At 40.2% G+C, this 288,358-nt stretch overlaps 1 long non-coding RNA gene across 1 annotated transcript; it reads right to left on the bottom strand.

Annotated features, from left to right (window-relative positions):
- Nucleotides 1–91,012: 91,012 nt before the first annotated feature.
- On the bottom strand, nt 91,013–267,588 carry LOC130679927 (uncharacterized). The gene is made up of 3 exons (XR_008992922.1): nt 267,426–267,588; nt 159,359–159,445; nt 91,013–91,251 (listed from the first exon to the last, which is right to left on the bottom strand). It is a non-coding gene; the product is annotated as an uncharacterized LOC130679927 (long non-coding RNA).
- Between the last annotated feature and the right edge of the window lie 20,770 nt (nt 267,589–288,358).

Below are 288,358 nucleotides of genomic sequence, written 5' to 3'. Positions count from 1 at the left end.
TATTCTGACAACGTCAAGGTTACCAAATGCAAAAGATGTCTTTTATTTATTTCACAGTCAATATACTAAGAACATAGCATGGAAATTTCAATGGTACAGATCTGCATGTGCTTAGAAGCAGCATTAAAAAAAGCAATAGGACTTCTTAAGGCACTTTTTAAAAACAGTCTTATTCAGTTAATAGCCTTGTTTTTACTATCATAGCAGGCAGAAATGCACAGTTAAAACTGATTTTAAAAAGGTAAACAAAGTATATTATTATTAATGTGTTTGAAAAGCTAACCCATGGGTGAGCATTAAGTGGCTGGTATAGAAAGGGAAACATTTGAAGTTATTAAAGGCAAAGTCTTGATGTCAAGAGAAAGAAGCACTAGCTTAAAAAATAGTTAAAGCTACTACTTTTAAATGGTGTGAATTTTGAAGTCATCCAGAGAGATTTAGAAGAAACCAAAATGTTCAAAGTGCTGACAGCTGAAGGAGAAGGAATAATTGGTGAGATCTAAGCAGTGAATCAGGAAGTTCTGAGGAGCACAGCTTTGAGAGGGCAGTACCCTGAACTGAAGTTCTTGTTTTGTGTAAGTTATTTGCTCATAATCTCACACACACACACACACACACACACACACACACACACACACACTCCCCTTAAATCCGAACAGCAACGTTGCAGTGGTGAACAAACAGGCAGCCTGTTCTAGATTCTGATAATATGTCAGAACAGCAGACATCAGTCCTGACTCTACCCTCTACTATGTGTGTGATGCCTTAGGTGGGGGGTACAGGCTGAATTGTAGCCTAAATGCAACTGTATTTGGAGACAGATTTTTAAAGAGGTGAGAAAATTGAAACAATGTCCTTAGGGTGGACCCTAATCCAGTCTGACTGGTGTCCCTATAAGAAGAGGAAATTTGGACACACAGACACCAGCAATGCAAGCACACCAAGGTGAGTCCCTGTAAGTAAGGCAGCTACAAGCTAAGAAGAAAGGCCTCAGGAGACACCAACTCTGCGAACACTTTGAACTTGATCTTCTGGCCCCCAGCACCGTGAGAAAATACATTCCTGTGGTCTAAGCCACCGAGTTCATATTTTGTTATGGGAGCCGAGCTGACTAATACAGCCAGTAACATGTATTATATATGTACGCTCCGTGCGGGCAGGCATTTTCCTCCCTCTAGTCAGCAGTATATTCTTGGCACCCTGAATAGTCCCTGGGCTCTCTCTAAGCCTTTACTGAATAGGTGAATAAATAAGTGAATGACCCCAAGCTTCTAGAGCCTCCTTTTCCCTGTCAGTGAAGAGAACACCACCATAATCCTTCCACACAGGGTCCTGGCATAGGTATGTGTCTCCTTTTTCCACAAAGGACCACACTAAAAGTATTCATCATCATCCCCGTCACAGCAGAATATGACTCAAGATTATTCCAAATCTCAGTCTCATTTTAAAATGAATAGGAGACAACTGTTTGTCTCAGAAGGGTGGTGGAAAAAGTGAACTAACAGTTATTATGTGGGAAGAATGTAAGACTTGTTAGATGACAGATACTTTGGAATCATTTATTATGACTGTGTGTATTCCGGGGCTGAAAAGACACACGAATTTAGGATGTATAGTTGTCACCACACATGCAATTAGCATCTGAACACAGTTATGGAACACAGGCACCTGGAAATCTCCATAAGATAGGGATCATTTTCACAAATATTGCACTACTTATTGTACATGTATTTTTGTATAACTCTTGTAATATTGCAAAATGGCCCCCTGTTTAAAGATAATTCTACTCAGCAATGGTAAGGGGAAAGAAGTACCAAATTTGCAAGCTAGGCTTTTTTTCCTGCATTCAAAATATGACCATAAGAAATTGGTGGCCATTTAATTTCTTCAAAATCATGTTCTTGGATATACAGCTCATAATTTTAAAGCAATTCATCCATGTTCAATTCTTGAATTGCTAGCACCCAATTTCTTGCATTCTGTCATATTTTTGCCACTTAAAATTATCAAGGTTAATTTGATTTTAAGAAAGTGAGATTTGGAGACAGACGTTTTGGGTTTCATTTCCCTCCCTACCACTCTTGATGTCTAGTGACAGGCAATTGCTTTCACCCCCCTGAGTGTCAGTTTCCTTATCTGTTAACATCAAGGTAATGATGTCAACCACACGTACTTGCAAACATAGATTCTATAGTTAGCGTATCAGGAAGTAAACTCTGACTCTCTTCTCACTGGCTGAACACTTCTGAGCCTGAGGTCCCCATCTGACAGCTTGTCTTGCAGACGGCATGATTTGGTGCTGCACGAGGACACCCAGCTGAAGAGTCAGGGGAGAGCTGAATGCTCCATTTGTTTAGCCTTGTGAGCTGGCTCCATGCTCCTTCTGCCCACAGGAAGGACTGTGCTTCTTTATCCACCTAGATGCCATCTTCTCCCCAAACCAGGTTGCTACCATTAGGAGACATTATTTCCAAATCATGTGTGTTATGTAGTCTCTGTAGCCATGCAGCTGTTTTATTCTATATCTAACCTACTTGGAGAAATAGAGAAATATATATATACACATGTATATGCCTGCCAATTCAGGTGTGCCCATGTTAACTGTCAGCTATGATACTAAATCCCTCTTGACCAATCCCTGCCTTTCCATATCCACCAATCCCTTCCTTCCTTCTTACTGCCAGCACCCATAGTAGTCTGGATTCTCATCATTTTTTTGTCATAGTTGCTTCTGAAGCCTCCCAATAGGTCTCCTGCCTCCATTGTAGTCTGAATTCACTCTAATTCATTGTGCAAGTGTAAAGGTTGGTGTGTCATGCCTTCTGGGAGTCCTACCATGGCTTCACCCAGACCTGAGCGTGGCTTATGAGGTCCTTTATCATCCCTGCCTGCCCAGCACCGCCAGCCTGAGCCCTCTGTTCTGCACCAAGTGGACCCACCACCAGCCTCTGTGCCCATGAACCAGTGAGCATCTGAAATGGCTGTCCACCTGTTTCTTTTGTTGCCTGGCCTCAAGAGTCCATCTTCCATTTCCAGATGCTCATCCTAAGCCAGCCCCTTGCCCATTCTTATTGCAAAGTAATTTGCCCAGAGCACCCAGCTAATTAGTGGTGAAGTCCAGGTTTGAACCTCAAGCTACCAGGCTCCAGTTTCACCACTCCTTCTGTGATGCTGCTCTGCTTTCTCTTACACACCAAGCTTAGTTTGGATCAGTTTAACAGTGCACCTGATTTTTATCCATTATGCAGAGCTGAGGCTGTATTGAGCCCAACCAACTTTCTCTCAACCTGTTTTTTTAACCTCTAACAGCTAAACTGTCACACCATACTAGAAGTATTGATTTTTCTTATTTGTCTCTTCCACCGGGCTGCTCGAAGACTAAGCAGGGATTGCTACATTCCTAGGTGTCCCAGGTCCTGCCACACAAAAGACAAAACAAAAGACAGTGAGGGTGAAAGGGAGGGGAGGTGCATTACAGTGAGGGCCAAAGAGGCAAGGGATGAACAGTATGTTGTTAGCTGTGAAGGGCTAAGCGATCACTGTGTTCTCCTGACTTGCCCTTACTCTCACACCCTCAGCATCACCTCCCTTTCCCCTAGTGTTACGATACAGGAGAGAGGAGATTTTGGAAGTCAGTGAAGAGGGGGAGTATTGCAAATTTCCATAGATTACATAATAGTTACGGATTATAGCTTAGATATTTTTGCATCTCCACAAGCACCTAATATGAAATAAGAGTTCCAAAAATATTGACAATTGTTTCAAAACTTCATAAAGTTGTACAGGACTTATACCAGAATTCTAATTCTAATATTGTGTTATTTTATACAACTCCTAAAATAAAGATGCAGAATCAAGGACCAACTAAAATTAAACAAAAAAAACAGTGTTGCTTTTGGTGATTTTGTAGCCTAGAGGGTGTGTGTGTGTGTGTGTGTGTGTGTGTGTGTGTGTGTGTGTGTAAACATGATTGCTTTTTAAGGAAAGATTTGGGAAGATCAAGACTTTATGGCAAATGTGTAACCCCAAAATCTTTTACCTCTAAGAGAAAAAAATCAAGAGAACCTTGGGTACCCTTTGTATGACATTAAACATTTTAGAAGATCTGGGAAGAACTCTAAAGCAATCAGGCAGCCAAATCTTACAGGTTAGGTGGACAAAAGCATGACCTATGTTACTAGCTTTAGGTAAGGGAGGTTTGGGGTCTTGAGATGTGTATGGAGCCTGAGCAGCGGGCCCAAGTGAGAGAGGCGAAGCACAGTGCCGAGGAACCCACATGCCAAGGCCTCATGAGGCAGCACGTAGAGGACACCTTGAAAGGCTGTGCCACTCAGGTGGCGTCTCCTCTGCTGGGAGTCCCCAGCAGTCCCTGCCAGCCTCCAGCGGGAAGGAAGCCCTGGCTTCTACAGGATGAAGGACGCTCAGATTTCAGATGTTGTGGCCTTTCTGTGGCTAAGAGAGCGCACTTAAAAGGTGTTGAGTCAGGACACCCTGGGAGGCCTGCCCAGGGAGGGGAATCCCTTGAGAGAGGCAGCACAGGGAAGCCTATGCTGCTTGAAAGGCCCTGGGAGTGTAGGACCCTCTTCAAGATACCGATTTCATGTCCTTCAGGTACAAACCCACTGGTGAGATCGCTGGAACACATGGCAGACCCTCCACACTGTTTTCCATAGTGGCTGCACCAGTTTACATTCCCCCCAGCCGTGTGCCACAACTCCCTTTTCCCCACATCCTCACCAACACTTGTCATCCCTTAGCCCCTTGATGATAGTCATTCCAACAGGGACACGGTGACACCTCACAGTGGCTTTCCTCTGCATGTCCCTGGTGATCAGTGAGATCGAGCATCTTCTCATGTATCTGTTGGCCATTTGCTTATCTTCTTTAGAGAAATGTCTCTTCAGTTCATTGTCCCATTTTTAAATTGGGTTATTTGGCTTTTGCTGAGTTCCCTTATGTATTCTGGATTTTAACACTGTATTAGATCAGTGGCTTGCAAACACTGTCTCTATTTTGTAGGTTGCCTTTTCATTTTATTGATTGTTTGTTGCACAGAACTTTTTGGTTTGATGTCGTCCCCCTTGTTTGTTTTTGCTTTAGTCACCTGTGCTTTTGGTAGCATATCCAAAAAAATCATTGTCAAGATCAGTTTCAAGAAGCTTTTCCCGTATCTTTTCTTCTAGGAGTTGTATGGTTTCAGGTCTTATATTTAAGGTTTTAATCCATTTTGAGTTGATTGTTGTACTTGGTATAAGATAAAGGTCTAATTTCATTGTTTTACCTGTGGCTATCCAGCTTTCCTAACACTATTTATTAAAAACACTTTTCCCTATTGTGTTCACAACAGCCAACATATGGAAACAACATCTATCCATCAGTAGATGAATGGATAAAGAAAATGTGGAATATATATATTATTCAGTCATAAAGAGGAAGGAAATCCTGCCATTTGCAACAACATGGATAAACCTGGAAGACATTCTGCTAAGTGAAATAAGCAATCACAGAAAGACAAATACTGTGTGACCTCACTTATAATTGGAGTCTGAAAAAGTTGAGCTCATAGAAACAGGTTATTTCTAGTGGCGAGGAGTGGGGGTTTGGGGAGATGCTGGTCAAAGGGTGCACACTTCCAATTATGAGTCAGCCATGGGGATCCAATGTGCAGCATGGTAACTATAGTTAATAATAGTGTATTGGTATACTTGACATTTGCTGAGAGGGATCTTGAGTGTTCTCACCACATACTCCCTCCAAAATTGGTAACAGCTTTCCCTAATGAATGTGTTAATTTACTTGCTTGTGGTAATCATTTCACAAAATATACACATAGCAAGTTATCACGTTGTACACCTTAAGTACATGTAACTTTTATTTGTCAATTGTACCTCAATCAAGCTGGAGAAAAAGAAAAGGTAATGGGAACCCTAAGCCAGAAGAGAGATCAGAAGTTTAGGGCCACAGCATACAACAAGGTAGACTGTACCGTGCTGATACCTGAAGATACCATTCGCATTAATTGTGCCCTCTGAGTTGTGCAGTGCACAGTTTGCATAACTGTACATGATGTCCCTGAATCATATTTTCCTGGAAGAACTGGCCAAGTTGAGAAGGCAGGGCATCAAAGCTGCTGTGTTGTGCTAGAGTGGCACTTCCCTCCCCAGTCTAGTCCTTATGAGTAGATTCCAGGAAAATTAGGTCCTTCAGGGTGAGGCTTTTCTAGAAACTACTGAAACTGAATAACATTCTCAGGCTGAATTCTTCAGAAATGAACTAAGCCTCTTCTACTGATAGGAAGCTTTCTATCAGGAGCCTGACTTAATCTGGGATATGATGGGGGGGCACCGAGAGCAGCCAACAGGATTTAGTGGGAATGACAGTGTTGAAACCAAGAAAATTTTGAAATGTCTCCCTGATATTACAGGGAGAAGGCAGAGGAGGAAGAGAACTTGGCAACTATTATAAAATGTTCCCTCTCTATAGTCCTACATAGGAGAGCTTTTCATTACCATTACACGAAGAAAGAATTTAATAGTCTCAGAGAGACTGCATAATTTGCCCAAAGTCACAAAGCTAAAAAAATGGGAAGTCCAGATTTAAACATCAAGCTACCTGAGTCCATTTTCACTTTTATTTCCTGTTCTCTTCAAATCAGATTCTGATCAGTGTAACAGTTCTTCTGGCTTCTAGTCATTAATGAGGGCGGAAGTTAAACTGGGCCCAGAGTCTACCTCCCGCTGGTCATAGTTACATACCATCTGTTGGTCGTAACAGTCAGTATGTAGAGAGAAATACATGCACTGTCCACCATTCCTGACCCTCTGTTGGCAAATCTTTCATTTGGTTTTAACCAAAGCTGCCTTTGGAGATTCTCGTCAAGTCTTTTAAATGTACCCATTTCATCTTCTGACCTCAGAAACATTCAAAGAAAGCTCTTGAGTTGGAATGTTAGCAAGTTTGATTGCTTTTCTTCTCCTTCCAGGTCACAGTTAACTATCACAACATAATAATGACAGCATTTTCTAACATGAATCCTTTATACTTTTAAGTATTCATATCATTCTAACTTAAGTGGCTGGGGAAAACTAAAGAGTTGCCATGGATTAAATAAAATACAGTGCAGAAAAAAATAGCAGAAGAAACCATCTTAACTTAACATACAAAGAGCTATATTTCAGCTCTACCCAATTAGCAGTATTCAATATTATTAAAATCTGTTGACAAAAAAGCAACAGATGCTCCATTTTCCTTGATGTTAATTAATGAAGTTTTTACCTCTAAAAAATTTGGAGAAACCGGATCTCTTATAATCAAATAGCTTTCGCCTACACAAAATCTACGTCTGGAAAAACATGTAAGTATGTCAATATTCAAAAAAGGATAATTATCCTTTGAGTTCTCTAGATCTTCTTTTCTCTTTCCTTGGTGTTCCAACTCCAAATATTCATCAATTTCCATTGGGATAAATAGTGATAGTAATTGCATGGTGGAAATTATTAGATATCTCTGGCTGAATCTTTTATGGTGGGGATGGCTCATTGACAATGCTATAAAATTAGAAGATTGTTATAATTCTAACAAGGAACTCCATTAATTTTTAACCTGTAGAGAATCATTTCTGTTAATGTTGATTTTCTAACTTTATTGGAGATAATTTCAAACATACACAAAAGTAGAATAGTACGGTGAACACGTAATTACCCATTACCTGGCCTCAGTGATTACAAACTCCTGGACATTTAAAAATGGCACCAATTTCTTAACTGTAGAAATTTCTATGATTATCTCATAATTTGGGTGTGTTGTTTATTTGCTTCAAATCCAGAGACACCTAAGGCTTATGTTTTGCATTTAGTTGTAATAAGCCACACTAAAAGCTCCCAGTTTTACAATCATGAACATTTATTTCCTGCTGAGGTTCCTTGACAGCTGAACTGGGCTTGGCCAGACTCAGCTCCATGTGTCTCCTCCTCCTGGAGTCCTGGCTGCAGGAGGAGCTGCTGTCTGGGCACACTGTTCTCAGGGTGGCCAAGGAGAGAGAGCAGACCATGCAAATACATTGAAGGCTTCTGCATGGACTCGATGGATGTCACTTTCACTCACATTTCAATGACCAGAGCAAGTCCCTGATGAAGCCCTAATTATGGGGAGCCCAAACCAATGCCAATTGGCTTTTTTTGTTTTGCTGAGAGTAGGGGAAAGGAGGTTTCTACCAGGAATGTTTCCGTGGCCTCTTGAAGGTCATATGTATGACCTAGCAAATGGAGACATCACAGAACAAAGGGTGAAAGCATCCTAATTCATTCACATTGATAGTGGTTCATCTCCAACAGCCCCTCACACCCATCATTTCAAAACTGAAGTATCAAAACTGGGATTCTTAAGTGTCTGGAACTTTCCAGTCCCAAGTACATGACAGAGAAGAGCCTCAGCCACAAGCTGTCCCGGCACAAGGTCAGTGTCTGGCCTCCTTCCCTTGAGTCTTTGTTTTTGGAGCTCCATAGGATGTTAGTAAATGCTGTGGAAATAAAAAGTGGCTTCCATGGAAAAATACTGGACTAAACCAAGTTAACAGTTTTCTCGGTCACAGGTCTTCTCAGAAACATGCACAGACACTATGCACATTAAGTCTCAAAGATGGGTATAAGCAATAAGCAGCATGGATCGATTATAATTAATCAAGAATCCAGCTTTCAGAGCTTCTTGAGGAAGTCATGTTCTGAGGAAAGACTTTGGGAAATGCTAGCTTATCTTAACAATGTATTTATTTTTCCAGCATGTGAGGATTTCTGAAGTTCCTCCAACTTGAACTTTCTCGACTGTGCTGTTCATCCCACCACCAACCTGGCTGCATCATCTGGCTGCTTTGCAAAGAATCCTGATGCCTGAGTCCTGCACAGATTGAAGTCTGATTTAGTTGGCAGGTATGGGCTCCAAGACATAGGTATTGTTTAAAAGCTGCTTCAAGATGTTTGAATTAAGCCTGTTCCTGGGAGCCTTGACCAGAAGAAAATGTCCATTTTTTTGTTCATTTGCTACAAACTACTGATACAACCAGGGAATTGTTTATTTTACCCTCTCTGGCATTCCCATGTCCACACGTCAGAAGACCACTTTTATGGTCTTTCAGTCATCACTTAAACCCAACCACCTTAAGCCATCTCAAGGCCTATAACATCGCCTCTTCTGAAACTGGCTCATCATTACAATTAAAGAAGGACAATTTTTTAAAATAATGCATATTCCTGGGCCTCAACTCCAAACATCCTGATACAATGATAATAGGATTCCAGAAAATCTGCATTTTCCAGAGTTCTTCAGGTGATTCTCATGATCAACCAGCTTTGGGGACCGCTGGCCTTCTCAACCTGATTCCATCCCCCCTCCTCCCTGAGATTCTAAGAAGGCAAAATAACTCTGATCCAGTCACGTTCCCACATGGGACCATTACAGTTTGAAACCTACAGATTCCATTTGCATAAATATGACATTTAAAAAATTCTAAGTAGTATTCTCTTCCTGAACAATATCTTGTCCATCATAAGCATTTGTGACTGGTGCTTCATGACAACCCCATAAAGTTAAAAGCCTGATATTTTAGCAAATTTAAAGGAAAAAAACAATGGCAAAAAAAAAAAAGCTGTAATTTTTATTATATTTTTCTTGCTACTAATTATATGAATGTTAACCTAGTCCAGAAGACAGTTGACTCGGAACTAACTTATTTGGGGAATTTGTAGTTCCCACCCATCAGTAACAGACTCCACACCAACAATTTCAGTAGCACAAATAAGAGTTAACCAACTGATATAAACCAAGGTCATAAGAGCATTTGAGTCATATTGGGAGAAAAGGTCAGGAAGAGTTTTCCCAAGCAACTGATGTTTGAGATTAATTTTTAGCATATGCAGAAATTGGCTGGATAAGATGGAAAGGATTGGCATTATGAACCTCCCATGTGCAAAGGTTTAGAGGCAAGAAAGATAATGGCACATTTAAGGAACTCATAGGCATAAGCATTCTATGCCTTTTCATCCAAAAAAAGGAATAAAAATGCTATCTTCTTGACTGGGGCATTGTGAAGATGAACTTCTGTGTTTAACACATGGTATTTAAAACAATGCCTGTCACACACGAGTGCTCCATTAATATTAGCTAGTGTTCCCTTTTCTTTGATATAGATATTTGTCTATATGATATCAAAATGAGTGAGGAATACAGCTATGCAATCCAAACATCATTTCTAAGGAAGTCTCCATCCAATCAAACACTTCAGAGGATGATGTTATTAAAATCAAAAACAACCTATGTGGCATGGAACACTAAATAGCAGGGGCAGGAAGATGGGATCTGTACAGTTTTTAAAATCGGAGCTTTTCTTTGGCATGTTTGTGTGAGAGTTCAGATACGATTTCTGGCACAAAAACAGCATCGATGTGCCTCTGATCTCTGCTGCCTAAAGAATGAGAGTTAGTGTTCCCGTGTGCAGCCAGGTCTTTTCCTTCCCAGTTCTGGAGGGGAAGCAGGGGAAGAGGCCAGGGTTATTTGTGCATAGGCAGCAATTATACTCTGAAACCCAGAGCCTGACAGTTACTGCTCCTGGGCAATCGACACTGCTTCCTGCCACTGGCTGCTTAATGCTGCAGAGGTGATGGGACCTGACGGGAGCGAGCGAACAGGTGTAATTATGACTGACACAATGGCGGCCTGTGCAGACATGTAACCACGGAACAAAACCCTGCAGTTAGCTAACAAGAGGCCGGTGGAAGGTTTTTTCACTGGCCCTCTGTCTCCTGTCTGACACTTCTGAAACTGGAGGGAGGTAGGGAGGGGCGGCATTGTAAGCCTGGGTATTCAGCGGTATAATAGGCCAGCTGAGCTGAAAGGAGAATCCTTAACATTTGTTCCTTTAGCTGTGATTCTATCAGCCCCCTGTTTTCATGTTGACTGTCCACAAGTGCTCTTTGCTGGCAATTTTCCCTTTTGAAAATGTGTCCTGTGGATGCTTCCTTTGATAGAGCAGTTTCTCACACCCAGCACTGCGAGCAGCGCTCACACTGTTCGTGGTTTCCTCGATAGTGCCATTCATTATATAACAGAGGGGTTTATGAGGTAGACCACCTTTTCCCCCCTCTGTCTCGCAGGTTCCATGGATATACTTTGTCCCTTTCTGAAGATAAGAAAGAAAAATACTGGGGCATGTTCTCCCATTGGCATTTCTGTTGATTCCTGTAAAGTTAGTGGACATAACCTGGAGGTATATTGACACCCAAGGCAGAGAAAAAAAGTAACAAATTCTGTAATATCCAGTGAGTGCATTGGAAGATTACATTACCAGACTCCTTCCGCATACCAGTTTCCTTCACAGATTTCTTGGTCATCCCTTCCCCTGTGATACATCATCACTTGCTGGTCCTAAAGTTGACTGAATCTCTGGTTATACTCCAGGGTCCTGCAGCACATCCATCTGCTGGTTGCTGAAGATGATTTTTGTTCTTCTTTAAAGAACCACATTTAGGCCCATCTACATGACCGCATGACATCACACAGATGTCTGAAGGAAGAATGACTATATCTTTGGGTGTAGACAATAATTTATTAACCCCTTTACCTCCTTATTGCCTTACACCACAAATAAGCCATTAACAATCTTCCTAAAATAATTAGCATGCTTTTTTTGGCTCAATGACTGCAGAAGTTAAAATATAACTTGCTTTTTTCCCAATTCAATTGGTAACTTTCTGGCCTGTGAGCATATAACAACACACTTAAAAAAGAGAGACATGTTGACAGTGCTCAGTGGGACAGTGGTGGTAAAGAAGGTCACGTTAACCCATGAGGATTGACAAGGAGCCATCCACACCCAACTTCAACTTCTTGTCTTGAACTGTAAGTGCCAAAAATGTTTGATTTCTGAAAAACATCTCTTCAATTATTTTTTTCTTTAGGGTCCCCAGGGATAGCATTTCTCTGAGTCTCCTCCTACCTTGCTAGCCTGAACTTCTAGAGCGATTCTCCCCCTTTCTACCCACTAAGGCCCAGTTTTCCCTCAACTTTGTCTCTACTTCTTTGCTTTAGTCTCCCAAAGTCTATTCATTATCAACCTTCCATCACCTGGATGAGGATAACTCCCAAATGTGCGACCTACACCTGACATACAGGTTGTCTCTAATTGGATATGTTCCATTTATGTCAGATAAACATGACTCAAAAAAGTTATTCTCCATCTTCCTGTTATCACTCGTCACTGAAATTACTTCTGTCTATGGGTATCCCTATGTTCCTACATTCTTTCAAGTGGACAACCATCATCTTTGTCTTTGATTCTGTTATTTGATTCTTCTTTTCTTACCCATACTGCAACACAGATTTGTAGTTTGAAGGAAACTTAGGAATTGAGAATAATCTTTCTGTAACTGAGAAAATGGCAACTCAAACAAAGCAAATTGTCAAAGAAGACCCCAACCTTCAAAGACCTGGTGACATTTATCCTTCTAGAAAACAGACGTGGGCCAGGAGCTGTCCCCGGTGCTGTGAATACAAATAGGAACCTGAATCCCTGACCTTCTAGTGCCACGGGCCTAGTCAGGAGATAAGTCATAATCAGATAACTAAGAACAATTCTTATAAGTGTGTGGTGTAGGCAGGAGCTTATTATGGGGGCTCTGTGCAAAGACATCTGATGGTGGACGAAGTCAAGGGAAAGGCCAAGAGAGGCAGGAATTCTCTGGTCTCACTCCTCTGACCTCTCTCTCCCACTTCTAGACAAATCTTCCTAATACAATACAATTAGTGTGACAGCTCTAAAATTCCTTACGGACAGTTGACTCAGGTAAAGCCAGCGGATCTATAAAATTAACCATGCCTTTACTTTTATTATATCTTTATCTTGGAATGACTTGAAATTGTATTTTATATAACCATTTGATTGTAGCTCTACTCTGTATGATGCTAACAGAAACCAACTTTGCATTTTCTATTACATGCCTTTCAAATAACTTCACTGGGCTTACTCTTTCCTGACCCTGAATGAAATGGCTGTCCCTCCTTGGGGTCAAATTGTGCCTTGAAGTGGGCTTCCTTGAAAAACATCTTTAAGATAATCTGGGTTGGCTCAATCTGTTGGAGACTTGCCCAGAGACAGGCCACCTTGCCCGACCCTGGGGTGCATGCCTCTCCCTAGGATCCCAGGTGTCTCTTCCTGCGCCAGATCCAGCCAGTGTGCACCTTTGCAGAACATCTGGGTTTTGCAACCTCTCCTGAAGCTCTCCCTCCCTTAGCTGGCTTTGCTGAGGGAGACCCACCCTCATCCCTGTGGGGGCTGTGGAGGATACTATAGCACACTGACCGCTGTCCCTCAGCCACCCTCCCACCACACCTCGTTGTAAAGACTGGCAGTGAAGCACTGAGGCTGACAACACTGGCCTCATGACCTCCTCACACACATCAGGTGGTCTTGCACACACTTTTAGAGCAGGGGATACTGGATGGCATGTCATCCTCAGCTTTTGAGGACTCAGCTGAGTAAATGAGAGAGACTTCAGTATGGCTCACTTGCAGCACCCTATTCTGTAGGGAGCGAATCTAGTCTGGCCAGGAGGGACCTCAGGGACTTTCAGAGCACACTGTTTTCCCCTGTCATTTGGGATGCCCTGGAGTGGGACTCAGTCAGGTGGTGTGCAGATAAAGGGCCCTCCTCCCACCACTACCACCGAGCAGCCCTGGACACATGGCTCAAATGCAGTTTTGTAACTCACCTGATGAGAATATTTATAATGCCCTTTTCTTACCAAGACCAAAATATGGGGAGCAAATTATTTTTTTCTAATTCTATGAGTTTGCCTAATTCAACAAGACCTAACTATAGAACCTTATTTCCTACTTGTCCATGTTCTGGAGTCCTCTTTTTTTTTGGTTAACTTGAATCTAGTATAAAGTGGCCAAACATCCATACAAGTGTCTTTCAAAATTCCTACATGCCTGCTACATCCTTAGATTCATAATAAAGATCGTTGGCTAAAAAGTTTATAAAGGATGGATAAAATGCCTGTATTGAACTAGTAGTCAACAAATTTCAGGAATTTGTGGCATGGATTTAAATGGGATTTAATGGATATTTTTAGATGAAGACATTCAAAAATAGATGTTCTCAAGGACATATTTCAGGGCTAAGGTTCTCAGCAGTGGGATTACAAGGTCATACTCATAACCTATACAGCAAGAATGACACATAATTGGTTTAATTTGGTAGATCTACTTACACTATTAATGTTGAAGGAGAAATTGAGGACAATTGAGATTAATGAGAGACCAAAATTCCTATTTTGTTTTGTTCAATGATTTGGAAGTACATGAAAAGTGGGTCAGGATAAACACCCTAAGTAAAACATTGGAATGTAATTATAATTCTTAGCTTCAAATAGATGTAACTTAGACTAAAACTAGTGAGAAGAGAGTAAGTTGAAATAAATAATAAGGTCTTAAGTCACTTCTGTTGTGAGATTCAAATCACACGTAAAACATACTAAAATCCATACCATAGAAAGATCTTTAGACAAATGTTTTAATTCAGGAGATCTCCTAATAAATCTATGTGAGAATATGAAAAACAGCCCTCTGCCCCTGCGCCTAATCACCAGAGTTTCACTGGGATGCCTGCACTGCCTCCCTTACCAGGCTTTAGGAACCCACTGGCACCCCACACTGTCCATTACCCTGTGTTCCCACAAACAAAGTAGCTTGCAAGTTCTAAGAAAACGAACTTCAAAGGACATAAGTCAGGGCAAAAACGTTTCTCAAACACCAAATGGGCATCTCTTTCAATTCAGAAAATCAAAAATATATGATGACCCAGAGGAAGTTCCCATTCAAACGGAAAAGAGGAAACAGTAGGCCTATTTTAATCATCTTGTTTTGCCCACCCCTTCCCCACCAACCATTTGGAAAATTATCTAAATCTTCTATGGGAGGAAGCCGCTGAATATATTTTCTTATTACTAGTGATATTTGGTTTGAGTTTTCTTTAAAGATGAGGAAATTGTGTTCCATTAAACAAGGAGATATGGGAGAGTGTGCCCAAGTTCTAGCTTAAGGGGCATTTTCATTAGAGCTACATAAGGAGTCAGGCAAGGTAACAGCAAGGAAAGAGGGAGTCTTGGGACTGGTCACTTCACCTACAACTTAGTATCTGCTCTTGATTCAGTACAACTGTGGTTGGCCAACCCACCTCATCTTTCTCCATTTCAACTACACCTTCTGCAAAATAGCAGTAAAATCCACTCTCGGAATTATAAGGGGTTAAATAAAGTAATCTTTCTGAAAGTGTCTGCCTAACAGTACTAGAATATTTTAAATTACTTAAGTGGCTCATATTATGTATCTATTAGACAGCACTGTTCTAGATCAATTGATCATATAGTGGGCTCTCTAGACCAAATTATCAATACAACCTGGTGACTTATTAGAAATGCAAATTCTCAGGTGCCACCACAGACCTGATGTATATGAGACTCTGGTGGGAACCAGCCATCTGCTTTGCTAAGCCCTCCAGGTGATTCTGATATGTGTAAAATCTAAGATACAGTGCCCTATATGATGGTCAAATTACATGCTCCTTTCAACTGAGGCTCCTTGTTTTTCTTCCAAGTGGTTTACAGTTTGTTTAGGAACAAGATGCCAAGTGGCTTTCTTCAGAGATGCTCTGTGTGACATTAAAGACAAGAGTTCATTAAACCTAAGAGCAGCATCTTTTTTTCTGGATACAGGGAAAATTCTTATCTAACTAAAAAATAAGAGAGGTACAATTGTATCTTAAATAAAATATTAGACTCCTGACATTACTGAATCTCTTCATATTTTTATATTACCTCCCTAAAATTTGCTGAGGCTCTGTTAAATATCAGGACTTTAATATAGAAGACCACTTAAAATACATACTGTGAAATTTGTATGCACCAGATATAATCACAAAAAGACGTGGATTATTTCCATTCTGAAGATGATGCCACCAATCTCTGACATATTTACTTGCTCCTTGATCTGTATATTTATGCTTGTAAACTCTCTGGTTTCTCCAGAGCATGTTAAATCTCATCTGTCAGCCCCTTGGTCAACTTTCCTTCAAAAAGGAAAAGGAAAATGACTGAAGGTCAAACAGCCTCCTCACCATGAGCAGTTTAACCTAATTTGTCTGAAAGGAGATTTGAATTCTCAAAAATAAGCATAAATTGGAAGCTAGCAAATTAAACATTGACATTCAGTAAAAGCTAAGAGCTTTGTCCTTCTACACCATAAGAACAGGTGTTAAGAGCATCTCTGGAAGTTCTCAGGGGTCACAGGTACCATCGTGCAGTAAGTACCAGGCCGAGCCCGCCGTGGGGCAAGGCCCCTGTCCCTTGGGCTCTCCGGTAGGGATGGAAGCAGTTTAACTACTGATGGAGGTGGAGAACATGATAGACTTACTATGAAATTTCCCACATGGAGAGAAACAAAAGATAAAACTCATTAATCCATAATTTTGTCTAGATCACATTGCCTGGAATGGTTCACCATGCAAATTAATAATCTGAGAACAATAAATATGTATTTTTGGTTCTATGTCATAAGCAAGACATAAAAGTTGCAGAAACAGACCTAATGAGAAACTAAAAACAATGGCAATGGAAAGAAGTCCGAGGTCCAATCCCCACTATCAAAATCTATGGGAGTTGTGATTTCAAAAAGACAGCAGGTCATGAAAACCCCATGAAAGAAATAGATCTCATCAGAGTGAGATGAAAATGAGACTATCACCTATGCCGTGTATGAAACACCATTAACATTACTTTAGTTCTTTTAAAGATTCTTGGAGAATATTATCTAAGAAGTACAGAGTAAGAGTTAGAAATCAGGCTTTGGAATTGGCCTGCCCTGGGTGTGAGGGGTATTAGATCCAGTTCTGACTCTTAAACTTTATAGGACCTGTAAGAAGTTAACTTCTCTAATGGCTTCCCTTCTTATAAAAAGGTCTCACTGCCATGCATCTCAAGAAACTGTTGATAGGAATAGAAGAGGTAATGTATTTTCAATGTTTAATCTAGCCAGCAAATAGGAAGCACTCGATATGTAAATAAATGGTAGCTATTACTTTAATAAGTACTGCCTTCATCAATAACAATCCCTATGGTCATTTCCAAAATGCACAGGTTTACACATTTCAAAGAGGGAATCAACATTTTTAAATGTCTACTGCAAGCAAGACACTCTGTTAATGTTATTTCACCTTTAGAGTGTACCTGAGGGTAGGTATTCCTCTCTGCCTTTTACTGGTGGGAAAAGATGGCTCAAGGATACTAAATAACTTACCCAAAATCACACAGGAGAAAAAAGGAAACCAGAATTTAAATTCAAATCTAGTTGGCACTAAACTCTAATCTTTCTCTTGTGCCATGCAGTCTACTCACAATTCTTATCATTGAGAAAAAAATCATACTATAGCTTTCTGCAGGGAGAGGATTTTTTTTTAATTTTATAGACAGAAAGTTAAATTTTTACCCAGAATGAATACAAATGCATTACATTCAGGAACTAGTAAAGTTTTTTTCAATTTTTATTTGAGTACTCTGGGTCTTAAGGCCCTTAACCTCTGGGCTAATATTGGATTCCATTCAATGGCAACAGGAAAACTGGTTCTCAAGAGATCTGATATACCAGAACAGATGCCCACTTGCATATATGTTTAATTTTAACAAATAGTTTTCATAACTATAGAATTTTCTATATTTATTAAAAAAAAATCTGGCACATGTGAAAATATCAAATTGTGCTATTCCACCTCCATATGTGCCAGTTATCTATAAATATAGAAATGCAATAATTATCGCTAAAACTGTTACTTGTTAAATTTTTGAAAACAGATAAATTATGAATATGAATTCAAAAAATAGTTTAAGGAGTTAAGAGATGGATAAGGATCTCGAATTCCTGACTCTGAATCAGATAGAACCCCAAAAGCCACCTAGTCCAATACCAGAGGTGTCTGAATTTACTCTATCAAGTGGTTCTTTCAAGCCTCTGCTTAAATACATCCAGTGACAGCAAGCTCACTACCTGTGAAGGCTCTCATTTGCCATTGAATTGCCTTATTTATTGAAAATTCCTTCCTTATGGTTATGCAAAGTCTATTAATACTAATGCTACCATGAATGAAGCCACCACTATGTCAGACATCCTATTAGCAGCATTAAATTCACTACCTCACAGAATCATTAACATGACCTTATGAAATACTCATATGTTCACATGGGACACTTTAATCAATGCACCAAACACAACATAGCTAATAAGTGGCCCTGTCTGCCTGGCTCCAAGGCCTATGCTTTTTCTACTACACAGCAGGCCCCAGGCCCCAGGTGGTGTTGGTACCAGATTGGTACTCACGAGGGTAGCACAGGGCAAGTTCAACCTGTTTTCACAGGAAGCCTCCTCAAATAAATGATTAACATCAATCATGTCTCCATATAAATATCCCCTTCTCCAGCTTAAATAGCCCTGATCCTTCATTTTCTGCATGTAATACAATTTTGCAGTTTCTTCACCTTTCCAGGAACTGGAAAGGAACTTTTCAGGAACTTTCCAGGAACTGGAAAGGCCTTCACCCTAGATACTCCAGTCCCATCAAGGCAAACTTATAGCTTTTTTTTGACAGCCCCATATTATAATGAACCCTTATCAACTTTATAATCAACAAAACTTGCAAGCCTTTCTTGTTTTAAACCATCCATGGAACACATCCCCTCACTGTAGAAAAACTGGCTGACCATGTGATTCACATGGCAAGTGAGTGCTTTTGACACACACCCTCCTTGGCCGTAGCATGTGGCCTGGAGTAGTACTTGACACAGGCCAATTACCATCCTTTCAAGTAATTTTTTTTTAACTGAGGCAAGAGAATTATTCCATTTCTTTTGGCTAAACAAGAAACACGTGAGTCTGAGATTTTTCAAGGCTAGGGTTCCTCCCCTGTAAAGAAAACTTAAAAATACATGAGGAGAATAAGAATCGAGACAAATTGAGGAGTCCAAGCAGCTCTCATGTTCTAAGGCCCTATGGTTTGCTTACAAGAGCCAAAAACCTCTCTCTTCTTTGTCCGTGAAATTTGTTTCTGTCATTTGCAACCCCAGGAGTGCTGACTAATTCACTGCCACCTTATCTCTGCTTGAACAGTCAGTTGACCTTGTAGATGTAAGTACTGGCACTAGCATCTATTTAATATTCTTAGACTCAGGCCATGTTTCCAGCTTATAAAAATATTTTTGAATCCTAACTTTGTCATCTTTTCCAGCTTCATGTCATCTATGAATCTGAGCATTTAGCTAGCAGACCCCTCATCCAAGTAATTAACAAAAACTGTAGAGCAGGGCAAAGCTGCAGGACAGGCGTGCTGTCAGCAAGAAGACTCATCTGTCAGTATTGAATTAGTCTATTAGTCAGTGATATTCCCATGGCTTAGCTGTTCAGTCAGTCAAGCACTGAGTTCAAGTAGATGTGTCTACTGTCAGTCTGCAGAGTGCAAGCTCCCAGCCCCCACACCTTCTTTCTCTGATGCAGCATGCCCCTCCCTAAAGTACATTCCACAGTCGTAGAGCATAAGGATACAAATGGCAATGTAATTAACAAAACACAAGCATTAGGTTGAACAGAAAGAGAGAAGGGAAGTTCAAGTCTTAGAGAGATCTAGTTCTCATTTTGCACATGAAGAATCTGAGGTCAAGAGACCTGGCTATTGTCATTCAGTTTGCCAAGTGTGTAAACTTTTTTTAAAAATAATGAATGTGAAGAATTATACTGCTCTTCAGTATCTACTGAAATAATCATATGGTTCTCCTTATTCACCTATGTCCTTTTTCAATAAAAGGAAACGATTCCTCTTGAATAATGCTAGAACCAGGCCAACTTAGATGAGAGACCACCTGGGGTGGTGGGCAGGAGCCAGATGGAGGATGGTAAGAGGAGGAGGAATAACCAAAATAAACTTTAGAACATTTCAAATGTGCTTGGTGCCAGCTTTCTCTGGGCTCTGCCCCTGTGTAAAGCAACGTGGTGAAAAAGGAAGATTGTGGTACCAACAAGTGTGGGTACCAGTCACTCCACTTTCCCCATCTGAGTATTGGTGTAGTGATACCCACTTCACGGGGCTGGTGTGACACTGAAATGGCTTCAGCGCATAAAGAATCTTGCCCAGTTCTGACACATAATAATTTCTCAATACATTTTAGTTCCCTTCCCTCCCTTTATTTCTTCTCCTGACAATATGTAAAAAGATATAAAAATATTCACATTGACTTTGGAGAAGCTGGAATAATAAAATTAAACTTTATGAATGGGAAACAAAATATCGTACATACAAAATATGGAATATTATTCAACTGGAAATCCTGACACAGGCTACAACATGGATGGAACTCGAGAACATTATGCTAAGTGAAATAAGCCAATCATAAAAAGACAATACTGCATGATTCATGATTCCACTTACAGAAAGAACCTAGAGTAGTCATATTCATACAGAAAGAAAGTAGAAGGCTGGCTGCCAAGTCTCGGAGAAGGGATGGACAGGATAGAGCTGTTTAATGGACAGGAAGCTTCAGTTTGTGAAGATGAAAAGGCTCTGGAGATGGATGGAGGTGTTGGCCGCACCACGGTGTGAATGTAACAATACCACCGAAAGGTACTTAACACTTAAAAATGGTTATAATGATAAATTCTATATTATGTTTGTTTTGCCACAATAAAAAAGTTACCACTTGAAAAAAATTAAAGCATGTGATGTTTTTTGATTGTTGTCAATTCTGAATGAAACATGTAACCTGAGGATTTTCAAGTCTACAAAATCCCCCAGAAAGCCCAAGATCGGTTTCATGAAGGTCTTGCAGTAAGTACAGTCTCTTGGCTGGACCAGAGTAGAGCATAAGAGCAGAGGCAGGGCCCACTTTGAAGAGGGGTTGAGTTCACCCAGGTCCAAGAGCCTGCAGTTGGCAGCAGCCCACAGAGCCCCTGCTGTTCCCACCCAACAGTGCTGATCCTTGCAGCTCTTGAAGCTTCCATTTACTTCTCCCACCTCAGCGCTGATCCTGAGGCTGAGAGATAGCAGAAACACCAAGTTTGATCTTTCATATTTTTCTCATTCAACTCACCCTAGTTTCAACTGTGCAATAATATTTCCATCATCATAATAAAAATGTATATCATCTAATATCTTAGTATTAAGAGAAACTCTTACTAATAAAACCCTCATCATTGTGGCTCACTGTAATCTCTACCTCAACTCGTAGCACTTACAGTTTGCACTATTCAATCGGCATTTGTCCCTGGGGCTTTGTGACATCTTTTTTGTTGTCCTGTATTGTCATCTATCACTGAGTCAGATTCAGTAAATTCTCCAACAAAATTTGACATCATCTTTGCCCTGGGGTTGATAGCCCATCCCTTGGGTATGGAATAAAAACTTTTCTGTTACTGTTCAGCATATTTTCTCTGGTTTTGCTATCTTTGTGATCTAAATTACCACTTAATATATGAGAACTCCAGCCTCTCTCTCCAGACTGCTGCCAGAATTATCTACTTTAAATGCAAATACGTTCATGCCACTTCTATGTTTAAAATCACCCCACTCATCTATTTACTTAGTACATATTTTTCTGAATAATGACTACATGGAACATAGCCAGGTCCAGAGCTGGTTGTTGAGGACTCATAGATGAGAAGACCTATTCTCATCCTCAAGAGCCCACAGTCTAGTGCAAACATTGGCATGACACCAACGACAGAATAATGTGGATGTCAGTAGACATGAGTACAAGGCCCTCCGAGACATACAGGAACATGGGGTGGAGGGTGGAGGGATGATCTCACAGAAAATGCACCTTCCCTCTAGACAACAACCGATATGGAAATCTCTTCCTCGCGCTTAGCTCTCTTTTCTTACTTTGGACTTGAGCACTGGAAGGTCGGATTAGGTACAGCCCTCAGTGTCAACAAGAGGGAATCCTGGAGAGAGAGCATTTTTGAGGCAACCAGGAGTCTGGGAGAAGACATGTGCAGTTCATACTTTCCAAAAGTCTCTTTGAATATATACAGAATTACAATATCCACAAGGAAAAGCCAAAAAACCCAAGTTTTCAAAGTGAACAGAACACTTGAACAGACACTTTATAAATGAGCTCTCCAAACGGCCATTAAACACAAGAAATGGTGCTCAATTCAAGATGGCACACTCATCAGGAAAATGCAAATTAAAACCACAATGAGATAACAGTACATACCCACCAAGATGACTAAAATTTTTAAAAACTGAAAATACCAACTACTGGTAAAAATGTAGAACATCTGGATCTCTCCTTTACTGCTGGTAGAAATACAAATTATTACAACCCCCTTGGAAAACTTTTTGGCAGTGTACAAGACTGATATAAGAATGTCCATAGAAGGTTTTTTCTCATAAGAACCAAGAACTGGAAACAGTTCAAATGCTCATCAACAGTAGAATGAGTAAATATACTTTGGTATATTCATACGATGGAAGAGAACATAGCAGGAAAAAGAACAAACTTATTCTACAAAGAGCAACATAATGTTGAGCAAAAAAAAAGCAAAATATGAAAGAATTCAAAAACGGCCAAAACTAATCTATGGGGATAAAAGTTAAAATAATGGTAAGCTTTAGGAGCTATTGATTGAAGGAAGGCAGGATTGAGCCTTCTGGAATGTTGGCAGAATTCTGTAACTTGATTTGAATATGGGAAGGGTGTCATTGACATAAATACTTATTATTTGTGTACTATATTGTACATATACTATACAGCAATAGGATTAATTGTTTAAATGATGATGACTACTTTTGAGCCCTAGGCATTTAAGTTGTTCCTGCCTTCCACCTGTCAGAGACTGCATCTACATTTGGATGGAAGAGTTGCTTACAATAGATTGGAAGAGTTTTTGCTAAATAACCAAAGCTAAGAATCCAAATTGTTTTCTATACATGTATTAAAGCCCATAAGCCACTCTAAGGGGTGGTAGAGCTTCGGTGATCATCTCTCCTTGCATATAGGGAGAAGCCATAAGCTGTTAAGAGATATCATCAATGGACAACTTTTTCCCTGATGTGAGCACAGCTATAGGAAGGAGAACTGCGATCAGGAGACTCTCTTCCCAGTACACTGGAAGGACACTCTGTTCTGCACCATGTTCAGTTCCTTTAGATATTTAAAGCACCGGGCATTAGGTCTGGGGACAAGGCCCAAATTTTCTCTTATAAAGGAATTCTGCAGCCAAATTTAGTTGGACAGAAGTTTGTGACAGGAATTCTAGCTCTCTGACCAGCAGGGGTTGAAGGGTCTCCATCTTCTTAATTGAATGAGAAAATATCTGTAAACTGAAATGCTGCAGCGGTGTCCCCAAGAATAATTCCTCAGATAAAAGCAGTCATTATTGATTGGGTGTGTCAATTCCAGTGCCTTGCAAAGCAGATACAATCGAACAACAAGAGCTGAGGACAGACGCTTTGGCAACATTACTGCCTCATAGGATTTGGTCATCTGCGACTGAGTCAGTGCAAGATAGAAGCATCGAGTTCAAAAGATCTGAGAGCGTCCAGACTGAAACACCACTGAAGGATTAATACGTGTCCTGTTAACAAAGGTCTTCCAGTTGCAAGTAGAGCCACGTCTCCCTCCTGCACACACTCTGACCTTCTCCTCCCCACCTCTCTGATTGGCCCCTACAGAGCATGAGGGTCCCCTAAGTCAGACAGTTGATATCCATAGATCTTAAAACACCTTCATATTGGGATCCAGATAAATATTAAAGGCAAAGGAATTACGTTACCAATCACTTTATATATTATTCTTGCGTGAATCGCTCTCCTGTTGAGAAAGGAAGGTCTCCACTTTCTTAGAATGACTCCAACATCCATCTTCGCCCATAAATGAACCTCCCATTTATGGATACTGGCTTCCAATACAAACCTTGAGAACCTAATGTGAATTTGACCCATGTATATTGTTATGGTTAGTAGATATGATGCATCACAAGACCAAAAGGAAGGGGAATTTTTATATTTTTTCTATCACTTTAAATGTAATTCCTACAAAATGAAATAGAACATTGCTCCCAAGGTAAACAATGAATCCTCTATCCCCTGATGTTTCCTTGGTTTTCTATGCCCCACAGCAAGATTGGATCAGAAATCTTGGGTAGTTTTGCTGATTCTAAGAAAAATAGTGCAATAAGGTTTGTTTGTCTTTGTGTACCCAAATGCCTTCATTTCTTCTAATTTCTTTTTAATTGTTCCAAGTTTCCCTCTGTTTTTAGGTATCATTCTACTCCCATAAGAACCCGTGAAGTGTTTCAAGTACCTCCAACTAACCATTGCTCTGCTTTTATTATAAATAGGTAATAGCTTAAGATGTGCCCTCCATGATGGGGTTATTTTGTATGTTGAAAGAGACTGGGGGAACCCCCATGGGTTTTACCACCAAACACTTTTCTATCACTCTACTCTCTGGGTTTCATGAGATGCTTTCAAGACAACAGCTGCGCATATGATGAGATCAGCGGGACCACCTGCTGACAGAGTCCCTCTCTGCCTCCCAAAATCTTGGGTGAAGGTGGAATTATCAGCCTCTGCCGGAAAGGATAATGAACCCAGACTGAAATAACTTGAATAATACAGGTTGTACCAAGAGAAGAGCAGAGCCAAGCCTTGACACACAACAGGGCTTATCAGCAATACATCCATAGCAAAATTCCCGAGCTAGAATCTCCAGGATGAGCTTATCTCTTTGCAGGGAAGGAACAAGAATAGATGAGGACTCACAGAGGTAATAACAAAGCATCTACCGATTCTGTACCTTCCTGGATGTGAGGCCGTTCAAGTCCTGGTCCTATTGCAAAGTGGACCAACACGTCTCTACACAAGTGTCTGGATTCACTGTTTTTGTATTCTGTTTTCTGTAACTGGTGGAGGTTCTGAAGAGAAGTCAGGATGGGAATCACCAGTTTCCATCCCTCTGATTTTGAACTCTCCAGGGAAAAGGGAACAATGCAGATGTGACCAGCCTGGAAACTTTCTCTTCTGACCTGCCTGAAACTCTTCTCTGCTTCAGCAAGGCTGTCGCACGCCAAGAAGCAGGCTAGATCCTGGAGATAATGATTTCAGTTTTTGACAGCTTGAATTTGAAACATCGGCAGGCAACTGTTAATATTAGAGAGGAATTCGGGCATGAGGTAGGATGAGAGAGAGGACTGTAAAGTCATCCATGGGCAAAACATGGTTGAAAACATGGGAATAAATAAAACTGCCCAGAGAGAGCAGGTAGAAAGAAGAAAGAAACAGGGTGAAGGTGGTTACTAAAGGGAGAGCCAACATTTAAGTAGAGGATAAAAGGAAAGGATCCAATAACAATAAAATGAATAAATAACAAAGAAGTAGGAGGAAAATCCAGAGAAAAGAGTTTCAGGGAAGAAAAACAAATACTGATGTCAGCCTACAGAGAGACCAGGTGAAAGGACGAAGAAAGCAGGTCATTTGACTGACAGTTAGGAACTGATCATTGTGGACCTTTCCCAGAGCAATTTTTATGGAAAGGGGTGGTGTAGGGGTGGGGCTGCAACAGAATCTAATGTGTTGATGGGTCAAGTGTAGGTCAAGAAAGAGAGGTGTTTGTTTTAAAGGGAGTTTGAAAAGGATAATAGTTGAGGGAGACACAGAAGTTTTTGTAGATGTTTTTCTCCTAAAATAAAGGATATTTAAGGGGGTGGGGCGGAAGATGGTGGCGTGAGTAGAGCAGCGGAAATCTCCTCCCAAAACAGCATATATCTATGAAAATATAACAAAGACAACCCTTCCTAGAATAAAGACCAGAGGACACAGGACAATATCCAGACCACATCCACACCTGAGAGAACCCAGCGCCTCGCGAAGGGGGTAAGATACAAGCCCCGGCCCCGCGGGAGCCGAGCGCCCCTCCCCCCAGCTCCCGGCGGGAGAAGAGCAGGCAGAGCGGGAGGGAGACGGAGCCCAGGGCTGCCGAACACCCAGCCCCAGCCATCCGGGCCAGAGTGCAGGGCCCTCGATACTGGGAAAACAGGGCAGCAACAACAGTGAGCAGGCACTGGAGGCTGGGCGACAGAGGACATAAGAAAAGCGCGCGACCATTTTTTTTTTTTTTGCTTTTTTGCTGCTTTGTTTTGGCGAGCGCTTTTTGGAAGTCTTAAAGGGACAGGGACCCCAATATTAGGGAAACAGGGCAGAAAGACCGGTGAGCAGAGGCCTGAGGCTGGCACCGGAGAATAAAGAAAAACGAACGACCACCTTTTTTTTTTTTTAATTAAAAATTTTTTTTTTTTTAATTAAAAAAATTTTTTTTCTTGTTTTTTTTTGTGGTCGTTGTTTTGTTTTGGCGGGTGCTTTTTGGAAGTCTTAAAGGGGCAGGGCGGGTCACTTAATCCAGAGGTAGGGAATCCGGGATCTCTGGGCACCCTAACCCCTGGGCTGCAGGGAGCAGGGAGGCCCCTTACGGAGATAAATAGCCTCCCAGCCGCTCCTGCTCCAACGCGACTCCACCATTTTGGAGTAGCTGCCCGAGCCAGGCCACGCCCACAGCAACAGCGGAGATTAACTCCATAGCAGCCGGGCAGGAAGCAGAAACCCTGTCTGCGCGCAGCTGCGCAGCACAAGCCACTAGAGGCCGCTGTTCTCCCAGGAGAGGAGGGCCACAAACCAACAAGAAAGGAAGTCCTTCCAGCCGTCACTCGTCCCAGTTCTGCAGACTATTCCTATCACCATGAAAAGGCAAAGCTACAGGCAGACAAAGATCACAGAGACAACACCAGAGAAGGAGACAGACCTAACCAGTCTTCCTGACAAAGAATTCAAAATAAGAATCATAAACATGCTGACAGAGATGCAGAGAAATACGCAAGAAAAATGGGATGAAGTCCGGAAAGAGATCACAGATGCCAGAAAGGAGATCGCAGAAATGAAACAAACTCTGGAAGGGTTTATAAGCAGAATGGATAGAATGCAAGAGGCCATTGATGGAATTGAAATCAGAGAACAGGAACGCATAGAAGCTGACATAGAGAGAGACAAAAGGATCTCCAGGAATGAAACAATATTAAGAGAACTGTGTGACCAATCCAAAAGGAACAATATCCGTATTATAGGGGTCCCAGAAGAAGAAGAGAGAGGAAAAGAGATGGAAAGAATCTTAGAAGAAATAATTGCTGAAAACTTCCCCACACTGGGGGAGGAAGTAATCAAACAGACCACGGAAATACACAGAACCCCCAACAGAAAGGATCCAAGAAGGGCAACACCAAGACACATAATAATTAAAATGGCAAAGATCAAGGACAAGGAAAGAGTGTTAAAGGCAGCTAGAGAGAAAAAGGTCACCTATAAAGGGAAACCCATCAGGCTAACGTCAGATTTCTCAACAGAAACCCTACAGGCCAGAAGAGAATGGCATGATATATTTAATACAATGAAACAGAAGGGCCTTGAACCAAGGATACTGTATCCAGCACGACTATCATTCAAATATGACGGTGGGATTAAACAATTCCCAGACAAACAAAAGCTGAGGGAATTTGCTTTCCACAAACCACCTCTACAGAACATCTTACAGGGACTGCTCTAGATGGGAGCACTCCTAGAAAGAGCACAGCACAAAACACCCAACATATGAAGAATCGAGGAGGAGGAACAAGAAGGGAGAGAAGAAAAGAATCTCCAGACAGTGTATATAACAGCTCAATAAGCGAGCTAAGTTAGGCAGTAAGATACTAAAGAGGCTAACCTTGAACCTTTGGTAACCACGAATTTAAAGCCTGCAATGGCAATAAGTACATATCTTTCAATAGTCACCCTAAATGTTAATGGGTTGAATGCACCAATCAAAAGACACAGAGTAACAGAATGGATAAAAAAGCAAGACCCATCTATATGCTGCTTACAAGAAACTCACCTCAAACCCAAAGACATGTACAGACTAAAAGTCAAGGGATGGAAAAACATATTTCAAGCAAACAACAGTGAGAAGAAAGCAGGGGTTGCAGTACTAATATCAGACAAAATAGACTTCAAAACAAAGAAAGTAACAAGAGATAAAGAAGGACACTACATAATGATAAAGGGCTCAGTCAAACAAGAGGATATAACCATTCTAAATATATATGCACCCAACACAGGAGCACCAGCATATGTGAAACAAATACTAACAGAACTAAAGGGGGATATAGACTGCAATGCATTCATTCTAGGAGACTTCAACACACCACTCACCCCAAAGGATAGATCCACTGGGCAGAAAATAAGTAAGGACACGGAAGCACTGAACAACACAGTAGAGCAGATGGACCTAATAGACATCTATAGAACTCTACATCCAAAAGCAGCGGGATATACATTCTTCTCAAGTGCACATGGAACATTCTCCAGAATAGACCACATACTAGGCCACAAAAAGAGCCTCAGAAAATTCCAAAAGATTGAAATCCTACCAACCAACTTTTCAGACGACAAAGGCATAAAACTAGAAATAAACTGTACAAAGAAAGCAAAGAGGCTCACGAACACATGGAGGCTTAACAACACGCTCCTAAATAATCAATGGATCAATGACCAAATCAAAATGGAGATCCAGCAATATATGGAAACAAATGACAACAACAACACTAAGCCCCAACTTCTGTGGGACACAGCAAAAGCAGTCTTAAGAGGAAAGTATATAGCAATCCAAGCATATTTAAAAAAGGAAGAGCAATCCCAAATGAATGGTCTAATGTCACAATTATCGAAATTGGAAAAAGAAGAACAGATGAGGCCTAAGGTCAGCAGAAGGAGGGACATAATAAAGATCAGAGAAGAAATAAATAAAATTGAGAAGAATAAAACAATAGCAAAAATCAATGAAACCAAGAGCTGGTTCTTCGAGAAAATAAACAAAATAGATAAGCCTCTAGCCAGACTTATTAAGAAGAAAAGAGAGTCAACACAAATCAACAGTATCAGAAACGAGAAAGGAAAAATCACGACGGACCCCACGGAAATGCAAAGAATTATTGGAGACTACTATGAAAACCTATATGCTAACAAGCTGGGAAACCTAGGAGAAATGGACAACTTCCTAGAAAAATATAACCTTCCAAGATTGACCCAGGAAGAAACAGAAAATCTAAACAGACCAATTACCAGCAACGAAATTGAAGAGGTAATCAAAAAACTACCAAAGAACAAAACCCCCGGGCCAGATGGATTTACCTCGGAATTTTATCAGACATACAGGGAAGACATAATACCCATTCTCCTTAAAGTTTTCCAAAAAATAGAGGAGGAGGGGATACTCCCAAACTCATTCTATGAAGCTAACATCACCCTAATACCAAAACCAGGCAAAGACCCCACCAAAAAAGAAAACTACAGACCAATATCCCTGATGAACGTAGATGCAAAAATACTCAACAAAATATTAGCAAACCGAATTCAAAAATACATCAAAAGGATCATACACCATGACCAAGTGGGATTCATTCCAGGGATGCAAGGATGGTACAACATTCGAAAGTCCATCAACATCATCCACCACATCAACAAAAAGAAAGACAAAAACCACATGATCATCTCCATAGATGCTGAAAAAGCATTTGACAAAGTTCAACATCCATTCATGTTAAAAACTCTCAGCAAAATGGGAATAGAGGGCAAGTACCTCAACATAATAAAGGCCATCTATGATAAACCCACAGCCAACATTATATTGAACAGCGAGAAGCTGAAAGCATTTCCTCTGAGATCGGGAACTAGACAGGGATGCCCACTGTCTCCACTGTTATTTAACATAGTACTGGAGGTCCTAGCCACGGCAATCAGACAAAATAAAGAAATACAAGGAATCCAGATTGGTAAAGAAGAAGTTAAACTGTCACTATTTGCAGATGACATGATACTGTACATAAAAAACCCTAAAGACTCCACCCCAAAACTACTAGAACTGATATCGGAATACAGCAAAGTTGCAGGATACAAAATCAACACACAGAAATCTGTGGCTTTCCTATATACTAACAATGAACCAACAGAGAGAGAAATCAGGAAAACAACTCCATTCACAATTGCATCAAAAAAAATAAAATACCTAGGAATAAACCTAACCAAAGAAGTGAAAGACTTATACTCTGAAAACTACAAGTCACTCTTAAGAGAAATTAAAGGGGACACTAACAGATGGAAACTCATCCCATGCTCGTGGCTAGGAAGAATTAATATCGTTAAAATGGCCATCCTGCCCAAAGCAATATACAGATTTGATGCAATCCCTATGAGACTACCAGCAACATTCTTCAATGAACTGCAACAAATAATTCAGAAATTCATATGGAAACACCAAAGACCCCGAATAGCCAAAGCAATCCTGAGAAAGACGAATAAAGTAGGGGGGATCTCACTCCCCAACTTCAAGCTCTACTATAAAGCCATAGTAATCAAGACAATTTGGTACTGGCACAAGAGCAGAGCCACAGACCAATGGAACAGACTAGAGAATCCAGACATTAACCCAGACATATATGGTCAATTAATATTTGATAAAGGAGCCATGGACATACAATGGCGAAATGACAGTCTCTTCAACAGGTGGTGCTGGCAAAACTGGACAGCTACATGTAGGAGAATGAAACTGGACCATTGTCTAACCCCATATACAAAAGTAAACTCAAAATGGATCAAAGACCTGAATGTAAGCCATGAAACCATTAAACTCTTGGAAGAAAACATAGGCGAAAACCTCTTAGACATAAACATGAGTGACCTCTTCTTGAACATATCTCCCCGGGCAAGGAAAACAACAGCAAAAATGAGTAAGTGGGACTATATTAAGCTGAAAAGCTTCTGTAGAGCAAAAGACACCATCAATAGAACAAGAAGGATCCCTACAGTATGGGAGAATATATTTGAAAATGACACATCCGATAAAGGCTTGACGTCCAGAATATATAAGGAACTCTCACGCCTCAACAAACAAAAAACAAATAACCCAATTAAAAAATGGGCAGAGGAACTGAACAGACAGTTCTCCAAAAAAGAAATACAGATGGCCAACAGACACATGAAAAGATGCTCCACATCGCTAATTATCAGAGAAATGCAAATTAAAACTACAATGAGGTATCACCTCACACCAGTAAGGATGGCTGCCATCCAAAAGACAAACAACAACAAATGTTGGCGAGGCTGTGGAGAAAGGGGAACCCTCCTACACTGCTGGTGGGAATGTAAGTTAGTTCAACCATTGTGGAAAGCAGTATGGAGGTACATCAAAATGCTCAAAACAGACTTACCATTTGACCCAGGAATTGCACTCCTAGGAATTTACCCTAAGAATGCAGCAATCAAGTTTGAGAAAGACAGATGCACCCCTATGTTTATTGCAGCACTATTTACAATAGCCAAGAATTGGAAGCAACCTAAATGTCCATCGATAGATGAATGTATAAAGAAGATGTGGTACATATACACAATGGAATACTACTCAGCTATAAGAAAAGGGCAAATCCAATCATTTGCAGCAACATGGATGGAGCTGGAGGGTATTATGCTCAGTGAAACAAGCCAAGCGGAGAAAGAGAAATACCAAATGATTTCACTTATCTGTGGAATATAAGAACAAAGGAAAAACTGAAGGAACAAAACAGCAGCAGAATCACAGAACTCAAGAATGGACTAACAGGTACCAAAGGGAAAGGGACTGGGGAGGATGGGTGGGTAGGGAGGGATAAGGGGGGGAGAAGTAGGGGGGTATTAAGATTAACATGCATGGGGGGGTAGGAGAAAAGGGAGGGCTGTACAACACAGAGAAGGCAAGTAGTGATTCTACAACATTTTGCTATGCTGATGGACAGTGACTGTAAAGGGGTTTATAGGGGAGACCTGGTATAGGGGAGAGCCTAGTAAACATAATATTCGTCATGTAAGTGTAGATTAGTGATAGCAAAAAAAAAAGGGCAGTTCCTGTGTGGTAACCTCCAACGAGTTCTACACAAGGGTATAAAGGGCATATAAAAGTGTAGGCAAAGGGTCTGTTTGTGTTTATACAGAGGATCAAAGCCTAATTGGGCTACCCCGAAAATGAACTAAGATACGATATGAAAAAGAACTTCCAACATCTGCACCCTCTGGAAGACTCATGCCAGAAGATGATCATCAAAAAACCCCAACAAAGATCCACGCACTGCTACAGCTGTAGATGCACTCATCCCACCAGTTCCTGGACCTGCCATGGGAATGAGGAAGGAGATATCTAAGCTGGCCTGTGCATACAGTAAAACAACAAAATTGGACTGGATCTATACTGTTGGAACTCAACCAAGAATTTGGAGAAGTGCAAATTGTAGCGCTCCAAAGTCTTACAACTACAAACTATTTATTGTTAAAAGAACATATGGCATGTGAACAGTCCCCAGGAATGGGTTGTTTTAATTTGTCTGATTTCTCTCAGACTGTTCAAGTTCATTTGGACAATATCCACCATATCATAGATAAGTTTTCACAAATGCCTAAGGTGCCTAACTGGTTTTCTTGGTTTCACTGCAGATGGCTGGTAATTACAGATATGCTTTGGTTATGTAACTATACTCCTATTATGTTAATGTGTGTGTGCAATTTAAGTAGTAGCTTAAAACCTATACATGCTGAAGTTACTCTACAAGAAGATATATCAAAGAAATAATCAATCTTCCCATGTTTTCTTCCGCCTGCTACTTCTATAGCTTTTCTTCTTCCTTCCTAATTACAACCCTTAAATAGAATTCGTGCCTCATATCAAATTTACTAAGTATCATAATTCTTCCAAGTGGTAAAGATACCTCAAGACAAATGCTGGGCATGGAAGCTACAGGGCATAAATATGCAAAGAAGTAAAAAGCTAACTTTTTCAAACAATAAGGCTTCTCTCTCACTTACCAACTTTACATTTCCCTGTATGGCCCCGGAAGATGACTGGTTAGCCAGAGACGGGTAAGATTCCTCAAGGGAGGAACAACCTAAGACAGGCACAGTCGCAGGGGGGCCATCAGGTGAGAAATTGGGGATCAACAGAGGTGAGGCTTAGAACCTCACCCCCCCATTCTGAGAGAAATCTTCTGCATACGTGGATGTTTTATTGCCCTGGTCTAGCTTGGATTAACACATAGTCTACAGGCACACACCTGATCATCTACATGTGCTCTCTTACAACACTAAACTATGTTTTCTACCTTTATCTTGTATCTACCTACCACTTCAGCATTTTATTAAAAATAATAATAATAAAGAGAGAAATGTGGTATCCACATATAAATCAAGTATAAAAACCAAATGAGTATTCATATTTGAACTGACTGTTTATAGTTCATAATGCATGAGCAAAACCGAAAGTTTCTGTAATGACTGCCCTTGTACTGTTCACTATGTAACTTATTCATTATGTAAGAATTTGTTCTACATGTAAAAACTTGTTTGTTATGCCTCAGAAGATTGGAGACTGACAAAAATTAGGCTTGGGGTGGAATAATGATTGTGCATTGAGCATTGACTCCCCTATACAGAATCTTATTGTCGTTAACAACCATTTGATCAATAAATATGAGAGATGCCCTCACAAAAAAAAAAAAAAAAGGACAGACTTCCAATGGTAAAATAAATTAGTAACCGGGATGTAAGGTATAGCATAAGGAATATAGTCAAGATATTGTAACAGCCTGGTAGGGTGATAGCTGGAACCTAGAATTATGTATATAAATGTTCTACCACTGTGTTGTACTCTTGAAACTCATGTAATGTAATACTGTGTGTCAACTACCCTTCAATAAAAAATAATTATTAAAAAAATAATAATAATAAAATAAAGGATATTTAAGTATGTTTGTAGCCAGAAGGGGAAGATGCCAGTGCAGAGAAAGAATTGAAGATTTAAGAAAAAGAAGGAATAATTGATGCTAGCAGAGACTTGGGGGAAACCAATGGAGATAGGATCAAAAGTCCACAAGTGCTGGCATTAGCCTTAAAAGAAAAATAGTAAAGCTAAGAAAGGAAAAAGAAAAAAAAAAAACCAACCTGGCAAATGAGAGGGCAAGAGGTAGACAGAATGCATTCCCAGTGGTTTCAGGGTAGCACGGAAGGAAAGCCAAAAGAAAGGATGCTGACAGGCTCCATGGCTCAGACCTTTCCTGTGCTCCCAGTTGGATCAAGTGGGGTGGGAGGGAGCAATAGGAGGGGAAGCACACAGAGGAGTCCATGACCAGAAAGCAAAATTTCTGAGATTACAGGGGTAGAAGTTCCACAGTTTTCCAGATGTAGTCCTGGCAAACAACAGAACGTGCACAAACCCTACGGGAAATCCAGCGCCAGGATGGACAAGGAGGGAGGAAAATCAAATGCTTTGAATCAAGATTTAAAAATAAGTAGGAAATTCACTGGACATTAATATACTGATAAACACACCACACGGCCCAGTTCTGTTTCTCTGAGGAAGGATCAGCGCCAGTGCTAACTCAGTGAGCGGTCCACAGCTGGGCTTGGGGGACTGACTGCAGTAACCCCCGAATACAGATCAGATCCTACGTAAAGTCACTACACACCACTCATGCTGATTTGTTGTTTGGTGACTATAATTAGAGTTTTCCCATTTCTGAGTGTGTATTTGAAGCACTAAGTGCATTTTCCATCCTTTCCTCTTTATTTTTACCTTATTTTAATATGTTTTTTCTCATTTGACAGTGTTTTTAATATAACTTCTCATTTGTCATTTCTCTACAAAACCACAAACTTTAGATGGGTTGCTGAGAATTAATAGGCTTGGGAGAAAAGAGAAGAGGGACGGAAGACATAAAAATTCAGCTCATTTCTGTTTTCTCATTCTTGTTCCATCTCAACCCCTGATAACATCCCCCGGCGATTTCTTCCAACCTGCTGGGGGATGAAGAAAGTGGCCCGCAATGGTTTTACATGAAAATATTTTGCTCAATCATCTTTCCTTGCTATCTTTGTCTTCTACATTTGAATTCACCTGCCATTTATTGAAGATGGTATCATTTCCATGAACTCCCTTCAGGGAAATGGGATGGAATATAAAACTTTGGGATGACTACCTGGAGCTTCCAAATGAATAATCCCCACATCACCCCAAAAACGATTTGGGGTACCTCAGGCTCAAGTACCTGAGACCAGATAAAGAGCTCTCTTTTCCTTTCTACAGGCCAACAGGACTGCAGCTGAATCATTTACCTCACCCTCAATGTGTCACCAATACAGGGAGTCACCCCCGAAAGACCAGCTTTGACGGGGCAACACAGGCCTTCCAGCCCTGCTGCCCCTCAGGCAAGAGCTGACATCACATATCCCGGACTTCCACAATTTCTTCTGTGGGTTTGTCAATCTAGCGCCTTATGACAACTAAATTTACCGGAAAAATTTTCAAAATGATTTCAGAAGCAGCCAGCTTCTGAAATTTTCTAAATGTACTTTTTCAGCTCTCTGTTTCCCTTAAGCCATATGACATCATTTGCCTCTCAGTCCCTGAGTGCCAAAAAAATCTGCTTCCATATCTTTGAAATTTGCCAAACTCTAGTAACCTCAGATCTCACTTTGGTTTTTTTCCCCCACCAACCGAAAAGGCAAATATGACTTCCAACATTTCTCACAGTAAGAATATCCATGACAAAAAAAAATAATAACAGCACACAAGCCCATTAAATCTTTACCGTACTTTTCCCTGGTTGGGCTAGTCAGCTGTTCTAATTTTATTCAGAACCTTCATTTCAATAGTTTCTCAGCTGCTGATTCAGGACACACCTAAAACTCCTGGAGCTCTGGACTTGACATGGAACCAAGAGACTGATTTTTCAAATGCAATACTTTGCTTTAGGATGTATTCATTAGTTAGAACATTTTCCCACTGAACTGGAAGTTTCAGAGGTTCTTGTTATATATTTACTGAAGCTTTTTAGTTGACTTAAAAGAGGAAAAAGAAAAGAAAAGGCTTCATTCTGCTTCCCTTTCTAATTACAGTCCCATTTCCTTAGCAAGTCCTTGAAAAAAAGAATTCCCCAAGTCTCTAATCATCTCTCTAGTCATAATCTCCATAATTGTGTCCCTTCCAGATTCCTTCCTGGCACAGCCCAGAGAATGATTTGCTCCATGTGGTTAAAAACCTTTTATTCTATGCCGGTTAGAACTTGCTTTCATGGCTTGCCTTCTTGGGCCTTAATGCTACATTGGAAGTGATTGATCACTCCAGGCTTCTTTTCTATTCCCAGTGAGTGATTGGAGTCCTTACTCCATTATCTCATTGTAGGGGCAGACTACGCTCTGTCTCACAGGATTATAACGCTGGGGTCCCACCAGGTTACCACCAGCTCTCCATTTTCTTTTACCCTTTACTTGATCAGTTCAGTATAAAAGCAATATGAAGGGACTTACAAAAATGTCTGAACACCATGTCAAATAAAAAATTGGAGTTCATGGATCTTAATACATTCTTAGTGATTCTTTACCTTGGACAACTGTTCCCCCACCCCCACCCCGATCCCCGGGACATCTGGCAACATCTGGAAACGTTTTTGGTTGTTATAACTGGGGTGAGAGGGGGGCTGCTACTGGCATCTAGTGGGCAGAGACCAAGGAAAGTGGCTCAACATCCTGAAATGTACAAACAGCCTTCAACAACAAAGGATTATCTGTTTCCAAATGTCAGTAGTGAGGAGGTTGAGATATCCTGCTTTGGATGGACCATCACCCACTGCTATTTAGATAGCTCTGTATCCTGGCCCCTAAAAGGCTGTCTGACAGATAGTAACTGTTTGTTCATGAGTCTATTTAATTTTTAAAAATATCTCTCATAGGTATTCTAATGATGTTATTTTTAATGGTACAACATTTTTACTTACAGTATAACTAAAATTCTTTTTGCTGCAGGTCAGACCCTTTGTTCCTTCTCTGTCCTCACTGAAGGAAGCAAACAGCTGCACACACTCTTTTGTGTGATGCATCATCAATCCTGATGCCCATCGTTTAAACCCTGGGATCTGGAGGCCGACCATGGGATGGGGGTGCATACATTCTTGGGGATTCTTAGCTTTTGGGGGGAAAGCTGACAATCAGACCCTCTTACATGAAGGCCCTCATAAAAGAGGAGGAAATTCTCTCCCAGTGCTGAGAAGGATCTCAGGGGAGGTGAGGAGCCGTCTCAAGGTATGAAAAAGTCAAGGGGCAGTATTGTGGGCACTGGCTTAGGAGGACAGTTCAGAGGGTATCCCTCCAATACCCTTCCCAACTGGACCCTGGGATCTAAGATCCTGAAAGAGGGGGTTGTCACTGAGATCAGGAGTTCAGAGACTCAAGTGACACGATGGCTGCAGCCACAAACAGAATTGCTGAAGGGGAGGGGGGAATGGGGGGGGGGAGGGGGAACGGGGGCTGCAGGGGAGAGGCAGAGGCAAAGTCAGAGGCAGAGGTGAAGTGGGAACTGAGGTCCACCTCTGGGATGGGGCAGCCCACAAATAAGTGCACAGGGTCCAGCAGGGGCGCGACGGTGTGACCTCTTCCCTGGTATCATCAGGTGGCTCTGCAGCCATGCTGGACTCTTACACAGCCTTCTAAAATTGTAGCGCCCAGCTGAGCCCTAGGAGCGCTCTGAACCAGGCTGGGCCCCCATGCATGCACACACACACACGTATGTATACATATCTGTGTAAGTTACGGTCTCTGCACCAAGCACCTCTCCAGACCTGCCGTGAGATCATTAGTTCGTGTGGGTTCCATGCCTGTTCCTATACACTGATCACTCCCGGAAGAAGTCCTGGTGGATAATGAGCACTAACACTGAACTGCTTAGTGTACTTCTCATTACTCCCATCACAGCAATTCATCTGGAGTGAATTTATGCTCCGACTATTGATTTATGGATCTTTCTTTGCATTCGAGTTCCTCATGTGCTAGGAATTTTGAGTGAGAAGTTGCCTGTTACTATTCTATCTATCTACCCACCTATCATCTCTCTCCATCTCTCTCTCTCCCTTTCTCTTTTTGTTTAATCTTTCCTCCTCCCTTCCTTCCCTTGTCTTAATTCCCTCCATCCTGATGGGACGTTTTGTGGTCACTTCTTCCTGCCTCCCTCCCACCCCACCTGCCACCACCCAGCTAGCTCTTATAATACCATTTCTGGGCTCGAATCCACAGCGCTTTGGGTCCCAGATCCAACCTCCAGTCCAGCTGGCCACCCCCCTCATGCCTTGAATATATGGTAGTATTTTTGTATGGCTGCATCCCTGCTTCTTAGCACTGTAGGTCCAGGCAGTAGGTCCTGGCTGGTCAGGCACCACCCCGTCCAGCCCTCGGTCTTGGGCATGGGCATGGGGGCAAGTGGTGCCCTGGATGTTAACTGATGACTTTGGTTTATGCGGCCTGTCTCATAAGGGGCACATTTAGATGTTATTTCCCACAGAAGTTGCCTCGGCCACCAGACCCCTCTTCTTGACCTGTATTCCAGCTCCACTCGGCACTTTAACTTGCTATCATTTTCTATTCCCAACTATTTATTTTCTATTCTCACATATATATGTATTCAAATATATATGTTTTCATTGCTTGCATTCCTTGTATTGCTATGCATCTGGAAAGAGGGGATGCTCTGAAGCCTGACTCCTAATACCATCTGAGAGGGAGACTTCCGATGAGAGCTTCATTCTTTTAAATATTTTATTAATATAACAATTTAATTGATATAATATTTTTATTAATGTTTTTCTAATTATAGAGATGATAGATAATCATTACGGAAAATGCTGAAACTTCTAAATCCCATAACACATTTTGTAAACCTTTGTCTCCATAAATTCATACACACAAACACACACACACACACACACACACACACACACACACACACCTTACGAAATTCATATTGTAAATTCAGTTGGTTTTCTGCTTTCATCATCAATTATTATGTTTCACAAATTCTAAATATAATACCTACCCACTGGTAGATCATTCATAAACCAAGGAAGTATAAAATTATATCTCCTCTAATTTCACCAAAGGTGGAAATTGAAATATTTCATTCTGCACATTTAAAAATTTTGGATAATAAAGTACACAGTTTTGAATGGTACTTTTTTCACATTATTGTATTTTGATAACATCATCGGTATTTTCCCAGGTTATCAAAAGATGGCTTGCAGTGCCACACAGCTCTAGATTTTGGGGGATCTTTTTGAGGGTGAAGGGATTTCCCTTGAATAAAAGAGTATATCACCTGTAAATTCTACAATATTTTGTCATTTTTAGTTTTGAAAATGTACTCAACCCTCAAAAAGAACATGTATGGTCAGCTTAATGTATAATCATTATTTCAATCTATAGTTACAGCACTTAAATTTTCTGCACCATTTTTTATTTTCTATCTCCATGATCTCTGAAGACTAATTTAAAGAGTGTGCTGAAACATTTCACAACAGCCTTTCAACCAACTCAGTTTTCCTTCTAAGAAATTTAGATTGGTATATTTAGTTAAGATGGCTCTTAAAAGAACATTGTCATAATTAATTGTATCTTTTAGCAAAATAAAAGAACTTCTTTGGTTCAATGTTTTTGCCTATTTCTCTTTTGTCTGATGTTAATTCTGTCACCACATATGGCTTTCTTTTGTTGTTTCCCTGATAAATATTTGACCAACATTTAATATTAACTTTTCTGTTGGTTCTTTATTAAGAAGTGAGTCTTGTAAGCAGGTCCCAGTGAGATTTTCTCTTACTTTCATCTTTTTTTTCTGTTTGTTATCATAGATGATATATGTGGACTTATTTGTATCATTTTATCACTTTTGTTTTTATGTGCTTTGGGTATTATTCTGGTTTTTTGCTGCCTTTATCTTCTTTAGTAGCTTGGTAAGTATCTATTTTATTTATGATTCTATTAGTGGTTAGATTTATGCTTTCAAAAACATTGTTAGTTAGGGACTGGGTTCAGCTGCCTGAAATAGAAAAATCATCCAGATCGGAACTCCCTGTTCTCAGAGAAAGGAAATCAGAACATAAGAGCACGAAGTTATGCAGCCGCTCCCTGTGGTCATCCATGCTCCGGACTACCCCTCTCTCTGTTCTGCATCCTGAGCATCCGGCTTTCATCCCATGGGGCCTCAGTATCCCAGAGGAGGGCTGTGTTCTTTGCCTCTCATCCACAGTCTGAACAGGACCCAACAGGAAGGAAGGGAGAGGGGGAAGGTGGAGGACGGAGGCGAAGAGGCCAAGAGAGGGGAGGAGGAGAGAGGGAGACTAACAGGGAGGAAGAGGGAGTTGCCTCTGAGTGGTGACACTTACCTAGACCTCCTGTCAGCTTCTGTTTCATCACCTAGAACTGTGTCACATGACTACCTCTAAGTATAAGAGGCTGGAGAAGAGAGGGATTTTATCTCGAGTCATTTGCCGCTCTGGACAAAAAACTGGGTTTTTCTGAGGAAGACGGGAGAATATATTTCAGGCAAACCATTAGAAATTGCTTACCTATTATTTCTAAGACTGAAACAACGTGTCTTGTCTGCCTGCTGCTGTCCCCACAGCCCTACCCGCAAACACACACCTGCCACACAACTGCATTTTAACTCTCGGTATTCAGGAATTTAAACTGTAAATTTTAAACCCAATTTTTCAATAAATTATAAGTTTACATTATATAACTTCTCTCAAAGTTTTTAAAATCACACTAAGATTTTAAAACCCTTTCTAACATTATAAATCCATGACTTCATAATTACTGAGATTCACTCTTTATTTCATATTCTTTTGAACGATGAAATTGTCTGTCTTACATTTTGGATTTTGGTTCTTTTCTCAGTTGTCTGAAGTATGTGTTTAAGTGATTTTTGAGAATATGTGCATGCAGGGTGGTGTATACTCTGCATTCTCACATGTGGGAAATTGTCTTCCCCACTTAACACTCCAGTGTTGTCCATCACATCTGAAAACTGTCACATTTGGAAATAGTTGTCATTAAAAAATGACCACAACTCATTCAGGCCCTTAATTCCTTTAAAACTAAAAAGAAATGTATTGTTCTTTTAAGGCCAGGCTCAATAGCTTTTCAATTCCAAAAAACAAAACAAAACAAAACATAAATATCATTCTATAGATGCATTGACCAACAGCACAGATCTTAACTGAAATTTTCTTGTAACAAGGAGGCAGGAACCACATGGCATACCATTAATGAGACTTCTAAAGACACATTTCTCCCTTGATGAAATGCAAATTTCACCCTTTATGGCAGCCCCATCTCGCTGCTTCTGTGATCCTCCTCGAACATCTGGCTGTCTACACCCTCCAATCTATGTTCATATACTTTTTATTTGTAACTTATATTTTACTTTGCTCTTCTCGATGTGCAGTTTATGGATTTTAACAATGCATAGAGCTGTGCAACCTTCACCCCAGAAGGATGTAAGAAACAGGAGACAGTTCCCTCCTGCTGCCCTTTTGCAATCAAACCCTCCCTCTTCTCCTAACCTACTGCAACCACTGATACCTCCTCTGGGCCTATCATTTTCCTTTTTACAGAATGTCATATAAATGTTATAATAAAAATATATAAAAGTTAATATATGTTGTTTTAAGTCCCCCAATTTGTGGTATTTTGTTATGGTAGCCCTCAGAAACCAAGAAAACCAGCTGAAGGATATTTAGGCTGCTTACAGTTTGGGAAATAAATATGTAACTATTTGAATCTGACTTTTTTCACTTGCATAATGCATTTCAGACACATTCACATTATTGTATGTATCAGCAGTTTCTTCCTGTTTATTTCTGAGCAAGATTTTGTAGGGTGGATGTACCACAGTGTGTTTATCCAATCACTGGTGTAGTGGGTTAAATTATGTCTCCAGAAAGGAGGTGTTCCCATCCTAATTCCATTACCTGTGAATGTGACCTTATTTGGAAATAGGGTCTTGGCAGATACAATCAAGTTAAAATGAGGCCATACTGGATTAGAAAGGACCCAAAATTCAATGACATATCTTTGTAAGAAAAGGGAGAGAGTGATTTGCATACAAAGACACAGAAGAGACACGGGAAAAAATCATGTGAAGTTGGGGGCAGAGATGGGAGTGATACATCTACAAGCCAAGAACACCAACGATTGCTGGGAGCCAGCAGACGCTAGGTAGACGCAACAAAAGATTTTTCCCCAGAGCTATCAAAAGGAACACGGCCTTGCCAACAACTGGACTTTGGATTTCTAGCTTCCAGAATTATGAGAAAGTTGACTTCTGTTGTTTTAAGCCTCCCAATTTGTAGTATTTTGTTATGGCAGCCCTAAGAAACTAATAAAGCTAGTTTGGGAAATAATTATGAATACAGCTTGATATAAATTGGTTTATAGTTTTCGGTGTGAACATAGGTTTTTGTTTCACTTGTGTAAATCAGGAGTAGGGTTGCTGGGCCATATGTTAAGTGTAGGTTTAAGTTTATTATAAAACAGCCATAATGTTCACCAAAGCAATTCTACCACTTTGCACTCCTACTAGCAATGTATGAGAATCCCGCTGTTTTTCATCCTCACAACCGCTTGGTTTTCTTGAGTTGTATTTTTCTTGTTGGTTTTTTTAAAATGCTAGCCATTCCAATTGTTGCATGGTAATATCTCACTGCAGTTTAATTTGAACTACCTTAATGACTAATGATGTTGAACATGTTTTCAGGTCCCTAAGTGTCATTCACATATCTTCTTGGGTTAAATGTCTTTGTGTATATATATATATACATATATATATGTGTGCGTATATATATATACGTATATATATATACACATATATATATGTGTGTGTGTATATATATATATATACATATATATATATACACACCACACACTGCTGAAATTTTTATTGATATTGTATCAATCTACAAATCAAATTGGAGGGAATCTCAACAATATCAAATCTTCCAATTGATGAATGCAATATATCTCTCCATTTATTCAGGTCCTTTTTGATCACTTTCATCAGTGTTTCATAGTTCTTTGCATAGAGATTCTGCAATATTGTGTTAGATTAATACCTAACAATTTCCCCTATTCAGTGTCACCATATAGAAATACCATTGATTTTTGCACTTGCATTTGGCACACTTTCTAAAATAATTCATTAGTCCTAGGAGCTTTTTGTAGATTCTCTGAGGTTTTCCATTAAGATAATCATGTTGTCTACAAATAAAGATGGCTTTATTTCTTTCCTTATCAATATATATGCCTTTTATTTCCTTTTCTTGTCTTATTGTGCTATCTAGGACTTCCAATAGAATGTTAAATAGAATTGGTGATAGCAAAAATCTCTGTATTTTTTACCTTGTGCACAAAGCAAAATCTAAAGCATTCAGTCTTTCAAAAACAAGTACGGTATTGGCTATAGGTTTGTATAGTTGCACTTAACCAGGTTAAAAAGTTAAAATGCTCCCCTCTATTCCTAGTTTGCTGAAAGGTCTTGTCATAAATGGGTGTTGACTTTTGTCAAATACTTTTGTTTCTGTATCTCTTCAGATGACCATGAAAATTTTCTTTTTTAATCCATTAATATAGTGAATTACATTGATTGATTTTATGTTAAGCCTGCCTCAAACTCCAGGGATAAACCCCATTCATTTGTGCAACATCTTTTCTCATATATTATAAGATGCAATTTGCCTATATTTTATTGAAGGCTTTTGCATCTTTATTCACAAGGGATATTGTACTGGAGTTTTCTTTACTTGAAAGTATTGTCTGGTTTTGCCGTTAATGTAATATTAGCCTCATGAATAAATTGGGAATTGTTCCCTCGTTTTCTTTTCCAAGGAAGATTTTGCATAGAATTTGTATTATTTCTTCCTTAAATGTTTCTAGAATTCACTAACAAAACCAATTGGAACTAGAAAATTAATTCTTAGAAGGTTTTTAAATAGAAATTCAATTTCTATAGTATATATGATAATATGAAGGCTACCAATTTCTTTCAGGGTGAGTTTTAGTAATTTGTATCTTTCAAATAATTTTTCCATTTTATCTAAGTTTTTGAATATATGAACATAGTCCATAATATCAATAGAGTCTGTACTACTAACTTATTTTTAATTCCTCTCTCTTATACCTCTGATTTTGATCATTTGTATCTTCTTTTTCCCTTGGTCAGTCTGGCTAGAGACTTATCAATTTTTTTTTCAAGGTTTCTTTCAGGTTCTCCATTATGTTTTCAATTACTTTTAATTTTATTATTTCCTTTATTATGCTTAATTTTGATTTGATTTACTCTTATTTTCCTAACTTCTAAAAGTAGAAGCTTGGATTATTTATTTCACATCTTTCTTCTCTAATGTAAGCATTTAAGGATATGAATTTTCTTCTAAGCACCACTTTAGCTGCATCCCACAAGTTTTGATAGTTGTATTTTTACTTTCATTTGGTCCAGCATACTTCCTAAATTTCCTTAAGATTCTCTCTTTGACCTATGGGTTATTGACAAGTGTACTGTATGATTTTCATAACTATTTGAGAATAAGGCAAATATTTCTCTCCTATTTATATCTATTTTAATTGTATTATAATCAGAGAACACACTTCATATGATCTCAGTTATTTTACATATTTTAGGTGGGTTTTATTGCCCAGAACATGGTCTAATTTGATGAATGCTTCAGGTGTACTTGAAAAAAGTATGTATTATATGATTGTTGGGTGGAGTGTTTTATGAATATGTATTTGTTCAAGTTGATAACAGTGTTTTTCAGCTTTTTGTATGCTTGCTGATTTTATATCTACTTGTTTTGCCAATTACTAAAAGATGAATATTAAAGTCTTTAACTATAATTATGGATTTGTTTACTGCTCTTTTCAGCTCCATCACTTTTTGCTTTGTGTATATTAAACTCTGTTATAAGGTGTATGTATGCATATTTAGATGTATGCTTTTTGATGAATTGACCTTTTATTATTATATAATACTTCTCTTTATTCTTGGTAACTTTTTTTCCACTTGATCCCTGTTTAATCTGATGCTAATATAGCACCTCCATCTTTCTTTTGATTAGTCTTTGCATGGCATGTAATTTTCCATCTTTTTAATTTTTTATCTACCTACAAAATTATATTTACTGTGGATTTGTTATAGATACAGTATTTTGAGTCTTAAATTTTTCTTCAATTAACAACCCCTGTTTTTGATTTGGTTTCTTTAAACAACTCACATTTACTGAAATTATTGTTATGTTTGAATTTAAATCTATGTTTTATTAATTGTTTTTCTCTAGTGCCCCTTGAGTTTGTTGTTTGGTTCACGTATTTCCTGTTTTCTTTTGGATTCACTATTTTTAAATATTTCCTTTTAATTTAACTGTTGGATGTGGGGGCTATACATTTTTTTCTGTTTCTTTAATTGTTGGTCTTTCACAGTTCACTTAGAGTTAATATTTTATTGCTTACAGCCATGTAGGTATCTTTGACCTCCTCCTTTTATGTAGTCCTTGTTATATGTATTCTTTCTACTGACATTTAAAATCACTTCATGAATATTGTAGGTTTTGCTCTCAACATTCATACATTATTTTAAACTCAAAATGATAATAACAGTCTATTATATTTACTCAGATATTTAACAATTCTGTTGCTCTCTTCTTTTATTCCTGATGTTCTAATTTTCCTTGTGATGTTATTTCTTTTTACCCTTAAGGGATTCCTTCAGCTGCTGAGAGTATCATCATTATTTCACCTTTATTTTTCTCCTAAATATAAAATTCTGCTTAAAAGTTCTTTTTGTTTCCACTTTAAAGAGGGTGTTCCACTGTCTTCTGGCCTCCATGGTTTCTGAAAAGAAATCTGCAATAAGTAATCTCTTATATGTAATATATCTTTTTTTCTGGCTACTTCTGAGATCATTTCATTATCTTTGTTATTCAACAGTTCATTATGATACATCTGGGACTGTGTTTCATGGGCTTTATCTTGGTTTGTGTGTATTAAACTACTTTAATCATTAAGTCATATCTTTCACCAAATTGGAAGTTTCTAATCATTACTTTTTCAAATATCTTGTTGTGTACTTTTACTGTACTCTTTTTCCTGCCCTTTGATGACATAAATGTTAAGGTTTTGCTATTGTCCTAGGTAGCCCTAAGTCTCTCTTCAGCTTTTTTCAATTTTGTTTCTCTTTGTTCTTCAAACTGGCTAATTTCCATTTATTGTCATGTAGTTTAATACACACAAACCAAGACAAGTCTACAACACACAGTCCCAGATGTATCATAATGAACTGTTGAATAACAGAGATAGTGAAATCCTCTTGAAGGTAGCCAGGAAAAAGACACACTACATATAGGAGACTATTGTTTATTGCAGATTTCTTGTCAGAAACCATGGAGGCCAGAAAACACTGGGTGTTGATTGGTGTGTTTCAGAAGTCAGTCAATTCAATTAAGTTCAGACTACAAGCTCTTTCTCATCCTCTGCGGGTGATAGTTTCAATGACAATTTAGTTTGCAAAGCTTTTGCTATGCTTCTGGGGCTCAGGTGTGATTCTACGACTCATGTTGGTTCATGCCCCATAATTAGAGAAGTCTTCTTTAGCTATATTCTCCCAAATATTCCCCAATTCTCTGACTCCCAAAGGCCTCTTTTACAGTGCCTGTAGCCAGAAAGATGCTCTTTCTCTATGGATTTTAAGCTTTATAGTGTTGCACTGTTCTGTGGGGTGGGGTTCACGCATGGGATGAAAAATAGAAAGAGAGCACAAATAAAGGATCCCCACCCACACCCTCTCCAGGCTACTGGGGAACCTTTTTCCCAGTTCCTCTGACCATGGAGAGGGAGTATCTGTTGGTGTTTAAACACTCCACCACAACTACCACATCTGAGTAGTGCAGCTCCATGACGGGGTTTGACTCAGGCTCGGCCAGGAAAGGAAGGGGAAAAATAACAAACAACAGGGATCTCACACCACATTTTACTGCTCTCCGAGGCCTCCTTTATTGGTCTTCTGATCAGAAAGATGTTTTGTGTTTGGTGGTGGTGGTGCGGTGTGGGGGTGTCACTCCCCACGCCTGTTGCGTTTCCACTTTTCAGACTGTTGGTCTCCCATGAATCCAAGCTCAGACACGAAGGAGGCAGAAACACAGCGAACTTACCAGCACTGGCTGTTCTTCCAGTTCTGACTTCCCTCCTCGGCTTGACGGCTGTTGTTTACTTTTCTGAGTCTTTAAGTAGTTGCCTTCTGTCTTCTGTCCAGAGGTTGGCGTTTCAACCAGTAGGATAGATAAGAAGTAGCTTACTCCATCTCGGTCATTCCCAGAAGTCTGTGGTGTGGTTATTATGTAGAACAATTTGCCTCTTGGTTTCTCCCATTTTTATTTTTTATTCATCATCTAAACAACATTTTTTCTTTCTGTCACACTGTTTATTATATTAAAGTTAAAAATAAAGTAACATCTCTTCAAGAATTATACCTATCTGCCCACCGTGGGCTTTTGATTTTCCAGTTTGTTAAAGCATATGTCGTATTAAAATCTTTGTAAAGTTAAATTAATGCAATCTTTAGGGTATGTGTCCATCATTAAACTTCCTGGGAAAGGAGGTTAAATAGTTTGACAAAAAAGAACATTGAAACTACAGAATTTTAAATCATCTATCTGCTCTTAAGTTAGACTTGTTTTATACAGCTACAGGATCAGGAGCCTGTAACAACATACCTCTTCCTCTCCCACAAGAGTGTGATTAGAAAGGCACCATATGGTAGCAGTCTGTGTTTTATATATAAATGGGACAGGGGAAGGAGGAGGAGTGACAGAGAAGGGGATGAAGGTAGTTTGGATTGCTAACCAAGTATGGTAAGAAAAATCAAGATGAATTCCATTTCTGTAATAGAACACCTACTATACAAGAAGAGTATGTGCTGCATGCTGGAGTGGATTTTTAAAATGCATAAGACAAGTTTCCCTACTTCCTAGGAGTTTGGTAAGAGAGAAAACTTGTACACCATTGTTTTAAAATAAGTCGAAGTGCGATAATGTCAAGAGTGATCAATACCACAATGGGTATTCTGAAATGGAAGGGAGAATGGGATAATCAGCACAGACTTCATGAACGAGATGGAATCCTTAAAGGAGAAATAGCATTGGGGATTAAAAGGATTGGGGAAAATGTAGAAACTAAGTAGAGTGAGAGTATCAGAAGAATCTAAATCATAGGAAATGTCACACACTTCAGTTGTTTGCTGAGCGGTAGGAGATAAAACTGAAAAAGGAGACTGGCACCAGACCATCAAGGATATTAAAAGTCAAAGCAAAATGTAAGAGCTTCATTAATGTAAGAGTTAATGAAAAGCCATAACTGAAGGTTACTGAGAAGGAAGAGCAGCATCATGAGAGCTCTGATTTTAGAAGATGCATCCATAGTGTGTGAACTATAGCGATGCTAGAGGAGGGAAGGACGTGGAGGACAGAAAACCAGCTCCATTACTACAATGATCTGGACAAGGGCTACCGAGTGTGTAAGAAAGGTAATGAAGAGGGGAATGGAATGCAAAGCAGGTAAGTTAAATGTACAATCACTGATGGTCCTGAGTGCCTTGGGAACACAGAGGAGTGGTGGGCTTGGGAGAAAAGGGGGCAAGTTCAGGGGGATATTTTGGGTTTCGGTTGCTTATGAGACAACTTGCTAAAGATGGTCTTCAGGCAGGTAGGAAAAAAGAGCTCAAAAGCACAGGGGAAGGGACAACTCTAGAAATGGGGAAGCAAATGGTGAGATCGTAAGTGCAGATGGAATCATCAGGAGGGTGAGAAAAACAAGACAAAACCATAGGAGAGAGCCAGCTTTTAGGGCAGGATGTAAAGAGGAGAGAGAAGCTTGGGGAAAGAGGAAGAGCCCAGAGGAGTGACAGTAGAGCAGAGAGGAAGGACTCAGAGGGAGCACTGTGGGCGGGGGTGAGTGCTGAGACAGCCTGCAATTAGGAGACCAGTGAACCTCACGGGAGCAGTTTCAACAGAGCAGTGAAGGCAGAAGCCAAGATGCAGGGCTAAGAAGTGAGGGGCAGTGACAGGGAGGGAGGGTGGGGAGGTTGCAGGGGTGGGGGCAGCAGATGCATCTCCCTCAAAGAAGTCTAGCAGTGAGGACCCGAGAGGAATCTGACTTCTAAAGGGTAAACCAAATCAGGAAGACAACTGGGTACCAACAATTTGAGGGAAGAATTGCTCAGTGATGTCAGATGTACTTGATAACTAAGAAAAAAAAAAATGATGTGGAAAACAGGAAATGATGGAGGCAGGCAAAAGAAGGTCTTCCTTGTACAAAGTGACATGGATTTTGTTTTCTTCAAAAATCTTTCTCAGCTTATTTTGGAAAGGTTTGCTCCCCTACCCCATCTTTACTGGATTTATGATACCACAGAAGGCCAGGAAATGATGTCAAGTTCCACAGATAAAGACTACAAGGAAAGAACATGCTCTTTCCAAGCAGCTGCAGGGAGGAAGGGAGGGCAAAGCAATGAAGCAATGATCTGGAAGCTTTGACAACAAGCAAATAACTTTGACCCAACAATCAAACCTGAAGCCAAACATTGCTGCAGCAGCTTCTCTGCTTGGGAATTTCCAGGGGAAACCTAACCGCCTCTCATGGGCTCCACCCGCTTCACTCCCCGTCTCTTCCTGACCGGCCTCTCCTCCTTGCCCTTCTCCTTTCCACCACCACCTGCTTGCAGAAAGGAATGTGGCAGAAAGAGCACAAGCTTGACAAAAAGCTAAGAAATAGGCAACTCTTCCTGCCTCAGCCATTAATGGGGAGCATGGACATCAGGGACCCCCCTTTGGGGAGGCAGAATGTCCCCTTATGTCACTTGTTGCTCTAAGACTTTGTGAGAAAGTTAAAGGAAGGCCAGAAGGTCTGCACTGGATTGTGTCTCGGACCCTCCCAGCCGTCCCTTTGGGGTGGCTTGCCCAGGAGCTTTAGGGACATGCTCCAGTGCACCATGGTAAACTGCCCCCGAAGTTACTTAACACCTATTTGTAAAAACTGCGGTGAAATGGGATGGGAGTAAATGGCGTTGTCGGCCTCACCCTGGCTACTCTCGCCCTGTTCGCAGAAGCTTTCTCAAGAACGCAGTGGGGTGTGCATGCAGATCCAGTCCCTGCAGGGCTGACAACACGCTCCTTCAGGAGGGAATTTTCAATCTAGGAATGCTTAAGACGTGAGTTCGTGTGGGAAACAGAGAAGCACCTTCCTCTCTCTCTCTCCCTCCCTCTTTCCCGTCCTCTTTTCTGTCCTCCCCTCCTGCAGGGACATCTAGGTGGTGACATTTCAGGTGGAATGCCTTTGCCCCGGCTTTGTCCTTAGCTCTGCAGGGACGCAGGGAGCTGGACGAAGAGGAAGATGGACAGGAGCGGTGTGGATGAGAACACATGCTGGTGGCTCATGATCAGCTCTTTCTAACCTTAAAACAAAATGAGCCATTCGGGTCACTAGACTAGACAAATGGGGGAGGGTTTGGAGACAGGAATTGGATTGGAGACTTAAATTCTTTGACCATAGCTTCCATCTCTTTCCTTGTATAAACACCTCTCAGCAGCCTGAGAGAGGGGCCAGCAGCTGACAGGTGCCCACACAGCCAGGAACAAAGTCCTTATCTACTGCCTCACCGGACCCCTCCAAGGCACTCCTGGGAACAGCAGGAAGGAGGTCAGGACCATAAAGGAAACACGGTAAGTGAGCCACGTGCCAGGTCTCACAGTCAAGAAAAGAGCAGGTGCTGAATAATGAATGACGGAACCCACAGGCTCCATTGTCAGTAAGGTAGCAGAAATGTGTTCTCCCGATGAGGATCGTGGGAGGCTCACGCCAGGGAGGCCACGCTGCTGCTGTGTGCAGGCTCACGTGGCTGAGCCGGGAGCAGAGGCCCAGCCCTGCTGTCCTGGGTGCGCCGCAGCCACCGCAGAGGCCCCGCTTGCCTGCAGTTGCACTCAGACAAGCCTAAAGGAAGTAAATAATCTGTTATTAAACATCCCTATGCTAATAGCATGGCTCCATATTTATCCAGCTCTCTGCCACGAGCCCAAACCTTTATCCAGGAGACCAGAACTGTTGATCTTAACACCTTCGAACAGATGGAAACTGCACAAGTGGGAGAAACAGAAATAGAAAAGCAAACTATACCTCTTCTGCACTCACTGTGGCCCAGAAAGGACATATTGTGCAAAGGGGAACTGTCAGGAGAAAAATCGCAATTTCTTCAGAAGTCAATGTACCTTTAATTTCAAAAGTACAACTGAGCACCGTTTTCTAGACAGATGATTCCCCGCTTCATATCTCTTGCTGCTCTTTGGGTAGCTTCTGTTATTTCTCTTCCATCTGTTATTTTCATTTATTTCAGCTTTTCCAAATTGGAGGAACTTATTTTGGGAACGATGTATTCCAGAGATGTTACCCCATTTAAAAAGAACAATTTTTTTTTTCCAACTCGGAAGACTATTTTCTGGGTCCAGGAATCAAGTATTTTTCTTGGTTCAGAAATTAGCAGTCTTGTCTTCAGAAGCATGCTGCCTGAGCCTCCTCCTGAGCGCCAGGAAGAGGGGGGTGTCTGGCAGTCTTCATGCTGCCCCAGGTATGGGTCTCACTTCAGACCTTCCTCCCCAGAGCACATCAGGTCCCCTTGAGGAAGGGCCTCCATCAGGCCCAACATGCCCTCCTGTGTTTTGGCAGCAGGGGGAGGGAAACAGAAATAAGTGTGTATCTGTGCTATGACTGAGGAGTCACTTTCTCAGAAAGACAGGGAAGAGAGAAGAGCAAAAGCCTGCACCTGCCAGGAGCCTGCTGTGCAGAGGCAGAAAGGGACGTGAGAGTGAAGGCGGGCAGGGAATTCAGAGGTTCCCTGAGTCCCCAACACAGCCCAAGAAGAAGGAACAAGGTATCAAGAGGACCCAGTTTCCTTCCCATAGGTGACATTTTCACTTTGAGGCTTCTCCTAGGTGTTAAAAAGTTAAATACATGAAATTTAACAGGTGACATCTCTCCTAAGTGACGTTCCTGTGCCTCATCTCCCTTCCAACCTCTCCTCACTTGGGACTCTGACCATGCGGGATCACTAGTGATTCCCTGTGTGCCATGGGCTCGCCTGTGAACATGCTTTTGTATGTACGCAGTCCGCCCACATGCCATTTGCTCTGTTCTGGGCCTGGTGAACTCCTGCTCCTGTCCTCCAAGCCAGCTGAAATGTCGTCCCCTCTGGGAATTTTTCTGAGCCTCCCAAACCACAGCTGTCATGTGTTCCCCCAGCTGTGTTCCATGCACTCAGCTCACATCTCGCTTACAATAGTTTATCTTAATAGTTTTTCCCATTGGACTGTGTCAAACTCAGGTGTGCCACCAATATTTGTGGGTGGGATGAATGGAGATAGATGTTGATGGGTGAATGTGCGCTGTCACATGGGACGACACAGTCTGGAATCAAAGAGGACCCCAGCATGTCGACTTCATCACCTTCTTCACAGTGTGTTAATCCAGTGAAACACAGATTTTACCATTAAATGTCTCTGTGGTTCTCAGTGCACAGAGACATAGTGAAAAACTATGAGATTCAGACACAAGGGACAATGGCTCTAATATTGTTTCTGCCATTAACCAGTTGAGTGATGTCCTAAAATCCACTCACTCTAGCTGTCCAAGTCACTAATTTCCTTCACCTTTTCTCACCTATTTTGAGGTTTAAAAAAATGAACTAATAGATGTGAAGGTGTCTAATGGCTACCCAGGAAAATGATACTCTGATTGAGTTGCCTTTCCTCCTCTTCTCATTCTACCAATCTTTGCCTATAAATATGACCACAATAAAACAATAATCATAGAAGTAATAATAATAAAAATTAAAATATTTTATTCTAGCTCAAGAGCTCCTGCTGTTGTTTTTTACTTGTACGTGTGAGTATAAAAGAATTCCGTAATAAGTTCTTCAGGAAAGGACATGTTAATTAGCATATGAAATAAAAGCCTATCACACTAAGGTGGGCTTTTAAAAGAACACTTGAACTTCAGGTTTGAGAAGAGCTGGAAATCTACTGGCCCAACCTTCTACTTTAGGATGAGGAAATGCAGGCTGGAAGAGATCGTGTAGCCTACGTGAATTAGAGATGAGGCTGGGATTCGAACCTGTTACCCATTTGCCACACAGAGCTTGGTGACCCAGAGTGGGACAGGGAGATGCCCAGGAGGAAGGACATCGGTAGTACTCCCCAAACTGGAGGGGCTGGGGGCCTGCTGGCCCAGGCTGCGGCCGGCAGGATGAGAGAGGAACCCCTGCTCTTTTTCTCCGCCCTCCTCATGCTGACGCAGCCACACTGACCCCGTCACTGGGTCCTGCCCACTCCAGGCACACTGGGTCTCGGGAGCCATGCTCTGGCCTTCTGTGGGCCAAGAACACCCTGCCTCCACCCGCCATATCCGTATGACCGGCTCTCTCACCTCCTTCAGGTCTGTGCCTCCTTCTCATTGAATATATCCTTTACCCTTTTTAAACTGCAGCCCCTTCTCCTAGCCCTTTCCCCTTTTCAGCTTTTTTTTTTTTTCCATGGCATGCTGTCTTTGTTTATTGTTTGTCTCTCTTCCCTCACATGAGGACAAGGATATTCATCTATTTTGCTTACAGCCACATCTCCAGTTTGTGGAACAACGCCCGGCACTGGCTCAAAAATATTTGTTGAGTGAATGAATATATGAGAAGGACTAACAGCAGAAATCATCCCTGAGAGATGGGGAGAGGCATCATTCCTTCTCAGTGTCCTCTCTTTGTAGGTAAGAACCTTGTCACTAAACCCCTGCAGGTTTCTCCTGTTCACTGTAGGCTCTTCAACTAAAACTGAGAGTTGCTTTACTATGTGCAGCTCAGAGAACCCATCATTGGAAAACTGACACACCATTTACTGTTACCTGCCAGGAAAGTGACTTCCAGGTGACTGGGGTTAATTAAAACAGCTGAACCAGGGTTAGAATGCTTTAAATTTTCCTGGATATCATATCCCTCCTTGATGATGTAGATGGGGTTCCTGGATCTTGAAGGCCTTAGTTCTTGCTAAGGGCAGAGAGATTAGTTTGAAGTTGAACTTAAAGGTAATTATTATATTTTAATTCATCCCTGATATCAACTCATTCACTGGCCACTAATAGATGGCATGCCTGTCTACACCCAGAGGGGCAGCCTCTGGGACATCATGACAGGAGTGAGGAACTTGAACTTGCCAAGCCAAGGGTCATTACCGGGAGCTGCAGCCACAGGCTACTGACCAGAAATAGTGAGTAGGGACAGCATAATTTAGAGTCTGGAGTTTTAGATGGAGCAGGTCTCAGCGGAGGCATGGCATGGGGCCTGTGGGCAGTGAGCCATCAGGAAAGGAGAGCCATGCAGGAGCTGGAGCAGCTGCCCAGGTACATGACGGGACCTAGAGCCCAGTGACTTGCTACAAAGCACCTCTTAAGCAGGCCCTCCATGAACTTTCTTGAGCCAAAGACAGAGTTTAAAAGGGAACTAAAGTCCAGATAAAAGGGATGTGTCCAAAACATCCACCCTAAGGCTCAGCCATCTTATACCCTTCAAGAAGAGAAGAAGGATTCTATGACTACTTCCCTAATTTAGAGTACAACTTAATGTGCCCAATTCATCCTCACTGTCTAGGCTTCATCCTGTGCAGTAAGCCTTTTGGGAAGCATTCAGCCTTCTTTAGGTCACTGGAGCAACTCCGCAGATGAATGCTTCCTAAGTCTCCTTGTCCTGAAATCCCGCCTGCTTCCCAGCATTCCAAACTCCCAAGTAAAGTATTGGAAAATGCCTTTGCTACCAAGAAAAGATGCAATAACCTATTTCCTTTGCTTTGACCCACAAGAGACAAAAAGTGATTAAATTAATCTGTTTTACTTCCAATGCTCTGATCCTGTAATGTTTATCCACACTTAGTAGAACATAACGCTGGAGGCTATTTTTCCAAAAGTAGTGAAGGATTCACCCTCCACCATGTACTTTTCAATTTACTTTACTTTCAGCAGCAGTCCTTTTATTCAAACAGAACTGTACATGATAGTCAGATACACAGAGCAGAGAACTTGACCTGCTATGAGTAAAGCAGGTAGTGGCATTAAGAACCATCTCACACTCCTTGGCAACTCATGAGATACGCTGGTGGAATCCTAGGGCATCTAAGAGCATCCTTTGGAAACCTCGGCACAAAGGCATGTATACTCATTTGTCTGACCACAGCACAAATAAACCAAAGCATGCACAAGAGATGAATAAGCTTTGGGTCAGGTCCCAAGAAAGAAACTTAATTATGCACAGATTGTATGACTCTCCTGAGAGCCACATGCTAACCATCCAAGCCCTTAATCAAAAAAACCTGCAAAAAGAGAATATGCATTAATAATAAACTAACACTGAATGATAAGTCTGGCCTCTTCAAGAAAGTAAATATTTTGCTAATAATATCAACAGCAATAAAACCCACTAATAAGAATGGCCAACTGCCAATGCTGGTATATCCTGACTCAGAGCTATTAGGAGTCCACTGTGCCAGGCTCTGCCAACCTCGAACTTTCAAAAAAATTCTGAAGGGATCCCCACAGGCCAGTGTGGATGCATTGTTCTAACAAACTCTTGCTCTATGGGAAATCAGAGTTAGGCACAGATAAAAGTTCTGATTTGCCCAGACATTAGAAGAATCCAGCCAGAAATGAATGAGCAAAAGAAACTTCTATTTGTTTTGGGATGGTCTTTCATCTCCTCCTTAGCAAATATTGTCTCCCTGACTGCTCCAAGCTGTAGAAAGCTTCATTTCCTTAGGTGAGTAAGAAAATTTGAGTTAAAGAAAACTACGTGTTCAATATAACATTAGAATGAAAGAATGGTTTCCCCCATTACGATGAGCCAATTTTTTATGAACTTAAAAAAAATCGTCATTCCAAAGATAAATGAAGAAAATAAAGAGAACCCACCCCAAGCCCAAACACTACTCTGTTCTGGATTCCACTGCAGTGTTTTCATATTTCCATGAATAAAATCTAATCAGCTGCACAAGGCATAATGAAATGCATTGCTATGTGGCTTTCTTTGAACACAAATTGAGATATAAATAGGCTATGTCAGCCCAGAAAGGAATTAAAAATCCCACCAAATCTAGGATTTTTATTCTCCTTTGTGTCTGAACTATTTAGGGTTAGGTTTGGTTGTATGTGTCAGAAAGCAAATAAATAATAGTGATTTTAGAAGGATAGAAAGTTGTTTGTTCCCTCCTGCCAGTGAAGCCCAGAGGTAAGTCATGCAGGGCCAGCTGGGCAGCCATGGTCCTTCCAGTCCATGTTCCTCACACCTCATCCTCAGGCTCCAAATGTCAGACAGCATCCATCTTCCAGGCAGCAAAGCAGAGACAGAGATGAAGCCGCTGAGGGCAAAGGTCTGTGCCAGCTGTCTGTTAAGAATGTTTTCCTGTGCCCTGAATGGTACTTTTGCTTTATGCCATTGGCCACATCCCTGTTTTGCAATTTTAAAATATCACAATTGGTGATTTATAAGGGGGTGCCACCTTACCCTACTGGAAATGTTACACAGATTATAACATCAGAACAATTCTGAACTCTGAAACACATCTGACACTAAAGGTATCAGAAAAGGGATTATGGAGCAATACTAACAAATGGCCATTTAAAAGTCTAGTGATGAATACAGATGACATCATTACCAATACTATTTATTATGTTCCTATTCTAAATCTTTCCGCCCCACCTTGAAAGGATGCATGGTGGTACTCTAGGTGAAATCTCTAGCTTCTGTTCAGACCAGCATTTCTCAAACCTTGTGTCACATCAGGGATGAGTCACTGTCATAACTGGGGGTCACTGTGATCAGCTATGGGGTGTGCCACCAGTAACATGAGTATGAACCCCACAACAGGTTTTGGAAATTTGATGACTGAAAACATATCTTCTTAAAAGGATATTGGTATATGGAAGCAAAATAACCCCGTGTTCCTGTGGGAATATTTTAGAGATTCCCTCCCATCATGTCACAACAAAGTAAACATCCTCTCCTAAAATAGGGAGTTGACATGTCAGTAATGAGCTAAATTTTAATAATGCCAAAAAAAGGCATCACAATGCCCATGGTTTCTACTTACAAATAAAGTATCTTATTTTATGGGGATTTCAGGGGAGTTCATTGAAGCAGGCCTCATGAGGTAGCCATTTCCAGCATCCAGTTTTCAAGACTTCTGTTTCCTACTTTGTAATATGGTTCTTAGGTTCTCTCCAAGCTTACGTGCAAGTATGCCAGCAGCAGGGCTCAGCCTGGGAATTCAGCTAAAGGTTGTAGAATATAATGGAGTATGGCCAGCATCAAGAAAAACAGAGCAGGGCTGGGTGTTCAACAGCAGGCCAAGCTGATCAGTCAATAGGGAGGTTTTGAGGACACTCAGGCCTTCTTCAGAGGGTCCCAGAAACACTGGGAAAGCACCTACTGAGTGTTAGTCATTGCCCAGGTGATGGAAGGAAATACAAGTGCGTTCGGGTGCACCCCAGAGATGGGGTGCACGCCTTGGCTGATTTTGGTAAACCAGTTGCTGGGTGGCCCCTCCTGAGTCTCACAGGAGTTGACTTGCAGCCTACTCAGTGAAAAGAACCAGGTGTCCGGTTCTCTGCCGGCCCCATGGATGAGGACGCACCCTGAGAAGAAAACAACATCGTCCCCAGTTCTCCACAGAGCACAGGGACCCCTTGGCAGGTGCAGCTGTGAATGAAGCAAACGTGGGTGGGAGGGCCCTGACGATTCAGAGCCCTGGATGCAGCATGTGAACACGGCGCTGCCTCGCGAGGCCCCTGGCAGGAAGACACGTCGGGGTGACACCCTCACACAGGAGGCGCATCAAGAAAAGACTTGGTCAGGAAGGCGGCGGTCCTCCATCAGTCAGCAAAATGCACATCAAGCTGTTTGCATGGCCTCCTCTGAGCCCAGGGAGGCCCAGAGAATGTTAAGGACATCACACATGAAACTGGGTCTGCCGTGCAGAGAACGCACAGGCTAGGAGTGGAGAAAACATGCGAATGATTATAGAACACCATGAAGGGCTGATTGAGGTAAATATGCAATGAGGACAGACAGGAAGGGGCAATGGACGACAACACTGAAAGTACAGGTAAGTGAAAGACAAAGAGAAGGTGTCCCTGACGGGGGCGGGGGTTGGGGTTGGCACGGAGGTCTGACAGCCCAGAAGCCGCTGAAAACGCCCCCCTGTGGCGAGGACCTGGCATGGTCATGGTGGGGAGGATCACTGAGTGGTTGTCACCGGAAAGTAACCACGATTACCCCTGCAATTTAGAAAGACAATTCCTGTAACAGTGTCGCAGAAACACTGGCGGTTCTAGGGAGGAGATGGACCAGAAAGCTGTTTCAAGACACTGTCAAGAGGAAGGCCTGAAGTAAGGAATCTGTCCTTGTGGAAACATAAAATAGAGACCATTTCTTTGATTGTATCCACCTCCACACCTCGTTTTCACCCCATTCCTGGTCACCCTAAAAACATTTACTTTCCTGAATTTAAAAGAAATTATGTGAACAATTTGTCCTAACAATCTATCATTTCCATAAAGGTTTAGAGTCAGATGGAGGGTGGGGGGCTTACTACTAAACCCAGAGTACAGATCTTACAGATTAAGTTTTCTGTTGAAAGACCATTTAAAGAAACTGAAATTCATGGTGAGGAAGAACGTTTTGCTTAACAGTTTTAAGTTTCCTATGGGCCTTCCTGAGTCATCAACTGACTCATTCCACCTGCTCAATTTTATTATTAATTCAAAAAAAAAAAAAACGATAACAATGGAGTCAAAATTATGCTACCTGTTTTGATTTCTTTCCTCCCATCGCATAATTCTCTCGTTTTGCCCACATTTTGGCAGTTACTCTCACTATCCATGCAACAAAGGGAAACATTCTCTTAAAAATGTTTCCAGCCCCCTCACATTCACATGAAATTGTTTCAATTCTAACTTTGTTTCAGTTCTTACATAAGATCCATTGCTGTCTAATATTAGATCTTTGGATTAGATGTGACTTACTTCTAAGGCATGGTGGGAGTTTGAGCTCTTTGCTAAAGCCAAAAAAAGCATTCTGTAACATTAAATAATCAACTCCAATCTAATTATTTCTTAGACATTGTTAATTTTTTAATTTAAGATTTGGTCACTTTGAAAAGAAATATGTTTGTTGTAATTATTCATATGAGCATGAGTGGGTGTCTATGTACATGTTACAAATTTAGAGATAAGATAATCTGATTAATATTCAACGTGGAGTAAAAACCAAACCAAGAAGCCCCGCCTTAGCCTCACCTACCCTTCAGGTATGAACTCTGGGATCTACTCAGGCATCTAAAAACAATCACAAAGTTGTGGAGACATTCCACCTAAGTGAATGTTTTCTCTTAGCGTTTGAAATTTGGGTGAAAGCTGCCTCAGCCCTGAACATTGACTCCTACAATCAGAATGAAAAATGTGAAGCACTCTTGTCACTAACTTTGTAGAGTCCATATCAAACTGTCATGGTGAAAATGGTCTGAAAGATTATACATGGGTTTGAAGTTAACCTTGAAGTGAGATCATTGCTTTTTGAAAGTGGATCTGATTTTTTGTCACATGTTTTAAGAGATGAAGAACAAGGATGCAGAGGGCTGCTAAGAAGTAGTGAGCAGGCTCTTCTTTCCTTCGTATGTTGAGTTCTTTGCAGCTGGCACTCTTCACACACGATGATTTCCTGCCAACGACCAGGCTCGCAATTTGCACGTGAGCCTCTAGGCCTCCTGTCTGGACCAAACATCCTTGCCCCATGAGATTACACAATGGCAGTTAAGCCAAATATAACAAACCTTCTACATCCGTGCATTTCTCTTACACAAAGTTCTATCTGCACCGATTTACTTCAACATGGCTATGCCACGTTTTCAACATTTCTGCTCCAATTGAAAAATATTGCATTCCAGCTTTCTGTTGTGGAGCGGCTGAAGCAGGAGTGACAGTCAACAAAGAGAATCTTTGCTAGAAAATCTTGGGAAAGATAAGTAAAGATGAGGAAAAGTAAACTCATGCTTAGAACTACATGCTACTGTTAGCTATGAGAAAGAGAGACTTGAGATGAGTTGAGGAGAAGAAAAACTTTTTTCAAGCTCAACACTTTAGTTACCCTATATCTCTGGACAATCTTAGAGATTGGGAGGACCAGGGGGGCAGGACTGGGAAAACACCGCAAGGATGTCAGACAGGTATCAAGTCTTTTGTAACGCTATTGACTTTTTTGGTAGAGAAAACAAACAGCTTTGTGTACATATCTTTGCCAAAAAAAAATAAAGCCAAAGTTATAATGACCTCCTTGAAATATCCTAGAAAGTGTCTAGCAGACAGAGGTGATAAAAAGGAAACATACCTTTGAATTGGTATTTTTGGCATTTTACATATGAGGAAATAGTTTTGCAAAGGTTCAGACACAGAGCCATCCATCTGCTGTGAGTGTAAAAAGACACTTAGGTTGTCTTTCTTGAGCATGCTGTCTTTATGCAAGTAGAAATGGCAAGGTTACCAGGATTTTCACCAATATGCCGTGGACCATGGTTCTTCTAATCCTGTTTCAGGGCCTAACTTTCTCATCCTGCAACTTTTCATCCCAGAGAGAACCTCAGATCCCTAACCCAGGTTTGGGGAAGGACCACATCTCACTCAACGTTTACCCAAAAATAACTCTATTCTATATACCAAAAATATGTCTATTAAATATAAATAACTGTATTAATAGGTAGTTACTATTATCTTCATCTTCATCCTCAAGAGAATCTCTTTTAAAGCAAAAAGAGCAATAGTTATTATTTTCAATATCCAGACAAAGCAACAGAAACTTCAAGGGACTGGTGATTGCTCGTGATTATACAATTTACAGAGAATGGACTAGTGCCCAGACCTTGATTCTCTGTTTCCTTGTTTGTTTCAAAATCCCAGGTTTCTCCCTGATATGACCAAAGGATGCTTTAGAGTGTGATTTCTAGAAATACAAACCTGTGGGAAAGTCAGGTGCCTCCCTAATGAATATCTATATGTGCTTAATTTCTGCTGAATATAACTTGGCTTATGGTTTTCTTTTTCTTTTTGTGTTTTTCCTCCTGCATCTATAATTGATGTCTTTGAACTTTAAGAAAGATGCTCCAGAGGGAACTATGACAAGCTTAAGGATATCAGGAAACTTTGTACAAAAATCCCTTCGGCGTCTCTTCCAGCCTGGAGCGTCTCTTCTAACGGGGCAATCTTTTATTGCCTATTAGGTAGAAAGACAAATGAATACATTTAGTTTTAATAGCATTCCTTTTTAACTAGAATGCCTCTGCCATTTCTCTTTTCCCCTTTGTTTTCCCATCAGTATAAAACATTCGTCCATTTATTCAGAAATGTATGTTGGTGCATTTTATTTGCGAGGCACTAGGAGACAGCTGACAGGGAAGGAAGCCAGATGCACCTAAGCCAAGACATAGCTTCTTCGTCAGGGGGCTATGTCTTTGTGAGTCCAGCCTGTCTGGTTTGAGTCCTACTTGATGCAGTAATTAGGACGAAGCCCCTGATAATCCTTCTGGGGAAGGCTGTGACTGAAAATGTAGGGGCTATCTGACAAAGGCACAATGTTTATTGTGGGACCATTAGTGAGCAACTTATTATTCTAGACACAGATATGGAGGTAAAACAAAAATCTAGAGTTTAAACCAGGTAAGGCATGAAGAAGAAATATCAGGTAAGTGAGAGAACAGAATCCAAGAACCAGTCCATCCAAGCCGGGGATCTTGGTGACCACCAGAGTCCAAGAGGGCAGGAGCAGCCCAAGTGTAAGCAGGCAGATATCAGGATCACATACTCTGGAAAATTCCCCAACTCCCTGGGGCCGACCACAATCAGTGTGGACCCTGAACGTCAGCGGCTACGATGCTCCGGGTTCCACAGGCTGCTAGGCCTGTCTTGTGCAGTGGATACACGAAGGGAAATCCTTCTTGCCTGCAGGCGAGCCATGTGGGGATAATAGTGTTGACTCAGAAGCCTTCTCAGCTAATGTAGGAACTCTTTGTAATAAAGAGAATTTAAGGAATGGAACGATTGATGTTCCAGTCGATAAACCAAGGTTATTCTTTCTCAAGAGTAGAATACCTTTCCTGCCTATTCTCTAATCACTGACCCCATGTCAGCCCAGACAGGGGACACAGCCTCTTTCCTTGACTCCCCTAAGACTTAGAGAGATGGAAGGGAATTCAAGAGAAACACCACGAAGTAACAACCTAAAATTAAATGTTAGGCATTCCTTGTCTTTTTTAATTCTTCTGGTCACTGCCATTAATAGAAATGTCTCCCTGGCAGCTGTCTCCTCAGACTTCCAGGTGGCCCCTCACATTCTCACTTTCCCCTCCCCATCCCCCTTTAGGTTTCACCCCTGCACACAGTCACCTCCATTTCTAGTCTAATGACTTGTACTCTCAGGTTCAGTTTCTTTCCACTCCAGTCTCTTGAGCATTCACGTCTTGCACCAGAAGTTCAGCCAACATATTTTGTTTAAACAAAAGGATATGAGATCTAAGAATAAGTTTTGCTACTCCTTTTTGGGCTAAAGCAGTTGAAGTTGGTTTTAATAGCATTCTTGTCTGTTTCCTATTATAAACGTTTGCCTACCCATCCACTTCAGAATTGCAGAATATACATAGAAAGCAAGAGAGATAGGATGAAAATTAAACATATATATATGTAATTAATTCATAAAGCAGAAAACTTTGTTCTTCTGGTGTGTTTCTGGGCTCAGAAGAGGACCAGAATCAAGACTTACTAAATCCAGAATTCAAAGGATAGAGATTGAAGTCACTGTCCTATTTGCTTGGGGCCAGAACTCCTAAATCTAAGGCAATACCCAATCTCTGGATGAAGGCCGAGAAGGAGGCTGTTCTTAAATAAATGTAAGATTGAGTACCCAGACTGACTCTGAGTTTGGGGGTCAACTCCATGCTTGCTGTAAAATAGGAGAATTGTGAAAACATAATTAATTAATTTGAAATAAAATATAATGGTATTGGCTAAATAAAATCCCCCTTTGTCAGCCAGCCCTCAGCAGAACATACTTGGATTCAATTATAATAAATAACTGATGTAAAGTAAATGTGAGACAAAAAAACACATATCAGTGAGGATATATATTCCTTGAAATATGTCTCCTTTAATCACACATAGAATCTTAAATTACACATTTCAGAAATTTGATATAAAGGTAAATTCCTAATCAATGTTCGTTGCTATACATTTTTAAGTCATAATGAAATTTAATAAACTTGCAAATTTAGCAGCAGTCATTTTAGAAAAATGAGTGATAAGCTGGTAATTTTATTTACTAAAGCTAATTTAGGCAGATACTTATGAATCCATTAAGTGGTGAATCATCTTCCATTCAACAAGTTTATAGGAGTATTTAGGACATGTGTTTACCATGGTAAATTAGGAGAAAAACACCACAAAGCATAGTAGACATTTAAGTAATGTTATTTAATTAAAATAAGTTACATATGCTGGGTCTTTTCCCTCACAAACTTGAAATTATGTTAATAAAACAAGCATATGTATTTTTTAAAATCTAGCTACTTTAGTTATGAAATTTAAAAATGTGGGCATTATGAACAAAAATTAAATTATTGCAGCCATATCAACACAGGAAACTTTAAATATTGGGTTACGCAACTAATTCGATCTGACTTCCTTCTCACATGTTTTTAACAACTGTGAAAGAAAGATAAGCTGTTTTTTCAGTTCCTGGATGATTTTAATGTTTAGAAGAAGTGCATCTGAGAAGTGTTCAACCATGATAATAATGAAGTTAAAATTAAAATAACCAAAGACCATTTAAAACCAAGTTTTAAATGACAAGTTTGACAAGAACAACATTACAAATGCCTGATGGCAATCTGTATCAGACTATAGGCCATCAGGGTATCCCAAAATATGGTATTCTTGTAGAAAGCCCTCTTACAAAAACATCCAAAGCAAGAAAAAGGATAAATGCACAAATATGCATTGCAAGCAGAAGCAAAAGAAAAATGTAGAAATAACCTAAGTGCCAAACATGAGAATGGTTAAATTATGCATCTCCTGTGTGCTGATATATTATCAGGTAGGTTAGGTAATAAGCCAGGTTTTTATAATGATATGGAGGAATCCTTGTTGTACAATGATAACTGGAAATGTCAACTACATAATCGTTTCCATACTCCCTTTATAACTACTATGGACAAGTAATGGAAAAGCAGGTTAGAAGAGAAAATGACAGGGGTTCACTCTAAAGTCCATCATGAGCACTGCTCTACCCCAGTCCCAGGCGCCTCATATGTGGTATTTATCTGCTTGTTATTATGGGAGAAATATCTGCCAGTAGAGTAGATGCTCTTTGAAGGAAGAACTGAAAGAATTATGCACGTATGTTAAAGGAAAAAGAAAGAGATTGCACAGGGAAAGCATTTTCCCTGATTCATTCTCAAAATTAGAACATAGGGGACAATCTAGGCTATGCAGAATGTTTATTGTTACAAGTTGAACTGTGTCCCCAAAAAGGATGGGTTCCAGTCCTAATCCCTAGGACCTACGAAGGTGGCAGTTTAGAAATAGAGTCTTTGCAGAAGTCATCGTTAAAATGAGATCATACTTACAGAGGAATATAAGAGGAAGCAGTACCCCTCTAAGAAGAGGAAATGGTGGACACCACACACACACACACACAGAGGGAGATCACCATGTGACAATGGAAACACATTTGAGGGACACATCTACATGCCAAGAAATACTAAGGATTGCTGCCAAGCACCAGAAGTAAGCAGGAGGCAAGCATGGATCCTTCTCCACAGTCTCCACAGAGAACAAGGCCCTGCCGGCCCCTTGACTTCGGGGTTCAAGCCTCGGGAACGTGATAGAATAAATTTCTGGTGTTGTGAGTCACCCAACTTGCGGTACTTTATTACAGCAGCCCTAGGAAACTTATGCATACCTAAGGTAATTAACATCCAAGCATAATCTATTCTACAACATCACTTCCTGATTATTAACACTTCTGAGGCAAGATGTTCAAATAGTGTTCTTTACATATTATAAGAACAGTCCTTGCAAAACTCTAAAAGTTAAGGGGCAAGAGTTCAAGTCAGCTGGGAACACACGGTTAGCATGGCAAACCTTCAAGAGTTTGGCTGGGGAGTGAGAAGACCTGGCTCCCAATAAGGGCTCCATCAACCCCAGCAGCTGACCGTCAGTGCACTCCTCTCTCTCTGTCCCTGCCTCTTGCCTTGTAAACTGGTGATAAAAATGGCCTCATTGGGCTATTGTGAGAACTACATTCGCTAATAAATGTGAAGCAATTAGAACAGTAGCTCGCCCGTTATAAGCATTCAATAAATGTTAGCTATAATTATCATGTCTGACTAAACATTTTGGTTCCATTCCCATTTTAGAATTACAAAAACTTCACAGGCATATTTTTAGAAGGCATATATCAATTTGTGGTTACTTATATATCATTATATCAACCCCTCTCCCTTCCTAGTTCCCAGTCATTCCTACCCTATTTGACTTTTGTAACCTCAGGATCCCGGTTCTGGAGACCACCAAAATGGCAACGAGCAGGAAAAGGACGAAAGGGAATAAAAGGACAAGATTGCTGGTGTGATTCCTCCAGGACTGAAATTCTGTGAGGCAGCAGCACAAAGGATAAAAAGGGACCAGGAGTTTGGACTTGGCAGTGTGACAAGCCAGGCGCTTAGACAAGCGGCCTCCTCCGTTGTCAATATAGGACATGGGATAGTGGTCTTAGTTCTTCTCCTGCTGATGCACAATAGAGCGAGAATTATTCAGGCGTCTGTGTTACCCAGGGTCCACACCCTGTCCTCACTGCCGAGCTCTCCCTGTGACAGAGCCTGCAAGCAGCCTCTGCGTGGCTCTGTGCTGCATCGTTCCAGTGGAGGGGGCAGCTATTCTCAGGATAATTTAAACAAACAGGTCGCAGATTGGCCCAGTCCAACCCTCAGTTGCCCGGCCACTTCCAGCATCTGCTAACGGTTATCACTCTCCTATTCGTCACAGCTTCCCAGATATCGTCAGTATTTATTGTCACCATAACATCTTTGCCCACCTCTCTGGTAGTTCTGCAGCACCTCCCAAGGCCACCTTCTTTCATCACACCTAATAAGACAATGGGAAGCTGGGCCTCCAGCTAATAAAAGGCTGGAGGTGAACATCTCCCCCAGTGGGGAGTAGTGCTATTCAGTGTCAGAGATTTTGAAAGAATAGTTCATATTTCTGAAGGGCCAAAACCAACGTTTACTCCCGTTGAGAACCTAATTAGCTAGTTAAATGTCCCTGATTAATGTCTTAGCTTTCTTTTACAAATTAATAGAATAAGATTGGCCTGATAACTGGTATACTGTGTAATTTTTTTTTTAAAGACTCCAAATGGGATTTAGTCCCATGAACCAGTCAAGACTCATAGGCACCCAAGGAATAAACACAGGAGGGAAGCAAGCTTGACAGATACCTGGACTGACAACAGAACCAAGAAAAGGGTCTTTGTAGAGAAAAGGGGGAAATGGCAATTCATATTGTGAGGGGTGTTGGTGCTGATACATTGCTGGCACCTGAAAAAAATAGCTTTTATGGGATGTCAGCTTAAGGAGAAGAAAAGAAAGGAAACAGGCAAAAAATCAGCAGAATGAATACAAGGGAAAAGATCAATAACTCCCTCTGATGTTTTTTTGGCAAATTGGCCGAGAAAGGACTGAAGTCTTCACCGGCTGACAATTCTGGCATCTTTCCCAAACAGAAATGTTGCAGCCAGAAAATGCACTTAGTGAATTTAGTGAGACAATTAGTTTGGGAATATGTATTAAAAGAGCGCACAGACCAACAAATTGACTGTCATCAAGGCGCCTGAGTCTGCCCCAACACTGTGCATCGGTAACTGGTTTATGTCACCTGGGCCAGGCCTCCCGGTTGGTGAGGGCGCAGGGATCCTAATGTCCAGGCTGTGTGCTCAGCATCCAAATGGAGACTGTAACTGAGTAATTAATCACCCATATCCAGACACTTCGGGAATGAGAGGATGTGTGACTAATGATCACACCGGGCCAGAGGTACAAATCTGGACTGTCCTCACCAAAGCAGGGTGTGCTGCCAGCCTAACAGGGACACTCACCTCTCCCAGAAATCCACCGACTTGTCATGATAGGCAAGGATTCTTGATCCAGATAGTTGCTTTTATAACAGGAGCCTTTACTCATAAGCAGTCATAGGTAAAAGGGGGAGATGACTTGAGTGAGTTTGTCACTCCTGCTGGAAAAATTACCTCAAATCACTTGCCAATCTGGCATAGGAACAACAGCACTATCCCTGCATGGTTTTTATACTTTTCCTTTCACTCAATCAAGGAGATTTTTCAACCCCGAGTTTTCATGATACATTAAATAGGAACAGGTGGGCATCATCGTTATTAATTGAAATGTAAACATAATTGAACAAAAACAACACAGTGGTGTTTATTTCCAAGAAGCTGTGACATACAATAATTTGGAAAGAAGGGAGAGAACCAAGAATAGTCTCAAAGTTCTAGTTTGCTTCCAAATGCAGGAATTCAGCCAGGTGTAGCATGCCATTTTCATTAGTTCAATTTCTATCATTTTTAGTTTTGTAAAACGACTTTTTTATTACCGTGGAAATGTCAGTTTTCCTTGCTCTCATTTCCATCTCTTTTTCTCCCATCCCACATCACCCAGCTAGTGCAATTCTGCATTGTAAAAAAGATGCACATTTATTTTGATTAAGTCTTGAATCAAGCCATGAAAATAAACAATAGAGCTGGGGAGACACTGGTGGAATTTCGCTCACAGTCTGGAATATGAAATAGTCTTGTAGCAGCCTGGCCTTCAGACCAAAACTTTCCATTCACCCTGAGGACTGTCCCAGGGGCTAAGAGTTCTAGAAGATTGTGATGTGGCTGCCATAGAATTATAGTGTATCACATGAAGTACAGCTGGAGTAACATGTATATGTTTTACTTTCAAAGCACTATCTTTACCTTTACAAGAATTTTGCAAGGGGTCATACAGAAAGTGCATTTATGACCATTTAGCACATTAGGAAACTGAGGCAAAGGGAGAGAGCTGAGTGCCCAGAGCCACACTGTTGGTCAGAGACAAACCTGGGACACTGATGCCTCTGACTTCAGTACTGACCCAGTTTCTCTAGAAACTCCTAACTCAATTCTACCACCATCTTAGAATGTTAAGGTCTCTCACCTTATAATTCACACCCATCCAGTTTCTAAAGGAATCTACTTGTGATGTTTGAATCTGCTTTGGACAAATCACATAATTGTGTTTGTATGAATTCTTGGGCTGGTCATCAACCCAAAACATGGAACCCATATTTAGAACTTAAAACTACTGTATGGACGTTACTGAATTCTAAACCTTAATTTCCAAGAAAAATTATTTCCATAATCACATGACCTCAACCACACTTAGAGAAAAATGATGTGGGCACAAATGCATGCATGATTCAGGTATTCATTTTATGAAAACGTTAAGCCAGTCCAAATGTCTGCTTCCACATTTCCCACATCACCAGTATAGTAACAGCACCAGAAAAATTGGTATAAGTTATTAGAATAATGATAGATACTTGCAAAAACACTTGCTAAAGAGATTGTGATCATATAGTGAATTGTCCAAATCAGCAAACAGAACACTGGGACAAGAGGAATAAGCCAAATCACAAGCATAGACTGGGGATGCCCAGACTGGGATGTTATCATTCTAGCTGAAGTCCAAAGGAATTCTGAGGACAGACTTGTAAAGATCATGTTGACAGAGCACAGATTTTAATAGGAGATCTCTGAATGTTCTTTTCTACATACTCATACATTAATCCCTCTTGGTGATTGAGAGTTCAGGGTAAAAGAAGGTAAAAGAATGAAAATAATTCACCCACCCCCTTACTCCTCACTTCTCTATGGTAACCTGAAGCTCATATAATATTGTATATCAACTATATTTCATTTAAATAAATAAGTAAATCAAAATAAAAACATATTTTTAGAAGGAATGAAAATGATATTTTCCCCATTTTTGCTCATTAAAAAAAATAGTCAGATTGAGAGAAAAAAGAAAAAAGAAAATGTCTTTCCTTTGGGCTAAAAGCCAAGGACATCCTCAAAGGACATATTGTTCAGTGATGAAAAATTGGAGGAACTACTCTAGAAATGTGACCAAACCCCCATGCAGCACATGATATGATGGGTGGAAAGTTTCTAGCACAAGAGGCCTACTGAATTTTTGGGGGTGGGCTCTGAGGCGAGGCCCTTTTTCTAAAGGCTATTGTTTTTTCCATGTTTGCGTGTGGGCTGTTTGCACTTTGAAGTTACAGCCAGCAATGGAGAGAAAAACTTGCCCTGGTGTTTTTGGTTTGACTGAAAGCTGTGATTTAGTGAACTCTCACCCTGTACGTGGACCTCAAGCTGATGCTGCAGGTTCAGTAGAGCCTGTAATAACCACCTGCATGCATCTCTGAAATGCACACAGTCTAGGGATCTTGTGAAGCAACTCACGAAGCCACCATTCTGTATAGCTATGCAATTCATGAATGCAGCCAGAAGGAATATTCTGTTGTCATTTGTCTGAAGAGGTCAAAAACATCCAGTACGCTGCCTATTAAAACAGAAAAGTGCCATCAGGTCCTTCATTTCACTCTGATTCCTGGAACTGTCTCCATGGTCCTGCAGGGACATTCTCATTAGAACTTGTTGCTTCCACATTCAATGTTATTAGTGGCAAACCATTAGGCTAACAGTTATGCCCTGTTCTTTTGTTCCAGAGGGAAACATCTGTTCCTTTGTCAGGGAGCACATGCCAAAAACTGCAGTTATAAGCAGAGGGCCCTTGGATCAATAGTCCATGCATCATGCAGCCTGGTGCATAACCTTGAAAACTTCCTGCACTCCTGTCCCTGCAGCCCCTGGATGCCAGAAAACAACTAGCTCATCTCAAAGTGATCCCCACCTATCGGCCACCAGGCATCCATGCTCAGGAGGGAAGAAAACAAGAGGCAGGTGTGGGCATGGTACAGAGAGTGAGGGTTAATTACTGATGGAGCTGCCCTAAAACACATTTATATACTCCCTCAACAAGAGTGTCTAAGCCACTGCATGGGACTGAATCCTCTGAGCATGTGTTTGCAGTATCCCAGAATGCTGTGTCATACATGCAGCTCACAGCTAAGGGAAGAGAGGAGCTTGAGACAAGAACACACTGGGAGGAGCACAGAAACTGGCAGAAGGAACCACCTAGGAGTCCTTGAGTTCCAACTTCCCAGTTCTCTCAAGGTACAGTGATTGTATTTCATTCTTGGCTTTCAAAGGCCCACAGACAGGCTTAGGAGCCTTGCTGCCTGGCTCTGAATTCAGGTTCCACCCATTCTAGCTCTCTAACCCTCTCTAAAAAGAGGTTAACAAGGATTAACCTTGTTTTTTAACCCTATCATAAACAATATTATGCCAATAGAGTTGATAATTTAAATGAAATGATTTTCTTAAAAAATACTATGTAAGAAAATTGACCATAAACAAAATATAAAATTTAAGGATCCCTTTACCTATTTAAGAAATTGAAATCACAATCAAAACTTTTTCACAAAGAGAAGTTCAAGCCCAGCTGGTTTTGATGCTAAGCTCTATGAAACATATAAGAAATGAATAATACGAATCTTTAAACAAAAACACTTCCAGAAAGTAGAAGAGGAACAAACATTTCCTAACTCTTTTTACGAGTTCAGCATTACTCTGATACCAAACCCAATAGAGACATTCCACGAAATGTGAACTATAGATAAAAATCCCTTAGGAACACACATGCAAAAATCATCAACAAGATATTAGCAAATAGAATCCAATAACATGTAAAAAGAATATTACACCATGACCAGGAATGCAAGGTTGGCCCAACATTTGAGAATGAATGAATATAATTTACCACATTAACAGAATAAAGAAAAACCACTTGAGTATTTCAATAAATGTGGAAGTTGCTTTTGAGAAAATTTAATAGCCATTCATAATAAAATTCTTGGCAAGGTAAAAATAGAAAAAAGCTTAGAACTGCATTTGCAGAAGACACAATTGTCTACATAGAAAATCCTAAAGAAATCTGCAAAAACTGGACCTCAGGCTCTGCCTGTACCATACACAAAAAACTATTCGAATTGTATTAAAGAACTCAACATAAAACTAAAATTATAAAACTTCCAGAAAAATATAAGAGAAAAATCTTGGGACAAAGATTTCTTAGGAAATAAAAAATAGTAACTACCAAAGGAAAAATCAAGAAATTAGACCTCATCAAAATTAAAACTTCTACTTTTCAAAAGATACTATTAAGAGATTAGTGACAATATTAGGAAGTAATCCACAGACTAGAAGAATGTTTAGATGGGTGGATGGATGGATGGATGATACATAAAGGATGTTCTTTTATGAAGGCGTATCTTTGCATCTCCCCTAATTCTTGACCCTCATGTTTATGTTATAGGGAAAAGATATAGATAAACCAATAAACTGAGCACTAACTAGGCATCAGGTCCAATCAGAGAAATAGGAATAACAGGTCAAAAGTCATGCCCTCCAGGGGCAGAAAATACAGTATTAAAAAATAGAAAGGCATTCTCTGTTAGGCAAAAGCATGGTGTTTCAGCATACCATATGGCACAACCAGACTATAATCAGCTTTGTTAAAATTCTGTTTGGTGTTTACCTGATTTGGCTCACCCTTAGTAACAGAATCTAGATGTTATACATTTCAGTAATTGCCAGGGTTCTTGCAGTCAGGCATTTAAGATTTCTACTATATATTTTGAGTGCCTAGCATTGATCTGCTCCTTTGAAAAATATTAGCTCTTTTAATACAATGACCCTAGAAAGTAGGTGTGATCTCAGATACAACAGCATCAACATCATCTAAGAACTAGTTAAAAACACAAATTCTCAGGACCCATCCCAGATGGACAGAATCAGAAACTCACAGGTGGGTCCCAGCACTCAGGTTTATCAAGGGCTATTTGGGTGATCTGGATAAGATTAAAATTTGAGAAATAGTCATCCAAAGTATTGCTTTCTTGCTTAAGGGCTATGGTTGCTCTTAGCACCTATCATCTGTTTTATCAAATTTCAGTCTTTAGGCACTGAGCCTTTAACCTTCCATTTGCAGTGAAGCCTCTCTTTTTTAAAATTCTGCCAAAGCTGGTTCTGGCTGGTGATGCTGCAGCTGGTAAAGCTGGGCTCTCTGTGGCTATATTGATGTTCTCTTTGGCAGTTGCATTTCTATTGGCATATCAGATTTCCTTCCTTCCTTCCTTCCTTCTTCCTTCCTTCCTTCCTTCCTTCTTCCTTCCTTCCTCCCTCCCTCCCTCCCTCCCTCCCTCCCTCCCTCCCTCCCTCCCTCCCTCCCTCCCTCCTTCCTTCCTTCCTTCCTTCCTTCCTTCCTTCCTTCCTTCCTTCCTTCCTTCCTTCCTTCCTTCCTTCCTTCCTTCCTTCCTTCCTTCCTTCCTTCCTTCCTTCCTTCCTTCCTTCCTTCCTTTTTCTTTCTTTCTTTTTCTTTTTTTTTACTATGGCCATTTGAAAGTACCTCTGGCAGGAAAATATTCCACCTGTTTAGAGGAACAGCTGAAAATAAGTTCATCATTGTACAGAAGAATGCCATATTACTTTCCATTTAACCTCCTTAAACATCTTTCTGGTAAAAATACCTCAAGTTGTCCAGTCACCTGGGACCACAATAGTTCTTCAGAAGAGGGAAGTTCCTCAGAAGAGGCTAGGGTTGGTAAGACAGAAGGAGGAGCACAACGCAATCAATGAATGCACGGTTTTCTTTCTAATAATAAAATATTTTGGTTCTCCCCCTTCTGAGCATTAAGTGGGAAATGATCCATGTGTTGGAATAGAAACAAGAGTTCTGCATCAATAAAACAAGAACACACATCGCTGCCACCCACATGATCCTTGGCAATAGTTGGTGGCTGCAGGATTCATAGGAAGCACAAAAATGAAGAGGGGGTCCACGAGCACCAGCACAGAGACTGAAGGGCTCATTATAAATAGCTGTTTTTAATTGAGAAATGAGTAGCTTTGAGAAGAAAATTATCAAGTTGTGGAAATGAATTAAGAGAGGGAAAGAAATGAATTATAAATGAGTTAAAGTTACTCTCTCCAGGAGATAGAAGGATATTAGATATCTTCCAGAACAACGTCCTGATCCTAGAGGAAATTGGTCCTTCTGGCTTTAACCAAGTGCTTTTCAAACCAATATCAGCTGCTCACTAGCAGTGTAGCTGGGGACTTAGACCCTGGTCTCTTGGCTTCACTGTGTTTTAGGTGGTTAAAATCCTCTTTTTCTATACAGTGTCAAATGATTGAACTCCAGGCAAAGGGAGATCGTTACTGACTAAAGGTTCTGAGGACCATTCAATTAGAAAAGCAAGGTTTGATTTAGGCTCTAAATGGGAAAGACACCAGAGCTGGTTTCAGAACCTGGTATCACAGGAGGCGCCAGAAAGTGCAGAGTCTGAAAACGGTATTTGCAGCACAGGGAAACTAGGCCTGTTGGGCTCTCTCCTGCAAAGGAATAGGCCACATTGTCACTTGGTGATGTCTCCGTGCACACACATTCTACTTCCTGATCAGCTGGACACCAGGGCATAAGTCACAGACACAACTCCACACTTCCACTGCTGAGTCATGCCCACCCCTGAGTGAAAACAGGGCCTTAACAGTGTCTACTAAGAGAGTTTTTAAAAGCAAGCAGGCAAGAAAGAGCCGTGTCATTGTGATGCTAATAGGGATGCTGCAGCTAGGAGTTGTTTCATATAGTTCTTTAAAAATTTATAAATAGGGTTTCTGCCCCTATTTGCATTCTAAAAAGATGATTTTTTTAACATTACCTGATATTGCTCCCCCAACTCAAAAATAAAACAAAATGAAAAGAACAGTTAACATTCAAAATGTTTAAATTATGCATAAATAAAGGGAAATCAGAATAAAAAGCAATACCTCTTTGTCTCAGCCTGCCCTTAAATGTTCCTGTGAAAATCCATCTCATTATGTTCCCAGGTCCTAATTTAAAGAATAGCAGACGCTGTAGGAGTCCAGTGACTGTTAATGCTGCCATTGTTAACATCATGAATGGTGTGGACCTTTCACCTACCCAGGCACCACATTTTGGAACAAAGGAAAAGAACAAGGTGGTGCTGCTATTATCCAAATTGGCCTCTGGCATCCACTCTGGTAGTGACTGAGGCCCGCTGCTCGTTCTCAGGTATCCATGGGGAATATACATGTGCGATGACCCTCACTGGCCACTGGGTGTGACCACGCTCTACACAAAAAGCAGCGGAGACGCTGTCAGGGGCTTTTCCCTGGCAGAGTTCAGACACGCACACACTGTCTGCACGCACGCCGCCAAGACCTCAGCCTCCGAAGGAAAAGCTAGAAAGTCAGTTCATGCTTATTTTTTACTTCCAAATAGTCACGTCAGGTCCTCTTGATTAATTTTCCTTTTACTCCAAAGGAAGTATAACCCATTTGTCTATCAGGTCTCGATTAAAGAATTAGAAGCCCACAAGTTCTGTATTCCCAATAACACAAATCAAAAGACATTACCCTCTACATGACTTGTTAGAAACTAAAAGGAAAAAACGGGAAGGGGAGAATGAGTGAGTCCTCAGAAATCCACACTGGCTGGATCCAACCACCCCTACAGCAAAAGCTGTCCATCCAAAAATCACATGCATCGGCTCCTACAGCTAATGGTGAACCTGGCTGCATTGCAGACACATCTCTTCCCAGGTTTCCTTTCAATGGCAGAGCAAAAATCCTTGTTATAATGAGTCAAACCCACAGCCACTGCAGTTTTAAAGAAAACTGATTCAGCTGTGATAAGGACTTGGGTCCAAGCGACATGTACGATAGCTGTGCTCACTGGCATCTCATGATACTATTGGCACATGAGGCTTTTTTCATTCCTTTTCAAACACAGAACACTCTTGAAATGGTGGAGCAAGAGGAGTAGGAATAAAACCCAGTATGGCAAAAGAAACATAAACCACTCACATGGTTTTTAACTCAACTTTTAACTACATTTAACGTCCATCCCCAGTCTCCAAAGAGATACACACACACACACACGTTGGAGCCTATTTTCTTTTCTTTAACACTGACCTATACTTTAAATTGTGTCATTCTCTTTAAGCTAACACAAAGGGGTATTCATTTGATTTATACCATTTTATCCCAAAGGTTCATGATGCTTCACGAGGCTATATTAAAGGGTAGAAACAGCCACATTATGTTTCCACATAGAAGCAGGGTCCAATGTTGCTCTTAAAAACACAGTTTATTTTTCTAACATCTTATTTCAAAGGAATCCTTAATGTGTGTGTGCAGTGCTCAGAAAATATTTGTTGATTGCTAACGCTGTGTCTGAAAATCAGTTGGAAGATGTTTTTCCAAGCCTGCCAATTTACAGAGATCAGTTCAGTGCCTGGCGTTCCTCCATGTTCCTTAGCTGAGGATATTTTTCTTTAAAGAAACGTTTTTGTGGAAAGTCTAAAAACTGAACAAGAAACCACAGACACAGAGCTCAGAATGGAAATCTTCAATGGGTTCTGGAGCCATTGTACTTTTACACCAAACATGACAACTGGCATTTTGTTTTTAAATAAAGGAGTGCATCCTGTATAATTTCTTAGTGCCAAAGAAGAAACTTGAGCACAACTGACAAAAACAGAATACATCTCATGGCCCTTAAGATTTTCATCAGTGTCATTCCTTACCTTAGTTTTTTTCCAGGAAAAAAAAACATGAAGTCTTGCTTGTGGCCAACAGTGTATTTTAACATCCCGGGATTGCAAAAGCAGCAACTATTTTTTCTCAGGAAGGAAATTTTAAGTGTATTTGTCTTTTTTGGGATGAAGCTCAGAGACCAGATTCACCTTCTGCCATTTTCTGGGACTACTCTGCACTCAAGTCCATTCAAACAGCAATGAGCTGGTGAGTAACAGGGCAGTAGCTTTAAAGTTATTTTCTGTGTTAAATTACAAAGGGGGGATTATGAGTGCCAAAGATAAAAATCGACTCAGAGACTACTGGTTGTTAATTTTTATCAATTAATAATCAATGGCAATCATTACAATTAATATTCTGGATTTAGGAGGGTCTCTCATCAATGGGTTCGAATTTAAATAAAAGGAAGACTAAATTCTCCACCAGGAGAACAGACTCTTCTTTATCTGATCTCTGCTTGCTTTTCCAGCCTCAGCTTCTTGAAGCCCATGCCAACGTTCTTTGGACCTACCCACTGTCAAGCATCCTGATCTTTCGCCCTCAGAGGTTCCCTTCACTTGAAGAGCTTCACGCCAGGTCTCACCTGGGCTGCCCAACTTACAAAGTCTTCCTCACCTCTTGGCGTCTTACATGAAGCTTCCGAAGGCTCTTTCCTGAGTGAGCTCATGGGGTTGGATGTATATATATATATATATATATGTATATATTCCTCCTATACAGCATTCAACCCGTGGTTTACATAGTGATCATGTAAGTGTTCACACGTCTCCCACATCAGACTGGGAGCTAAGCATATTTCCATTGTGTATGCCCCCACAGAGCCCTGAACAGTGGCTAGTACTTGGTAGGAGTTCAACGAACATTGAATAAAGAAGGCATGGCCAGAGTGAATGAGTAAATGAATTAATAAATGGGTGGCGAAATAAAATCCAGACTTGGGTAAGGCACTCCAACAGACCAGAGGCTCAACTGCCAACTGGAGAAAATACAGGCGGAGACACAATGCCACCTCCTGCCTAGCGGAAGCATTCCCTTGCACATCTCAGCGAGGAAGCAGATTCTAATGGGCGTGCACAGGGCCATCCTCTTATATAGGACCTGCCACCCCGCCAGAAATGAGCTTCTCTGGACTAACACATTTCCAGTTCAGACCATGAATTTTGGGATGGCCCCTGAACAGTAATACAAGTATACCTGATTTAGTTTAACAATTTCCAAACTCTTGCTTTCCTATAATTTGGCTTGAACACTTCACCCTGATCTCTTTCCCTGTTTCTTTTTTCTATGACTTTTCACTTTAAAGCATTCTTTATAGATTCTCAGCCTGAAGCTCCCCCATGGGGCTTCATAGTCAAAGTACAGAGATTCCCCCTTTTTTTTATAAGCTAAGTTGTGAATCCTCTTTAGTCTAAAATTTTAAAAAATTACCTGATTGAAATTTCCATCACTTCAAATTTAGGAAGATCGACTCTTCCTTGGCCAGTCCTATCACACGAATGAACGTAATCTGATCACTGCCTCTGTCACCATGGTGATGACCACGGGGCCTGCTGGCATCTCTGAGTGGAACCAGATCGATACTGTCGGCTCTGGATGCTTCTGCAAACCCGTTCCCTGTGTTAAAGGCCTCCTAGACATGGCTGTTGAGATAACCTAGCAGAATTTCAAAATGGGATTCTCCCACAAACCGAAAGCACCTTCCCCTGACCAGTTCCCCTACCTTTTAGTTTTATTCACACATCACCTTCTCCAGTGATGCAGGACGGACGCTTCTGTTTTCCTTTACTTTCATTCTCCACGAAAATCAGACTTGTCCTCAGGTCCTGACGACCATGCTCTCAGTCCCCCGAACCCCATTCAGAAACACGGCCCACACCAAGAGCAGGCTTTCTCGTCCCCTCTGAACTTTATGCAACACCACAAGACGTCCACACGTGTCGTCAAGCCGGTTTCCCACCCTAAGACTGCAGGCTATTTAAGTAATTCTTAATTCGATTAATTCCTTCAGCCTTTAACACAGTCCTAGGAATTATGTAGTTTTTAAGTCTGGGCTAATATTAGATAAATATTAAATTACAACCTTTTCACATCACAATTTCTAGCTTCATGCTAAACAGAACTTTGCTTGGACTATTGCATCCTCTTGTTAACTCTCTCCCTGCCTCAGAACCTGTGATTTTATCTAATCCATTACGCACTACATTAGTTTTCCTGTTATTTACCTGAAAACTCTGAATGGTTCCTCCTTGCCTAATGAAGTAAGAAAATCTCCTTTGCCTAGCATTTGGGTCTCTCAAATTTTAGACCCGACCTGTCCTTTCCATCTTTATAGGCCCCTGCTCTCCTAAGTTTCCCATCCTTTCTTGAACATAACTCCACCATTCTCAAAATACTCTTTTCCTGTCTTCTCCTGTCCCCCTTGTCCCCAGCAAAGTTTCCCCATCTGTTTTCAACGCTGTGGCCAGTGTAAGAGCAGAGTGGACCCTCTGGGCACAGCTCACTTCACTGTAGGTCTGTGTGAGGCCCATCTTTTGTTTATATTTATTTCCTATTTTTTTTCTTTATCCCTCACCCTCCGTTCTCTTTCATTTCCAATCATGCAGTACTTATCCTTCTAATCTACATATTATGGAGGCATTTCAGTATATACACATCTTTTAAAACATGGGATATTGTTTTCTGTGGATTTTAAACTTACAAAGTGGTATTAGCATTTTTTCTGACCCACCTCACCACTCCTTTTGAGTGTCACTCCTTGTAAATCTAGTCCATTAATAGTCTCTGCTGCATTTTTTTTACTTTTACTCACCCCCGCCCCCTTATGTGAGGCCCTAAGTTGTCTCTAGCTGCTTGCCAGTCAAAACAGTGCTATTGTGAGTATCCACATACCAGCTTAATTCTACCATACATGTCAAGTTCAAACTTAAATATCACCTCCACTAGTAAACTGCCATCAGATATATATTCTTCCATGAATCTTTCATTCATTCATTTCTTCATTCAATCAATATTTATTGATCCCCATTATATTAAAATCCCTGTTGTAGATGCTGGGGATCCAGCAGCAGGCAAAACATATAAAGCCCTGGTGGAGCTATATGCAGTCAGGACAAACAGACAGTAACCAAATAGGTAGGTAAAAGGCATAGAATGCCACATAATAATATGGGCTAAGGAGGAAAATAAAACAGAAAAACAAGATAGGGAAGTCCAGTATGAGAGAGGACGATAACCTGAGGGAAGAATATTTTAGGTATCAAAAACAGCAAGTTCAAAGGCCCTGAGGCAGGGGCACCTAAGGCACAAAAATTTGTCTGTAGACAACAAGGAGGCCATTAAACTCTGGCTGGAGTTGAGTGAATGAGAGGAAAGAGTCGGAGATGAGATCAGAGAAGTACTGGGGAGCCAGACAGAGTACCAAAGGACCCACCTTCTATTTATCTCAGCTTCCATCACAGGACTTATCCCTTTAAGCCACTGGATTATCATTTTATGGATTTTTTGGAATGAGACAGAAAGGTCCAAATTGGTGCATATTTTCCAGAAGACACATTGAGAAGAAGTGAAGGGGACATAAGGATGTGTATGGTACTATATGCTAGTATTGGGTGTTGTGAAAAGATTATGAGAGACTTACTCTAATACAGACAACTGTAAGAGTGATAAATACAAGAAAAAATAGGAATGCAGTTTTGTGTTTTGTAAAAGCTTGGGTAGAAACACAAATACAAGAACAAAATCCATTAAAGGTAGTTTTCCTGCTTATTAAAATTTAATGTCTATTGGACTCAAACTGTGTCATGGCAGGTACAGTCTCTGGCTGACCATACAAGATTGAAAGTCTGCCATGTTAGAATTAAATCTTGGTGCAAGTGAAAGAAAATCAAATTAATAATGCATTAAACATACCTGGTTATATTTTCTCATGTAGACAGCACAGAATCAGATAATCCAAAACTTATGAGGCCACCTCACAGTCAAGGAAACCAGGTTTCTTCTATGTTATTGCTCCTCAGCCAGGGCTGTTTACTCATGATTTAAAATCGCTGCTTGAGCTCCAGTTATTGCACCCACATTTCAATCAGTAGAAGGAAGGGAACAGAATAAGGGCACACATCCTCCTTTTAGGACAATTCCCCAAAGCTGCACACTGACACTTCTTAAGTTATCTTCTTGACCACATATGACTCCAAAACCACAGCTTTCAAAGATCAAGAAATACAGTCTTTATTCCAAATGGCCATCTGTTCAACTAAAAAAAGGCAAGGATTCCATGACCATGGGAATAACAGAGAAAAGATACTGAAAGACAACAGTAGTCAGCCATCCAACAATTTCTGCCCCCACTTGGATCCAGATAAGATTCTAAGTGGCCTAAAAAAGATGCGTAAATTATAGCAAAAGAGCATGTTTTAAAATAAGTGAGAATGGAGAAAGCCAGCCAAGGGTAGGGATATTAAAGTAACCCAGAAATGAGGTTAATACAAAAATGTCCATGACAGAGAGCCAGGTACTTGCTACAGGAAATTCATGAACTTGATTCTCACCTTTCTAACAGCCAGCTTAACTAGGGAAGTCTGATCTGTTACACAATTCAGTTTCCACAGGACAAAAACAGGCTAATTGTTCAGGAAAAGCACATCTAACCAGGCAGGAGAGGAATTTCCTCAGGGGAACTAATTTCTCTATTAATTTTTGCTTGGGAGGAAACATTTTTTAAAAGAAGAGAAATTAATAAAGAGAAGATGAGGTTCACAGTGGAAGGCCTGGTAAGAGAAGACAGCAAATGGATTAAAATACCCTTGGTTTCAGGGATATAAGTGGAAGGAGATAGAATTTAAACAAAAATCCACTGTGAGTAAAAGGCAATGGTTTAGAACTAGGCACAGTGGGCTGGGCTTATCAATTTTGTCAAATTACCCACATAAAGATAGTGCTGTTTTGCCCTCTACTATTGATGTCTTAGGTTACTCAGCATTCCCACATAAAATGTCAGAGCAGATGAATATTTAATAAGGTCAGAGCCACCCATGGGCATAGTCTTACTTTCCTACCACAATGCTGTCTGCAGGTGACAGGAAAGGTTAGAGGGGTTCCATTTACCACCAGAGGCCCATGAGCAGTGCTTCTGGGCCATCATTTCAACATCTTTAGCCTAGAGAAAAGGACACAGGACAGGCTGATTCAGCAAACACCATGAGGTGCAGAGGGGTCCTAGGATACACCCAGGACATGAGTCCAGTTCCTCAGGTTGGGCCACTGCAGGTAAAAAGCCAGCCTTCTTATTCACAAAGTTGCTTTGAGAATGAATTATGAAAACAACAAATGTTCGATTTATTGTCACAAAATAACAGGGACTAATTGCCATCATAGACTTACTCCCACCCTTTTAAAGCAAATGCCTCAGGATAAGACTAAATTGGGACATTTCACTCTGTTGTTTCCTTTGCTGTGCAGAGTCTTCTTAGTTTGATGTAGGCCCAGTTCTTTATTTTGTTTTAATTGTCTGTGTTTTTGGTGTCATATCCCTGAAATCTTGTAAAGGTCCAATTTCATTCTTTTGGTGAAGATAGTCTCTTTCCCATTTGATAAAGAGACTGTCCTATCCTCATTGTTCACTCTGAGCACCCTTGCTGAAGATCAGTTGACCAAATATGTGTAGATTTGTTTCTGGACTGTCTATTCTGTGCCATTGGTCTGTATGGCAGGTTTATGTCAATGCCATACTGTTTTGAATTTTGTAGCTTGTAATATATCTTGCAGTCAAGACATTGATGCCTCTAGCTTTGTTCTTCTTTCTTAAGATTATTGAGCTTTTGTATTTTTTTAATGGTGTCATGTGAATTGTAGAACTGTTTTTCCATTTCAGTTCTTATTCAGTTTTCATGATTCATTCTCAAAGTAACTTTGTGAACAAGAAGGCTGGGCTTTTTACCTGCAATGGCCCAACCTGAGGAGCTGGACACTGACAATATTGTCTTCTAATCCATGAACATAGGATGTCTTTCCATAAAAGGCAACTTGTGGAATGGGAGAAAATATTTCCAAATCATATATCTAATAAGGGGTTAATCTCAAAACTATAGAAAGAATTCCTATAACTCAATAGCAACAAAATTAATAAGCTCACTTTTAAATGGGCTAAGGATTTGAACAGACAGCATCACAAAGACGACGTACAAATGACCAACATATCCATGAAAAATGCTCAACATCACTAATCATCCAGAAAATGCAAATCAAAACCATGAGATGTCACCTGATACCTATTAGACAAGTATCAAAAAAAAAATACAACTAGTGCTGGCAAGGATGTGGAAAATCTGAAACCCTCATACAATTGGTGGGAATATAAAATGGTGCAACCACTATGGAAAACAGTACGGAAATGCCTCAGAAAATTAAAAATAGAACTGCCGTATGATCCAGCAATCCCACATCTGGGTACTTACCCCAAAAAATTGAAAACAGGATCTTAAAGAGATATTAGTACTTCCATGTTTATTGCAGCATTATTCACAAAAACTAAGATGTGCCAACCACTTAAATGTCTCTCAACGGATGAAATGAAAAAGGAAATATGGCATATATATTCACAATGGAATATTATTCAACCTTACAAAAGTAGGAAATTCTATAAGATGTAACAATATGGAAGAACCTGGAAGGCATATTCTTAGTGAAATCAGTCAGTCAGAAACAGACAAGTACTGAGTGATTCCATTTAGCTGAAGTATCTAAAATAGTCAAAGTCATAGAACCAAAGAGTTAAATGGTGGTTGCCAGGGCCTATGGGGATAGGAAAATGAGGTGTTACTGATAATGGGCATAAAGTTTCAGTTAAACCAGATGAATATGCTCTAGAGGTCTGCTGTACAACAGTGTACCCATAATCAACAATACTATATTGTATAGAATTTGTTAAGAATTATATCTCATGTTAAGTATTCTCACCACAATACATTTTTTTAAAAGCAAAATGAAAAAAAAAAAAAGACCAATTGGGATAAGAGCAGGGAGCTTTATCAGGTGTGTGGGTTAATCCAGATTTGTCCAGAAGCCTCAAACGTCCACTTTAGTCATCTGCATAAAAATACACCTACCCACAGTGGACCCTTTGGTTGCTTCAGCTCTTGAGAGGAAGGGGCTGTTTACTCAGTATGTGCTCTTGCTTGGTCTCACCTTCTCCATATGATGCGTCCAGGTTAACTGCTAATGGAAGCTGGTCAACCCACCCATATTGAAGAAAATTCCAGTGGGTCAAATTATGCTGCAAACTACATCAGGCTGTATATTGTGTTTGTTTCTTTACCACTGTATTCCCCGCACATCACATATGTAGGTGATCAGTGAGTATTTGATGAGTGAATAGATACAGTAGAGAATTCTGGGAATTCAGATTATATTCCACTGACTACATATGTAATGGCATGTGATAAACAAATAAACAATACATATTTCTATTGACTGGATTATCTTCCCAAATTCATATGTTGAGAAGCCCTAATCTCTAATGTGACAGTATTTGGTATTTGGAGATGGGTCTTTGGGAGATATTTAGGTTGTGATGACAGAGCCCTTGTGATGGAATCATTGCCCTTATAAGAAGAGACAGGAGATATCTCTCTCTATCTTTCTATCTATCTACCTATCTATCTCATCCCCATCATGTGAGGACATAGAAAAAGACAGCCATCTGCAAGCCAGGAAGAGAGCTCTTTTCAGAAACTGAATTGGCCAGCACCTTAATCTTGGACTTCTCAACCCCTGAACTATGAAAAATAAATATCTGTTCTTAAAGTCACTCCATCTATGGTATTTTGTTTTAGCAGCCAGAGCTGAGTAAAATATACATTAAAATTTTGATAAATAGAAAAACAGTAACAGAAAGGCAGTTTTCACCAAAATAGTCCAAAAGTATTGCAAAAAACAACTTTGAATTTAACCCTAAGTCAATATATTAAATGAGTACATGGCAACAAATGAAAAAAAAATTACTAAATTATACAAAAGTACTGTTTGTTATTGTAGAACTTTCTTTTTTACATTTGTTTGCATGACTATTATAAAGTGGAAAGACCAGTAAATTATGTTGTTTTTCACACCAATAAGAATTATGCCCTACATTCATTCATTCATTCATACATTCACTTTTTTTAATAAACCTTTTTATGCCAGATAAGAGCTCAAGCATATGCTAGGTGATTAATGAGAAAATTAAGTATATGTCTGCCCTCAGAGACTTTATAATATCATGAAGAAAACAGACACCTGCATAGGTAATGATAATACAGCGGGTTGAATACAACAATACAGGCAAAAAAAAGTTTCCAAGAGTAGCACATAGACATAGTACCTGGTCTACAATCAAAAAAAGCAGAAAAAGTATTTCTCTAGGAAGATGAATCTTAGCTCAAACTTGAAATTCACATAAAGCTAAACTGAGAGAAGTTGGAAAAAGGATGACCCAGCTAGAGGAATAGTAAGTGCAGAAACCTGGAGACAAACACATATGCACTCTTCAGGAAACTAAAAGAAATTTTGTACTGCTGAACAGTGGAATATTACATGGAGGGAAACATACACTGTGGCAAAGATCTGGCTGTGCACACAAAGGATGGCATGTGTACCACCTCTCCTCATGCCCAGGTCCAGGGCAGGCATGGCTAGTTGATGTCAGCACCTCCATGCAGTCCCAGAATCCCCAGCAGGGTGCGCTAGGCAGTCAATACCAATCTGTCAGAACGCAAACTGAAATCTACTTGCTTTGTTTGCTGTAAATGTTGGAAAGTCTTCAAGTTTATACAGGGGAAGAACAGTAGCCAGATTTGTGATTTAAAAGATCTCTGTGGTAAACCTATAGATGGTGGATTTGGGAGGGAGTCAAAACAAAAGTGAAAGTATATTGATGTATCTTACATAAGAATTACTTACAGGACATAAATTATTTTCATAGTCTGTGTTCAAAAAGGAATTTAAAAGCAAGTGATATGGAGCCCATGGAAAGGGACAGAGCTGGCACTGTGACCTTATAATTAACATAAATTTCAAAGAGAACAAATTTTAGAATTTTCCCTCAGAACTTTCCACATCTCAGCTATGCTAACATCTGCTCCTGAAGGATGAAGTTGCTAGAGCTTAATTAGAAAAAAATATTGTCTCACAATAAATGTTGCCACCTTCCTAAGGAGGAAAGGATGTTATCTTTTTACTACCAGAGACTAGAGATCTAGAAACTTCAATAAGAAAAACTCAACAAGAAGGGAATGATAATTTAGTTTGGTCTACACCGCTGTTACAGCCGGAGCAGTCAGTGACTTTCAAAATATCCTCAACTGGGCTTGTTGAATTAAGAGATTGAACCTTTTCTTTTTCACTTTTTTTTTCACATCCCAGCAGAACTGCCACTTGTCAGTCGATTTGTTTTTAATTCCCAGGTCTCCTTGGCTTGTTTGTAGCTACTATTTTTTTTTTTCTTTTTAAGTGTGTGAGGATGGTTGGAGTTTTGATAATCCATGTTTCCCCGATGGCTCCAGGGATGCAGGGAAGCAAACAGAGCTAAATTGAGAGGGGCTATATCAGCAGGAAAAAACATAAGATAGGAAGGCCTACTCCCATTACACCAGTGAGGTTTTCCCAGGAATGCTGGGGAGGTGACAAATCAAGCAGAGGGAATCAGATACTTGACACCAGGCATTTAGCAAGAGGAGACAGGAAGAGGAGATGTCTGAGTCGGCTTTATATACAGGTCGCCTGCAGGCTGAGGCACCCCAGCCTCCTACGCAGCATTTCTGTGGCACCTTTCACTGATAAGTCTAGACCTGAGGACAAAGACACCAGTCTGAAGAGGGCAAGGGGGTGCAGCGAAGGGGAGGCCGAGCAGAGGCAGCGAGGGGGGGAAATGCCTTAGGTGAAACCATGGAGAACAGAGTTGTGTTGTTCAGTTGCAGGGTGGGGGTGTTTATTTAAAAGCAGAAGAGGAGGTTGGGAGGCTGGGAGCTCTGCCCCCTGCCAGGACTGTCTACCACCTTGCGACTAAGTGCATTTCTGTTACCACTCTTTTCTATTTGTGTGGTTTGTTTGGGGGAGGTGTTTCAAGGGAGACTGGGAGACGCTAGTAAGAAGGTTCAATTCACTGGTTCAGGCTTTGTTCTAGAAAGGACTGAAGAAGAATTTTAGTAAGGCAAGCTGGGCCCCCTAAATTTATCAAAACTTACAGTCATTTTACCTAAAGAACACAAGCCCTTTGACTGATATTAGTCTGCGCGCTCTCTCTCTCTCTCAAGCATCAGCAGGTCTATTCCAGAGACCTGCAGAAGTGAAGAATGAAGGCATGAGATGAAATGTGAATTATGCCTTGGGTCTGCAGAGGTCCCCTCCATTTCCACACAGCCAGCCGCTCTCCGAGTCAGTCACCAAACAGGCAGTATACAGAGTGAAGTGTAAACAAGTGCTAACTTTTCCAACGGAGCCTGCCTCTGTCTGCTTGGGGTAGGCATGCTGGAGTTCCTTTTCCATCTCAAATCTCTCTCAACATCATCCCCCTGCACCCCACCTGCCCCCAAATGCCCTGCGAAGCTCCTCTGGTCTCCCGGTAGTGGGAGGCTGAGCATCGATTCATACTGTTCCGATAGGCCAGAGCCCAGATTCTCACCAATAAGAATCACCTCTGCGAACAAAACCTTGATTCAGTCTTTTATGTTCACAAAATGACTATCTCCTATTGCAGTCTTACTAAATACTCTTCCCAGAAGGAGACAGAGAAAGAAACATCTATCCTGCCATAGAAATCATGCAATATTGCTATCTCTCTAAGTTCCTGCACCCAGGGGCATTAGTAGTAAGGCAGGTGCCAATTATTTACTTATTTATTTTCGGGGTCCTTGACAGTTTCTATTTGGACAAGACCTCTTTAAAGACGTGCCAGCTCAGCTGCTAAAAATTTGCTCCGGATTGAAACTTGGCACTTAGAGTTGCAGCACCCACAGCAGCCTTTCTTTTTTTTTTAATACTAAATTTGGATTAAATCTGTTAAGACTCTTCTCAAAATTGTGCGTAAAAATAAAATTCAGGAACTTCATGAGTTCCTTGATATTTTGTGTTCCTACTGTGTGAGGAAAGCAGATTCTAATTCCTAAGAAAAGACAGACTACCAGTCTGTTTGCAATTTCTTCCTCAAGCAGGTGCCTATGTCTGTGTGAATTTATCTAAACATAGAGCATAGCCATTCCTGTATTGCAAGAGCATGTCCTTTAAGCCATTTCAAGTACAGAAATGTGAAGCGAACTCCAGGCCCCGGTCTCTCAAGCCCTTCTGGAGTCTGACGGGGGCTGAGAAGGAAGCAGGACAAGCAGCAAGCGACACGAGGCCACCACCTCCCTCTCTCTGACGTGAGACAGCCAGGCAGGCGGGCGTGATGGGGACCTGCTGCCCCCACCAGGAGCCGAGGCCACGCTCGGCAGCAGGCCCAGCTCGGAGCGGCACCTGTTGACAGACGCTGCGCCACCTGTCAAGAGAGCAGTTTCCTTCTTTCATCTCCTTTGTCTCTCCTGCGACCACCCGCCAAAGAGTTCATGACGGCTGTGACATCACTCAACCTCCCAACGAGTTCTACTTTATTTCTCAGCTGAGTGACTTACAAAAATATTTATCTGCCTGCGCTTTGTTAGCATTCTTTATTATTTTTTACTATGTTAAAATGGTCCCCAAATGAAAACGTTGAACCGTGTGTTGAGAGAAAAGTCTCATGCCAACCCCTGTCCCCACTCCTCCTGTACTGTCACTGTCACCCTAACAAGAAACCGTTTGTATTGGTTTCTCACTGGTCCCTCCAAGGTTTTTTATGCAAAAACTAGTATGTGCTTTCACCTCCTCCTCTTTCCTGTTGTGCTGTGCTGAACTTTCCCTTTTTCGGTTACAGTATGGGTCCGTGCTGGTGCAGAGAGATCTTCCTCATTCACTGTTTACGCCTCCCAATGTCACACTGTGTGGATGCAGTCAACCGCGGACACTGTTCGCTGCACTTGCGCTGTTCCCAGCCTCTCCTTATTACACATATAGCAGCAACAAAGAACACATTCTGTGTTCTGTACTCTAAGTCATAAATGTATGCATGTATCTTTATTAATTACTTCTTTTTACTTTTCTCCAACTTTTTGAGCTATATATTTAATTTATTTTCATTATTTCACCTTCACGGATCTGAGTATTTCATGTCTTCGCTTTTTCTCTTGGCAATGACTTAGTTACATTTCATAATTCTGATGTATGTTTTTCATAACTATAAAATTCTGCATTTGGGGTTGACATCCTCTCTTTGACCCAAGAATTGGTTAACAGGTTTCTTTTTTCTTTCCAACTGAAAGGGCCTTTTTCCGTATTGAATTATGGGTTCATTTCATTGTCAAATAATTTCACTGTGCTATTTCTACTTTATTAGAATTTATTGGGATTTTTTTTTTTTCTTCATAGTGTAATTTATAAGTCTTCAACTTCGGGGAAAGGATCAAGGAGTACTTTAAAAGCAGGAAACGGTTTGTGCATTTGAAATATGTGCAGAAGAGCTAACTTACTGTGTTGTTTAGGTCTTCTTTATCATTGCCTTTTTTTTTTGGACTATTTGATATATCTTGTACTGAAAGAAGTGAGTCACAGTCTCTGGCTATTAGTGAACTGCTTTTGTCTGTTTTGTGGTTTCTGCTTCATGAAAGTTCCCACTATCATTTGCTGCATAAATATTCCTAATTATTGCATCTTGTGTGAATTAAAACCTTGAGCATTATGAACTTTCATTTCTGTCATTATTAATGTTCTTTGGCCTGAATTCTATCTTTTTTGATACTAAGATTGTAATATTTATTTCTATTTCTGTCTGTATTTTCCTGCATAACTTTATCCATTGTTTTAACTTTTCTTAATTGCTTTTAGTTGTCTCTCTAATATACAGCATAGGGTTGTGTGTGCTTTATAATCCAGTGTGAATTTTTAAAAATAGGTGAGTTAAGTTGATTTTTATTTTATTCATGTAACAGATATGTATGTTTTCTAGTCTTTAATACCAATTCATATTGTGTTTATATATATACATATATGAATATATAATTTTCACAATGTGGTCTATTTACTCTTTTTTGTTTTTCATTGTTATTTACAAAGTTAATTTGTTTTGCTCTTGGAATTACTCTTGCACTAACTTTTATAATTTCCTCTTTGCTTTAGACATTACATATTAATTTCCTATTTTAAGCAACAATTACTTTGTAGGTTCTTCCTCTTCCTTTACCACCTAATTTTAAGCAATACAATTACCACCTTTTTCATTTGCCTTCATACTGTTAAATAAGCTAAAACTTTTACCACCTGACTTGTTGGCTTTAAAGAATGATTTTTAATGCCCAGCTATTACCAATGAGGCAAGCAATGATCTTAGTGTTTTCCACTTTCGCTTCCCATTCTCTCATTTTTGTTGCTGTATTATTTCTACATTTTCACACCATATAAAATGTACATGTTCTTTTGTTAAAATTATCTATAACTTTCCTTTAGTATGCATTCCAAAGTAAAATATATTTAATATTCACCACAAATATTTTCCTAAAATCTTTTCCTAAACTCTTCCCAAACCCATCTCTATTGGCCAAAGCTCATTTTCTGGTAGATTTTCCAGCACGGTATGTTCAAAAGTGTTTCTTGGTAGTCTTCTAACTGCAGAGCAAGTGGTATGGATATAAAATGCTTGGCTCATGCTCTCTCCCCTTGGAAATCTTGTAGGTTGCTCCATGGCTGCTGCTGAAAACTCTGATGTCAACTGATTTTCTCTCCCTCAAAAGTACTTTTGCTGGATGTCATAAAGATACTTTCTCTAATCCTTAAAATCAAACATTGTAATAGGTTATGAGTCAGTGTAGACAGATGGGGTCAATTTTTACTTTTAGTATACATATTTATATATTTTTATTTCAAGAAAAACATAATGAATTATAGTCTCAATATCTGTTCTGTTGTAGTGTGTTTATTTTCTTCCTTGGAATTCCAATTATAGAAATGTTAGGTTTCCTTTGCCTCTCCTCTAGATCATTTCCTCCACACCCATTTTTTAAATTTAGTTTTATTTTTTTTCATCTTCCCTCAGTTCTAATCTTTATGTTCCTAATCACCCTTCAAACCATGACTATTTTATTTTGTTCTGCATAATTTAGTCTTCATTTCTGAAATGGTCTCATTCTTCTTTTGTGTGTGTGTGTAGTGGGGGGACATATATGAATGTGGCATTTTTTAAAAATGTTGAAACTTAGATCCTAAAGTATGGAAGGCCTATATAGATTAGTGTGAATAAAAACTTAGGGCTCACCAACCCTTTCTGCACCAAGCTAAGCATTTAGCCTGAGGAATGTAAATGGTGTTGTGGCGACTGTTCTGAAAATCCTGTCTATTTCACAGGTGACCCACACAGGAAACTTAATGAAATACCATAGACTATCATAGTCATTTAGCCAAAACAGTCACTGAAGCAGAGAATCAGTTTTAAAATTATATGTTAAAATTATAATATGTGAATATACATATATACATATGCACACTTGAAATATTTTAACAAAAACATTTACTCACCAATCTTTTGATTGGCCAATAGTCAATTCTTGCTTTCTGAATGGGTGACCAGTGATTAGAGCTTCACACTGTTTTGTTTTTGCATTGTTCACACTCATAATGGAATGTCTCTGATTTCTAATTTCAGTTTCTTTAAAGTTGACAGAGAATGAAAGGACACTTGATGGAAAATAGGAAGGGGGATTGGTCTCTGGTAATTGTCCTAATTATTTGACAGTCCTCTCTTCCATACCTAAAACAACAGCAAAGTTTTAATACTTTATCAAATCCTTATTGAATATTTAACTTTGCTTTCATAGGCAAAGTGACACTTTTCACAGTTATATTTATTATAACAAATACTATTTAGTTCAGACATTTTATTTTAATAACATCCAACTAGTATAAGCCCAACTAACAGATCTGGTGGGAGCAAATGTGAGTGTGTATACTAAAACCCAGCCTATGTGGGCAAGGGGTATCATCAGTATGTTCTACAAAAATTAAGACCATGGGTTAATTTGGTCAGTCAACTCTGTGCACGTTAAGAATTAAGAATCTTGCTACTGCTTTGCAATCTATGTAGCTCTTTCCAGGGCATCCAAGGGTTTCCAGAGCTCTTCACTTGTATAGATGTGGAATGAGCCATTCCCTGTAAAGAAAGCAGAAGTACATCTCTATTCTACTTGACTGCTAGGAAATACAGATTCAAGGTTCTACTATTGTATGCTCCGTGCTACAAAATTTGGTGCTCCATCCTCAGTCCTCTGTTCCTTGCTGAATACTGAGTCTTTTCTCTGTCCAATCGGTTTTTGTGACCACACCGTTTCCTTTTGCTCCAGCAGTTTCATTGTCTTTTTAAGAGACTTTGCTGGGTTCAGGAGGCTCTAAGATATGCTGTGGCAATTTTATTCCTTTGCTTTATTTCTCAGCATCAAGACTTCATTCAAAATGCTTTCATTGCTAATTTATTTTGTTTCTAATGGAGTAGCTAATTTGCTTTCATGAGTTTCCTTCCCAAGTACATTGGTTTTCATTAAGAATCACAGATTGTCATGGAGTTCTGGCCTTTGAAGGGATAAGGAAATGCTATTGACTGAATGTTTGTGGTCCCCCCAAATTAACTGTTGAAGCTCTAACCCCCAATGTGATGGGGGGTGTCCTTTGGGAGGTAGTAGTGTAGATGAAGTCAGGAGGGTAGGGCCCTCATGATGTGATAGTGTCCTTATAAGAAAAGGAAGAAACCAGAGCTCTCTTTCTGCTCTATGAGAAAACAGCAAGTAGGCAGTCTTCCTCAAACTAGGAAGAGGGCTCTCACCAGAACCCTAACCTTTTAGCACCTTGACCTCAGACTTCAAGCCTCCAGAACTGTGAGAAATAAATTTCTGTTGCTTATGCCACACAGGCTATGGTATTTTGTTAAAACAGCCCAACCAACTAAGAAAATAGTCGAACAATTTGAAAGTGATACAAGTTAGCATTGAAATAGTGTCCCTTGGCAGTCATGGGAAGAAATAAGAGGATGGCAAGGCCAGAAGGGGCTGACTCGAACCACAGCTGTGCAGGTGGACAGTGGTACCTTCAGCCCTGGGGGAGTTTCTGTAAGGAGGACACATCACTGAGTTATGAGGGAGCATAAATAGAGGTAAGTCAGTGAACTCTTTTCCTTTTGAGAACCAAAGGAACTAAGAGCTTTGATTCGCAAAACATGATGTGACACCCCCCACACACACTTCCCAAGTACCTCCAGTCCCTTGGTCCTCTCTTGGTTTTATACTCCTGCTTTTTTTCTCACTTGCCTTTATATTTCCATTACTCCTTTTGGAGGTTTGCACCTCGAGGCTTACAAACTGCATCTTGCACTCCCTTAGCAAAAAGGTGTTACAAAATAGTATATAAGAAACACAGGAAAGCCTTAGAAAGAAGACGTGTTTTGATATTAGATGAGGTAAATGGTAAAATAATTACTTATAAAGAGGCACATTGATTCAGATTTGAATGAAAGATCTCAGTAGGAAAAGCAAGTTAAAATCTATACATATCATGGTCACATTTTTTTGTAAATGTAAAATGTATAAGAATATATATTTATGTGTAGGAATATATATATTGTGTTTCAGTGAATGTTAAGAAAAAAAAAACCTCGAAGAATATATACCAAAATGCTAATATTCATCTCCAACTGTTGCAATTAAAAAGGCGTCTTTTCTTCTTTACATTTTCTGTACTAAGTTTCTAAACTAAGAATGAATTGTCTTTTATTAGAAAGCAAAACTATTTACACTTTTTGAAGAAAAAGGAACTCAAATGAGTATATGTTATAAGTATATCAAAAAACATTGCAAACCACTATAGAATGTAATGTCAAACAGACCTCTCTTGTACCCACTCCAGGGAAATTTACTCCCTGAAATATCAAAATACATATTAATCTCCTTGCTGTGATCTTGAGGATATTCAAGTTAGACTTCAGTGTGTACATGTCCACAGATCTGTATAATGGGGAGATATGAAAGTATTAAGGGAAATCAGAATTAAAGTTCACAGAACATGAAGAACCATATTTGAAAGTCAGAACCAAAAAAAAAAAAAATTTGATGACATTCATCAAGTCCAATGACCAATGAGATAAAGCACAGTATTTCTTAATTCTACCCATGTGTTAATCAACTAGAGTGTAACAGGGCACAGCCTCCAGCAAATGCTATTCAAACACAAAAACACTTCTTTGTCAGCACACTGCCAAGTTCAAAGAGTAGGGAATTATTAATACAGGGATAATTTGAGGGTTTTATATTGATTCATAAAAATTATTTAACAGAAGTGGGCCTAAAGCAAAGTTTGGAAAACAAGAATTTCAAGGGCCTGTGAAAGTATAAATTGAAGTTAAACTGAGATTACCAAGAAGACCCAGACTGGACCCCCTTGCCGAGTTGAGGATGCAGAGTTTCAAGATAGTCCGTGCTGTGGGGGATATCAGGTAAGAGAGGAAGGTATGACACGGATGATTTGTATTTATTTCCAAAGTATAACATCAAAAAAAAGAATACCAAATCCTCCAAGTTAAAAGAGATCTTTCTCATTGATTTGGGAGGGATGGAAAAAGTGTTGCAGAAGAGAATAGAAAAAGAGAGGAGCAATCTAGGTCTGATTTATAGATCATAGAGCCAATTAGAAAGCAGATCATTGATTTCCAGGAGTTTTCTTTCCCTGTGATCTCCCTTCAAAAAAGGGGGAGGGTGAAAGTCACCTGTTTGAAATGACAACAATGAACAAAATCACAATCAAGTGGCCATTAATTCACAAAACAAGTATTCATGGAGGCACTGCCATGCACCCAGCAGTGTAATAGGATCCAGGACCTGGTTTTGCCTTTAAGAAATTTACTGTAAGTTCAGGAAGAAGGGAATTAAAGACAGCATTTCTATAAACATCACTTTTCTATTTTTTTCAGTTTTATTGAGATGTAATGGACATACATCACTGGAAAGTTTAAATCATATAGCGTAATGACTTGACTTACACATATTGCAAAGTGATTACCACAATAAGTTTAGTTAATGTCCATCACCTCATATAGTTACAAAAAAAAGAAAAGAAACGTTCTTTGCATTGTGATAAGAACTTGTGGGATCTACTCTCTTAGCAACATTCAGATCCATCATACAGCAGTGTGATAATATAGTTCTTGTGCTGTATGTATATTACATCCCCAGGACTTATTTGTCTTATAACTAGAAGTTTGTATCTTTTGACCTCTTTCAAAATTCATCCACTAATAAAACATTACTATAATGTGCTAGGTTCTGTGCCTAGGAATACAAAGATAAGTAATAAAACCTGATTTCTGCCCTCCAGGATATAATAACCAAGCACAGATTCAGATATATGAGCACACAAACAAAACATACACCTCTAGATTTCATAATCTAGACATTGTAGACTCAACCAATATGAAATAGTGGATAATATGATTCAAAGTTAATTTTTTTTAAAGTGAACTCAAAAGAAAGGGAATTCTCTGGATGCTAACAAACTATAGAACTTGTAGTTTTTTCAAATATAAACAGAATATCTATGATAATTAACCACATATTTGCCTTAAAATCCATGCCAAGGGAATTAATGGGATTTTGTTATTTTGTTTTGGTTTTTCTTTGGTATTTCAATGAATAAATTCTGAACTCTAAAATCTGCAGAGGGTTAGAAATGGGTTCTTATATACAGGTAGTTTATATTTATCTGAGCTCTTTTTTCATCCCTATTTTTATTTAAATGTAAACAGCTTTGTTTTTCTACTAAAAAATAGTATATATTCACATTTCAAATTCAGAACATAGAGAAAAGTGCAAAGGGGGAAAAAAAAGAAGGCTTTTTAAATTCCAGCACTTAGGAATAATTATCATTAACATTTTTATATAGAAATTTCCAGGTTTTTCCCTTTGTATTCACTCACTAAAACACAATATGAACACATACATGTATTTATACATTTCTTATATTACAAAAAATTAAGTCTCATGTAAACCACTGCCTATGAAAACTAGAACTCAAACACCATGAATTTAGAATTGTTGAATTACTGCTAAATTATTCAGAAATTTCTGGAAAAGCATAATGTAGAGTTTATAGAATATCTAAAACAGAACAAAAATAGCAAACTATCAAAACCTATGGGATGCAGCTAAAGCTGTACATGAAGAGAAATAAAAATCTTATATATTAATAAAGAAAGTACTATAAAAGTACAAAGAGCTAAGCACTCTAATTAAGACTTTAGAAAACTAACCACTGAGTCAACCCAAAAGAAATCTGAAAGGAGGAAATAAATTAATAACAATGAAGTCAAAACAAATAATTTACCTGTAGAATCAGGAAAAAGAAAATTTATTTGAAAATTTTGTTAAAAAGTTTACAAACCATTGGTAAGACTGATCAAGTAGAAAAAATGGATGTCACAAATAAACACTATTGAAATAAAAAGAAATAATATCATATTGAGAAGCAATTTTAAACTTAAAGGTTTGCCAAACATTTCAGAAAAATACATGCCCTCTGCAATGAAAACTTTCTGGAGAAGAGAAAGATCAAGCACTTTAACTCATTTCATATAGAATAAAATAATTTTGATTAAAAAAAAACAGATGAAGATAGCGAAAGAAGGGAGTATTATAGGCCAATATTTTCCATGAACAGAAAGGCAAAAATATAAACTAAAATCACCTCACACACATTAGCATGGTTACTCTTAAAAAGAAAAAACAGAAAATAACAAGTATTGATGAGAATGTGTAGAAACAGGAACCCCTGTGCCCTGATGATGAAGATGTAAAATGATGCCATCACTATCAAAGACAGTATGGCTATGATCCAGTAATTCCACTTTTGGACATATACCTATGTGAATAAAAAGAGTGTCTCAAAGAGATATTTGTACACTCATGTTCATAGCAGCATTATTCACAATAGCCAATATAAGTCTTCACTGACTGATGAATGACCAAATGAATGTAATAGTCACCTTAGAAAGGGAGGAAATTCCAACACATGCTATAACATAGATGATGTTTAAGGACATTATGTGAAGTGAAACAAGCCAGTCAAAAAAAAGACAAATACTGTATGATTCCATTTATATAAGGGATACAGAGCAGTCACATTCATAAAGACAGAAAGCTGAAGGGTGGTTGCCAGGGGTTGGGGGATAGGGGAATGGGGAAACTGTTGCTGAATGAGTACAGTTTCAGTTTTACAGGATGAAAGACTTCTGGAGGTTGGTTGCACAACAATGTACCTAACACTACTGAACTGTGCATCTAAAAATGGTTCAGATGGAAAATTTTACATTATGTTTATTTTGTCACAATTTTTCAAAAATAGGAAACAAAATTCAGGCAGTGATAACAGAGAGAAAACTGCATATTCAAAAATTAACAGCAACAGAAATGATAAATAACTGGCTAAATATCAAGGACTATTTTTCTCCCCTTACATTCTTCTAATCTTTGTTGAAAAGCAAAAATTATTAACACTGTCTGATGAAGTTGTCAGTACATGTAGATTTAATACATGTGATTAACTAACATAAAGGTCAGTGGGGGAGGGTAAAGGGGCTTACATAGTTCCAAGGATTCTACATTGCATATGAAGTGGTAAAATATTTTCCTCATAAGAAATATGAGAAAAACCTTAAAATAATCTGCAATTATAAAAATTAGACTTGAACAAATAGAAAAGTTAGCTTTTATAATATCTAGAACAAATATTTTAAAAGTACAAATGAGATTAAAGCCTAAAATCTGATAAATTAATATGGGATACTATAATAATTCAAAAATCCAAAAGAAGGCAAGAAAAAGAAGATGAACAATAAATTCTGATCATTAATAGCAATAATTTTATTAAATTTAAATCACAAATGGTCTTAGCATATCAAATGGAAAACAAAAATTGGCAGATTCAATTTTTAAAAGACCCAACTATATGCTGTCTATTAGAGACACATTTTAAGTATAAAGACATAGATGTGTTAAAAAATTTTAATGGAAAAAGTTAACCATGCAAACAGAAATCAAACAAAAGCTGAGTGGTTATATTAATGAATATTACCAGGGATAGAGATACATTAAATAATGATAACAGTTACTTTAACAAGAGCACACAACAAACCTAAATGGGTATTCATCTAACAAGGATCAAAACACATGAAGAAAAATCTGACAGAAATTAAAGAGGAAATAGAAAAATTCACAATTATTATTGGAGACTTAAACACTCAAAGGAGTGATTATTCATAGAACAAGTATAGAGAAAATGAGTAAAGATATAGCAGACATGCACAAAATCATCAACCAACTTGGCCTAATTGACATTTACAGGCACCCATCCTGCAATAGTGGAATACACATTCTTTCTGAGTGAGCATGGGACATTCACTAAGATGGATAACATTCTGAGTTATTAAAAAATTAACAAATTTAAAAGAATAGAAATTACATAAAATGTGTTCATTGGCAATAACTGAACTAAACTGGGAACCGATAATACAAATACAACCAGAAAAATCCCCAAATATTTGGAAATTAAGTAGCACACCTCTAAATAATTCTTTGAGTCAAAGTAGAGGTTACAAGAGAAATTAGAAAATGTTTTGAGCTGAATGAAAATGAAAATATCAAATATCAAAACATGGAATGCAGATAAAGCAGTGTTTAAATAGATAATTACAGCATTGAATATTTATATTAGAAAAAAAGATCTTAACTCAATGATTAAACTTCCACGTTAAGAAACTCTTACACAGTTTTATAGCAAATTAAACCCTAAAGTAAGCAGAATGAAGAAAATAATAGATGATCAGAGTAGAAATCAATGAATATGAATCAGAAAAAGCAATAAAGAACATCAATAGAACTAAAAGCTGGTGATAACACATATCCATTTCTATTTCTGGCTATAATGGACTGGCTCATACCACACTAACCATCCCACAAAATGAATGAGCAAAATACAAACAAAAAATTTTTGAAATATTTAAGTATCCAGAGAACTACCAAATTACCCAGAACTTGAGGTGTCAAGATGCTGGAGAAAAAGGAATTCTATTGATGTCATCCTCATATTCTCTGCCCTTTCCCTTAACGCATGTAATAATTTGAATGTGGTGCAGGGCCCATAGACTGAGAAATACATCAGAAAGCTGTGGCTGAAAGGCAGAGAAGCTGAACAATTTGTCATTGCTTTTTGGGTTTTTTTTGCTATATGGTGATAAAAAATTAGGCTTAAAGGCTCCCCAAAGAGGTAGAGCCCTAGTAGGCATTACAGGCTTATAACTGGGATCCTACCAGGCTACACTACAGAACAAGAGAAAACTAAAATAAAGAAGGCCTTACAAAAACTGGATCCTATCCTGAAAGCAGCTCAACTTGTGGTTGGATGAATGTAACCTGCTCTTACTCTAACCGCCTGACAATCTCAAAATAATTTTTTTGTGGAGAGAGGTCATCAGCCAGAATCTCCGCAATTTTCAGATACAATATCCAGCATTCAATTAAAAGTTACCCTGCATAAAAGGAGACAAGACTAAGAGAATTCAGGCATAAGGACATTTTTCTTTTTGTTATTGATTTTTAGATTAATTTCATTCTGATTAGAGACCAAATGCTTTAATCCTTTAGAGCATTCTGTCACTTGCTTTACAGTCTATATATGGTCAGTTTTGGTAAATGTTCCATGTGTATCCAAAAAGAGTTTGTATTTTGATCACTAGATGTAAGGTGGTCTCCTGGATGGGATTCTGGGACAAATAAAGAACATCAGATAAAAATTAAGGAAATCTGAATAAAGTATGCACTTTAGTAAATAATAACTTATCAATATTGGCTCATTAATTGTATAAATAGACCATAGTATTGTAATATGCTAATAGAGAGAAATTTGGGCATGGAGCATATGAGAATTCTCTGTATTATCTTAACAATTTTTCTTTACAGTTTTAGTAAATCTAAAACTTTTCTAAAAAATAAAGTTTACTCAAAAATACAATACCAAAGATAATCACTTAAAAATAGAATACCTAGATAATAAATCTAACAAAATCTGTACAGGATCTGTACAGAAATTTACAAAGTGTTGATGAAATAAATCAAAGAAGATCTAAATAAATGAAGAGATCTACATACCATTTTCATGGATTGTATTGGAAGGCTCAACATAATAAAGATGTCAATTTGTCTCAAACTGATATACAGGTTACAATAATTACTATTAAATTCCCAAAGTTTTTATAAATATAGAAAAGACTATTCTAAAATTTATATGAAAAAACAAAAGGACTTATGATAGCTAAAAGCTTTGAAAAAGAAAAATTAGTTTAGAAGAGCTCCTTTACCAATTTCAAGATTCATGATATACAAATAATAATTGAGATTATGTTAAATTGGCTGAGGAATAAACATACAGATTAGTAGAACAGAATAGAAATCTTAGAAATAGACCCACACAAGCACAGCCAACTAATTTTTGGCAAAGATTTAAGAGCAATTGAATGGATGAAAGATAATCGTTTCAGCAAGTAGTTCTGGAGCAATTGGATATCCTTAAGCAACTGGCAAACTTCAAACTAAGTCTCACATCTTATATAAAAATTAACTGAAAACTGACTATAAGTTTAAATGTAAAACTATAAAACTTTCAGAAGAAAACATAAGATAAAGTATTTAGGACCTAGGGCTTGTTTAAGAGTTCTTAGATATGACAAGTACATGATCCATTAAAGAAATAATAATAATAAATTGGAGTTTATGAAAATTCAAAACTCTGAGAAAGACCCCTTTAAAGAAAATGAAAAGACAAGCTACAAACTGAAAGAATGACTATGTTTGCAAACCATATATGAGAAAAAAGATTCATATCTATAACATAAAAACTCTTAAGACTCGATAGCAAAACAATCCAATTAGAGAAGAAAGTCACATGAACTGACATTTCACCGAAGAGGATAAACAAATGATGAATAAGCATAAGAAAAGATGTTCAGCATCACCAGGCATCAAGAAAATGCAGATCAGGACTGTGACGAGCTATTGTACACCTGTTAGAATAACTAAAGTAAAACAGTGACACCACCAAATGCTGGTGAGGATGCAGAGAAACTGGATCTTTCACACATTGATGGCACAAATACAAATGGTGCAGCTACTCTGAAAAATAGTTTGACAATTTGTTTAAAAAGTGAAATGTGTTTATGATACAACTCAGCAAACATTCTTAAATATTTGTGCCAGAGAAATGAAAATCTAAATATTCACACAACAGCCTGTATATGGATGTTCAACTGATCCATATCTGGGGGAATCAGCTAGCTTCCCTAGATGATATACCATTACTATGATGGTAACTACTCTGAACTCCAAATATACGTTCTAATTTAACTTGACAATGCCTGGCACAGATGAAACTTTTCCATTCTACAAGGTTGGTCATCACAGACAGGATTTGCATAGGTTAGAATAGAAGATTCAGTTAATGAGAATTACAAGAAGAACTTGGCTCTAACATGAGTGATGCTTGCAAATTTTTTTCTAAAAAAGAAAAGGAGAATAAGACAAAAATAATTTTTGGAAAGACAAAGTGGCAGCTCTTCACAGAGACTAACATTCCAAATAGATTGGCATAATGTCTTCCAATGGCTGCTACCAGTAGTACTGTTTAGCCTGAACTTTTGAAGTTTTGTAAGAGCATAATACCATCTGAGTAGTTCTCTTTTTTCTCATTGAAATGGTCAGAATTATAATAGTGTGACAGGGAACAGAAGATTTACCGAGGCTGCAGAATATGTCATTTATTCCATGTTCAAAGGCAATAGAGGAAAGGAAGCCAAGAAGATATCTTTGTTCTTTTGGGAGAATTCTATTGTTCATCACGTTATAATTATGAAATTTGAACTTAAAGGAAGAAAGGGAAGCTCAATCAGCAGTACAAAGTGTATCTTCTCTGGAAATAGTTCTTAATGATTTAAATGGCAGGCTTATGTACCCTGGATTGACCCAATAGTTAAAGCAATATTCTTTAATACTCAAAACAGTCTTCAAAGCTGCATTTCTTGATTCATTTGTGCTCCAGACAAATTACAAGGCTGTATGGCAGAGAGAGAAAACACTGCTAATCTTTCATGACTGTTAGGTGGTTTTACTGAAATGTAACTGTGAAAACAAATTTCCCAGTTACAGGAAAAAAAATAAAGCATGCCATTTCCTCAATTTAAAAGGAAATTCATCTATTCCTTAATCACAAAGAAGTAAAATCTCTCCAAATTGAACAAAAGGAAATGTAGGGAATTTCCACAAAAGAGAATTTTAAAAGAAAATGAAAAAGAACTTCAATACTTTCATTCCTTAGAGGTCCACAAGGGAGTTAATAGAATCTCTGGCCACAGTAATCCAGAATTAATGTCTTACATTTGGAAAATCAACATGTTTGGGAATCTAAAAAGAGGAAAGCTACATGAAATGAAATCATCTTGGGTCATTATGTATCTACAATATTCACCCCACTTAGGCACACTCAGACATATGTTAAAGACATAACTGTCTCTACTTCCATTTGAGAATTTTTTTCAATAAATGAGATGTCAACCACAAATGCAGTTGACAATGTGAAATTACAAAAAAAGCTGTCAAAAGGCCTGTGTGGGAAGACACATTCACCATAAGAACAAGTGCTAGGAATCTGAGAAGCTTTTTAAATGGATTCAGAGACCTTTGAAAAAAAAAAGGTCTCCTCTTCCAGTAATTGAATTTGACACCAATGTTCTTTGGATGCTAGGGCTGTACAGGATATTTTCCCATCCACATCTAGGCTAAATTGGAGATGGTGACCCCTGATAGACTAGAGCAATCCAGGAAGTAATAGAAACCTCACTTCATAGAAACTGGTGACAGGTTGGGATTAAATGCTGGGCTGACCAGGATCAGTCAAATTCCTTTTCAGTGAGCCTATAAGCTTCCAAAGGAATGGAGATTTTTTAAAACATTCTATAAATGCTTCTTTTTTACAACTTGCACAAACTCAATTGAAAATTATAATCTAAGGTCACCTCAGATTTAGGACACAGGCAAGCCTAAACCCAAATGAGAAATCCTAGCTTCCTAAATTCAATACCATTTACAGAATTCAGTAACTGGATTAGAAGGACTGGAGCACGTAGATAGAGATTTATGTATAAGGATGTTCCTTGCACTGTTGTTTAAAATAAAGTATTCAATAATGAAGAGCTGGTTAAACTAATGTACATCGTAAATGGAAGTTTATACAGTCATTGAAAAAAATCTTTAAATTTAAATGTCTCAAACTATATTATTGTGAAATCAAGATAAGAAATTATGCATATAACAGATATACATATATGTATCTACATATGCATAGAATTAAAAAATAAAAAATTATTGAGTGATCATCACTAGGTAATAATAAGATTACAAATTGGTCTTGTTTTCTTCCATTCTATTGCTAATTACACATTTAAAGTGATAATGATGATGTACTACATAACTAGACAATTGAAAAACAGTAGCTAAGAGAGTGAAAATATGATTGTAGTCACCCAAACCACTAAAATTTTGTTATATTTACTTGCTTATTAATTTTTAACTCATTTGTTGAACAAAGATTTATTTAAACACTGTGTTAGGACTTCTAAGAAAGAAGGCCTACGGAATACACATGTGCATAACTCCCTTCCCAGAGACCTAACCAACAAACTGTAAAGAATATATGTAAATTATAACTAAATTTACCTATTAAAAGAGTAGATGGAATTTTTCCCCTAGTTATTTTTTTAAGAGTAATTGGTTAAATAACTTTTGATTCATTCATATCATGTTTATCCCTTTAAGATGGATAAAAATATGCATTTTTATAAAACAATGACTTGCAAACTATGCATAACTGAGATTATATGCTTGAGAAGGAGAAAGAGACTATATGGGCATGGAAAAAATGTGAAAGAATTGGCATGCACAAAACGTCAGCCTTAATTAGTCATTTTATTGTCAACAGTTTCAGAAACTGACAAACAGGCAGTACAGGATCTGATGCTTAGGAGAAAGGAAACATGAGATGAGTCTAACAGTTGCTCCACAACTGCCCTGATTTTCTGTCTGATAGTATTTTCTGCCACAGATCAGGAAGGTGGAGCCCAGCAGAGCACCAGTCTTGCTGAGTTGAGAATGCAACTATTGGAGTCCCAGGTTGCAGAAGCAGGGGGATTTTCAGAGCAGGGTACATCAGAAAGCAGAGCTGTATGGGTTGGGGGTGCAGGAATCTCATGAGGACCCACTATAGTGTTAAGATTAAGATTGGATTTATTGTGCAATAGGATGAAATTCTGCAATGCCCAGCAAAGAGGACCTGCTATAGGGATGGGAGCTAACCAATGATTCTGGAGGCTGGGCATTGCTAGGAGGCCCTGGAGTTCTACCTCAGTTAGAATCAAGAAACAACACTGAGAATGGTGGACATTCATTGACAATAACCACATGCTACAGTAAGAGGCATACTTTAGAATCTGGCACCAAACTGAAATAAACCAATCTTCATAAAGAATAAAAACAATCCTAACAGAATCAAAATAATTTAGCAGGATATAATATCTGCCATAAAAAAATGTGAACACCTTTTATAGCAAAATAATACAACCCATACTCGTTCAGCATATACTCCAAAGTCAATAGAAATAGAAAAGAAACAGGAAAATGTGGCCCATAGGCAAGAGAAAAAGTAGTTAATAGCAACAGGTCCCCAAATGCCACAGATGTTAGAAACAGCAGATAAAACTATAAAGCAGCTTTTAAAATATCTTCAAGGTCTTAAAGGAAAATATGGTCATAATGAATAAAAGGAAGGAGAAATCTAGCACAGAAGTACTATATAAAAAGAATCAAAGGGAAATTTAGTAAGTGAAATGTAAGCATATAAAAAAAAATTTCACTAGATGGGAGTCCTAGCAAGTTTGAGAACAGCAGAGGAAAGACTCTATGCACTGGAAAGCAGGTCAATAAAATTTATCCAATGTTAAAGACAAAGAGGAAAAGGATCAAATGAACATGAACAGAACATCAGTATCCTGTAAGATAGTAATAAGAGAGATAACGGAACAACAAAAGTTTAAAGAAATAATAGGACAGAATTTCTTATATTAAGTGGAAAATATCAGCGTCTATTTCAAAGAAGCCCCAAAATGTAAATAGGAAAATACAAAGAGAAGTGCACCTGGGCACTTCATAATCAAACTCCTGAAAATGAGATTAAAGAGAAAACACTAAAAATAGCCAGAGAATAACCACATTCTATATACAAGGGAACAATAGTATAAAGAATGGCTGATGTCTCTGCAGAAAAAGTAGAATCCATAAGAAATGGAATGACTTCTTTAAAGGGCTAAAGGACAAACAAATCTCATCCAAGAATTTGATAACCAGAGAACATATCCTCCAAAGATAAAGATAAAAGACATTGTCAGATAATAAAAACTAAGAAAATTTGTCACCACCAAATCTTTACTAGGACAACTCAAAGAAGTTCTTCAGGCCAAAGGAAAAATGTTACCAAATGGAAATTCAAATATACAAAAGGAATGAATAACACTGTAAATGGCAAATGTGGAAGTATATATAAAGGCATTTAATTTTCCTTTAGTCTCTTTAAAATCATATAACTCTTTAAAGCTAAAATTACCATACTAAGGGTTTAAAATATATAAAGGCAATATATATGACAATAAGAACACAAAGTCTGAAGTATAAATAGAACTACACTTCAGGAAAAGATAAAATGTTTACTGTAAAAAGTGAAAAACTGTGGATACATATTGCAATTCCTAGAACCACTGAAAAACAGAAACATACCTAAAACTCCAATACAGGAATAAAAATGGAATAATATCATGCAAGAAGGATAAATGAAACAAAAATTTGACAGGATGAAAGGGAAAACTACAAATAGTAGACAAATCTAATGATGTCAATAATCATTTTACATGTTAATGGACCAAACACTTCAAGTAAAAGGAAAAGATTGTTGGACTGGATTTTTGTTGAATAAATGCTATTCCTAACTATGTGCTGTTTATAAGATAAGCTCTCTTAATGAAACAAGACAGACATACAGGCTGAAAATTTTTTAATGGAAAAGGATATATCAACCGAAGAGTAAGTATAAGAAAGCTGGAATTAGTGTATTAATATTAGATACAATGGACATCAAGATTAGGAAAACTTTCAAGAGATTTCTTAAAAAGATGTTTCTTAATAATACAAGAATCAATTATAAACAATAACAATCATACATGTGAATGGGTCTAATAGAGTTTCAAGATACATTTTTTAAAAACTTGAAAGAATTAAAGGGAAAATAGATAAATACACAATTGATAGTTGGAATCTTTTAACACCATTTTTCTCAGTAAATGATAAAACACATAGGAAAAACTCAGTAAAGGTGTACCTCTAAATATACTATAAACCACCTTGACCTAATTAATATGGATTGTAAAAGTATATTCAACAATTGCAAAATACACATTCTTTTCAGTGCACAGAGAATGTACATCTGGGTATGTTTTGATACATTTCAAAGACTGAAACATCACAGAATGTTCTCTGAATAAAATGGAATTGAATTTTAGAAATAAATGATAAGATAAATAATACACTTCAGAATAATCCATGAGTTAAAACAATTCTGAAAAATTAGAAAATATTTTAAATGAAATATGATGACAATTCAACATGCCAATATTTGTGGCATATGACTAGTTTTTAGAGAGAAATTTAAAGGTTTATATTTAAAAAGATATGAAAAACACTCTCTGATAAGAAGTTTGAAGAAAAATTAAACCCAAAGTAGTTAGAAGAAATGTAATAATAATAATTAGAGTGCAAGTCAATGAAATACAAGACAATAGCAGCAGAATTTAACAAATCCAGAAATTGGTTCTTTGAAATAATTAAGATTGATAAATCCCTAGCAAGACTGATCAAGAAAAATAAGTGCAGAAATCATAAAATAGAAAGCAGACCATAAAGACCATTAAGTCAGAAACTGGTTCTTTGAAAAGATTAATAAGATGGATTTTCCTAGCAAGACTGACAAAGGTAAAAAAGAAAACACAAATTATTAAAACTAGGAATGGAAAGGAGGATATCTCTCCATATCTTTCTTACAGGCATTGAAAAGCTCCTAAGGGAATTTTGTGAGCAACTTGATGTTAATAAATTTGACAATGTTGATTAAGTAAACAAATTCCTTAGCAAGAGAACATATGTGAATTAAAACAAGATTAACTAGAAAAATCTAAGTGCACTCTACCTAAGAATTGCAATTTTTATCAAAATCTTCCACAATCTGTCCACAAAGTAAACTCCAGGTCCAACGGTTTTCACTGGCGAATTCAAATATTAAGAAAGAAGTAATACCAATTCCTTCATAAAGTCTTTAAGAAGATAAAGGAAGGAACCCTCCCTTCTCATCTCATTTCATGAGGAGTAGTAGAAAGGAACTTGCTTAACCTGAAAAGGGGAATTTTCAAAAAAACTTGCAGCTAACATCATATTTAATAATGAAAGACTGAAAACTTTCTTCCTGATATAAGGCCAAAGACAAGAATTGTGCTCTCACCAATTCTGTCCCACAATGTACTGAAAGTCCTGAAAGACATAAAAAGATTTGACAGGAAGAAGTAGAACTGAGTCTATCTGCAGATGGCTTGATTGTTTATGAGGCCATAAACCTGACACAAAAGCCTCACGATGAAATTACAAAATTAGAGAGATTACAAGATAAAATACCATGAGTCCAGTTTTTCTCGTGTACATAGACACAATATCCTCGTGAAAATATTAACAGGTTGAATCCAACAACACAGAATAATGATAATACACCACAACCAAGTGTGATTTATCTCAGCAATACAAGGTCATTTTAGCATTTGAAATTCAATCCATATAATTCATGATATTAATAGACTAAATAGACTTCATCTAAATAGATGAAGAAAAAGTATAATAAAATTCCACACCTATTTATCACAAATACTCTTAGCCAACTAGAAGGGAATTCATCAATGTGAAAGGGGGCATTTAAAAAAAAACTTGCAGCTAACATCATAATCAAGAGTGAAAGACTGAAAAGGTTCTTCCTGATACAAGGAAAAAGGCAAGAATGTCTGCTCTCACCAACTCTGTACAACAGTGCACTGAAGGCCTTAACCAGTGCTAAAAGACAATAAAAAGATTTGAAAGAAATAAGTAAAATTATCTATTTGCAGGTGACTTGTCTTTATTTTTTTTTAATTCTAAGAAATCTAAAAAGCGAGGAGGAGCCAACATGGCGGCGTGAGTAGGACCGTGGGAATCTCCTCCCAAAAAAATATATACTTTTGAAAATACAACAAATACAACTAGTCCTAAAAGAGAGACCAGAAGATGCAGGACAGTGGCCAGACTGCAGCTACACCAGCGAGAACCCAGCGACTGGTGAAAGGGGTAAGATACAAGCCCCGGCCCAGCGGGACCCGAGCGCCCCTCCCCCAGCTCCCGGCGGGAGAAGAATAGGCAGAGCGGGAGGGAGACGGAGCCCAGGACTGCCGAACACCCAGACCCAGCCATCCGGGCCAGAGCACAGACACAGTGCATGCGTGGGGGGCCCTGGATACTGGGGAAACAGGGCAGCAAGACCTCTGAGCAGGTGCCAAAGCTGATGCCCCTGTGACAAAGAAAAGCGGGGGCTTTTTGAAAGTCTTAAAGGGACAGGGACTTAACAGCTAGACGGAAACAACACAGGTCATAGTCCAGCAGCTGGAAATTACAGGGAAAACCGGGCCCACTAACCCCCTGGGCAACAGCTCTGAGACCCCTCACGGAGGTAAACAGCCAAACAGCCCCCAGTCCATTACCCCTCCGGGCGCTGCGAAAGCAGAGAAGCAGCCTGAGACAAACCCCGCCCACAGAAAGGGAAATTCCTCCATTCCGGCCAGGCAAGACACAAAGACCCACTCTACACGCAATTACCCAACACAAGCCACTAGGGGTCGCAGTTGCCCCAGTAAAGAAAGGCCAGTAGCAAGTGAAAAGTTTGGCCCTCCAAGCTGACAGTCAATAGCACCTGTCAACATGAAAAGGCAAAAAAATATGATCCAGACAAGACTAACCCAGACAGCTTCGGCATCTGCTACATCTTCCCCTGAGAAGGAATCTGGGGAGATAGATTTAGCCAGTCTTCCTGAAAAAGAATTCAAAACAAAAGTCATAACCATGCTGATGGACTTGCAGAGAAATATGCAAGAACTAAGGAAGGAGAATACAGAAATAAAACAAGCTCTGGAAGGACTTCAAAACAGAATGGACGAGATGCAAGAGACCATTACTGGACTAGAAAACGGAGAACAGGAACGCAGAGAAGCTGATGCAGAGAGAGATAAAAGGATCTCCAGGAATGAAAGAATTTTAAGAGAGCTGAGTGACCAATCAAAAAGGAATAATATACACATTATAGGAATTCCAGAAGGAGAAGAGACAGAAAAAGGGATAGAAAGTGTCTTTGAAGAAATAATTGCCGAAAACTTCCCCAAACTAGGGGAAGAAATGGCCTCTCAGACCACAGAGGAACACAGAACTCCCATGACAAGGGATCCAAGGAGGGCAACACCAAGACACATAATAATTAAAATGGCAAAGATCAAAGACAAGGACAAAGTATTAAAGGCAGCCAGAGAGAAAAAAAAGGTCACCTACAAAGGAAAACCCATCAGGCTATCATCAGACTTCTCAACAGAAACCTTACAGGCCAGAAGAGAATGGCATGATAAACTTAATGCAATGAAACAGAAGGGCCTCGAACCAAGACTACTGTATCCAGCACGAATATCATTTAAATATGAAGGAGGGATTAAACAATTCCCAGACAAGCAAAAGCTGAGGGAATTTGCCTCCCACAAACCACCTCTACAGGGCATCCTACAGGTACTGCTCTAGATGGGAGCACTCCTAAAAAGAGCACACAACAAAACACCCAACATATGAAGAAGGGAGGAGGAGGTATAAGAAGGGAGAGAAATAAAGAATCATCAGACTGCGTTTATAATAGCTCAACAAGCAAGTTAAGTTAGAGAGTAAGATAGTAAAGAAGCTAACCCTGAACCTTGGGTAACCACAAACTTAAAGCCTGCAATGGCAATAAATTCATACCTTTCAATAATCACCCTAAATGTAAATGGACTGAATGCACCAATCAAAAAACACAGAGTAATAGAATGGATAAAAAAGCAAGATCCATCCATATGCTGCTTACAAGAGACTCACCTCAAACCCAAAGACATGCACAGACTTAAAGTCAAGGGATGGAAAAAGATATTTCATGCAAACAACAGAGAGAAGAAAGCAGGTGTTGCAGTTCTGGTATCAGACAAAACAGACTTCAAAATAAAGAAAGTAACAAAAGACAAAGAAGGACATTACATAATGATAAAGGGCTCAGTCCATCAAGAGGATATAACCATTCTAAATATATATGCACCCAATACAGGAGCACCAACATACCTGAAACAAATATTAACACAACTAAAGGAGGAAATAGAATACAATGCATTCATTCTAGGAGACTTCAACACACCACTCACTCCAAAGGACAGATCCACCAGACAGAAAATAAGTAAGGACACAGAGGCACTGAACAACACACAAGAACAGATGGACCTAATAAACATCTACAGAACTCTACATCCAAAAGCAACAGGATACACATTCTTCTCAAGTGCACATGGAACATTCTCCAGAATAGTCCACATACTAGGCCACAAAAAGAGCCTCAGTAAATTCCAAAAGATTGAAATCCTACCAACCAACTTTTCAGACCACAAAGGCATTAACCTAGAAATAAACTGTACAAAGAAAACAAAAAGGCTCAAAAACACATGGAGGCTAAACAACACGCTCCTACATAATCAGTGGATCAATGACCAAATCAAAATGGAGATCCACCAATATATGGAAACAAATGACAACAACAACACTAAGCCCCAACTTCTGTGGGACACAGCAAAAGCAGTCTTAAGAGGAAAGTATATAGCAATCCAAGCATATTTAAAAAAGGAAGAACAAGCCCAAATGAATGGTCTAATGTCACAATTATTGAAATTGGAAAAAGAAGAACAAATGAGGCCTAAGGTCAGCAGAAGAGGGACATAATAAAGATCAGAGAAGAAATAAATAAAATTGAGAAGAATAACACAATAGCAAAAGTCAATGAAACCAAGAGCTGGTTCTTCGAGAAAATAAACAAAATAGATAAGCCTCTAGCCAGACTTATTAAGAAGAAAAGAGAGTCAACACAAATCAACAGTATCAGAAATGAGAAAGGAAAAATCATGATGGACCCCACAGAAATACAAAGAATTATTAGAGAATACCATGAAAACCTATATGCTACCAACCTGGGAAACCTAGGAGAAATGGACAACTTCCTAGAAAAATACAACCTTCCAAGACTGACCCAAAAAGAAACAGAAAATCTAAACAGACCAATTACCAGCAACGAAATTGAAGTGGTAATCAAAAAACTACCAAAGAACAAAACCCCCGGGCCAGATGGATTTACCTCGGAATTTAATCAGACATACAGGGAAGACATAATACCCATTCTCCTTAAAGATTTCCAAAAAATAGAAGAGGAGGGGACACTCCCAAACTCATTCTATGAAGCTAACATCACCCTAATACCAAAACCAGGCAAAGACACCATCAAAAAAGAAAACTACAGACCAATATCCCTGATGAACGTAGATGCAAAAATACTCAACAAAATTTTAGCAAACCGAATTCAAAAATACATCAAAACGATCGTACACCATGACCAAGTGGGTTTCATCCCAGGGATGCAAGGATGGCACAACATTCTAAAGTCCATCAACATCATCCACCACATCAACAAAAAGAAAGACAAAAACCACATGATCATCTCCATAGATGCTGAAAAAGCATTTGACAAAGTTCAACATCCATTCATGATAAAAACTCTCAGCAAAATGGGAATAGAGGGCAAGTACCTCAACATAATAAAGGCCATATATGATAAACCCACAGCCAACATTATATTGAACAGCGAGAAGCTGAAAGCTTTTCCTCTGAGATCGGGAACTAGACAGGGATGCCCACTCTCCCCACTGTTATTTAACATAGTACTGGAGGTCCTGGCCACGGCAATCAGACAAAACAAAAAAAAATACAAGGAATCCAGATTGGTAAAGAAGAAGTTAAACTGTCACTATTTGCAGATGACATGATACTGTACATAAAAAAACCCAAAGACTCCACCCCAAAACTACTAGAACTGATATCGGAATACAGCAAAGTTGCAGGATACAAAATCAACACACAGAAATCTGTGGCTTTCCTATACACTAACAATGAACAACAGAAAGAGAAATCAGGAAAACAACTCCATTCACAATTGCATCAAAAAAAATAAAATACCTAGGAATAAACCTAACCAAAGAAGTGAAAGACTTATACTCTGAAAACTACAAGTCACTCTTAAGAGAAATTAAAGGGGACACTAACAGATGGAAATGCATCCCATGCTCGTGGCTAGGAAGAATTAATATCGTCAAAATGGCCATCCTGCCCAAAGCAATATACAGATTTGATGCAATCGCTATGAAACTAGCAGCAACATTCTTCAATGAACTGGAACAAATAATTCAAAAATTCATATTGAACCACCAAAGACCCCAAATAGCCAAAGCAATCCTGAGAAAGAAGAATAAAGTAGGGGGGAACTCACTCCCCAACTTCAAGCTCTATTATAAAGCCATAGTAATCAAGACAATTTGGTACTGGCACAAGAACAGAGCCACAGACCAATGGAACAGACTAGACAATCCAGACATTAACCCAGACATATATGGTCAATTAATATTTGATAAAGGAGCCATGGACATACAATGGCGAAATGACAGTCTCTTCAACAGATGGTGCTGGCAAAACTGGACAGCTACATGTAGGAGAATGAAACTGGACCATTGTCTAACCCCATATACAAAAGTAAACTCAAAATGGATCAAAGACCTGAATGTAAGTCACGAAACCATTAAACTCTTGGAAGAAAACATAGGCACAAACCTCTTAGACATAAACATGAGTGACCTCTTCTTGAACATATCTCCCCAGGCAAGGAAAACAACAGCAAAAATGAACAAGTGGGACTATATTAAGCTGAAAAGCTTCTGTACAGCAAAAGACACCATCAATAGAACAAAAAGGAACCCTACAGTATGGGAGAATATATTTGAAAATGACACATCCGATAAAGGCTTGACATCCAGAATATATAAAGAGCTCACACGCCTCAACAAACAAAAAACAAATAACCCAATTAAAAAATGGGCAGAGGAACTGAACAGACGGTTCTCCAAAAAAGAAATACAGATGGCCAACAGACACATGAAAAGATGCTCCACATCGCTAATTATCAGAGAAATGCAAATTAAAACTACAATGAGGTATCACCTCACACCAGTAAGGATGGCTGCCATCCAAAAGACAAACAACAACAAATGTTGGCGAGGCTGTGGAGAAAGGGGAACCCTCCTACACTGCTGGTGGGAATGTAAATTAGTTCAACCATTCTGGAAAGCAGTATGGAGGTACATCAAAACGCTCAAAACAGACATACCATTTGACCCAGGAATTGCACGCCTAGGAATTTACCCTATGAATGCAGCAATCAAGTATGAGAAAGACCAATGCACCCCTGTTTATCGCAGCACTATTTACAATAGCCAAGAATTGGAAGCAACCTAAATGTCCATCGATAGATGAATGGATAAAGAAGATGTGGTACATATACACAATGGAATACTACTCAGCCATAAGAAAAGGGCAAATCCTACCATTTGCAGCAACATGGATGGAGCTGGAGAGTATTATGCTCAGTGAAACAAGCCAAGCAGAGAAAGAGAAATACCAAATGATTTCACTCATCTGTGGAGTATAAGAACAAAGGAAAAACTGAAGGAACAAAACAGCAGCAGAATCACAGAACTCAAGAATGTACTAACAGGTACCAAAGGGAAAGGGACTGGGGAGGATGGGTGGGTAGGGAGGGATAAGGGGGGGTGAAAAAGGGGGTAATAAGATTAGCATGCATGGGGGGGTGGGAGAAAGGGGAGGGCTGTACAACACAGAGAAGGCAAGTAGTGATTCTACAACATTTTGCTACGCTGATGGACAGTGACTGTAAAGGGGTATATAGGGGGGACCTGGTATAGGGGAGAGCCTAGTATACAAAGTATTCGTCATGTAAGTGTAGATTAATGATAAAAAAAAAAAGCAGTTCCTGTTTGGTGACCTCCAATGAGTTCTACACAATGATATAAAGGGCATATAAAAGTGTAGGCAAAGGGTCTGTTTGTGTTTATACAGAGGATCAAAGCCTAATTTGGCTACCCCAAAAATGAACTAAGATACGATATGAAAAAGAACTTCCAACATCAGCACTCTCGGGAAGACTCATGCCAAAAGATGATCAGCAAAAAAAAAACCAATAAAGATCCACGCACTGCTACAGGTGTAGATGCACTCATCCCACCAATTCCTGGACTTGACATGGGAATGAAGGAGGAGATATCTTAGCTGACCTGTGCATACAGTAAAACAACAAATTTGACTGGATCTATACTGTTGGAACTCAACCAAGAATTAGGAGAAGTGCAAATTGTAGCACTCCAAAATCTTACAACCACAGACTATTTACTGTTAAAAGAACATACGGGATGTGAACATTCCCCAGGAATGGGTTGTTTTAATTTGTCTGATTTCTCTCAGACTGTTCAAGTTCAGTTGGACAATATCCACCATATCATAGATAAGTTTTCACAAATGCCTAAGGTGCCTAACTGGTTTTCTTGGTTTCACTGGAGATGGCTGGTAATTACAGGTATGCTTTGGTTACATAACTGTACTCCTATTATGTTAATGTGTGTGCACAATTTAATTAGTAGTTTAAAACCTATACATGCTGAAGTTACTCTACAAGAAGATATGTCAAAGAAATAATCAATCTTCTCAGGTTTTCTTCCACCTGCTACTTCTATAGCTTTTCTTCTTCCTACCTAATTACAGCCCTTAAATAGAATTCGTGCCACATATCGAATTTACCGAGTATCCTAATTCTTCCAAGTGGTAAAGACACCTCAAGACAAATGCTGGGCATAGAAGCCACAGGGCATAAATATGCAAAGAAGTAAAAAGCTAACCTTTTCAAACAATAAGGCTTCTCTCTCACTTACCAACTTAACATTTCCCTGTATGGCCCCGGAAGATGACTGGTTAGCCAGAGACGGGTAAGATTCCTCAAGGGAGGAACAACCTAAGACAGGCACAGTCGCAGGGGGGCCATCAGGTGAGAAATTGGGGATCAACAGAGGTGAGGCTTAGAACCTCCCCCCTCCTGTTCTGAGAGAAATCTTCTGCATACGTGGATGTTTTATTGCCCGTGTCTAGCTTGGATTAACACATAGTCTACAGGCACACACCTGATCATCTACATTTGTTCTCTTACAACAATAACCTATGTTTTCTACCTTTATCTTGTATCTACCTACCACTTCAGCATTTTATTAAAAATAATAGTAATAAAGAGAGAAATGTGGTATCCACATATAAATCAAGTATAAAAATCAAATGAATATGCATGTTTGAACTGACTGTTTATAGTTCATAATGCATGAGCAAAACCGAAAGCTTCTGTGATGACTGCCCTTGTACTGTTCACCATGTAACTTATTCACTATGTAAGAATTTGTTCTCCATGTAGGAACTTGTTCGTTATGCCTCAGAAGATTGGAGACTGATGAAAATTAGGCTTGGGGTGGATTAATGATTGTGCATTGAGCATTGACCCCCCTATACAGAATTTTATTGTTGTTAACAACCATTTGATCAATAAATATGAGAGATGCCCTCACAAAAAAAACAAAAAAAAAAACAAAAAAAACAAAACAAACAATAAACAACAAAAAAAACAAAATATATATATATATACATATATATATATATATATACACAGACTTCCAATTCTAAAATAAATAAGTAACCGGGATGTAATGAATATAGTCAAGATATTGTAACAGCTTGGTATGGTGATAGCTGGTACCTAGAATTATCATGTATATAAATGCTGAATCACTGTGTTGTACACCTGAAACTAATGTAATACTGTGTGTCAACTACCCTTCAATAAAAAATAATTATCCAGAAAGAAAAAAAAGAAAAAGAAATCTAAAAAGCAAATACTAGAACCAACAGTGAATTTACCAAGTTAAATAGTATAAAATAACCAATTATCTTTCTATATAGTAGCAACATTAGTTGGTCAGCCAAGTTTTAGAAACAAGTTCATTTGCAATAGTATTAATACTACTGGAGCTAATAAGTGATTGTAGTGATATCTTAGGCTACAGAGTCAATATACCAAAATCAACTGTACTTCTATATACTAGTAATGAACATTTGAAAAAAGTATTTCAACTATTTAACATATAACCCCAAACATAAAATACTTAGATATAAATTTAATAAAAGATTGTAAGATAATCTCCACTAAAAACTACAAACATTACTCAGAAAATTAAAGAGTTAAATAAATGGGCAGATACACTATGTTCATAAACTGGGTGTCTTAATATGTTTAAGATGTCAGTCCTCCCCAAATGTATTGACAGATTCATCACCACACCCATCACAATGCTGGCAGTCTCTTTTTAAAAATTTATGTGGACATTAAAAGAACCTAGAATAACCAAAACATTCTTTAAAAAGAAAAACAAATTGGAGGACTTACAACACCGGACACTAAAACATTTGTTAATTAAAACTATATGGTATTGCTGGAAATAGATCAAATAGATCAAACAGTATACAGAATCTGGAATAAGACCCCCACTTACACAGTCATCATCTTTTGACAAAGGCACCTAAGCAATTCAATGGGAAAAAGACAGTCATTTGAACAAGTGGTGTGGCAAAACCTACACATCCATAGGGGGGAAAATGTAAACTTTGCTCCGTATTTTATACAAAACACCAAAGATTTCCCAAGATCTACCACAGACCTAAAGTTTCTAGAAAAATAAAAACAGGAAAATGTCTCCACGACCTAAAAGCAAAGACTGCTTAGACAGGACACTAAAAGCAATGACCATGGAAGGAAAACATTAATGAACTGGACTTCATCCAAGTAAACATTTTTGTGCATCAAAATACATTGTTAAGAAAGTAAATAGGCAAGTGTGAGCAAACATATTTATAAATTAGCTACCTGACAAAAGTCTTGTATACTGAAATGATAATCATTCAATAAAAAGATTAACAACTCAATTAAAACTGAGCAAAAATGTTAGATGTATTAAAAAGGGCTTGACATCATTAGTTATTAGAAAAATGCAAACTGAAACCACTACATGATGATGAGATTAGCTAATAAGAGTGTCAATCCTAAATATTAGTGAGGAGGTACAACTGGAAGCTCATGCACTGTTGGTGTGAGTACACAATAATAAGACCCTTCATTAGATCAGTTGGCATTTCTTAATCACTGTAAATAGGATTTTTTTTTAATGAAAAACTGGGAAATGGATGATGAAATATGATAGATAATGGGTTAATACACAAAGACTTTCTACAAGTCAGTAAACAAAATAAACATTCCAATAAGAAAACAAACAGGCAATTCTCAGAGTAAGAAACTCAAACAGAATTTAAAAATTTTTTTGTAATATAGGGAAAGGTGTCCCCATGCAAAAGAGCAAAAAGTGAAAATCAAAACAAGGAGATACACAGGGTGCATCAAAAATATGACTGCTAAAAATTAGAAATGTATTGAAACGTTTTCTAAGTAATGTTCAGTGGGGGAATGTGAAAAAACACCAGGCATAGTGGGATCCGACATTTTAGAAATTTATTTATTATAAAAAGTATCATATCATTATTATTTATATAATAATTACATCATTATATGAATAATATATCAAATCATTTAAATGATTATTAACTATGTGTTTATGCTATATAATAAATGATATATTATAATGATATAATTAAATGATATAGTTAAAATAAAATGCTATGATATAAATATTTATTACCACTACTTTTAGAATATAATTAGGTATCTATTTCTCAAAGAAAATCAACAAAATGTTAAAATGGTTACTTTCAGGCACTGGTGTCAATATATGTAAGTTAGGGGATATTTTCATTTTCTAATTTTATGCTTTGTATTTTGAAAATATGAGGGACATACCTAGTGCAACAGGAGTCAAAGTAATAAAAAGACAGAACAATAATAATTATTCCAAAATTGTCCAGGAAATGAAAACCCACGGGTGAAGACCCATTAGGTGTGCCTCTCTGGGATGCAGGAAGTCCACACTGATTTCCGGGGAGACACTTTCTCTGGACAGAGGTGATGAGGAATGAGGCTTGAATCATGAAGAAATTAGAAAAGAATTCAGATGGGAGCAAGTGATGGAGGCAATTAAAGACCACATTTCCACTGGAATCCAGGGAGAAGATTCCAGAGTACTTGCACTGTCATTCCTTAACTGGCCCTCCTTCTCACCTGGGTAGGTAAGCAGGGTGGACAGGATGAATTACATTGCACAGTCCGGGGCTTAACCATCCAGATCTTACCACCTTATTGTTTGGAGTTTGGCCAGTCTGTCTGGTTTGGCTCTCAGGAGTTTTAAGCTTATATATATATATATTTTTTTTTTAAAGAACAGAGTAAATTTTGCTCAATTACAATGTGTTCATCATTGAAAAGGAGGAAAAAAACACAAAGTAGAAAATAAATCATTTATTATCATTGCCTTTAAAGACAACCACTGATAAAATGGAGGATGCTAGGGCCAAAGTGTATGAATGTGACACAAGTTTCTTAATAGTTTCCCAAAGGAAATATGCTAACACATATTCCAATCAACAATTTATGTGCATTGAATAGAACCAATTTAAAAGTGGTATCCTTCCCTCAATACTGAACGAGCAAAGTCCCAGCACCATCCTGTGTAACAACACACAGTTCCTGTCTTATGCTGAGTTCATGCTCCCTGTTCTTGCTGAGACTCAGGGTATTCTTGCCATACCCACACATCCACCAAGCCGTTAGCTGCTCCCCCGTTCCAGAACACTACCCATGGCCTCTCTGCCTGTCACTGTTGCCACCTAGTAATTTCTCGCTCATAAAGCTATGGCTTACCTGAATCTATGTCACTCCAAGTATGGATACAGGCTTGACACTTAATTCCCTAAGGCACAGCTATCATGAATATAGCATACACTAACTGTACTAGAAGACAGAGGTTAGTAAAAGGAGAATAGAGTATAAGAGAACAAAATTTTTAACTAATTCTTTAAATTTTTGTGCTCTTATCTTACTCCATTCAAGCTGTTGTAACAAAAATACCATAAACCAAGTGGCAGCTTATAAGCAACAGAAATTTATTTCTCACAGTTCTGGAGGCTGGGCAGCCCAAGGTCAACATGCCAGCTTTCAGTCTAGACCCAAAGCTCCTTGTTGTCTCAGCCAAAGGAAAATGTGATTAGCAAAATCTTTACAGAAATCCAATTTTCCTCCAAATAAGACTAGCTCTCTATCACTTGCATATAACTTAATGAAGTTATATGTCACTTGTTCTATATCACTTTCATATAATTTAATATAACTTAGTAAAGCATCTTCATTCAGATGTTTGTGCTCTTCCCTAGAACTCTGGGTAACTTTGTGTACCGGTCTCCACATCCCTAAGTGACCTCTTCCATTTACGAAGACAAATGGACAGCTGGACGGGGACGAATTCCAGCTGCCACTCCGGAATGCAGGGACTTCTGAAGCCTCACCCGAGAGCAATTTTTTTACAATGCAACAATTTTAAGATACAGATTTTACCCCAGCTACACACACCAACAAAACATCCCTCCCAGTCATGCTGTAGGGCTCATTTTCCTGCATGACAAGATGGAAGTAGGAGCTCATTTTTGTGTGAATTCACACTTTTTGGATGGCGTTCGGTTATTTATTCAGGATTCAGACTGCTCACCCAGCTCCTGAGTCTTCATTGCCCTTTCATGTACCCACACGTCCTGGACCCACACTCTGTGTGGGGTCTCCGCTTCCTGCTACGACAACAGACCAGCAGAACATAAACCCACAAGGCAAGAACTGCCAGGTAAAGGGACAGATTGTACAAGGACTAGCATATGTCCCTGCCTGGGTCTCCATAGGTATCACTACAGAAGTCACTTAAATTCTATAAGGAGGCTCCACTCTTCTGCAGGATTCAGGGCCACCTTGGGTCACACAGGCCGTGCACTGGGCTTGTGTCAAAGTTCATCTAGGCTCTTTCTGCTTTTCTTGAAACCAAGCCCTCTGACTTCTAAAATTCTAGAAACTATGACTCTGAAAATGTTGCTTTCATCCATTCATAAATCACAGTATTTATTGGCACAAAATATGTGCCAGGAACTCCTCGAAGCAGTAGGTCCTCAGCAGCAAACCAGACCAACACTGCCCTTAACTTCTAGTAGTGAGCACAGACTTGGGACAGATCATTTTGAAAGAGTTAGCAAAAGGTGCCACGAGCACCACACAGCAATTCCTGCTTTGTTGGCCCACCTAGCACCTCATTAGCTCACTTTCTCTGGAGCCCTAACACTACCTTGCTTCCCGACCTCAAGGCTCTGTCCCCATGCCCACACTTCTCCCACCAGCCCCCAACCTGAGTGAACCTCTGTCTACTGGCAGGTGCCGTAAGGTAACCAACCACCAGAGCATTCTCCTACTCAGACCCATCCTGAAGCTTGGGTCTCTGATCTGATTCTCACCTCCAGTCACCTCCTTCCACCTGAACCTGTCCAGTCCTCAGTGAGTAACCAGCCCGAATTTGGAGACAAGAAGAGACTAGGCACAAGGTGTCCAGGCATGACCTTAACAGCGGCTAAAAGATGTGTAGAAAGAAATCTCCCTATGGGGAGTTGTCCCCTAATATTCAGCTTTCTAAAGACTGATTACTTGTGCTATTTTTCTTATCTACACAATTATATTTGTTATTAGACTCATCTACATGAGTAAATAGGCATATAACTTGGGAAGAAAGTCAGTCAGACTTTAATTAAACTTGTTTTTCCATCCTGAGCTATCTAGCAGAAAACTGACTGTTGCATATGTATGCATTTGCGTCAGCTGCTGGAGTCAGATGTTTTGGAATGAAGTTCTTTGGTAGAAAACAAAGCATAAGATACCTGCATAACTCATATTACCAACTCGTAATTAATGGACCAACTTTATGGATAGTGTACACTTGAGTTGGGGAAGGGAAATATTTCTGATCTTATGTTTTTAACACAGGCAAAAAAAGTCTACACCATGAATCAGAAAGAAAAAGATATACACCAGCCTCCAAAATGTAGAAAAATTATTCACTGATTTTTAAAATTTTGATCCCTCTGTTTGTACAATAGAGGAAAAATTGATTTGTGGCTGCCAGAGCAAATTAAAATCAGAAATATCTTTGTTGGAGCAATGAAGCATTGCAATATAAAATGGAACAGCGGGCACAGACCTAGTCGCAAGTATTTATTTGCTAGATCTGCTGATTTTATCCCTTTCTATACAAAAGCAGCAGCAAAAAATCTAATCAACATGCAGTAAGTCATTGGAAGAACATCACTGGAATTTTATCTGCTCAAGCCTTTGGGAATATGTCTTTTCCCTGACATTATCAGTGTAGAGTAAAATACAGTTTCTTACTCTAAGGGAATGCATTGATCAAAGCCTCACAAAAGAGGCATGTGTCGTCCTCTATGAGAGAATTTCACTCTTCTCCATTCTGATATTGTTAGCTACTCTGTCATCAACACGTTGCTTCTGCTTTCTTCTCGTGCTTGCCTGAAGACTCTTTTAAGCCACAGGCCAGAAATTTGGTCTGCAACAAGGAAGAAGAGCTTCAGAGACTCATGCACAGGACTCTGCCAGGTATTTGTAACAATTGATATTTCAAGGAATAGACTCAGAAGTGTACCTCTCTTAGAAAATTGTCAGAGGAACTCCAGATTTCCAGGATGCTTTTGATTTCAGTACCAGATAATTTCATGAAAGCCAGCTGATGACTCCAGATCCAGTGGAACAAGAACAAACTAAGAATGACTGAATGAGCTCAACAGGAACATCGAATTGTGATTCTTTATTCTGGGATAATGTTAATAGAGTTTCTAATGTTCTATTTTCTGATGGCTACATGAGAAAGCTTTTTTCTTTATTCTTGATCTATATCTTTTCTTTCTAATTGTGGTAAAATATGTACAACACAAAATAGCCATTTCAATTATTTTTAAGTGTATAATTCAGTGGCATTAATTACATTCACAATGTTGGGCAAACCGCATCATATCTATTTCCAAAAGTATTTCATTACCTCAGACAGAAACTCTGTGCCCATTAAGTAATAACCCTCCATTCCCCCCTGCTTTGCTTTCGGCCCCTGGTAACCTCTAACTTATTTTCTGTCTCTATGAATTTGTCTATTCTGTGTATTTCATATAAGTGGACTCATACATTATTTGGTTTTTTAATGTCAGACTTATTTCACTTAGTATAATGTTTTCAAGATTCATCCATGTTGTATCATATATCAAAACTTCACTTTTTATAGCTGAATAATATTTCATTATATATGAATACATATATATATAAACAATTTGTTTATCTATTCATCTGTTGATAGACATTCAGATTGTTTTACCTTTCACCAATTATGAATAATAATGCAATGACTATTTGCACAGAAGTATCTGTATGAGTCCCTGTTTTTAATTCTCTGGGTTATATACTTAGGAGAGGAATTATAGGTCACCTTCATCTATGTCTAATCTTGATTTAATAACTATATGTTTGCATTTTGTTCCCTCTAACACCTTAAAATTCAGACACAAATACTTTTACTGCCTTTCTTTACTTTTAATGACAATATAGTTATTTGCATTTGTTTGATAAAACTAATCAGAATGCAATTGGACAAATAGAATGTTTAATAAAGGCTATACCTATAGTGTCATATTGCAGAATAAATCTCATTTAATCAGACATGAAAAACCTACCATTAAGGATCAAGGGTTACACTTCATGGGTAGAGTCAATGCCTACAAGTTCTCCTAGGAAACTGCTCTCCTGTCCATTTTATTTTATTGGGTCCCAGACTTACAGATAGTAAGAGAGGTCAGCTCCTGGCAGGCCAGGAACCTTAGGAGACTAGGGGACATCTCAATCAGAGGAATTCACACAAATATGTAGGTACTACAAGCAAAAGCTGATGAGATGAATTTCTTGGGGTTGGCTTTTTAGCCTCAAAATAGAATAAATACAAGCAATGATTTAGTTAACCTCTGGAGAATAGAAATTATAAAAAAGAAATTATAGAAAAATCTGATTCTACATTTCTTATAAAATCTTCTACAAAGTTTTTTTCTGGTTTTAATAGTTGCTTAGCACCATCTGACTCTAGATTTGCTGGCATACTACAATGGACATGTGTTAACACTGGATACTGCACCAATGAGGGCAGGCTGAAACACAGTGAGGCCACACTTTTTTTAGATGAGAATATTCCCTGGAGATTATTTATAAAAACAACACGCAAAAATCAAAAACTGGGAAATAGATGAAAAGAAGCTCATGTTCTTTAAAAGTCATACCTAAAGCATTATCTAACAGGACTGGCCATGGATTATCTGATTCTTCAGATGTATGTACTTTAATCATTTGCTATTAATCAGGATATTTTACAAATCTATATGGAGAGGTTTCAGTCTGTACACAAATAATAATTATTAAATGATTTTTATCCTATGACAATGTAAATGAATTTTTACCTGTGGATAAACAAATGGTTTCTGTCTAGTAGAGAAGATATCACCTCAAAGGTGGTTGTTGTATAATTAATAGTTGTGGCATTTGCCAGTCTTGTGCATTAACCACTTCTATATAATGTGGTGTTCTTTCTTTCAGGGACTATAAATCCTTCTACCTCTTCTATGTTTTTTACAGCCAGATTACCATCCTCTTGGTTTTTTCATTCATAAGTTAAATAAATCTTTCACATGTGCTCACTTAAAAAAGAAATAGCTATAAATGAATGGCAAGTTAGACTAGCTGCAGACTTTCATGAAAAACAAAGCCCAGATAACATCTTTAAAGAACTCAAAGAAAATAACCATCAACTTAGAAATTAAACTTGGTTTATATATCATTCCTGACTGAGGTAAAATAAACACAATCTCAGATACCCAAAGATAAAGAGAGTGAACCAATTCTTTAAATGCACTCTTAAAAAAAGTATTTCAATGAGAAGAAAAGTAACCTAAGTAGGATAGGATGAGGTTCTTCTTTAAAAAGAAATAGTGTGACTAAAGTTGCAGACAGCAATAACATGAAATGGGAAATTAAAGGAGAGGATAATGTAGGTGAAAACTGTTTCTTTCTTGGGAAAGTGAAAAAATAATAAATAAGTTTAAATTTGTCCACAAAAGTTAGTTACCTATATATTTTTACATTTTTGAGGTCACTAAAAATATCAGAGCTATAATTTATAAATTCCAAGTCAATATAAGGAAAAATTATATAAAGAAAATTCCATGAATAACATAGAAAAGAGGATGAGAGGGGAAAGATGCAAAGAAAGAAGATAGCAAACCAGACAGACTAAATTAGATACTGGAAATAAATATATAACCATAAAATATATAAATGCATTAAATCTATCCATTAAAAAATAGGGATTATCAGGTGGATCTTATTCATCTGTATGGTTTTTTCAGAGCTATTAAAACACAACCTCACAGAAAGATTTAAAATAAAGATACAAAAAAAACATATTCCAGACAAATGTGAAAGGCAATAAAAATCCAATATAGCAAATTATTATCAGACAAAATAGAATTTCAGGCAAAATAATTAATAGAGATAAAAAGCTACACTGTGTAATAACAAAGAGAAATATTCTGGCAATAAACTATGAAAATCATGAAATTGCATGCACTCATGCACATAGCTTCAAAATATGTAAAGCCAAAAGTGACGGGTTTACAAGGCAAAACTGATACACCTCTATCAAACAGAAATACCTAGCTGGGAAAATATTACTGAGGCTAAAAACTGTAATGACAAAATTAACAAGCTTAATCTAAGAACAAACAAAATATCTGCAGAAAAAATATTCTGCCTACTAGATCACAAACGATATTAAGATAAATTTCAAAGAACTGGCACCACTGAGAATACATCCTCCAATAACAATAGTTTAACTGGAAATCAAACAATACAGTGATGACACATATTATACACACCTGGGTCTGTCTTGGTCTCTTTTCTCCCTTGCATTATGGAATAATTCATAGGTTAATGAAAACATTATAATAAAAATAATAACATATTTGGAACAAAACAGCATTAAGACTACTTCCTACCAAAACTTATGAAATAGAGCCAAAATGGGACTTAATTAGAAAATGCATAGCCTAAATATATTTTTAAAAGGAAATAGTGAACATAAATTAACTAAGTATTCAGCTTATGAATCTGGAGTAAAATCAGTAAGTTCAAATATAAGAAGAAAGGAAAAAATAGATCTGAGCCAAAATTAATAAGATTGGAAAATACAGGCACCATTTGTAAAACAAATATTTTTTTAAAAAACTAATTGTGTAGCACAAAAAAAGCCTGGCAACACTGATCAAGAAAAAAAAAAAGAATACAGAAGTAACAATTTTAGGGGGAATGAAAAGGAAATAATTATCGATACATTTGAGATTTTTAAAGCCTAACAAAATATTGTCAACAATGTAATGTCAATATATTTGAAAAGTCAAAATTTCTAGAAAAACAAATTCTAGAAAAATGTGAATTACCAGAAGTTACTTTCCTAAACCATTATATACATTTTCTTTAGTGTCTTCCCTCAGAATGAATACAAAACTCAGATCAGTTAACAAATCTTCAACAAGGAAATAATCCTTACATAATATATAAAGGAATTTCAGTGAATAAAAAAAGATAGAAAATTTTCTGGGTAGCAAACATCACATGAACAGTTCAAGGAAGCAAAATTATAGGTTAATATCATAAAAGTAGATGCAAAGTAAATCCTAAATAAAATATTAACAAACACAATCTATTAATGTCACATTAAAAAAAACAGTCAAATACAACAAAAAACCAGTAGGACCAATTAGTTTACCTCAGAAATGCAAGGAAAATTTGCTTTTAGAAAAAATGTCACACATTGATTTAGAAAGAAAAACTATGTAACTGTCTAAATAAATGAAAAATAGAATTTAATCAAATCAACAGCTCATAAACGCTTTTAATATATTAAAAATAGAAGGTAGTTTTTTTTAAAGTCTCATTAAGGATTTCTACCAAAAATCTACAACAAACCTTATACACAGTAGTAGAACTTTGAAAACTTTCTTTGCCATCACCATTATTATTGCACATGCTACTGGAAGACTTAAGAGAAAGCACTAATAAACAAAAAAGTGAATTAAATATTTAAAAGCTGGGAGAGAAAGCCCATAATTTCCCTTACTTATAGATAATGCAGTTATGTACATAGAAAATCCAAGAAATTTGCAATAACATAGAGCTAAATAAGAAAATTCATCAAGATTGCTGGATTCAAGACCATGATATAAAATTAGTATTTTCCTCTATTAACACTATACAGTATTGTCTCAGTGTAATCACTAAATATATATATATATATATATATATATATATATATATATATATATATATTCTAGTAACTTGTTTCCACCAGAAGCCTGCAAGCTTTTATTCTTTATCATCTACTTTCATGAATTTTGCTAGGATGTGCTTCTTCAGTGTTTGTCTTTTATCCTCAATTCTTCCTTGGAACTCAGATTTTTCAGTCTCAAGATAAAATGTTCCTTTACTTCATAAATTTTTTTTTAAGAGTGTGGCTAATAATACCGAATGCCTGTTATTCATGTATTGTCTCCGGATCTATCCCCACCTCTTTTCCTTCAGGATGTCTGTCTCTCAGTGCATTTGCTCTGTGCTCTGAAGTGCTTCTTGTGCTTCATCTTCCAGTCTAGTGCATAGGATCTCAACAAGCTCTCCACTCCTTGTCACCACAGAGTGGCACCCAGCAGCGTATCTCTCAGCAGAGGTTTAAACAGAGCCCAAGGCCTAATCTATGTCTAACAGCATAAATTTGTGTGCATCCAACTGGCTCAGGAGAGACAATTATCTTGGGGTGCAAGGGAAGAAAGGAAATGGAATGAGGTTGTATATTTCATGCAATTAGCCAAAAAGATCCCACTCACTACAGTACCAAAATATAAGGTATGGCAGATATGTTGCAATATATGCAACAAAAATTTAGAAAGTAATTAGGGCGAAAATCCTGAAATACTGAAGGACTTATAAGATGGCCTAAATAAATGGAGAGTTATACCATATTCAGAGATGGGAAGGTCAGCATAATAAAAAATGTGACATCGCTCCAAGTTAGTTTATAAATTCCATGCATTTCCAACAAGAACTGTACCATAAATTTATGGAGTTTGATGAAATTCATATAAATGATAATAAATCCAAGAACTAAGATAACTCTCAAGAAAATGAAAGAGATGAAATTAACCACATGACATACCAAAGCTTATTTTAAAGTCTGAATAATTAAGACACTGATATGAATTAAATGCAGTGATAGAATTATAAATAATTATAATAGCAGTGAAGGACAAGTAAGAAACTCAAGCATATTTGGGAGTTCAATGTATGATAATGGGTCAATCCAGGATTAGATGAGATTAAACACTTTTAAACAGCTGTATCGTTTATAACTAAAACTGAAAAAGAACTTAATCTTGACCAATATTTAATATGCAGACCAATATTAAATATATAACATTTAATATTGCATCCTTAACAAGGGTTTATGTCAGTAGACAGGGTGACCTACAGTGGGGTGAGCACCCTGAGGAAAATGGGGGAACCAGAGAACAGAGTAGTTGCTCTCAGACATCATGAACAGCCCCTTGCAAATGCCCCAGACGAGCTTACAGAGACAACACCACACTTAAAACGCATTCACCATATCATTTATAAGATCATTTCAGCAAAGATGCTGAGGCCAGAAATTCACAAAGGGCCACAGGTTGCCATCTGTGTGGTTCATTTTGTTAAAACAGAACATTTAAAATATATTAGAAAATTTACAATATTTCATAATAAAATAGGAGACAATGAAAAGCTGTTCATGGTTTAGTCTGTGTCAAGTTATTTAAAATGATCATCAGATTTACAGATGAGCTATATATATTATTTTACAAAGTGACAGGGTTCCCAGTTTGCTGACCTTTTTCTATGATGTAAAGCAGGTTTAAGTAGTTTGCTACTAAAAAGATGTTCCACAAAAAAATCACATTTAATCTCCCCCTTCAAAAGCAAGCTAACTCTTTAACAATGGTTGAAAAAAACTGCTTTTCAAAACTCAGGCTACAGATTAAATATATTTTGAAAAAGGACATTTGAGAATGTTTCCATCATTATGCAACTGTATTGAAACAACAATACAAATGTATCTTTTGTAAAATGTACCACATATGCCTCTTTAAAACTATAGAATATACTTTTCTAACCTACTGAACAGTCATACAAATGAAACATTTCTGTGGGTTTTGAACTAGGCACCTGCCCATGTGCAAGGTTTGTTGGTGAACACAGGCCATGTCATCACATGGTGGGTAAGACAGATGAGTACATCAGCCTTACAGCAAAATGCAATAAGTGCTCTGTGAGTAGGGTTCCTAATTCAGTCTCCAGGGAGAAATGAAATGACAGCATAGCTGAAATACGAAGGATGCACATCAAAAGCTGTGCTGGAGGAGAGAGAGAATATATTATGGGGAAAGTGGAAGGTTCACCCAAACGGACAATGGCATAACCATGCAGGTCCTCTGGCTTTAGAAAGAATTCTACTCTTCTTATTCTGACATCACAAAACCTGACCCTGAAAGTTCTAGTGGATTTTTCAACTGGTAATTGAGGCTGGTAATGTCACTCAAGGAGACATGGGAGGAGAAAGCAGCCGAGATTAAAGCCAGGTCTGGATGCAGAACCACTTCCTTCCTCGGCATACCCTCTCCCCTTACCACATACCACCCTTTAGGACTTCATCTCTCCCTGGGCCTTGAAATATTCCATCCAAACATCAGGATCAGTAGCCTGACTCAAGACCAGCTGTGTCCCTCTTTTTTCTTCAATCTCTTACTTACATATGGTTGACAAGAAAAGTCATATCTAGATAGTCACTTCGATGTAGAAGAAAATTTGGTGATCTATGCCTCTCTCTCTGTGCTCTAATATAGGTTTCCAGAGAGTTCTCTTCATTGATTTTTTTCATCCCTAGCCCCACCAGCAATGCAATGATACTTAGATTTCCTTTGCAATTGTCCCTTCTGTGTGTATATCTTTCTCAGGAACCTCTTAGGGACAAGAGGTATCATGTATGGAAGAATCACTGAGTCCCTATCCAGCAATGCTCAAACTTTAGTGGGCACACAGATCAGTGATTAGGGGGTAGAAGGTCTTGTTAAACACAGATTCCTGTTCAAGCAGGTCTAGTGGGAGACCTCAAAGCACACGCTAACAAACTTCCAAGTTAGCAAAATTCTAGGCCATCTGAGTGCTTTCTAAACATTCCCCAATTTGCTGAAGTAAGAAAGTACCTGATTCCTTTAAATGAAATTAGGACTTTAATCCCAGAAGATATTGGTACTACATGTTATGGGCTGAATTGTGTTCCCCACCCCAAAATTCATATGTTGAAGCCCTAATACCCAGTACCCTAAATGTGACTATATTTGGAGACAGGGTCTTTAAAAAGCTGTTAAATTACAGTGAAACCAGGATGGTAAGCCTGAATCCAATCTGACTGGTGTCCTTATAAGGAAGAAGAAATTTGGATACAGAGACACAAGGGGCACTCATGCACAGAGGAAATGCCATGTGAGGACACAATGAGAAGGGGGCCATCCACAAGCCAAGGAGAAAGGCCCCAGAAAAAAACAAACCTGGTGACACCTTGACCTTGAAATTCTAGCCTCCAGACTGTGGAAAATAAATCTCTGTTGTTTAAAATACCAGTTTGTGATATTTTGTTATAGCACCCTTGGGAAACTAATACACTGTGGTATTAAAAGGATTTGCATGTGTGATACACTGATTGCCTATAATCTTTGGGAAGTAATGAAAATGGTACAGATAACCACTAGTTGAAAATAGGCACTTTCAAAATAGCCCATCTGACTTTCAAGAATGGGAACAGCATGAATTCCAAAAATTGCAGGTGGGTACTGTTGAAATGAATTTCCTTGACAAAATCTTGGACAGGATTGTTAAACAGGTGGCTGGTGAGTTCTTAAAAAAAAATGGAGCCTTACAGAAAAAGCTGGGTTTACTCCAATGAAGTCATGCTGAGCTAAACCTCATTTCCTGCACTGATAAGGTAGGAGGTGGAGACAGTGAGAAGGCCACAATCATACCATATCTAGATTTCAGTAAGATAATTGGTAAAAAGCTGTCATGCCATCTCTCAGGGGAAAATAGAGAAATGTAGACTGCATGAGATTTGGCAGTGGAGAGATTTGTGGCCGATTGAAATCCATGACCCTCGGATATTAATCAAGGAAGCATTATCAACTTGAAGATTAGACACAGTGATGCCCATAACGATGACAAATTAAAACTCTGACTGCACACATGCCAACACAGAATTTATGTGTGGCAAGGACTCACTGTCTTTTGGTTTTCCCTCTCTTTCAGATAATAGAATTTTTAGGTGAGCAGATGAATGTACAAAAAAAGACATTTCCCAGTCTTCTTTGCCAGTTAGACAACCCATGTAACTAAGTTCTTTCCAATAGGATGAGAGCAGATGTGATATATTCTGGGGAATTACATCCTTAAGATGATAATAGTCCACCCCTTCACCTCTGGCCCTTCTTACTGATTAAAATATGAATATATTTGTGCACAACCTTGGCCTTAGGGATGCTAGAGAAGTAAGATAGAAGGCAGCTAGATTTCTGACCCCATAGAGCCTACCAGCCCTAAACTATTCATACCCAGAGTTAAGAAAGAAACTACCTTGTTTAAGCCACTGTTACGGTGAAACTCTGTCTGAGGACCTGAACCTATATCCTAAGCAGTTGAGAATGTTTATCTGATTGGCAGAGGACATTAAGTTGGGGAGGATAACCAATACATTCAACATCAATCAGGAGGCCAGGAACATCTTTATAGGGTGGAATGAAGAGATTAAACTTACAGGAGGCATTTTTAACAGTCTTACATTTATGTTAAAATAATCAGTTGCATAATAAAGTGTAGGAAGGCCCACCAGAAGACAAGTTCACATGTTTAAAAAAAATGGAGGGGAACTTAATCTGACTTCAAAGCCACAATTAAGGCTACAGTAAGTAAGTGTGGTCGAGAGTCCTCCCCATGCCTTCTGATCAGACCACAGGAAAGCAGCCAGAGGGAGACCAAAGGACAGAGTGCATGAAGACAGCGTAACCCCTTCACTGAATGAGCTGACCTCCACGGGCACACAGATGGGGAGTGGGTTTATTCTCGCCCACAGCCTTCGAACATACTAGGTTAAATCTCTCCCTTCATCACCCCTTGACATCTCACACAAACTCTAGGGTTACATTCCTTTATAATAATAGTCTCATAATTCAAAACTCATTTTCAGGTATCAAAAAGTTGAGTCTTGATGAAGGATTTATGAGAGGGAGACATTTCACCACATACATTTGTGTTTCGAACCACAAATTTCAGTACAAATCAAAAGTTTAATATCATACCCTGTGCCAAGCTTTTCCCCTCCCCCAGCTCAGGTTAGCCTCCCGGCTCAAGGCAACAAGGAAGAGGGTGTGGTCCGCTCGCTCGCTCTCTCCTGGCTCTTCCTACCCTCTCCCCCTCACTCTGCTTCTTCAAGCAGAACAGGTCAGAAAGGGGGGAAGGGGCAACAACAAGCTGGTGATGATGGTGATGGTGGGGCCCAAAGTCTCCTAACTCCGCTGGAGCCGTGGGTCTGCCCTCTCCTGGCTGATGCCAACCAGCTGTCCCGTTCCCCATCATGGCCCGTCCACTCACAGAGCGGCTGGGGGCTTCATCAGTCCTAGGAATCCCTGCACTGCAAACTGCCTGACTCGGTCACGGACTCCATGTGAATTTTTGTTAGCCTCTCTCATACCCTGATGTGTGTGCAGTGCAACCCGCTGACGACCAATGTCCTTTGAGCAAGGGCCCACCAAGATGGCTTGTCCCTGCTCCCTTCTGTGGCATTCACTGGCCCAGATCACAGCCTTGACACTGCACACTCTGGGAGTACAGCCTGCTCTCCTGCTGCCCTTCACCATGGGCAGATGCCACCAGCCCCCGTCTTCAGTATTCTTCAGCAGGAAGCAAATGCCAGTCTCTGTGTTCACATGTCCCCTTAGACTCCAGGTGACATATCTTAAGTTCCCTCAGGGACACCCTTTCTTTCCTCTATGCAGATGTACCAGGGTGAGCCTGAGAATTTCTACCACTCCATGTGCCAGGCTCACCTGATGCAGGCACCCTGATCTCTATGAGCAATTTCTCTTGGAACCCTTCACATTGGTTTGGGGGTACCCCTTCATTCCTCATGGGAGAGAAAGAAGGGCCAAATATTTCACCTTCAATCTGTGGACCCCTACGCTAACCCAATCAGTTGGTGCCTCTCTGAACACTCTTTCAGCCTCTACTGCTAGACGGGTGCTGGAGGTGGAGATTGAAGGGCCAGTTTTTTCACCTCTTGTTACATCTCATGTCCTCTAAGTATATCTGTATAGCAGCCCAGAATGTGAGGAGGTTTGGCTCTTGAAACAAATTACTGATTGTCCCCCAAAATTTGTTCTTTCCTGTCATAGTAAAAGACTTTTAGTCCATCGCTCACAGCACAAGGTTACCCAACCAATAACTTTATTTCCCTCACTTCTTTGTAGCTAAGGTTCTGGATTCAAATTTTGATCTAACAATTAGATTAGTTTGCAGATCAGAAGGCAGCAGGCAGGCACAGACGCCTGCTGGCTTTTGCTCTGGGTAGCAGGTTCATGGCTTCATCTCTAGACCATGATTTCTTGGTAGTATCCCAGGTTGATCTTTACCTGATATCATTTCTTAATTTCACATCATTTCACACCTGGAGAGGCAGAAAATTTTCCCAACGAATGAGTCCTTCCTCCTTTCTGGCTTTATTAACAGTCTCACCTTTTGTTTCTCTCTCCTCTCACATTTTAGCACAAGTTGGATGCTCCACTCCAACTGTTTCCTTCGCTACAGACCCGCCAGTTTATCTGGTGAATTTTCCCTTTCCCATTAATACAGGAGACAGCCTCGTTAAGCTTCCTGCCCCTGTGTAAGAAGTAGAGTTTGCATAAGCTTCTTCTCACTTTCCTTTCAGCCCTCGCAGCCATTGCATTTTTACGGATAATTCCAGCACAGCTCTTCCTGCTTCCTCCAGCACACTCCCTCAAGCCCTGCCAGCCTCTCCCACTGGCCAGGTCCAAAGCCACACCCATATCCTAGGTGCTTGTTACAGCAGCACCCCGCTTCCGGATCCTGACAGCTGCACTAGTTTTCTCCCGCTGTCAGGTAATAAATTACCCCAAAATGTAGTGGCTTAAAGCACACTTTCTCTGGGTCAATAAGGGCAAAACAAAGAGGCTGCTGAAAGCCCTTGTCACTACTTAACAGAACATCTATTCTGCATTTTAACAAATTCTCCAAAAAAATAACCATTCTTTGTCATCATTGTGTTGTCTGTGTGTATCTGCCACCCTTGTGTTCCTTGAGTGTGCTAGTGGTGTTAAGAGGTTCAAATCCACTTTTTCAGTCAAAAAAGTTTCCATACAGGGCATAAATATGCAAAGAAGTAAAAAGCTAACCTTTTCAAACAATAAGGCTTCCGTCTCACTTACCAACTTCACATTTCCCTGTATGGCCCCGGAAGATGACTGGTTAGCCAGAGACGGGTAAGATTCCTCAAGGGAGGAACAACCTAAGACAGGCACAGTCGCAGGGGGGCCATCAGGTGAGAAATTGGGGATCAACAGAGGTGAGGCTTAGAACCTCACCCCCCCTGTTCTGAGAGAAATCTTCTGCATACGTGGATGTTTTATTGCCCTTGTCTAGCTTGGATTAACACATAGTCTACAGGCACACACCTGATCATCTACATTTGCTCTCTTACAACACTAAACTCTGTTTTCTACCTTTATCTTGTATCTACCTACCACTTCAGCATTTTATTAAAAATAATAATAATAAAGAGAGAAATGTGGTATCCACATATAAATCAAGTATAAAAACCAAATGAGTATTCATATTTGAACTGACTGTTTATAGTTCATAATGCATGAGCAAAACCGAAAGTTTCTGTGATGACTGCCCTTGTACTGTTCACTATGTAACTTATTCATTATGTAAGAATTTGTTCTCCATGTAAGAACTTGTTTGTTATGCCTCAGAAGATTGGAGACTGACGAAAATTAGGCTTGGGGTGGATTAATGATTGTGCATTGAGCTTTGACCCCCCTATACAGAATTTTATTGTCGTTAACAACCATTTGATCAATAAATATGAGAGATGCCCTCACAAAAAAAAAAAAAAAAAACGGGACAGACTTCCAATGGTAAAATAAATAAGTAACCGGGATGTAATGTATAGCATAAGGAATATAGTCAAGATATTGTAACAGCTTGGTAGGGTGATAGCTGGAACCTCGAATTATGTATATAAATGTTTTATCACAGTGTTGTACACTTGAAACTAATGTAATGTAATACTGTGCATCAACTACCCTTCAATAAAAAATAATTATTTAAAAAAAAAAAGTTTCCAGACTGCTGGTATGAGGCCTTTCACCTGAGCTAAGTATGGATTCCAATGTCTCGCTGTGTGACACCAGTAAAAGCATTTCTGGCCACTGAAACCAGGATCTTACATTTAACTGTGGGATGCCTCTGTCCCATGGGCTGCTAATCATTGACACTGAGCTAAGATTAGTAAGAAAAATATACTGTTTGTCCAAGTTGCATTTTTATAACATCCTATTGTATCGGTGTACAGTTCACCTCCTCTATATTAGTAGGTATGTCACTAACATCTAGCTGAACTAAACAAAAGTAAACATTTAGCGGTAGCTTCATGATCTAGCTAGAACAATGTCTTATTTTTCTTAAACATTTTATTTGTTATACCACCAAGACAGAAAATAAAACACAGAATGTAGGATACACACATCCCAACCATAAAAACAACCATATTGTAACACCAAAATATATTTACAAAATTGGTCAAGGAAATTGAATTTAACATATGCTGTTATCATACAAGTATTTTTAATGAAATAACACTTTGTATTTATATAGCACCTTTCTTCTAAGGAGCAAAAATACGGCTTAGATATTATTATTCTCACACTATCCTTGACAGGTGGGTAAAGTAGCAACATTTACAACCAAGTTTCAATTACTGGAAAACCAAGACATGCCTAGAGAGAGCAAATAAACCAAACACAGTGAGCCAGAAATTTGGAATTTTCTAGCCCTTAATGCCCAATGTTTTCTATACACTCTTTTCTCTTAAATCTTAAAATCTAATTTGTATACTGAGTAAAAAAAACTAATAGTGAAACAGTTGAAGGAGAAAACAGGTTTATACCAGCCTAGAAGCTGGTCATAGAAGCTAGACTTTTCAATTATTGAAAAGTAAAACACAGTGCTCAAACCTGGATTATCTATTTGGACAACCCATGCTGCAGCCCAGGAAAAAAATTAAGTATCCTTCCAAAATATGTATCCAATTGCTGTCAAGGTTTCTGTAGTTATACAAGTTGAAATATAAAGCCCAAATCCCAAACAGCTGTAACACAATGTGCAGGCAGATCAATAGCAAATCAATGAGCAATGCAGGATAAATGTATCTGGATAGCACAGAGATTCTTACACAAGACAATTTCAATAATTTAGGAAATTCTGAGTGATGCATTCCTAAGAAGCTCTTTAAAAGAACTATTCAAAGGATTAAAGCAGTCTTTTGAAAGATAAATGCAAATTATACACATAGTTGGAGCCTAAAAGTATGTCTTAAACAAGAAAGTTACCAGAAGATGAATTCCTTAAGAGCAGGAATGTCTTTTAAAAAGTTTCAATACATATAATTTCCAGTTAACTCTAAGATATCCAAAATGTAGTACTCCTTTTTTTCAGATAGTATGTGGTATCTGAGAACCTTTACAGTACACATCCAGGTATTCAACCAATGTCAGCAAACCTAGGGTGAAAGTCATACATAAAATGAATGATGAAAATGCTTAGGGGGAAATTTCTGAGTCAAAGGAACAAAGAAGGAAAGTCACATCGTTGTCTAATAACAAATAATAATGTGGAAAACAAAAATACAGTCAATATTTATTAAGCACTTTTTATACACTAGTATGTGTACCACACCAGGAACATACATGAATTACCTCACTTCATCATCACACAATTCTGGTGAGAGAGTCCCATTTCATATATTTAGGGAGGTTAAGAAGCTTGTGAAAGGTCAGGAAGGTACAAGTTGCTGTCTGACTCCTAAGCCATTCATTGAAGCTGCCTGGTTTTCTCTCTGGCTTCACAATTAGTGCAGAGAACTGAGTCCTAACTGTTGTTTCTTACCCTGCACTGAAGAAAAATCTGAAAGCCATCATTTTGTAACACTGAACACTTGGAATCAACAATCCATTAAAATCTTACTTATAGAAACACCTCCCAAAGACTGACACAAGTAATTCACATAAAAAGCACATATTTCCCCTATTTTCATGTTCATGAGTTTAAATCACATGCTTCCTGTTTTGAGCTTCATCCTTCCCAGCTGACTGCTTTTAAACCTACCATATTATTCCATGAAGCTGTAAATAGGGCTAAAGAATCAAATTTTAAAAATCAACCAACTTCAGGGCAGTTGATGACTCCCCCTTCAACAGGCTAATTTATATGAAGTCTAGTGAATTACAATGATACACTTTAATAAATTATTTGATCCCTATGGCAGGCACGGGTTTTTTTTATCCAGAGAGCTTCTTCGCCTACAAAGGAAAGATAAAAGTAATGACCTTTCAGAAGTCTGTCAGCTTCATGACAGTTGGAGGCCCACCTTCAGGTCTTTAAGAATGAACTATGCAACCTGCATACAGGTCTCCAATAAGTTCAGGAGGAGAGAGATCCATTGTAACAAAATAAGCAAATCACACTGGCCATCTTTAACTTGGTTTTAATTCTTACTTCTACCAGTGGATAGATTGACTTTTAATCTGCCTAGTCACTGAGGTATAACACCTCTCTCTTCCCAGGAACCAAAGCAAGAAAATGAGGAGGAGAGGTCCATCCCCAGAGACCACATTTTTGGAGTAAGGACCTTTTCCCTTCACCTCCTTGACATCTACTAGCACTGGGCTATTTTATTTTACTATCACATGGGCCTCCCCTCCTGTTGGTTGGTTCATGTCTTTGCATTGCTCAGGCTTTATTCTCGGCACCCTCTGGGTTGGATCCGTGATGGAATTTCTATTCCACATGAACCACTCTTGAGTGGTCCTCCAGTTCTTTAAATTTTGAAGAACTGCAAGATGTTTCTCAAGGGGTCATCCAGGTCTTAGGATATTCAAGCTACCAATAACACCCTCCTGGGCTTCCAGGAGCACATATTTTCCCATTCTTTCTGCACAAAGACCGAAGGCATCTTCTTTCCCTTTCCCTGGCTTCCTTTCTAGTTCTCAAGGCATTTGTGGCATTTTTCACTTGCTTAATCTTCTAACAAATGTTTATTTAACAACTAGCTACTGTGGTCCAGGCACTTAACTAAATGCCAAGAAACAAAGATGCATAAGACATAGCTCTTGCCAAAAATAAGCTCACGCACCTGTGAGGAAGACCAGTCATCAGACCATTAGAGAATATAATAAAAGGGCAGGGATAGAGGTAAGCCCAGGACATTATAGGGCCTTCAGAATGAGCCAACCCACTCAGCTGAGGACTCTGTCTCCTTCTCCTTATTCTTCCAGTTTCACATGTCTCCAGAACTTAGTTTCATTAAAGTGTTTAAATATTTCCCTTTCTAGCAACCTTCCCCACGGAGATACTTGGTCAGCCTCCCTACTCTCACTCTGAGTCATCATAGTACTTCCCAACCAGCAAGTCATGTACACCTAGACTCATCATTTTCTCATTACCAACAGTACCTAAAACATCAGAACATTTAAAACCCCTGTAATCAAACCCATCTCAGCCCAGGTTTGAGTTTTCTTAATCCACTTATGATTTGGGGAGGGTGAATTTTCAGTAGTGTGCTTAAATTCACCTCAAAATCAGTAGCTTTTTCTTTTGCCTTCACTTCTAATCTTCATAAAGAGGGAGTGGGGGAAAAAGAAAATAAAACATCAGCTCATCTTTCTCCTCAGAGTCCCTAATGTGATATTCTACATGCATCCTCAATGACTGCCCTTTATTTTACCTATCTGGTTTTGAATTACATTTGACTAACTTCAGAAAAATCATCTGTACTAAATTGGCTCTGAGAGTAATTGAGGCAGAAGACATATGCAGTCCCTCAGCAATTGTTTTAGCAGTGCTGTCAGTTTTGAAATAAACAGCCTGATAAGGGGTCAGATACATGAGTTTTAAAAGCCTATTTATTTATCATATATTCAAAATACTTAATCAATTTATAAGCCTCACATTAAATGTCAGTTGCCTTTCTTTTTCTCATCATGATTCCTTAACAAACCAAAATACCATTATGTTGCTTCTTTTCTAGAAGAAAAATAATAACTTGAACGTGAAAGAAAGAAAGCTACAGAGAGACAGGGACAGAAAGAAACATGGAATCTGGACCTGGAGAACCAGTTTCAAATCCTGCTCATCACTTATTACCATTTATTTGCCACAAATCATTTAACTTCTTTGAGCCTCAACTCCCTTACCTACTAACTGAAGAAAATGGTAATTTCTGCCTGGCAAGGTGTTTGAGGATAGGTGAGGATGAGTAAGCATGGGCATCTTGATGGGCTCAGCAGCAGCGTCCCCACCCCCGCCCCGCCCTTCTGGAAGCCTCTCGTCTCTGAGCTGCTCCTGCAGCTGTGGTCTCTTCTAATTCCCTGCCCATGGCTGATACCCACCGGACTTCCTAAATGTTTCCATGCTAGCCTGTCCCATTTTCATGTTATAGCCTCTCTCTAAGACAATTTGTCCACACTAGCAGCTTCCGTTTTCAGTTGCCACCAACCTCTAAGTTGAATTTCAAACTCTTATGTGCAAGGATTTACGCAGTATCTCCATTTGGGGTTATCTCACACTCAACAAATCTAACCCAAGTTCAAATTCTCTCCTAGATCAATAGCCCTCCTCTGCTCTCCATCTCACCTAGTGGCACTGCTGTTTATCCGACTGTGAAAGTCAGAAACCAGGAGTCATCTTACACGCCTCACTCAGCCCCCAAATCCAGTCATCACAAGCCCTGTCCATTCTGCCCCCTAAAGAGTTCATAATATGCCTTTAGGCCTGCAACTTCATTCCACCACACTGGTCCGAGTTACGACCATCTGTCTCCTAAACCATCCATCCTGCTCATGCCTGGGCCGCAGCTGGAGCAAGCTTTCCGGAATGCCAGCCTCCTTTCCCATTGCTCTCCCTCCCCTGTGCCACCTGACCTCCTTATGGCCCTTATTCAATCCTCAGATCTCAGTTCAAGTTCTCTTCTTCGAAGTGGCATTCTATGACCCCTTAAAGTAGTTTAGACCCTTCGTTCAGATGTTTCCATCTCATCACATGACTTCTCTGCATGGCGCTTATCACAATTCGCTCTTAACGAATGTGATTCTTTTCATCAGTGTCAGTCTCCTGTGTTAGACTGTATAATTCACAGGGCAGGAAATAAGAATGTCTTGCTTGTCCTCGAAGTCCCAGGGTGAAGCTACTGGGAAGTACAATTTCAATATATATCTATGGCATTATTGATGAAATATTTATTAAATTATTAATTGTTTCTTCGATTAATTAATGTCAGCAGAATGGTTAAGAACCCTGCTTCCCCAGGCACACTGCCAGGATCCATTTCTGGCTCTAGGATTTACTAGTTGTGTGACGTTGGTCAAGCTGTCACTGTCCCCAATACCCCCCACCCCCACATTGGGGAGCTTGCACAGAAAACTCAGCAAAACAATAAACTTAGCCTCATAGCAACTAGGTGAACAAACCCAGTCTTTACCACGTACCAAAAATAGATTTTGTTGTTTCCTTTTAAATATGCTCTTAGTAAACATTAATTCATTGCAGAAGCTACTGTTTTTAAAAAAAGGAAAAAGTGGGGTCACAAACCACTGTGTTTTGCTAACAACAGTCCTGAGAATACCTCAAGAGGACAACAGTCAGCTCGCAGTTTGCAGTGCAGGCGTCCCAGGGTACATGGGTTTCCCACTGAGTGGCTGTCCCCCAGCGCGCAGGCGCTCCGGTAACCTCCCTGCTGACAGGCTTCTCCTCCAAGCACCACACAGCCAGGAGCCGGGCCGCGCCCGCGCACAGAGAGCAAAGCTGGGCTGTGCCCCTTTCCTGCAGGCAATCAGCCCAGGCCCTCAAGCATGAGATTTAATTGCTTGTTCATTATTTTAGCTCACAGGGGCTACAAGGAAGCATGGCATTTCTGAGCACACCATCCAACAGAACCCTGGGAGCTGTCAAGATTAAAAAATAACAACAGAAAGGAGAAAGGAGCCTGTCGCTAGCCGACCTGCAGCTTCAGGTGCCCACGACTCCAAGAGAGGGCCCCAATCAAGCCAGCAGCCCCTCGCTGCTCACCCTGCCCTTTCCAATTCTGCTTGAGTGGGGAGAGCCACAAAGAGATGGGGATTTGAACTCACAGCCCCCGAGTGCACCGGTGTCCCTCTTCTGCCTGATTGTACACTTAAGGTGCCTGCAAAGCCAATAACTTCCCAGGGTTTCACAGCAAAGCTGAAAGATTAAAGAGGAGACATTGTCCTTTTGAAGATGTGGAAAGTAATAACTGAGCAGGCTGAATCCTCCTCTTTGGGTTTAAAAGCCTGTGCAGTGCTAGCAGTTCTGCGTTAGGTGTCAAAATTGCCTTAAATCTTTCGCTTTGTTATACCCCACTGCTACACAGATATAATAGAGCCAGGCTGACTATCTCAAACAATTTGGAGATCATTTTTTCTCTCTAAAAACTTTTTTCAAATACATATATTAGCACAGAGTTTTTCCTTAACATTGTCTGTTTAAAAAACACTCTTTTTTCAGATGCTTCTTAAGGGATCAGGGTAGCCAAGCAGTAGCTTGCTTAAAAAAATTAAAAAATACACATCTTATCAGGTTTTGAGCGCAAAGGTCACTGATAGTTTTCCTCCCCTATTTTATTTCCTCCACTGGAGCAGATTTGACCTCATCTCTAGTCTAAAGGCAGAAAACTTCAGCAAAGGCAGGAGGACTATTTAAAGTGATAAAAAAAAGATTCTGAATGAAGGGTCATGCCTTTGATGAGGCCTGAAAAGAAATGCAGTGCTTAGGAAGTGGATAAAAGTCAATAGTAGCCATTCTTTGCTTTGGATGAAACCTTGAAGGTCCACTTTTCCCCAATGATCTTAGCAATAAAAAACAGAAACAAACAGAGATGGGTGACTCTTCTATTTCTCTGGCATCTCTATGTCCACATGATGGCAATGAATTGAGTTCCAGAGCATCCCTGCCAAATCTCAGTCCCCATGATGGATGGGGGTGTCCTGTAACTGCACCCCAAGAAAGATGAGGGCTAGGCCCTGGGTGGGGACAGAGGAGCCTCCTCCCCTTCTCCCTGCACAACAGAGAAGGGAAATCCTGGACACACAGACACAAGCAGCCATGGAAACTCACGTGCAGGAGAGAAGGTGGGAAGAATGTCATCTGGGAAGACCTTGAAAGGATGCTTCAAAAATGTCCTTTCCCTCCTGTGTTTCCCCCTTTCCTCCACAATCACCTGCCCCCCAAAAGCGCCCACACACACCCAGCTCTAGATTCGATTCCGGCAGGGCCTCAGACTCTGCTACACTCGGCTCGTTCTTCTGAGCCGGAGACACAGCATGGCCTTTCCACGTCTGCCCGTCCCCTGTCTGTTGGCTTGTGAACTATTTAAGCATAAAGACTAAGTGTTCTTAACAGCGAGATTTCCCTCATGCTTCAGTTAGATGCTTACAGGTGAATATTTACTAAAAACAAAAACAAAAAAAATCATCATATAGCAAACCTGGTTTCTGAACCTTGAACCGGACGAACTGAGGTGTGCACAGGAAATGTCTAACTACCCTCACTGGCAGCTTCTAACCGGGTTGCCGGTCTTTGCTCTATTCTGTTATCACTGGGGTGTTTCGTGCTTTGGCTAGGACAGCCAAACCTGGCTGCGATCATTTTATGAGCAGACCCAGTCACTCTGCCATTGTCTGCATTTGTCTGGACTGCTTCAAAAGTCAGGCTCGCCAGAGAGAGCAATTTCTTAATGGAAAGAATTTATCAGTTTAGGCCACAAGCCTGAATCTTTGAAACAGCATGACTCAGATAGTTCAGCACTCAGAGAATTAAGGGTTCACATCCCTTGGTTTTATGTGAAGTTTCTTACTCTCCTGAGGATGAGAGAATTAAATTGCTGGCGCCACCTAATTCATCATTCATACAGTATTTACTAGCCCCTACTATGTGCAAGAGGTCATGGGAAGGATATGGATTAAATTTTTTAAAAAACAAGTACCTCTAAGGAGGTTAGTTAGCTTATAAAAGAAAATTATAAAAGAAAAAATTTTGAAGATTTTATGTAATCCAAGTGCTTTGTTATATAGGTGAGGAAGTAGGGCCTTGAACTATTCTCTACCTCCTCTAATAAATGGCAGAGGTGATTCTCAGACCCAGATCTTCTGGCTAAATAGGCCTGTCCTTTCCATGCTGTTTTCCCACATCTAAGGGACTCCAACTTCACCAGGACACAGAGGCCTGTGTGGTTTGCAAAGCTGGTGCTGCAGTTGCCATTCAGAAGCACATACTGCTCTTTGGGTGCCCACCTGTGGCCAGCCTGCATTGGGACGTTTGTATGCACACATCCACACACCTGTGTAACACTCCCCACATGTATTTGTGGCAAGGATTAGCATTCTGGGTCTAAGTGACAGAAATCAGGGTGCAGAGCAGTTAAGTAACCTGCTCAAGGTTAACCAGGGTGATGAATCAAAGACTCAGACCCAGCCCGCCCTCTACAGCCCCCCAACTTCAGTAACCCCACTTTCCTTCTCCTGTTGGCGTCCCCTTGGTCTCCTCGCCACATGTCCCCAGTACTTTAGTTTGGATGGAATAATGGAGTCATAGAGTTTTAGAGATGAAATGTTTGTAGAGGCCATCCCGTCCAGGTCTCTCATTTTACAGGTGAGAGAACTGACCCAGTGACTCACCTGCCATCAAGAGAGTCCACGCTGAATATGAGAGAAAGAAGATGAGACCCTTTCCTGCTGCCAGTGCCAGCCCTCCTGGGGTTTGGTAGAATGTGGGTGTTGTCCTCGTTTCCCCATACCTCAGCAGTCAATGGGTCCAAGATCACATTATCAATGACAATAAAGAAATAAATGCACATGTAACACATGCATACATATATCTGGGTCTCAGTAACACCTGATAATGAGCCTCCCACCGCTCTCAAAGTCTTTACCTGGTTCCTGGAGTTTTACCAATTGTCTCACCAACCCTCTTTGTTGGTGCTCACTACCCCAGATGTCATTTGAGGGTACCCCTAGTCATGACCACAGCTGCTCAGACCCTGTAACAGTGTTGCTGCCCCAGGGAGAGTTCTCTCTCTTGACTCTCTGCTGGGGTCTTCACTGTCTGGGTCCAAGGTCCCTGGTCTTCCAGGATCCAAGGCTGGATGGGGCTGGTTGCTTGAGAAGACCTCCCCTTCTACCTCCAGGCATCGTTTGTCTGTCAAGCACTAACACTGTTTATGTCCTTGTGTATCTGATAAGAACAGCCCCTTAAACTCCAGTCCAAAACATACATCCACTGGGCTAAGATGGGCACTACTGTAGAGACAGACATCTTCCCCCTACTTCGTGACCCCAGGCATTCTTAGCTAAACTGTATCACAGTTCCTCTGGGAAGTCAGATTTAGCGACTCCCCCACCATGGGGCAGGTTGGAAAGATTTAAAGCCAGGTTAGGTGTCAGCTGGAATCTCTACTACATACAGATCCTTAGACCTAATTGAACTTGTCTTAAAATTAAGAAATTATGCAACAGGAGTATGCACCAAAACTTTTCCAAGAATGTCCTAGCTATTTCCTCTCTCCTGGAAATTTTAAGTGAAAGAATGCGTCATGTGAACAAACAAAAGCAAGCTGTTTTTCTTTGAGGGAAATAAAATCATTTCATTGCACAGTGAAAAGCATATTGTGGGGGGAAAAATCTCCCTGTTTTTTACATGTATCAATTCATTTATGAATCTACTGGAGAAGAGAATATGTATCAAAAACCTAGGTTAAGTGTAATTATTGAAATCACGCATACAAATGAGTTCTGGCTGTACTAGAAGCCAAAGTAAAATAGATGGATTATATAGTTCTCAACTATTATCCATTGCACAGAAAAATATAGTATCTCATGTAATATCCAAAAGCCTGCCATCATATGAGGAAAGGAATTAATTGCATAGATCTTTATAGAAAGGAAATAAATCACCCAGAGAACAAGGTCTCTAGGGACATTGTCTGGGTGATCTGGACCACATGCCCCACAACAGTTTTATGTAAAAGGCAGAAACAGGCTTCACCTGACTTCCCCTTACACAAAGCAATGTCACTTTATTTAGCAACATTCCCGATATGGTCCTCTTACCAGGATAGGGCCTCTGAACACATCTAGTCCTGACTCTGATGGGCCCAGCTTCCTGACCTGATCACATAATACTCATCAAAGCCTGACTTACAGACAATCCTAGATATTTATTTTCCTCATACTTTGCAGCCTGGGCTAGCTCTCCTGTATCTCTAGGACACAGAAAGTGTATCCTTCTAGCTATTGTCACTCTATATGGCCTCCTCTACTCCCCCATAACCAAAATACAGAAGGGTGCTCGGACTCCAGGTCTGCACTGAAGAAAGCTGCAGCCCCTTGGGTTCAGGGTCCCTGCAGGAGCACCATGGCTCATCTAAGCCAACCCCAGATTTCATCTCAGGAGGAAGGCAGCGTGCATCCTTAGGCATGTGCCTGGAGGGAGGGAGGGAAGCAGAGTGTGGGGCTGCCAGCCTTGAGGAACCTAGCTGCAAAGGCAGGACCACCAGGAACCAGCCAGATCTCAGGGTAGTGTGGGAGGCTGAACACTATAGGGTTCCAGGGAGTGGCTCTGGACTCAGGAAGAACTGGCTGTGCATTCCAACTTTATGCCTGACCACTGTTAAAAAATGATGAAAGACAATTTAGGTGGCACAAACTTTAACATTTCATGAAGTGGACAGTCTGCAAAATGGGGCAGAACACAGGTAGCTTTAAGGAACAAGGAGAGAAACCTGAAAACATTGAACTGGCTGGGGCCACATAGCTGACCTCATTTGGGCAGAGAAGGCCCAGAGCCGGCTTGGCACATGGGGATGGGCTGGCTGCATATACCCCATTTCTGGTCCAGCAGGACAGTTACAGGAACACAAAAGTCCCCTAGGTTTCCATTTGCTGACATTGCACCCCACATAGGAACAGCTCTGTCTTGGGCCTAGAAATTTATTTCAACACTAGCTGTGCAGCTCTGGGCAGATTAATTAACTTCTCTATGCCTCTGTTTCTTTGTCTGAAAAACAAGAAATAGGGAGCCCCTCTTGGGGTTGTTGAGAGAGTCAAGGATGTGGAGAATGTAGCTGTAAAAGGCTGAGCTGTTCACAAATCTTAACCTGCCATCATCACTATTTTGTTGCCATCATCACTATCCCTTGAGTATTAGAAAACTTCAGGGCAAGAGGGGTCACTGGATGTTAAAGAAAACTTCACAACTTCAGAGGGGTTCTAGAGTCAGAGAGGCCTGTATTCAAATCTCTGTTTGAGTATCTAAATTAATTTACCCAAGAAACTCAATCCCTCAGAACCTTAGTCTCTTCACCTGTAATGTGGGAAGAGTGATATCTACTGTGCATGTTTATTACATTTTTCCCTAAGAAAAAAAAAGTCATTTAATTGCCCACTAAGAAGTATACTTTATCTTTGGGCAGAAAACAGCCCACATTTATTGTTTTGCATTGATTTATTATACACAGAGTGCAGAAAGACAGAGGTACCAAAATCACAGATACAGCATATAAATCATCCTTATTGCACGCTTTGGCCTTGGTGGACCCTTAGTAAATAAGAATACGAGGCACCAGATTCAAGCATGACCTCAAAGAATGAGCAGAAGCAGGTAGGGAAATCGAGTGCAGAAGATATCGCAGGACAAGTGGACAGCATGAGAATCAGCGTAGAAGGAGGAGGAAGCATATCAGATATGAAAGGAAGTCGAGAGAAGGGCCTGAATGCTGAGAGAAATTCCTGGGGCAAGAGTGACAGGGCACGATGGGATAAGGAGATGCAGACTGAATCCCCAGGGCGCGGCTTGGCAGCAAATAGAGGGCTGGCCATAAAGCAGAGCCACCTGAGGAAGTCAGAGCCGAACAAGATCAGCCTGGCCTGGATATGTTTAGAGGATGGCACAAGGAGAAGCATGAGAGGCGCAGCCTTGGATTCCTAGAGATCGCAGATAAATAAAATTCTGGACACTTCAGCATATACAGCTCGGCTCTCCATTTCCAACCTAATTGAATTTCTTGCAGATACCTACTTCCTCCGTTACTACCCATCACTATTCCAAGACTCAAGGGATTGGTAGATGTGGATTCCATAAGGATTCTAGTCACTCGCCTTCTACTGATTTTTAGCTTAAAACATGGTAGAAAATTATTGACATTATTTCCTTGAAAAGCCTTCCCTGCCTGTACGTGTCTGTCAATAATTGTCATGTTGGCAATTGGAAATGGGCCTTTGGCAGCTCGCCGAGTAATGTCAAATAGTCTCCATTAGGTTTGAAAGCTCTGAGTTTCAGTAATGGGTTGATGCTCTACCTGATATGATTGTACAAAATTACATAATTGATTTCTGGGATACTGCACCACACAAATTTTATAGGTTTCTTTTATTTTGTGCCTCAAAAGGCAAGTGCGCTTCCGTTCATTTTCCTCAGTAAGAGGATTTCAAATCTTGCTCCTGGCTCGTCCAGATTAGACTTATATAATAAGGCTCTACACCCTTTTTCTCAGTTATACTACATATCAAAGAATGTGATTTTTCCATTGGCTTTTAGGACCTGGTAATTTTAAAAAGTGGGCCTGAGAAGTTGAGTCTCACCAACTGTACATGCATAAAATGTAATATTCCTAGACCAACAGAAAGAATGAACATTTCTTAATGGTTGCAGTATTTTTACAGGTTTGTTTTTCACTTCTGTACTTGTTAGAAATGCAGTGTTTGTTAGAGCATATTTGGTTAGCTCAGGCATTCTCTTCTTTAAAACACTGGCTACAGCTAACTGTCCAGAAAGCCCACAGTCAGGGGACAATGACAAGGTAAGAAAGAATTGGCTTCTTTGCCATCTATTCTCTCTGTATCGATGGAAACAAGAGCTAATGGGACTCCCACTCAGGCATGACTGTACTGTCTGGTCCACAGCAGAGAAGAAAAGCTGAAACTGGTCACATCCAGTGACACTGGGTAATTGTCCCTAATACTTAAACAATGACCATGACAAATCCCATGCTTAGAGAAAAAAAAGAAGGCATTAGACTGAATAGGTGCTGGAAGACCATGAGTGCATTTTGAAAGGAACATCATCTATGAAGAGAAAGGAAAATATTATGAAATGCAAAAGGTATACAATAAGAATAATATTCTTTAAGAATGTTGAAAGGCAAGAGGAACTGAACTCAAAAAGAAACTTCCTGAATGAAAAATATTTCATTTTTGAATTAGGCTTGAATGCTAACTCAAGTCACCATTAACTCATATTCAAGTATCCTGATTTTCAGACATAATTTTCAGACTAAAGGTTTTAAGAAAACTTCTCTCTCCTTGAGAAAGAGCATTTCTTTTAGAATCTTTTAGATAGAACCTAAAGGATTTCTTTTAGATAAAATCCTTCAAAAGATTAATAAAAATAGATTGCCATCAACAGACTATCCCAAACTTATTTCTAAGTAAGAAAAGTGACAACTTGGAAAATACTACTGATCAGGACCTTTTATTAAACCTTGTTATATAACATGCCTACATGCATAGGAGTCTCTCATCAGAGATGTAACACAGTCTTTATTCTGGTGTTGAAGGAAACCGTGATGTGATCATTTCAAAATTCCATAATAGATATAGTTTTACTGTCTGGATTTGTGACATTACCAGAAGTGTCACATGATTTTTTAAATAAAAATCAATTGGAATTAAGTTTCCTTTAAGATTTTCACAACTTCCTCAGAAATATTTGGGACATATGCTGAGGTGTTACAAAGCCAGTGCTTATTTATTTTCCATGCTCACTTATTATTCAAGGCCTATTCCAGTCAATATAAATAGACTGACTCTTCTATGCTAGACCCAGTTGAGTAAGATGGTAAAAACACAAGAATTAAAAATTCATAACAGTCCCCATTCACATGGAGCAGAGAAACAAATACCCTAAAACAAAAAGTCTACTCACTTGTTGTTCAGTCAGAAAGACCTACCCAAACCTTTCAAGAAATTTTAAATAGGTTTTTTACAAAATAAAGAAATAAAGATTTTCAAAAGAATTCATCTCTTAGCCAAAGAACAAGCCATCAGTAATCTGTTTTACCCAATTTCATACACTTTAGAAAAGAAATTCATCTTAAGAGGCTAATGTTTGAGTAATTTTGTCAATGTAGCTTTGGGGTGAGAGGTCTTTCCTTGACATATTTGCTAGGGATGGCCACATTTTTATCAGATATTCTTACTTTCTTAGGCAGGTGTTTGAAAGTCAAGCACAGTTTTGACCTTTGAATCTCTGAAGCAGCTATTGGTTCTCCTCAACTACACCCAGTTCTCCTCTAATTCTGGGCACACTAAAGACCTAACTTCTTACCTGCCGGTAGAGTGCTGAGAAAGGGAGTCTATGACAGTTCAGACCAACATGTTGGCACCTCCACACAGAAACATTTAACTGTCCCTGCCAGACATGCCCAGCATTCCCCTTTCAAAACAATGCCATGTTCCCTTTGGTGACTGCTCTTCCAGCCTGGGTTTTGGAGAAAGAACAGTAAGGAACAGAGCTCCCACCTGACCTTGATGACGTGCAACAAGAGCAAGAAAGAACCCTCTGTTTTGTAATAAGCACCTGAGATTCCAGGGTTATTTGTTACCACAGCATAACTACACCTATCCTGATTTATACCTTCTTTTACCTTCACTCTTGAAATGCTCTCAGATTTCTACCTGAGGGGAACTGAGAAAGAGAAGAAGAAAATGAAAGCCCTCAGCTTGCTAGCATTCCTTATCCTGATAAATACACTCTCCTACTGTAATAATATGGAAATATTAATGAATGACTTTTAGTTCAATTTCTAAAATTCAGCACAAATATTCCAAATCTCATGCACACCAAGAAGTATAAGTCTAGCAACCACTGAGCCAAGACTCTCTGTTAAGTAGACAAAACAAAGAACAATCCAACAAAATCTCACTGACATTCTATCTGAGGACTCTTTCCTCTCTAATAAACCCTTTTCTGGAGTATTTCTAAGATAATCAGCTTACTCATGTCATCCAAAAATACTCTTAGCTGGCTATTTGGAGTTATATTTTAGAATTCATTTCAGAAAGTCTCCCTTTTAGAAGTCCTCCTAAAACCACCACATGTGAGTGGGAGAGGCAGGCCAGTTTATTCTGTTCATGGTATACAGAGGTTGAAGATTCCTTTCCAGTTATTCAATTACAACCCTTATTGGACTGTTTTAATCAGTGCTTCGGGAAGCACCTGGAAATTATTACCTCTCTTCATTTTGCTTTGTCTGAGGTTCTCAGGCATCCCGTAAGAGCAAGGCCCAGTAACACAGCCCCAGAGCACATGAATGATTATTTGGGTCACTTTACCTAACTCATAACCACAGCATGGCGGTCAGTGAAACTTCAGTTCAGACTGGATGATGCCTTAGGATATTACATATGCTCAGGCTTACTTTGCCATACAGCTCTTCATCCACTTAAGATATTTTCAAAGACAGTTTGGCAAAGTACAAGGCTGGGATGTGACAGCTCTATGACAGGTCTATCAAATAAAAAAAGATAACAATGGAAACTCTACATCATTTAAGGCACAAAAATTAGCAATGGGCCGATTGATCTGAGGACTCAATCCAGGGTGCAATGTTCTCATATTTTTAAGTTCTTAAGTGAATATTGAGATTTATTTTTCTGTCTTATGGGTACCCATAGACAGAGGGAGGAAAACCTTCCAATAGGAAGTTTTGAGAATAAAGAGTAACTTTCCAACTTGGATTCATTGTACATGTAGTAACCTGCCACAAACTAGGGGATCAAAATGTGTATACAGCATTGTGCTCCAGTGACACTGTATCTCAGGAACCATTTAAAAGAGGCACTAAGTTTGCTATATAGATAGGCTTCCCTTATTCAAAAGATATTTCTTTGGTTAAAAGGAGTATTGCTCAAAGAATGGTCTAAGGATGCTACGAAAGAGAGTCTTGGATGTTACATGCAAATCAGATTCTTCAGCCTCATTCTAGATCTAATGAGTCAGAATGTCAGGGTCCCTGGCATACAGGGTTTTAATAATCAGCATGTGACTGAGAACCCTCAGGAGAGACAAATCACTTGAGAGAACAAGAGACAGCAGTACAAAGTACTACAGAGAGAACCCAGAGAAATTAAACTCTAATAGAAGTGATTTTTTTTTTAACTGAGATTTTAAAGATCCAAATAAATAAGAAGTCTTTAAATGTGTCTACCTAAATAAAACAGAAACAGATGAAAGGTCATCAGGAGAAGATCATTTTGCTTCCGATAAAGTTAAATTTGATGTCTAACTGTTTTATTCTACTAAATAGAAATAAAGATCTCAAAACTCAAATACATAACAATGAGATGGATAGGTAGACAGGTAGATTTCACAGTGCCCACTGTGATTAGCAAACAGCTTGAGGGAATACCTTTGATTCTTTATTTTATATTTTTCCCACTGTTAGCTTCCTTCTGTTTTTAGCAACAAAGAGTCCACAGCAGTCAAAGGGGAAAGGTTTTGAAGTAGCTATTAGATAGACAGTTTTCGCCAAAAAAACAGCCAGTACAATTCATCCTTCACATATCAGAACTGCCCAGTGGGAGGTTAAATTCTGAGAGCTGTTTGGTCAAGATTTAATATTACACCTTTCCACTTATAGCTTGGCAACCCAGTCTGCTGCATTTGAGACACCTAGCTACCCAGTCTCTCCTTCATTGTTTGGAGCCCGGTGCCAGTGCCTCTGGAAATAGATGTCACTAGAGCAATGAAAACCATACTTTCAAAGGAAAAAGATGAGATGCCCCACGCTTTTAAGACCACAGGGAAGTTTCGGTACATTGGAACAAGAGTGTTACATATAAGACCAAGACAGAAACCCACAAATGAAAATACTGTAAGAAACCTGGTTATTTGCACATGGAGCAGATTTCAGTGGCTCAACACAGTTCATGAGGAAGCTGATGTAATGCCAAACCATCTTTATGGATTCCAAGGTGCAGTGGAAAGAAACATACAGAAAATAGTAGTATAGAAATGAGCATATGGTGCCCCTAGAAAGAAAGTGACCATTTCCTCTAGCTGTGAGCACAAGAGGGCAGGTACATCTTTATCAGCTCTTCATGAAATCCCCAGGGCCTTGCACACTCCTTGACTCTCTCAGGTATACATAAATGCATGAATTAATTTATCTTGAAAAGATGGAAAATGAAAAATCAATATAAATAGAATGGGCTTTCCTAAAACTATCAGGAGAAATTCCAAGGTATAACTTATCTTCACCATAAATCTTGCCAGGTTACTTCCTAAGTATCTTTCAAAACCTTCCACTTTAATCTCAACCACCATCAGCTCTTTCCTAGATAATGATGAGAATCTTGTAAAGGATCTCCTTCCATTGCCTTGTGCCCTTCTGCAATTATTTGTTCATATTTCAACCACAGTCATCTTTTTAAATGCATATCTGATTTACACACACACACCACTACCACCACCACCAGCTAGTTTAAACCATTTCAATGATTCTCATTGGTCTTAGAATCAAGACCACAATTTGTAATGGGGCTGCCAAGAACTACATGGTCCGGCTCCCATTCACCACCACAAGGCCATCTTGCAGCTTGCTCTGGCCCCCCACACTGATCTCAGCTTCTCTAAGTAGAAGGATCTAGCCATCCTCCTTCTACTACAGGCCTTGGGCACTTGCTGTGCCCTCTATCTGGAATACTTCTCCCCTCTTCTTTCTTTTGCTTTCCTTCCTTTCTGTAATTATAAATCTTTCAGATTTCAGGTCACATATGTCTTTTCTAGGAAGACTTTGTCAGCATCCCTGTCTAGATCACATCCTCTATTACACAGTCTTCTGTCACCATGGACCTCTCCCTTACACAACTTAAGAAAGTCATTATTTTAATAATGATTTATGTGATTTTTTTATTCAAATATATCTTTTTACTATCCTGAATGCTCTATGAAGGCAGGGATCTGTCTTTGAGTTTTGCTCACCAGTGAGTCTCATCAGCTAGCAAAGTATTTGGCATTCCAGTAGATTCTCAATAAATATTTGTTAAATCCATAAATAAATTAGGGACCCATGATCCAAGGAGTGGTACCCTGCATATATCTGTTGGTTCCATGTTTCTAGCCCTAGATTTATTGTGGTTGTTTTTAAACCTCAGAAGGTTCCCTCTGACTTGTCAAACTGATACACATTTAAATGATTTCCCCAAGTTAGTAACATGTGCAAAAAGCCAGATCTGGACATCTGCTGGAACCAGAGGCCCAAATCATTCCCTAACAAAGAGGTGAGATTAAGGAATTTCCAATAACCATATCCACAACATTGGTAGGTCCTTAGGAAGCTTCTTGGGTATTTAGCCTAAAGCAACAGGTTCCAGAATGGCTACCATGGAATCTGACTTCACAAAGTTCAGAAAACAAAGTGTGGAATTACAAGTCAGATAGCAGGATAATAACAATGGGAACAACTGGTGTTTTCGTAGGGTTAAGACATGAAAATTCTTTACTGAGACTCACATGAGCATAAAGTTTCCAAAGTTTTCTTTTTCTCTTTTTTAATAAAATGTTCTTTCTTGGTTTCCTGAACCCAACCACACACTATCCGTCAGCACATTTGGATTAGTTAGCAAGTGGCTCTGCAGATATTTTTTACTTAGAAAAATCTACCAAGATATTTATCTTTAATAAGTATTTAATAAGTTATAAAAGGTAACACATATAGAATTTGGTAGTTTACTCTGCACAACTTTCTAAGTTGGTATTACTATTATCACAATTGTTTACATGAAATCTAAGGTTGAGTTGCCTAGCTGCTAACTGGCTCAAGTAGGTTCAGATCTATTTCAATCTCCCGTGACCACGACTATCACCTCCTCTCCTTAAACAAGAAAGAAAATGTCTGGTCAGCTTTTGCAGTATGGTATGTTAAATATTTTAGATCTACTCTAAAATGTATAAAAGTGATCAATTTCATACAACCCAGATTTTTCCATTAAGACATTTTTCACAAATTTTTCCGAAAAGAAAATCTTTCAGCAGGGTTTAGAATTTTATTTCACACTGAGACAAAGGATGAAATTTCTTCAGAGTTCTAAGCACGTTCTTTGCTATTTCACTCACACAGAGGTCTGCTCTTCATTTTTTTTTCTGTTTCATTCAAAAAGCAATTCCACTACCAACCTGAGGTTAGCTATATTAATCTAATGTCAACTCCATTATTGTTAATTATTTTATGGTAGCTATATTTTAACAGAAGGGTACAAAGATCCCTCATGTCATTTGATAGCCCACCAAGAATTATATTGAAATGACTACATTGATTTCCAGATCTCAGCAAGCAACTAGGACATAATTAAACTTTTATCTCTGCAAATTTTGCTGTCTTTTTTTCCTAACCTAGTTACCTATTGTTCAGTAGCCTAATCTTATTTTGCTTCTCAGGTGGGCCTAACATTTCATTCAATGCTTAAGAAATAAATTAAAATGAAAGACATGTAATATCTGGACATTTCTAAAATAAGAATTTCCATTGCATATTTTCTCTGGGTTCATTTTTTTTTTTCTGTTTCTTATTTGACTTTAATAAAGTTATACTCAATTGAAGTTAAATAAAAGCATTCCTCTGAGCACTTGGAGTTAAATTAAAATAGCTATAAATCTGAAGAAGCAGCCATTTAAAGATCCTACTTGACCTACCTTAGAAGAATAACCTGCAGCTATAGGAAAAGCAGGCTCTTCTGGGACCCACTCTGCAAAGCCAGCTCCATAGTCCCAGGGTTTCCTTCCTGCAGCTGATCTGTCACCTTACCCTGCGTCCCCCTCACCCTGCACAACAGGTCTTAACTTGAAGAGAAGGAAACTTCTCTAGACTTCTGGACATTTTTTCTTCTGTTTAAAAAAAAAGAAAATTAGCAAGTGAAGGAGTAGCATGGTGAAGTAGAAAGAAAACAAATACCAGGATAAAAATGAACTTGAACTTACATTCTCCTTAATTATCTATGTTGCCCTGGGCAAGCCTCCTGCTACTCTTTGCCTCTGTTTTTTTTTCTCATCTGAAAATCAAAGGAGCTAGATTAGATCCAGGTCCAGGACCGAGGCGAAGAGAGTGGGAGACTCACTGTCCACATACAATGTACAGGGCACCAAAAATACAAATGTATGCAAAAACTCATGATAAACAAAATATCAAACATTTACAGTAAGACAGACTATTGCTGAGTCTCCTTGTGTCTTGGCACAACTCTTACTGATCAGATCTTCTCTAGTCCCCATCTCCCCCTAGCATCCTATGACTGGGCTTCTAGTCCCTGCTGGCCACCTGGCCACAGCCATCCTCTGGGTCCCCCTAAAGCAGGACAGGGATCTTCAGCCCAGCATAGCCCACAGGAGCATTTCCAGGGCAACCTGTGAGAGGGACTGGTACCTCCCCTGTAATTCTCCTCCTGTGGTCCCAAGGAGACAGTGACTTCATGTGGCATCACCCCACAACTCCGCATAGTGATCAAGCTTGAAACCACAATCTCATTCCACTAAGAGCTTCAGGAGGACACAGATTTCCAGCAACCTGCTTCAGGCTTCACCCTGTACCCAGAATTGTACTGATTTGATTAAGCTGCAGCTTCAGACTGAAGACAGTACGGGGGATACCTGCGGAAACTCTGGCGGGCTGATCCCTACGAATGCCACCTGTCTCCCCGCCCTTGCCCAGCCAGCCCAGCGGGGCATTCCTCACCTCCTGCCTCAGGGAAGGTGACAGCACAGAAGGAGCATGAAGCAAAAGCCAGTCTTAACTTTGAGGGCAAAGCTTCTGATCCCTCAGGAGCAGATCAAAGTTCCTCCTTCTGTGCCTAAGGAGAGCTGGGGGAAGGAGGCAAAATGCCAGGGTAGGGAAACGACTCAAAGCCAGATAACTTCACAGAGGTCCTCCAAGCCCCAGAGGGTGTGAGAAAGCGGTAAGAGGCTTTAAAATGCCCCTGAGGCTGGCAAGGGAATAGTCAAATGATCTCCATGCTCTTATAAGTATAAGTGGTCTCAGAATTGGAAAAGCTGAGCTACTTGCAAAGATAAAGCAAGTTCCACCTGCTTTCCAAGGAAGTCAGTCACCTGGTCCTCTTTCTTTCCCAGGGGCTCTCCCTAAAATCCTGTCTACACAGCACAGTATGAAATAGGAGTCCCTGATTATCCATTTATGTGTAGGAGGCTAATCTGGATGAGGGCAAGAATTTAAAAGTCCTAACCAAGGATGCTGAGGTCCTAGTGTACCTCATCTCACATTCAGGCTAGCACCACTTTGCTCTTCTCCAACAGAGGCAGCTTTCATAAATCGGAAGCTGTCACCTGTTTTCTGAAACTACAGTTACTTAGATAATTTGGTCTGCTCCCTCTACTGCTCCAGCATCACTTGTGCCTTGTGATTTATAAGGCCTTCTATATTCTTTCATATTTAAAAACCCTTATGCAAATTCTGCCAGCAGCACAGCAAACTAAAGGTTTTGCATTAATGCTCCATATTATTCACATACAAACATTCCATTTAAATCTCATTAAGCTTGTGACATAAATCCAAACAAACTAGAAAATGCCCCGTTAAGGTGGAAAAGTGACATATGTCTTCCAGTCTCCCGGCAGAACGTGCAGAATGAAAAAAATGATAAAGGGGCTCCCCATTTGGGATATACCAATGGATACACATGCTACTTTTCCACCTTTAACCATTCACAGCCTTCCTTCTTTTATCTCAACAGCGTTTAAATGAAGTATTTGTCAGCAACTATTTCTGGTGATGTGACATATGTGATTCAGTGCTGCTGGGAGCGGAGTTTCTGGAAACATAGCAGTATCCTGGGAAAATCATAAAAGGTCTGCCTGTAAACAGCATTTTTTTAATTTCCCTCTAGGCATTTCTTGGGGTTCACAGTATAATTTATCTGTCATGTAGTATTAACAATATACCTTTCAGGGACTTAAAGATGAGTGGGTGCCTGAGCCGTCTATCCCAACTTGCCAAACACTAAATGTCCTTCATGTCATCCTGTCTCATCTCAAATCCAGTTTTTCCTTTAAAACAATTACAATAACATCAGTGGGTTACAGAAGCTTGACAATAGTACCTTACACTCTTTAGGACCACTGCGAATCGCCAATCCTTCTAAATTTTAATTCCATAATGTGTTTTGGTTAGAGATTTTGAGAGTTGGGTAGGATCAACTTTGGCCTTTCGCAAGTGCAAATCTGAATTTATCTCCCCTCTGGATGTGAATCAGCCCAAGTTTAGACTGGTATTTCGAGCAACTCTATTACAATATCATGATCATTTATGTGTTTTCCTCAAAAAAAAAAAAAATTGGACTTTGGCATAGCTTTCAGCAGCTGCAGGACTCAATCAGAAGGCTTAATAAGAGTAGCTAAAAATGCCATAAAAGCCCCTGCCTGTTGACAGTAAAATGAAGCTGTTAGCCAATGTTCCCAGCTCTCCATCCACTCTTGTCCAGCCTTCCAAGACTCCACCGGAAACGTGGACACGTGTGCTCCCCAGGCCCTGGCACTGATCCTCTTCTCTGCGTTTGTCAAGAGCAGTAGGCATATAGGGATCCCCCTCTGTATCCACATTAGAGAAAGAGGATGAAAGAGAAACCACAAGAGAAAGGGAAAGAGTGACAAGATAAGGGAATATGAGCGAAGAAACAAGTCTAACATGCCTGCTGCCTGGAATGCATTTCCTTCTGTCCCCTACACAGCCCCCACTCATCCTTCACTTCTCTCTGCAGCGTGGCTTCCTGGGGGCAGCTAGCCCCCACCCCTCCTCCCACAGGAGGCAGAGCTCTCTTCCGACACATTGTCGCTGCTTTGTGCACACTGCCCTTCAGAGCACTTCTCAGTGTGAGGACAGACCAGTGAGGCAGAAAGGATCATGACCTCTGCAGCCGCACTGCCTGGGCTGGGGTCTCAGCTCTGCCACTTCCTGAGTGACCTTGAGCAAAGTACCCACCCTTCTCTGCCTCCATTTCCTCATCAGTAAAATAAGTTATACATGTAACTGGCAATTGTATAAATAAAATAAATAATGATAATTATTTATATAAAATGGCAAAGAGAAGGGGCTCAGTGAGTGCAATGTATTATCATTATTTATTTTATTTATATAATTGTCTCCCTCCCCCATTAGACTGAAAGCCAGTAATGTTAGGGTCTCTGTTTTGCTCAGTGCTTGGCTGAATAGATATTAATGGATAAAACAATACCAGGGATCTGAAAGCATCCTTGTAATTGTTAAAATGCATAATTTTTAGCCATGAGAAAGTACTATAATGCAAAACTCATAAAAGAACAATTGAACCCAAATTGTGTTTCTGGTAGATGGAACAATCTAAGTTTTCTTGCTCAGATGACTTAAAATTTTTACCAATATTTATAGAGAAGACTTTAAATCTTTCACTCATCTAATTTCCAAATAACTTATTTTATTATGTCCAGTGACATAATAATTATGTCACTGAAGTTTGCATTTCAAAGAGGTGGCTCTTGGTTCCTAGAGAAGTCATAGTAGAATATTAACATCTCAAAGGCACACAAAAAGATGTAAGGTTCTCCAATAAAGACTTTTGCTTCATTCACAGTATCTGCAAGCTTTTTGAGATGAACTGAGGTGTGAAGATTGGTAAAAAGAATAGGTAGGCTTTGAATTGTTTCTAGAGCCAAATTTCTGCTCTTACAAAGACTCAATTTTTAAGACAAGTACAGTTATTTTTAATCCCTCAAAGGATTGGGTTGCAACCTGAATGACATCAAGGGATTCACCCAACCATCCAACTATATTATCCTCAATTTTCTTCTTTATACCATGGAAAGGATTTCCAATGAAGATGGAAATCCAAAGATTCCTATGCTCTAGATTTAGAGTTGTGTGTCTTTGGACTGTTTGAGTAAATCCTTCCACAATGGCTTCAGATGTTTTCATGCCCTCTGGTATACAGTTCCATTTTATCTGAAGGGAGAAGGCCTTAAAATTTTTCCTATCAAGGCTCTGAATAGCAGCTTCCAATCTGACCAACTTTTGACTAGAGAATTCATTTTAAACAATCCTTACAAATATCTTGTTATCAGGTTTTAGCTGCGACTAACAGTAAATATTCCTGACAGTATTGAATTCCTTCTTTTTTTTTTTCCTTTTTCCTTTAAGCCAAAGGTATACCTATGTGACTCCAAATCAAAACCAATAAGCATTATGGCTCAACCATGGACTCAAGGGGCATCCCCAAAGAAGGTGCAAAAGATACATCCCAATACCCCGAACCACTCCCAAAGTTAACCAAAAGAAAGAAAGATGTACCTAACACCCATAAGAGCAGGCAACAGTCCATAAACCACTAGCCACAAATGGACTGCATGCACGACGGGTGGAAAACAATGCCAAGTTCTCAGGACACAAAACAGTAGCAGCAAGAAAGCAATAGCTGTTCCTGGAAGGGAAAGGGTCAATAACTAACAGATATCCCAAAATCAAATTCACAGGAGTGTGAATTTACAAAGAGACAACATGAAATTTTATCTTCCCCTCTCAACCAAGCACAACAGACAGAGACGCAGGACAGCTGACTTTGTAAGAATTCTCACCCTGCACTAGCACCTGCCAGTTTTCCCAGGGACCGTTCTACAAGCTCCAGAGCAAGTGGTGTGTCTTGGCAGGTCCTGTCCTGGTCACCAGAAAATGTAGAGGAGGAAAAATTATATTCTGTCTACAATTTACAGGGTGCTCTCGCTGAGACTCCTTTTTCTCTAGGGCACCTAGTAAACAGATAAACTTATCTAGGTTAAAAGTTCCCACTGTGGTCCTTGTAATTCAAAATTATCTTTTATAAGGTTAACCTACTTGTTCAGACAAACACAAGTCTTGGCCAATAATATTTATATGTACAGTAAGCCAGAGTCCCAAAGGGAGGAACCCCACACTCTTTGGACTCAATGGAACCCAAATTCTCTTTCTCAATGTCTGTCTCTCTTTTCTTTAAATAAAATTTTAGTCACCTGAGGCCTCACCTAAAATGTCAGACCCAGTTCGACGCCAGATTCAGAAAAAGGAATGCTCCTATAAAGACTGAGTGCTCATAAGACAAACCTGTGGAGCTTGGATAATCCCAGAGACGGACCTGTATCTCCAGAGCCAGCGAGAAAGCATTGACCACAGCGGTGCATACCTTCTGCCTGCTCATTGCTTGTTGCTCCTAAGGGGTCTCCTAGGGGCTCAAAGGGTCCATCGGGGGTCTCCACTTCTGACACCAGAACTGTTAAAAGAGAAACTGAGGTATATTTTAAAAGTTTTCTGAAGTTTATTTGAGCAATTCAAATCAGGAAGTGCAGATCACAAGTGGTCAGGAGCATTCCACTGACAGAAGCTAAAAGAAGACATTTATAGAGTCAGGACAGAAGCAAGGCAAGGAAGCTATTTGTTTGGCTGTATCTTAAGCATTTGCTTTATTTGGAAAAGGTTCATCCGATGTTTGTCATCGGTTGTGTTTATGGTCTGGTTTCTTAAACTAGATGCATTTACAGGCCTAGGTTTTGGGTGGGTTGCCAAGGCTGCTAAGCCATTAAAACCACTTCAGTCTAATGGCCTTCTTGTTAAATTAATTGAACAATGCATTGCTTACAGCTTCTTTATCAGACTCCTGCTTTGCAAATATTTTCTTTCAGTCTGTGACTTGTCTTTTCATACTCTTATGACAGAGCCAAAATGTTTTACTTTGATAAAATTTAGTTTCTTGATGAATCATGCTTTTAGTGATATATCTAAGTAACTTTGACCAACCCCAAGATCACTAAGATCTCCTCTTATGTTTTCTTAAAGAAGCTTTATAGTGTTAGGTTTTACATTTAGTTCTGTGTTTCATATTGAAGAATTTCTATGGGTAGGTCTTCAAGTCACTAATCTTAGTTTCTCATGGTCTCTGCCATGTTAAACTAGTGAGGGTAAAACCACAATAAAACATGAGGGTAAAATCACAAAAGTGTCAAAATGCAAGGAATCAAAAATTTTACCCATGCATCTGTGTTGAAGATGCTAAGATGTTTAAGGACACAGAATCTTGGAAATAGGAACTAACACAGAAGAAAAGTAACAGAAAATCCTAGACTTAGCCTGTTTAAAAGACCTAGCCAGCAAACAGATCAGAGAAAGAGGAGGGGGGGGGAGGGGGGGTTTCTAGGAGGGAGGGGAGATAAAGGGGAAGGAAGAGGACTAATGGATTATTGGATGTGCTCAATTATTTGAAAAAAACAGGGTTATGACTTCGACAAGTTTTTTATTCCAAAGAAAGTGTTTAAAAAAGAATATAAGAATAAGCAAGTAAAAAATATTACACAATAATTAACTCTAGGAAAAACAAGAAATTGTACAAGAAAGGATGTCTAATAATACTCTGCTGTTTGACAATGAAAAATATTTATTTACCTATAATAATATAAAAACTATCAGATAATTAACCAAAAATATACTATAACTCAACTGGGAGAATGGGTAAATTGAAAAAGGAGTGCAGGCCAGCTAAATCCTCAGCTAGCACTGGAGAACATTAAGAGATATTAAGATTCAAGAATCTGATCTGTAAGCATATTTCTTAGAAATACGGGGGTAAACCTGATTAACAGCTAGAAAGAGTTTGAAGTGGTTGCTTCTGCAGTTGGGGGCGGCAGGTAGGGGGTGTCCAGGAGCAGGATTAAGCCACGAGATTCAGAGTGGAGTAAAAACCAAATGAGGGTTTTATTTTTCACACTATGTGCATATATAAATTTGATTGTTTTCAAAATTTGATTTTTCAAGAGTTCAATCAAATCTTGACTTTTCAACTTCTTATCGATGAGTCTCATGAAAACAGCCTTTGGCTAAAGAAAATCAATGGGGGCAATTCAGCCACGCAGGGAGAGGGCACTTGAGCATTATCTGCCTTTTCCTTTTTCTCCAGGGAACAACTCTCTCTTACATTACATTTCCTTTCCCCTCTTAGCCCTCTTTGAGGCCATCTTTGCAATCTTCCCCATTCTAAAAGAGTCCCTAAAAGGCCACTCTGCTCTAAAATTGGAATAAATCTCTGTTTTCCAAGGGAAGTTACACCCCTGGAAGGATTAAGCGCAGGAGTGGAGGGAGTGGAAGTTCTGGATTATACTCAAAATGCAGCCACGGTTCATGCCCCCTGGCATCATCCAGCAAAGGGCGGTTCTGCCTCAGGCAAGCATGGATCCAGCAGGGCTGCAGGGTGATGGTGACATCCCCGTGGTCTCCCCGGCTGCTCTGTTCCCAGGCAGGGGTGGTGTCAGGGGACACAGCCCAGCTCCAACGATAGAGCAGCTGCTTTGACTAAGAATAGAATCCCGTGTTTGATTTGAACTAGCCATTTGAAACAAGAGCAAAACAGCTCTGAAAGTAGTACCATCTGTTTTCCTTTAAGGCTGGGTCATAAATAACAAGATGAAAATGTATTTCCTGTTGTGGATGTGTGCCCTGAGCTGCCTTCCACCATGCCATCGCTGACCACTTTTGCTGTAAAGGCACATGACATGAACAGGGTGGCTGTTGGCTGTAAGGTGTTTAGAACTGGTTGTTGCTTTGGTTTGGTTTTTATTCCCTACGTGTATGAACAGCTCCTTTATTTCACCTATCACTTGTTAAACAAGGAAATACAAATAAATTATTTTCTGCATATTTTTTAAGAGCAATTCACACACCAAACAGCCGAGTGATGGAACAGTGTAAAACCGTTGCTGAAAATTCCTGTGTGGTAGAATGGTACCTTTCAGGTCAAGGTCAAAGTGAATGAAGAAATAAGGAAGAAGAAAGGGAATTCACCCAGCATCTCACCAGGCATAGGCCTCCTAATCCCAGTAATATAAGGATGGAGAGAAGAGAGGAGGAGAAAGAGAGGATTCCACGAAAGCAATAATTCTTCCTTCTATGGAGATCACCAGACTGGCCTTGAGTCCTTAGCTAAGATTTCTGGCAATTACAAATTATGTTTATTACCCTTTCTCTTCTTAATTATCATTCAAACTGAAAAGACTCTGATTTTGTTTCTTTGGTAACTCAAAGGGGGAAAGGCCATGACTGCTGGTAGGCCATCCTATTTGTGTGCTCAGCTGATCAGCTGCCCAGATAGTCTGGGAGGCATTTTAAATGGTTTCTGCAAGTTTAAGATGGGCCAGCCATGAAGGAAGCTGTGCCTAACAGTGGATGCCTCCACGTGTTAAAATAGCTTTTTTTTAAAATGATTTTGAAGCAAAAGATAGACTCAGAACAACAGAAATATTATAAGGCATACCCATGAATGAACCAAGGTGTTGTTGCCCAGGAGGCCGGGCACAAATGCTGGGTATCTGCGATGAAATGGACACTTGACAGCAATGGAGTCCAAGCAACTAAGTCATCACACTGCCATCAGCTTAGAGATCAGAGCAGAAAGACAAGGCAGGGAATAACCTGGTCATCTCACACTTGGACCAACACAAAAAACTTTTGATGGGCTTTTCTTCTGCAGGCTGGGCCCATCCAGACCATTCTGGACCATGCTATCAGATTAATCTTCCTTAATAAAACTTGTAAAAACAAAACAAGCCCTGCGCTCATTCCCCATTTCTGTGAAATATATCCTTGTTACCCATTTGTCCCGAGTCTACCCTTTCAACCTGATCTCCCGCAGCTCACCACCTCATGCGTCTACACTAGCCATGCCCCTGGTCACATCTGCATCCACTGCCTGCCCATCCAGCCTCCCAGGCACAATCTCACTGCACATTTCCAAGTTTGCTCCACTATCCAGCCTATGAAAGCCCCAGGAAAGAGCAAAAACATGAAAAGGCTTGGGAAGCACTGCATTTCAAGTCTTACTTTTGGAAAATTATTATGTAATTGTTATACCTTAAACCAAGCTCTGCCTGAATGCAAAGTCCATGCTGTTCATCACTATTTTGTGGACCGCCTATACACATATAAGGTCATCATTTATGACACTGTGATCCTGCCATTGCTCTTCCAGTCCCCAGCCCGCCAAGCCTACTTCATATGGTCCCCACCTACCCAGTGAGCTTGACTCATGCCCACTCCTCCTGGGCACTGGCCCAGACACCTGCCTCTCCTCTCTGAGCCATGCTTAGCGCTCATGGACTGAGGCACACCATCAACTTCTTTACATGTTTCACATCTCTCCCACTGTGTGTTGCAACAAAGAGACAAAAATATATTTTAGGCTTCTCTTCCATGTCACACAATTCCCTAACAAAACAAATATTCATGAATTGATGAGCTCATTAGTTAATAGACTGTATTAGGTTTCAGCTTCCCTTGGGGTTTAAGATGCATGTTATCAATGACAGAATTTAGAAGAAACATTCTTCCTGACCATCCTAGACAAGATTAATATAATAATTGCAAATTATTATACTGATGGTTAATCTTCACCATGTAACAGTAATTTCTCTACATTGGATTTTTCTGCATGTTTTTTTCAAGAGTGTTATATTAAAACCCAGGTGCCCTTCATATCACCTTTGTCCAGTTTAGTTTCATTTCAGCATATAAACTAGGTCGTATATCATTGGTAAATGAAAAAGAACAAAGTTATAAGCAATGATTATTTTTTAAGTAAAAGAAAAATGAGGGTTAAGGAAGGGACTTCAAAGTTAATTTACCAAAATCCAGCCACATTCGTGACCTGTGCAAACCCCAATAAGGCATTAATTACAAAAGGATTAACACTTTTCTCCACTGTAACAATGGAGCCCTCTGTCAATGGAAGGCGATAACAATATTTGCAAGCATCCATTAGCTTGGAATTCAAAGATTACTAGAAAGGTCTTAGCAGTCTTCCTAAATGAAGTCAGGCAACCCCAATGAAGGGAAAGAGCTTTACTCATAATCTAAATGGACTTGAACACTTTTGAAAAATCCCAGCAACACCTTGCACAGGACTCTGTCCAAAGCTGACAGGGGCACTGTGAATGTGTTGGCAGTACTTATCCTGCCAGCATGTAACTAGCTACACTGCATCAACGACTGCTTCCAAGGATACTGTACAAGAAACTATTTCCTTGATCCTCAGCATTACATGCTCAGCCTTCCCATTTCCCTCTGCCCACTCGGAAAACCATCAAATTTCAGAGTGGATGCAATGACTCAGTGAGAGATTTATAAATAAACACTATTTTTACCTGAATGATTCAACATGTTGCAACAGTGTTGGAATAGAGAATACCATTAGCAAGGTAAATTTTAGTTATAAACATCTAGAGTTATTTTTTCTTCACCAAATTCTGATACCAACTCTACTGCTTATCTCTTGCAATAGAATTCTTGAACTTTTTATGGAATGATAAGACTTTTAAAATGTAATAAATATAAGGATACTCAGGCCAGGGGAAGAATAAAGGGATTTATGAATAGTATACACACTCTCCATGAAATTTTTCTCTCTCTTTCAAGTTTGTCTTCCTACCCAGGTCAAGTGAGTATTGCTGCTAAAGTCTTTAAGGGCATAAGGAAACCTTTCACGTGCTTATAACCTTGAAAGATGAAGGGAAGACTGTCTAAGAACTTCCCTTAGATGTTCACTTCTCCTCCATGAAAAGGATATTTGATTAACACAGAATTGACAGAAGTGCCAAATTCTGCTACATTTCTGCCACAACTTTAACTAGACACTTTTTCCTCACACCTGCCAAGGAAATGTGAAGTTGGAGCTCATAGGCAACAGAAAGGGACACGACACCATCATTACACAGGCTTGGAGTGGTGGACAGAATGATAAGCTGGTCCCGTGATCTTCATTTCTTTGCGTTACATCCATGGTTATGTTACATTAAATGGAGAAAGAGATTGTGTAGATGTAATGAAGGTTACTAATTGGTTGATCTTAAATTAATCAAGAGAGATTATGTGGGAGAAGCTCAGTTAATCATAAAAGACCTTTAAAAACAAAGCGGTTTCTCCAGCTGGTGGCCGAAGATGAAATAAGAGAGATTAGGAAACAGAGAGGAACTCAGTTGAGGGAGGTTCTCCACGGCTGAAACAGAAAGACCCACAAGGCAAGGACCTGAGTATATCCTCAGGGCACCGAGAGTGGGACCTGGCCAGCAGCTAGCAAGTAAACAAGGACTTAATTCCTGCAACCACAGGGGACTGAATTCTGCCCACCACCTGGACAAGCTTGGAAGCGTCCTTTCCAGAAACTCCAGCTCCGCCCAGCTGACCTCTTGATTTTAATTTTACGAGACTCTAAGCAGAGAACCCAGTCACATCTATACAGACCGTTGACTTACAGAACTATGAGATGACATGGGCCTTGTTTTAAGTTCTTAAATTTGTGGTCATTTTTTACAAATCAACAGAAAATGAATACACTTGGTATCAACTGAGAACTGGTCTCCAAACTTTATATAGTCATTGGTTCCTAAACATACCTTTGTTTTCTCCCCCTCAGCCTTTACACACATTAATTTGCCATCGTGCCAGGCCCATTTCCTGTTTAGCCAAGGCCTTTGAGACCAACTCTTAGCTCATCATCTGAAGGAAAAGAGCCTGACACAGCTTTCCCTCCAATATCAAGTCATCTTTACCTGGACAACTCAATTGGCATCCAATCATGTCCCACTCTGTGCCACTTTTTCCTATGTGGTCTATATTATTTTATTACTACTAATCATCTTACTAATTAGAGAGTAAGGCTCTTGAAAACAAGCATTTCTAAATTTTATGCCTCACTCTACCTAATACACCTTTTGCACATCATAGGCACACAATAAATATTTGTTCATTTGTTTTGTTCCAAAGTATCTCTCTTCAATCTTAATGAGATTAAATGACACCAAAAGTCCAGAGAAAACCTCATTAACCAAGCAACGGGAATCTTAGTAGTGACCTGCCCCACATTCCACTTGGCCTTTCACTACTGTGAACCCTAAACACACTTAAACTGTCAAAATTAAAAATGTAACTGCAAAAACAAGATAATCACAGAAAGTAATTTTTGCCAATTGATTTGTGTGACTTTCAATGACATTGTAAGCTCACAACTATTCCCTGAGCTGCCAATTTGCATAGGAAGAAATGCTTTCTCTGTGGACCACATTTACAAAGAATACACTATTCACATAAACGTGCAGGAGAAGAAAGACTAGCAGAAAATATAAAGAGTGTTGAACTGAATGTCGTTAACAATTAAGAATGATCAACATAACAGGTATGAAGAAGCAAAGGCCGGAAGTTCCCCATGGTGTGCAAACCATGTAGATTTGTTTTAATCCCTTGGAATACAAATAGGGCTTAAAATCCCAGCTAAGACATCTACTAAACTAAATGGACCTATTTTAAACTTTCAGGGAAAAGCAGCAAGAACATAATTTGGAAAAATAATGAAAGCCAATGTCATCACACTCCAACGCCCCTCATCTGATGTTACTATCCAATACATACCAACATGGTGTCCCATAACCATCTGAAAATTAAACTCAAACTTTTAAAAAATCACTAGTTTTTTGTGTTTCTCAAAGGAAAAAGTAAAATAAAAATCAATTTTATATGTATTTTATATGCTTTGTATTATATATATACAAGCATAGAAACTGGGGGCTGGCTGAGACTCTGACAGGCCATTTTGTTTATTCTTCTACATTAGGCAGGCCCATATGTAATCTTTCCTTGATAGAAAAATGTCTTATCATTTTTAAAGACTTGCAGGGAAAGAAATTTCTTAGCATCTCTCTAACGCACTAAAATAGTTACTAACTTTTCTTATTACCTAGCCTAAATCCTTCATGTTATGCTTAAGACTCATTTCTTCTTGTCCAACTGTTCAGTAGAGGTAAGGGGGGAAATTTATCCCCCTCTTTCACTTAAGAAATACTCATATACTGATAATAATTATGGAATCAGTTCTGCAATCTCATAATGAAATATTCTAAGGCTGTTGTGGTTCTCTGCTAAACACTCTGAGACTTTTCCTGGCTTCCTTTATTTAAAAACTTCAAAAATGGTTGCTAACTTCTGTTAAGGATTTAATTACCTGATACTGAAGTCTTTGGTACTTCCTGTGTGTTAAACCTTGGGCACCTGTCCAGAGTTGTATTTCAGGAATATAGGACAAAATAAATCATGCTAGGCTTTCCTCACGCTTACAGATAATTTTAGGAATATTATTTGGTTGTTATGACTATTGAAGGCAGCTATGAAATATGAAAATAAGTCACAGAAAAGTTTTCTATATAGAAAAAAAAGGCTGAAAGGAAATATATCACAATGTTAATAGCAGTTTTCCTTGGATGACAGTAGATTTATGTGTGTTCGTATGTGTTTTGTTTACACTTTTCTATATTTTCTAAACTTCTTGCTATACATTAATTTTTAATGAGAAAAAAGTAAATAGTACTTGTAATTGTGTGTGTGCATGTGTGCGTGTGTGTGTGTGTGTGTGTGTGTGTGTGTGTGTGTGTGTGTCACAAGGGGTAAGGAGGAGCTGCCTAATGGGATTAGGTGAGAGTGAGGTGGTAGGTGACCAGCAATCCCAGCGTTCACACTGAAGGTACCGCAGCACAGAAAACCTCTCAGCCTCAAGCAAACCTTATGGAAAACAGAGGAACCGAGAGAAACCAGGTGAGCGCACCGTAAACGCTGCCCAGGGACAGCAGAGAGTGGGAGTGATACAGAGCCATTATTTTTCCCACTAGCTGGAAGCCACTGGCCTCTCCTGAGGGGCTGCTCGGGATCCTTAAACTGGGGGGAGAGACCCAGTGACACCCCAAATACATGGACAGGTGAGAGCCCCTCTGGGTTCTAATCATGCTCTCCTTGGCATCTATAGAGCCACTTTGCTGATTCAGCTCAAGGTAGCAAAGCCATTTTAGAATGAATCAGAACAGAAGATTCCAGGCTTATTTGTTTACTTTGCTTTTTTTTTTTTCCTTCTTACTGAAGACTCAGGAACTCAGCAGCTCCAGGACCACACCTTCAAGACCCAATTGCAGACAAAGAAGTGGCTTCCGGTCAGTGCTGTCTCTAGCACCTTGCAACAGTTTCCACCCACGGAGGGAGCCCCAGGCCGGCAGGAACCCAGGGCTGGTTTTGAACGAGTCTCTGCTCCCGCCCGAACAGCCCTTCCCGCCCTCAGGAACCCAGTGGCCATCCCAGGGCCTTTGCTGTGGTGAAGGGCACTGGTCTCCAAAAGCGTGTATGGTGACAGTACATCCCTAAGAGACAGTAGAATAGCACTCAAGAAAGAGGATTTTCAAGTGAGGCACATGTAGCTCAGAGAAAACCCACAGGAAAATCTTACCTTCGAGGCTCCATTTACTCCCTGTAACAGTAGTAATAATCTTACTTTCTACCTCACAGGCAATTCACATAAAATGCCTAGAACAGGGCCCAGCATAGAGTAAGCATATGCATATGCACACACATTCCAGCAAGAACAGAACCTTAATTCCAGTCTTCTTTAAAATAAAATCAGTCTCAATTATTCATTAAACATTTACTAAACACTTACTGGGCACCAGACTGAGCTAAATAATCAGGATTCATGATGAGTCAGACATAGCGTCTGTCCTCAAGGGGCTGATAGTCCAGTAAAGGGAGCAGATTTAAGCAGATAGTTTCAGCACAACCCCAGTCTGTTCTCCAGGAACAAAGCACCTGGGCAGGGAGTGTTGGGAACAGTAACATTAGGGAAGCTTACACAGAGGACAGCAAACTAGAACTAAATCCTCAAACATAGTTTCTAATCTTAAAATTGTAAGTTTCACATTAAAAAACTCAAATACAAACACAAAGAAAATAAAACTATCTGTGACCCCAATGCCAAGAAATAAACACCTGTTAGTATTTTTGTATCCTGCCACCATATATAGAGAGAAACATATAAAATACCTATGTGTCCTTGGTGAGGATTCTATGATATATACTATTTTGTAATATGACTTTTTTCACTTAAAAATATATTATGAACAGTCTTTCATATCAAGGAATATAAAAATTAAGCACAACTTTCTAAGTGGCTGTGTAATATTCTACCACAAATGGATATGTAATTTTCTTTTTAATCTACACTTCTAATGGTTTCCAACTGGGTTAGGCTGGACACTCTTTCAGTGGGAACTAGAAGATTGATTAAAGATGAGTGGCTTGATGTGGCTGTGAGGCGACAATCCAGGCAGTGTGGGAGATGGGTCCCAGCAGAACGAACCTCAAGGGCACCGATATTCCAGTTGGAGTTAGAGAGCCCGAGTGAAGGCTGTGGTGGCAGATGGGGAGGCCCAGGCTGGGGATTCTTGAGCTTGAATTTATAGGACTTGGGGACTGAGAACTAGGGTGGGGGATTGCGGCAGCTTTGATGGGGGCTTTATCTCCTGGATGCTTGCTAGCCAAGAGAGAGAGAACCCAGGAGCTCTGTGTTTGTGGGGATATGGATATTATGAATTCCTTTCAAGACGTGTTGAGGTCAAAGGGCATGTGAAACACTGATGGGGGGACATGTCAGTCACCAAATCAGTAGCTCCATGCTGCATTCATGGTAGAGAAGCAGCTTTGGAAATCTCCAACATAATGTACATGGCAAAGTCTTGGGCGTGGAGAAGCTCATCAAAGGAAGGTGTGGAAGTGTGCAGAAGGACAGGGGTGCGAGGAAGACTTGGAGTGAGGAAGGGCCAGCCACTGAGCCTGAGATGTGAGCACAAGGAACAGTGTCCCAGGAAAGGAGCTCGGAAAAGGCGTATCTCTGCACCAGCATCATGCTGCTGGGGGACTTGGAAAGCCCGAGAGACTTGTTAGCTCTCCTGTGGACACACCTTCCCATGAGGTAATAAATGTTAGGACCCTACTGAAGGCCCACGGGGTGGTTCAGGCTTAGCTGTTAGGATCAAGCACTAACATATCCTAGAGGAGACCCTCTCGAACATACGTAAAAAATGGGGGAAGGACTTAAATAGTCACATAAGTTTGAGAACACAGAGGTAAGCATTTAAATGGAACTCTTTACCACAGAACTCTGCCGAGGCTTTGATGTGCTCATTTAAATTGTGGTTCTGCAAAAGAGAAATATGGTGGACAGCCTCTTCCAGGCTTCTGTAACCACAGAATTCTTTCCACATGAAACACATACTAACAACTCCAAGATCCGTCCAGTTCCAAAAAGACAGTGTGGAAAATGCTGACCTACAGAAATGCCAGGCAGGTGCCATACATAACCCCCAACTTGATTATTTACAATAACAAAACAAAGCAGCTAATTTACTTGGCAACAAAATAGGTCTAATAGCAAGGGGAGAAAAGCAATAAAGGCAAGGAGCCTCTTAGTGCCATATTTCATTAGTTCTGAGAGTCACATTTCTTTTTACTTTTTTACATCTCTAAAATCCAAAGTCAGGATGTGTCTCGGAACTGGTGTCTGACAGTCTCCATCTGTCCTGTGGCAATCACCACCGAGTTCTCATTGCCCAAGCATGTCCACACATCAGCGACTTGGGAAAACATCCCAGCAAATTGCACCCTTGCAAAGAGCTCACAATCAAATGTTTGTGGTGGTAAATGCTCAGCAGTATTCTTGACTAAAAGCAGGCTCCAGCCACTTAGTAGCAAAGCCAGGTAAAAAGCTCTGTACCAATGGCTTTTCGTTATCTTACAGATTCTTTAGGAAATCATGAGTGACCAGCATCTTCAAAGGCACTTATATACACAAACACGGGCATCAATCACACAAATTGAAAGTGATACAGAACTGGACTCTGGATATGACAAAAATGCCTTTTTTTCTGTAGGCTAAGAAGTGATAAATGATGAAGAAACTACATCTAAATGCAAAGAGCTCTTTAAATTAGTATAAGATAAATTCTAAGTGATAAGGAAGCATTGTATCATAGTTTAATGGGCAGTGATTTTTCCTTCTTAGTGGTATATAAAATAATGGAGCATTTAAAATCAATTGTGACTTAGAATTAATGAAATGGATAACTGGCTTTTAATAAATTATTTTAGCCAATTCTTTCCCTCTAAAAGATTTTGCATGTTAATTTTATATGGCTAAAATTCCTAAGGAAATTCAATTAACTACCTTTAGAATGAAATTTTGAGAACTACCGTTGTTTACCTTACTCTTTGAGGTTTTAAAATTGTCAAGTCTCCTCTTACTAGAAATCTCAAGCAAGCCAGCTCCTAAAGTGACATCTCTTTAACAGCTGTCCTGGAGAACTAAGCTTTGTACTAGCCCATTCTCTGGAGACAACCTAACCTCCTATTAGAAGGATTTGTTTTCCTCTCAATTCTCTTTTTATAGTTAGAGCCTGTGGTAAGGCCATTTGGCCTCAGCTGATCTCAGTTAAATGGTCTGTGTGAAGCAGGTTAGGGGTGACCCAGCCCTGTGCTTCCCCTTCACCTCCCCTAAGTCATTCAGCAGGTCCCTCCAGCATTAACATTGCACACTTGATGTCAACTTCTCAAAAAGACTATATACATTGTTGGCACTGCATTTTATACATAACAGGCATATTATACTTAAAATTAATCACTGTGTCTTACTGAGTAGATAAAGTTCCTTACAACTCTGATAGCATACTGTACCACCAAATACTGAAACATATCGCAAACAATATTTTTCCAAAGGTCACATAACATTTACCAGCATTTCTCTGAATTGTTTGACTATTGTGTTTCAAGATTATATTTGTTCTCATCTTGAAATTAACCAGAAGTGCTGAGCCTTAACAAGATAATCATTCCTAAATTGAGACGGGCAGTTACAAGGAAGTTAACTATTAATATGATCTACACTCACCAGCCTACAAGGCCTTGAGGTCAAGTTCATGTCCATGGCATTCAGCTGTGATGTCCCCACACCAGGCACAGTGCAATTACATAGTAAGTACTCAACACCTATTTACTGAATGAAGAAATGAATGACTCAGTAGCACTGAAAAAAGGAAATGAGAGCAAAATGAATTTGTAACTGTGAAGTATATGTGGACAGACAAGTACCGATGACTTAGCGAGAATAATCTTTCTTCAGAAGTTGCTTCTCTCTGGGACATAGTCCAGAAACATAGTAACAAAACATGCATTGTTATTGGCCTCAGATAGATAAGTGATTAATACTGAAGTCTGTGGGACTATTTGTAATATACATGCACACACATCTACTTAATCACTAATTATAAACTAGACAGCTTCGAATGTAATGAAAGGGAGATATTCATCTGTTCACTTGAATTTTTTTGAAGACATCTTAGCCCCTTGAGAGAAATTTCGGTGAAAACACTGAATGGAGAGATGGACCTCTAAACACCAGAATTAACACTTCCTATGAAAAAGAGTATAGCAGCTCCCCAGCTCCAGTGGAGAATGTTCTTTAGCACCAGAAAAGTCACTCTTGGGGAGGAAGAAGCTGAAGACCTTGAGGGTCTTCTCTGGCAAGGAGAGATGCATTTTCAAGTGCGGCACTGGGAAAGCAGTCAAGGAGCCTCTCGCCAGCCCCTGGCCCTTGGCGAGGCTGGGAGGCCGCTCTGAGCTGCCTGCCCCGCCATGAGCAGACGGAAGCAGTCAGAGCAAAGCTGTGCAGAGCCTGTGGTATGACAAACCTAACAGGAAAGGACTACGGCTGCCAAGACCTCCAGCAAGAAAGGAGGACACGGCAGGGGTGTGAGTCCCGGGACCATTCGCTGGTTTGGCATTCTGAGACAAAAAGCCACTGGCACTTTTATTCAGGGACTTGTTTATTCTCAGTTTTGTATGTCTTGGAAAAGGAAGAATGAGACAAACATTACTTAACATCGGAGATGACATTCAAATCCTTACTACCCTCCTGGCCAGTCTGATGAAATCCCAGAATTCTAATAAAAGTTACCTCTCTCACCGGAGTTCACGAAATTCATCTACCCATCTGGAAATTCTGTCAGAACAAGCTCTTTCTTGTATGTCAGGTATGGGCCATACTCAAAAAAATACATAGATGTGCAGAAAAACAAAGGATATAAATGGACGGGTGGTGAGCAGAGGAGAATGCTATTCTGATATTCTTCAAATGTGAAGAAACATTTGAGTCAGGAAATGCTGTATTTATCACACAAAAATGTGCTCCTTACGTTTATTCTCTTTTGATCCTCCACATGACACCCAAAATTAGCTACTGATGAGAATCACCCTACAGAGATTTTGTCAGGTTGGGTATTTAATTGGTAACTAAATACTATAGAATTGAGTGAAAATTGTGATCTGATTCTATTATGCAAATCATCTCTGTAGATCAGGGAGTTATATATTGAGTATATGCATAATCAGGATCCTCAAACCAGCAGCACAATTTTTAAAGTTATGAGGCTATTTGGTGGGGTGAGTAGAGGTAAAAATAAAGATTTATTTCATCCAACAACTCTGATAATTATTTGTCCTAAGGGGAACAATACAACTGCTATGCTTCATACTTCATAGGAGATTATTTCTCAGGAGTTTGGAATGTCTATCCTCACCAAGACTTTCCCATTCTTTTTTGGGAGGAAAGTTAGATAAGGGGAGATGCATGCAAGGGGTGATTACATTATTCTTCATATATGTGTCATATTCCACTCTTCCTCTCTTTTGGATATGTGGCCAAGGCAGGTTTTACCCATGTTGTGCTGAGGGCTGGAGAGTAAAGATCTAACTAATGGCCTCAGACCAGGGTTACCATCCCTTGTAAACTCATCTCTGGGTCTTCCCTCACAGGTCTGCTCAGAGGAGAAGAGACATAGGGTATGGGCAACTGAGGGCAGATGAGGACTGGAACAGAGCACACGCTGAACGGAAACTAGGCATACTTATCTGCTCGACCCACATCTCAATGGTAAAAGATGAGGTAACCTTCTAAACTCCTCCCTGAGGGAAATAAGATGCACACTAACCAATCTGAGATTGAGAAACAGAAAGACTTTGCAATTCTCTAAGGGCTTTTTAGACATACCATCAAATACCTGCCTCCACAGAGCTTCAGATAAATGTGTAATAGATGAATGGGCAATCATGAGGTCAATATTATTTCATCAAGTTGAAAACAGGAAAATCAAGAAACAAGTCAGAGAAGAAGTTGAGAATACCCAGAGCTTGACTAAATCCCAGTGTGGAGAGATTTTTTTCTCTACTCCCAAAGAATCATAACTATACCCAGTAATATAAACAATGTACTCTAATGATTAAAGCTCTTCTAGTAGGCAAATAAATTATATCAACAAAATAAACTCCATCTGAGTATTCCCACCATGAGAAAATTCCTAATCACTGATGAAATGAGTCACCAATAGCCATTCTGGGGGCAAAAAATAATAACAAAAGATAAATAGAAGTCCAAACTGGCAGTGATAGATAGATAATTGATAGATAGATAATGATAGATAGATGATAGATAGATAGATAGATAGATAGATAGATAGATAGATAATCATTATTATATGTTATATATAATAATGCCTTTAAAGGTAGGCCATGCCCAGAACAGCATGGGAAGACACCTGACATATGAATGTCATCCACCTATTGTCTACATTATTATATAGTTATATACTTCAATGTAGATTTGAGACATTGCAGTTTGTTTCATATTTATATTACTATTAAATATTTCCATGACTAAAAGGTATTTACATTAAAATACTTTAAAAATTCGTATTTCATTTTCAAACTGAACAAACAAGCAAATGGATGGAACACTCCAAAGAAGATAAACTATAGCTCCCACTTCTAAAAAATCAGGAGGGGAACTCCACAAGATGAAACAATTTTTGAAGCAACTTCATTCAAAGAAAAAAACAACTACCGCAAAATGTGCTATGATGTTTCTCTTCTCCTTATTAAGGAAAAAGTCCTGTAAAATGAGATTTATACCACTGAGGTATGAATGAAAAAAGGGGATAGGATCAAGGGGAAGATCTGAGTCTATAACTTACCATCATCATCCAACATGACTTCTAATATTAGATGACTGTGCAATCCTAAAAATGATATAAATATACTTTTCTCATTTTTAATGGGGCTATTTTTGAATGCCACATATTAGAGCAGAAAAAAAGTAAAATGAATATTTTATATTTCTATATACTGTTGGATTTTAATGAAATATACATGATTAAATTTATCTAATTTGGTTTTTGTTCTGTTCTGATGAATTATATTTGATCATTTCTTGCAACAGTTTATCTGAGAAAACTTTTTTTGATATTTTAACCCAAGCTCACACTGGAGCTAATGAACTTCTATTGAAGTTCCTACAATGGGTTACAAGTTTTAAATTGCATCATATTCAAAATACAGTGAGTCCATCTTTGCTTTAAATACATAAGCAGAGCTGTGTGTGACTCCAGGAAGTAATTTAAAAATCCATAGGACATCTGGTATCTGGTCCAGCATATAAGAAGCTTGCAAGTTGTCACTCCTAATAGCAAGTCAGAGAAGTGAGATCACAGGGCAAACTGCTGCTGCCTCAAAGACTGGAAAGATAGACAAGAAGATACAGAGAATCACAATTTAACTAGAGAAGGAACCCATGAACAGAAACCTCCGCAGGAATGAGCCCCAGGGTAGAGAAACTTTAAATACAATTGAGAAATTGCTGGAGGCCCAATGTGGACAACACTGAGAGGTAAAAATCCAGAGGGACTCAGTCACAGGGGGGCAATGATACAAGGGATGGGAAGGAGGAATTAGGATTATTTTGTTATTATAAGGTACTTACAGTACCTGTGAAGCAGTATGATGTTATTTGAAAGTGGACTTGGGTTAGTTATAAATATATACTGCAAATTTTAGGGAAAACCACTAAAAAAAGTAAAAAAAGATTAGTCCATGGAGGCTTCCAAAACAAATACCACAGAATGGGTGACTTACCAACAGCAGAAACTAATTTCTCATGGCTGTAGAGGCTGGATGTACCAGCATAATTGAAGATTAGGGTGCCTGAATGGTTGTGTGAGGGCCCTCTTCCAGGTCACAGACTTCCTATTATATCCTTACATGGCAGGCAGGGATAGGAAACACTGCGGGGATCTCATTTTTTAGAGTACTACACCCATTCATGAGGGCTCCACCCTCATAACCTAATCACCTCCCAAGAGCCCCACCTACTAATACATCACTTTCATGGGTTAGGATTTCAACATATGAATCTGGGGGGAGTCCTGAACATTTAGAACACAGCAGAAGTATAACTAATATCCCAAGAAAGGAGAGAAAGGGGAATCATATAAAATGCTCAATTAAAAATGCTCAAAAAAATTGGAAAACAAAAATAGAAACAAGGAATAAGGGCAACAAATAGAAAACAGTAACAAATAAGGTAGAAATCAGTAAGAGAATGATAACTGGAAAATCTGAAATACATGGAGATTAAACAACACACTTCTAAATAACACATGGATGAAAGAAATCTCAAGAGAAATTTTTAAATGTTTTTAACAAAATTAAAATAAAAACAATTTATCAAAATTTATATGATGCAGTGAAAGCAATTCTTAGGGGGAACTTTATACCACTGAATGCATAAATTAGAAAAGATGAAGTATCTAAAGTCAACAACCTAGGTTTCCACCTTAGGAAACCAGAAAAATGAAATCAAAATTCAATCCAAAGTAAGCAAAAGAAAATAATTAGAGCAGAAATCTACAAAATTGAAAACAGGAAATCAACAAAAGCAAAAAATGGTTCTTTGAAAAGATGATTAAAATTGATAAGCCTATAACCAGGTTAAACTAAGAAAAAGAGAAGACACAAATTACTAATATCAGAAATGACAAAAAGATATTGCTACAGATCCTATAGACATTAAAAGTAAAATAAAGGAACACTATGAATAACTTTATACACACAAACTGGAAAACCAAGATGAAATGCACCAAATCCTTGAAAGACACCATTTGCCAAAACTCACACAAGAAACAGCTTATCTGAATGGCCTATATCTATTAAAGAAATTGGATCAAAAAGTAATAATCTTCCAAAATAGAAACACCAGGTCAAGATGGGTTCACCAGTGAATTCTACCAAACATTGAAGGAAGAAATTGTACAGTTCTCTTCCATACCTTTCAGAGGATAAAAGCAGAGGAAATACTTCCTAACTCATACTATGAGCCCAGCATTACCCTAATGCCAAAACCAGACAAAGATATTGCTAGAAAAGAAAACACAGACCCTATCTCTCATGAATACTGATACAAAATTTCTCAAAAAATATCAGGATGTCTAATCCAATGATGTATAAAAAGAATCATAACCAAAGCCCAAGTAAGATTTATCCCAGGTATGCTACTCTGATTCAACAATTGAAAATCAATCAATACAACTTATTGCATCAACAGGCTAAAAAAGAAAAAAATCACATGATCACAGTAAAAGATGCAGAAAGAGCACTTGACAAAATCCAGCATCAACTTATAATAAAAACTCTCAGGAAACTAGAAGTAGATGTGAGCTTCCTCAACTTGATAAAGAATACTTACTAAAAACCCACAGCTAACATCATACTTAATGATGAGAAACCCAAAGATTTCCCACTGAGATCAGGAATAAGACAAGGATGTTTCTTCTCACCACTCCTTTTAAATATTGCACTGGAAGCCCTACTTAATGAAATAAGACAAGAAAAGAAAAGAAAAGGAATACAGACTGGAAAGCAATAAAACTTTTTGTTCACAGATAACATGATTCTCTATGTAGGAAATCCAAAAGAATCAAAAAACTGCTGGAACTAATAACAAATAAAGCAAGTTTTCAAGATGAAAATTTTAAATTAGAAAGTCAGTTACTTTCCTGTATACCAACAATGCACAAGTGTAAAACCAACTTGAAATAAAAAACACAGTATCTTTTACATTAACACCAAAAAAATGAAATACTTATGATAAATCTAACAAAACATGTACAATATTGAGGAAAACTCAATATAAGGAAAACAACAACATTTTGATGAACAAAATCAAAGAAGAATTAAATGAAGAGATATCCAATGTCCATGAATAGGAGGACTAAATATTGTGAAGATGACAGTTCTTCCTAACTTGATCTGTAGACTGAATGTAATTCCAATCAAAATTCCAGCAGATTATTTTGTGGATAACAACAAACTGATTCTAACATTTATATGAAGAGGCAAAATATCCAGAATAGCCAACACAGTATTGAGCGAGAAGAATAAAGTTGGAGGACTGACACTACCTGACCTCAAAACTTACTACATTAAAGCTACAGTAATCAAGATGTGTGGTACTGGGGAAAGAATAGCCAAATAGATCAATGGAACAGAATAGAGAACCCAGAAATAGATCCTTATAAATATAGTCAACTGATTTTTGACAAAAGAGCAAAGGTACTACAATGGAACAAAGATAATCTTTTCAACAAATGGTGCTCGAACAGCTGGACATCTTCATGCAAAAAAAATGAATCTCAACACAGACCTTACCCCTTCACAAAAATTAACTCCAGATGAACCTCTTAGAATATAACACAGGAGAAAATCTAGGTGTTTGGGGGTACAGCAATGACTTTTTAAATACAACACCAAAGGTATGATCTATGAAAGAAATAACTGATAAGCAAGGCTTCATAAAATAAAACATCTGCTCTGCAAAAGACTTTAAAAAATGAAAAGACAAGACAGACTGGGAGAAAATACTGGCAAAATAATATTTGATAAAAGATTGTTATCCAAAATACACAAAGAACTCTTAAAACTCAACAATAAGAAAATGAAAAACCTGATGAAAAAATGTGCAATAGACCTGAAAAGGCACTTCACCAAAAAAGATATACAAATGGCAAGTAAGGATGTGAAAAATGTTCAAAATATGTCACTGAATGAAATAAGCCAGGTGGAGAGAGACAAGTACCAAACGATTTCCCTCATTTGTGGAGTATAACAACAAAGCAAAACTGAAGGACAGAAAAGCAGGAGACTCACAGACTCCAAGAAGGGACTAGCAGTTACCAAAGGAAAGGCGGTGGGGAGGGTGGGTGCAGAAGGATGAAGGGGATTAAGGGGCATTATGATTGGCATACATAAGTAGGGGGGTCACGGGGAAGGCAGTATAGCATGGAGAAGACAAGTAGTGATTCTAATAGCATCTTACTATGCTGATAGACAGTGACTACAATGGGGTTGGCGGGGGGCTCGATAATATGGGTGAATGTTGTACCCACAATGTTGCTCATGTGAAACCTTCATAAGAGTGTATCAATGACACCTTAATAAAAAAAATATGTCACTGGAGTAGTGCAAATTAAAACAGCAATGAGATACCACTACACCCCTATTAAAATGACCAAAATCCTAACACCAAATGTTGGCAAGGATATGGAGCAAAAAGAACTTGGTCTACTGATGGGAATTCAAAATGGTACGGCCACTTTGGAAGGCACTTTGGCAGTTTCTTGCAAAACTAAATATCCTCTTATCATACGATCCAGCAGTCACTCTCTTTGTTATCTGAGTTGAAAACTTATTGCCACACAAAAACCTGAATGTGAATGCTTGTAGGAGCCTTATTCATAATTTCTAAAACTCGAAGTAACCAACATGCCCTTCAGTTAAGTGAATGGATAAACTGTGCTTTGTCCAGACAATGGAATATTATTCAGCACTGAAAAGAAATTATTTACCAAGCCACAAAAAGACATGGAAGAAACCTTTCTAAGTGAAAGAAGACAATCTGAAAAGGCTACGCACTTTGTGATTCCAATTATATGACATTCTGAAAAGGCAATACGATGGGAACAGTAAAAAGATCAGTGGTTGCCAGGGGTTGGCAAGGTGTGAGGCAGGGAGTGGAGGATTCGGGGAGCAATCTCAGTATCATACTATAATGATGGGTAGATGTCATTATACACTTTTCAACACCCATAGAATGTGCAACACCAAGAATGAACTCTAATGTAAATATGGACTTCAGGTGATAATGATGTAAGCTCATCAATTGTAACAAATACATCACTTGACACAGATGTTGATAGTGGGGAAGGCTGTGTATATGTGGGGATGGGGAGAATGGGCAATCTCTGAACTTTCCACTCAATTTTGCTGTGAACCTAAAACTTTTCTAAAAATAAAGTATAAAAGTAAAAATAATTGCTTTAATAAATACATTTTTCTTTTTTAAAATAGTCCACAATGAGCCTCTGCCCCTCTCTTTCACTGTGATTTAATAACGTGTATAAAACATGTGATTTTAATTTCCTAGGACTGCCTTAACAAATTACCACAAATTGAGTGGCTTAAACAATAGTTATTTATTGTCCCACAGTTATAGAGGTAGAAATCCAAGATCAAGGTGTCATTAGAGCTGCTATCTTCTGAGGGCTCTGAGATAGTTTCATGCCTCTTGCCTAGCCTCTGGTTGTTTAATGGCCATCTTTAGCATTCCCAATCTCCACTTTCCGATTCACATGGCATTTTCCCTATATCTGTGTCTCTGTCTCCAAATATCCCCGTTTTAAAGGACATCAGTCATATTGGTTTAGGGGCCACACTACCTAGCTTCTATTTATCTGCAATGCCCCCGTTTCTAAATAAGATCACATTCTAAGATACTCATTGTTAGAACTTCAGCTTAGGAATTTTGGGGAGATACAGTTAAGCCCATAATATGTGTCTGTATATGTAACACTGTGCCAGGCTCAGTTGGGGATCTAAAATATTATCAGACTCCCCACCCTTGAGAGCATGACAAAATATATATACAACCACAGCCATTGCACAACTGATATCACAGGGAAGTAAAAGATGAAGGGCAAAATGGAAAGTACTGATACTGCTGGCATGGCTTTAAAGGAAGGCATTCGAGACCATTTATGGGTGGGAACAGAACACTGATGGGAGGGGAGCTAGAGGCACACCTTCATAGACACTGTAAGGAGTGAGCAGGTGCACATCTGACGTCGGCAAGTGGGGGCAGGGTGAGAAACCTCCCACTAGAGCACTTGGCATGCACCTCCCTCCCTGACTGGATGTCAGCTGCAGCGAGGGTTTACCTAGAGGAGCAGTCAGCAAATGACAAAGCTAGAAAATCAGAGATAAGGCCAAACGCAAATAACCCGAATGATAAATGTGGACTCTGGGTGAAGTGGGGCCTCTGACATTTTGGAACTGGGAAGTGAACACCAAAACCATTTGAGAAAGGTTTTCCTGGCAGGGGTGTGTGGACTTCCTTAAAGAGGGAATTCATTCATTTGACAAACATTTATTGGGCCCAATCTGCATGAAAAGAGACTATGTAACAAGTATTTTTTCTAAAGTAAAAGGTCACATACAATTAAAATACCCATTTATAGAGAGAGGTAAGGCTGAGACCTGCCTGAGCTGTGAATAATCTCCAGGAAACTGGCTGGCCAGGCTGCTTTGATGTGTGTTTTTTTCCTTGAATGTCCTGTGCTACATACAGTTCCTTTCGTCCTTAGCTCTTCAGCACACTGCATGCTCTTACACTCAGAGGGCCACAAAGACAATGTTAATAAGTCCAAAATGTGCTCCAAAGAGGGAGCTGGGTGGAAAAAAGACCAGCTCCGTAAGACTCATACCTGACCCCCCACCTATCAGAGACACAGGCCCTTGGAGAGGAAAACCAAACATAATTCAGTAAAATTGTTTTGCTCAAATTTCCAATTACATAAATCAATTGTATTTTCCTCTATATTGTACTATATACTGTCTATCACATGGATTTACAGGCTTTAGGACTGATTGAGCCAACTACCATCCACGTTACATCAGCAGGTTCTGTATCTCCTGGTGTCAGCAAAAAAAAAAAGACAGTTACTTTGACATTCAAGATGAAATCACATTGTATTTTCAAAGCACATGTCATCTCAAAAAATTATGCTTAGGCAGGATTTTTCATATAAATAATTCTCTACTGGGCAATCTATCAGGCTGTTTTTTTTCTTTTTCCCTCATTTTTGAAAGTTGGCCTAGTGTGTTAAAAAAAAAAATAGGATAAACCTTAAAAGTTCATTTCTAATATAATACCAAGCAGACTTGGCAAAAAAGAGCAGTTTTTGCCAAAAATAATAATCTTTCTTAAATGATTATAGTTTATCATCTAGGTTGATTCAATAGACAGAAAAATTTTAATCCTTATCTCTTATTAATAGGTAATACCTATGGTTGAATATGTTGATCTTTTGTTTGTAGATACCTACAAATCTATTAGCTGATTCATTGTTCTATTTCCTTTTGACATTTTTACTTTTTTATCTCATGATACCAGAGAATTTTAAAATTTAGATTTTAGAGATCCTCTTCCACTGGTCCACAGCTCAACTAAATTACACAAAATTCATTACCCTTCCTTGGTTTCGGTGTAATTATCAAAGTGATACAATTGTCAAAGGATTACAGAAAAGTTGCAAAGTAGAGAATGTTCTATTAAATTCTACCTTCTAATATAACTAATCTGATTTTTCAAATTTTTCTTTCTGGTATTTCCCTATATGTAAATATTTTATTATAATCAGTGTAACTATGAAATTTGGCAGGCCACTGTTTTTTTAAGTTATGGGGGATTTCTAGTGGCAATAGTCATTCTTCCTAATACTTGCCCCAACGTCACCTGTAGAGAATGGAAGCCTTTGCTCTTGAGCATGAAACATGGTGGCTTCGACAGCATCAGCACCTCCTTGGGGAGCCATCTGCCTGCCCCACGAGGAGAAGCACAATGAAAACCCCAAAATGGACCCTGAAGAGCAGCATTGGAGCAGACTCCCCCAGTCCAGTCCTGGCTATGAGACACCCCTGCAGGCCTGCAGCCAGACACAGGGGCTGAGGCCCGAGTGCCATGCCCACTTCTTCCCCTGGCCACACAGAACCTAGAATGTGTTGGAATTTCAATTCTGTGAAAAGAAGTTTCATGAGTGTCACCCCCTTCAGAAGCACTGCAGCCCCACCCTCCGGCCCGAGTGTCCTGTGACTCTGAGCGCTTTGATCACTACAGGCCTGTTCTTTCCTGGCTGGGAGGGAAGAGTAGGGAGGATTATAAAGAACCAGACTGAGGGAGGCTAATGACGGTGTCTCCAATCACAAAAATCAATAAACGGTAAGCTAGGATTTGAACGCCAGTCTTGCTTGGCCCCAAGCCCTGCTCTTTCCAACACTATACTACTCTGCTTTAATATGCACGTCAGAACCATGGCTGGAAAAATATCCTGTTGATATTTTTGTGTGTTGTTTCAAAGTTTGTGTTTTGTTGTTCATACTCCTTTATATAAAAGTATACCAAAGATGTACAAAAGATGTGGGTCAAAACTTGAATATTATAGAGCATGACTCAGCTGACGAGGTTAGTCACCATACTAATTTCTTAGGGAAGCCAGCCAACTGGTGAGTGGTAAAGAGGCCCTTTCTCAATGGAGTGTTAGGATCCTGGGTTATCCTAATCAGCCCAGGCATCTTCAAACTGCATTCCTTGGAACCCTAAACATTCATCAGAGGAGCTTGAGGGTTATTCACCCCTTCCTTCAGCCAGAGCAGCCCCAGAGTTCCCTGATCCATTTGTTTACACTTCCTGCTAATGGTAAGTAAGAAAACCTTTGGCAGCTACTGTCTTGCCTGAGAGTTTCAGCCCCAAGCAAGTTCACTATGGATTCAGTGAGACAGAGAAATGATGATGTAACATTCTGGGGTAAAAGGGTTTATACCTGGCTTCATTCTCACGGCAGTAGGTCGAGCACTAGAATTACGTTTGCACCCAACAGTTGGCAGGTCCATAATCCAACTCCATCCCTGCCTCTGCCCAGAGCACTGGGCAGAGCTCTGCATATAATGACTCAGTCAATAATAGCTCATTGCCTACAGTGGGATGCAGTAGCCTAGCAGCAGGCCAGTTACATCATCAAGTAGTTTAGAGTCAGGTGCAGATCCTGGTCATAGGCACTTCCATTTTCCCCACAGCTACATAAGTTTGAAAGCTAGTGAACTAGTCCAATCTCTTCCTTTTGTAAAATAAAAAGAACATGAGATTTTAGAGATCTGAGTTGACTTCCCTCAAATCATACACAGCTGTTAGAGACAGAGTTCGACAGAAGGCTCTCTGAGAGAGCTGCTGTGTTAAAGGTGGATGCTGTCAAGGCAGAGGTTAGGACAGGGGCCGTTGGAAGCGTGAAGTGCTAGTGACATTGCAATTCCGCATCGCACCTTGCCATGCAGCTTCACTGGTTAAATGCTTTTCTCCCTTGTGTTAAGCTTGTTTTTCTGTGTGGAGTCTCTGGAAGTTGAAAGATACAGCTCGTTATTTTCCAGGAATGTCAAGGGCTTTTTTTTTGATGTGCTCAATTGTTTTCACTCTGATTCATCTCTGAATTCTAAATAATGCTCATTCCTTTGCAAACATGGCACTAGCCTTCACTGTCCATAAAATTTTTTGAAATTTACATGGGGAGAGTGGCTATTATTAAAAATAGCATTCTATGAACACTTAGGTAAGAAAATGTAATCTGGAATTTTACCAGCTAACAACATAAATATATATATATGTTATATATATAAAAGGAAGTTAAAAATTAATATAAATTAAATGAAGAGAAAAACTGTTTAAAGCACTTGGAAAAATATCAGTGTGAGAGCAATTGTAGTGAGAGACTTTATAATGCTTAAGTGTGATTATTACTTATCATCATGATGAGTGATATGCAAACTGTAATGGCAATTTCAACCAAGGTCAAACACATAATTTAGTAATCTAAACATGTCTGTGGTTGCTTTCTGAGTTGGCACAACAGCAATATTTTTCACAACTTTGAATCTGGCTCAGAGCCACAGTATCATAGGGATTAATGACTTCCACTCTGGTGATCTAGAGCCCAAATCTTCTGACACTACCAGAGACTTGCTCACTGTTACTGCTTCTAGCATATCTAATGACATCAAATTTCATACATTACTGTAGCCTTTTATTAAAAAAACCCTTTCCACCTTTTGCCTGGCAGTCTTTCAGATACACAGACCATCTAACAAAACCATATTTTGTCACATAAATAAAGCATACGGGTCAGACTTTGCCCTCACCCAGCTACTAGTTCTCAGCCATATTGCTAAATAACACCAGAACTACCATCTCAACTAGTAGTTCCATTAAAGACCTGATTACTCTTCCCTAACAAAGCAGCCATTCAACTAAACGGATCAAATCCACTGTCGGATATGACATCACATGATTTCAGCTCTAGTGCTTATGAACTCAAAAGCTGAAAATAAAATTCTGTCCTTAATAAACCTAAAGAGGTAATGGGGGGTATTACCTATTACCTCCTTGTCCATAGCTATGAAGTGAAAAGTTTAATTACACCCAAATTCCTAGAAATGATGCTAGAAATATAAATAAATAGTACATGCCATGCCTTGTTGACCTGCTGAAATGTGTGTCATATGGGCTGGCAGAAAGGGGACTGTCCTTTGCCTCATCTTCTCTCTCCCTTTGCCTGATGAGTGAAACCAGCCTGCCGCCCCCAGCAGCTCTGACTGGGCTCTGAGTAAGGCTGTGAGCACCCAGGTAGGTACAGAGCAGAAGGAGCTGGGGGGGACCCCCTCACAGATCTTGGTCCCTGACATGGACCCCGAACCTCTGGCAAATGATTCTGAGGACCTCGAGGTCTGGAGGAAATGAAGGGAGACAAGAAGCACAATTAAGAAGCATAGAGAATATAACCAATAATATTGTGATACCTTGGTATGGTAGCAGGGGGTCACTTCACTTACTGTTGTGAGCATTTAGTTAAAAAAATGTAATTATGAAATCACTCTGCTGTATACCTGAAACCAATTTAATATTGTATATCAACTATATTCCAATTTTTTAAAAAAGCAAGTGAAGGTCATTTTTCAGAACCATCCCAATCTCCTCTGGTCCTTCTGGTACCTTCTCAACATCTCCAGATGCCCTCCACTGTGCACAACGGCAGAAGGAAGACCTAGGAACTTGGACAGTGCACAACCCCCCAGCCTTTCCCTCCTTCCCACCCCCTCTCACTGCCCCTTGGTCCCGTCAGAACTACTCTGAATGGGAATAACTTACAGGCATCACTTCCCACTCCATGCTTCGCATTATGTCATGGGCTTGGTTTAGCTTACCTCCTGGACGACAAGTCCCTTGAGGAGCAAAACCCTCACTCCCTCAATGCCTCCCACATAGAAATACTTGCTAAATAAATGAAAGTGTGGGTGATCTCATCTCCTGCCTCCAGGTGAAAAGGAAAACAACATCTGCTGAGCAGCTACCATGTATCAGGCAGTGCACATGCTCTACTGAAAGCCCCTTAACAACCCAGCCACCCCACCAGCTTCCCACTGTTTCACAGATGACAAAATCAACACTCACCGAGGCTAGGGGCTCTGTGCTGCCTGCTCCCTCCGTCCAAAATGCTTTAATGACACATCACTCCTTGGCTCGATCCTTCTTGTATTTCAATCTCCACACAAAGGCTGCCTTCTCAGAAAAGCCTGTCCTGAGCCCCAGTTTAAAACACCCTCTAGTACCTATCCCATCACCCTAATTAGTTTATAACCATCTCAGACATGGCATTTACCTTCTCTGACATACTTTGCTCATGTATTGGTCTCGCCCACCTAAACCCATCAGAGCAACCACCTTATCCATCTTGTTCACTGCTTCCTTCCCAGTTGCCATGAACTGTGTCTGAACATGGCAGTTACTCAGTAAAGGTTTATTAAGTGCATTGGTGAGTGACAGAGGAAGGAAGGGAATAAGGTGACTCCCAGTATGACCCAGTATGACAGAATTTAAAACCAATGGTGTTTTATTCCAAGCCTGTATTTTTTCCTGCTAATCGTAAGAATCATTTTAAGTATTTGCTTAAATACAGATTCCCAGGCAGTTTCCCCAGAGATTCTAATTCAGTAGGACCCAAACTCTGTATTTTATTAACAGTAGTCATTCTTGTATTCATGCAAGCATGGAGAACACTGCACTATATTATACTCTGTTTGGTGGTATACCAACTACCTCTTTTTGCTTAACAAACTACCCCCAAAACATAGAGGCTTAAAGCACAATTATTTATTTACCACACATTCCTGTGGGTCAGCAACTTGAACTGGGTTCAGTTGGGTAGTTCTGCTGCTCTTGACTCTGCTCACCTATGACCAACTGGAGTGACCAAGCTGCGGAGGTGATACGGAAGACTGAACTACGTGTTTTCCATCATCCAGTCTGTTCATGTGGCGGTGGTCACAGTGTCCCTACAGCACTCAGAGCAAGTCCCCAACACAAGCGATTTTCAGGCTTCTGCTCACATCATGCTTGCAGTCCTCCAGTTTGCCAAACAAGCCATGTATCCAACCCAGAGTGACCGTGGGGGAAATTCTCAAGGGCTTGATTCGGGGAGGCATGTAAAACTCAGGGACTATTCCTGCACCTCCCTCCTGTGACCTGGATCTTGGTGGTAGAATGGAGAAGGGAATGGTGAAAAGTGATGGATTTTCATATTTAGCAAGTGGAACAAACAGAACCAAGTAATTGATTAGGGTGGAGAATGAGGGAAGGGGAGGAATAATATATGATTTCTAGGCTTGGGGCTTGAGCAACTATGTAGTTGACATTTACTCACAAGTAGAAGATAAGGGGCACAATAATATCTATCCTTTCCCACTGTTTCCACAACTGTGTATAACAATAATTCTCAAAATTCTGGGGTTCAGGACCCTTTCAAACTCTTAAAACATACTGAGGATTCCAAACATCTTTTATGTGGGTTTTATTGATTGATTTATATATTAAAATTTTTAATTGACAAATATTTTTAAATATATGCTAATTACTTTGTTTTCTAAGAAACAGTAATTACATATTGCCAGAAAATAATATAATTTTATGAAAAGTAACCTTTCTAAAACAGAAAAGAGTGCTAAGAATGGCACTGTTTTATACTTTTACAAATCTTTTAATATCTGGCTTAATAAAACACAATTTAATTCTTATTTCTATGTCTGCATTTAGTCTGTTGAAGTGTTTATTTTGGTTGAGTCATATGAAGAAAATGCAGTCTGACAGACATGTAGTTGGAAAAGGGCAAATATTTTATAGCTTTTTCAGATCACTGTGGACATTCGTCAATACTATACCAAAACTCAACAGTGGTAGTTTCTTAAGGGTTAGTTGTGATATGAAATCTGAGACTATATTGATGAACTTTTCCCTACTTGGATATTAAAATCCATACATCTAACCTACATTTTGAATAGATCTTTTACTCATGCCTTGATTATTTGGAAAAGATTGATTCACCAATTCATGCAAATCTTCCAGTTGTTGACTCTGTCATTACCTAACACCAAAGAAACCACATTCACTAATACCACCAGGAACCTCACCAGAAACATCTTTAAGCATCGGGAAGCTGTCAAGCTCATAATGGCAGATACAAGTTTTCCAAAATTCTAATTTTCACTTGAAAGCTCTGATTTTCTCATTGGCGACAAATACTGTCAGTTGTTTTCCTAGAAATGACAGGCTCCCTTCATTCACTTTTAAAAAAAAATGTCTGCCAAATATCCAAGCTTGCATAACCAGCTTGTCTGTCAGATGTTTTCAAGTAAAAAATCATGTTTCATGAGAAAGCAGCTAGCCCAGCTCACCACTCAATCACACAACTGCTTTTCCTCCAGACAACCACTGTGCCTCACTAGGTAACGGAAGTGTTTTATGTGTGCTTCCTGCTTTTTAACTCCTAATATCAAAAAGATGTGTACTCAAGGGCCAAATTTTAATAGTTAATCAATCTTAATCCTGTTCAAAGCATTCTTATCTGAAATTGGCATATTTATTAGGGTGCTTTTATTTTTAATTTTCTGCTGTGAGGGTTGGGTAGTGAGGAAGGCCATCAATACTAGCACTGTTTGGGGCCACTTCTTTGATTCCTGCCAAGGGACCAACAATTTATCTCATCCTTGCTTTGGTACCATTAGTGCAAAGGTCATAACAATGAAAAAGGCAAATGGCATCTAATGTTATTATGAAAACAGTTTTGACTGCGCAGATCTCCCCCTTAAATGGTCTTGGGGACCCACAGGGTCTGTGGATCACACTTTGAAAATCAACCCATGCAGTACAAATGTATATAAATCATATTCATGTATTTAAATACATGAATGTATAGAGAGATATTTTGCTCTTCCCAAACTCTCCCACTATGTTTGTGTAAAAGGATATATCAGTCTCAAGACCATGATGTAAAAATAAGTCATTTCTTTGACAAGCATGGACACATATCAGTAAAAGCAATTCTTGTGTTTAGAATAGTCAAAAGCAAAGTAAAGGTGAAAAGATAGACATTCCTAGATGAAAATCCAAGGCTCAGTTATAGAGCAGCATGGACCGGGTACAAGTTCCAACCCAACACCCCACTGGAGAGCAAAGGGGTATGGAAGGTGAGAGACCCCAAAACAGTGTGGTATCTGAAAAGAAAGCTCTTGGAAGCCAAATTTTGAAGGGCAAAAAGAGGCAAAGATTGAATAGAGAAGAGGTTACCTTTGAAGTAGAAATCATTATGTAGGCAAAGGCAGAGCTGGACTTGGAAGACAGTCATGGAGAACTGTAGCAAAGAGCACCAGCTCAGGAGAAAGCAAGCGTTCTAACCTCGAATTCTGGTTCTGCCACCTTTTGGTGTGTGGTCTTATGACTTCGGGTGAGCAACATCACCTCTCTGGGCCTCAGAGTCCTCCGCCATGAACTGGGTACCGTAATAGTATCTATTCCATAAGATGATCATGAGGATTAATGTGACAACAAATAAAGAATGTCTTCACCCATTAGACATCTGATGGGCTTCACAGAGTGTCTAACCGTAAGGCGGGCTTTCAATAGACGTTCGCTGATAGCAGTCATAGCAGTCAGGAGTGGAAGAGGAGGAAGATTAATGTGGGATTTGACATGACGTGGAGGAAGGATAGGAAAGTAAAGCAGCTGACTGGGAAGGTAAAGGGCTCACCGGGTGTCCAGATGTGGGACCCGAGGGGGGAGAAGTCAAGAAGCAGTTTAAGGAGCACTTGGAAGGCCTGGCCAGTGGGTCTGGATCAAATACATTAAACTGAAAAGAGTCACTGAGAGATCCTGAGAAAGTGTGAAGAAGTGATTTTTTTAAAACAGTATTGCAGGAAAACTTATCCCACCCCGGCGCATGATGGAGAGAACCAGCTGGGCGCAGGGATGAGAAGCTTTGTGTGGAGGCTGTTAATGAAAGCATAAAATGTTGGAACTTTTAGATGGAAAGTTTTTCAAATAAAAGAGATCTCACAAATGGGGAAAATGAAACTTGGAGGAGAGATGGAGTTGCGTGCATCATCTATGGCCCACTCCTACTTACCCTCTACATCGATCAATAGATTTCCATGTCAAATTTGGGTGACACTGTTTCTTCCTTTGGGCTTGAAGCTTAAAACATGCATGCCCATGTACATACACAGTGTGTGGCAGCACTGACTGTTTAAGATACTTAAATCTCTTTAAAGGCATCCTAACACCCTGGAGATAAACTCAGAACACTTTCTGGAGCCCTTGACACTCTCCATCATCACTTGACACTTCCCCCATGCACCCACTTTATCAGAAGTTTTTCAATTCAAAGTGATTGCAAACCAGTTCTTGCCAGCTCAGGAAATAAGTGTGTGCCTGCTGCTGTGTGGAGGGCAAGAGAAAAGGAGGGGGCAGAATTCCTGGGCATATGTCACCAATAACTCAAGGAGTTCCATCCCAGCCATGGCAAGCTGATCGCAGTTTTCCAAACTCAGGGTGCCTTTGACCTTTGAGACGGAGGCTCCAATGTGAGGACACACCCATCTTCCCAAGGGAACCCCAACCAGCCTTCTTCCTGTTCCTTCCCCACTCTTTCAGGATTCCATTCCCTGCCCCCTTGCCCCCTGCCCCCTTGCCCCCTGCCCCTCCCACTGAAGTGCCCTCCTCTGCCTTCTCCAACAGCCTCTTTGGGGACCTTTTCTTCCAACTATGTACCCCAGCATCCCTTGGGAACATGTTAGGAATGCAGAAATTCCGGCCCTGTGCCAGACTGACTGAGAAACTGCATTTTTAACAAGATCTCAGGTGATTCCTATTCACATTACAATTTGAAAAGCACTACAAATCAGAGAATTGGCCAACTTGATTATCTGACAAGTGCACAGCCTCCTTGCAGACAGACAAGCAGCTAAATTCCTTGTACGGATCCTGATACGTAGTAGGTGTTTAACAGCAAATGCTTGCTGTTAAACACCTAGAAATGTTTAGATAGTTTTATAGACAGATGAAGGAATCATTACAAACACAATTGAAGGAATAAACATGTTGAAGGTGATTTGTTTTTGTTTATTTAGGAATGACTTCTAAACCAGAACTCAAATAGTTACCAGGAGAGGATTCATTTTATCTTCCTCAGCAGCAGAAACATTTGAATATATAGACATAAATTCATTTTCAGGTACTTAGTTTTAACTGCCTACTCATTTATATCAGCCACACCTGTTCCTTTATTGAAAACTCTTTTGTTTCACAAAAAAATTAAAATATTCCACTAGTTAAAAAATTCATATGCTCTAGGAATAAACCATCAAAATATATTTTTTTAATTAGGCCTTAAATGTTGACCAATGAATCTTTATGACAATTATTGACTTTGTAAAGCTCCCCCTAGATTAATGTGCAATAGAATCTGTGCATCTAAATTTTTTTCGATCAATGTTTCCATTGGGTTTTCCCCCCTTTTTTTTCTTTTCGACAAACAGATGCAGTGCTAAGAGCAGTTAGTCATTTTTAAGGCACAAGGATTAGGCTTTGACTAATTGGAAGATTCACCCGTTATTTAAATGAAACTTGTTTGCAGTTTCATCATCCGTGCGGATCTAGAAAGACGGCCGACTAGCCCATCAATTTGTTTAGAAAAGAATAAATGAATAAGGAGACTGACAGTGTTCTCCCGTGGGAGGCTCTCTGTTGCTATATTGTTTCTCCCGTATTAATTATCCACGTAAAAATAATTCACTGCGCTGCACTCTGATCTGCCCCGCTCCCAGCTCCCCAGTCAGCTGCCTCCTGGCTCCTCTGCAGCTCCTGACGTCAGCAGGCGCTGGGCACGGATGTGTTCCCTGTGGGCAGCACACTGGGAAACCACGGCTTGGGCAGCCAAGTGCTATTTCGGCTTGAGGCTCCTTCTGAAAGTGAGGTTAGCTCTCACGCACGCTATGGGAAAGACCGATTTGCAATCCTGGCCCCCCTCTCCGGTTTGGGTTTTAAAAGGTAGTGCCCGTGCTGTGTGCATGAGCTCTGAAATGAGGGGTGCAGGGGGGGGGTTGTCACTGAGAGGTCAACGACCTGTGCCCACGGCTTGGGACTGACTAGAGGGAGGGGGACAGGGAGAGGCCAGGTGGGCCCCCAGCAGCTCATTCTGTGGCAGGCTTCCAGACCATTGGCAGACAGATTGGGCCCTGCCTTCCGCACACCGGGAATGGTGGAGGACGGGAGGATTCTGATGACAGGGAAATGAAGGTGTGACTTTGGACCCAGAGAACAGAGGGTGGCAGAGATGCAAAAACATGCAGAAAAGGGCAGGGCGAGTGGCACAGGGAAGTGGCCAGATGAGGCGCAAAGCCACAGGACTTCAGGAGGAGGATGCCAGGGGCTTTTTCCTCCTCCTCATTCAGACAGGCTGCTGAATTCTCAGTTACGATTTGAGCTCTGTACTGGACCCAGTCCACCCAGGCTGCAGATAGACTGGTGGCTTAAACAGCATTTATTTCTCACAGTTCCGGAGGCTCTAAGTCCTAGTTCAGGGTTTGTTTCAGTCCCTGGTGAGAGACTCTCCCTGGCTTGCACTAGCCCACCTTCTCTCCAGGTGCTTGAATGCCAGACCCAGAGTGCTGGCATCTGCTCCCCTTCATGCAACACTAATCGCATGTGACCCACCCAGAGCTGACTGCCTCGCAAAGGCCCCTCCTCCACACACTGTCACATCAAGGGTTAGGGCTTCAACATGTGAATTTTGAGGGGAAACAAACGTTCAGTCCATAATGCCCTACTAAGGGCTTGCCTACCATTAGGTAATATACTAGAACATCCTTGTCTTTTGTTTTTTACCCTTAACCAAACTCATTCTGTGGACACTCTGCATGACCGTCCTCTTAACAGTTGGAGCCTGACGCAGCCCAAGCCTCCTTCTCCAGCCTCAGAGTCCCCCATGGCCCCCCAGGGCCCACGCCCCGTCCTTCCTACACCAGGCACCCCCCACCCTTCACAGTGGAACATGCTCTCCCTTCCTGTCCCGTGAAGGCTCCTACTCATGCTTCGGCACCCAGCTTAGACAATGCCTCATTCTCCAGGTAGACATGAAGCCTTCTGGGCTGCCAGCCCTGGGTCTCTCCCAGCCAGACATTTACACTGTCCTGGGCCACCCCTCTGAAGGTTACATCCCAACACAGAGCACAGTGCCTGCCTCCGGACAGCCTTCAGAACCATTCAGAGTCAGTGTTGCCTTCTGAAACCCAGGTATAACAATACATGAACAAAAAGAGGGGTGGGGAGTCAAGAGTCATGGTTCTCTCTCAGGGGAAAAAAATGACCAGGTTTTCTTATTTAGTGGAGAGGAGAGAAGCGTTGGAACAAGCAGACGGGAAGTATACTCCTTTCTCGGTCTCCCTCTCACCCTCACCCCTTCCCCGCAGCCCTGCTGAGGAGAGGAGGGAGTCCTCTCTCTGCAGGGGGAGCCCTGCTCCCGTCCCCCTACCCTGACCAGGGCAAAAAGCCCACGATCTTCAGAATGCTCCTTTTCCTCCTCCGGCCTCTCCTGGTGGCACACTGCCCAGGCCCTCGGTGTGGACGCATCCCCAGCCACGGAGGGAAAGCTCTGGAGCAGAGAAGGGGCAGCGCAGAGGGGCCTTCGCTGCTTTCCAAGGCTACTTTCAGGACCACAGCCAAGCGTCCTGACCTCTACTCCCCCATTCAATGTATTTCAACTTTTTTGCCAACTCTTCCCTTCTAATCTCCAGTTGAGTGTGTTTTCTTGCCCAATCTCCAACTTTTGGGATAAAGAGTTAAAGAAAAGTGAAGTCACACTGCCTGGAGTAGCTCATTAACCTCTTGCCCACGTTTTCTGTGCCCGACATTGGTGCAGGTCAGGGTCCTCTCCCATTTGGTCCTCTGCGCAGCCTTCAAAGCCCTGTGGTTTTGCATAAAGTAACACTACTTACTGTACCCTTAAAAATGGTCAAGAAGATTGCATGTGTTTTAACACAATTTGAGAAATAAAGTTTTTTAAAGTTAATAAAAAAGAAACCTGTGTTCAGAAATCTCTGTGGTTACCTTCCTGGGAGAAGAAGGTCATTTTCAATGAGCAATTCAATGAATCATCTCCCTGTATTGTAGGTTGAATTGTGTCCCCCCAAAACATAATCCCTGGAACCTCCAAATGAGATCCCTCAGAGAGACTCTGGCCCCTCTAACACCATGATGTTGGACTCTCAGCCTCCAGAACTGTGAAAGAATACATTTCTGTCATTTTGTTACCCAGTTTGTGGTACTTCATTAAGGCAGCCCTAGGAAACCAATATGCCAGGTATGCAAGCCCCCAGAGTGTTTGGAATTTGCTTCTATATTGCACAAAACTTAATGTCTGTGCCCTGCAACCTCCCTTTTCACATAAACACAAACACAGTATCTTTGTAGCTGCAGTCCACATTCTAGAAAGAGTTGCCTACGCCTCTGTGACATCACCCCTCATGTCCTCTTTGAATCGGCACAAGCCTAGATACTTGAACTTTTCCACATGACTCAGTTCCCTGAGTCCCTGAACCATTTTCATTGCTTTTGCTTTACCTTCTCCATTGCTACAATATCCTTTTTACACCAAAGTGATAAGCATTGAAAATGATATTCTAAATGAGACTCTGCTAGTCCCTTTATATAATGGTAGAATAATTCTCTTTGACTCACATTCAATACACTCTATTCACACCTCTCAAAGCTGTTGGTATGTTTTTGTATTGCTTTATCATTGTGGTTTCAAGTACTGCCTATTATCACATAAGAACCACAGGCTGCTGAAGGCTTTGAGGTTGTAACCATTTGCTGTTTGCCTCTTACTTTGTCATTGTCCAAAATCACACATTAATGACAAGCACTTAATATGTACTTCATTCACTATTACAAATTCCCCATAGCAATTAGGTCAGGCACATAAAGGGGAAGCCCCTTCCCTCCAAGGTTAAGACAAGAAGGAAATTGCACATCAGCTATTCCAGGCCCTTTACATCCATGATCCTATACCCCTATGAGTTAAACATTGTTATTTTTATTATTTCCATTTTATACATGGAAACTCAGAACAGGAAGATAACTTGACCCAAAGCCACTGTTAGTAGGTCAAACCAGGGCTGGAATCCAAGTCAGCACAAGTCCAGGGGTGTCCGTACTCTTACTCCAGACCACACCACCAGCAGGCAGAGTACCAGGGACATCATTCCCATCTGCCTGGGAAAACTGAGACGCAAAGAACACACACGACAAGTCAGAGGCCACATGCTATGTTGGAAGGAGCACTGTCATGGGAAGAAGGAGCCCTGAGCTCTAAACTCAGCCCTTCTCTTTAGCTTCTATAAGCCACAAGCCTCTAAAAATCATAAACTGAGCTTATTCAATCACCCATGGCGGTGCAATGTTGAGCAGATCACTGACCCTGTCTGGGCTTCAGGCTGGTCATCTGTAAAATGAGGGCACTGGAGGACATGATCTCTCAGGTCCCCTTGGGTTTCGTAGCTACCTTAGCTTAGGTGCCCTGATCAGCTGCGAGGCAGGAGTTCAGGTCAGGGGAGGGGGGGTGTCCATCCCTTTGTGCTGTTTGTCCCTGTGTACAGCATGTGCTCCATGTCCATCGGATATGCTCCAGATCCATTCTTAGCACAGAATACTTCCAACTTCATATGAACTTCTTTTCATTTCAATTTCTTGGATCACTTGGTTTTCCCCAGAGTGAAGGACATGTGGCAAAACAAGGGACAAGAGGCTCACTCTGATCCCTGCCACATTCCACTTGTCCTGCTGTGTCAGCAATGGGAGGATGCTGGGGACCGGCCATTGGTCCAGTTCCCGCAGCTCAGCTAGTCACCCCTGACCAAGCACAGCAGTTACCATGGCAACCACCACACTGTGCTCCACGGAGGCCACAGGTCACAACTGCAGATGCCACCAGCAGCAGACACGCGCCCACCTCCCCTCCCCACCATGCCCTGACTCAGCAGCACTGGCTGCACACCCCAGCCACCCGAAGCAATCTGTTAGTGAGAGGTCAGAAAGAGATGCAAGCGGGGAGCTCCTCTCCCAATCTCTCTACCATATCCAGATAAGCCTTGCACACCTCTGTCACATGATGGAAGAGAATCCATCAGATGCACCTCAGCACACAACTTGGCAAATATACCTGCCCAAAGAGTAAATTAGAAAAACACCAACATTTCCTCCTTGAGCTATGAATTAAGAATTATGCTCTTTGCAGTTTGAAGATGTGGGTCTAAGCTTTGCAGATCCTGCAGTGCCTGGAAGGTGTGAACAGTCTAGCTGAAGACCTGGTTAAAGTACAGATCCTGGTTCAGTGGCCTGGGGTGGGTTCTGGGAATCTGACTTTCTTACCAGCTGCCAGAGGATGCCCACGCTGCTGGCTCACTGTGAGCAGCAAAGCCTGAGATCACACTGGCTCCTGCTATACCTACAGCTGACCCTGCCCACCGCTGCCATTTATCACTTCAGTAAGGAATCAGAGTAAATATTAGCTGGTTCAGAGCACACATTCCTACAGGGCAGAGACTACAGCTGCTTGGAATAAAGATAATAGCTACACTTCACTGAGAACTTGCTCTTTGCCACACACACACGTGCACACACAGGGACATATGCCGCACAAGAGCCTTTGCAATGTAGTTGTTCCTTAATCAAAACTTTAAAATAAGGGAACTAAGGCTCAGATCTGCTCTACGACTTACTCAAAGTCGCACACTGGGTAAGTGGTTAAGCCGACTCAGATCCATCTGTCTTCCTCCAAACTCACCTGCTTTTCCTTCAAACGCTGCTGCTCTGCCCAACTCCATAGTACCCGGCAACGCACAGAGAAGCATAGTGCCCGGCCTTCCAAAAGCAACAATCTTGTGAGTTTCTGAATCCCTGATTGCTGCTGCATCAGGGGAGGTCACCACGAAAACCCCAAACAGGAAAATCCACATGTTCACCTCTGGTCAGCCCCATGGCTATTATCTCAGGGCTTCAGGTTTTCATCCACTGAACAACAATTTAAGTGTTTCCCACATATAAATCATGGGGTCAAGAAGAAGCAAAAGACACAGGCTCTGCCCTCTTCATTCCAGCTCTCAGGCCTGATCTTTAATCTCTTCTTCTCTGGGTCTCAAGGAGGACTGTGGTTTTTGCCCTGAACTAGGCCCAGACGCTGCCATGCCTAGCCGTAAGCTGAGATGGCTGGCTGCCAGAATGGAACTCAAAAGGAGCCCCTGGTGAAGACAAACATTTGGGGCTGGGCTGGCCAGGTATGAGGGTCCACGCAGGCTGATCTGAGCTGGAAAAGAAAGGCAAGTCTCTGCGGTCAGACATCTGGCTCAACATCTAACTCCAGCTCTTAACCACAAGCAAGGCCACAGAAAAATTATGCCCCATCTCTCAGCATCAGGGGCATGTGTTTGTTTTTCTATTTTCAGCTTAATAGTATTAGTAACACCCAAGTCAGTGGTTGAGTGTACAACTACGCCAGTTGCACAGTCCCAGGTACACCAGTAAGGACTGGTTTCATTCCTTCTGCTGTTAAACTGGTCAAGGTATGACAATGAGAAATTCTGGGTGAAATCAAGGAGAAGAAAATGGAGTAAGGCAACAGAGAGCTGGGGCAGAAATGAAGTCGGGTGCTTTGTAGGCACACAGGCCAACCTGATGGGAAAGGGTGGAGGAAGAACAGAGCAGACACATGATGGTCATCACCTGACCAGAGCCAGGCTTGACCACCAGGAGGGAAAACTGAAGGCACAGGCTGTGTGGCCCCAGGCAACAAGCAGGACTCTTCCTGTGAACACATGATGCCAGCAGCACGCTTGGTGGGGCAGCCTCTTCTCCCTTCCTTCCTCCCTGCCTTCCTCTCACCATTCACACATGTAACAAGCTTAGAAAGTGCCCACATGGCATACTGCTCCTTGATCTTAAAGGGCACACTGGGAGCATATCCAGCCCTTACAGGTCCCTAACCCCTCCTGATGGTCTCAGGATGCACCCCAGGGTGCAGTCTGTCCCATCAATTCTAGGACATTGTCAAATCTATATTCCCCATCTTCACTTACATAGAACCCATGCATAAAAATACATTTTATCTCAGACAGATGGGCTTCCCCTAAATAAAAACAGGAAGAGGAGGGGAGTTTTTCATCATTCTCCTGAGGAGTGAAGCAGTTCTAGATCCTTCTGTGTTCAGATAATGGCAGATTCCACTGGATGGCCAGCAGACCCACTCCTCTCTGCCATATTTCCCAGGTCTCCTGGAATTCCGTAGAGCCACGTTGACCAACTTCTGGATGGTGGAATGTAGCTGGAAGTGACGAGTGCCAGTTCAGGCCTGGCCCATGCAGCATTCCACATGCAACAAAGACCTCCCTTCAGTTTTGAACAAAGTCAAGGTGTGTCTCCATCAAATGACAGAGCCAGAGAGGAAGCAGTCTGGGTCCCTGATGTGAAGCTTGGGGTAGCCACCTGACCCACATTAGACTGTGACATGAGCAAGAAATAAACTTCTATTGTTAAGAGGTGGGGGTGCCTGTTATACCAACTAGTAGGACTTATTCTTCCTAAAAGTGCAATGTAAACTCTTGACTAATGTTCCCATAGACTCATGTCAGCCCCCGCCATTCTCAGCCACAGGAACTAAGGGCCTCCAGTCTTCATGAAAGTGCACCCCCACATGATTTATTTCTAACTAAGCAGGCAGCCTTTTTGCAGATCCAGGCCAAACTCTACCAGATTCTCAGACCCTGAGAAGACTGACAGCCAGGAGGATTCTGTGTCCCTTTGCCCAACCTGTCCCAGAGGTCTCTGCTTCCTCACTGAACTGCCCCTGTATCCCAGGCCAGAGTCCCACAGCACAACCACCACCCTGGGCATCCCAGCAAGTCTGCCTGTGCATCAGGAATATAGAAACAGAGGAGAAAAATCAGGGAAACCATGTTGTAAGAAAGAATCTATCCTTGTACCGCTAAGCCTCACAACGTATTTTCAGGGTTTTTTTTTTGATACTCTAGAATCTAGGATGAATCATTTATTACTCTCACTCTATCATAGGTCTCTGATCCTATATTCCAATGTTTTCCAGTAAGTATTACTCAAGAGCAAGAATTCTCAAACCTAAATGAGTGTACAGTTTCATGGGAATCTTTTTCATGTGAAGATTTTTATTCGGTAGAGACACAGATTCTGCATTTCTAATGGGTCCTAGGGAGGCTGATGTGGCTGATCCGAAAGCTGAACTTTAAGTAACAAGGCTCAAGAGGGAAAAAAAGACTGATAAAGTGAGACATATTTTCCCCTGGATTCCACCTCAGCATCTTTGCCTGAGTCCTCAAATAAAGGTAATTTCACCCGTTTAGCGATGACTGTCTTCTTGGGACTCCAGCCCGCATGAGAGCTCTCTTGTCCTGGAAGATCACATGCACCGGGATGAGAATACCTGCCAGGACTGAATTTTCACTATTCTCCCTCATTTAGGGCAGTTCCCAGAGAAGCAGGGTAGTGTACAGAGAGCACAGGTCTGTGTTCAGGTAGATAAGGATTCAGATCATGACTTGAACACTTACCGTCTTTGTGACATTGGATGAGTAACTCTGCTTTGCACTTGCATTTTGTCAATAAACTAGAGGTAACTTCTGTATTGCTAGGTTGTTGACAAGACAAGACAAAAACTGAAAAGCCCTGTGTTACAACACCAAGCAAACAATAGGAACTGGCAATCCTGGTTTAGTCTCCAATGGATATACTTCAATATAAAAATTATCTCTGTTTTGGAGAAGTTTCACTCAATTTCCTCAGACGCACTTATGCCAAGGAAAACCAACCATAGGCACACTTGACATCTATAGGATGCCCCAGGCTACATTCCCACCCTAAACATCTCTGAGAGCTACATACAGGGAGCCAGTGATGTCACTTATGACAGCCACACCAAGGACCAGCTACCAGCCCCAGAACAGGGAAGGTGGCATTCTGCAAGGCAGGTGCCCACTCTGCTGGTGAGAATCACAGTACAAAGAACCACATGATTGTTCTGCTCTTTGTGCTTTATAATAAGTTGATTGAGGCCTTTGCAGTTTGTCCAAGCACACACTGGAAGAGAAGCTTCATTATAAGGGAGTTGGGGGGCTAGAGGCAAGTATCTATGACACACTTATGTCACACACAGCTCACAACTTCAGACAACTGCATGTGTCATAGAAACACAACAGATATGGGCACACAAACCCTGATTCCTACAGGAACAGCTGGATATTAAAGACAAAAGGCAAACATGGTGTAAGGGAAGAACATAAGATCTTGGTTTATCTGCCTCTTCCTCTAAAGACCAACACAGTTGCTGCTACACTTCCTGTGCTCGAAGTGTGAGAACCTCGACCATCAGAACTGCTTGGAATGCCTCCTGGGAGATTTCGTTTCACACTTGCCCTTGCAGATGGTCAGGGTCAGGGTCTATGAGATGGTCAACCCAGCTTGAAAGGAATCCTTATGGAGACACATAGACACTGGAAAACTCCTGTGTGGATGGGTCATGGTTATTTACTCTATAATGAAAATGAGTTTCCCATGACGGCCATTGCTTCGACTGGGGTACCTGGGTGTTCCTGGGGAGAGCTGGCTTGGGTCAGCTGTGACAAGGGTCACCAGGAGCTTGGCATGGCCAGAGATCTCCCGGCAGAGGAGACTCGTAAAGAAGTGAGGGTGGAACAAGGGGCATGCTCACACCGAGAGACCCCCAGATTGAGACCACTCTCTCCCCGCTCCGTGATAGAGCACCTCTAAGGAAATCATGACCACCTAACTCCCTCTCCTGATACCCCCACTGCCCCCAACCCTCATGCTCCTCGTGGAGGTCAGGGACCCTCTTAAAGCCATAAAATCTCAACTTCCTAAATGGCAAACTAGGGAAGTTGATATGATTCTCCAGGTTTGTGTTAGGGGCCAGGGATCTTCCTTTCCCTCTGTGACAGAGCCAGCCGTGTCCTTGGGGCACACCTCTCCACAGCTAGGTGTTTCTCACACACGGACCCTTCTGCATGGCCCCACACCAGCTCCATCAGTGGCTCATCACCTTAGCTGCACAGCTGAATCACCTAAGGAGTGTTTAAAAATAACAATTCCTGAACTCCAACTCCAGAGGTTCTGAATTCATTGGTCAGGGGTGTGCCCTGCACACTGGCATTTTTAAAAGCTGTGCAGGTGATTCTAAAACACAGACAAGGTTAAGAGACGTTTCTAGACCCGAGACCTGCCATGCAGCAAAGAAATGGACAAGACCAACGCTCCTCAATGCTGACTACACATTAGAATCGCCTGGGAGGCTTTAAAACTTGCCAGGTCCTGGGCCGCACCCCAGACCAAATAAATCATTATCTCCAGAGGTGCTAACCAAGTGTCAGTATCTTTCAAAATGTCCCATATGCAGCCAGGATTGAAAACCACTGGCATCCATCAAAGGCATGGCCAGGAGCAATCGTGGAAGAAAGAATGAGTGAGTGGCTGCTCTGTGGGGGAAAGCAAAGGATAAGGAAACTATTCTCCCCTTACAAGGCCATAACAGTGAGGGTCTTTTTTTCTGACTCTGATTCTACTCCATCTATTTGCCTACTTTTTCCGACTGTTAGCTGGTTACCTGCCTGCCAATATTTGTACATAGGCTCTAGGAGTTTACAGTCAATAAAGTATGCCACCTGCGGACTTAAACAGGGCTATTATCTGGCACAATGTTGGCATGATTGCTGCTGTTTTGCAAAATGATTTTATCTGCTGGTCTTTCACTCTGTCGTGGGGCAGAAGGGAGCCCAGCAAACTGAGCGCAAGTTAACAAGCCTGGCTGAGGAAATTATTCGCTATTTCTCAACATCCTTTCCCCACCGTTAGTCTTTTCCGAACATTTGGGATCATTACTAACACATTTTTTTTCAATGTATTTATTTATTTATTTATTTGTGGATATTTAGGACTCTCTCTCTGAAATCCCTAGAATGACTCTATTACCTGTTTATCACATGAACCAAGGGGAGAAGTTTAGCAATATTTCTGTTTTTAAAGGGGAAATATCTGGTACTAAAAACCAAGGTATAGAATTATGAAATAAAGATCAGGGAGAGATAAGATTGGCCAAGACTGTTCAACATGTTAAGGAAAACTAGTACATTGAAGATGGTCTACAATTTAATTCCTAGATTCCTCAGTTATCCCAATTGGCCTCATATTTATTTTTGTTCAGATTTCCTAACTAACACACCAGATAGCTCATCTTTCACTCACGAAAACACTAGGATTAACTCTGTAGATGTTGCAGTCTCCCTTGGTTTCCCGTCATCTGCACACTGCTTATTGCCTTCCATTCTGCTCTTTTCCCACAGGTTAGGTGACAAGAGGGCAGAAGGCGTTTCTGGAACTGTCAGTCCCTTTTCCATGTAGTGACCATTCTGGTGAAGTCTCAGTATTTGAAGCGTAGAAAATATTAAGTTATTAGAGAATTATCTGTAGTGTTCAAGTATATTCAGTTCTAAGTTATGTGAGCACTATAAACATTTTTGAGTGCCTTAGAGCAATCCCTCTTTCTCACCAGCAGCATGTGGAAATCTCACTGGCTGGTACTCTTTCTCAGCTTTATTCAGTCAGGTGCAGAATAGCTGAGTCTGAACAAAGAATTGCACAAAAAAGCCATATTTGCAGGAAGCAATCTGCTCATGAGATATGAGAAAGGGGAAAGTCAGACTATATACTCAGTGAGTACCAAATTCTGCTAACTGAAGATACGTAAGGAGCACAAGAATGTTCTCTCACACACCACCCTCTGGATAAGGAGAATTTCTGATAGCCATGAGTCTGGCCTCTGCCCTACAGGAACTACTTGCAAATAGTTAGGAACAATAGTTAAAGAGGAATCAGCATAGATGCTATTCCAAAATATTAAAATAGTAAATGAAAAGGATCTGGGAAAAACAATGACAGAAAATGACAGGATATCAAATTACCCAAGAGCAAAACTTTTTTAATTTTTAATTTCAAAAATGTTTTTAAAGAGTTTGTAATTTCATTTTTAAATGTAAAATCTCATTTAAATAACTTCGGAATGTTTCAAAATTCACTGACAGTGAATGTAAAGTTTTTAAGACATCTGTTCTAAGAAACTCTTCCACTAAATAGAACACATCGACCTTCTCCAGAAGTGCGCTAAACTCTACTCGGTGCAGCCTTGGAGGAAGACAAAAGTCATCAACTATTAGCTCCAGAATACTGCCAGTGGAAATACCTGTTTAAAAATGGTTCTCTTTACCTGTACAGGGATCAGAAACATATTTGCCAAGTGGAAAAAAAAGTACTGGAAATATTCATACCAGCTGCATTTTCTTCTTCTTTCCTCTGAAAGAAGGAAGGGAATTATAAGAGAATTCAAAACCAGTAGAGAATGACATCTGTTCATAAGCCACATACGAAGTAGTAGACACATAATTCCTTAAACGGTTTCTGTCCATCCAACCTGCAGTTCTGGAGCTGTGACCCGACCTCCAGGTCCAGTGACAAGCTAACCCCAGGTAAGAATGAAGTTATTATAGGAAGGATGCTAAGAGTTTTCTGATAAATGTACTCCTAGATTAAGCTGTGACTAATAACATTTACAAACCAAAGAGAAAGAAAGTGAATTGATCCTTAAATCTTGTTTTCATTAAAATCTTGTTTTCAATGTATCATTATTAAACCTGACCCTTGAAACTATTGCTCTCTCCATAGAATTTTATTTCTGCAAGTAAGGTCTGGGAAGTTAATGGATGTGAGTGTGGTGAGCCCAAAGATATCTGAGACAGGAAACTTAGCATTCCTAATTATAGGTTCTATTATTTTAAAACTGAGAAAACTAATTCAAGTCATTTCAACAAACATTTATTGAGATTATTCAATATGATGAGATCTGTGATTTTTCAAAGCTAAATATGCATATGATGGCAAATATTATTTTATGTTAAGCTTGTTAAGAACTAGCAGAGGCCCTAATGAACCCAGAAAACACATTTTTTAAAGGAGAGAGAAACATTTTAGTTTTTGCTGAATGACTGTAACAAACATAGTCAGTCGTCCTGTAATATGACATGCAGGTTCCTAAATATCACTGACCTAGACAGAATCCCACAATGAAAACCTAGAGTTTATGGAGAAAATGGATTAGGGCATAACACTCAAAAACTTAATGACACGATTTTTAAATTTTAAAAATAGGAACCCTGAAAAACAGTGGTGCCTATGTTGGTTAAGGAATCACACATACTACAATACAAAAACATAGACTGCATTTCATCATCATAAGGCTATGGGCACCATAAGGTTTCTCTTTGTGAGTTACTGTGATGCTATGGGAGGTTATGTGAACAGGATAGGAAGTTGTAACCCCCTTCAGCTTGGGGCTCTTCGCACACACAGTGAACTGAGAGAGCCGGCAGATCTTTGAGGTGTGTGGCTTTTGTGGATCCCTCTGGGGCTTGGTTCACCTGGGTGCAGTTCTCTGCATTCGCCTCATGTATCTTGCTGATGAAATCACACATAAGCCAAAATAAACAAAATTCTCTCTGTGTTCAGACTGTTCCCTAATATATCAATAGTGCTGGTTCAAATTCATGGTTTCAAAATAAGTGTTACAGTAGGACTGACATTTTTTTTTTCCACATTTCAGTCTTTTGCAAGACAATGTTCTTCTCACACAGTTTATCTGATTGCTGTTTTGGTCTAAGCAATTCAAAAATATAATATTCAAAAAAATTGCGTGTGGTTGTAAAATAAGAACAATACCACCAATTGCTAAAGCTGGATAACAGCTCCCACCCCAGTAGAAGGCTCTTCATTCCAGCACCTTCAGGCTGCAAAGCTGTCTGGGTTTTAAAGGCCGCGTGCAGATCTAGAACCAGAGCCTACAGGCCCCACCTGAGAGAGAATTCCTTTGTCTTCTGCAGTGAGCACGCTGGGAAGCACGCGTACTTAAAATAGCACTGCCTACTGGAAGGGGGGGCGCTGAACACCGCATCCTGCAATTTGTCTTCCTTTCATCTTCCTGTCGCTGCCTCCAACAAAAGTCCTCATTTGCCTTGATTTATCAGGGTAACATTGGCCGTCTCGTATCCAATATGTGGTGTCCACTTTGGCACACCAAGCGGTGAAAGCAGACCCTTTAATGTTTATGTGAAAACCTCACTTTCCCCATGCTACCTGAATTATTTACCCTGCGTAATGCACATTAAGTCACAGGCTAATGTGTGGCCCACTTTTCCGTATAGACTCATATCCCAGTAAAACATTATGACCATCTGGGTAGTGGCGAATCCCAAGGACACCGTGAACAAGTCTGTCCATTCTCCGAAGGCCAAGCTTTCCGGAGTTATGTCAAAAAGAAAAGCAGGTAGGAGAACCCCAAGCACAAGGCTACAAAGTACCCTGCATACATATCTCCCAAGGAACACAGGCCTCCTCAAGGATGGCACACAGGTCACCCCGGGGATGGCACACACACGGTATGAACACCATTTTGACACTGAAACCAATGGCATTTGCCTGGAGATAACTCCATCAGCTTCTCTTTACATGTTTCGGCTTAATTTTGCTTGGCTGTACATGAATTATTCTACAGGGTTTAATTCCTACAAAAGAGAATATAATCCAATCTTCTGCTATAAACGCAGCTAAAATTTCATTCCTGTGCCAAGCAGGCAGGGAGAGAAATCAAACAGTTGGCCCCCAGTGAATTAATCTATATGCCCCAGTTTCCTAACACGAAGCACGAAGCAGACAATAGCCTGGGTTTTAACTCCTTCTTGTCAAGTCATCACGAGCAATCAGATTGCCCCCTTCTTCTCCCTTCTCAGCCCATTACTTACAAAGAGTATCTTTTCCCACTCAGCAATCAATGCTGGAGTTGGCAAGAAAAAGTCAAGTCTCACCATCAGAAGCACGTTAGCATACAAAATATTTCTATAGAAAAAGAACCTGTCAACTACAGGAACTGCCCTCCTGGCTTAAATGTTGCTATTCTCAGTCAGAACCCGCACCCACCTCTACTTTGAGATCATGCTTGTTCAGATCGTGGTAAATTTTTATAGCGACTGGGCCCAGGCAGGAAGGAAACGCTAAAACTGCATTCCAATTAGATTCTATGGAAATGGGGGGGAAGGTCTTTTAGACAGAAATCGAGGTAACTTAGGGGAAAACTGTTAATTACTGTACACTTTGCAAGAACTGCTAGTTTCAGGGAACCTCACTTAGTAAAGGATAAATCCTAACGCTGGCCCTCACTGGGATGTTACAGAGAGAACTGGGTACAGGGACCCAAATTAAAGCGACCCAGGGCTCACTGCACACTGTCCCGGGTTCCTCGCACCGCGCCCAGCAGTCAGTTAGGCAGGCAAATGAACAGTTAAACTGAACCACAGTCCCAATCGTTATTCTGAAATGCCTCCTCTCAGTATAAAAGAGGCTCTTCAATAACCTTAGATCTAATTTCTGTTAATTTTACGTAACTCTAACATAGTCATTAACATGCATGGAACCCACTCCTGTTGCAGCCCCTCCCTCCCCTACTTCCCTCATTTCTCCTACCAGCCATATCCCTTGAAAATGTAATTATTACCAGTGGAATTCCTGCACTAACTAAAGGCATTTGCAATCAAATCAATAGTTGATGAAAGAGTGGTCTGAAAAAGCCATGTTAAATGCATTATCCCCTTCCATTTCCCCATCGTCCACATAGCTCCTTTCATGATGCTACAATTGGAGACCCTCAAAATAACATCACTTTCAGAGAGTTAAAATGTCTCAGTGTCATCCAGAGGTGGCTATTATATATTTATAAGGGTTCCCCTATATGCCTCTTCTGGATTTATTAAGTGCTCTGAGGATCTGTTTGGCTTATACCAACTCCCACAGACTGATCTGAAGAATCAAGAAGGAAATACTCCAGTGCAGATCTGGGCCGGAAAGAAATGTCTCATAACTGCTGCAAGGAGAGAGGCCAATTTAATGTGTTATTTAGAATTAGAAATACGTCATCTCCTCCCCTCTTGTCCTATTCTTAGTCCCCCCCACTGTTCTGCTCTAATGGAAGAGCCCAAATGCTATGCTGTCTCTCTTTGTGCTTTTCCACCTATGGAGAGTCTCCAGCACAAAATAACGTGCCTTTGGGAAGAAAGATATGCTTCGGTGGTGCTGTGTCCTTTGCTGCTATTGGTGGGATGGGCTTTGGTGCCTTAATTAGATGAGGATTGGTGCACAAGAGACAGTTCTATAAAGAAAGCATTTTATCGGGCCATGTGTGGCATGTACCTCATGGCATTTTGTAATACTCCCCATCTCTGAACATTTTTTAGACACGTGGCCCACGTATATTTATAAATGGTTCTCCAATGGGGTGGTCAAGGGGAATTACAGACAGTGCGATGTGTGATTGTACTGTGCACATTACGAGACAGAGGCCATGCTGGGGAGGTGAATTTAGATGAATTCTCTAGATAAACAACCAGAATCCTCTCCTACAGGACTGACAGCTAAACCCTAATATATAGGACCAGGTGTGCAAACACAGTTCCAATCCCCTACCCTAAGTGATATGGGAAGCTCTCACACATTATCTGGAAAATTCAGCCTGCCACTATTTTCCTGCTAAATTGTCCAGATAATTACTTCAGTTTTCCATTTCGCTTTAACTTAGAAACCTTGTCACAGGATAATAACAGGTCATTGTGCAGGGCAGAAGCTTATTTGCTTATTTATTTATTTATAGTGCTCATCTATCAACAAGAGACTCCCATGTGCTTCACACTGCCCTCAGGAAGTTTTATTCTAATTGAAGTCAACACTCAGACTCCAGAAAGATCAGTGAACATGAACAATGATTCATTAAGAGCTGGATTTAGTGAGCAAATATAATGCTGAGAGAGTTGGGGTCAGAGCTCCATGGAGGCTTCCTGGAAGAGGCAGAACCTTACACACCCCTGACCTTTTTCACATCACAAGTAGAGAATGATACATGTGTGTAGCTCACTGGGTAAACTGATGTAGCTCACAGCCAGCCATGATGGCAGGACAGGCCTGGCAGCCCTAAGGGCAGAGAGTATTACTCATTCCCCCTGGTGACCTCTTCCATGCCCTCCAGTTCAGACACCTTGCTTTCTAGCAGACATAGGTCGGGATTTAGTTAGACAGAAGGAAGGATAGAAGAAGGAAGAAACATGATATAAATTAATGTATAACTTTGTGAAGAGGAGGTATAACTTTTGCAAAGAGAAATATAACCAGGAAACAGAGCCTCAGACATAGTGTTCAGGGGTTAGGTGTCTGGGCTTTAGAATCAGAAGGTTCTGAGTTTTAGACTCTGCTTACCCTCAGACAAGAGAGGCACATTATTTATCTAATCCATGCTTCATTTTTCGAATCAGGAGAAGAGGGATATCATAGTCCCTATCTATTAATATAATTGTTGCTGTCAAACAATGCTGTGAGAGTAAGTGAGATAATGTGAATAAAGCACTTTACCTGGCACATGAAGGCCCAGAAAAGCCAGCGATGATACCCATAATACAAGCATTGCTGTTAATGTTGCTGAGTGATGTTTAAAGCTAAAGGTAAGCAGCTCAGGGGGTAGAAATTGCGTTGAAAACAATTTTCAGAAAATAGGGATATGTCTACATTTTGTGTATTTGCTAGTGGGTACAGAAAAATATAGAAAAGAAATTATTATTTAGGTGCAGAAGTTCTGGTCAGATCAGAGGAACAAAAAACCGTTTCTAACAGTTGCCTAGGCCCAATTAGGACTCCCGTTTCAGAGGACATACTCAAACACTTATCTGCTGTGAAGTAGCCTCATTTTCTCTTCCCCCACTGGGTTCATGCATTCATTTGTGCAGAGAGTGGACAAGCAGATAAAAAGTTTAATGCAATTGCCAAAGCGTCTACGCGTCACCGCTGCCCCAGCTGTACTGCCTTCTCCGCGGGATCTTCCGAGTGCCATCATACGAATGAGGAGAGAGCAATAAAGGATCATAAATATTTGAGGACCACCCAGCAAAATTACAAGAAATTATCTATTACCCATTGTGCAGCCAAACCTAACTAAAAATTAGTTATGGAATTTGAGATAAAGTTGAATTTCCCTGAAATAGAAGTGAACATGATTTGTAGCCTTGTCAATTGTGACACATAAATACACATAATCTCCAAAAGGGGAAAACAAATGATGAATTTTCAGTACTTAGCAGGGCACCAAGTACAAGGTACGTGATCGATTTAGGTTGGTGATAGATCGCACCTCCCCATTTGTGGGATCTATTCATCAAAAATTTCTCAGGAAGAAAAAAGGTTTGCAATTGAAAGATGTCATTAATTGTACATTTTGTCATATTATTTAGAAATAGACATCTCAATGCCTAGAGTGAAATGTCTATATAAAGTACATTTATATAAAGCATTTCATTTACAAGTTACTTTACATCTATTTATCACTCTGAACTTCTCCATCACTCAGAGAAAACTGAAAGAGCATTTTTAACTCCACTTTATAGATGAAGAATGCAAATCTAAAGGAATTCATTGATTGGCCATAGACCATGTGACCTGGAAAGCATGGGGCTTTTCCAGCACTGGAACATGGGTCTTCGCACGCGCATCCCCTCCTCCTCATATATTCTTCCCTGGTGGAACAATTATTCTAGGTGCGGCGCAAGTCCAGGCTGAGCCCCGAGTACAGCCGTCTGCACAGAGCGGCTGCGGTAGCTAGTCCAAGCCAAGCAAACACACGAGGCAAAGTTCAGGAGCCCAATGATAGCATGTTGAGGGGACTGGCTCCAGTTATCAGTGTTTAAGGGGGTGTGAATATGAGCCTGGAGGAGCCCTAAAAGACACACTAAGGAGAGTGTGGGGCACTCATCCCATTGTTAATTGATAGCTGTCAACGGATTTTTTAACTAGGGAGTGGCATGATAAGTACGTATTCCAAAGTCTGGCCACGGGTGCAGCCTGGATTTCAGGGAGGAGTGCATCAGAGGGCTGGAGGCAGAAAGACAAATGGGAACGGCAGCCTGGGAATGCCCTCTCTCAGACCTTGGGGTTGGCTTCAGCGTGGATGGCTCTACACTATAGATGCTAACCCCTCGAGCGACCAGGAACTCTTTGCAACAACCTGTGTTTGGTTTATCTTCACTTTCCCAGGAGGCAGCGAACAGTGAGTTATATGTTTCAAAGACTGCCTCCGGGATTTCCCTCCCCACATAACCCGACACTTCCTCAACCTCAACAACAACAGAACTGAATGGATTACTCTGCACCCAAATACCACTTCTCTTCCAATTTCTCTCTCCTGGCGAATAGGGTACTGCACTCCTCTGGTCTTCTAAACCCTGCCATTCATCCCATATACCTCCCTCTCCCTCATCCCCATCCTGCATTCAGTCCATCCCAATATAATGTGTTCTTCTTCAAGATCCCTCATGTCTGCTCCTTCACTAACTGTGGTTTGACTAGAATCTCCTAACTAAATCCTTGCCTGTAAATGTACATCCTTTGAATCTATTCTCAACACTACTACTACGAGAAGCATCCTATTAAAATGAAAGTATGGTCACGGCACCACTTAGAGCCGGCTAGTGGCCCTGTGTTACTCAGACGACTGCCTGGAATCCAACTCATCACGACCACGCACAGGCAGCCCCTCCGTGATCCGGGTGGCCTCTCTGGCCAATCATCCCCAGTCACCCACATTCCAATCAAATGACCCACCTTGGGCACAGGGTGTAAGCCTTCCAGCCTATGAGCCTTCACACGCACACTGAGTCAGTGTCTCCACCCAAAGCCAATGATTCGTCCCATGTTTACCATCTCCTTTTCTGAGAAAAGCTTAACTCACATAGTCACCACCACTCACAAGGTCCCCAAGGCAGAATTATCTCCCTCCTGTCATGAAAGCACTCTGTCCACTGCTGGCTACTGTGAGAGTTCTTCCTGCATTGCAGGAAAGGCATTTGTTCTCATGCAGCTACTTGAGGGCAGGGATGCCTAATTCATTTGTTTCCAATACCACTGCTTAGTACATAATAGGTATTCTTTAAAAATTCACATGTATTGGTGCATATGTATTTTTAAGACTAAATGACTGAATGAGCAAATGGATGAATGTTGGCAGACTTTTTTTCCTCTATCCTCAGCTGCAGTGACACCTGCCTATAGAATCTGACAATGGACTTTGAAGAAATATGGAAAATGGAAATAGGTGTGTGTGTGTGTGTGTGTGTGTGTGTGTGTGTCTGGTATTTCACAATTTCATTATGATATGGTTACACTTTACACATAAAAAGCATCGTAGCACTTAACTTTGTATGTGAATATATATGTAGTGAGATGTAAAGACGCCATCATTAAAATGTAAACCTACACATCCCTTTAAATGAATTAGATCAAACTCTCCTCATATTGGTTTTATTTCTCCTCCCTAGACCAAAACTTTAGCCTCTACATCTTGAAAGTGGAAAGTTAGAGACATCTTTGGAAAATGATTGGTCAATGGGTTAAATTATAACAGTTGGCTTACCAGCCAGGATGCCCACATTACCAAGATAGGCTCTATTTGGTGGGGCTATTGGACAACTAAGGCTATTAAGTCTATTACAGTGACTTTAAAGTCTTTATTTTTCCCCCTTCAAGCTTCAAATTGGGTGTTTTTGCAAGTTACCTTGAAATATGCTAAATAAAACCAGTTGTACTGTCTTGAATAATACAATGCCTGGCACAAAGGAGGCATTTGAAAAGTATTGTTATTGTTGAATAACTCAACCCTGCTTGATTATATAATCCCTGTGAGCCGGAAGTGTCTCTTATTAATGGTGCAGCCCTGTAGAGCCAACCACTTTGCTCAATGTTCTTTGAATTATGTGTATGCTCATGGGCATTTGGAATTGGGCAGGACAGACACATTCCTCAAATGGTATTTGTATGGGTCCCATTATCTTAAAAATTGAGTTCATTGGTCTCTGTAGGGACCAGTCATTATTAAGTTGAGCATTCTAGTTGACTATTATAGGTACAAATCAAGTCACGCACACAAATGCTAGCTTCCATCTGGCACTAGAAACCTAAATGTGAAATCTAAGGTATAATCTAAGAAGTCAGACTCAAAATCATGGAATAGACACAGTGATCCATAAACGTTTTTTCATCTGCAACAGTGATGAGTTACAAATAAGGAAGTTAAGAATATTATCACTGTTAACTGTTTCAGATCACCATCTGCAAAAGAACACAACAGAATGGAAATTGCTTTTATAAAGTATTCAATAGGATTTAAACATCTCATAATATGCAGTGGGGCTCTCTGAGTTGTGCCAGATGCAAATCATGCAAAATACATTCGGCAATTGAATTATATTGCAGGGCATAAAGGACCGAATACATAATTACCCCCATTACCATGGTCTTAGGGATTTTTTCCTTGTAGTTTTCAGATACAGAGCATGAAAGATAAGAATAAATATAACATCTTTGTTTTTCAATCAACAATATGCTTTTAAAGCATCCCATGTTTATAACACAAAATACACTATAGTGTGAACCCATCTCTCATTTAACAAGAATAAGATTTGCTATTCATATTTATATTGTTTTTGCTGAACAGAGTAGCCTTTAGAATATTTTACTGAAGGAGCCAAAACAGGAAAAATTCATAGTGACTAAAAAATAATGATCTGTTAAAACTATTTTTAAAAAATCAACGAATATTGATTAAATTCAGGGAAACTCCTTTAACCTAAATGTAGCAATTAACATTTGCAAAGCTTTTCATATTCTGCAAGATTTTTCTCTTTTTTAATATTATTCTGTAGAAAAGATGTGCAAGATGGTTTGGAATTTGGACTCCAGGGTCAGAATGCCCGGGATTGAGTCCCAGCTCAACCATTTACTAGCCCCGTAGTCTTGCTTAGTCGTCTGACCATTCCATCTTTCAAAAGCTTCATTCATAAAATGGAAATAATAGTAGCCACTACCACACAGGGTTGTGGTCATCATTAACTATGTTAGTATATGAAAAGCACTTGGAAGAGTGTCTACTGGGTACTCGGTACTCAAGAAAGAAATATTAGTGATAATAATAATGGCAGTAATACCAATAATCATAATCATATAAATGGATATTTACATTTGAGTAAGAAGAGGAAAGTAAAAGAGTAAAAGAAGAAAAAGGAACCCAAAAGGAGATAACCTATAAAATGAGTTGTCATGGAAACAAAGATCTGAGAGGATTTTAAGCTGCAGAGGTTAATTAACAATATCAAATGCTAGAGTGAGGTCAGGGGACATTAAACCCTAGAAAAGATCCTAGATTTGGGAAGTTAAGGTCATTGATGACCTTCAAGAAAGACGTTCCAACAGAATATTGGAAGCAAAGCCAATGTGTAAGGGATTTTGAGGAGTATAGGATAAGAAACAGGAAAGTGTAGGCTATTCATTCAACAATTTTGGAGGTAGAAAGAAAGGGAATTAAGATAATTACTAAGGGAGATACAGTATAGGGAACATTTGTTTAAGATTGGGAAAACTTAATAGTTCAAAAGAAGAGAGACCCATGGCAAGAGAGAGGATGAAGAAACAAGTTAAATTGTAGGTAATTGATGCTGCTGGATGTGTGAGGAGGTAGAAAGGAAATGAACCCACAGCACAGGCAGAGGAGCATGGAAGGTGAAGAAGCAGTTTCTTCCCTTGACATAGGAAAGGACAGGAGAATAGACGACAAGTGTTGGAGAAGAAAGATGTTGAAGGAGGCGAACGTAAATAGGAACACTTTTCACATTAGAGTTGAGTCAAGACCATTTTCCATAGATGCCTGAAGATTATTGGGTTAAGAGTTGGAGAAAAATAGAGTTTAATTAAAGAAAAAAAATCCTCCCGGCTTCTATATTATGTATCAAATGAATACATAGAAGACTCAAGTCAACACATTTTTGTGATCCTCTTTAGCAACGTGTGGCTGCATAAAAGCAGAAAGTAGAATGAAAGGTTGGCACATGAGGCATGTCTTGTGAGGCACAGCTGCAAGTTTAGAGCACAGGTCCAGGACACGGGAGCATGGCTGACACACCTGACCAGGTGGGACAGAGGAACTGTGAAGCCAGGAGAGACTCAAGGGACCCAAAGAGTAGAGGCAGCACAGGACTGAAGATTACATTAAGAATAAGATACACAAAATAAGATTTGGGGAATGAATGGTTAGGAGGTAGTTTGGGCTGGGAAGAGAGGCAGGGGCAAGACCACAGAATCTGAGACCCTAGAGGTCAAACTACCCATGTGATGATCTCTTGGCTGGGGGATGAGCAAGATAGTAGTGGATGCCGAGCATTCTCAGAGGTATCCTGTTTCCTCCAAGAGGGACAACCCACTAACTCTTTTCGTATTTATAATTTTTTAATGTGCAGTGCTAGAATTAAAATCCAGCTCTATAGAATTTCAAAGCCCAAATTCTTTTATTTATTTATTTATTTTAGCAAGGAGTCACTATGTTCTTTCTCTACTCCCCATTCTGTTTAGCCATCTACACCAATTGTTGTGTTTTGTTTTGTTTTTTACCTTTTGACCCCTTTCACCCATTTCTCCCACCCCTTATTACCACCTGTGGCAACCACCAGGCTGTTCCTATGAGCTTGGTATTTTTCTGTGTTTTTTTAGACTCTACATATAAGAAAGATCATATGTTATGTCTTTCTCTGTGTGACTAATTTCACTTAGCATAATACCCCCAAAGTTGTATCCATGTTGTCAGAAATGGCAAGATTTCATTTTTTATAGCTGAAAAATATTCCAGTGTGTGTATGTACATATATATACACACACACACACACACACACACACACACACACACACACACACACATTTTCTTTATCCATTCATCCATCAATGGACTTAGCTTGTTTCCAGATCTTAGCTTTTGTATATAGTGTTGCAGTGAACATGGAGGGTTTGCATTCATCTTTTCAATTTAGTGTTTTTGTTTTCTTCAGATAAATACCCAAGAATGGAATTTCTAGATTATATGGAAGTCCTATTCTTAATTTTTTAAGGAATCTCCACATTGTTTCCATAGTAGCTATACCAATTTACATTCCTACCAAAAGTGCACAAGGGTTCCTTTTACTCTTCATCTTTCCCAACACTTGTTATTTCTTATATTTTTTATACTAGTCTTGTGAACAGGTGTGAAGTGATGTATCAGTGTGGTTTTGATTTCCATTTCCCTGATGATTAATGATTTTGAACAATTTTTCAAGTACCTGTTGACCATCTGTGTGGAAAAATATCTATTCAGATATTCTGTCCATTTTTTAATTAGATTGTTTTTTGCTATTGAGTTGTATGAGTTCTTTATATATTTTGGATATTATCCCCTCATTAGACATAATTTGCAAGTATTTTCTCCATTTCAGTAAGTTGCCTTTCTTTTTGTTGATAGGTTCCTTAGCTGTGCAGAAGATTTAATTTGATGTAGTCCCACTTGTTTATTTTTGCTTTTGGTATTTTTACTTTTGATGTCAGGGTTAAAAAAAATCATCAAGATCTATGTCAAGTTGTTGATTGCCTATGTTTTCTTCTAGGAGTTCTATAGTTTCAGGTCTTACATATGATTTCTTTTCCTTCAATTTCAGTCCAGGAACCAAAATTTAAAAGTATAAAGGGTACAGTCATAAAAGGCAATCCCTACATTCTGTTATTCGTTTCTGTATTATTCCTTTTATTATGGTTATCCCTTTGTCATTTTAAAGGCAACCTTTGTAGAGAAGAGAGAGAAATGGATGGGTTCAGAGCCCATCTTAAGCTGGAACCGTGTTTTAGTTTTCAGTGTAGAGGCAGCTTATTTGTGCTGGCCAGGTTATTCCCAACAACAAAAATAACTGTTGAGAACTTTCTGAAATAACAGAGGCCAAAAAAATTCTTTCCCTGAACTTGCCAGGCTTTTGTTCTCCTATGATTTTGAAAATACTTGTGCTGTAGGCTAGAGTGTCTTCCTACTCTTGTCTACTTAGAAAATTCTAACTTATCCTCCAAGTCTCAGCTTAAGAATTACTTGTTCTGTGAAGCTTCCAGTGATGCTCCCAGATAACAAGTACCACTAAGTTGAATAGTTCCTGATATGTGTCCCTTCTATTACTAAGCCTAGTTCTCTCCCTGCACACTATCTGCCACTAAAAGCAATAAACCAGTAAAGCTTTGTTTCCCTAGCCAGAATGAACATATGTCAAAGGGGATGTCTTTTCCAGGGAGAAGAGAAAATAGAAATGCTGACCTTTTTAGCCCAAAGAGGGTAGAAATAAAAAAGAAAAACTGGAGGAAGGCAGGTAAAAATTGGTAAAATAAATGTGTCATGGCCTGTCACCTATGAGGTGGGATTAGAGGCTTAGACTGAGAAGAAAGCAAAAAGATATATGGATTTTATGCCCCCATTTCCATTTGGAATGAAAATAAAAGAGGAAATTGCTGGACTTGGTGGCCCATTAGCAATGTGAGGTGACCACACTGACTAAAAATGGTGGCATGCAGTGGTGACGGACAGAGCTTGGGTAATCCCTCAACCTCTGTGTGGTGAAGAAGCCCCACCTGCTGTGGAGAGAAATGGAAGGTAGTCAGTGGTACGTGTGAGTGAAGTGAGGACACAGGGGAATGGGAACATGGAAAGGGGGTAGAAAAACTCACCACATAGCCAAGGCCTCGAGACAGAACCCCAGGCCTCATGGGGCCCCGAGGAGGAGTCCAGGCATTGGAAGAATGCCATCAGACCAAGTTTGCCTAGGCCTTAAGTCCATCTTCATCCTCTGTGAGCATAAGGGCATTAGATATTAAATGCAGAGTGCAGGGAACATAAAGAACAACAGAGGGGCCAGCAGACAGGCTTAGGGGACATTCCTCTTCCCCACCTCCTCAAGACCGCCAGCGAGTCGACCCCTCACCACCACAAACTCACATCATTTTGGAATGGGTCACAATGAGAAAGACAAAAATGAAAAGATTAAACATACTTCTCAAAGGAATTAAATTACCTGTAAGAGATTACTTATGCCAGAAGAGAATGAAATAATTTATCCAGCTAGTGATATTTAACATTTAATTTAGTAACTAAATTAACTAGCTGGATAGAAATAACTAGGTAGCTAGTTAGGGCCCAACATACACACAGATCAACTTTGATGGGGAATTTATTAGTCAGGGTTCTCCAGAGAAACAGAATCAATAGGATATACAGAGATACATATAAAAGGAGATTTATTATAGGAATTGGCTCACTCCACTATGGAGACCAGGAAGCCCCATAGCAGACCTGCTGTCTACAAGCTGGACAACCAGGAAAGCTGGCGGTGTGATCCAGTCCCAGTCCAAAGGCCTGAGAACCTTGGGGTTGGGGATGAAAAGGGGGAGAGATGGTGTAAGTCCCTCTCTGAGTCTGAAAGCCTGAGAACCAGGAGATCTGATGTCCAAGGGCAGGAGATCCACCCTTTCTCTGCCTTTTTGTTCTACTCGGTCTCTGAAATGATTGGATGTTGCCCAACCCACAGTGGGGAGGACCATCTGCTCTGCTCAGTTCACCAGTTCAAATGCTAATGTCTTCCAGAAACACCCTCACAGACACACCCAGAAATAATGTTTTCCCAGCTCTCTGGGCATCCCTTAGCCCTGTCAAGTTGACGCATAAAATTAGCCATCACAGGGACTTATAGAAAAGATGGTAATAGAACTTAGAAAGACTAAATGTCTTGTCTTTAAATATTTGTAAGTTTGTGATCCTGCTACACGAGAGCCACTATGAAGTAATTATGTATTGACGTATCTATTTCCCACATTAAATTGAGGTTTTGAGAGTTAAGGCCTTGTGTTTTCATCTTTCAGTTCTCTGGCCCCTAACACAATAGGCCCCTAATAAATAATTTCAGAATAAAGGAATAGATGATGGTTGGTGGGACAGCATGAGAATGATCACCAGGCATCACTGAAGAACATAACAGTAAAAGGGACTCAAGGATGCACCGCAGAAATCTACCTGTCTCTTGGTTTTTGATGAGCTTTGTTTCTCAGTTTTCTTAGTCTCTGTTCTCCTTTACCTATTCTTGGTTTCTTGCCCCACCAAAGCTTTAAGGAGAAAGGGAAATAGGAGAGTTGACCTACTAAGCTCTTTAAAAATATTTTTGAGCAACACCTCCCCATCTCTGCATGTGTTTTGATGTTGCAATACATGCCAGAAAAGTTTGAGATTTAACTAACTAGCAAGCTCTACGTTCATATCTCTATTTTGATAAACATATACATATACATGTACATATATACATGCTGAAAAATATATAAAGCAGGTACAAGCAAGGCTATCTGCAACCCAGTAGGTTATTTCCCCCGTATTTTCTATCCAGCCTTGCTCCATAACAGAAAACAATAAGAAACACTGCTAGGTGGTCTTCAAAATAAAATGACTCTCTGCAACTGCTTATGGGGGTGTCAAGGTGGATTTGACCAAATGCTGCTGAAAGGAATCTTATCAGATTGGGCAGGGATCTCTGCAAGAATTGGAACTGGAATTGAGAGGAAAGAATGAGCCATGTGACTCAGGCTGTGTGCTGATTCCTTAGCTTATTTACCCCTGTGCTAACCCCCCTGTGCCACACAGCTGGAGGTCAAATACCCACAATTCCTGAACCTCTGCCTGCAGGGCTCCTGGTCACATTCTACCCAGGAGGAGCCCTCACAGGTGGCTTGGAAGGAAGAAGAGAAAGCATCCTCACAGTAGTGCTCCTCTGCTTGCACGGGTCAAGGGAGGACTTTGGCAGACCTGGGGTTCTGTGAACTAAACTGTCTGTGCTGGAAGCAACTACACCTGACAGTTCCCCAGAGACCCTACTGCCTCCTTGCTCTCCAAAAGCTAAGTACTCCCCTGTACTAAGTTCCTTCCTTCTTGAATTCCTGGAGTTGCTTCTACTTCTTTGACCATCATGATAATAAGAGAACTTAGTCAGCAGTCCATACTGTTCTTCCATGGAACAGAGAAAGAATACCATTTAGGAATTGTCGCCACGGATCACCTTTTACAAGCCCCTCCCCACCCACTCACATCCAACCCACTGGCAAGTCCTGTGCTTCACCTCACCAGTTAGCTTGCATATCCACCTCCGGGTTCCATGAGGATGGCTCCAGGGTGAGCACCACACTCTGCAGAAGGTGAGCAGCCCCAGCCCCGGCCCCTAGCCCCCACCCAGCCCCGTCATCTAGCACAATGCTAAGGTTCTCCCCCATTGCTCTCACGGTGGAAAGTCTGCTGAGGCTACGTCCATCCTCTTGTGATCCAGCCCCTCCAAAGCCCGGCCACTCCCTCCCACCTCTGCAGCACCTCCCTGGATTCATGTGCCTCCCGTCACACTGGCCTCCACCCTGTCACCAACACACTGTGCACATTCACCCCAGTTCCTCTGCTATGTCCCCCTCCCCAAAACACTTCCACCTGTCTGTCCACACCCACCACATCTTTCAGAGACAAGTCAAGTCCTAGCTCCTCCATGAAGCCTTCTCGAGCCACACACTACATTAACACCCTGCTCTTCTGAACTGAAATATTTAAGCACAGAGGAGATAAAACTTCAGCCCAAATTGCTGAACTGCAGTCCTGGGTGCTACATGGCTCTTGTTTTAAGCAACTACATCTTAAGCTGGTTTCTCTGCATACATGATGGATAAACACTCTGCTCCCACTCCTGCTTGCCTATGGTATCCTCTCCACAAAGCAGCCAGCCATCTTTTTAAACTGAAAACCAAAGCCCATCTCTGCCCCTCCTGGCTACCTCTATACCACCACCCCTTAGCTTCAGGCCATGGCTCTCTCCGTGCCATTCCCACCAGCCTTTACTACTCCCCTAACGACCCTGCTTGTTCCACCTCAGGACATCTGCACTTGCAGCTCCCTCCATCTGGAAGGCACTTGCCTTAGAATGACACAATTCCCACCTTCACTGCACGCTGATTCTCTACTAAAATGTCCCCACCTCTGAGCAGCCTTTCAGATAATTCTCTCTGATGCACCATCTCCCTCAGTCTCTGCCCCTTACCCTGCTTTATTTTTCTTTATTTGTGTGATGCTTATATAACACATGCATCTGTTCACTCTGAAAGAGAAGGCTTCTGAGAGCAAGAACCCAGCGCCGCGCCAACCACTGTATCTAAAGTGCTGGAAACCTGCCGGACGCACAGCAGGGGCTCAGGAAGGAGCCGAGGCCCCAAAATGTGAATGATGCAATTTCAGCCCCTCAAGAGTGCGTGGGATACACCAGGTCTGCATTTCAGAACTCCAGTTAGGCCCACAGGATGACAAAAGTTTTCTGTATCTAAAAGCAGGCTGCCACTAATGAATGAATGAAATCAAATTTAAAAGTCGTTTTTCTTTTATATGACATTAATAGTCATTTTGATGCAACACTGACATAGCTCTTCTTATGTTGTTTCCTTTTTATAACACATTTACATAATTTAAGGACAACTCTGTAAGATTTGCACAATTGAAGGCAGTGCCAGAAAATGTATTTCAAGAGTCTTATAATTTGCAATCCTCACCAGCTCTATGTAATTTTGATGCGTCTTGTGGCAAAGGCATGAGATGGAACATGGACACTACATGCAGTCCACTCTAGGAAGCGGAACTGGAGCAAACATTTAAATGCGCAGATACAGAAAAATGTCTGGCTGCCCCTTTACTGCCATCCACAAGGGTCGACTGCCCCAACATTCAGCCAATCTCAGCAAACTAACATAATTAAAAGGACACCCAGCCTTTTTCTACCTCCACCGTATTTAAACTACCCATTTAAAGATCTAAAAATCCTTTATTATGACTCTTTTAGAACCAAAATATGCAAATTCCCACCTTTCCAGAGCTAAGGCGGCCCACCTCATTTAAGAGGCTGAAATGTGTTTAGCTCATGTAAAATAACCAAATTTAATCTTAAATAACAAATAAATGACAACAAAACTGGGGTTTGGGGGGCAGAACTGCTTAGAAATTTATATCAATTCTCTACTAACTGTGAAATAAGCCTGGTTCTGCCAGCATGTTCTATAGACAACTAATGCCATTATTTGTGGCCTTTGTCAGCCTTCTATGAATAAGTTAAAAAACAAGCACAGAAAATGTTTATTAAATAAATTAGTATATGGTTAACAATAGTCAAGTGTCTCCTACTTAAAATAGGAGCACTTGCTTATGCTGTTGTAAAATATCAATAGTTTATCTTAACGTTAGAAAGGCATAGGAGTTCTGCAGAATTATAAAGCATGAATTGTTTGAGGAGTGTAATAGCAACATTGTTTAAATTAGATGAAGTATTATTTCTAAAAGACAAATGTACAGATCCATTCATTCATGCTCAGATGTATAGCACGCATGGGAAAGACATTACTTTACAGATGCACCTGGGCAGGGGGCACCCAGCGGCTGGGAAGGGTGCAGTGTTTACAGCACTTCTTCCTTTATACTTTACTGCCATTAATGTCTCTGTGAGTCAAGAGCTGATTAAGATAATATTCACTTTCTTGGATATTCAAATGGCCTGGATGTGACCAAAAGATTTGGCCGGGTGCCACAAAAAGCAACCAGATCTTAAGATTAAGGAGCCAAGAGTCTTGGAGGAAATCTAGGCTTAGTGGGATGGAAGACTCTACAATCTTAGGATTCTTCCTTAAGAAAAAAGAACACAAAGTTGTAAATAGAGAACTTCCATGGAAGTCAATTTAATATATAATGAATAAAAGAAATCTCAACAAACTATATACAATTTAAACTGAGAAATACCACCCCAAGCATAAAAATCCAACAAAACCATAATATTTTAATTAACTAACTCAAAGAGCTCTATAATATTTTTCTTCATTTTTTGGCTGGATGTTTTTTGATCACTTCTTCAAAAGAACAAAAGGCTGTATATGTTCTATACAGAGAGAACTTCTATCTCTTCAGGTGTTAATCAGGACCGGTGTTACCCAAGACAAGGAGAGGTGTGACAGAAGAGAAGTTGGAGAACAAAGGGATAGGGTCTTAACTGAGGTTAAATATTTTATTTCAGCAAATTTTACAAAAACATATGTCTATATGAATAGACCTCTCTATGTAGGGGACCTCTCCCAAGGCCTGGAGGTTCCTTACAGGTGGGGGACCTGACAGGTAAGCTGTAGTAGTTTCTCAATAAACCCACTGCACTCAGCAGATGAAGATCAGAGAAGACATTCCAGAGTGGAGACAGGTGAATGCCTCAGCGTGGAAGAGGCAGAGCTCACAGAACAGCCTCTCCTGCCTTTACCTCCCCTCCACCCTCTACCCCCAGCTTGTGCAGGCTGCCCAGAAAGTGGGAATCTATGTCAAGGACAAAGGGCATCTAGCTAGAGACAGTTATGAAAAAAAGCAAAGGGAAAAAATTTGTGCAATCTTGTGTTTGCATTCTTATAGGTAAAAATGGTCAAATATCAACAACTGCATATGAATTAACCTCATGATAATTATTCAAATTTAGTGAATGTTTAACATGTGCTGTGTTATTAGCACCTCCTAGGCCTTCTTATGGGTCTATTTGTATCCCTCCAGTAAAGATAGGATAGGCTCCTAACCACCAGGACCTCAGAATGTGACCGTATTTGGAGATGGAGTCTTTACAGAAGTCATCAAGTCAAGAGGAGGTCGTTAGGGCGGGTCCTGATCCAATATGAATGGTGTCCTTATAAAAAGGGGAAATTTGGACACAGAGAGAAACGCATAGAAGGAAGATGATATAAAGAGGCTGGAGAAACGCCATCTACAAGCCAAGGCTGCCAGAGCTGGAAGAGGGGCTTGGAACAGATTTCCCACACAGCCCTGGGGAGGGACCAGCCCTGCTGACATCTCAATCTCAGACTTGCAGCCTCCAGAACTGAGACAATCATTTCTGCTGTTTTTAGCCATTCAGTCTGTGTGCTGTTATGGCAGCCCTAGGAAACCAATACAGGCAACTCCTTAAAGCCTCACTATGCTCCCGTAAGGTGAGTGCTTGTATTATCCCATTTATCTCAGACAGAAAACTGAGGCTCAGAGAAGCTAAGAACCATGTCCAAGGTCACAGAACTAGCAGGAGATGAAACTGGGCTTTTTGAATGCACGCAGTTCGAGTTCAAGCCCACGCTCACCATGCTTCGCCAGCTTGGGGAGGTTGCCTCTGAATTCAGTAATGCCTGCTATTAATCAGCAACATCCATGGGTAATATAAGAATGTATTAAAGTCCTTACAACCACTTGTTCTCTGAAGAACTATTTTTTTAAAACCTACTGTAATCCTGTTGCAAGAAAGGAAGTTCCCCTCACTTGAGGATAATTGGCACCATAAAAACAAGACACTTAGAGTGGATGCAGAGACCAAAATTAGTGATAAATAATGATGAAGGGAATAACTTCTAAGACTTCAGTTTGGGAGGAAACTAGGAATTAGTGCATTAATTCTTAGGATGAACAGAAAATGAACACTTCAGTAGTTCAATTGTACTAAATTCCTGATAAAATTATTTTACACCCTTTACTTCATGTTTAATTTTCATAGCATGAATATAAAGAAGGTCATTTTGCACAAGCATAGTTAATGGAATCATTGCTTTTCTCAGCAGCATCTCTTATTCATTGCTGATCTGGAACTTTCTTGTTAGGAGAATCCATCTAATCTTCACCTTTCTTGAGTTCTTCTTTGGCTCTCAAGTAGGTGAACTCTCTCAGAATCTCATTTGTAAATAGCTTTAGGAAAGCTCTGATCTATTCTCCAACATCACTTTTGTGGACTTCATGAAATCCTAGCTTTTTTGCAAGAATCAGTTTTATTTTGTAGTTAAAATGCATTGTTCTGTCAGATGTTTACAACCTGGTGCAATCAGACTATATACCAGAAAAATCATGAGCCCTCAAAGTGCTCAAATGACATGGATGCAGGTAGGTTTTAATTGCAGAGGGATGTGAAACAAGGATTGAGAAACATACTATGCAGTATGAGAAAAATACAGTTTTCCAGGTAACCTCATAGTTTTAGATCTGAGAGCCTCCCATGCCCTTGTTTAGAACATCTTTTCCCAAAGTATGTTTCCAGGAACCCCTGGCAATGTTTTTAGTAAAGACACACACACGCACACACATATATGGAGGGGTGAGGAGAATAAAGAGGGAGAAGGGGAAGTTATGGTCAAGCACACTAGGGAAACATTGAGTTAAACACAAATAAATTTGAACTCTGTAAGAATTCTCTGGGAATATATAATGTCTAATAATGTACACTTTGAATCTCTTAAGAGCTAGACACAATACATAGTGTTTTCCAAACATTGCTTATTTGATGATAAAACTGTCTTTTCTAGCATTTAACAGGATCAGCATTCAGAAGAGCACACTCTAAGAAACACTGACTTGGAAAACCCTTTCTGTATATCTGGCACAAGATTATACTTTAGCTAACTGATGGTGAATAACCATAAATTCTAACTCTAAGACAGCCAAACTAATATGACTTTGCTCTATTAAATAACAGTGTCCAGAGCTCAGCTTCAAATGGTTTTGAGGCTATGCCCGTGGACTATTACAGGAAAAGCACTAGACTAAAAGGAGAACTTACTCTCATCCTCATGCCTTGAGGCCCTTGGTTTTGTTATCCAGTGGGGTAGGGCAGGTTAATCCCTAAGGTTCCTTGTGGCAGTTGGAACCAGAATTAATGGGAAGAGAAGACTCAGCCTAGAAGATGCTAAGGATGGAAAGGTGAGGACCCCATGAACGCTGCCACTATTAGGACCAATCACCCCAGAAGTCAGGGAACTAAACACAGCTTTCTGCCCTCCTGTAATGTCCAGTCTTATTTGTAACAGCATAGGCACAATCAATAGGCAGACTTCTTTGCAAAAGAATTAACCTGTTTTAGATTTTTTAAAAGATCACCAAGCCTGAGGGAAAGGAAAAAGTAGAATTAGAAAAAGGAGAAGAGGTACTAACAGGAAAGATGGTGAAGGATGTCAAGTCCATGACAGATGAGCAAAGCAGACAGAGGAATACTGGAGAAGGCGTTCACCTTTATGGGAACCACCAGCACCCTAAACAAAATAGCCAAACAATGTTATTTACTTACTCATACCACCGTTAGCAAAGGTTGTATGTCAGTACTGTTATTTAAAAAGCATTACAGTTAAAACTTCCTATCTTTTTTACCTGATAGTTATCATTTCTACCCTGCTCATATTCCCAGGCAGGTGAGTTGTCTTGCGTTATTAAATCGTATAGAAAAAGTCAGGCAAAATTCACAAGAAAACCAATTAAGAGGCAGGCATCTGAGTCTAGTTAGTCACTGTGACTGCATACACTTCCCAACAGGCTTTCTGTTAGCTGCTGTGGGCTTCCTAGCAGAAAGAAGGTCCAAGTTCATTGAAAAGAGATTAATTTATCTTCCAGGTACTATATTCCAGGAAGAACATAATGTTGGCATGTTCATATAAAATGTGGTAAGGTAATGGTGGGTCTGCTCCACCCCTCTCTCTCCCCTTCAGTCCATAGTCTGCATAAAGCCCTCTCAGAGGGCTCATGGGGCCTGCTGTCCACCTGTTTCATTTTGCAGAATCTCTAGAAGGGAGCTACAGGTTAAAGAAACTTCCAGCTTTCTCCGCCAGCTCGCTGAAGGTGAAACTTAAGACTTGGGGTACCACCCGCTTAAAAGCTTTGGGTCTGGATGGTGAGCCAGACCAGCACTGAGGGTGGGCAAGGGAAGGGCTGAAGTTCCAAGCTGGCTCTGGTCCAGGCCAGGAAGGCAGCTGGGGTTTCCATGCCACCTGAGGAGCACAGAATATATATATTTCTTTTTCCATATGAGAAGTTGTAGGATGTATATGCATACACTTATATGTATAGGATGTTTAAAGTCATAAAAATACTTGTAATATAAATGCTTCCTAAATAACACCACAAAAAAGGCTACAAGAAAAACCCTAAATTGTTATCATCACAACACTTCTGTGGCACTCCACAGTTTTCCTTCATTAAATCAATGCATCCCGGAAGCTTATTATCTCATCACTTCACAGGAAATACTTGGAAACCTGGAATAATATAATGCAAGTATGTTGAGTGTGTTTTCTCTATATGCAGGAAAAGACTTTAAAGACTAGAAGAATGAAGGGACAAAACTTTTCTTGCACTGTCCCTCTCACATTAAAACTCAGTTGATCTAGAAAATTCTGAATTGTTTTAGAACTGACATTCCTTACAAGGGTCTCAGCGTCAAAAAGTCATGGAATCATTTGAAGGGGAATCTCTGAGTCTTGGATGCCAGATGCAGAACTGAAGTCTTTCTGAGAAGCCTGGTTCTTACCTTTTACAGGATGCCACCCCCAGAGCCACACCCAGTATGGGCCCAGGATGGCGCAAAACAGGGATCCTCAACTTCAGCACTGTTGACATACAGGGGATGTAAACTCATCGGTGCAGGGGGGCTGTCCCCTCACACGGTAGGATGTTTAGCATCCTACTAGATGCCCACTAGGTGTCAGTAGTACCTCTGCCCAGGTGTAATGAGCAAATGTCAAATGTCCCCTGGGGGTAGGGAGGAGAACACCCCCACCACCCCTTTGAAAACCACTGCCTAGATGTAGGGCCAAAGCCTTTCACAAAAACTAGACTTTAAATCTATCAAGCACCCAGATTTTGGATTGCAACTCCCAGACGGCTATGCCAACAGGGAAAGAAATCATTTTGGCCTGAAAATGTTTAAGGTTAGGTCTTACTAGTCAGCTCCCTCAATAATTATTTTTTAAATCCCAGAATTGCCCCAGGAGAATTTCTGATTCTCAATAACTCTAAATTCTGATGAGCCCGCCAGGATGTTAGCTACCACAGGTAGCTCCAAGAACATAAAAATAGTCTTTCATGGAACTAGAGCTTCATACTTTACCCAGAACATTCATAATCTTGTTTAATTCTGAATGAGTTGCTCATTTAGAACTGTCAAGTTAGGGACAGAATCCATCTCAACTCTGGGAAACTTAGCCAAGCATGTAACCTTAGTTCTCATATAGTTGATACTGATCCTTCCTGATGACAAGCAAAGAGCTCATCAGTGTATTATGGCCATTCCAATAGGTGATATTACAATTATATTATCAACATAAAAGTGCATGCACATTCTTAGTTCCCATGACAGGCAGAGAAGTCCAAATTATCTAACTGCTGTCACATTTTGAAGACACATTTAATATAAGAACGGCCTTGTTTTATGTCACTTAAATTGGCTCGACCAAAAATCATGTCTTTCCCGCTATGTTTTGACAATAGTAATATGAATTAGACTTTGAGAAACATTAATGGCCAGAGATAATATGATGAGGTTTTACAGAATGGCCTATAAAAACATTCCTTCTGCAAATTAAAGACCAGTGAAACAGCAATGAACCTTGAGAAAACCTGTGTGTTTTTCTTACATTATTTTATCAGTGGCCCAAAAGAGAGTGCAAAGCAATCTGTACTGAACTAGTTTTGCATAAACTCTAAACATTTCAGACTTAGGTTAAACACAGGACTACAAAGTACAAATGTCCCACGGACTGCTGAGTCTGTAACTTGTGAGTAATTGAGATTCCCCCTTTTGAGTCTATCCTGGTGGAATAATACCTGGAGAGTTAATTTAACAAACATTGAGGCCCATTCCTCAGGAGAGGCTCTAAACTCTGTGGTATAGAAAGAAATAAGCTCCTGAGACACTTTTAAAGTGAACCAAGGGCTGGCAACAGGCACATGGCTTATTGCATTCCAAGTAAGAGGCCAGGAACCTCTGCAGCATGCAGCAAGGCCCTTGCAGGGAAGTCCAGTGTAATTAGGCATCCGACTGTCAACAAAGATTCGTTGAAATTACAGAATTGTTAGGGTGGCAATGTCCCCAAATCTGCAACTGGTATTGTTTCTGACAAGCAAACCCAAGGACTCCCTCCAAAATCTATTATGACCTGATTTTTGGAAAGGATAAGTTGCTTCTGAAAACATTTGAGCTTAATAAGTGTACATATGACTCATCTGGGTTCTGTCTGTAGTATTATCTCTGTAACACAGACAGGCCGCATGGCTTACCAGCAGGCTCTGTGCAGGAAAGAGAAGCCAGGCCCATTTGCTGCCCAGAAATGGGGCCTTCCAGGCCAGTGGCGCCAAGCTGGGTCCGAGAACCTGCTATATCGGACTCATCTGAGCAGCTACTAAAAATGAAAATTCCAGGTCCCCACCCTATTGTATTGAATCCAAATCTTGGGGACAGGAGCCCCTGGATTCTGTCTTCTAATGTCATCCAAATGTGATTCTCAAGCACCCTGGAGTCTGGCCCTCAAAAGACTGATATGTGAACTTTGATTTCCATCTTTATTTCCTAATATCCAGAGTTTCTGTCAGCTTTTGGGTTGTGTCTGGTCAGTCACGGAAGCCACATGTTGAGTGCCAGGTTCAGTTTGGGGGTGCGGGGTGGGGGCTGACTTTAAAACCCAGATGCCCACTGCCCCTCCTTAGTTCCGGCTCTCCCCACAACCACCCTTATGTGAGGCACTGTTTTCCACACACACAGATGCAAACATACGCTTATAGAAGACAACAGCAATGCCTACCTGGCCCTTCTCTCAGGATGAACCTGTTTCATGACTTTTCTAGAGATCCTGGTTTGACCCTGTGAATAGGTGCTGCATTTACGGGAGAAAACCTGGAGCCATGCCTCTTCTTCTCGCCCCTTCCAATTGCAAAATGATTTTATTTTGAAAGGAGACTCTCCATTCCTCCATGAACTGTCACAAAAACTACTTGTCATATGGACTTGCCATCAGCCCTACTCTCGGGCATCGGCTTGTACCTCCTGATTAATAACTAGCACCTTCTCTTTTCTCACAGGCCATCCTACAGTCCACAGTTATTGTCACCAAATAGTGAGATCACTAACAAAAAATGGGAGAGATTTTTGTGAAAAGAAAATGTGCAGGAGGACTGGAAAGAGCTTAACACCTGCTTATTTCTAACCCCTCGCCTTATCTCATGTGACATAGGTCATTTGATTAAAGGGGACATAGTATCCTTCAGAAGGACAACACACTCATCAAAGAGAAGAAAGAGACTTTAGAAACTTCTACTCAAACTGATCATTTTAACCCAGATCTTTTTTGAGAGAGAAAAATAACACATGCATATCTAAGTCTTCCTCCCAATTACAGGCATTTAGCACATCATTAAGTGTCCACTTTTATCACACAAATCAAACACCATCTCTGATCCCCCGAGACTCCCAACTGAGATTGTGTGGTTGGAGGAATCACATGCTTCCATAGCTTACAAGGTTCAAAACTAGGATGCTATCATATTCTACAACTCGTTAGTACAGGCACGTGGCCATGAGCGTGGAGCGGGGCCCCCGAGTGTCCGCACGTGTAAAGGGCAGAGTGCACACGCACCGGCCAGCCTGTCCCCACAGGCATCCATGGGCCCAGCAGTGCCAACAACAGCTGTGGCCCAAAGACTGTCATGAGACACTCACCTTCTGAAGTTCTGTTTATAAAGGAGGGATCAGGTGGTCAAATTCATTTGAAAAACACAATCAGCTACAAGCCCTATATTTGTTTGCTAGGGCTTCCATAACAAAGTACCACAGACCAGGGGACTTCATCGACAGAAACTGATTTCCTCACCATTTGGGAGGGTAGAGGCCTGACATCAAAAGTGTCTGCAGGGTTGGTTTCTTCTGAGACCTCTTTCCTTGATGTGTAGATGGCTGTGTCTTCTGTGTGTGTCTGGTCCTAATCTCCTCTTATAAGGAAACCAGTCATTTTGGATTACGTCCCACCTGTATGACCCATTTTAATATAATTATGTCTTTAAAGACCCTATCTGCAAGGACAATCACATTTAGTAGGGGGTTAGGACTTGAACACATGAATTTGGGTGAAGGGGACTCAGCCCATAACAACCCCTTTTGTGCAGACTTGCAAACATGCTACCCTATCAAACTCTGAAAACTCATCAAGAAAAGGCTGACCCTGTCAGAGGCAGCAGTCCTCCAGTTTATCTGACCACAGAACTTTTCCATATTGCATCTCTTCACATGCTGCGGACCCACAGCTGCACAGTGCAAAGCGATGGGTGGCAGTCAGCACCTGGGTTTGCCCAAAGACCCAGGCCCACTGCACAGGGTCCCTCCCCAGCATGTGTCCATGGGGCCTGGGTTCCCCCAGTCAACGGAAGCTTCAACTGTGTCTCCACCCCGCAGATGGAAGGGAAGGGGAGCGAAGGTGGGGAGGGAAGACTAGGGGAAATATCAGATATACTTCCAAGACATTCCAGATCCAGATGGGTAGTAAAAGAAGGAGAGGAGGTAAGGCAGAGATAAATAACAATATAAAACAGAATACAATAAAAAATTCATGAATGCTGAGGACATCCTTGTTACAGGAGTCAGACAGATGGATTCAGCGTGGACCCCAGTGCCCACAGAAGGCCACACAGAGCAGGGGGGGCTTAGCCTGAGCTGGAATCGTGAGTGGGACATTGACATCAAGGTGGGAGAGTATCTTAGGACCTTAACTGGAATGCAAATAGAGTTATAGGAAAAGGGAGTGGCAATTTGGGTGCTGAGGCTTTGAACCCAGAAAATAGGAGAATGCTAACTGTCCCAACAGAATTAGGAATGCTGGAAGAAAAGACCCAAGTACATTCTTGGTTGTGTTTTGGTGAATTTAAGGAAAAGCACTACATCTGTAGTAAATATGTGTTGTTTCTGCCCATCAACATTCATTCCCACTTCTTTTCATAAAACAGTACTCGGACTGTAAGCCATGCAGTATGACAAAACCATGTCCTTCTGAAGCTAGGGAGAGAGGCTCTCTCTCCACCATCAGAGACATGGTGGGAAAAGCATGAGTACTTTGTAGATCCGAGTTAAGCTCCTGGATGGATTTAGTGTGGACACCAGTGCCAGGATGAGTCCAATCCAAAGGAGGGCAAAGCAAACAGAATGAGAAAACCCCAAGGCCTTATTATAGCATGGGAGCCCCTGGGTCAAACCACACCTGCAGCCATATAGTCTGGATTTTTCAGCTAATGAATTTATCATTCAAGCAAGTTTAAGTTGTGCTTTCTAGCATTACAGCAAACATGCACACACACATGTTCACACACAAATGTTAACTGACAACATACCCAACTGTTAGGTACTGACAGGCTGGGCTGGTGATATGAATTTGGGAAACAATTTCAAAAAAATGATAAAGCAAAGGTGGTTCATAGAGAGAGGAGTAAGAGAGAAAAGATAACAACTGAAAATGAGACTGTGTAAGTCATTATGGGTAAGGGAAATCTGGGGTGTGGATGAGTCAAAAAAAAGGAAAGAGAGAATGAGGGAGGTAAGAGAAAGACCAAGAGAGTTAAGGATCAAAATCCCCAGCGCGAGGGGTAAGAGGATTCCAACGTTTGAATTGTTTCTCAAGGAAAGGCACAGAGACAATGACTATTAGCTACTGAGGACTCATGTTGTGCCAGGCAGTGCTCTGAGTACCACACATTTAATAAATATTCAATCCTGTCACCATTACTGTGAGGTAAGTACTAGCATTCATTATCACTTTACAGATGAGGAAGCTGAAGCACAGAGAGGTTGATGGCCTTGCCCACAGTCACACAGACAGTAAATGGCAGAACTAGAATTGGACCCTGGTATTCTGCCTCTAGAGCTCAGTCTCTCACCAGTTTACTCTATACCTCTTAACCCTCAGCATCTGCCTGGAACCACCGCTTTTATGAATAGGTCTAGAAATGCAGGTAGGGATTCATTTAACCAAAACTTTATCTTCCACATTCAGCTTGTCTTGAATGGCTGAAATTCTGCCACTTTTGAATAAACATTGCTCTCTTTTTATGGTGCTATTAAAATGTAAATGATGAAAGGCAGCTTATTCAGCCATTCACATCTTAGCATGAATTCATTTGATAGAAAACATTCTTCTACCTTATATTCAGTAACAGGGGCCATATAGATTTGTTAAAAGCCCGAGACACAACAAATCAAATAGCTCAGAAGAGAGAGGATCAAACTTCCCCTTCCCATTTCTCCTGTGAATCAAGACATTTTTCTCCTACCCAACTTCTATCACCACTGAGCACAGGTTTTAAAAGATCATCATAAAGGTTAGTCTTACTGTCCACGAGCCCAGCCCCACAGGCTACTTCTAGAGGCACAATTTTGATGTTTGTTGTAAACATCTGTCTCTCTTAGGATAAAGGGTTCTAATAGTATCAAAAATGAAAATACCTCATAGGGTAGACTTCCCCAGTAAAACACCAAAGGCAGAAAATATACATGAATATGAATATTTATAGATTTTACTAATTTAAAAATCTTGAGATATCAACATACACTGAGCCAAGTTTAAAAAAAAAAAAGCAAAGAACCAACAAAGAAAAATCTTCCTACACGGCTAGAACTAAGTCCTCTTTCTCCAACTTTGCTTCACACATCACTGTCTCCAGGAAGTCTCTCAGGATAGCCCTCCAATCCTCCTTTATTGCAGGTCTTAATTATTTCTTTAATATCCTTTTCCCTCCATGAACTTTACTTACATCTACAAGAGCAAGGACTGGAATGGTCTGGTTCAGCCCCCAGCACTTGGCTGTGGAGCTGGCTTTCATGAATTAATAAAAGAAAGCAAAAAGGTGTTACTCCAAATGTATGAACATTCCTACAAATTATCAATAAAGAGGCCAACACTGCAGCAGAAAAGTGAGCAAAGTGAGTATGTTCATAAAAGTAAACGCAAAATAAAATAATGACACCATTTTTCACCCATTCTCCCTTCCATTTATATCCAAATAAATAAAAGGAAAACTGATACAGTGCTCCATGTGAGGACTGGTCACGCTCATAGGCTGTTACCACTTTCTGCAGGGAACTTCGGCTCCTGTATTGACATATTTAAAATGCAAATGCCCTACAGCTCAGCAATTCTGCTTTTAAAGGAATGTCCTTAAGAACATATACAAATATTCATATACAAACAATCAGTGCAGTATTGTGGATGATCGCCAAGAGAAATCTCAATAAGCAGTTAAGAGAGGATTGGTTAAATTACTCACATTGGTAAAATGAAATGATATGCAGCATTTTTAGTTACCATTTATTGGGCCCTTCCTCCGGCCACTCACTAGGCATTGCTCTAAGTACTTAACATGCACTGTCTGATTTAATCCTCCGAGCACTTTATGAAGTGGGCATTATTATTATGGCCATTTTCCATGGAAGGAAATTGAGATTTAGGGAGGTGAAGTACTTTGCTCAAGGTTACACAGCTAGTGAAGAGCACAGCCAGTGACCGTCTCAGAGGCCAGGCAGGCTCTTGATCACCAAGCTATCTGCCCCCAAGTTAAAGGTGTCAAATGTGCATTTAGTAGCAGGGAAAGATATTTTTGTGTTCTTGTTACATTAAATAAAAAGACAGATTACAAGACAGTACACAATATGATTGCCTTTTCACAAAACACATATCATATTAAAATATATGTGCTTTTATGCTTATGTGCACAATGCATATCTGCACAGGGACTAAAAGAATTTATATGCAAAGGTCATCTCGGGGTGGTGGGGTCATGGAATAATGAAGTCTTTTTCTTTTCTTTTTGCTTGCCCTGATGTTTTGTGGTTTTCTGGAAAAAAAAAATAGGTCACTTGTCCAATACTTTGGTGGGATTTTTTTTAAGTTGAACTCAAAAGTAGCCTAGAATTTCAGAAGACCTTACACATCATTCAGTGTAATCTTCTTACTGGCAAGAAGACTGAAGCCCAGAGAAATCAAGTGAGTGAATTAAAAACAGGGTCAGGAGTGGAATCAGCCTGCTTATCACCAGCCCATGGCTCTTAGCACTGCCCTTACCCGACGCAGGCACGTGCATATGCTCTCATGCATGGTAAAGAACAGCTGAATGTGCTGAACGCTCACTGGTTTCCTGAGCAGCAAGCAGTCCATCCTGCCTCACCATGACGTTGGTCCTGAGTGGGCCCTGACTCCCTAGGAGATAACGTGTGCCATGGGAGACCAGCAGGCTGAAGGAAGTAACACTGCAGCCTGGTTGGCAAATGACCTTCAAACAACTCTGGCTAATTTTTCTAAACCAGTGGCTCTTAACAGATGTGTGTGTCAGCACCCCCAACAACTTATGCAAAGATGAGGTCCCCACAGAGACTCTGACTCAATGGAAGTAGACAGGGCCCCAGGCCAGAATGTTCTGAAAGACCTTTCCATGCAATACTAATGTTCACCCATAAGGAACAGAACACTTCAAAGATCAGTGTCTTAACTGGAAGGTAGACACCACTGGTAACAGCTTTATTTAAAATTCTTCCTTTCTGCAACAGTCCTGCAGAAGCCTTGTAATAGATCTGAGTTCACTTTCAGGGGTCCTTTCCAATTCTAAAGAAATGTTACGAAGAGCAGAGGACATGTTGGCACCATCCACAGCATTGCTTGGATAGATCTGGCCAAACCTCCCACCAAGGACCTCAGAACCCAAGGCTGGTTGGTAATGAATGGACACAAGGCTGAAAGCTCCTTGAGGGTCTGTGTTGGGGACCAAAGCAGTTCAGTCTCAGCAGGCCTGCATCCATGGTCTAGAAGGTTCCACCAACCACTGCTGCTGAAACAAGGGTTAAGGCATCATATACAAACCAAGGACCTTTTTTCACTGAGGGAGCCAGGCCCACAGTAGACAGGGAGAGAGGAACAAAAACAGAAAGATGGTCCCATTTGGAAAAGAACACAACACTCTAACAATAAAATGGAATGCAAAGGAGAAGCAAAAGGAAAGACACAGAGAAAATTAGGATATATTTGTAAAATTGTGAACTACATTATGCTATATTACCAGTAATTTCAGTGACTGCTTACTTAGGAAAGCTTCTTTAAAAGAAAACTAGAACAGCCTTTTCTTAGTTGAATAATAATAGAATTTTAAATACTTGGTGTGATTTCTTGCTTTTTGACATTGTTTATATTTGTTATTTGTATATAGTAATACCTAAGAAGACTTTAAATAAATCCTACCTGGGAACCATTTTTAGAAATTTTGATTTTTTTTGACACTCCTCTTTTTAAAAAGACGAACTCTGTAAAAACCGCTTAGGGATACATTATAACTGTAAAGAATATTACAGCTAACAATGAAAATTAAAATGATGGATTTTTTTTCTTTTAAATTACATCAAATTCCTCTAACACAGGAGGTGCTAATGCTTCCTTACAGGAATGTGCTGTGCCTGCTCACTGACATACACAATTTGGGATATTTTTAAAATCCTTCGTTACTTCATAACACCAGGGGCTGGCGGTAGGAATAACTGAGTCCAGGAGAGTGCAGGACAAAGGACGTCCCCTCAAGCCCAGGTGTGGATCTCAGATACCTACGTATTTCCAGATTCGAGGCTGCATTAGTCAGCATCCCCTGGTCTGCACGGCTTCCACCTAACAGCTTGAGCAGATCCCTTGGGGCAGAGGCCTAAGCCTTCCTGCTCTTCTCCCTCTGCTGAAGTCTCCGTTGACGTCAGAAGTTCAAACCCAAGGGTCTCAGCCTGTCTCTGACTCAAGGCTTTTATTTCACAGCTAGAAAACATTTGCCCCAGGGATTCTATTAAGCCAGGAAAAACTTTATCGAAAGAGCCCTCGCCGTAGAGTCAGAAGGCAAAGGCTGAAGACTCTGACTTGCATTTGTGATATGAAACTTCTCCAAGCCATCATCTCACCAGCAGACAGGAATCACACCAGCTCTGCGTCCTTCATAAGGTGGGCGGAAAGCAAATGTGTGTTAAAGCATTTGACATAGTGTATAACCTACAGATATAGGTGACAGAGAAAGAAACAGAGACGGACACCAGGTCTACATTGTCCCAACATCCCTGCTGGCCCAGAGCCCAGCCTGCTAAGCAGGGTGCCTCCATCCCTGCACAAGCAGGCCCTGCGAACTCCCAGAAGGCCTGGCTCCTGGCGCCCACCTGCACGAGTAGCCAGCTAGCCTTGTTCTGCCAAAGACCCTGTCTGCTGACCACAAGCAGCAGAAAGCTTTTACTCCATCTGAGATCTGCCAGTCAGCAGTGCTCCTGTTTTATGGATTTTTATTCGTTGTAATCTTTGCTTTCTGCAGCTGGGATTGGTTTAATAAAAAAAAAAAAAATGCTCTGCAATAATGGTGTTAAACAAACGGCGCCAGGCCTGGTATTTTTAGATACGTTAAAATTCTCTTTAAGCACGGTGTGAGGGCCTGAAAAACTCAGGCTGTTTCCCACGGCTGAGCGAATACAGATAAGAGGTTTACCCAATTTATAAGGCAAGAGAAAGAAATAATCATGTGTGATGGAGTTGGACAAATAATCCGGCCCCAAACAATTATGAAATACAATGCAGTTACAGAACACCATGCCAGGGCGCCAGCAGCACCACATTCTCCTCTTGCATGAATCAACAACAATCTAGAATTCTGATGCTCACAGGCCTCATGAGTAACTGCAAACTGTAGGCAACTAAAAATCAGGATACAACCGATACAAACATGCGGTGTGAGGCACATACACCCTTTCTTCTACATGTTTGTGAACCGATTTCACAGTGCCCCAGGGACACACCGCTGCCTTCCCCATCATGCTGGAAAAAGCAGCTCAATTAACGGCAGCCAACAAATATCCATCTGTATACCAGGGAGAAATTCATATTCGACGGATGTTTTCTTGGAGAGAAGGAAGAAGTTTCATTATAGAATCCACACAGCAGAAATGGATGGAATTCCTCTAGGGCTGCCCCCACCCCGAAGCTCCTCACTCTAGCCAACAGCTGCGCCTCCACCCTTCCACCTGCTTCCACCCACAGAGGTCAGCTCTCCCCCACCCTGGACATCAGGTAATGGAAAAGAAGGGCTCTTCCCTCCTGTAGCGTCTGCTTCTGCTTCTGTGGTGAGGACTTACCTGCAGAGGGGAAGGGTAGAGGAACGGCAAAGGCCGAATTTCCTGGGACGTGGCCTGGACTGTGGTTGGGGTATGATACAGGAAGGATTGGGAGGCACTGAGAATGATGGGAAGGAAATGGGGGGGTCTTAGAGCCGGAGGCCCCTCTGGAGACCGCCGGGGTGAGGAACATAACCCCCACCACCACTTCACAACCCTTGATCCACTCCAGCTCTTAAAGAGGCTGCTAAGCCGCATCGAGAAGACCAGGGTTATGGGTATAGATGGAGCCCAACTTGGTCTCCACTCACCTGACATCCTCCCCTCGTGTCTTCCACCTGTAACTCAGGAAGACTCGAGAATATACTTGTCATTTCAGGCTCCTTGTCCAAACAGAGCTGCCCTTCCCCCTGGAGTCACTGGGAGCCTAGTGTCAGGTGGCTTCACAGGGCCCCACGGGAGAGAGCAAAACACTGGGAGGAACTGACAGAGGCCCCAGGTCTGACGTGCTGGCCACCAACCCAGATGGGTCTTACCTGGGCTGCTTTCCAGCAAGCCCCACCTGAGGGTGGGCAGGCCCTGAGCCCTGCTGTACTCACTTACACAAACCCCAGTGCCGCTCCCAGGACCGGACACACGCACACACGGCCATCACCCCTTGCACGCACAGCTCCCCCACGGGGGCACCCGTCACAGGGCTGGACCCACAGATCATCTTTCACACAGCTGCCAGGGAGAGTGTCCTGAAATTCTGAAATGGAAATTTCAATCTCTCTCCCTCTAACACACACGCATGCATGCACACCCACACACACTCTTGCTTAAATACCTTCAAAACAGAGAAGGTCCCTTTGCTCTTATGGAAAGTTTAAATCTCCAAATGGCTTGCAAACCCTTCACGATTCAGCCACTGCCTTTAACACTCTCCACACCCCAGCCCTTTTTGCTCCTTGGGGTTCCTGGAGCAGAAGCCCTGCCAGCCTTAGATCCTTGCACACGCTGCCGTCTTCTCCTCCCCCTCCTCCTTCCCTTCTTCCCCTTCCTTCTCCACTCTTCTCAGAACCAGCTTCTTACCATCTTCAGGCATCACTTCAGCACCTCCCCAGAGAGGTGTTCATGACCATCCTACCTAAATCATGTTTCCCACACACAAACCTACACAAGTCACAATTCTCAGGCACAGCACCCCATGGCTCTTAGCTTCATGACACTTACTGAAATTTGTAGTCACTAATTCCTTTGTTCTCTTTTTTCACTGTCCATCTAGGAAGCTTATTGTTAACCCCAAGATGGCAGAGACTATGAGTCATTCATCCAGCATCAGCACTATGCATATGGTAGGCTCCTGAAATCATGACATTATTATAATTTATACTTCTTTCAGACACACCAAAGAGAATTATCTTTGCTGTATTTAGGGAACAGTGAAGAGATGGCCTGAACTGGGGATTTGGTAATTTGAAGATCCGGAAACAAATGTGGATAAATATGATTACAGGCTGGCAGGGTAGCTCTTGGAAGCTCAGATGATAAATCAGGGCTTGATCTGCCTCCACGCTTTGAGAGGAGCAGTGATGAACCAAAGTATACCTAGAGGTTGAGACTGAGTCTTGACACCTGGAACATGGAAGAGGAGAGGGCTCTGAGCCTGGGTTGCTGAAAAATAATGTAAGACAGAGCAATGTCTTCAAATACCATGTCCAAAAGGAGGCAGATTCACTGGTCGTTCTCATGGACAAAATTGGGTCCAACTGGTAAAAGCAGCAAGGAATGGACTTCACCTCTATACAAAATTAAACATGATAATACCCCAGGCTCTCCAATAATGAAACCTATTACCTCATTGAAGTCCCTGGTGCCAGAAATAACAAGCAAGGGGCAGAAGACTGTTGGGAAGATCATTTCTTTACCCAGCAAGAAACTGGGCTTCTATGATCTCTTTCCATCCTAAGACTCAGAGGGTGAAGGAGAGCCACCAAAAGTTTGAGCCGAGAGTGACCAGATTTTTTTCTTACAAAGTGTGATATTAGAAAGATGTGTGAAAGCTTTTGAGAAAAGTTTTCAGTACCAAATGAAAGAATTAGAGGTACCTTGAGAGAGCATAAGACCAGGATGGAGAATTATTACTCCAAGTGAACACTAACTGGACAAAAACAGTATAAAAAAATAGTGCATACAAGATTTTAATAGCTGTCAAAGGCTCCAAGGTAGGAACTTTCTTCATAACTAACATCTTTAATGATAAGTAGGTGAAGGCTTCTGCATTGGGACTTTAGAATACATCTCAGTAAGAATGACTCCTGGCCTTAACATTCTATGTGGGATACTTAATTACAGCCATGCTCCAGATGAAACACTTGTGGGATATCCCATCTGTGTACATGTATCCCAACCAGCAGTTGAACAGTGATTAAAGTAAGACCTTCTTATACCATATTTAACTTTCTACAGGAGCTTTATGCTATGTAACACTGCTAGTACAAAACACTTATTTAAAAATTTCAGAGACGTGTCTTCCTTTCCGGTCCACCATCACCTGACAGTTCTTCACCTGGTTTAGGTGGGGAGGAAAGGCCACATTTTCACAAACGGTGATGGGAGGCCTCCAGGTCCTCAGCCTGCCGTGATCAAAGAGCAATGATCAGAGCATCTCCTCTGCGGACTCCCCTTTTTCCTGTCCTTGTCTTTTTGTGTGACTAAGAGAAGGGTCTCCGCAGTGGAGATGCCATCTGTGAAACCTGGATAGTGATTCAAACATTTGCCAAACCATCCCACTGCTAGAACTAAATGGGCTTTGCCCAAGGGTGGCAGTGGCTACAATGTCGAGTTGCCATAAATACACCAGCCCAGACCCACATCACCTGGCACCTCCTCCATGCATGGGGGAGCATACACCTGTTGCCAGCTGACTTAATTCTCTTTTAACATTTAATGGAAAAGCAAGAAGCATGGTTTTCACCACTGGCTATTGGAGAAAATGCTTTGCCATCCATACTGGAAGGAGTCATGAGGGAGAGGAAAGATGGTGACATATGTGGTGAATAGCACACAGCTTCTTCTGGTCTGGCCATGACTAGGTCAAACCTACTGTAAATGGTAAGTTCAAGTCTATGATGCCAGCCAGGGCCATCATTAAACAAAAACGTAACCTCACAGGCTGAATACTAAAATATGTGTTGACACTTTTGGAAGGGTTGAAAAGAGAGAATGAAAAATAAAAGGAAAGCCCAAGATTTTTACATTTCTTTTTTGTACTTTGGTCAGCAAAAGGATATGTTTTTGAACTTAATAGAGGGTGACACCAGATTTATTTAGTCTGGAGGACTAGCCAGCCCTTAAGTACATGAAGTAATCCTGTCCAAACCATAGCACAGGTGCCTCGATTGTCTGAGGCAACAGTCTTGGAACCAGCACGAGGTTAAACATCTGAAAATATTCCTAAGACTCCTAAGACATCATAGCCACTGAAACAGGGTCAGGCTAAAACTTCCTGGCAAAGCCAATATGCAAATTAAAGTTGGTGATTTCCACTGAGAACTTTGCCTTGGGAGGTTTCACAGCTTGGTCTCCAAAGCCCTGACTCGAAACCACAATGTCCAGCCAGCCAGTGAGGTTCCATGCTTCTCAGCCGAGACCCACACCGACAGATGCATCTCCTGATGAGGTTCAGGACCTTAGAATCTTCACTGAAGAACCAAACTAAGCCATGGCGCTCTCTCAAAGCCCTGCTCCCACCCGGAGGAGCACAGATTCCACTTAAAAGTTTCAATAGATTAGAGGTGGGGAAATGTTTGCTCGAACAGCACACTAGGGGTTGCATTTAAACCCCGAGGACTGTACCCCAAAGTGATTGAGGATATGGGGGGGGCAACTACGTGGTATGAAATGTAGTAATTATGGATCTATTAAGACATTAGTCTCTGTCAAGTAAGGTCTCTAAACGTTAAGGAGGGGTGGGATTCTTACAGCAAAGGTAAGCTGGGTTTTTTTTTTTTTTTTGGCAGAACGAAACAAAATAAGAAATTTGCTGGGCACAGTTTCAAAATGTCTCAGATACCAAAACTTTCCGTTGGACTCAGAGCAAAATCTGGCAAAGCAAGAGTGATGTCAGAGCCTCTCGCCTACATTTCAGTCTTGGAAATGAAACAATGTTTCAAACCATGAGATTAGTGAAGGAGAAAGAAAGAAAACGTGAGGAAAGAAAAAGGAAGAAAGGAAATTTTACAAAAGATTCCCAGTTTATCACCCTCAGACACGAGGGCTGGAGTAGGCAGGCGGCTGTAACCCGGGGTCCCTGCGCTGTCGGGGCGGGCGTGGGTGGGACACATCCACCTGACGTGGATGCAGGGGAGGGCTGCCGGGAGGTGGTGGCCACCGCCAGGGGTGCTCCTCCGGGGATGGCAGCGCGCCGCCAGGCCCCACCCACCTCGACTGTCCCCGTTGTCTGCGCAGCCCGGCGGCTGTCGTCCGTGGGTAATGCATCCGCAGCGCGGCCGCTAGTTAAGCTTCAGGCCATTTTTCATAGCCTCGGGTGGCAGAGGCAGAGAGCGCTCTGGAGCAAGCAACCTTGGCCAGGCCCGGATCTCAGAACCAGGTGCTGGGGACGTCCCTGCACGCGCCCGCCCCGCGACCACGGTGTTGATCGCCCGACAACTCCCTCCCTCCAGGAGGCAGGAGGCAGGAGGAGGGCCCCGCCCGAGGAGCTCTTCCCCTTTAAGAGAAGGGGCTCAAAGGTGTCCAGGGAGGAGAGCCCGCTTGAAGAGCGAGCGCACATTCACCTGTGGTTAAGCAGAGACACACACACACCGCTCTATAAAGGGTTAATTCCTCCGCTGCCCTGCATCGCCACAGAGCTGGGGGAGGAGATCAGCTTGCTGGGCAGGGAGACAGAAGAGGGTGTTGATCACGAAGGATTTCTGCAGACCCAGGGGCTGGGGTGTGGGTACTAACCAGGGAAGGTAATTCTGCAAAATTGGAACACACCCGCATTGTATCTGTAGGCAACTCCGACAAAGGGCACCATCTAGGAAATTGAATAGAGATTTGTCCCCTGTCTCTCAGCCTACTGACCCACTTTCCATGGGCTACATCTCCCCAGATCCCTGCCCCTGGCAAAATCTTCCTGTTAGCCAAAAGGGAGAAAGGAGTAGGACTTGGGATCATAATGCAGGTGGAAATAAATAACATGGGCCTGCTCAACATTTTTTTAGAGAGACACAGGTCTCTCTTTTTTCCCAGAAAATCCTTTCAGAGCCACGCCTCCCTCCCGCTATAAATGCACACATGCACCTCAGAGTGGGTCCCCCTGCTCCCCACCCAGGGTCTGAAATTCTACATTTAGTCCCATTGTTTAAAGCCCTGAAAACATCCTCACCTAAAATGTTAAGAGTGCTACTTTGGAAAGAGAACACTCTGATGCATTCTTAGGTGTGAACCTTGTGGCACAGAGAATTTTCTCAGTGTATCCAGCTGAATGAGGCAAAGGACAGAGCCCAGAGCAGGAGATGCTGCCGAGCTGAAGCACCCCAGAAGCAGTATACATGCACACACACACCTAAAGACGCCAGATCTCCATGATTTTTGTTGATTGGCTTTAGTGAGTTGTGAGAAGCCCAGTGTGGCACTAATAATTTTGCTACATCCACTGGAGTGGCTATAAAGAAACACAAGTTACTCGCATGATCATTGACCGGCAGTGTTGCCTCCTCCCTCCAAGGGCCCGCAGGGGTGCAGGTGTGGACTTGAGCGTCAAGCACATTTAAGTTGGAGTTCTAATTTTCCCACCTTCTAATGCAATTGCCTGAATCCAGGTTGGCTAGTCTGTCCTCTTAACCTCAGGCGAATTACCTGCCATCCCCAGGACTCTGGTTCCTGCTGTACTGTACCTGAGTACAGTCATATCAGATAATCAAGCCACACAATGCACAGCACGGTGCCTGGCACATAGGATATACATGCTCAATAAAAATGAACCATTTTTACTTTGATTATAATTGTGAGACTTTGACCAGGTGATTTTCCTTCTTGGAGGCTCGGATTCCTTATCTGTAAAATGGACCTGAGACCTTATCTACTTTCACAGGAGCACGGTGAGGTTTGAAAGAAATACATGTAAGGTGCCCCAGCACAGTGTGTGACATGAAGTGAGGACACACTCAGCAAATGAGAGCAGCGCTGGAGAGGAGGGGAAGGGAGACTGAGAGATGTTCAAGCCGCACCAGGAAATTCACAGGCATCAGCCCTACCACCCCTGCCCGGAAAAAGTAGACCTGTACGCACCCATATTCACCTCTGCCGTGCCTGTATGGAGATGACCTCTCGCTCACCAGATTGCTTCTCTTTTGCCAAATCAGTTTGAAGTCACAATAACAAACATCAAGTGATCTGGTCTGAAACCACAAAGAATATAACCCGATTCAGGGAATTTCAGATATTTAATTGCTACTTCCTTTCCCCCATTTTCCGAAGCTCTGATGCGAGGTAGTATCTTAGAGAACTGACTCATCTGCCAGTATTTGTTCATTACAGCTGTTGCTAGGAAGTTATTATGTAAATGGCTCAGATCCTCACTCTCCATTATGCTTTCTTCTTGTTACTCTGAGATGGGAATTAAGTGCTAGCCCTGTGCTACATTTTCATTAGAGTCTTTCTGTACTCTTCCCTATTTTTCTCTCCTCCTTTGTCAGTCACTTTAGAAGTTAATCTTTTTATTTTTTAAAGACTTTAAAGAAGATGTGAAAACTCTTGAGTGTCTTGGGTGAGGGACTGGATTTCAAAGTAGATTGAGCTCCCCTCCTTCATTGTGTCAATATTTAGTGCCTGGCTTTTTTTAAATTTTCAAAATTCAAATTAAAACATCATCATGCTCCTATAAGCTTCACTACTTCTTATAATCAAAGAACAAGTTTCAACTTGACACATGGATAAGGCAGTGCTGAGCCACATTCATTACCATCCCTTCCACTGGATTAGGTAATCATGTTTAATAAAGATGCAAATCTTCCAAGATACAAGGGGGAAAAGAGCCACTAGGACTAAAAGTTCAAGAAAATTTAAGTGAGTACCACGAAATCAATTTGGTAAACATAAGGCTAGGTGGTGGTTATATTTTTTGCCATGTTCCAAAAGATCTTTGTGATCTGTTCCCAAGTGCAGAGTCAATATACTTTTTACTCCTGAAGGTTTTCCCAAACATGTATGGAGATTTCAAAACCAGCCCAGCAGGCTTTCCAACAGGTGGAAAGTGAAGTCACATTTCACTTCAGATACCTGTTTCTAAATTGATTTTTATAGAAATGTCATACCGTGCTTGAAGGAGTCTCTCTCAGTAAACATACAACAAACTTCCCAGAAAATGTGAAATTTTTAGTTAACAGAGAAAGTTTCAGGAAAGCCCATGAAATTCAGCTCATTCTCCCAGCTTACGCACACAATATCGAGCACCTTCAATTACACACCATCTTTCATTCTGATACTACAGGAAGAGTTTTCAGCTCCAAACAAGCAGTGAACTGGCCCTACCCTGCTGAAAATTTGTGGGAAGAACAGTAGGAGCCGACTACTTACTCTTTAGTTTCAATACTCTCAGGGAAAAGGGTCAGACTTACTGCTTGAGGTAATAAGGCCAAAGCTGTAAGAGGTAAAAACTCCAGGTTTACACCTGTAGTTTTATTTTTCATGACATTTTAACCTTCAGGCCAAATCTTCAAAGACGAGAACCAGTACTCTAAAGTAAGAATGCCTGTTGGAATTCATTGTCCCCACCAAAATTATCTACATGTAACCTCATTTTCTGCCTCTAAAATGGGCAAAAAGGAGGAGGAGAAGGAGGGGAAGGAGGAAGGGGAGGGAAAAAATTGTCACAGAAGGATTGTCACAAGTCTGGATGTCCCCAGCAAAAGGGAGGTCACATCCCAGAGGACACGGGGTTTCCAGGGGCGAAATTTCAGAGACACAACAATCAAATGTTATGTGTGGATCTTGTTTAATTCCATTTTCAAACAAGCGGTAAAAAGACATTATTTGAAAGAACCAGGAAAATTTAGGAATAGACTGGGTATTAGATGATGGCAAGGAGTTATGATTAATGTGACTGTGCATTATGGTTACATAAGAAAATGGCCATATTTTTAAGATACGCATACTCACATATGTATGGGTGAAATGAGATGATGGCTGGCATTTTTTTTACAATACTTAAGCAAAAGGCAAAAAATGAGTACACAAGAAAAGGAAACTCTAGATAACTGAATCTGAGTGAAGGATTTCTGAGGATTCGCTGTTACTGTTTTCACTATTAATACTTTTGTGTATGTTCGAGAATCTTTACAATGAAATGTCTAATGGAGTTGTTCTTACTCAAAAAAGTTGAGAATCCCTAGACCAGGAGTAAAAGAGTGACTTGAGCATTTATTTTTCTGGTGGAGAGAGAAAGAGACAGCTCCACTTAACTGATTCTTAACCAGCCCTGAGGTCTCAGCATCAGGGTAAGATCATCAACGGTCTTTGGTCAAGAAGCCCACCTCTCTCAGGAAGCATGTCGACTGGTCATGACTTCTCCCTACCTAAAGACTGAGCTCAATGTTCTTATTAACTAATGTCACTTGTAGGGGGCAAAAAAAGACAATTGGGGGAAGTCTATGAATTATGACTATAGTGCAAAGCTCAATGCAGAAGTAAGACAGGCAGTAGAAGCAGAGACAGGCAGTACTTAATAAATACACTAAAGTGCTAGAGGTGCCATGTTAGAAGAAATAGCGAGGTGCAGAGGGGCACTGCCCACCTGGAGGATGAGGAAGGCTTTTGTAAAGGAGGTGATATTGACCATCTCCCTGTCCAAACTGCTGCACCTGTTCACAATTCCTGGCGTCTTGTAGGCCATCAGCAAATACTTACTGAATGTTACTGAACACTCTTGCCACTCCCTTCTCAAAGACTGTCAGCGGGTCAACTCTGGACACAAAATGAAATCCGAATTCTTCAGCCAGTTATTCAGGTCCCATCATGACCAGACCCCTCCTCCCCTCCACCCTGTCCAGCCTTACTTCCTCCAAACCCATCCCAGTGAGTCCATCTGTCCGAACCTCCTCCAGCCCGGATCACTCAACATGTCTGATTGCACCTGAACCCAGCCCAGCACCTCCAACAGTGGGAGGGAAACAGATGGATGCAGGTGCCTGGGGTGGGGGCTGGGGGGACACTGTCAGCAGCTGCAGGGCCAGTCAGGAGGGGGACCAATGTCTATTAATAGTTAAGAAATTGTTTTTCATCCCTGGGTCTCTGCACCCCAGTAAAATCTTTTGTAATCAGTGTGGCAGAAGCACTGGTGCCCTACTTGGAGGAAGTGTTTCCTGAAGCATTCTCTTAATGAGGAGTTCCTGAGAAATCATCTAGAATTTAGCTTATGTCCTTCAGGCCCCATTTACTATCTTGGTTTGCATTCCTCCAGAAGCAAATGTTAATACATGGGTTTGAGTACTGGTAGTGACCATGGACTCGTAGGTGAAGGGGGCACATGAGACAGAGGAGGTAAGCAGCCAGGAAGACTGTGCAATGAAGCAGATTACAACTGCAGCCAGGGAAAACCTTCCAACAGTCAGTTGTAGGTGTGGGAGTTGGAAGCTAGGCTGCTATGCCTAGGAACAGTAAGCACCTTGGGGATGGGAGTTTTCTGATGCACACCCCCAGGTTTACATAAACACACATACATCAATCTGTGAAGTCATGTTTGCTGACTCCAAGGATGGAAAAAAGCACTACAATGAGATAATCTCAGTATTTGATGAAGTCTAATTTTGCACATTGTCCTTCTATAGCAGGACTCAACAAACTAAAGACTACAAACCAAACCTGGCCAGTTTCAGCAAATAAAGTTTTACTGGAACACAGCCATGCCCATTCATTCACCAGTGCTACAACATCAGAGTAGAGTGGTTGCTACAGAAGCCATATGGTCTGCAAAGCCAAAAATATTTACCTTTATAGCACACCCTTGTTCCCCTGTGGACCTTTTTTCCTGAACTACTATGTAAGAATAGTTCAGAAGCAATCTTCTTACCATCCTCCAATTAGTCCTTCTATCTCTGCTAAAAGAAATGGCTTTCTAACTTGTGCATTCATCATGCTATATCCATTCTTCATATGTCTCTTATACACTACTTCGTAAATATTCACTTGCATATCTAACTCAGCACCACCACAAGAACTGAGCTTTATTCATATTTAGATGCCTAGTGCCTAGATGTTAAAATCATATTTAAATAACGTGAATTCATTTGGGGAATCTGAACTCAATGGTCACCGATCCAGCCTGGGTTGGGTTCCAGAAAGTGCAGGCGATATATTTGCTCAAGATCATATTTGTGGCTAGTATCCGACCCAGGTAGGTCCCCTCAGTCCTAGTCCAAGGTTTTCTGTTGTACAGGGTCAACATCAGCCCCTGCACCTCATGTGCTGCATTTAACATGCAGCAGTTTTAGAAAAGTGACTCGAAGTAATGACTTTAATCTGCACATCCTCTGACTGACCTGGACCTTCTCTGGTGACCCTTTTCTCTGTATGTGCCTCACAGTGGCCATGGCCGTGATCTCCATCTCTGAAAACCCTCCTCCACCTACTACCGTTGCTTCCAAGATCAAACCTCAAAAGTCTCTCATGGTTAGGGCTTTCTGACCTGTTATCTTTCAAAACCACCTTAGGTGTCAGTAGTAAATCTTTCACCTTCTGAAGAGGTGAATCAAAGCTTTGGATATCATGGGCAAAAAAAATGGCTTTTCATTATTTCTGCCTATTATAATCACAAGTGTTCAGACGGCTCCTTTCAGAGCTGCTGAAACAGTAAACAATAACAGAACATCTTTACTGCCTGATAATAAGAAGCAACTTACCTTCATCAAAATAAATCTCAGCAGATTTCAACACCCTAGGAATGAGCTAGAGAGGATAAAAAAGAAAAACCTTAGTGGAATGATATTTTATTTATATCCTTTATTTATGTCCTGCTTTTTAAAAATAGGCATCTCACACCCTAAATACAGGCAAAATGTGCATCCAAACAGTTAAGGAAATTTGTTACCTGCTTAGCTACATTTTTTATGTAATTCAGAAAAAGTTAAGCCAAGCTATGGACTAAAACTTTTGCCACAAACTCCCTATCAGCCATAGCCCATCTGACGCCCTTTTAAAGAATTAAATGATGAGGAATGTTTTTAAGTATCTATGACCTAATACATTTTAAGAGGTTTTTTCCCCCTCATCGCAAAAACTACACAATGAAATGACTTACTGGTATTCATACGGGCACTACTCTGCTTTTCAACAGCTTTTCCCCAAAACTTGTTCAGGAAAGATAAGGTTTAATTTTCCAACTTCCAAAAATAGGTGCTTGCCCATACTTCACATCAGAATTCTACCATAAAAAAAGGTGGCAACACTCTATGTCAAATATGTTCAAAGTAATGCTTTGCAATCTACAGATTTTTTTTAAACACTTTCACACTTGTTTCATATAATTAAAATAACCCTCTATGGTAGAATACAATAGGGAAAAAATGTTAGGAAAGCAATCTAACTCAATTTACAGGTAAAGCAACAGAATCCATAATAGTTAAAGTAAGCATTATCATCTCCACTTTTCAAAAGGCTGACATAGCTCCCAAAATGTTATGACTTCCCAAAGTCACAATTAGCACAGAAAAACACTCAAGTCTAGGTCTACTAACTTCCTGTATAAGTCCTTCCTTTGGCATTAGGCTGACATCCATGTCCAGTAATGCTAACGTCTCTTAATTATACTCTTTATGCATTTCATAAATTTTAATTAAAATGAACAGTGACAATAGACTGTTAAGCTATTATATGCCAAGCAACTTAAGGTTATCACAAAACTGCACACTGAAATGGCTGACTGGCATTCATACGGGCAGTATTCTGCTTTGCAACAGTTTTTCCAAAAACTTGTTTAATATCTTTGGTCTGCACTTTGCCAGGAAGGTGTGCAAGCACAATTTGAATAGGACTGCATAAAGTTTGACAGGTTAACATTATGAAGTTCAGATTCATCTCCAACAGGACTGTTTAGATGGTATTTTCCCCACCCCTCACTGAGAACAAGTCTGCGACCATTTAAGGACCTACCAATGACACAAAAACCTTCAAAATGCTCTTAAAATCATTCAGTCTAGAGACACTATATGGACAATGGATAAGCTAATATTCCAAGACATATGTATGGAGAAATTTATCTATCTTAGGAGAAAATTCCAATACCCCAGTGGGAATTTCTCTCTCTCTCTATCTTTGGAAAAAGATTTTTATCTGTGGGATTGAAAACAAGAAAAGCTATCTGTGCATTAATAAGGATAGCAGGAACCCACTGTTACTCACTTAGCTACAAATAGTAGCCCCTGAGAAAATGATCCATTCAAATAATAATCTCTTGAAATGATATTTGACTATTATGTACCCAATGTGGTTTGTGTTGAATTTAATTATCTAAATTTAAAATACAAGAGACATCTAAAGCCATTATTTCATTTGGAATTGAATGAAATAAGTCATTTGGAAGTACAGTTTAATTTTTTAAAGTCATAGTATAACTAAGGGAGATTTCATCAGTCTATTTCTACTTTGGAAATACACAAGAGCAGCCTGGGATGCTTAAATGTCAAGTGCTATATTTTTTAAAGGAGCAAAATTAAGTAGTCGGATGTGTTTGCTACATTAAGGCAAAATGAAAACTACTGCGATTAGAGCAGTTTGAGAAAAATGGATGTAAAATACTTTTCGTTTAAATTCTAGCAATAGCTACAATTAAGAGAGCATTTTGCTCCTTGCTGAGTAGATTATTTTCATATGCAGTTTCATGGGGTTTTCTTCCTTTTACATTTTTTTTTTAAACATAAGCTGGACAACCTCAGAGCTGGACAGTCATGCATCCTGGCCCCGGCCTTCCTGAATGGCTCTCCTGAGAAGCAGGGTCTCTGCAGAGCTCCTTGAAAACGCCACAGGAAAGAAGAGGCTAGGCAAATCTAATCATACCTGCATGATGCAGCCAAAAAGAACCAGACCCAGGAATGAAAACATCAATCAAATTTAGTTCACGGACGGGCAGCCTCAGCTGTTCTCTGTTATCAACTGCAAATGGCTATGTTGGCTTCTTCCAGGCAAAGTTTAACCCACAGAGACTGAGAAAAGCAAATTTTGTTTTTTTAGTTCTTCTTAGTTTTAAAATAAAAATAATACCTCTTTTTTGCAAAATATCAATGCAGATCAATCAAGACTGAAATATGTACACTAAAAAACAAACCCATCCTGCTCCCCTGTTAAGAGTGGATTGAGTGCTTACAGAGGGCTGTCATTTCCCACTACCAGAGGCAATCGCGCTAGGAACGCTCCTGCATAGCACACACCTCCCTCTCTCCTTTTGTCCTTCTCTTGACCACCAGCCTCAGCGACTTACAGTTTTAGCCACCAGATCTTTAGAGGAAGGTTGCAGGTTGGGAACAAATATGTGAGTAGAGATCATGAGTCTAGCATTTCCTCTGAGCCAGAAATAAACCTATTTGCATTCTTGGGCAACCTTACTTCTATCTCCTTCTCTATAGAACCCAACAGTAGATAGAAAACTGGAGAGGAACTTGTACTATAGGTCGGTCTGTATAGTGTTTCCCAAGTTTGCTTGATAATATAAATTACCTGAACAATTATTTAAAATTCAGAAAATCAGAGTCTCTCCCCTGAAGATGTTGACTTTTAACATCATGGGTGAGGCCATTCCATTCATGTTTATACCAAGAACTTCAGGTGGTTATGATGACCAGGTGGTTTGGTCAACTTTGGTCTATGCAATACGGTAAATTCAGGATTCACTAGCCTGAGAGAAAAGGGAAGGGGTATGGATAGAAATAGCTCAAAGAGAAGAAACACACCATAAAGAAAAGACAAGCCCTCAGAAATATCCTGCCTCACCCTCTTTTCATTTCTGTGTAGTCCAGGAGACTATTGACAACCATTACTCCACTTTTCTTAGATTTCTTAAGAGGTCCCTGTTTGTCATTTTATATTATAGCTGTCCCTTGCCCTGTAGTTATTAGCAAGATAACCGCTTTTATATACTCGAAACTGAGTAGGCTGATTAATTAAAAGAACCAGACCTGTATCCTCTTTTGTGGAGGACCTAGAATGAGGTAGTCACCTGGATTTTAGGCCAGCAGAGAGGGAAGATGCATGAGAATGTGCCCAAAAGTGATTTTGGGAATGTGTGTGCTGACAGAAATTCTGGAAATTTGTTGCAACTGGAGTGCAGTGGAGGAGAAAATAATGATGGGAGCTGTTTCTCCTTGCTGTTTATTATGATGTGAAAGTGATCTGAAGTCCCAGGAATCCCCCAGCCACCCACACTGTCCTGGGGCCACTCATGGGGCAGGATGAGAGCATATTACCTGACCATACTTTGTGAGCCAATCGCCACAAAACAGTATTTCTGACTGACTTGGCCAACTCTATCCCAGAAGACATCAAGCATATGTGTTTCCCACAGCCTGGTTGCTTCCTACTTGCCAGATGTTTCACCTAAACTTCTTGTAAATGAAGATGTCCTTTTCCCTCTTTACTTATGTAGGTGACCCCACACACCCCCTTTCAAGCCCTGAAGGTCTAGGATATAATTCATTTTATGATGAAAAAGAATATCTGTTCCTTTTAGCAGTTGCCACTGCAAGGATATATTTCAAACACATTTGTAGTGAATGATCACACTATACAGCTCAGTCAAATTGATATGTGAAGTTCCCAGAATAGCGAGCAATTAATACTGAATGTACTACAAATCACTGGGGCTCAGGCTGAAGATGGAATGCTGCTTCCATACACCGAGAAATGAATTTGTACACCAGATGTGTAAGAGAAATGCACTAATGCATCCAAGTTATCACTTAGCAATATACAATTGAACACATTAATACTGCTGCCCAGAACAGAACAGTCACAAACAGGAGAGGCAGGCCTGTGGCATCCTGCAAGTCACCTCCAGACCCAAGCTGTAATAAGACTCATCCTTAGGGAAAAGATTTTGTGCTTTTATTGAAATCCTGTTGGATGGTTCATTTACCACTCACCTGTCTTGTGGCTTTTAAATTTTTAAACAAGTAACCTTTTAAATAGAGTTTGTTGATTATCTAGAATCTCTGCTTCCTTCAGTGTCCACTCTATCTATACCAGTGCCCAGGACTAACAGAATTACAATCACAACTAAAGGAAAGCAGATTATTTTATATTAAATAATGATTGCTTAAAATCATAATTTAGAGGTTAATCATTACTGGCTTTTGACCCTATCACATCATAGTGATTTAATAAATGTCCTGAAGGAAAGAACTACTCACTTCTCAAGAGTTTAACCTACTCCCATGACATAACTCATACCTTTAAATAATCTGGTTAGATACTTGTGGTTAACTGTAATGAATAATCAAAGAACTATCTCCTCTCAATAACAAGACATAATTATTATGAATCCCAACACTGAAAAATAAAATGTAGTAGACCAGTAAGGCACAGATATATCATAAGGCATTTATACTTACACTACTCATTTAAATTGTCATTTTTTTAAATAATGGCTTTTCTATATACAAAATAGATTTTTATAAGGTATCAAATGTTAAAATTTTAAAAACAGTTATAATAAATATTGATAAGATTCTTAATCATATTGCTTTTCCCTACATTTTCCATCATAAAGAAAAGTTACCATCATTTTAACATGTCTGTTTAAATGAATACAACATTATGCAGTACATTTTTAACTTTCATATAATAGTATTAAAAAGAATATTACATTTTATTTACATGCCACTTAAATGTTAATATATTTTAAGCTATAGGTAGTCTTTACAATTGCAGGGTAATACATGCTTATTGAAGAAATATTAGAAAAAAAAAGAAAAGAAGAAAAGAAGAATCTCCCATAATTATCATCCAGAGATAACCAGTATTAATATTTGGAGATCCAGGTGACCTGTGAATTGTGATAAGAAAAAATACTTCTTTCTGTCCTTACTGAAATTTTGCATTGCCTTTAACTATCAAGGTAAACAACACACCACAGTAGTATTGGCAGGTAGGGAATCTTAATAGAAATGGGGACTAAAAAAAAAAAATCAAGTAGAATTTCTAAAACTGAAAAATATATGAAATGAAAAATTCATGGGAGAGTCTCAATAGCAGATTAGACACTGAAGAAGAAAAGATCAGTGAAATAGAAACTACAAACTACAAACCAGGGTAATATTATCATTACCTGTGACCTTATCATCAATAAGAATCACACTATAGTTATGGCAGATACATTAACTCATCATTTGTACTCAATATTTTAAAATTATAGTATTAGGCCTGTCAGCAAATCACATACAATAGTATCTGTCTATGAATATATGACATGTGACATAGTGGGCCTACTATTAGTCAAAATTCACCCTGTAGTGTGTAGTTTAGTGAAGCTCCTTTCACTTCACCAAGCAGTGAAGTAGCATATTCTCATAATTGGAATTAAACTCAGACAGTTTTGATAGGAGACTTTCAGTTTGTGCACTCCAGGGTAATGAGTATCAGACTTTTATACCATTAAGCTTCACAAAATATGTGAAGCAACTATTTTCAGCCATAGGCAACACAAGTCACAAGGCTGTGATCCATGACAGAAGGGAATTACATGAGATAAATTCTACAGCCTCCCCAGTTTTCTGCCTGGAAGCACTTTCAAAAGTGAAGAACATGGAAGTGAAACCAAAACAGAGATTCACATCTCACTTGGAAAAAAGAAACAAATACCACTGTTTAGAGCCACTGAGGCAGGTGGTATTTGCATGTCAGGAGAATTTGGACAGTGAGGGATCCCCAGAAATCTGCATGGGGTCACCATGAGTCTTTGATTAAAAACCATGTTGTGAACACTCAGGGAAAGATTCCAAAACTCCGGCATAAAGGGGCCACTAGGAGGTCTGACTGAGATTCTGGAGGTGTCATCATAATAATACATCTATTATTACATTGACCAAGCAAAGCAGAGATTCCATTATGAACACTCTGGTCATTCACTTAAGTTCATACTTTAAGAATAGTTCCATTGGGATTAAACTGAGCCCTTTAATTAAGTGCTTTACACAACAAAAGTCAATATTCCTTTAAAGTAAAAAACATAATCCAAACTATAAACAATTTAGCATCTACAATGCCCAGGAGATGACTGAAAAGTATTAGACATATGAAAAATGTAAGAAACTGTGACTCATAATCATTAGTGGAAAAAAATAAATATAAACAGCCCCAGAGATGAGAGCTATTAGAATTAGCAGACAAAAAAGTTTAAAACCATTTTTGCAAATATGTTCAGAGATTTAAAAGAAAATATGGACAAATGATTAAACAGATAAGGAATCTAAACTGAAAATGGAAACTACATGAAAAAAACCAAATGGGATTTCTAGAATTGAGAAATAAAATATCCAAAGTAAAATATTTATTGCATGAACTTAAAAGCAGATTAGAAACTGATGAAAATACTAGTGAACTTGTAGACAAATAAATAGAAATGAAGCACAGAGAGAAAGAAATAGATGAAATAAAAATGAACAGTGCCTCAGTGGTATGTGGAACAATATCAGTAGTCTAACTTATATGTAATTGGAATCTAAGAACATGATGAGATAGATGTGACAGAAAATACTTTAAAGAAATATTTGCAAAATTTTTTCCATTTAATGCCCAGAACCAAAGAGAATTCAATGAAATCCAAAATACACACATAAGTTCATCATATTCAAATTGCTGAAAACCAAAGATAAGAGAAAATCCCTAATACAGACAAAGAAAAAAGGGACATTACATACAAAAGAATAAAAAGAACAAGTATAGCCTTCTCACCAGACATGCAAGCCTGAAGACAAATTTATATATTTAAAGTGGTGAAGCAACAACAAAAAAGCCTCTCAAACTAGTGTTCTACATCTAGCATAACACTCTCCAAAAACAAAAGTGGAATACATTTTCAGAAAAACAAAACTTTCATAAAAAAATTACAGGAATTTCTTCAGGCTACAGGAAAACTATATAAAACAGAAACTAAGATTTACCTGAAGGAATTAAGAATGCCAGAAATTATAAATATGTGGATAAATGTAAAAGACTCTTGTTTCTTAATTTTTATAAATGAAAACTGTGTCTTTAAAAAAATAATAAGGTATCTGGGGATTCATAGCATACATAGAAGAAAAATATACAACAAAAATAGCACAAAGGATTGGAGGATATAAAAGCACAATAGAGTTCTAAAGTTCTTATATCATTACACATAAAGTTGTTAAATATTAAGTCAAGCTAGAATGTGCTAAAGATGCATATTATAATCTGTACAGCAAATACTAATAAATAAAGCAAAGCTTTTGTGGTAGGTAAAATAATGATCACCAAAGATGTCCAGATCCTAATTTCCAGAACCTGTGAATGTGTTATCTCTTATGGACAAGGAGACATTGCAGATGTGATTACATTAAAGATCTAGACATCAGGAAATTACCATGTTTTATCAAGGTGGACCCAATGTAATCACAAAAGTTTTTATAACTGAAAGAAGGTCAGAAAAGGAGATGTGGTAATGGAAGCAGAAGTCAGAGCAATGTGATTGCTGGTTTTGAAGGTGGAAGGGGTCAATGGGCAGTGTCAAAAAGCTAAAAAATGCAAGGAAATGGATTCTCCCCTCAAGTATAGAGAAGAAATTCAGCCATTCTGCAGGACCCTTGATTTTATCCCTCTGAGACTCATTTTAGACTTCTGACTTCTAGACCTATAAGCTATTAAATTGCTTTACACTTCTAGATTTATGGTAAATTGTTATAGCAGCAATAGGAAACTAATACAGTGATATAGCTAAAAAGCTAATAGAAACACATCGTCCTTAAAGTTTTCCAAAAAGTAGAAGAGAAGGGAATACTCCCAAACTCATTCTATGAGGCCAGCATCATTCTAATACCAAAACCAGGGAAAGACACCACAAAAAAAGAAAATTAAAGACCAATATCCCTGATGAACATAGATGCAAAAATACTCAACAAAATATTAGTAAACCAAATTCAAAAATATATCAAAAAGATCACCCATTATCATCAGGTAGTATTTATTTCAGAGATGCAAGGATAGTACAACATTCGAAAATCCATCAACATCATCCATCACATCAACAAAGAGGACAAAAACCACATGATCATCTCCATAGATGCTGAAAGAGCATTTGACAACATTCAACATCCATTCATGATAAAAACTCTCAACAAAATGGGTATAGAGGGCAAGTACCTCAACATAATAAAGGCCATATATGAAAAACCCACAGCCAACATCATACTTAACAGCGAGAAGCTGAAAGCTTTTCCCCTAAGATCAGGAACAAGACAAGGATGCCCACTCTCTCCACTTTTATTCAACATAGTTCAGGAGGTCCTTGCCACAGCAATCAGACAACACAAAAAAATAAAAAGCATCCTTTTATTTGGTAAGGAAGAAGTTAAACTGTCACTCTTTGCAGCTGACATGATATTGTACATAAAAAACCTTAAGAATCCACTCTAAAACTACTAGAACTAATATCTGAATTCAGCAAAGTTGCAGGATACAAAATTAATACACAGAAATCTGTTGCATTCTTATACACTAATGATGAACTAGCAGAAAGAGAAATCAGGAAAACAATTCCATTCACAATTGCATCAAAAAGAATAAAATACCTAGGAATAAACCTAACCAAGGAAGTGAAAGACTTATACCCTGAAAACTACAAGACACTCTTAAGAGAAATTAAAGAGGACACTAATAAATGGAAATTCATCCCATGCTCTTGTCTAGGAAGAATTAATATTGTCAAAATGGCCATCCTGCCTAAACCAATCTACAGATTCAATGCAATCCCTATCAAAATACCAACAGCATTCTTCAACAAACTGGAACAAATACTTCTAAAATTCATATGGAACCACAAAAGACCCCAAATAGCCAAAGCAATCCTGAGAAGGAAGAATAAAGCAGGGGGTCTCACTTCCCAACTTCAAGCTCTACTACAAAGCCACAGTAATCAAGAAAATTTGGTACTGGCAAAAGAACAGACCCATAGACCAGTGGAAAAGAATAGAGAGTCCAGATATTAACCCAAGCATATATGGTCAATTAATATATGATAAAGGAGCCACGGATATACAATGAGGAAATGACAGCTTCTTCAACAGCTGGTGTTGACAAAACTGGACAGCTACATGTAAAAGAATGAAACTGGATTACTGCCTAACTCCATACACAAAAGTAAACTTGAAATGGATCAAAGACCTGAATGTAAGTCATGAAACCATAAGACTCTTAGAAGAAAACATACGCAAACTCTCTTGGACATAAACATGAGCAACTTCTTCATGAACATATCTCCCCAGGCAAGGGAAACAAAATCAAAAATGAACAAGTGGGACTATATCAAACTAAAAAGCTTCTGTACAGCAAAGGACACCATCAGTAGGAAAAGGCATCCTACAGTATGGGAGAATATATTCATAAATGACATATCCAATAAAGAGCTCATGCACCTCAACAAACAAAAAGCAAATAATCCAATTAAAAAATGGGCAGAGGATCTGAACAGACACTTCTCCAAAGAAGAAATTCAGATGGCCAATAGGCACATGAAAAGATGCTCCACATCACTGATCATCAGAGAAATGCAAATTAAAACCACAATGAGATATCACCTCACACCAGTTAGGATGGCCACCGTCCAAAAGACAAACAACAACAAATATTGGCAAAGATGTGGAGAAAGGGGAACCCTCCTACACTGTTGGTGGGAATGTAAACTAGTTCAACCATTGTGGAAAGCAGTATGGAGGTTCCTCAAAAAGCTCAAAATAGAAATACCATTTGATCCACGAATTCCACTCCTAGGAATGTACCCTAAGAATGTAGGATCCTAGTTTCAAAAAGACATATGCACCCCTATGTTTATCACAGTACTATTTATAAAATAGCTAAGAAATGGAAGCAACCTAAGTGTCCATCAGTAGATGAATGGATAAAGAAGATGTGGTATATATACGCAATGCAATATTATTCAGCCATAAGAAGAAAAGAAATCCTACCATTTGCAACAACATGGATGGAGCTAGAGGGTATTATGCTCAGTGAAATAACCCAAGCAGAGAAAGTCAAGTACCAAATGATTTCACTCATCTGTGGAGCATAAGAACAAAGCAAAAACTGAAGGAACAAAACAGCAGCAGACTCACAGACCCAAGAATGGACTAACAGTTACCAAAGGGAAAGGGACTGGGGAGAATGGGTGGGAAGGGAGGGATAAGGGGGAAAAGGGGCATTACGATTAGCAGACATAATGTAAGAGGGGGGCACGGAGAAGGCAGTACAGCACAGAGAAGACAAGTAGTGACTCTATAGCATCTTACTAAGCTGATGGACAGTGACTGTAGTGGGGTATGTGGTGGCGTCTTGATAATGGCGGAAATCTAGTAACCACAATATTGCTCATGTGATTTTATATTAATGATAGAAAAATAAAAAATTAATTAAAAAACACACACACACAAAGCTAATAGAGATGATAAAATGGGATTTGAAAAATATTAACTTTAAAAAAGCAAGAGCAAAAAAAGAATAAATGGAAAAAACAAATATCAATATGTTTCAAGGATTGGAATCATCCAAAATGTGTTCTCTGACCACAATGAAATTAATTTGAAATCAATTTTTAAAATTCTAGAGATTCCCCAAATATGTTTGGAAATAGTGCATCATACTTCTAAACAATCTGTAAGTCAAAGAAGAAATCACAAATGAAATGAGAAAATATTTCAAATTGAACAATAATGTAAATCTGATATATCAAAATATGCAGCTAAAGCAGTGCTTAAAGTAAAAATTATAGGTTTCAATGCTTACATTATAAAGGAAGAAAGGTTTAAGATTAATGATCAAGATTTTTACCTCAAAAGTTAGAAAGCAATGAGCAATTTAAGCCAACATAAGTAGAAAAAGAAAATCATAAAGATCAGAGCAGAAACAAATAAAATGAAAAACAATAAAGAAAATTAACAAAGTCTAAAGGTTTTTCCCTAAAAATATTAATAAAATTTATTAGCCCCTAGCATGACTAAGTAAAAAAAGAGAAAAAAAATTGCTAAACCAACAGTTTCTAATAAAGTTACATATAAATCTACCCTGTGACCTAGAAATTCCACTCCTAGATATTTACCCAAGTGAAATTAAAATATATTTCCACAGAAAGACTTATTCAAGAATAATAGCAGCTTTATTTTTAATAGCCAAGAACTGGAAATAAGCCAAAAGTCGATCAACAAATGAATGAGTAAAAAATTTCTTTATAAAGAATTGGCAGTAGATAAGAATGAACAACTTGGTAATACATAAGAATGAACAACTGATACACAAAATAACAAAGGTAAAGCTCAAGAACAGGTAGCTAAGCAAAAGAAGCCATACACAAAAAGGTATATACTACATGACTCCATTTGTATAGAGTTCAAAAATAGGCAAAAAGTAAGCTATAGTGATAGAAATGAGAAAATGGTTGGAGGTGGAAATAGGATTATATACCAATGAAAATTCATTCAACTTTACCTTAAGATCTGTGCTTTTCACTGTATATTTGTTATACTACAGTTCTTAAAAGTCTAAATAACATGCTAAAAAAGCAAGGATCAAGAAAGGAAAAAAGGGTTTGAAGAATTCTTGTGTTCCTTGAGAGAGATTATGTCATCTGGTAAAGCAAGCTATAGAAGCAATTTGTTCTACTTAAAATGGCAGATCTTTGCAAATGCATATTTTTACCACTTGTAATGATCACAAAGAAATCAAAATCGACTGGATGTTCAATATGAATGAGTGTTGCCTTGCTAAAGACCATCCCTCAGTTTAATGTTCTTATTCAAGCTAAGCCCCCACAATCTTTCACACTGATTTGTCACTAAAAATTAAAATTTAACTTTAGCATGCCTATATTTGTGACTTAACATTTAATGGGATAACTAAAAATCACATATATAATTATATCAACAGTTTGTCTTTTAATATCTTGATAAGTACATTTAAATGTAATTAGTTTCTTTTGTTAGCCTACTTTTTATTCATTTAAAAACATTAATTTTAGAAGGAGTTCATAGGCCTCATACAACTCCATGGAACAAAATAGGTTAAGAATTCATAGAAATAATTTTAAACTTTGCATGAGATATCTATATAAAAATTGAATCATTTTATACTATTTTATAACTTGTCTTCTTGATTTTTGCTTAATAACATAGACTAGCATAATTTCATGTCATTAAATAGCTTCTAGAAAATTATTATTTTTATTTAAATGCATCATTATCCATTCACCAGATATTCTGTAATTTTACATGTTCTTTGAACGTGGATTACTAGGTTATATTCAATCCTATAACTATTTTTAAAACTATATTTTCAGTTAAGTCCAGCCTAACATCTTTCTGTTTTACATGGTTAAGTCCAACATTTTTATGATTAATGAAAAATTTGATCCTCACTAAATAAAGGAATTGCAAATCCCATGTGGTTGAGAGAGAATTCCTGGGCTCCTATGGTACCTCAGTAAAAAAATCTTCATAGCACCACCAAATAATACAGTTTATTCAAGAATCAACAAATATTTGAGTGCCCATTATGTGCCAAGCATATGAAGAGTAAGAGGGATTGCAATTTTTAATAGGGTGAACAGGGAAAACCTTACTGAAGAAGAAAGGAGAAAATCATGTAAGACTATCTGGGGGAAAGTGTCCCAGATTTGAGGAATAGCAAATGCAAAGGCCCTGAGGTAGAAGCATGCCTCACATTTTCAAGGTAGAACAGGAAATCCAACATGAAGTGGAATGAACAAGGGGAGAGTGGTAAGAGATTATGACAGTGCAATAATGGCAGCCAGATTGGGAAGAACTTTATAAACCACCAAAAGTACACTGTCTTTTACACTAAGTGCAATCACAAGTCATTAGAGGGCTTAGAGCAATGAAAGGACTTGGTCTTCTTATATGTCAATAGAATAACTCTGGTCCCATGTGAAGAAAAGGTTATAAGGGGTAAGGGAAAGAGCAAGGAGACTAAGTAAGAAGCTGTGGGAAACCAAAGTAATCTATCACAATTACAATGACAATTTCAACAGAAATAGAAAAAACTACCCTAAAATTTCTGTGGAACCACAAAAGACCCCCCCAAATAGCCAAATCAATCTTGAGAAAGAAGCACAAAGCTGGAAACATCACCCTTCCTGATTTCAAACTATATTACAAAGACACAGTAACCAAAACAAAATGGTATTGTCATAAAAACAGGCATCTAGACCAATGGAACAGAATAGAGAGCCTAGAGATAGACCCATGTATATATGGTCCATTAATTTTTGACAAGGGCACCAAGAACACAAAATAGGGAAAGGAGAGTCTCTTCAATAAATGTTGGAAAACTGGGTATCTACATGCAAAAGAGTGAAACTAGACCCCAATCTTACATCACTTACAAAAATTAACTTAAAATGGATTAATGACTTAAATGTAAGACCTGGAATCATAAAAGTCCTAGAAGAAAATGTCAGGAAAACTCCTTAACACTGGTCTTATTTCTTTGATAAGAACACCAAACGCACAGGCAAGAGAAACAAGTAGGACTACGTCCAACTAGAGTTTCTGCACAACAAAGGAAATAATAAATTGAAAGTAATCCTCATTGCAAATATCTGCTCTTACTCTAGATTATAAACTTTTAGGGGGAAAGGATCATGTTTAGCTCACCTTAATATTCTCCTCTGGATATGAACCAAAATGAGTTGAATATCCCTGAGGGATCTAGAGGCATCTATCAGGCAGTCATTAAAAGCAAGCATGAGCCAATGATATGATGGAAAAAATACAACTTTGGAGTAAGACAGACCCTAGGTCAAATCTGCACTGATTCTTACCAAGTTACTTAACCTTTCTGAGATTCAATTGCCTCATTTGTGAAATTATGGGTGAGGCATGTTATTCGTACAGCTGTTGTAGGGTTAATGAAATAGGGTCAACACAGTGCTTGGTAATAGTATCCAGTACATGGGAGTCTCATAAACCTCTCTAGATATCAGTTTCCTCATCTATAAAATAGAAAGTTTTGAGATGATGATCTATGAGTTCTCTTAGTTTTGAGTCCTTAATTCTATGAGCCTTCAGTCTGTCAATAAACATATTGATATATTCTGAAGACTGAAGATACAAAGGAAAAAAAACATGTTTTATGACTCTCAAGGAAATTATGGTCTAATGGAAAGGAGAAAATAGTAAATGCTGTAGTAGAGGTAGATAAAAGGTGGCAAGTATATAAAGATAGTGAGACATGCTATTCTATCCTTGTGTCAATAGCCCCATTTTGTGGATGAGCTAGAACAAGCTCATGACATGGCTAGTGGAAGTCAAGACTAGAGTCCAGGCCTTCGAACTTCTGGCTCTAATGAGTCCTGAGACCTGAGCTGACTCAATGGCCCATGCATTCCCTTGACCTTCACTGCAAGATACCACACTTGGTTGCACCTACAGAGGTAAAGCAAGTTTGTAGAAGCCAATTATTGACCAAAAAGATCTGCCACTGTTTTGTATGGATAAATGTGCTGCAAACAGCACTATCTGTCAAAATGCATTTACATAAAAGAAGTAGAGAAAAGGTCATTATGAGAAAGATTAATGTTGATTTTCCTGGCTTTACTTGGGTTTAAAATCAGAAGCTTAACTCTTCATTATCACAGGTGATTAAGCTGATTACACCATTATAACTAGTAATCGGTCAGATGGCTTGATTGGCCTAATTTATTGTCATTACTCAGACATGCATTTCTTGGAGATGTTATACCTTCCACACAACATGAAAGAAAAAGGAGAGTTTGTGTTTATAAAGCTATAATCCCTCAACAGAAATTCTCAGTGTCAGATGGTTTTGGGATTCAGAAATTTATAGATTTCAGAAAAGTAATTTGGTACTTATACCTTTCAGTATATAACACTCCGAACAGGGTCTAGGAAGGCCTTCTGCAATTAAGCAGCAAGACATATGAATTGTCACATTAAGCAGGATAAATAGAGATGATAAAGAGCCCTGCGTCCACTCAGGCCAGGTTTTGCTGCCAAATGAGTTCAGGTCTGCTCAGGTTTTGCCACCTGAAATAAAACACTGGATTTTCATAGCTTTTTGGATTTTAGAATTATGGATGAAGGATTATGAACTGTATTAATTTGTACAGAGAGCAACTGGCTAATTCTTACCTAAAACTTCTGTTGACATATCTAGGTTATGCACACTGATGAGTAGTTATGACGATGATCAGAACTCCTCTTCCCCAAGCGCTGAGGACACGCACAGAGAAGGAACAAGGGCTATCCACATGCTACTTCTTGCTTTCTTGCCCGTAGCAGACAAAGCTAATCAGCCTTTGTTTGGAGCGGGGCTTTGCAAACTACAGCCAGTGGGCCAAACCAGCTGCTACACGTTTTTGTAAGTTAAGTTTCACTGGAGCACAGCTGTGCCCTTTGGTTTACCTATTATCTTTATCCTATGACAGCAAAGTTGATTAGGTGCAACAAAAACTATATGGCCCAAAAAGCCTAAAATATTTACTATATGATCATTTATAAGAAAAGTTTGCTGACTTCTGGTGTTGAGGTAGCCTCATAATCCTCACCTTAGAGTTCCAGTCCGTTACTACCAATAGATCAGAGTTGACAGTCGCAATGAAACTTATTTCCATCCCTGGTATAGTGAGTTGTAATGATTCATAGTATGTAATGTGCAATTTCTCTGCTTAAAAGAGATGCAATGATTCCAACTATTTCAAGATTCATTGATAATAATTACACTGTTTACTTCTAAGGCATAATATAAACAAATACCTCACGTCTATTTAACCATAATTAGAATTCTTTCCATTTTAAGAAAGATGAGAAATATAGGATAAGAAAGGTTGGAAGTTTTTATCAGAAGTTTATATCAGAACCAACTGTCACAAGACCTGTTTTATTTGGTATTTAAAAATAAGAAAAATGATGACTCAGATTTTTCTCCCACAGCTTATCTTAGTGTGGTACCTTATTACACTGAAGTGGGTGTACAAGCTGTGCAGTTGAGGAAATATTCCCAGCATTAGATTCACCTCAAAGAGAAGCATGTATTATCTTGACAAAATAGAGCTCAACATCAGTGGCTAATAGCTGGCCTACTCAAGTATGTGTCAACATGAAAGAGCTTTTTATCTTGTCTCTGTTTTTATTCAATGTAATACCACAGTGGGAACCTGTAGGGTTAATTACAACCTAATGAATGAATGGATGTTCTTCACATAACCTAGAGCTATTTCCACGCATAATTCACTCTGCAAGGCCACTCTGCTGTCTCCCCATCCACCAACCAACACAAATGCCGATACTTGGAGAAATACAGTGCCTTTGCCTAATGACTATGTACACAGCCTTCCCACTCGGTGTGTGCAGAGCTCTATCCTAACCCCTGTGGAGAATTTCTGGAAGCATAGCCCTTGCTTCTTGGGCCCAGTGATCTTACAGTTTGATTAGGAAAGCAAGTCACACACACTCATAAAAATTAAGCAATCATAAAATACAAAATAATTCCAGGCAATTTATGATCATTTGCAGAACTTCAGTCCAGCTTTCCAAACACTTCAGCATAAATCACAATGTAGCAAGTATTCAAATCTTTCTGGAAAATCCTTCTCATCTGATATCATTAATGCATGTTTCAACAGTGAGATTTCTATTTATTTTGACAACTACTCCCAGTGTCAGGAAGTGGCAAGCAAGTATGAACAGATGAGTAGACAGGAACTTGACAACCTAATCTTGTAATATGGATTTTGGAAATATTTATGGGAGAATTTTTTATTCTATTTACTATCCATTCTCACAGAGAATCTTGGAGTCCCCAAATATTACAGGTTGAGGCAGTTTAAATGACAGAAATGCCACATCTTCATTTACAAATGTGGAAATGAAAAACCAGAGTATTTATGTGACTCCCCATCATCACACTGACAGTGGCAAACTAGCCTGCATTACTGGTCTTCTAATTCCAAGATGGGTAGGGATTAATTGGAAGGGTGGGTTGCAATAGCCTAGACCATATGAAATTGCAATAACCTTCCTGTCAGGGAAAGAAAGGCCCTGGGTGGGTCAAGGAGACCTATAGAAAATTCAAGAGCTATAAGACTACCTGGAGTCTTCAGGTGGTAAGACAACTCATACTGTTCTGAAAGCAGAGCATCTACAACAAATTGCACCTTCCAATGGAGGATAAAATAATATCAGACAGGCTAGAAAGTAGAGACTTAATTCAAGGTTCCCTTTTCCATAAATAGAACTAAAAATTAAAATCTAGGATGTTCTTGTCATGGAGAGAAAAGAGCCAACCAGTACCAGTATTTAGGTGACCAACCACTTCAGCTTGCCCCAAACCCTCCTAGACTGGCGCCGAAAGTCGTGCATCCTGGAAACCCCTCCGTCCCAGGGAAACTCCTCAGTCTAGCACAAACTGGGATGGCCGTTCACCCTAGAAGGGGTGCAGCGTTGTGGCCACCATGAGGACATTCGCTGAGTGCGGAATTGGACAGGCAGGACTGCCACTTCATAATGGTCTTTTTTGATGTTTAGAGGGCTCCCTCTCCTCTGCCTATTAAAAATTGATTACTCCTCCAATTAAGTTGTTCAAACTTCCAACTAAAAAGCTGTCACTACACAGGGAGTCCACATCTAGGGACTGTCAGAGTAGTCAGCCAAATCACAAAAGAAAAATACTCTTTTGGATTTATCTTTGCTTGAGTCAATCTGGGATTTGATTTTTCTTTTAACCAATGTAACATGGAAGAAGATATCTTGGTTTCTTTTTTCTCCTATTTCTTGCTTAAATGGTACCTTTGTCAAAATGTCTGTGATTATACAGTGACAAGCATAATGTAAGTCCTTATAGGTACTTTTTCCTTAAAGGTACTCAGTATCTTAGTAACTTTATTTTTAGAAAAGTGCTTTTAATAAGAGCTTTTTGAAGTGGAAGGATCGAATACACAGGTGAGAACAATTCAGTTCTGTGCTCTGCAAGGCTGGCCCCTTACCACAGCTATACCTTCCTAGAACCTCCTGAGATCTGAGAGCCTTTCTATCGGTGCCTGCTGAGGTAACACAAGCCAATTTGGACACGAGCCTAAACCCAAAATCACCACGAAGGAAACTCTTCAGCCCTAAAAATAAGATCCTGTGTACTGAAGCCTAATGTAAATGGGCATGTGCTGTTTGGTTCAATGCCCATCATAGTTGACCACACGGGTTGGTTTAAGTAAGAGTTCTGGTCCCACCTCTGCAACCTATCATGGTGGTCAGGACAAAGTCATTTGGCCTGTGCAGTTTGGGCCTTTATAAAGCAATATTGCTCAATTAGAACTATGTCTAACTTCTTTAGAAACAGAAACATTGAAAGTACTACCTACATTTTCGCATTAACTCATGATCAAGATTTGGCTTCTTTATTCATGCAGCCAATATTAGATTTCCTCCTCTCTGCTAGATAGGATCTAGGCCTTGTGCTGCGTGCCATTTACATTGGTAAATAAATAGGACCCCTGCCCTCAGAGTTCACAATCTCAAAGAGAGACAATAAACAAGAAAACAAACAAGCATGAATTAAAGGGACACACCATACAAGGGGAGTAACAGGGAGATTGAGGAGAGCCTGTCTGGTGGTTTCGATTTTCCAAATGAGGTACGAGGAAAAGTCACCACACTGGGGAGAGGAGGAAGAGAAAAGATGTGAGAGAGGAAAGACTGATACAAAATAGTCATCTCACAGGGGGACAGGCTGCTTACTGAGAAGTGTGGCCAGATGGTCAGGCAGTATCGGGACTCCTCCTGAGATCTGAGATCAGGAGTTTCAAAGGAACCCAGTCTGCTCGGTTGTGGTTTCCTCCAACCAGGCTCAGCAGCTCAGATGCAAGCAGAATAAGGCAGAAACAGCTCACAGGGCAGTGGCACTCAGCCCTGCCTGGATGTCAGGATCGCCTAGGAGCTTTTAAAAATATACGAACACCTGGGCTCCTCCTACAGAGACTGATTCAGTTGATCTGCAGTGGGGCCTAGGCGTGGGGAATTTTGAAAGTTCTCTGGTGTGGTTGAAGTGCTTTAGGTTATGTGTTTTGAAAGTCAATACAGTAATACTGATTGAGCAAGGAACCTGTGCTCGAAAAAAATGAAGGGAAGCTGAGGGCAAACTGATGAGCAGTGACAAATTTAGTGTTCAATGGACACGGCGAGACTAAGGAATGATTACAGTGGGCGTCCTTTGAACAGTTAACTAGAAGGATAAAAGCCTTTGTTTGGAGCATGGACATTAGCATTTCAGATATTTAAAGGATTTTTTTTTCTCAAGATGTTACGGTGCAGAAATCTAAGATGTGGCCATGGGAGTGAGTGGCTAACCAATATAAAAAACACAAAAACACTTCAGATGACAAGGTCAAGAAACTGAGAGGCCAAATGTATTATAGACCATCCACCTGGATGCTGAAATTGCCAAGAATCCTCCTAAGAGTCAAGGTGGAGCAGAAGACTTTGAACCAGGAATTAGGTCCACAATTAATGAGAGTGTAATGAGTGCACAACCAGTGTCCTAGAGCCAGCAGACCTAGGAAATCTGGCTGGGACAGAGAGCCTTCAAGGGCCAGAGATGGATAACCAGGTAGATAACAGGCCTCAGACAAATGGGATGAGGTTCATGGCCTAATCTGAGAAAGAAGCTAGGACTTACACTTCTAGGCATGACATCTCCCTTGCACTCCAGACTCCCCAATCCAGAAGCATGCTCAACATCCAACTGGATATCTAATAGCCATCTCAGCTGCGTATGTCTAAAACTGAGCTCCAGATCACCCTCTCGTAGCCTGCTCCTCCAAAGCCTTCCCAGCTCAGGTTTTGGCATTTTTATCATTCCTATTACTCGAACCAACTACTACAGAGTCACCCTGACCCTTCTCTTTCTCTCACTTCCTACTACTTGCTCCCATCTCCACTGCAAACCAGCATGGTCTTTCTCTTGGAGTACTACAAAAGACTGTGAGTTAGTGTGGGTAAAATATTTCCAGAATATCTTGCCTGGCTTTAGTACATGTGCATATCAATAGGCATTCAGAGGTGGAAAGAAGTATGGCTTTAATTCATTTGCATCATTCCTCCGGGGTGAAGAGAAGGTCATCTCCATATCAATAGGTAATTACCTGGGCAACGGAGGGCTTATCTGTACCTGAGAGGTGATGGGGAGGGCCGTTTTTGCTTCTTCTGGAGCAGGAATGAGAAAAATATTCCTGGACTGCAGTTTGTAATCAATAAATGAATTTTAAACTTTATTTCTCCCTTTGACTGATTTCAGTTTTTAGAGGTATTTTGCCCCAGGATTTCTTCTCCCCAGACTTACAGTTAGTCTCCCCACTTTACCTCTAAGCCCCTACAATCTTTTCATAACTCAGCATCCAAACAGGGTATGAAAAATCAGATATCTGAAAAATCAAGCCTTCTGATGATTTTCCATCTCACTGATCATAAAATACACAGTCTACAATGTATTTCAAGGCCCTGAATGATATGGCACCCTGTAGTTTTTCACCTCACCTTTATTACTCTCAACCTTTCTCACTCAGCTCCAGCCATACTAGTCTCTTCATTTTTAAGCCAACACACTAGGCATGCTTCTATGCTAGGACATCAATCACAAAGAAAGCAAGAGAGGAAGAAAGAAACAAAGGAATCACATATTAACAATAAAGCAACTAATAAAATGGCAATTGTAAGTGCTTACCTAGCAATAATTACTTCAGATATAAATGGTTTAAATTATCCAATTGAAAGACATATAGTGGCAGAATGGATTTTTTTAAAAACCCAACTATATACTGCCTACAAGAGACTTACTTAAGCTTTAAGGACACTCTTGGGCTAGAAATGAAAGGGTGGATAAAGATACCCTATGCAAATGGAAACCCAAAGAATGAAGGGTAGCTATACTTATATCAGACTTTAAGTCAAAAACTATAAGAAGAGACAAAGAAGGTTATTAGATAATGAATGATAAAGAGGCCAATTCATCAAAAGGATATGATTGTAAATATATATGCACCCAATATCAGAGCAATTAAATATATTAAAAGACTGCTAACAGATCTGAAGGCAAAAACAGGCACCAGTGCAATAGTAGCAGGGACTTTAACACTGCTGTTTCAACAATGAATAGATCATTCCGATAGAACATCAATAAGGAAATAATGGACTTAACTACACTTTAGACTAAATGGACCTAACAGAGAAATACAGAACATTTAATCCATCAGCTACAGAATATTCTTCCAAGCACACACAGAACATTCTCCAGGAAAGATCTCATATATTAGGTCACAAAACAAGTCTTAAAAAAATTAAGCAGATTGAAATCATATCAAGTATCTTTTCTAACCACAATGGTATGAAAGTGGTAGTTAATGAGATGAAAGCCATAAATATGGGGAAATTAAACACTCTTCTGAACAATGAATGGGTAAAAGAAGAAATCAAAAGGAAAATCTAAAAACATCTTGAGACAAACAAAAATGGAAATACAACATATCAAAACTTATGGGATGTGGTGCAAGCAGCTCTAAAAGGGAAGTGTATAGTGATAAACACATACTTTAAGAAAAAAGAAAGATCTCAAACAACCTAAACCTACACTGAAGGAGCTTGAAAAAGAACAAACTAAGCCTAAAGTTAGCAGACAGAAAGAAGCAATAAAGCTGAGAGCAGAATAAATGAAATAGAGACTAGAAAGACAATAGAAAAGATCCACAAAACTAAGAGCTCGTTTTTTGAAAAGATAAAATTGACAAACCTTTAGGTAAAATAACTAGAGAAAAAGGAGAAGTGACTCAAATTACTATAATTGTAAACAAAAGAGGAGACATTAAAATTCTGATACCATAGAAATACAAAGAATCAGGAAGACTACTATGAACAATTATATGCCAAAAAATTTAGAAGAAATGGATGATCTCTAGAAATGTACAAATTATTAAGACTGAATTATATATGATGCATATGTATGTGTGTGTGCGTATATATACAGTATGAGATGTAAAAGTAATTAATGAGCTATCTGAAAGATAAGTTAAACCAATCACATTTACAATAGCATCAAAAAAATAAAATATTTAGGAGTAAATTTAACCAAGGAGGTAAAAGAACTAACACTGAAAATTGTAAGACATTGATAAAAGAAAGTGAAGAAGACATAAATAAATAAAATGATATCCCATGTTCTTGAATTAGAAGAATTAAAATTATGGAAAGCCCATGTTATTTGGAAAGATCTACAGATTCCATTCAAACTCTATGAAAATTCCAATGGCACTTTTCACAGAAATAGAAAAAATTATCCTAAAATTTGTATGGAACCACAAAAGACCCCAAATAGCCAAAGCTATCTTGAGAAGGAAGCACAAAGCTGGAAACATTACACTTCCTGATTTCAAACTGTATTACAAAGGTATAGTAATGAAAACAAAATGGTATTGGCATAAAAACAGGCATGCAGACCAATGGAACAGAAATATAGAGCCCAGAAATAAACCCACGCATACAGTTCACTAATTTTTGACAAAGGTGCCAAGACTACACAATAAAGAAAAAACACTCTCTTTAATAAATGGCATTTGGAAAACTGAATATCTACATGCAAAAGAATGAAACAGTATCCCTATCCTATACCACTTACAAAAATTATCTCAAAATGGATCAAAGACTTAAATGTAAGACCTGGAATCATAGAACTCCTAGAAGAAAAAAACATACAGAAAAGCTCCTTGACACTGGTCTTAGTGATGATTTCTTTGATAAAAACACCAAAAGCACAGGCAACAAAAGCAAAAGATAAACAAGTGGGATTTTTTTCCTCAAAAAAAAACCCACTAAAGAGCCTCTGCACAGCAAAGGAAATAACCAACTTATTGAAAAGGCAACCTGTAGAATGGGAGCAATCATTTGCAAAGCATATATCTGGTAAGAGGTTAACATGCAAAATACATAAAGAACTCATACAACTAAATAGCAAAAAACAATCCAATTAAAGAATGGGCAAAAGGCTTGAATAGATATTTTTCCAAAGAAGACATAGAAATGGTCAAAGGGTACATGAAAAGGTGCTCAAATCACTAATTATGAGGGAAACATAAACCAAAGCCAAAATGAGATATCACCCCACACCTGTTAAAATAGCTAGTATCAAAAACACAAGAGATAACAAATGTTGGGGAGGATGTGGAGAAAAGGGAACTCTTTACACTGTGGGTGGGAATGTAAATTGATACAGCCATTATGGGAAACAGTATGGAGCTTCCTCAAAAAATAAAAGATAGAATTACCATATAATCCAGCAATTATACTCTAGGTATATATTCAAAGGAAATTAAGTCAGTATCTCAAAGAAATACCTGCACTCCTGTGTTCACTGCAGCATTATTCATAATAGAAAGATATGGGAACACTCTAAATGTCTTTCAGTGCATGAATGAAGATGTGGTAGACATGTGTGATGGAATATTATTCAACCATAAATTGAAGGAAAACCTGCATGTGCAACAACATGGATGAACCTGGAGGGCATAATGCTAAGTGAAATAAGCAAGACAGATAAAGATAAATAATGCATAGTATTATTGATATGAGGAACCTAAAAAAAGAAAAACTGATTTCACAGGAACAGAGAATAGAATGGTGATTGCCAGGAGCTAGGAGGAAGGGAAAGTGGCGAGATATTAGTCAAAGTACACAAACTTTCAGTTTTAAGAAGAATAAATTCTGAGATTCTAATGTACAGCATGGTAACTGTACAAAAATACAGTATTGTATACTTGAAAGTTGCTGATTATAGATCTGAAGTGTTTATACCATAGTAACAAAAAAATAGAGTTGACTTATGAGAGGTGATGGACGTGTTACTTTCTTGATTTTATAATCATTCCACAATGTATATCAGATCATCACATTGTACATTTTAAATGTATACAATTAACATTTGTCAATTATCTCAATGAAGTTGAAGACATAAAAAATGAAATTGCAACCCTTGTTCCAGCCACTCCTTATCCTATTATGTTACACTTCTCTCAGAGTATTGATGCTAATATTAGATGGCATAATGTATGTAACATATTGTATAATTGCACTGACTTGTCATGACTATAGTCTGTACTCTCCTGCTAGAAGTAAACTACATGAGGACAGGGATTTTTGTCTGTTTTGTTCACTGCTATATGTTTCTGTGCTTCAAACAGTGCCAGGCACATAGGAGATACTCAACACATATTTATTAAATGGATGAACCAATAAATGCATGAGTACAGCCACTTGAAGAGATGAATCATGTCCAGACTTCACCCAAAGCATGTTAAGATCTGAGTTTTTATTGGGGACAAGGAAACATAAATCAAAGAATATGGGGTAGAACCAAAGTTATAATAAAAATGTTCAATCCTTGACTGGAGGGTGTGCCTTTATTCTGCCACCCAGCAGATGAAGGAGAGAAGAATATTAATGTCGCTTTCTGCCTCCATCTGGGAAGCAGACAGTGTGGGTGGTAGGTAAAAGAAAAGGCAGGAGCTAAGTCAGAATTGTACTCTAAGAAAAATGCTTAAAAATTTGCAAGCATGATGTTGTGCCGGATGCTTCAGTGGAGAGGTGGTCATGTGAATGTTACGGTTTTTTGGATAAAATGTGGTCTCAAAACATGAGTCAGAGTCCCCTAGAAAGTCTGGAGTTTCTAATAATTAAGTTTCCTCAGTGCAATAAAAAAAACATGATCTCATATTTTGCTATAAGCAGCTACGTTTTCCAGGGTAACAAAGCTCAAAATTCCTCTTTAAAGGATTTTACTGGATGAACTAAAAGAAAACTAATGTTCATCTGCATTTCCCTGCCCAAAGTCATCATTTCTGCGGGGTTATAATCCTTAAACAACATTCTCCATTCATGATTTCTTGGCATTATATAAGCTTGCAAAAATATTTTTGGAAGTCAAAGAGAGTCCAGAAACCACGCTCTCTGCATGATTAAGGTTACTATTAAAACTGAAATGATGTGACTGATAGCAGTTCATCCCTTGGAATTACATGTCCCAGTGAGCAAATCCATACCTCAGACTGGCTCTTGATCTAAGCCAAAGTTTAAATACAGCAAAGTGGCTTCATACAGCCAAGGCTCAAATACAGAAATAAAGTATCAGGCTGGCCCTTCCAGAGAGAGCAGTTTGGGGGAAGAAAAGGATTTCTGGGCGTGTGTGTGCATGCGCGCGCACGCGTGTGTGTGTGTGTGTGTGTGTGTGTGTGAGATTTAAGAAACATATTATGTAAGATTTTGGAAATGACTGTCCCTGGTAGAGGTTATCTACAACTGGAGAGGAAGGGATGAGGTGGGTACTGATAAAGCAGGTTGTGATTAAACTACTGTAAGAGATTTCAAAGATTCTGGTCGTTTTTATTTAAAAGAATCTACAATAAAGGAATTGACAAAGAGCTGAGAAGAAAGCCCCTGGACTAGAGGAAGGAGGTAAGTGATTTCCTAGACTGGGGCTTGGAATCAAGTGGAAGGCCCTCAGGTCTCCATGGGCAGGTCCAGGGATCATGAGACTAGTCAGAATGCCCAGGGGCTCCAAGAGGCATGGTGCAGATGGGACAGAATACGAAGCTCAGCCCCCTTCAGGGGAAAATCCTATCTTTCCAAAACTGGATCTGAAAGTGAATGAACCTTCATTCATTCATTCATTCACCCATGCAGTCACTGAGCACCCATAGTAGACTGTTGATCAGTGGTCCCCAAAGAGCCATTCTTCCCACCTCTGTGCAGTCCTCCCGTGTTGATTCTGGGCTTAGCCCTAGGGCTGGCTTGGACCACTGGAACCTGGGCAGTTATGACCGAAGCAGGTGACCCATAAGGCTTGTCCTCAAAGGGCTCTCTCTTAGGAGTCCTGAGCTGCCATGTAGGAAGGCCTCCATCCCTGGTGGGGAGATCACACAGAGAGGGAGAGGCCCCGAAATGACGTGGAGAGAACGGAGGAGCCAGCTGAAGGGCAGACCCAAGGGCCAGAAGTGTGACACACTCAGTCCTCACTTGTCCTGGTGCCAGCGCAGAAGGGAAGATTTCTTAGACATTCCTGCCTCTGCAGACACAGAGAGAACAGAGACAAGACTTTTGGGGATGTTGGGAAGGTGACATGGACATAAATGGTTATCATCAGAGGACAGACTCTGGTAGGCAGACTCCGACCAGAGTGCTTATTTTGCCTCCCTGAAATGGGGCACAGTGCTGTGACTGCTTTAGCTAATCAAAGGCAGAATAAATGACATTCTGGGGCTCCCAAGCCCAGGCTTTAAAGGAATTCGCAGCTTCTCCTTCTTTCTTAGCAAGCTTACTCTTGAGGCACCTGCTCTCAGAACCCAGTTTCCACACTCTAAGGAGCTCAAGCCACATGAAGAGGATTCCTAGAGGATAACGGTGGGACCAGGGCCAAAAGCCACAGCAAAGCTCCCAGCTGGCAGCCATCATCAACGGCCAGCCGTGTGAGTGAGTCATCTCAGAGGTTCCAGTCTAAACAGCCCCCAAATGCTGCCGCTCCCCCCAACACCATGAATCGTAGAACCACCACCCGGCTGAGCCCGGGGAACTGTGGCAGATAATAACTGGTGTTATTTTAAGCAACTAGACTGTGGGGGTGGTTTGTTATGCAGCTCTGTGTTGCCAAAATCCTAAGAGAGATTAATCTTTGGGATTTGGGAACGGAAATTTTGAGCTCCTGGGAATTCTTGCAAATTCCAGAAATTAGAGGTTATTTTTAATACCTCCATCATTCTTCATAATTTTTATTCATTATTATGGATAGCTTTAAATTTTTTAATCAATAAGAAATACTACATTTAGCAGCATTTTCAAAGAGCTATAGCCTCTAGAGGATACTCAAACACTGGAAAATGTCAGCAAACATTACTGGGTAGTATTCAGATAAATGCTAACATTTATATCTCCTAACAAACACTAACAATCATTTGTCTAAATAGCCAATTTAAGGGCTATTTTGCCTCCAAAACATGTTATTTCTTGGAGCACTATTCTTAGGATTTATATAAAATATATTAGTCATATAAGATTATTCGCATTTATTTTCTTTTCAAGGCAGGGCCACCACCACACACTATAATACGACAACTGCTATGGCCAGGATGACTGAATAGATTCTGATCAATTCTCTCCTATCCATCCCCATCCCTGTTCCCATAAATACTGACCTTTTATTTTTGACTCAGTGTATTAGTATTTTCCGCCCTTGCTCTCTGCTTGACATCAGTGGACTCCTTAGCATGAGTAACAGTCTCTGTGTTTAGTGTTAACTTTTAAAAAGTATAGTATTTTCTCAAATGTTCCCAGTTTTGTGACTGATTTTTCTCAGGATTCATGATTCAGAAAAACATGCAAATTCCCCCCAAGAAATGCCAAGAAAGAATCCTCACATGGAAACACTAGCAGTAATAGGTAACCATATCCACAAGCAGGCTGAGTTTCTAGGTACTCAAGCTAGTCACAACACAAACAGCATTCCTGCAATCACAGCGCTTACCATGAGAAAGGGAAACAGACACTACACGAGTGATCAGAGACAAAACCATACGATCACAAGCCACATGGGCCCCTCACTGCCACTCTCCACGTGAAGATGGGAAGCTGCCAAATGAGAGGAAAGACCATCTTGAAGAAAAGCCTGCAGATCTTTGTACCATCCGGGGTAGTGACTCCAAAATGACCCAGGAGAGGTAACGACATGAGCTGAGTTTGAGAAGACATTTTGGTTTGGCAGCTGTTCTCAGAAGGGCCACTTAGCCATGAAGAACACCACTATGGCCTCTGCCCCATGCTGACTGGAGCGAGCATTTCCAGACCGCTGCTGCCTTCTTACAAGGTGAAGGGGATGCTCAGCAAAATATTATAGTGAATCTGTTTTTAACAATATCCCGCTATTTCCTTACAATTTACATCTTTTTTCAGACCCATTGCTTTTTCTTTATGGCTATAATGAATATCATAATTAACGCTACATTTGCTATAATTTGTGGTCACTTTTCATAAAGCCTCAACAAACACTTCTGTTGAATCCTGCAATTAGTCCAGAGGGAAAGACAAAGGCTCTTAGATAAGCTGCAAACAAGCCTATAATACCTTCCACAGAGATGCTCACTTCACCAAGTTAGTCTCCAAGAGATGATTCATTTCACCCCTGGATGCCTCCTGAGTTAACAGCCCACCTGACAGTAAAGATGGTACCTCTATACCTGACCCCTGAGGATCTGAGAAGGTTCTGTCCTGAGACCTCTTCTAGGTATTTGCTGTGGGTTTAATTATGTCTGACTCTAAAGTCCCGACCCGACTGAAAACGACCCGGTAAATTTAAGAGTTCCATCAGTTTATGCTTTCTTGCTACTTACAAAATTCCCCTTATACCACCGGATAATTTCCCACAGGCAGAGGACAGAGTTAATAGTGACCAGAGCAGGACTTAATGCCACGGAACAGCCTCTCTGGCCAGCTTCCATGGTTCCCGTTACTGAGCCTTGTTCTCCCATTGTGAAATGCTGCATGACACCCAGGAGTAACCACCGCTTAGGACTAATCTCCAGATCCCCAAGATGTTAGCTGAATTTATGTGAGGAGAATGAACAACAGGAAGAGAAGGAAATGGACCAAGAGAATTAAGGTGATGGACTTATTTCAGCAATGGCCAGGGAACCTGACTCAGTTAACATGTGCATATTTCCAGGAGCCAGCAGGGTTCTATGAAATCTTCTCAAAGATCTGACAGAGCTAATGACAATACCTTAGGTTTCTATAAGGGAAATTGCTTTTCAAGAACACCATGCACTCCCCAGCTGACCCTCCTGCATGTCAGTGAGTAGAGGAGGGGGAAGAGAACTGAGTCGGTCCCTAAGGAGCTTCCGGCAGCCACGCAGCAGCCGCCTCTCAGGTTTGGTCTCCGGCTCACATTTTGGGATGCTCAGTGCCACGTGTGGTCCTCCCAACACACAGCTCCTCAGAAAGCAGTTCAGAATAATGAGTTAGTTCACCCCTTCTCTGAACTCCAAATACTCACATGGGCTTGGAACTTGAGAAGCCTCCCTCTCTGCCTCTTCGGACCTGGCCTCAGGACATTAACCATGATCAGAGGCTCACCTAAGTGAGCCTGGGGGAGGCTTAAGAGGAATCAGTTTATTTGGAATTTAACCAGATGAATTTCAATCTCAATTTGACATCTTAAAAAGCAACCTAAAATATTTTCTGGGTTATTTGATACTCATACCTCGTAAATTGAGTGGAATGAATTTGGATCTATCTAACTCTTCCTGGTGAAAGACTGGCGAGGGTGGGCAAAGGCGTTTCCAGAATGTTTGGCATGAGTGTCCCTGAGGAGGTTCCAAACACAGGTGCAAGAAGGAGAGGAACAGTGGGGTGGATCTGCCCATACACCATCTTGTCGAGGATGAAAGGGAAACAGCACACCTAAGCCTACCCACCCTGGTCCATCCCTTGGGACAACATAGGCTAATACAAGTTCTGTGCAAATACATTCAGAGGAAGTGTTGGTCATGCTTTGCAACTCCTCCCTGAAATCCCACACTGCCATTAAGTGTCTCGTCCTCCCTTTCCCACACCTCTTACACTTAAGGCTCTTCAGCTCGACCAAGCCAATCTGTACCTGTTCCTCTACTTTGATACCTTAGGCAAGCCATGTCACAGACATTCCCCCTCCCAGGACCAACTACATAATTCATGAGCACACAGCAAAATGAAAATGTGGGGACCCTTGTTTAAAAATTATTAAAAATTTAACATGCCAAGAGCAAAGCAGTAAAGCAAACCTGGGGCCCTTCTAAGTACAGGGCCATGTGCAACTGCCTAGGTCACGTAGCGTGAAGCTGGTGCTGTGGTGCCCTTCCCGACCAATACAGGGAGGAGCGTGCCCTGCTGGCAAGCTTTGTCAGGGAAGTCCAACCTCCATTGAACCAGAGAGCATGGGATGATACGCTGACCTCTGTATTTGTGTATTTTCTTGACAACAGGCCCATAAAATCCTCTTAACAATCATGTACTACATGCTGCCATAAGAAGGTTTCTGTGCTTGGCTCCAACTGAGTGGCAACACCACCCTGTTTAGCAAGTGATATCTTACAACCTGGGGTCTCCAGGAGGGCTCCATGAAAGGTTAGGTATGTGGGGGGAGGGCATGTTATATATGCCTGCACCTGGACTCATGTACTAGGCCTGCAGAAAGGATGGTCCCTGCCAAGAAGCCAGACATTCAGCCTTGTGTGAACGTGGACTCCAGAGCTATAGTAGAAAGAGATAGGGATGGGGTCCATGAACTGACCACATGGCTCCTCAAAGGCCAGCTGCAGTGCACTGAGGGGTGAGGGGCTATGTCCACAAAGCATTTCACTTTTAAAGCCCACATTCATTCTTGTCATGGGCTGTAACTTTCCCGTTGAACTACATGGCTAGGTCTCATCAGGGTGTATGTTTGTATGCTGATGTCAGTCATTTCTTCTTTGTGTCCCTCACAGGCTGCAGCCCGTAGGCTGGAGGTGTTTCTTGCTCCTTGCTCTATTGATGTTAGTTATTTTTGTGATACTATTTTTTTCTCCTGCTTTGATACCTATCAGGTCTCAGATCTGTAAGCAGGGGGTTATCCAAGAATCAAAGCACAGAGTTGTTACAATTGGAAGAATGTTGATGGGAGCTGATGCGATTTATTTCAAAGAGATTTGCCACTAGCCATCATTCTTAGAATAACGATGCTCTTGCAACCAACAGCAGCTTCCATATGACATTTGCCAAATGCATTGCAAACAGTGATTCATTCATCCTCCATCATTCTCCAACTGTTTATGTCTCTGGCCTTAAGAAAAATGATAAAAGAGACACCTCATTTTTCTGACCTTCACCTCTCTGCCATCCCCCATCATCCAATATGCAAATGAGAGCCAAGATATCTTTGAATGGCCAAAATAGATGCAACAAAGCCCCTGTGCTTTTATCCTAGAGGAAGCCCTCCCTTGGAAGCTGATTATTCTTATTTTACGCTATTTTGACAAGTGTGGGTTACCACAGCCAACAAAGATGAAGGACTGTAATAGCAGGAAGGAGAGGAGGGTACAGGCAGGGAAACTGACAGCAAAGATGAATAACAAATTAGATTCCTGGGGTCAGGAGACAGTTTCTCAGCTCCCAGAATCTCATGCATGCCCACTCCTCCAGACACCCCCTGCCTTCCCCATCTGGGTATCGTACTTACTTTCACAGCCACCCACCTTGGCACATGCTGGGCCACTCAGTACCAAGGATGCCCTTTCCTAGGGCATCTGGCCACCTGCCACCTACTCATCCTTCCATCCCCAACCCAAATGTCCTCTCCTGTGTGAGACCTTCCCATTACACATCCACCCACCCATGCCACTGCATTAAACGTAGATACAACGTACATGTCTGCTTCCCTGGCCAAACTCAGCAGTTCCTGATGAGATCAGAGATCATTTTGAACGTATTTTCAGGTGCACACTTGCTCAAACATAGTCAGTGCTCAATAAATATTTGATCAAAGAAAGAAGGAATTACCTATGGAAAGCAGACAATTAAAAGAATACAGCAAACAAGAGTCCCTGGAATTATCTCCCTGAAATACAGCTACTAGATTGAACAGCAACCACCAGGATTGCAGTAAATTATTTAGAAAAAATTAGGATATGTTCCATATCCTTTGTGTTGAAGGCCAAGTAAGTGTGTAATATATTTTTGGAAAGATTCCAGTAACAACTACAGAAAGCCATTTATTTAAAACACCTCAACTGAGTTAATATTCAATAGGTGGGGAGCTACTATCATTATTTACTCAGTGTTTGAACCAAAAGGAATTGATATTTCTAAGAAGGCACTCGGACCCAAACCTTCAGCTTTCCTTCCCTCTTGGCCCTAGCAAACAAGGGGTAGAAAACATCTTGCCACCTCACAGAGGTAGACTACAGGTGCCTCCCTGTTTAGGAACAGGCATAGGTGAGCTGCAGTCAAAATGCATCCATCAGAACAAAATGTATCCATCAGGTAACTGCAAACAAAAGGAAGTTTTCTGTCCCTGGGATGAGATTTTGTTCTCTTTTTCCTTTTGGCACAATTTTGCTTACTGTTCAGCCCTATGAAACTGTATGGTGCTATCAAAATATTTATTAATAACCATAATATTTATCCCAACAAATAAGCTATTTATGTTCTGCTTTTCAAAAGGTGAGCTGGGGGGAGGGGGAGAAGGAGGGAAGCACACAAATGCATCAGCCACTTCATCTCTTCATGCGTAACTGCACAGGATGACACTTTTAAAAGTCATCCCTAACCACACTGGGAAGTGACAGCACGTTATAAAATAATAAATTCAGTATCTTTAGGGGAGGTGACAAAACCCGTTGTTTAATGTTTTCTGGGCATCTCCTGTGCCTTCAGAAGCACCATTCCTGAAGTTGGAGATCAGTTTAGTTCAGCAGTAAGCCTGTCTTTAAAAAGAAATACAAATGTTATTTCTGATGCCTGTTCAAGTTAAATGTTCTACAGTTATAACTATAGAAAGAAATCATGGTTTTGCTGATCATGTGACTTCCACTCAGCCACCTCTGGTTCGGTACCTTTACCTCTTGATCCTATTTCCGTGGTGCAGAAACAGAGAGGAGTGGAGAGAGTGGCCATCCAGGACCAGGAAAGTGGCGCATCTGGTGACACCCCCAGCACGCTGTTCCCATTCCCAATGATTTTCAAGGTTAAACCACCCTTCTTTTCAAAGTCACAGCCGTGGGCAGATTCATGGCAGCTTTGCAAAGCACACTCCAGTTCTGAAAATCTGCCCACCGCCACCACTTTAAAAGGCAGAACTGCTTTAATCTCCAGTAGACTGTCAGACCCAGAGAAAGTCATGCCAGGCTGTAGCAAAGCCAAACCAGGTTTACTGCATTTATAAAAGGAAGAGCACCTGGATACCCAGTTTAAAGCAAACAGCTAAGATTGTGGGGAGAAGAGGAGCCGGGGCATCTTCACAGGGTCAGAATGAGCCCCAAATGCTCCAAGACTCTCTGCATACACCTCCCAGTCACACCCCATATGATCCCAAGGAAGGGCCTCACTTTGGCAACTGGACAACTGGCACTGAGGGCGCTGGGCAAAGGCATTTAAAGGGTGCTGTTGTGCTGGCCATTCCCAGAGCCCCCTCAATGTAAGGGAAATAATGCTTCAGTAAAGAATAAAAAATACTGAGATCGAACCTTTTCATTATAATTCTAAGACCATGAAACAAGAGGAGCAGAAAAGTCATCCACAATCCTTTACACCATAGTCTAAAACAATATAGAAAGGGAATGTTCAGTCAAGTGCAGCCTATGTGGTCCCAGATGACAAACAATGTATAGAACTGGCTCTGAAACAAGGGGTGCAATTCATGACTTTCTCTCTAGATGTTTGCTGGTCTCTTTTTCTAGCACTGGCTGAATACTTGTTAGAAGGAGTGCCTTAAAACAACAGAATTACAGAGGTTGGGTTTTCTTACTAGATTTGAAAGGAGATTTAGAATCAAGTTCAAAGGCCCACTGTGCAGATCAGCCGAGAGGCTGCTCTCGGACCATCCTTCAGCCTTTGCCAGGTCCAGGTTCCCTGGCCAAACAGCTCCCAGCTGAGCTGAGCCAATGGGAAGCACTGCTTGGATGCTGGAAGGCAGGAGAAGAAAGGCCAGCATTTTGTGCCTCATCTCTGGTCAGTAGGAGGTCATTGAGAGGCTGCACTGCCTGAGTCTCCAGGCTAACGATGCCCTTCTCCAGGGCCCTGGGCCCCTCGTGGCAGCCCCAACATGGGTTGAGCACTGGCCGGAATAGCCCCAGTGTCTGGGCCCCGGAAGCACCGGTTTCCTTTTGTCCCTCCAATCCTAGGAACAATGCTTCTTTGTCATTCTCACCTCTGGATTGCCTTATTGGCCACTGTTAACCAATTCCTTATATTAAATCCCCTCTGACTGGATTACCAAGAGTGGTTTCAGACTCCCTGGCCCAATCTTGACTAATATATTTAACGTTAGTTCTCTATACAATTTCTCTCAGATGGCTTTCTCAGCTCTGCGTTGGTGCTTCCAATGACTCCAGACTCACTGCCTCACAGGTTCCTAGATTAATAGATGGGTTTAGAAATTCTCCCTTTTGTTGCCAAAGTATGTCTCCCACTTACCTTGAGCTTCTAAGCTCCACAGGGGCACCTTCAAGGGTTCTGTAGCATCACAGTCTACCGGTGTCCCCCTCAAGCAAAGACAAGTTTAGGGTTCTGATTTGAAGGGCATGTAGAAGGTCCTTCCTGAAAGACCGCCATTTCTGATTCATTTTTTAAGACTAAAACATGACACCTTAAAGTGTTCACTTCATAAAAATACCAAATCTGTGGGAAGCACATGAAGCTGCCATAATTTCTGAAAACCTTCGTGGAATTTATCCTATTTTTCCTTACCACCATCAGCTGAGAGCTGGTACTTTGGAAATGGGGTCTTGACACAATAAGGGAGGCGAAAGCGGTGATTTTGGAGCAGCCAGGCATCCTAAGTAGAGGCAGCCTGGGAAAGTGGCCAGGCTGTGACTCTGAGCTGTCAAAGGGAAGCGAGGCCACTGGACAGAGAGAAAGAGAATCATCTCCTAGGCTTCCCTCCTGCCCTCTTGCCTCTGTGTTCAGGCAGCTGGAAGGAGCAGAGCCACACTCACCTGCACTCAAACAAACAAAAAGAAGGAAATGCCAATAAAATTATTGTTGGCATTTATACATATAGTTCCTGCAAGTCTTCACGTATTTCACTGGTAAGCACGAAAGGACATTAAAAGTACAGCTGAAGAAGCTGTTTTATCCAGCTGCCCTCTTCCCAGAAAGTAAAAAGATAATAAAATAAATCTAATCAGCATTCCTTTTCACTTAGCGGAAATTAAATTTCACTCATCATGGGAAAGTGGCTAATTACATGTTTAGTGTAAAGAAAATTCTGAGGACATTATCTTATTTACTTTCTTGTGTCAATAGATGAGAGGACATTGGCATTCAGATGTAGGTGGGAACAGCTGGCTGCTGATGCCAACTTACCTTTTACAGCCTGGATTCAGAGCAAAACAAAGCAAACAGGAGAGACTCTGGAATTAAATTGCCTTCAACCCCAAATCCAGGCCATCTGCCCACTGATTTATAGCAGCGGCAAGTTCTGATGAAATTGCTTCCAAAATGGATTGATCCCCGGGGGCCGAGAGTTCTTTTTGAAAAGCTAAAATTTCTTGGGTGATTGCTACGCACCGGGCATTTCTTATGTCAAGATTCTTCATCACACCCCATGAGGTAAGTGATATTTTTTATGCCCATTTTGCAGTGGTGGAAACCAAGCTTAAAAGACTCAACAGCATCCCCAGGTCAATCAGCTGGTGAGAGAGAGACCCAAATCTGGGTGACTGAAGGTCATACTTTTAACTGTAGCATTGTGTCTGCAGCAAAGAGGCTGCTTTCTGACATATCACAGCCTCCACGTTCTCATGCTAAGTGAATGCCAAGGGTTCCAAAGCCTTGTATCAGTAATGAAAGGTTCCCTTAAAGAAAACTGAAAATGCTGAGCTTAATCATAGCACTTGGTCATCTCTCACTGGTCTGAACTTCCTCCTTTGGCCTAGTCACAAGAAAACGTCTGGCTCCAAAGCCACCTTTTGGGTGACAGACCTCCCATATGGTGGCTCGTTTCTCAGTACTCTGTCACTCCGCTAAGCTTTCCAACCTGGAAGCTGCTGTTGTATACAGCACACTGGCAAAGAGAACACTTTCTGCAAAGTGTTTAGGGAATAAAGCAGACTGTACAATTCACAGGCTTGTTAATGAGAGCTGTACGTTTAATTCCCCATGCTCTGAGCAAGACCTGGGGGTATTCTTTCTTAACTCAGGAGAAGCATAAATGCAAATAACTCCATACAAATAGAACTGTCCTGAATTAGTAATGCTCATATGAGTCTGTGCCCAATTATTCCAGCTCCTGATCATTACTAATGGAAGCTTTGTCATTACATTTTACTTATCACATACTCCAAGCAAGTATGCTGTCTCTGAAAAGGGGACTTCTGTAGGCCCTTTTGTCTCTGAGTTTTATACATCCTAAGTCATTGCCAACATCCTACCAGGTCTTCAGTTCAATTCCGTTACTTCTATGACTGTTTTGAATTTTATCTGGAGATAAAAATAAAACCTGCTTACAGCTAAAGACCTGAAATGTGTCACTTGGAACCTCTGGATAGTAAATAAAAAGAAATCAGTCAAATCACAGTGTCGAGGTGATATCTGCAATAGGGAAGAAATTTCCCTCCATTCAGAAATGGTCATTGCTAAAATCATTTGCTCAGCCGTAAGTGTTCCCATCAAAACAGTTGCTCCCAGATTTGGCACAGAGGACAAAAGCCATGATACTTTTATTTACAGTGACCTTCAGGAGATAGACAAGCTAATTTAGAGAATACCAAAGACCATAACAAAAGTCACCAACTGCTGATGGCACCAACACCTCCCTGGAGAACAAACTACCTGGTTCTCTCCTCTGTGTCTGGGCTCCAACCAGGGACACAGGGGTAAAGGTGTCCCCATGCCACTTGAGTTCGGCGGGCAAGAAAACCACAGCTAGATCTTAACAAACATTATATTCCTATGAATGACTTACTGTGAGGGGAGGGGCTGGCTACCGTTGGTACCGTTTTTGGCTGCTGTCCAAACTGAAACAGCAACTTCAGAGCTTCCGCAAAGTGCATTTTACAGCATTTGCCTGAGACGGCAAATCTGGTATCGAAATTTAGGTACATGGGGAGACCATTCACAGATTTCTGCTTTCCCCTGAATTCTGGTTCTCACACTGCAAGGGCTCTTTCTTCACTGCCACCGGTACCTGCTCTGGCTATAAATTAACGAGCAAGATTTACCACACCTTCCCGAAGACAGAAGGTAGGCTTTTGAGTTTCTTTTGTTTGTATAAATTGGTTATGGTTTAATATTTAGTGAAAACACAGGTCGGCTTTCTTCTTTAGTTGTCTTTCTTGATCCACAGGCTGCCGTCTCACCCGTTCTGCTGTGCCAGCTCTCGCTGTGTCCTTGGCACACATGCCCCTCCCCAACATCCAGTTTCTCATTTTCTCCCCTTCCCTCTCTCGCCCTCATCTTCCCATCTGAACAAAGGAAGTCAGTTGCCTCATTGCTTAATATGTCTTAGAATTCTTGTGCCCCTTTAAAAGTTTCTGTTGTTTATTATTTGGAAATTTCATAAGATCAGTTTGGGAAAGCCAGGATTCCATTTCCAATATTGCCCCTGACTTTCAATATGTCCCACAGCAGTCTAGCATCTACCAGAAGTGAGCCCCTCTACACAAGAATTATAGGTTCCCAAGCTCTGGGAACTGATTATAGGTTGACAAATCAGATTACAGTGATTTCTCCCGTAACAGTGAATATGTTTCCAAATCTGTTCGTGTTATGGAATTTCATGCAATAAAAATGAGAAAATACAGCAGATGCCATCAGTGTCTTGACCGTATCCCCCGTCCCTCATCACTTGATTGCACGTGGGCCAGACATACCACAGCCTGTCCACATGGCTGAGGGTCTCTCTGGCCTCTGAAGACCTCTTTGCCTGTCCACACAGACGCTAGGAATGCTGGGAATTAACATGCCCCGCACCACCCCCCACCCAACCCAGGAGCAGCTCTAACAGCATCCAGCAGGAGGTGGGGTATAAATGCCCAGCTCCCTTGGTCCCTCGGGTGGGGTAACACAGGAGCACAGGTTCTGAACAGGCTCCTTGAGTTTCTGCAGAGCATTTAAGTTCCAGTCACCCACAGCTGCAACTGTCCTCACATACCTTGCATTGACCGGCTTCTTTGCCCTGTCTCATTTCCCTTCCTGCCCTCACTTCTCAATAAACAATTGCACTTGAATTCTGGCCTCAGACTCTTCTTCTGCAGAACCCTAAGAGGACACAAGGCTATGGGACAGTGGGGGTATGCCAGACACTCAAAACCTTTTCTAAGTAAAACAGTACAGAGCAGAAAAAGAAGGAAAAACAATAGCCTTTAAAACAAAAACTATTAAATGCCACCCCAGTTGTAAACATCTTAAATTCTTAATACATTTTTTTAAAAAGTTAGTTGGCAAATTACCTTGACAAACAGCATGAATTTTGTTTAGTGGAAGTAGATGTGTGCAATGTTGGGGCTTTTGAATTATGAAGAAGTGGAAGAAAGGACATCCTAGTTGTTAGGATGAAATGTGGTTGCCCCACAGGTGGACAGCTGTGACTCATCACTCTATCCTCTCTTTTCTACTGGCTAAAAATAGAAATCCAGCTTTTGGTGTTTTGCCAAGTTTCCTCTTCATGACACAGAGTGCTACTTGGCACTGTCTGGCATGAAGTCATCATCTTCAGTCTGCTGGAGAAGCTTTTAAAACCCATTTAAAGTAGCTGATAACTGCCCACAAGTTGTGTTAAGAGTGGGAACTTAACATAGGGGATTGGTAAGTAGGTAATGAATAACTGACAAGGCGAGGGGGAAACTGAGGCAACTTCAGAAACTTCCGCCACCTCAAGGGCGAGGGCAAAAAAGAACTGAAGGAGGACCCAAGAGAGCACCACACCCTCGGCGCCCAGCCCTCTGGGCAGAGGGAGGGTGACTGATGACCCCGGTTTCCCTGGGACACAGACTCTCCATGCTAAAGCCAGGAGTGTCCCAGGGGCATGGGGACAGCTGGTCATCCTAGAGGAGAGACTGATACCTGGCTGGTGGTGATACCTCAGGCACCTAGATGAGGGGCCCCAAAGAGCTGGATCTCTGACCAGAAAAAACCTGCCAGCTGTAACTGGTACCTCTGAACTGGTGAAATGGGTCAGGGCCCAGGAGTGCAGGAAATGACTGGAAACTGGGGCCAACCACTGTTCACCTTTCTCAGGCTCCAGTCTCCTTCTAGCACCTCCAGCAGAGGAGCCGGACCAGGACTAGCTGCCTGCAGGCAAGGGGAACTGTGGTTTGCTCCCCAAAGCAGAGTACAAAGGATGGGTCTGCAGCTGAGGGTAATGTGTATGGATGGCACAGCCAGCACAATGCGCCCAGCTTGGCTTTCATTTCTCTCTCTCTCTCTCTCTCTCTCTCTCTCTCTCTCTCTCTCTCTCTCTCTCTCTCTCTTTGCATTCTCTCTGATGAAGGGCCCTTTAGACCTACTACCTATTCTCTCCTATCTTTGAAAGGATTTTGTTATTTCAGTTTCTCCTCAGTATAGTTCTTCCATTTTTCCTTGCCTCTCAAATTTTTATAACCAGGACTCTTATTTAGGTTTCAATTGCTATATTAAATACTTTTAGCAACAACATATGCAAGTTCAGGGGAACAGCATGATACACACCAATAGGAAAATGTATTCAAGTGAACAGGGATGCGAGGTCAAAGCCGTGGTCTGTGTTGTGTGTCCTGTGCTCCCCTGCAGGTTATCACCATCACCTGCGTGCCGTTCCTCACCTTCACCTGCTGTTTCCTGGTAGCACAAAGCTTAGTTTACCTTGTAACAAGAAACCTCACTTGAGCAAACATGCTTTTGCATTTTGGTGGTTTTATTCCCCTATGTATCTTACA

This window comes from Manis pentadactyla, chromosome 12 (genome assembly GCF_030020395.1).
Source record: "Manis pentadactyla isolate mManPen7 chromosome 12, mManPen7.hap1, whole genome shotgun sequence".
In the NCBI taxonomy this organism is placed as follows: Eukaryota; Metazoa; Chordata; class Mammalia; order Pholidota; family Manidae; genus Manis; species Manis pentadactyla.
The sequence above is the reverse complement of the archived record's forward strand: the minus strand, read 5'-3'. Positions and strand labels throughout refer to the sequence as shown.